The 286,698-nt window shown below is 49.0% G+C and overlaps 7 protein-coding genes across 29 annotated transcripts; 3 read left to right on the top strand and 4 right to left on the bottom strand.

Moving 5' to 3' along the window:
* Positions 1 to 69,203: 69,203 nt before the first annotated feature.
* On the bottom strand, positions 69,204 to 133,274 carry WDR27 (WD repeat domain 27). Its single transcript, XM_057738737.1, is given in 17 exon segments — positions 69,204 to 69,946; positions 91,892 to 91,981; positions 93,288 to 93,385; positions 99,500 to 99,577; positions 101,771 to 101,849; positions 103,222 to 103,303; positions 103,981 to 104,106; positions 104,300 to 104,367; positions 105,244 to 105,347; positions 105,781 to 105,790; positions 106,645 to 106,770; positions 107,732 to 107,852; positions 109,341 to 109,411; positions 109,933 to 109,984; positions 112,533 to 112,657; positions 119,327 to 119,468; positions 132,538 to 133,274. Coding segments are annotated over 17 exon segments (1,680 nt in total). The 5' UTR covers positions 132,808 to 133,274; the 3' UTR covers positions 69,204 to 69,908.
* Positions 133,275 to 144,333: 11,059 nt separating this feature from the next.
* On the top strand, positions 144,334 to 145,415 carry C6H6orf120 (chromosome 6 C6orf120 homolog). Its single transcript, XM_057738736.1, has 2 exons — positions 144,334 to 144,416; positions 144,651 to 145,415. Exon 2 carries the CDS (start codon positions 144,682 to 144,684, stop codon positions 145,240 to 145,242), a length of 561 nt encoding a protein of 186 aa, XP_057594719.1. The 5' UTR covers positions 144,334 to 144,416; positions 144,651 to 144,681; the 3' UTR covers positions 145,243 to 145,415.
* A 530-nt stretch (positions 145,416 to 145,945) lies between these two features.
* Positions 145,946 to 163,570, bottom strand: PHF10 (PHD finger protein 10). 8 transcript variants are annotated; one of them, XM_057738728.1, is made up of 12 exons: positions 163,425 to 163,570; positions 160,804 to 160,910; positions 158,824 to 158,954; positions 158,098 to 158,175; positions 157,075 to 157,208; positions 156,835 to 156,984; positions 156,121 to 156,230; positions 154,369 to 154,522; positions 152,297 to 152,452; positions 147,665 to 147,773; positions 147,214 to 147,402; positions 145,946 to 146,135 (listed from the first exon to the last, which is right to left on the bottom strand). In XM_057738728.1, the coding sequence occupies exons 1-12, from the start codon at positions 163,509 to 163,511 to the stop codon at positions 146,050 to 146,052; spliced, it is 1,491 nt and encodes a 496-aa protein (XP_057594711.1). In that variant the 5' UTR covers positions 163,512 to 163,570; the 3' UTR covers positions 145,946 to 146,049. The 8 variants fall into 8 exon arrangements, with proteins under 8 accessions (XP_057594711.1, XP_057594710.1, XP_057594716.1 ...); XM_057738727.1 differs by having other exon boundaries at positions 158,098 to 158,181; positions 163,425 to 163,569; XM_057738733.1 differs by lacking the exon at positions 163,425 to 163,570 and adding an exon at positions 162,939 to 163,039 and having other exon boundaries at positions 158,098 to 158,181.
* Positions 163,571 to 171,005: 7,435 nt separating this feature from the next.
* On the bottom strand, positions 171,006 to 185,502 carry DYNLT2 (dynein light chain Tctex-type 2). Its single transcript, XM_057740106.1, has 4 exons — positions 185,317 to 185,502; positions 176,424 to 176,630; positions 173,847 to 174,005; positions 171,006 to 172,027 (listed from the first exon to the last, which is right to left on the bottom strand). The coding sequence occupies exons 1-4, from the start codon at positions 185,422 to 185,424 to the stop codon at positions 171,917 to 171,919; spliced, it is 585 nt and encodes a 194-aa protein (XP_057596089.1). The 5' UTR covers positions 185,425 to 185,502; the 3' UTR covers positions 171,006 to 171,916.
* Positions 185,503 to 185,568: 66 nt separating this feature from the next.
* ERMARD (ER membrane associated RNA degradation) lies at positions 185,569 to 212,198 on the top strand. Of its 16 annotated transcripts, none has more exons than XM_057740096.1 (19): positions 185,569 to 185,659; positions 186,839 to 187,015; positions 188,535 to 188,703; positions 190,293 to 190,432; positions 191,374 to 191,475; positions 191,771 to 191,860; positions 193,818 to 193,915; positions 194,356 to 194,492; positions 197,637 to 197,751; positions 198,682 to 198,784; positions 201,897 to 201,926; positions 203,666 to 203,734; positions 205,087 to 205,260; positions 208,278 to 208,361; positions 208,714 to 208,814; positions 209,346 to 209,471; positions 209,710 to 209,928; positions 210,766 to 210,879; positions 212,016 to 212,198. In XM_057740096.1, the coding sequence occupies exons 3-19, from the start codon at positions 188,586 to 188,588 to the stop codon at positions 212,194 to 212,196; spliced, it is 2,001 nt and encodes a 666-aa protein (XP_057596079.1). In that variant the 5' UTR covers positions 185,569 to 185,659; positions 186,839 to 187,015; positions 188,535 to 188,585; the 3' UTR covers positions 212,197 to 212,198. The 16 variants fall into 16 exon arrangements, 13 of the variants coding, with proteins under 13 accessions (XP_057596079.1, XP_057596075.1, XP_057596074.1 ...); XR_009054406.1 differs by lacking the exon at positions 186,839 to 187,015 and adding an exon at positions 211,087 to 211,366 and having other exon boundaries at positions 185,626 to 185,659; positions 212,016 to 212,148; XM_057740097.1 differs by lacking the exon at positions 185,569 to 185,659 and adding an exon at positions 185,666 to 186,020.
* A 22,751-nt stretch (positions 212,199 to 234,949) lies between these two features.
* Positions 234,950 to 260,967, bottom strand: LOC130855544 (collagen alpha-1(I) chain-like). The gene is made up of 14 exons (XM_057739313.1): positions 260,892 to 260,967; positions 258,464 to 258,569; positions 257,981 to 258,201; positions 257,738 to 257,883; positions 257,182 to 257,420; positions 256,081 to 256,260; positions 255,692 to 255,848; positions 254,651 to 254,860; positions 250,610 to 251,099; positions 250,037 to 250,105; positions 249,809 to 249,973; positions 236,805 to 238,709; positions 235,179 to 235,234; positions 234,950 to 235,072 (listed from the first exon to the last, which is right to left on the bottom strand). The coding sequence occupies exons 1-14, from the start codon at positions 260,965 to 260,967 to the stop codon at positions 234,950 to 234,952; spliced, it is 4,143 nt and encodes a 1,380-aa protein (XP_057595296.1).
* Positions 260,968 to 265,981: 5,014 nt separating this feature from the next.
* LOC130855543 (collagen alpha-1(I) chain-like) lies at positions 265,982 to 281,378 on the top strand. The gene is made up of 15 exons (XM_057739312.1): positions 265,982 to 266,021; positions 266,118 to 266,365; positions 266,693 to 266,817; positions 268,334 to 268,577; positions 268,678 to 268,735; positions 268,872 to 269,011; positions 270,137 to 270,325; positions 270,435 to 270,581; positions 272,698 to 272,871; positions 275,474 to 275,562; positions 276,096 to 276,252; positions 276,848 to 276,986; positions 278,070 to 279,287; positions 279,525 to 279,589; positions 280,896 to 281,378. Exons 1-15 carry the CDS (start codon positions 265,982 to 265,984, stop codon positions 281,376 to 281,378), a joined length of 3,516 nt encoding a protein of 1,171 aa, XP_057595295.1.
* The last annotated feature ends 5,320 nt before the right edge of the window (positions 281,379 to 286,698 follow it).

Below are 286,698 nucleotides of genomic sequence, written 5' to 3'. Positions count from 1 at the left end.
ACGCGCACGCTCAGTGGGCGGTGTGGCCGGCCACCCTCCAGCTCTCTCCTGGGCTCCCGTGTCCTGTGGCATTTACCCGCGGAAAGTTCCGCCACCGAAACGGAGGCTCAACCCAGCCCCTGGAACACGGCCGGCCTCGCCTCAGGCCTCCCCTGCCTCTGCTTCCGCTGCGGCCACAGTAAAGCAGCACAAACCTCATCCCTCAAACAGCATCAACTCATCTCCCACAGTTCTGCGGCCAGATGTCCGACACGGGCCCATGGCGCTAAGACCGAGCCCACGGGGCCGCCTTCCGGCTCCGGGCTGACACAGGCCTTGCCCGCGGCCCTCCCTCTTAAGGACCCTCGTGCTACACCGGCCACCTGGATGATCCAGGAAAACCTCACCTTCGAGGTCAGTTCATGACCGCCTTTCATGCCTTCTGCCTAACTCCCCTTTGCCACGCACAAGAACAGACTCTCAGGGTCGGGGGTTGGGACAGGGACGTCTTTGGAGCCATGACACCGCCCATTCTTGAACAACAGCGAAGAACTGAGATTCAGGAGGTTAGAGTCTTCTGTAGGTCAAAGAAAACGTTTGGCAGGGCCCCCGAAATCCCTGTGGCTCAGCCTGTGAAATGGGCACGTGGCCAAAGAGAAGATCAGGTTGTCGCCCTGTCCTGAGCTTTATCAGAACTCACACGTCAAAAGACACCTGCCAGGTGCTTCTCTGGCCACATCACGCGTGGAGGGGTTGGGCTGAAAATACTGGGGTGTCCTGTTGGGAAAGCTTCTCAAGCCTTCGGACGAGAGCTCAGGTTCGAGTGCAGGAGTGAAAGTATTCCCGAGCTTAACGAATACAGTGGGTCACTGGTCCGGGGGGGGAGGGGGTCCCACATACAGCCCCCACCAAGGAAACGCTGAAGGCTGTGCAGCCAATTGCCACAGCGTGACCTCCTGAAAAACTAAGAGAAATTCCGATCGAGGGTAGGTACGAACGGGTCCAAAGCGGAAGACGCTGCCAGCGTGCTGATTCTCAGGTCAGGAGGATGCTGGTCACCAAGCTACTGAAGGGTGACTGGTCCCCGCCCGGACGCCGTGTAAACATTTCTGGGAAGAAACAAGAGAGCAGGCGTTCAGGGAACACGATTCCCTCTCCGGCTTCCAAGAGCCGTCCCCAGACACTACAGCCTGTCATCCATCATTCATTACATGCTCCTTTTCTTGGAAGGAAGATGGGAGTTTCACTGGAAAAAAAAACGCAGGCTTAAACGTGTGAGCTCCGTGACTTGGGGACTTCTCGTTGCCTGTAGCTGGCTGACAGTTCTAACTTCTGCCGTCACTTCCTGGATCTACCCAGTATTCCCACACCTACATAAAGCAGAAGAACCAACTCTCAAACTCCAGTCATTAGTAATCCTTTTCTCATTATTTTAAACCCATGTCAATCTAGCTGGACACTTACATGAGATTTCAGCCTAAAAGCCCGTCTGTTCTTCATCCCATCCCTGGAATAGCGTGCTGGGCTCCTGTGCCTTTAAAAGGAAGGTCTGCTAGGAAGTGGGACAAAATTCCAGTTTAAAACGGTAGTAACAGGTTAAAAGTATAGATACGGAGGTATTGGCAGGAAATGTACTGATGTGTAAAATTTATTTTAAATTCACCAAAAATCAGATGGATTACTGAGTGGATAAAGAGACAGATGGACAGTTATGTGATAAAGCAAATGTGGCAAAATATTAATCGCAGAATCAGAACAATGGGAATTCCACTGCTCACCGCAAAGCTCCTCCAGTGTTGCTGTATATCAGACCCTGCTCATAAGAATACTGGGAAAGAGCAGACCCCGGTCCAGGGTGAAGGTCCCTTGTCATCCACTCTTAACAGCCTCTCAAAGCTTTTATGAAAATCAATTATTTTAGGCTTAGGGTTTCTACAGAAGAAATGAAACTTCATCTTCTGCTTTCTGTGTAATCTGCACAGATCCTCCGATGAAAGCTGTCAACAAAGACGCTGTTCCTTGGCTGTCGTCCAGCAGAGCAAGTGGCGCGTGGGCTCCATGTGACGGGGACCAGGCCACAGCTGAGCAAACTCTCCTTTGGCAACAAATACTGATTATGTGAAAACGTCTCAGCCTTAACTTTGCTGGTCAAGTTATTGCAGTGTCTTCTTCAGATGCTAGGAGCTCCAGGCAGTTAAAAGTCACTGCCAACTGACGAGACCTGGTTCCACTCGTGGGGTCCCTCTGGGAGAGAGAAAGGTAATGGTAACAGATTTCCCTGGCCTGCCTGCGGCCACCTGGACGAAGCCACCAACCTCAGCCCACTGGAGCAGCCACAGGAAGAGCCCTTCCCATGGACAGACACGCACACCGACTCCACCGCAGGCCTCAGACCATCTGAGTGATGGGTCGTGGGCAGAGCTGAGACTCAACCCCAAGTAGACAGCCGGCTCTCCCCAGCCCAGGCGTTGCCCCGGCCCAGCGGCACTGATCATCGCCCGAGAGCTGGTTCAGGTCCACTGAACTAGATCTGTGTCTTGGAAGATCCCAGGTGCTCTGAAAGCACTGAAGTCTGAGAAGTGCTGACGTACCCAGTTCCCTTAACCACCCCACCAGTGGTTCTCAGAAGTCACGTAAGCAGAATCAGCTGGAAAGCTGATTAAATACGGATCACCGGGCCCGACCCCCAGATTGTTTGATTCAGGAGGACTGGGCAGGAGGGGGTGGGAGGGAGGAGTCTGCATCTGACAAGCTCCCGAGGGATGCTGCTGGCCCAGGGACCACACCTGGAGAGCCTCTGTGCTCTGTGGCACTCGTGCCAACCCTGCCTCAGGTCCTACGTTTAGGTGCAGGACATAAATGCCACTAACACCTTCCAAGCTGTTACACGGATAGAGCTTACAGAAATTAACTCTACAGGGCACATCTGCACTTTTACAGCATCTTCCTGTCTTTAGTGGAATTGCAATTTCTCCGCAAATGTGCAGTATTTCATCTGAGCTAAAAACTGAAGTACTGCAGCTTTAGAAACTACGCCTGGAGGATGCCCAAGCACTAATTTTTCCATTTGAATCACGTTTCCCTTCGAAGGAAGGAAGCTGGCATACATCTACGTTGCATAAGGTACTTTGAGCTCTCCTGTCTCACTGAACCTGCTCTGGTCACCTAACCGCCCCCAGGGCGGAGAAGTCTGTTGGAAATACAAGCTGAGCACTGATTCGCTCACCACACAGCAGCCCAGCCCTCAGCACCAGTAAAGCTTTATTTCAACTGTTAAGCTCAAGGTGGAGACAAAGGTTTCTAAATGAGAACTGCCTTCCACCATTTTTGTCAAACACTGAAGGCCTGTGGGATTAGCTTGATGCTGTGTCTTAATAAATTCAACCTAAAATTACAAGGCAAAACAACACTTACACGCAAAAGCTACAGTCATTTAAATGACAACTAATGTTTGAATTGTAAGTACCAGAGGGTTTGTATATTTCCCATGCTGTCCGAAGTCAAAACAAGACGTGAGAGCTCCATTTGCATACACACTTGAAGCAGAAATATTTCCCAAGCTCAGACTATGGTAACAGTTCCAACAGGGTGAAAGAAATTTCCACATTTCAAAATCCATTTAGCTGCATGTTGAGAGCTCCTACCTAACCTTCAACTGAAGGTGATTAATCTGCAACGTAATGAAATATTAACGGACAAATATCAGCAGTGAAATCGAATGGAATTCTATGAATTCTTGCCAAGCAGTGAATATGCTCATATGCTCAATTAAATTCAAATGCTTGTGGGCTGATGTCAGTGTTTGGTAACACCTATTTGTGTGAAAAGACATTTTCAAAGATGAAATATGTAGAATTTCATTACAGATAAGCATTAACAGATGAACATTTGCAATTAATTTTGATACAAGGAATGTTCACTTTGAACCCCAATAAAATATAACCCCTCCCAAAAAATATTATTCCATTCTTCTCATCTGCAGATCTCATCTGTAATACAGATCTTCTCATCTGTATTACAACAAAAATTGCACTCAGTTTTACAATTGTATTTTGAAGGTCGCCAGGGAAAACATTGTTGAGAGTTGTTTCCTTCCCTATTATATAAGTACATACAAAATCTCCTCGATGTTCCTCCTGGCCCACAACTGTTTTCTATCTGGCCCTTTACCGAAAAAAAGTTTTCTACCCTTTGCTCTAGATACCACCTTCGCCCCCGAATTATACTTATTATTTTTAGTTAATGCCTGTATCTGTCATCCTCTCACATGGTTTCAAGTGGTCATTCACAGGACAACGTGTGGGTGGGCAGATGGATGGATAACTTCCTGTTTTGTAATCTTGAATACAACAATCCACGGCCGTTAGTTTACTGCGGTGCTGAAAGGGAGGCGGAGCCCTTATAAAACTCCAGGGCTGGAAGAGCAGGGCCCAGCCAGGGTCTGCACCACACCCACAGGTCTACAGGTGGCAGTTTACATTATTTCTTTCAAAGGCCTTCAATCCAAATTACAGCAAAAATAGCTTTACTGAACATATACAAAATATTATGCTATTTCCTTCTATACAGAGAAGCAGGACTGACGCAATATACATTTTAAAATGTCATTTCCAATGGCAATAGCTCATGGTTTTATCAAACTACAGTGTCTTCTCATCAAATGTGAAAATTCTACACCCAGAATGCTTGAAATTGTCATTAACTATTGTTATCCACCAAAAAAAAACCTGTCTTTTTTAAGTTTTTGTTAATCCAATACTTTGCCTTTAGACAACAAGACAATCTCAACTTCAAAGGTAACTGAAGTAAATTCCTAAACAAAAGTTAACTGTTGTAGTTTTTAAAGAGTTCTTCACTCTGGAATCAGCAGCTCAGCAGAATGTTACTGTCCCCAGGTCTCACCCAGGGAACGTTTCTTTCAGGTAAACTGGTAACAGAAATGGAACCGTAAGTGGATTCTCTAGTATCGATGGTTCAAGCTTCCAGTGGTAAGTTTTGAGACAATGTGAAGCAAGCCATTTCTGTTGTAATACATTATTATTAAATTAACAAAGCAGGTCATTGGGTTGCTTTGGTCTTTACAAATTATGAACTTGTCCTGCACCAATTCTTCTACTCCTCCTGACGGACTGTTTTCCCTGATGGAAGGGAAAAACCAAACATCAAGTTTTAGTCATTAGCAGTTCACACCCAACTTTCAACTGTGGCTTAAAAAAAGAAAAACAAAAAAACAACAACAAAACTAACAGGAAGCTTTCACGACAAACAAATTACAGTATCTTCCTGAAACTAACAATTCCATGAAATCACTACACAAGGGTCAAGTCAATGGTGTATCCTTTTAGTCGCTCTATCCCATGGGGTCTACGAGAGGCTTCATCTAAGGCATTGGCTTTGTGATCTAGTTCACAAAGTCCATCAATTGTTTAGATTATTTTAATGTAGGAAAGGCAGAGTCAAAAAGCCAAACATTTCAAAACCTACTCATTATGTGATCTCTTAGATGACCAAAAAGCTAAATTAAGTTTTAAAATCTACAAGTCTACAAAATAGAAGTATAATCACAGATCATACAAAAGGAACTTCAAATGGTGTTATTCCATGTAGCCGCTTTATTCTAGAGGAAGCTAAAGTTAGTAAGGCAAAGAAGTGTGTAATAGCAGCTAGCAAGAGGCCATTAAGAAGTCTCACTGGCTTTCCAGACTACACCCAAGCAGATTTTAATTATGTTATTTAAAACTTGTTTAAAGGCTGCAAACATGAGCATTGAAACACTGGAATGCAACACAACCATCTGTCTATTTCTGCTTTTTTAAATATTAGATATAATGGCTTGAGTCATCTTTGGTTTTATATTAACAGAGGGTCATGTTCACTGTTTCAAGAGAAAATATGGCAAAACCAATGCCTGCCTAGTAGGCCTGATACAGTCTCTTCATCTTAAAACAACGCCTATAAAGATATAGGAAAGAGACAATGTAAAACACTAAGAAATGGGAATGCCAAAATATGGACAAAATCACCATCAACTCAAAAGGAAATGGAAATAGACTAAGAAAACATATTTTCACAAAATAAATAGGTGAAAAAATATAAAAAGATTATTGTTGCATTACAAGATTATTTATTGTTCCATTACAAGCTACCCCGAAATTTAGCTGTTTAAAACAATAACCATTTTCTTCTATTTCATGGTTCTGTGGGTCAGGAGCGGGCAGGTCTAGCAGGGGGACCCTGCCGCTCCGCGTCGCACGGGTGGCCACCGCCTGCTGGGCCCCGCTGGGCTGCTGAGGGGCCCTGACACAGCAGGGCACACGTGGCTTCCACGGCGGGGCTCAGAGGCCAAGAGCAAACACCCTAGCAGACACTGGAAGCTGAATGGGCCTCCCTGCCGGGCCTTAGAAAGCAAGTGGGTCCTGTGGTCATGCTTCGTTGGTCAAAACAGTCCTAAGAACACCCAGGTCCACAGCAAGGGACAGGCACTCACCTCTTCATGAAAGAGGCATCGAGTAACCCGTGGCCGTGTTTGAAGAGTCTAGATCCAGAACCCCACTGCCCAGCCCCTGATGAGAACCTGTCCACTTTGACATGTTCACATAATTCAGAGACAACAACTTCCAGAAAGTAACCAGGCCTCCGTAGGAGAGTCTAGAAATAGACTGTGACGTTCTGATCAGTACGTTACTTACAAACGAGGTTCCAAAGGAACAGCTCTCACCGTAAATGCGCTAGAAACTGTAGTCAGTCATTCATCTGTGGAACTACTCACTGTGCATCAAGGTCCTAGAAGGTGCCGGGTCCTGCGCTAGAAGATACAAATGCAGCAGTGAAGAAGCTGTTCTCACCACTCTGAGAACTAAGGTGCCCGAAAGCACAGCTAAGAAACGGGAAACGCTTTTGTCCCGCAGAGCCCCCAGCGGACAGTGCATTTCCCAGTGGCCTCCACCCGTTATCTCAGAGCTACTTCACAGATAACTCGTGAAGAAGTGATGGTCAGCTGGCATCCACACAGCCTGACTTGACAAATTCCAGGTCTAGATAAGACTCACTTTACTTCAGGTTGAATTAAGAGAGAAAGCAATAAAATCAACACCTACCCAATGAAAACCTAACAAAAATCTTATAAGAAAGAGATTATATATATATACCCCACTCAATTGCGAACATAAATTTTTTAAATGCAAAATAAAATATTATCCAAATAAATCCCTCAATATACAAGGGTGAATCAAAAATGATCCACACTCTGGTTATAGTAAAACTTCTATTGGCCACACTGTCTTATCAGCACTTTCCATTCTAGGCTACTGTCTCCCCAGTCACTGCTGTGCAGGTGGGAATGTGTTACATCAGTTCATTTGTAACTGCGGTGTGAGCAAACATGGATGCCCCACTTGTGATTTGCATGAAAGAAGAGCAGCGTGCAGTGGTTCTTTTTTTGTGGTCTGAGGGTGTGCACGTCTGCACACTTCTGCCCACACTGTCGACACTCTGCAAAAACTTCGTTTTGAGGTGTTAAAGCATCCTCCCTATAGTCCTGATCTTGCTCCACTGGACTTTCTCCTGTTTGGTCCCCTGAAAGCAGCCCTATGAGGGCAAAGATTCACTTCTGAGGAAGAATTGAAGACAGCAGTGCATTTGTGGCTCACAGCTCAGCCTAAAACATTTTTTTAATGAGGGAATACGAAAGCTTGTTGACAGATAGACAAAGTGTACTGGAAAGTAAGGAGATTATGTCGAAAAATGATGTATCTGTCTTTTCTAAAAGTTAATTGAAGTAAATTCTACATCCAGAGTGCAGATAATTTTTGACTCACCCTCATATTAAATGTGTAATACATTAAGACCAAGCTGGACTTACTCTAAGAATAAAGGTTACTCTAAAAAAAAAAAAAAACACCACATTACCATTTCAATGGATGCAGAAATAGCATGTATTAAAATTTAGCATCCATTCTTAGCAAACAAGTGAAAAGGAACTTCCTTATTTGACAAAGAGTAATTATAAAAAGTAATGATAATTATAAAAAACTACAACAAACTTGACGAAATGTTGAAAGCTTTGCCTATACGATTGGGAACAATATTTCACCAGTTGCATTCAATACTGTACTGGACGATTTAGCTGGTGAAGTAAAAAACAACAGAAAAAGTAATGCTGGGATTTTAAAGGAAGAAATAAAACTCTCATCAGCCACAGATTATGTGATGATGTAGAACAGAATCTACTAATATATTTTTATAATAAAAAGTTTAGCATGATTTCTGAATATGAAATCAATATAGAAAAATCAATTGTATTTCTACATACAAAAGCATTAAAAATAAAAAATTTAAAAGACACCATTTTGAATAGCATCTGAAATGTCAGGTACCTAAAGAAAGTTAATAAAAGGTGTGCAAGATGTTTGACACAGAAATTTATAAAACATTGAGATAAAACCTAAATAAACAGAAAGTAATGCCAGGTTCGTGGATCAGAAGAATCAATATTGTCGAGGTGTCTTCCCAAATTAACCTATTTATTCAATGTAATTCCAGCCAAATTCCCCACAGATACCTTTTGTGGAATTTAACAATATAGTTTAAAATCCATATTAAAATGAAAATGGCAAAACACATCCAAGACAGTCTGGAAGGATGAGGCAGTTGTAGAGACCCACACATTCCTTTAAGGGGGGAAGGGAGGGGGGAAGGGAGGGAGGGGGCTGCTGCAGTGTGATGGAGAAAAAGCAAACGTCTCCACAAATGGTGCGAGGACAACAAGTTATGCAAAATGAAAAACAAACTGAACTCGACACCTGCTTTACCCAATTCACAGAATAACTTCCAGGTGGACTGAGAGTCCCCGTGTGAAAAGCAAACAGTAAAGCTTCCACAGATAATAAAGGAGACGATCTTCGTGACTTTGCAATAATGCTTTTTCCAATGGGACCCAAAGACAAAGACATAAAATGAATTAATAAACTGGACTATATTCCAATCCATTTATACATACGTCTTATTGACTCACACCAAAAATAGAGTAAAAAGACAAGTCGATAATTTTGAGAGGGACTTCCTAGGTGGCACAGTAGTTAAGAATCCGCCTGCCAATGCAGGAGACACAGGTTCGAACCCTGGTCCAGGAAGATCCCACATGCCGCGGAGCAACTAAGCCCATGGGCCACAGCTACTAAACCTGTGCTCTAGAGCCCGCGAGCCACAATGACTTAGCTCGCATGCCACAGCTACTGAAGCCCACGTGTCTAGAGCCTGTGCTCTGCAACAAGAGAAGCCACCAAAATGAGAAGCCTGCACACCACAACAAAGAGTAGCCCCCGCTTGCCAAAACTAGAGAAAGCCCATGTGCAGCAACAAAGACCTAATGCAGCCAATAAATAAATAAATTTATTAAAAATAATAACTTGGAGAAGTTATTTTCAATACATATAACAAAACTCATTTTAAAATTCTTGTTACAAAGTAACAACAACAAAAAAGATAAACAGCCGAAATAGAATGGAAAGCACTGAAGAGACACGTCATAAAGATGATACCCTAACAGAAATAAACCTATTACAGAGTGCTTAAGCACTCTAGTAACCAGGAAATGTTAATGTAAACTACAATGCGATACTACTGCATGCACATCAGAAAGGCTAAAATTAAAACACTAAGTGTTGGTGAGTAGATGGAACTACTGAAAAATCTCATTCAGGAATGACGAGTCTTTAAAATCAGCACAACCTTTTCGGAAAACTGGCCAGTTTTGGAAAACTGGCTTTATTTACTATAGTTGAAAATACACAAGCCCATCACCCATCAATTCCTGCCGTAGTTAAACAACAGAACGTGCAAGGCAGCATTATCTGTAATGGTCAAAACAAAGGAAAATATACTGTATATCATGTACAAAAAGTTCAAAAGCAAGGAATATATATGTTTTGGGGATGTATTTTTTAAAATTAAAAATAAAGTTAAGGAGGTGATGATCATAAAAGCTAGAATACCAAATATATTTTTGGAGAAATGGGTACACAACCTACTGGAACAATGCTGAGGTGTACACATTTGTTTCCTATACGTGTCTTCAATATATTATGTTGCACATTAAAAAGAAAAAGGGGAACGAGTAATAAAAATACACAAATCTCTTAGTGAAACAAGATTCTACTTATAAATGGCGGGGGAAAATTCAAGCCAACAATGAGAAGCATGCTTAACTTTTACACCCTGTAGATATTTCTGCTAAGCTCATGCATACCATATCCATGGTTATTGAAACGTCTCTATGTTAGAAATCTATTGTTTTATAATTTTAAAAGCCACATCCAAACCATGTCAGAAGTAAACAGGAATGCTTGCTACCACCAGACTGATATAATAGTACTTGGGAATGTTATCTAATAAAATATTGGAATTAAATAAAATAAGGAGCATAAATTTAGAAAGGAGGTGTCAAAATTATCACTATTTGCGTGAGTGTTCACTTAAAAAAACTCAAGAATGCCATGTGAATAAAATATTGAATGAAAGAATTATCTGCAAATTGACAGCTTTTTTTCCAACCAACGATCTATTCTTAGGAAATATAATAGAAAAACAGATTTGATGGACTATTCCAGTATTATAAAATAAATATAAATATGCATACATATTTATTGTATACTTATCTGTTAAAAATACTTTTTTTTTTACTACATAAAGGCAAGTTTTATTTTATTTTTTTAACCTTTTATTTTTTACAATAAACTGCATATATTTAGAGTGTACAATTTGGTATCCCAATCTCCCAATTCATATTTTAAACAAATAAAAGTAAAGAAGGGATAAACTTGAAATCTGTAAAAGAACTATATTTTTAAAATAACTTACAAAGAGACACGCAAGCAGAAAAGCATATCATGTTCTTGAATGAAATCTTCAAAATTATAAAGATCTCTATGCACTGAAAATTGATCTACAGGTTGGGTGTAATCCAAGTCAAAATCTCAATATGAATAAATAACTCTGACATTCAGCTGAAGAAATAAATCTCAGGAGTAAGAGGAAAACAGCAGGAAAATAAGAAACTCCAACCTCTGCCCCTCCATAAAAGCAATGAAAAATTGGCATGAACTGTCAGAATTTTTCAAAAGTCTGAAAATTAATCAAAGGGTTGCAGGATGGAACCATAAGAGCATTAACTCAACAGAACAGCTGAATCTCAGTTAGAACCACAAGATGTTTGGTGTGTGACTCAGCCCCGTCCCATCTCCAACTCCCTTGCTCAGGGGAAGCCATGAAAATAATCCACTGCATTTCCTCTACTGGATGGCGCAGAACAGACCTCATTTACAAGAATTTAATCATTTGTTCTGACCTATCTGATGTCTCCCTGGGAGACTGGCTCAAAAGGCTTGTCTTTGTTTTACCGACACAGAACGGGCCGCGCTAAAGCACTCGCCTAAGCTGTCAACAGGCTAATGTTTTCGTTGCTGTTGTCTGGATGACAGATAACACCTGGGGCAAACAACGCATAACCCTTGGAAGGGAGGCTGGAGAATGAGGTGTCCACAGGAGCTGGAGCAGCTCTGCCGCAGCCCTGGGGATCCAGAAGCATGTGCACACCTAGGGCTGTGCACAAGCCCAGGAAGGGTCTGAAAAGGACTTAAGTTCTCACCTCTGTTCTGATCTTGAGGCTCAGTGAAGGAGTGAAGGCCAAGACAGAGTAGCGTACTGCTTGGCTGAGTGTTGATGTGTACACACACACACACACACACACACACACACACACACACACACGGCTCCTGTACAAATTCTGGGAAAGCATTTGGTTCCAGACACTTAAGGAAATCTCGGTCCAATCATTAGTTCGCAACCAAGTTAACTGGATGGAGACTCAACGCCCATAAGTGACACATAATACACAATTTCCAGAGCTCATTTGGGAAGTCAGCAAAGACAGACAAAAACGCCTGCAGGGAGGAGCAACAGAAACCATCCTGGGAAGGAGAGAGAATCTGGTTTCCAGAGGTGCCGAGACCAGCTCGGCGACTCAAGGTGAGTGACGGGTGCCGCAAGCTTGAAGAAGACACAGACACAGACTGAAGAGAAAAGTGGGACCCGGGGGCTCAAGACCTCTCGGATCAAGAGCCCCGCTGACTCATCCCAGGCTGCTTTTATTGAGTTCGTGGGCTAACATTCTCAGGTTACACTCATAAACAGTCAAAGGCCTCACATGATTGAGGCAATTATCTTTGTTTATTTCCTGGGTCTGAGTTGAGCAGGTGTGGATTTGAGCTGGGGGTGGAGAGCAAAACAGCCCTGGGGGCAGGAGACCTCTCTCAGATATTGGGGGTCTGTGCCCCACCCGTGTTGGCCCCTCTGCGACTGTGCCTGTCTTAGGTTGTTCCTCCCTTGAGGAATCTTACCCGTCTCTGGCTAACCAGTCATCCTCCAGGGCCAAACACGGTGATATAAGGAAGGTTCTATGCACCACCCCTGTTGGCCCCTCTACGGCTGTGCCTGTCTTAGGTTGTTCCTCCTCTGAGGAATCTTACCCGTCTTTGGCTAACCAGCCATCCTTCAGGGCCAAACAGGGTGATATTAGTCTCCACGCCCCGCACCCTCAGTTCCTCCACTGCTCAAGAAGGACATTCTGAATCCCATCGCTCGGCCCACATACTTCAACACTTTCAATGCTTCAAAAAGGTTCCAGAATGTCTTCCCACATCTCCCCCTTTTTGTTTTCCTAGGAGAAGATAAGCCTGTAGGAGAAGATAAGCCTATTCGAGTTATTTCTTTTTCCGTCAATCCTTGGAGCGTTCCTCCTGCGCACCTGAGAACTAAACATAGGATAATTAAAAGACAACAAAAAGTATCAAAATGCTTAGGAGACTGCTATTCATGCCTTTTATCCAATCCAATGGATGCAATGCTTTTAATCCATCAGCTATACTTTGTAAAGTAGCAAATTTGGTGTAGAGACTGCAAAAATCATATTGCATGCCAGTTATTTTAGTTTGTAATTGTTGTATGTCCAGTGTGACACCATCCGCTCCATATCCCAGCCGATGTGTCACTGGCATCATGGCCATCCCAGATTTGTAATGTTCTTAAACTTAAGGGAAGTTTCCATATTTTTGTTTGAGCTCTGCCATTCTCTAATTGAGGCCAAGGAAGTATTAATCCAATCCTAAGCCATAAGATGGGATAGGGCGAGTGCATGGCAATATTGGTATATGCCATCACAACCTTTTATAGGGATTGCAGGAGGAGTTTTTTTGGTGTAAACCATTAGAGACTGCATACCCCTCAGGGGACCAGTTTCATACTGTTCCATAGGAACCATTAAGTAGTATCACACCCTCCGTCCCACGGCAAACATCCCAAAGAATCTGATCTTGTCTGTCAGCCCATATCCATTTTATTTTACACAAAGGTCTATCAGGGATGGCATAATTAGTAAACTTAGTCTCCAAAGCTCAAACCTGAAAACAAATGTACAAAGTTCATCTCCGGAGATTCTACATCCCATTCAAGATGGCGTTTCTTTGGAACGCTCATGATATGGCTTAATTCTCTGAGATGGAATCCACACAGGTTCCAGGCCTTGTCCTGGTGACACACAAGCAAACCCTCTTCCCCATGTGATTAACCTTCCTGATGACCAGATATTAGTCAATGGGTCCTGCCACCATATCAGAAAAATTATAGAAGCATCTGGTATAGGAATCCATTGAGTTCTCTTAAGAAACTGCAAAATGGGATTTTTTGGATAGTGATTATCAATTTTTCCAATATAATCAGCAAAGGCAATTTGCCAACTTACACAATTTTGGAAAAAAGCCTGAATTTCTTTAGTAGTTAAATTAATAATTATATGTGAAGGGTCAGTTCCAATTAAATGCTTACTTCCAGTTCTTCCCTTCAGAACCAACTGAGTTAATAATTCTAAATAAGGTGACAAGGATTTTACCATAGTATTTGCTAAAAACAACCATTCCACAATTCCTTCATTTTGCATTAATATCCCCGTAGGTGAATGAGGAGAAGGTAATATAATTAATTGCAATGGCTGATTAACAGTTACTCTCTGTAATTGAGAAGAATGAATTTTATTTTTTACAAGTTTTAGTTCCTCTAAAGCAGCTGATGTTAAAGTTCTTGGACTATTTAATTTTGAATCTCCTTTTAACAAAGCAAATAGGTTAGACAATGCATAGGTGGGGATCCCTATGCATGGGTGAAGCCAATTAATATCTCCTAGGAGTTTTTGCAAATCATTAAGAGTTTGGATTTGATCTGTCCTCAGTTCCACCTTTTGTGGTCTAATAGTTGTTCTATCAACTATTGTGCCCAAATATTGATACGGGCTATGCATCTGTACCTTTTCTGGAGTTATTTTAAGTCCTGCTCTATCAAGGCAAAGCTGCATGCTAATATACGCAGAAGTAAGTAAATCTTGATTAGGAGCAGCACACAAGATATCATCCATGTAATGGATAAGATAACAATTAGGAAATTCTAGTCGTACTGGTTCAAGGGCTTTAGCAACAAAATTCTGGCAAATAGTAGGGTTATTCAACATGCCTTGAGGTAACACCTTCCATTGAAACCTTTTTCGAGGTTCTTTATTATTTAGTGCAGGCACAGAAAAAGCAAATTTTTCTTTATCCTTGGGATGTAATGGAATGGTGAAAAAGCAGTCTTTCAGATCAATAACTATTAAAGGCCAATTAGCAGGGATCATATTAGGTGATGGGAGGCCTGGTTGTAAGGCCCCCATTGGTTGTATAACTGCATTGACTGCTCTGAGATCTGTTAATAAACGCCATTTACCAGTTTTTTTCTTTATTGGAAATACTGGAGAGTTCCATGGGCTAAAAGATTCTTCAATATGTCCTTTTTCTAACTGTTCAGTCACTAATTCTGTTAGAGCTTCTAACTTTTCTATGGTTAAAGGCCACTGCTCAACCCATACAGGTGTATCAGTTTTCCAGGTCAATGGGATTGGTGCTGGGGGAAGCAGTAAGCTTTTACGAACGGTGGCCACTAGTGAAAAGACTGATATCCAAGACCTTCTCTATTTGCATTACCTTCAGCTGGAATGGGAAATAGTTTCCCTTGATGATATTTACCAAGACCTAACCCTGGCTGATATCCTTGATTTATCAGCATTTCTTGACTTTGCATACTATAAGTATCTATCGTTGGAATGTGGATTTCAGCCTTCCATTGTTGCAATAAATCCCTTCCCCATAAATTAATGGGAAGGTCTGCTATATAGGGTTGTAAGTGGGCTGGCTGCCCATCTGGGCCAATACAAGGCAATATTTTAGCACTTTGCTGCAAGCCATGAGCTCTACCTAAACCTACCACTGTAATGTCTGCAGGACAAGTAGGCCAGCGAGAAGGCCAATGATTACTGCTTATAATTGAAACATCAGCACCTGTGTCTATTAATCCTCTAAAAGCTTTTCCATTTATAGTTACTGAGCACGTCGGGCGTGTTTCTAAAATTTTTTCAGAGAGGAAAACTCCGGCCTCTCCTGTACTTCCAAAGCCTTTCGTTCTCCTTACTTTTGTACTATTGCCAATCTTATAACATGGCAGAATAAGCAACTGTGCTATTCTATCACCTGGATGGGCTTTCCATGGAACCGAAGTTGATATCATCACTTTAATTTCTCCAGCATAATCATTATCAATTACTCCAGTATGAATTCTAATTCCTTTTGATGTTAAACCAGACCTTCCTAGTATTAAGCCAACGGTTTCTTTTGGCAAAGGTCCAGTAATTCCTGTTCTGACCAATGTTGGAGTTTCTGCAGGCAGTATAATAATAGATTCTGCACAAGGAAGGTCTAAGGCTGCGCTGCCTGCTGTGGCTGGTGATAATTCCATGACACTGTGGAGTATTGGGCCATTTCTGCCTGTTTCTAGATCTGATAGGCTCCCTTTGGTTGCGGGGCTAGGAGTGAGCCCCGTTGTTAGTTTCCCGACAAAGGGGTTCCATCCTTATGGAAGTTAGATTTACACTGGCTTGACCAGTGAAATCCTTTTCCACATCTTGGACAAAGTCCAGGCTGTTTTTGCCCTTTGATTACATTATCTTGAAAATTAACAGCCCTTCTATCCACTCTCTTCCTACATTGTTTCTTTGTATGTCCTTGTTTACCACAGTTAAAGCATTTCCCTGGAAATTGGTTATTTATTTTCAGTCCAGCCATAGCTTGTGCCATCATTGTTGCTTTAAAGCTCTCAGTTCCCACTCCCTGGCACACTCTAATATAATCATTTAATGTTCCCTTTCCTTTCATAGGTCCAATGGCCTTCTTACAATCTGTATTCGCATTTTCAAAAGCCAATAATTGCAAAATAGTATCAGCAGCCTCAGCATTAGTGATCTGCCGCTTGATAGTCTCCTGTAATCTGGCAATAAATTCAGTATAGGGCTCTTTTGCCCCCTGCATGATCTTTTGAAAAGAGACAGGAGCTTGCCCTTCAGCTTCTATTTTCTCCCAGGCTCTTAAGCAACAACGTCTCACCTGTTCTATGGCCTGATCTTCCATCAGAATCTGGTCTTGAACTCTGCCCCAATTTCCACTACCTATCAATTGATCCAAGGAGATAGGAATCTGCCTTGCTCGATTCTGGTTTGCCATAGTTTCAGCATGATCACACCACCAGGTTTTGAATTGTAAAAATTCTCCCGGGGCTAGTACTGCACGAGCCAACGTTGCCCAATCAGCTGGAATCAAACGAGAGCCTTCGGCTACTCCCTGTATGATACCTATGGTGAATGGAGAATTTACTCCATAATTTTGTACTGATTGTTTCAATTCTTTCAATATTTTGAAGGGTATCGGCTCATGTACTGCCTCATAAATTCCATTGGGATTATTAGGATCCATTCCAGGTGCCACCCTTTCATGAACAGTCACTGGAAATGCCATTTGCATAGCTTCCAGATCTCCCTCTTGTCTAGCCTGCAAAATGCCCTTCTGTAAGGGTGATAAAACTGAGTGTCCTATAGACACAGGAAAGGCATAAGCTCCCCCAGGCGGCATTAAAGAGGGTGGAGGAGGGGGCAGTATAGGAAGTTTGCCCTCCTCCACAACTGAGGGAGCCGAGGGTCTTAATCCCTCAGCCATTTGTATTCCCTTCTGTTTTTCAGTTTCGTTTGGCACCGCATATGCCCATCGGTCCTCTGACGGACCAGCTTCTTCATCAAAGCTATCATTTGAGCCCTCAGGAGCCCATAGAGGCTCTAATAGAGGCTCTAATACTGACTTAATCAGAGACCATATTGACCAAACAGAACCTGGTACGGGAGTCCCTTTAGAATGCAGTTTTTAAGTTCGTTCCCAACCTTATCCCCAAGTACATAAACCCAGTGTTAGCCTAAAGAAGGAAACCACATACAGTATTCTCAACTATTTACAGAATTTCTAACAATCGACCTTCACTTGCTTTTTACAAGACCTTCACTTGCTTTTTACTCCACCTACCCTTAGGAGCTGCCGTAACAGGCATACATCTGGTCGATATTAATCTGAACTTTCTTTATTTCCCATATTTTACCCCGAACACAAACTACCCAAGAGATTTACTTACTGGCAGGATTTTCTCAGAGGCCTCTTACTCTCCTCTTGGGGGCTTCACGGCACTTCCCAATTCTTTACTTTTATCAATTTCACTTTCCGTGAACCTTCGTCACTCAAGCCTTTCGTGCCCCACGTTGGGCGCCACTTGCCGAGACCAGCTCGGCGACTCGAGGTGAGTGACGGGTGCCGCAAGCTTGAAGAAGACACAGACACAGACTGAAGAGAAAAGTGGGACCCGGGGGCTCAAGACCTCTCGGATCAAGAGCCCCGCTGACTCATCCCAGGCTGCTTTTATTGAGTTCGTGGGCTAACATTCTCAGGTTACACTCATAAACAGTCAAAGGCCTCACATGATTGAGGCAATTATCTTTGTTTATTTCCTGGGTCTGAGTTGAGCAGGTGTGGATTTGAGCTGGGGGTGGAGAGCAAAACAGCCCTGGGGGCAGGAGACCTCTCTCAGATATTGGGGGTCTGTGCCCCACCCGTGTTGGCCCCTCTGCGACTGTGCCTGTCTTAGGTTGTTCCTCCCTTGAGGAATCTTACCCGTCTCTGGCTAACCAGTCATCCTCCAGGGCCAAACACGGTGATATAAGGAAGGTTCTATGCACCACCCCTGTTGGCCCCTCTACGGCTGTGCCTGTCTTAGGTTGTTCCTCCTCTGAGGAATCTTACCCGTCTTTGGCTAACCAGCCGTCCTTCAGGGCCAAACAGGGTGATATTAGTCTCCACGCCCCGCACCCTCAGTTCCTCCACTGCTCAAGAAGGACATTCTGAATCCCATCGCTCGGCCCACATACTTCAACACTTTCAATGCTTCAAAAAGGTTCCAGAATGTCTTCCCACACAGAGGGATCGCCTTACAATGTTCATATAACCTGTTTTCAGCAACAACAAAAAACTATGAGTTGTTCAAGGAAACGAGAAAGTATGACCCATATACAGAAAAGCAGGCAGACAACAGAAGCCGTGCCTGAGGAAGCCCACGCACGGGACTTTCTAGACAAAGACTCTAACCATGTTCAAGGAGCAAAAGGAAACTACGCCTAAAAACTAAGGAAAGCTTGAGAGTGACGTCTCACCAAATAGAGAGCATCAACAAAGAGTGAGAAAGCATACAGAGGAACCAGATAGAAACCCTGATGTTAAAAAGTACAATATCTGATATGAAAAACCCACCAGGGGGATTCAACAGCAACTCAATGGGCGGAAGAATCAGTGAACTTTACGCTAGGTCAACAGAGTATCCATCTGAGGACTGGAGAGGAAAAGAATGAAGAAAAAAGAGCAGAATCCTGTGGGGCACCATCCCATGTGCCAACACACACGTATCGGGAGCCCCAGAAGGGAGGAGACAGAGAAGGAAGCAGAAAGAATATTTCACAAAATATTGGTTGAAAAATTCCCAAATTTGATGAAAACCATTCTACACATTCAAGAAGCTCAACCAACCCCAAGTAGAATAAACTTATAGATTGACACCTAGATACATCATAAAGAAATTATCCAAAGAGAAAAATAAAGAGAGAATCTTAAAAGCAGCAAGACAAAGCAATCCATCATGTACAAGGTATCACAAATAAGATGAATGTCCGAAACCGTGGATTCCAGAAGGCAGTGCCATGTCATATTCAAAGTGCTGAAAGAAAAAATATTTCAACCCCTCTACACCCAGAAAAACTACTCTTTAAAATGAAGGAGAAATTAAGATGCCTGCAGATAAAAATTAAAAGGGTCTGTCATGAGCAGACACACCCTACAACAAATGCTAAAGGGAGCCCTTCGGGCTGAATGGAAAGACACCAGATAGTAACTCAAATGCACATGAAGAAGTAAAGAACACCAATAAAGGCGACCAAATAGGTAAATATGAGAATAAATGTAGTATTTATTTATAGCTGCTTGTATTTTTAATCTGATATAAAAGACATAAAGCAATAATTATAGGTAATAAATATAAATCTGTGTTGATGGGCAAGCAATGTCTAAAAGAGAGAGAGAGGACACAAACCCAGGAATGAAAGAGGAGACGTCATGCCGACCTTACAGAAGTAAGAACAGCTGTGAGGGGATATCGTGAACATCTGTATGCCAACAAATCAGATCGCTTAGATGAAATGGACGAATTCCTATAAATGCACCAACTACCAAAACGGACTCAAGAAGTAACAGGCCTATCGGCTAAGAAGATGGAGTCAGCGGGTGACGCTGCTGCTGATGGTTAAAACTTCCGACAGAGAAACACGCAGGACGAGGCATCCTCAGTGGTGAGTTCTGCTGCAAGTTTAAAGGAGAATTAACACCAATCATTCTGAGATTTTCCAAAAAAACAGAAGAGGAGCAAACACTTTATAATGCATTCTATGAGGCCAGGATTTCTCCGATACAAAAGCCGGACAGTGACATCACAAGGAAAGGGAATTATAAAGCAATATCCCTTATAAATACAGAGGCAAAAATCCTCAACAAAATACAGAAGAACTGAATGCAGCAACATATATATATATATATATATATATATATATATATAAAGGGTTATACACTATAATTGCGTAAGACTTATCCCAGGGATGCAAAGTTAGTAGAACAGAGAAAAATCAGTTCAGGTAATACATCACATCAGTATAATGAATATATGATCATCCCAATAGATGCAGAAAAACTGAAGGAGATGCAACACCCTTTCGTGATAAAAACATTCAACAGACTAGAAATAGGGGCGAGCTTCCTCTACCTGATAGAGGCCATTTATGAAAAATTCACATCTAACATTATACTTAATGGTGAAAGACTGAACACTTTCCCCTAAGATCTGAAACATGACAAGGATGTCTGCTCTCATAAGTTCTTACAACAGTGTACTGGAGTTTACAGCCAGGGCAATTAGATAAGAAAAATAAATAAAAGCCATCTAGAATGGAAAAGAAGATATAAAGCTATCTTTTTTTGCATATGGCATGAGCTTATATATAGAAAGTTCAGAAATTCATTAAAAAATAACTATTATAGCTAATGAACTAGGTCAGCCAGGTTGCAGCATACAAGATGGATATACAAAAATTAGTTGCATTTCTAATTAGTTGCATACTACTAGTGAACATTCTGAAATTAAATTAAGGAAACAATAAAATTTATAATAGCATCAAAAACAATAAAATACTAGTTGTATTAGTTTAACAATTAGTTTATTCACTAGAATTAATTTAACAAAGGATGTGAATGATTTTCACAGTGTAAACTATGAAACACTGTTGTATTAAATCAGATCTAAATAAACAAAAAGACATCCGTATTCATGGTATGGAAAACAATATCGTTACAATGCAAGTACCCCCAAAATTGAACTAGAGATTCAATGCAATCTCTATCAAAATTCCAATTTATTTTTTATGCACAAAAGAACAACCCGATCCTAAAACTCAAATGAAATGCAAGGGACCTGAATAGCCAAAACAATCTTGAAAAAAGAACAAAGTTGGAAGACTCACACTTCCCGATTTCAACACTTAATTTACAAAGCTACCGTAACCAAGACAGTGTGGTAGTGGGATAAGGGTAGACATTTAAAGCAATGGAATAGAACTGAGAACCCAAAATACACTCGTGGTCAAGGGTCAGCTGATTTTTGATAAGGTTTCCGAGACCATCCAATGGAGGAAATGAATCATCTTTTAACAAATGGTATCGGATAACTGCACATCCCCAAGCCAAAAAATGGATTTGGACCCATACCTCACAACCATGTGGAAAAATTAATTCAAAATGAGTCAAAGACCTAAATGTTAGAGCTAACACTACAAAACTCTTAGAAGAAAACACAGGGGTACAATTTTCATAACGTTGGCTCTGGCAAATGATTCTTTGATATGACACCTAAACCACAGGCAACCAAAAAAAAAATAGACAAATTGCAGTTCATTAAAATTAAAAACTTTGTGTATTAAAGGATTCTATTAAGAAAGTAAAAATACAACCCACAGAATGGGAGAAAATGGTTGCCAGTTAAATGTCTGATCAGGGTTTGCAATCCAGGGTATATAAAGAACTATTAAAACTAAACAATATACGTCAAATAACCCAGTTTAAAAATGGGCAAAGGATTTAAATAAAATTTCTCCAAAGAATTTGAATAGAATTTCTCCAAAGAAAAGAATTTCTCCAAAAAAGAGATAGAGATATGTAGACGGCCAGCCAGCACATGAAAAGATGTTCAAAATCATTAATCTCTAGGAAAATGCAAATAAAAACTATGAGATGCCATTCACACTCACTAGAATAGATATAACAAAAGAAAATAAAAAATAATAAGTGTTGGCAAAGGTGTGGGGAAAATCAGGAGCCATTCACATGGCTATAAAATAATGCTGCCACTATGTGAAAGCTTGGCAGTTCCTCAAATTTTCTAAACACAGAATCACCACATGACCCAGAAATCTCACTCCTAGATACATACACGAGAGAAATGAAAAGATATGTTTAGACAAAAACTTGTATATGACTCTTCGCGGCAGCATTATTTGCTACAGCCAAAAAGTAGAAACAACACAAAAATCCATCAACAGATGAATATATAAGCAAAATGTGGTATATCCATACTGGAATATTTTTCAGCCATAAAAAGGACTGACATGCTGAGAAAACCTGGAAAGCATCATGCTCAGGGAAGGGACGAGACACAAAGGACACATACGGGAGGACTCCACCGACAACACCCAAAAAAGCCAAAGCCAAACAGCCAGAGGTGGGTTAGTGGCTGCCGGGAGCTGGGGGTGCAGGAATTGGCACTGATTTGGGGTTTCTTTTGGGGGTGATACACATGTCTTGAAACAGAAGGGTGGTGATAGTTGCACAGTATATAAAAATGCTCAAACCAATGGAATCACACAGTTGGAAATGACGAATTTTAAGTCATGTAAATTATATCTCAATAAAAATATCTAACAAAAAAATACATACTAAAATATTTACAGAGGAAATGCCATCTAGGATGTGCTTCAAAATGCTCTTGAGTGTAGGGGCTGGAATAAGGAATGGACGGGTTCAGTGTCCATAATCACGTAGACGGCCAGGGGAATGGTGGGTCCATCTGAGCATTCGCCCTACTCTCGGGTATATTTAGAACTTGGCATAATAAAATTATTTGTAAAGGACAACTAAGTAAAATGTTTTTAAAAGAACACTGAGGAGTGGTTATTACAAAGCTATGTAATCAAAATCGGTGGACTGCCGAAATGGAAAATAATGTTAAGAAACAGACCCGAGAACATCGTGTGAAGGGTTTGGAATTTCAAATTAGTAAGAAAAAAAGATCAGTAACTGGGGTGCCCAGGCAATCCTTTAGAAGAAAAATAAATGGGTAATATCAAACATACAAATATAATACACAAGGATTACATTTTAAATAAAATTAAAAATATATAAGAACAAATTATGTAAATATGAAACAAAATTAGCAAAATATCAATAAAGCCATAATCTTGGGGGTAGTTCTCCTAAGTCTAATAATAAAAACACACCTTGGAATTTTTTTAAATATCACAAAATGAGTAAAATATCACTCACATATAGAAAGAAGTTAATAGCTAAAGGGCAAAAGAGGTATTTCAATGAAAAATTTATTTAAAGGGTGAATAAATAGTTCACAAAAAAATGAAATACACGCACAAGATACTGAGCACAGCTCCTTGTCTTGCTGTCTAATAACGGGGGCTCTTTCTGTGTCGGAGAAGCCCCTTCGAGAGCAGCCGGGGCAGAAACGAGGAGCCCCGTGCACAAGGAAGGGAATGGTCCGTTACCATCTCTCCCAGGCCCTTACAGTTTGGGCACAGGCCTGCGATCTGTGCTAACAAATATTTTTAAAATAACAATTTTTATTGTTTGATGTAGACATTTTCCTCACACTCTACTCGCAGATACATAAGTAGACCCTAGCTTTTTGGAGAAAATTTGGCAATATTTATCAAAAGCTGTTAAGAAGTGAGGACAGTGCTTCAGCAATTACACTTCTGAAAATTATTGCAGGAAATAATCACACAAGTATAAAAATGCACCTCCAAGGCACTTGTGACGGCACTGCACATCCCAGCAAAACAACGAGAAGCGGTCTGAATGCAGCACCAAGCGACTGACTACAAGAATCATGGGGCACCTGTGTACAAGAACTACATGCAGACACGAAAGCGGATTACGTGAAAGGTTAAACTAAAAGCCAGTACTTGCAACAGGACCTCATTTTCCTAGGTACATATGCATGTGCACGCGTACACCCACACACAGTCAGGGAAAAGATCTGAAGATTTAAACAGTATCAAGTCAACAGTGGTTACCTCTGGAAGTGAGCACCTAGTAACTAAGAGTTTTTGTTTTTCCCTTTTGTTTGTTTGCTTTGTTCTGTTCATGTATATTTTCTATTTTCTAAAATGATATATATTGTTCCTTTAAAAGTCGGAATGGATTTAGAAATATCATCTCTCAAGTGAAAAAAATAATTCCACCACCATTACCTTCGTGTATCTGTATCTTAAATGTCCCGTAAAATGACTTCATGTTCTACAAATTCTACTAAGAATAGAGGTTTTTATTAATCATGGACAAACCACGCTCACTGTATCAAAACAAAGACCCACTTTATAATTTAACACTGGCTTGTCCTTCAGTAAGTAAATGAAAGCAGTGTGCTTTGGACAAAGCCCGTTTAAGTGGGCCGGCATCTCACACTTGCAGGCAAAACCTGTGGGCTTTACACGTGGGATCTTCTGCTACTGTGCCTTTTCCTTCGGTATTCTGTTCTCTTGAACACTACTCATCCCTGAACGCAAAAGAAAAAAAAAGTTGCTGTATTTTTACAATTCACCGACCTCACTAGCGGCGTGCCATAACTGGTAATGACAGGCTGTGCGTAATAGGAATGCTACTCCAGTGCTGTGACTTATTTAAAGATAGACTTTTCAAGTTGGGTTTATGAATCATTTACAAAGAAACTGAGCAGGACGGAAACTACAGTCCAACTGTCACATTGCTGTAACGTGACCTCAGCTGCTGGGGCTGGAGGCGGCAGTGGCGAGGGAGCGCAGAGCCCAGGGCCCCACCAGACCCCCAGGAGCGGAGCGCCCACACGCGCCAGATACTAGACCAACTGCCACTGAACACGACACGAACCGTCTTCCTCGGCCAGGGCTCCAGAGCTGCAGGTACAAACAGCTACGCGTACGTCCCTGCAGGTGCGGGCCCAGCACACCTCGCCTCCACGCCTCAAGCCCTCCTCTCTCAGGTGCCGTTTCTCTGGACCCAAACGCACAGACACATCCATTCTCCGTGAATCACACACACACATTGGTCCCCACGTCTGCCTCACAACACACGTACACATCTGGCTTTTCAGGGGAATAAAATGGCCTCAACAGCACAAACTCCCAAGACAGGCTCTGGGCTCTGAGTCTGTGACTCCTTCACCACTGGCCTTAGGGACTTCGCTGCTGGTGAAGAACAGCTCTGTCCTGACAGAGGTCAGAGGTCCAGCGGCTGCGCCCCTCCCCCCCCACTCACACCGCCCTCCACCTCTCTATTCTGTGGATCGGATAGAAATAACACATCAGTTACCTACAGGCTGAATTTTAACATTGTCCTGAGGCATAGGCCTGAATTCTACGATGAGCGAAGTACTTCTCTGAGAAGTGTCACAAACCTCCCTAAAACATCACACACACACACACACACCCCCCCATGGTTCCTGAAATAACAGCAACATCTCCTGAATTCCGGAGGGTCTGCTGGCGCTCCGAGTTCACAGCCTGCACTCAGGAGAGCCCTGCACTCCAAACCCCACTGCTTTCGCCAGAGGCCCTAAGACGGCCCGGCGCTGCTCTGCTCTTTCTCACGTTTCCTGTCCGTGTTCTTCATGAGGTTGCTTCATGACAACAGGGATCTCGCCAGCCTGTCCATCGCTGCTTTCACGGCACTGAATAGCTCTGAGCAAATGGATATATGACTGTGTGAACTGTATCATCTGCACAAAACTATATCCTCTTGACTTTTCTATTTTAATAAAAGAGGATTGCTGCTCGTTTCCTCGGGCCAGCTTTCACACTCTCATATTTACACGTGTATGTGAAAGAGTTAGGAAGCAATGATGTTTTCTGCAATTAACAGCGACCTTCAGCCTTTGGATGCTTTCCTGCTGGGGCTCATCCTTGGGCCAACAAAGACTATCGCGATATCAGCTCTCAGCGGGAGACAAGTACACAATGACACCACCTACACTTTAAAGCCCTTGGTTTTACAGTAACTTCAAAATTCTCTCTTCCAACAGATATGAACAGAATAAGATCCCCACATCACCACCAAGCTGTAGGAGAAGCACAAAGGAAACTGTTCAGCCTCCTCTGTGTAATCCCACCAACACAGAATCACACATGTCCACTCACTTGGCAGAGACTCTTGTCTGTCTTCCGTAAAGGGTATTTGTCATGTTTTCTCACCATCGAGCACCTTCTGAAGACCTTCCCCACGTTAGGGAACCTGCCACCTCTGGAGTCACGCATCTCCAGGTAGAAGAGGGAGGCGGTTTCCTAGCGCCGTGCACAGACGGTGCAGCCCTGACCGAGATTCATGGATTCGACGCAGGTGCCCACGGGGACTTCAGCCTGGAAGCGAGCAGTGGGTGGGAGCAGTGCTGGTCGCCAAGCCTGGCCTATTTTCCTGTTTTTATTCCAATTGTCATTAAGTGAGGATTTAACTCCATTGCCAACCCTTCAGCAGAACACCCAAACTTGCACAGCAATTACATTCAATTATCTTTGAAATTTTGTTAACTTTAGTCATGTAAAACTCATAGCTTTACGTGTTTTCAATTTTTGGTGTGATAGAGGTGTATTTGTCAAGGTAGACGGGTAGAATATGTTTTTTTCACAGTTTAACTAAAGTAAGAATTTTAGGCTCTGACTTCTGACCATGCCCCAACCGAGGCCACCAGGACACAGGAACTTCAGAAAAGAAGATGCCCAGGATGGAGCTACACCTTGAAGGGGAGTCACCACTGGATCTGTGACACCAGGAGGCCGTCTGACTGTCAGTATCAATTCAGCACGTCGTTTTGAGCATCTTTGGTTTATATCAAATAATGCACTAGACTCTGGAGATGCAGGGTTGTAGGAGATGGGAGTGTAGAATGGAAACAGGAAAGTGAGTTAGTAGGTGTGTAAAGGATCTGGGAAGTAACCCTCACCGAGAAGACGACAGAGCCCCAGGGGAGAGCACCCCGGGCAGGGCAGGTAGGGTCTTGAAGGACAAATAACAGTTAGGGAGGAAGACAAGTGGAGAGAACTCTTCCGGAGGGAAGGGCCAGCACGGAGGAAGGCACAGCTGTGTGAGAGGACACCGCCGAGGGAAAGGGCACGGCATCTCGCCCGCTTGGGCAAAGTGTTTTGGAGGAAAGCAGGACATGAGGTTAGAGGAGCAAGTAATAGATATACAATGAGTTTATATCCCATGCCCAGGAGTGACTGGGAACTACTGAAAATGTGTTTGTATGGGAGTGACAACTGTGACTAAAAGGGATTAGTGGAGAATCCTCCTCTATCCTGGGAAAGATCCCTAAGAGAGTGGTGCCCAAGTGGAGTCTAAGGGTTACGAAGGACGGCAGGCTCCTGTTTCAACAGACCATACATCCCACGTTCAAAGACAGAAAAGCCAGAGGCAAATGGCCTGTCACTGAGATTCCACATCTGGGCACCCTGAAGTAAGGAGCTCTGTGTTCACAGAGCCACACGGGCAGAAGAGTCCTTGGGTCCCATCTACTCGATGACTGTCATTTGCTTTTATCCCAAGACACTTGAGGAAGATGACAATCCCATAAGTAACTGGCAATGGATCTCCAGCTGGTAATGATTCTCAAGACGTAAGTGTGTGTGTGTGTGTGTGTGTGTGTGTGTGTGTGTGTGTGTGTGTTTCCTGCCTAACTGCCCCAAACAGAACCTCCAGTGCGATCATGAAGAGAAGTGGTGGGAGTGGACAACCTTGTATTTCCCCTCCTCTTTGGGGGAACATATCCAGTCTTTCAAAATTAACAATGATGTTAGCTGTGAGCTTTTCACAGATAGACTTTATCATTTTGAAGAAGTCCTTCTATTGTTGTCGTTGTTTGAGTCACTCATAAATGGGTGTTAAATTTTGTCAAATGATTTTTCTGTGCCTATTGAGATGATCATATCTTTTATTTCGTTTATTGATAATATTATTGATAGTTTACTTTTTTGTTAAGCCAACCTTGCATTCCAGGGTAATTCTCACTTGGTAATGGTGTATAATCTTTTTTATATATTACTGGATTTGATTTGCTAGTAATTGGTTGAGAATTTTTGTGTCTATATTCATAACAGATATTGGTCTTAGTTTTCTGCTCTTTTGACATTTTTTTTAAATCAGAGTAATACTGACCTCATTGAGTGAGTTGTTATGTGTTCCCTCTAATTTCTTGGAAGATTTTGTGAAGAAGTGCTTTTAATTCTTCTTTAAATACTTGGTAGGAGTTACCAGTGATGCCATCTTGTCCTATATTTTCTTTGTGGGAAGTTTTAAAATTATCATCACAATTTAATCTGTTAGAAATCTACTAAATTTTCCTATTTATTCTTGAGTCAGTTTCACTAATTTGTATCTTTCTAGGAATGTTTCCATTTCACCCAAGCTACATATATTACTGTCACACAGTAGCTCATCTGTAAGGTAGGCAGTGATGTCTCCACTTCCATTCTGATTTCAGTAATTTGAGTCTTCTCTCCTTTTCCTTGGTCAGCTTTAGCTCTTAACTTAAATTCCATCCTTGGTAACTTCATATACACTAACATCTGGTCTGCATATACAAATTTCTCATCCAGGTAAAATTTGAAATTATCTGTATTTTCTACTCATCTATAAGAACATTTTAATGTGAAAGATATCTACCAACATCTTTTTAATTCTTCTGTGAACTCTTTAAAGTATAGTTTTAGAAGATGACATCTCAAAATTAAGATAGCTGATCCTTCACAGGTAAAATTCTAAACTGTACTGAAAGGCTGCCACAGCATAGCGGGGAAACACCCATCTAGGATCCTGGAGACCTCGTATCACACGTGTTCTGCTGTGAACGAGCTCCATAATTTTCAATAAGTCACCTATTTTCTTTAGGCTACAAATCTAATTCCCATACCTGGCAGGACTGTGGCCTCATACATTCCTATTGGTGGCAGAGAACTTGAGGAGCAGTAAATAAACTCTGCTCAGAACCAAAGTCCGCGTGTAGGTCTCCCGGCACGCCAAGCTCAAGGTGGTGCTGCTGACTGCACATGGTCCCTTTTCCTTATTCTCTTTAAAGCTCAAAGATCTATTATTAGATTTTCTTGGGTCTGACAATTAACAGACATGAGAGCCATAAAGGAGACCATGAACTGTTTCAGATTCTTAAATCCAGCAACAGGGGAAAAACAGACTCATGCATGAGAAGTTCTTTTTTCTCTCCTTTCCTTTATAATCCGACATAAATCATGGGAAGCAAAGGCACAATTTAAAAGCAATAAGATATTTTCCAGTAGTTCACCTTATCCTTGGACATGAGCCTCGTTAACTGTTACCCAGATGTACTTAATACAGCGTAAAACAACTGTGCTCTCGTTTTAAAGTGTGGTATAATAATGAACAATGTGCTATCTGCCTGGAATTAGACCACCCATCCTTGAAAAATGTCCATTTTTCTTGAAGTCAGTAGAATACAAAACTTGGCAAGTTGGGAAAGGGTAAAAAGGAGGCCAAAGATGAAGCTCAGAGAATGCAGTTTTCTACACAGGTCTGTACGAGTTGTTAACGGCGAGCAGAAGCCGCCACTGCTCGGCTTCCGTGCCCAGCGTATCCCCGGGGAACAGCTGCTTCCCGCAGAAGAGAGCAACGCGCGTCCAGGTTCTGTCTCCATTGAACCCAATACCTTTCCCGCATACTTTCATCTAAAGGAGTCAGGACCAGCAACCACACGCAAGACTGATGGATCACTTTACAGAAGCAAACCCAGAAGTTGCCAGTGTGCCTGTGAGACTTCATCTCTGGAAAATATTAACGTGTTCTCTGTGCCAGTAACAAAAACAGACTCAGATAGTCCAAACGAGCGTGAAACCTTCCGTGGTTTCTAACTTGAGGACTTTTTGCTTTCAAGATTCTCTTGAGAAGATGCTTTTAAAAATGTAACGACAAGCCTTACACCAGGACCACACCTACCATGTGTTCTGTGGACGCCAGCACAGCCAGGCCCTACAGCGCCCTCATCAGCCCCTCACGGTCACCGTGACACCTACACACACAGGCAGCACAGCTTGCGAGGAAGCATTTTCCAAAGCACGTCAGTTATTTTTATGAAGCTTGACTGTGGCCACTGTCGCTATGAATCTGGAAATATTTCTTCATATCTGAGTATCCCATTTGAAGGACGGAACTAACAGAACATGTGACAGGGACTGCTTAAAAATGAAGGAAATGCTACAAAGGAGATGGCTCTTTCAGTGCCGGGTGCCCGTCCCCAAGGCGCTGGGCCGTGCTCACGGCCACGCGAGCCCGTGCTGCAGGCGCTGGCAGCAGGCAGGGGAGCCAGCAGGCCGGTCAGTGTTCAAACCGGACTCACACGGATCAGAGATCTTACCCAGGAACCAGCTGCGCTAGTAATTTCGAGGATGCAGCCATCCAGAGGCAGGAGAAACGCAGAAAGGGGTCTGAGCCGCCCTGCCTAGCTCTCCTGCGCCCTCCGCTCCTCCCGGGCCTCTGGGCAAGGCACAGGGTCCGTTCACACAGCGGGGGGACATCAGGCTACGGGATACCCCCATCTATACCTCAGGCAGCTGTGCAGCGTACAGACGTTTTCTAGGGAGCGTGGCTCACAGATCCACGGATCGTAGATTTACTCACCACACGCAGCCCTGACCCAGAGACATCCTGCTCAAAGCATCACCTGGATCAGGACTCTCTTCCCAGCAAATACCACGAGTCTCTGTACCAGGAGATGCGTCATCACCTTGGTAACAGAGGCAGTCCAGGTTACCTGCCTCCCTTCTCCCGAGTGGCCCCGGAGAGGGAAACAGATCACAGGCCAGCTGCCTTAATATCTTCCTCCCTGACATTCAACAAGGCAGGCACGGTGCAGACCCTCCTCGTGTAGCTTGTACTCTGCGGAGGAGCAGCTGATGAGAGGGTGGACTCATGCACAGACAGGGTACTTTGAGAGAACCGCGTGCTGTGCAGACTGTGAAACAGGGGGCAGGACAGAGAACGAGAGAGAGGACTCTTCAAATCGGGTGCTCAGAGGTCTCTCTGAAGGTGTGATGAGGGACTAAGATCTGAAAGACTTCTGGAAAATCTTTCTAGTCAGGAAGAAAAGCAAGGGCAAAAGTTCTAACGCGGACAGGCTTGGTGTGAAATAGAAATAACTGGGAAGCGTTACAAAACGTCTCCATGGATGGAGCCTGCTGTCAAGGAAGAGAGTGGGCGGAGGCAGGGCTGTGGGCAGGTCTGCAAGGCCACGGCAGGAAGCCCTAACCTTGCTCTAGGCAGAGAGACGGGAGGGTCGTAGGACCACGGGCAGCAGGACAAGAAGCACACGATCCGACTGATGTTTCAGAAAGATGGCCTGGCTGCCGGGTGGGAAAGTGGTCCAGGAGAGGGAGGACAGGGCTGGACGAAGGTGGCAGAAGGAAAACAAGGCACGAGACGGGGATCTGACTCGTGTATCAAGACTATGGCCAGAGGTGTGCAAATGACACCTCAGTAAAGCATGGTTCAAAACACACGGCCAAGAGTCCTCATCGTTTGAGGATATTACTAGACACTGAAATATTTACAGCTAAAAGTATACCATGCCAAGACTGCCTTCAAAATAAACAGCGTACTTGTGGGGGGGGGGGGAGCTGAAACGGGAATTGAGTTGATAACTGCTGAAGTTACATGATGGGTACATGGAGATCTACCACGTATTGAATATACGCTTGAACTTGTCCATAATAAAATATCTGAAATTGAAAAGTACGGTGACAGGACTCCACGGTCACGGGGTTGTACAGCCCCTCGTGAGTTACTGGTGGAACCACTAACCCCACACGTGACCCCCGTAAACCCTCCAAGTGATTCCTCTCTGCCTAGAGTAGGAGGAAACTTCTTTTGAAAAGAACGTACTCTTTTTACGCCACTTTAATTTGGTAGAAATGATCAATTTCTTTGGTAGTTTGGAAGCTCTTTATTCAGTAACATGAAAGCCAAGAAACAAGTGGACTCTTCCTACATGATAATTCTAAAGACGGAAGGACAGCTATCTTGTCTTCTACAAGCTGAAACTCTGATCCTTTAAATCACTCAAACCAAAAGGAGGTATCTCCCTTACAAACAGCTCTTTTCCTATTCCTCCTCCTCTTTTCCCAAGTCTGGGTATTCTTAGCTTCCCTCTAGGACCTTGCAATTTCAATTAAGGCCTCTCTTTTCACTGGTTTATTCACATCTGTTGTCCACATATTGAATAAATCCTAAATATATTCAGCAATAGTTCTCAATCTGTTTCCTTCTTCAATACACATAGTGAACGACATTATTTCTGTGATATAATCTCATACACAAATTAAAAGTACAAAACTAACCTTTAGGCTATAAAATTTCCAGCATTTGAGCTTGCCCCAATCCCCGGGCAATAGCCAGACTTGCCAGGTCATTTGTCCACAGTGAACTGGACCAAGGACAGCAACTGACCCAACAATAATATTCCACTTCATATTGACAGGAAGTAAAAATTCAAAATAAAAGTACTGTAGTCAGTTCATTCTGTCAGTGTTTTTCATATTAATGGAAATGCCCCCAATACTGAACTTCTTTCCTGCTCTCAGCATCACATTAAACACTCGCCAGCATCCCTTTCTCACAAAAACGTCATCACATTAACGTGATGGTCGTAGTAATAACGTACGCGGTTCAGTGTCTTTGCTCAAAATCAACAGCCGCTCACCTGAGCTCTCCCGCTCACAAGCCCACCCCAAAGACAGCGTCTCTGAACAACGAGGCTGATTCGGTGTGTACAACAAACCGCATCTATTGGCTCTCTGCTAGGAAGAGCAGAATGTACCTCAGTCAGAGCACAGAACCCTTGCAGACCTCTCATTCCCGGGGCTTCACGACCACAGCACACACACCCGTGTGCAGCGAGGACACGGGCCTTCCCACCCTCGCACACCAAGCCTCCCACTTTCACCTCTCACATCTCTTAGCCAAATCTTCAGTGGTCAAGGTGTCAACATTTATGGGTTCCTATAACCATGGCCACATCTCCTATCCTTAGTCTATGGATGATACGAAGAAATTCAAAATCATAACCGGCACTTGCCTTATGATACGTGTGTAACTACCACTAATCACACAGCCAAGTAACACTCCTTCTCCGAGACCCCGCAGGATAACCGTTTCGGCATCAGAAGCAAAACATTCCCAGCATCAAGTTTAATCAAACACACACTCTCACATCACACAGATTCCTTGTCATCATGATGCTTAAAATCATTTTAACTTCTTTCATACCAGGACCGTAAATGCTTTGTTCTGTTTTTTTAAACTATCTAATTTTCTTTTTAGTCTTTATTAATTAAAAAAAACTTGCATCATCTCTTGAAGATGTTCTATTTTTCAATCCCACTGTTTACCACCTGGAGCCCCTTCCTGCCTGGAGGTTTCCCCAGAACCCTGGTCCACCTGCAGGAACCTCGACCTGGGTTTTCTAAACCGATGCACGGCCGAGGTCTGGGGAGCCCCTTCGTTACGTCCGGGGTGGGATTAATTATCTTCTGGATCTCACGCCTTCCCTTGTTTCCCAACCCTCAATTTACTGGAATATTTGCTCAAGTAAACTTCTTTCTGAGGAAAGAGTGCCTTGGCGTGAACTTCACACCTGTGCGTTACTGAGAATGACTGTATCTAAGCTTGCTGTCTACAGTGAGTCTCCCTCAGAAAGCAGGATAAATCACAAGGTGAGCAAGGAAAAACAGACTTAAATAAAAACGTGATTAAGAGCATTGAAGAAAGGCAAGAAAAGAACCCAAAAAAATGAAAATGAGGTAAAGAAGCAAAAGGGTTAAGAATGAAAGTGGAATAAAGTGGGATGAAAGGCAGATGAAAAATATCTCTAGAAACCAGAGACCCCGAGGAATGGGATGGGGTAATGTGGGGAGACTTCCCAGGGAGAAAAGGAGGCTCTGCACCCACACGTGGAGAGGGCCGGCCTGACGGGGAGCTGTCGGGAACAACGGCCCTGAGACGTGCGCCAGCAAAACCTCAGGCTCCAGGGCTGAAGGGCAACACGCTCAAGGCCTCAGGGAATCAGCCCACATCAAGCTTCTAAAAGCAACCACGTACAAGACAACGGAGGCTGCAAACTTCAGTAAGAGAATCTGTGTACCAGGCACAGAAAACAGGGTTAAACGTGCAAGCCTGCTCTCCGCAGAAGCTCTAGCAGTTACAGCGGGGCAAGAATAAGACGTCAAGTACACACGTGTTAGAGGGAGGAGATAAACTATCCCTATTTGCAGACGACACGACTGTCTACTTAGAAAATCCCAAGGAACCTACCAAGCACAGAGACACAGACACACAGACACAGACACAGACACAGACACACACAGAGCAACAGCAACAAACCCCTGGAACTAATAAGTAAATTCATCCAAGTCACCAGATACACTATCACCACAAAAACCAATCTCATTTCTATATATTAACAATGACTTTGCGGAAATCAGTGTTAAAAACACAGTATCATTTACAACTACTTAAAAAAAATGATACATTAGAGACAACTTTTAAAAGCATATACAGTACAGTATATGTAAGCCGAAAATTATGCTGACAAACGAAATCAAATATCAACATAAATGGAAATAAAAACCACGTTCATCGGTTGGAAGACTCAATAGAGTAAAAATGTCAGTTCTCCCCAGACTGATCTATAGTTTTAATGCAATTCCCATCAAAACCCCAACAAGGACTTGTGTATTCAAACACAAGCGTATTCTGCGACTTACAGGGAAGGGCTCACGCCCTAGAGTAACTAGCACGGCCTCGACAAAGCAGGACAGAGTGGGAGGAACCGCTCTCCCTGACCCCCTGGCTCCCTGCACAGCCACCCAGCAGACGGCACCTCCTCCCTTCTAGTCAGACGCGTGCCAGGGAACAGGATGCGACTTCAGCCCCAAGGGCTCCACGCGCCTTCCGCTCCCGCCCAGAGCTTTGTGGCCGTGTGCCTTTTCACATGAGAACTCTTCGGGGGTTTTGAGCTCAGGACTGAATGCACCCAGGTCTCCTCGGCTCCCGAGAAGCTGGAAAACATGTCCAAACTCACCATCCCTTCTCTTTGGGGATTTTACTCAGTTCCACTGAACCTTGAAAAGGGGACATAGGAGTGTTTTCTCAAATCAGAGACTAAAAGGTTTTTTCCTGCCCTCCCAGTAAGCTTCTAAGCACCTGTTTCATGCTAGTGCCTGGGCTGGGTGTGAACTGAAATCCACCCAGGACGCGTGGGGGTCACCTGCACCTGCGCACCTGGAGCGTGCGGACAGGTGCCGTCTATTCGGAACAGCCCTACGCCCCACAGGAGGGGCTTCGTGAACATCTGCAGAATAAATCCACCTCAGCAGTTCACTGTGGGGAAACGAGCAGTGAAAGAGGCCACGTGACTCTCTGGAGGTCACACCGGGGACCCGCTCCGCGAATAAACGTCAGCCCCGGGCCCTCGCTGACGTCATACAATCACCCATCACGTTCTCCACTACGTAGCGTCCCAACATTGTTCGTTTCACTTTTACCACCACAGATGTAAAAACAATTCATCTGCGTCTCTCTGCGTATTTGGCATTTTTAACTATTTTAAAAGACCTCCGTCTCTCCAGGGAGGCTAAAACGATCCCCTCCCCTGAGGCTCCAGACTGTCCTTCACGGCAGCCGAGGGCTCCTGGCAGCGGACGCCCACGTGCTCGGGGTGCTCTGTCTGTCGCTTGGGTGGGGTCAGCTGGGCTTGTGGCCCGGGGCGGGGCGGGGCGGGGGGGGGGCGCGTGGAAACGGCCCACGGCCGCGGCCAGACGCACCTGCTCTGTGCGTGCCGGGTGCCGGTTTCCCCGCAGGGCCGGCTCCCTGGGCTCGGCTCCTGGCCTGCGGCACGCGACCCACTCAACCCCCGTCCCAGGGGCCTCCGGCCTTGCCCGCTCCGGCCGTGATGCTCTGTCTCCCTGCAGACTAAGGAAACCCTCTTCCCTTCCTCGTACCCATGTCAGAAAGAAGTGCTGGTGCCTTTTTTTTTAGGAAGTAAGAGTGATATTAAAATAGTCTCTGCCAAACTTTTATTGAAATTTTACAATGTACCTGAGCATAGAACCTAGGAATTAATTGTAGATCTTAAATAATCTCACCTTAAAAGAAGGTAAATATGTGACATGCAGGCATCGGCTCAGGCTGCAGCGGTAATCATTCTGGAACGTCAGCCGCTAAGCTCGCACAGTGTTACGGGTCAGTTACACCTCAGCACCCCCGGGGAAGAGCCACAGAAGCAGCCCCACGCCTCTACTGGTTCGCATGGCACTCACAGTAAACAGAAAACACTTGCTGTTTCCATAAACGCTCTTATTCAAAAACATTAGGAATGAATTGTCACAAAAGTATCAATCCATGTAATAATAAGATGAAAAAGCAGAGAAAAGCAGATCAGCTAAGCTATCACGGGAAGTTTCTGGGTTTGGATACGGGATTTCTGCTTCAAAACCATCCCCCCAGCCACTGCGTGACCCTGGGCCCATCTTAGCACCCTGTGCTTGTTTATTTTTCCGTAAGAAATGATGAGACGTTCCAGGGTGACGCTGAAGGCGAGACTGCGCGCGAGCATGGTAACTGGCCACGGGGGCTGAGGGTGACTTCAGGGTCCGTCCTCCTGAACAAACGAAAGACGTTGCCACGAACGTGCAGCACAAACACTGCTCACGTGTTAGGGCCAAGTTAGAACGCGGAAGGGAGGGCAGGAAGGGAGAGCTACAGCCCATGTCACGCTAAGGTCGCCACATGTTAGCTCTATGGCTCTGACTCCTCTAAATAGAGGGGGCGGGGGGGATCAAAAATGAAAAATGAAGAGATTGTTCTTTACAATCTTCTAAGTCACTTTTAGCTCTAAAGTGCTGGTGTTCTAGTTCTGCTGAATTCTAACAGACAAGCCATAATTATCTGAACCAGCAAAGTCAGAACCGCGTGGGACGCTCCTTCCCAGTTAAGGCAACCGTGGAAACCATACCAAATGGCATTTCTAAGCCTGGAACTGTGGCCTGGTTTACTGCCCGCCCATGTGCTCCCTCAGCCTCAGAGTCTGGAAGGACTTAGCGGCTTGGCACACGGGCCTCCAGACGGAAAACCTGACAGCCTTCTGCAGGGAGGGGGTGTGATTAACGCCGGAAGTTCCTCTGATCAAGAAAACGTTCAGCGGAGCTGTGCCCCGTGGCGTTTGCAGAAAATCACTGATGTGCCGTGATCAGTGTCCCTGCGTTATGACTCTCATATTTGTATGTGCCATTACAGGGAAAATGCAGTTTTAAATACTGAAATAGCACGGGTATACCCAAACAAAAATACTGAAGCAGTGAATCCGTAGAAAATACAAACATCTCAGGATTCCAGATCTCAAACTTCTGAAGCCACAAAACAGATGTTCCTTGTGCAGTCCCTTTGCCATCCAGACCCCCGCCTCTCACCCCTGGGGCAGCGGTGCCACCAGCCTCCGATTTAGTCAACGGTGGACACAGCTGTCCTTTCCACGCTGGTGCACTGTGTGTGTGTGTGGGGGGGGGTTACATTACAGCCAACGTCTTATACATAAAACTCACTGTGTGTTTCTAATGATTCACCACTTTAAGTGCTTTCAAAGTAGACCGGCTGCAGAGCTGAGCTTCCTGGAATTCTGTGTCACAGGCGTGCATTTTTGCCTCCACGATGAGGGAAAACCCTCAGAGGAAAACGCGTGTGACTCCTAGACAAATGGAAGTGAGCAGCGTTGTCGGAAGCAAGAATGGTATTGTAACACATACACGCACGGCTGACTCACGGCTCCAGGGTCCCGGAGCCTCTGCTCTGCTGGAGAAGCTGACACACACGGGCCCCTTAAGGATGGAACCCCCATGTGCTCCTCATATCAGCGAAGGAGAGCCGTCCTTGAAATGCCAAGATCTGAAGGTGACTTTATTTCAGGGGAGACGTCACAGAAAACAACATTCGAAGGAGGCCTCTGGGGTGGGCAGGCGTCTGCCCTGAGGGGCAGGCCAAAGACAGCCGCGGTCCTGGGCCGGCACCAGCCCCGCAGCGCAGCACGCGGGGGCCACAAAGGCGGACCGCGGGCCGGCTAAGACCCTGTCGGCCAAGCCAGGGAGTCTGGACGAAATCCTCACGGATTTACAACTTTCATCTACATTTTTCAGGAAAACCCTAGAGGGAAAATTATACCGTAATTAAGCAAAACTGTGACCTTGAGATCACATTACATGAGGTCACATGACAATCACCATGAGGTCAACCACAATATGATGTTGAGTATTTTCCAGAATCATGTTGAGCCGTCAGCTTTATAATGGAGCCACAACGCTGCCAAACACTGTAGACGTGTTAACGGGCGCATCCAGAACGGTCGCCACAAGCACTCTCAGCACGCGCGTCTCCACCGCGTGACTCACCGGCTGTAAGCGATCCTGCCGTGAAAGACTACGGGCTGCTTGTCTGTCCGTTTGCTTTCATTTCTCCATCGATGCCCCCGGTTTCATGTGACTGACGTCGAAGCCCTCATGACGGTCTAAACAGTGACAAGCGGACGTGGCAGCCTTAAGACGGTGGTTAACAACGGTGTGTGTCGACTTGATAGAAAATACGGGGCTAGAACTCGGCAGAAGTGCGAAGTGAGAGCGTGCAGAGCCACGGCGCCCGCTCCACCAGGGTCTGCAAGTCCTTCGGAGACGTGAAGGTGCAGTCGTCACATGGACGTGTGACAACGTACCAAGAGCACACAGCAGGGCAGAGGCTCTCACCACACGATCAGAGCTCCGTTACAAATACCATCCCCGTATTTGGAAACGGATGCCTCTCTTAATGAAGAAAGAAACATTAGTAAAAAAACAAAAAGTGCGATGCCGAACGAGAAGACAAATAGACAAGCAAAGAAGGTATAAAATACTATGAAGGAAAGACGGGAAGGCAAGTGCTTGGGTACAACCCACAAAATAAAACCGGTTATTGGCACAGTATTACCATGAGTCTACACACATGTTAAATTATTCAAATATTTTGTATTTCACAAAGTCTTTTTAATTTTGTTATTTCTCATTATGTCCTTTTAAATGTACATCTTAATTTTTGGTTGTTTTATCTTTTATGGCAGAATTACTTTGCAGCCAGTTAGTCATGCAGCGAGAACGTGTGCAGCAGAAACGCTAACAGCAGAGACGCTTACGGCCAAACCACACAGAGCCGGTACCAGGAGAGGCAGCAGCTTCTGCACAGGACAGTTACAGCCACAACCACACCACGGGAGTAAAACCAAGTCCGTACACGTATCTGTCTAAATCATAAAAAGATTAGGTAATTACACAAGATATGTCACTCACAGAGTTAATGTGCAACAAACACGCTAAGGAAATTCAATGGAAACGAAAGTATTCTGAAGGAGTGTTGCTGAAGCAAATGACATGCATGTGGGAAAGGAGTGACTGTCGATCTACACCTCTCCCCACGTCCCCAGATTCACTCAGGACGGTGCAAAGGCGACCCGGCTTCCTGGGGCTCCCGCCCTGGGCCACGCCTGGGACTTGCTCCGGCCTGTGCAGCACAGCAGGTGGCACGGGATGTGTGTGAGTGTGCGGATGTGCTTCACGCGGGCCTCTCTCCTTGTGGACTTTGAGAAAGCAGGTGGCCTTGTCGGGGACCCTAGGAGACAAGGACCTGCAGGGCCTCTAGGAGCTGAGGGCAGCTTCCGGACGGGACTGTAGCTGCCAGAGGCTGAGGCCTTCGGGCTCTCAACCACAAAGATCTAAAACCTGCCAGTGGCCTGCGGGGCCTGAAGCGTCAGAGGAGGAGGCGGCCCCCGCCCGAGAGACCCTGAGCGGAGACCCAGCGGAGCGGCGCCCGGACACGGACGTAAACAACATGCACTGTTTCTGCGGGTGCTGTCGTGCAGCCCTAGAAGCCAGTGCCGTGGGTCCCTGGCCTGAATGTAAATAAAAGCGTAAACCTTTCCGAAGAAAACAGAGAGAAAAGCCGTCTTAGGCCACAGAAAACCCTAACCGTGAACTAAAAGTTGGAATTCATAAAAATGTAAAACTTATGTTCATTAAAGGATACATTACAATATAAATAGACAAAGAGCAGATTAGGAAGAACTAGTCACAGTCCGTACACCTGACACATGATGGTATCCAGCTCACATTTTTTTTAAAGTTCTGCAACTCAGGAATAATAATAATAGGCCTATAAACATGAAAAAGCATTCCATACCACTCCTAATTTTTAAAATGCATATTAAAACCGCAATAAAAATACCATAATAGCTAAAATTAAAAACATGAAGCCAAATGCAGCTGAGAATGTGGAACTCCTAGGGCCTCCTGCAGTGCTGGCGGGGTGTACAGCGCGGCCGCCTCGGAAGCTCAGGGGCAGTTACTTTAGGGTGAAGCCTGCCCGCCCCACCCCCTGCAGGTACACACCGCGTACCACACCGACCCTTGTCATAAGGACCTCCACAATCATACTCACCAAAGACGGACACGTCGGACGTTCCCCAGCGGAGACACGGTTAGCCTGTGCTGCACCCCTTTGCCACCACACACAGTTAGGAGCCATGGTGCGGGCAACGAGAGCACACGCTTCAAAATCGCCGAGCAGAGCCCACGTCTCCATCCGCGTGAAGACCCAGGGAAGACCAACCGGCCCCTGAGAGGATGTTGGGACACGCTTCACCCTGCAGTGTGGACAGGAGGGTGGACGGGAAGGGCGTGGAAGAGGCTGGGGTGCAGGGTGTGGTGTATCCGGGGGACGAGTGTCGCACGGGTGTGTGGGTCTGTCCCCCCCCCACAGCTGTGTCCTGAGCTCTGGGGGACAAGCACAGGCTACAGGAAGAGACACGTCCTCCTGTGTGACTCACTGCACACACCGATTCCGGCGCTCCTGTGGATACACGGTCGGCACTCTGCCTTCTTCTACCGTCAGTCGTTCCTTTTTATCCCTTATTTTTAAAGTATTTCTTTAAATACTTTATTTTAATATTTAAAGTTATTTAAAAGTACTTAAATAAAATTAAAAGTATTTAAATTAATTTAAATATTGTATGAGCACCACCTCCAGGTATGATTAAAAACATCAAAATGTAAAACAACACCTTGCTTTCCCTCCACATGTGTAAAAAAACATGTCAGAAAGGAGGGTTAGAAGCAAAAGTGACTGACCTCATTGTCATTTTCTACATTGTCCCATACTTCAGATTTAAAAATACGTGGACTCTAGTGTAAAAAGGCACAGATGTCTTTTCCAGTGTTCACAGAAAGCTTACTGTCTATAAAACCCTTTCAACTTTATAGTATTTTATGATTTCTAAAAATTATGAGTACTGAGTAAATCATGGCATCGTGTTTCCCCACATGATTTAATATTTTCTGGGTTCAAACAAGCACGTGTGACCTGCATTTCATCAGAAATTGGTCTAAATCCAACATTCCTCTTGACTTTTCCATTTCCTACAAACTAATGATGGCTTCTGGATATAAAATGCTTTCCTCGCTGAAGTATTCTGTGTTTAAAGTATGTTAATTAGTGATTTTTGAAGCATATCTGAATTTACAACTTTCTCTCTGTTGTTTTCACAGGTCAGTTCAATGTGTACCACACTGGCCTGGGCAGCACTGATTTCATGCAGGTAATCACGCCCGTGCTGTCCCTGGCCAGGCTGGAGGTGGAGCCAGGCACACCAAGACCCTGAGCTCAAGAACAGCCCTGGGCTCAGACCCCAGTGGGTTCTCGCTGCCCAGTGGTGGAGGTGGGTCTTCCTATAAAGAGGGTAGAAGTCAGGGGTTGAGCCCAGAGTCTGGACAACCGAGTGCTGGCGGTGGGTCAGGAAGAGAGCGCACCTGGCGCACAGACTGTGCACCACCATCTGGGTAACTTAACATACAAGCTCTCAGAGTGGGAGCGGATGCCCAGCTGCAATAAACCCCGACATTCCGGGGAAAAAGTCAAATGTCCAGCCTCTTGCATGGATCTATGGAAACAGCACATCTGGGATAGAACACAAATATCCCTACTTTTTTAGAAACAGACTAGTAGACTTTTATGCAAGTACGTCTTGTATACCGTGACTTTCCAACCCAAGTACCTGTTGCTCGGCTAAAATAGGCCCAGCACTTCTCCGGAGCACACGAGCCATAAATCTACAGCAAAGCAGACTTCGGCTGACTACTGCTGGCGAGAGGGAAGTCGTTCACATTTGAGTCCTGGAATAAATTCTGCTCCTAACGTTTCAAGCTGGAGTCTTCTGTCTCGTGCTGGGGAACACGGCGCCCTCTCATGTGGCTGTTTCAGCCTCGCCGACTCCACAGGTTTCCAGCACAAACAATGGTTCCCTACTAGTTTCAGAGTTCAGTTTCCTTCCTCTCTGTTCAAGAAATTCTGTCAGCAACCAGAAATCTTGAAGTTGATACCTCATTTTGTTTCATCTTCTCAAATAATCATCTGGACAGGTTATGCCTACATTACAGTGAAGGATCAACTTGTGGTACATTTTCTGGCCATCACAGAAAATTGCTTGAGTATTAAAATAAGCAACGTAACAGTAGCAGGCTTCCTACTCCTCACGTCTGCACTACATTTAAATTTATGGTTTGGCTGTTGACTTTGCTAGAATCTGCAGAACATTTTCCAAAAGGGAGATACTGTAGAGTTTTTAGAAGTGAAATGAACTTTTACGCTGTGGGCATGATGAGAAAGTCAGGAAGTATCTGGGGATAAAATACTCTTCTGAACTAGAACATTGTATATGAAAACATATGTTTGAAAGCACTTGACGGCTAAAAAAAAACAGCATCAATGCCACATTAATAGAACATATAGTGCCTCCCACAGAATGGAAACAGCAATTTTCTATGAAATCTTGATTGAGAGTCCATCTCGAGTCAGAAAATCTAAGATGGAGGACATACTGCTGGTCCCCGTGTCTCCGTGAGGAAGAGGCGATTTCCTCTCTCGTTCCTGCCTCTCAGAGTCCTGTGCATTTCAAGCCTCCTTTTCTCATAGGAGCCTTCCCGACCCTCACTGGGATCTGTCTCTTCTGCTCTTACACAGCTCCTTGGGTGTGCAGTGCAGGCAGAGTGCTTCAGAAGGTGGGATCAGAAACAAATCTTCGCGTATCCACTTGCCAACCACACGTTCAAGCAGGTTAACATCTTCACGCCTCCATCTCCCCATCTGCAGTACGCGGACGGTTAAGTACCCACTGCTCCGGCTGTGATGATTACATAGATAAAGCACTTAGAATAGTGATGTTACACAGCACGTATCTAATAAATAAAAGGAAATGTTTAAATTGACCTCAAACCACTTTGGCTACAAATGAGAAATCAGGCCTGGGCACGTGGCCAGGAGGAGAAACCCTGAAGGAGATGCACTTAGCCCAGTGCACAGGCAGGGTGGTGTCGGCTTGACAGAAAACACGAGTGGCATCAGAGGCAAAATCAGGACTGAGAGTTGACGCCTCATGGGTTTGAATCTACACAAAGATGAGCTCAGCACCGGCTCCGTCACTCACTGGATATCAGGCATTGGTTAACTTACCCCTGTCGTCCACAGAGACCTAGCCAGGACATACAATAATCACGAAAATTGGTTTACTGCATGTTGTACATAATTATATATGTACAGATAATGTATAGGGAATAAAGAATATATATACATAGATACAAAAAAATACCACACACATGTGCAAGTGCACACAGAAGTCAACACTATAGCAAAAGCTATTCTCAAATCACAGATCATATAATTCAACAACCCAATTTTAGATATAAGACAATCAAGGCTTAAGAGGTTTGGTGAGGAATTCCATGACAGATATATAAGATTTTACTGTTATTGTTTAAATCTAAGAGATAATGTTTGAACAAAATTAATAATAACAATGTGAACTTATAGTATATGGAAGAGTGAAATGCACCATAGTCATAGCTTAAAGGCCTGGAGAGGAGAGATGGAGGTGAACTTACACGTATCTGTGAGGTTCCTACTGTAGATAAAATGGGGTCATCATCACTTGAAGGTGGGCTGGCATAAGTTAAAATGTACACTGCAAAACTTAGAGCAACTTCACATCAATAAAACAAGGTGTTATATCTGGAATCTGAAAAAAAGTTATAAAATAGAAATACAAAAAATATCCAATAGAGCCAAAAGAAGGCAGGGGGGAAAACCAATTAACAGATGGACAAATGGAAAACAAATAAAGTGAGAGTCTTAAACATAATCATATCAATAATCACACTAAGTGTAAATGGTCTAAATACATCAATTAAAAGCCAGAGATCATTGGATAAAACAGTAAGACAAACTGAATACCACCTATAAGAAAAGCACTTCCAATACAAAGACTCAAGCAGGTTGAAGAAAAAAAAGTTTTTGAAGATATACTATCCTAATGCTTATCAAAAGAAAGCGGGATTGGCCATATTAATACCAACTATATTTCAAAGCAAATAAAGAAAGAACACATTTCATAACAGTCAAGGGGTCCAGTCATCGAAATGACATAACAACAATCTTAAACCTAATGCAGGAGCTTCAAAACACATGAAGCAAAAACTGACAGAATTGCAAGGGAAAAAGATCCTCATAGTGCAGGGTCCCTAGTGGAGGGTCTCTTACCCAGGATTATAGCCAGAGTTTTCAGCACCACTCTCAGTGCTGACAGAATGCTAAGACAATTATTACGGGTACAGAAGATCTGGAGAACGCTGTTAGCCCACTTGTCTTAATTCATATCTATAGGACACTCCACCACCAACAGCAGAATCCACATTCTTTTCATGTGAACACAGGATGTGAAACAAAGTTCAGAAAATTCAAATCATGCAAAAAATGTCTTCTACCTAAATGGACTTAAATCAGAAATCAATAAAAGAAAGATACTGGGAAAGTCTCAAAATATTTGGAAACAGAATAGCATGCTTTTAGATAACCCGTGAGCCAATGAAGAAACCGCAAGGGAAATCAGGAGGTCTTTTGGACTAAAAGAACATGACAAGATAACATAAAAATTGAGGTGATGCTGCTAAAAAGCAGGGGACAGAACACCTACATCAGGACCCTTCTGACCATAAAGAAGACTGACTCTGGGGCAGCTGGCAGGCAGCAGGACCACCTGGGGGAATCAGGAGTGGTCTCTCGTTCACACCATGGCACCTGGGGTCTCACAGTCCATGGGGAGCATGGCCGGGATTGGGGGGAGGGGGAGGGACGGGGGCGGGAGGCACGGCACGGGATCTGCTGCATAATGGAAGACCGGGCATGGGGAAGCTGGGTAAGACGCGTCTGTACCACCTGCCAGGAAGGAAGTGGGGAGCAGAGAGGATGCGTGGAGGAGAAATCACTACTGGTTTGAGAGCTGACGGGGTTATGTCTGATGGCAAGTGAACCAGGTGGGTTGAAGATCACGGACACAGGCTCCAGGTGGGCGGCGGTCAGACAGTCGAACGAGGAAGGACCCATGCGGGCAGGGGTGGGGGGGCAGGCCCTGGGAATGAGAAACACGTGGTCTGGGGTGGGAATGTGGAGCTGGAAACATGGAGGACTTCCGGGGGGAGGCCCTGGGTCTAAAGGAGGTAAGTGGGGCGTTTGCAGAGGTCACTTTACGGTGAGGAAAAGCACAGAGCCCTCAGAGGCGGCACGCGGACTGAGAAAGACTAGAACTTACAGCCACCCGGGGAAAACGTGCACCAAGAAGGCGGGTCCACCCTGGGCCGCCCTGGGAGGCTGGCACCCCAGCAAACCGCAGCCCCAGGACCCCCAGGACCCGGCCAAGACTCTGACCTAACCTGCACGGTCCTCCTGAGGGGAGGCCTGCTGGGGACCTCCTGCAATTCTAAGTGTGTCCAGCGTGGAGAATCACTGACTCAAAGACAGAGGAAAAGGAATCCATCTTAAAGAAAGAAAAAGGTCAAACAGTGACAGCGAAACCTCGCGTGAGCAGCTGCGGCGGCCACGGGTCTGAAAGGAGCAAGTATTTCCGATGAAAAGCGATCCTGGGGCTTCAAAGGTTCAACAGCACCAAATCAGACTAAACTGACCTCAGTTTCAAAACTGTGCCTCTGCTGAATCAGTCCCTCTCTAACTAACCACAGGGCACTTTCTGCTGAAAATGTCTAGCAGCATTTTCTCTGCATGTTGTCATCAAGAGCAAAAGGAGTCTGTAGGATCTGTTTTCCCACAAGAGGCAAAAAGACAGCAGAAATGGCTCAAAGAGTCAGACGTGGTAGCAAAAGTCTTCTTCCTGTCAACATAATTTTTAAGGACTAAGTTTAATCAAAACTTAAAATTTAAAATCCAAAACATAAGGATAAGGAAATCTATTTTCCGAGTTCACAGACTAGCTTAACTTTGTGATCCTGAAGGGCCAGGAGGGTGGGAGGAGGGTTTAAAAGGACTAATCAGCATTTCTTGAGCTCTTTCCTCAGAAGAGCTAGGCCGGCACCGAAACTGCACCTACGTGACATAACTTACCCCTCGTGGCCAGAGGGCAGCGTCCCCCATGAGGACTGTGCTCTCGCTCCCAGGAGGCCCTTCCCTTCATCACTGCACCCGGCACTCTGTGGGAGACCCGCCCCCTGCGTCCTGTGAAACCTGTGGCCCCCATACGGCGGGCATTGGTCCCTCTGCCCGGTGTAGATGGGAACCAGCCCCAAAGGCTACACCCCTGCACTCCTGTCTGACACCAGCCCTGCAAGCTGGCGGGAACCCCCATCCTGGGCGTGGCCCTGACCACACTCTGCAGCTTCTGGAATGTTCCTCTGGCCCCGCCTCCCAGCCCGTGGACACCCTGGCTTCTGCCCGTTTCCTAGCCAGATCTGGCACTGCCCCCAATCCTGTGGGCACTTGAAATGCTTCCAGGAAATGAACAGGTCAGGCCGGTCTCACTGAAGGTGGCCAGCGCCGAGGTCAGTGCCTGCAGCCCAGGCCACAGGACGGACTGAAGGACATACACCCCATTGGCGCCCACGGAGGGGCTCAGGTCTGCGCGTGTGTCATATCCAGAGTCCCCGCTCCCGCCTGCCACCTCCCGAAACGTGCACGTGAGTCACTCCTGACTAAAGGCAGACATACGAAGGAACGGGGGTCTGTTGACATCCACGCTCAGAAAAAGCCCGCAGGCAAGCCGCTCTCTCGGATGCTGCTCTGAGCGGAGGCGCGGCCCAGGGCAGGGGGCACAGCGAGAGCAGCTCGGCCAGCTTTGCTCAGCCTCGCGGGCTCGCTGCACCTGGCAGGTTTCAGATGGACCACGGGTCCGGGACGTGGGCCTCACGTTGCTGGACGGCGCTGTGTGTGTCCTGACGCACTGTGCCCGTTGGCAGCTGAGAGCTGGCAGAGAAACGCACTGGGCCCTGCCCAACGAACACAGCGCTAGTTCTGTTTTACGTGTCTTTGCCTGGACTTTAAGGCCAAGTCCTAAATGTAGAGCCGAACTTTCTTTGGTAGAATTTAAACCAGGATGAAACTTTATCCTAAATCCATCATCACAAGACTGCATTTTAATATTAGTTCTCCATAGAACCATTCAAAATTAGAAACACCCCAGGAAACGGATACACTCTTCCAAAGTAGACAGAACACTGCCCGCCCTGACCTATTGCTTGTTTAATATTTTAAGGGGATCATTAAGTCCCATCTACCAAAAACACCTTCCCCAGGTGTTACACATCTACAACGCACGCGATGACCTCCTTCCCCGCTTCCGGTAACGGTGGTGCCGCCTCACCCTGCAGATGCCGGCAGCTTGGGGTCTGCACCCAGAGGGCCTCCCGCCTCCTCTCATCGGCCTGTTCCTGAGAAGCTGAGGGTTAAAAGATGAGTTTTGTACGTGAAGCGCCGGTTTCTCATTAGCGGGTATTATAAGTTCATTTTTTACTTTTATTATCAAGTTTTCTTCAATAACCCAGTTTTTTGGTCTGTGAATGATTACACATTAAAAGGAACCCTTTGATCAATTATGTTACAAAGAAAGAAGCATTCTGTAATGGACATACAATAGTACCGCTTAATAAAGCCCTACTTCTGATTTCTAAAAATCTTGACCTTAATTCTGAGAGACAGCAGCGAGGTCTACAGCCCTTTTCTCGGCGCGGGGGCCCCTGGGGAGGGCGGGGATCGAGTCACCATGTGGTGGCGACTCCAGCACCTGCCGATGTCACACAGAGCAGGTGTCTGACCTCGCGGACCAGGACCAGATTCTCATGGAGTTCCTGCCCCTCAAAATGTGATACACTCGCAGAAAAATACAGAAGTATTTCGATGATGACCCCTGGTAAATTCTCACTGACCTGTCATTTGCTGAGAGATGCGCTGAGATTTACTGAAGCAACTGTGAGGTCTGCACCGCCAGGAAGGGAGGCCTTGTGCACTCCCCACGCACGCATCTCGCCCTGGGGACAGAGCTCTGCGGGAGAGCCCTTCTCCCCACCGTGAGGTGACGAGACAGGTGTGCACAGCCGAGCGAGCGAGCACACCTTGACAAGGCCACGCCTCCAAGCCCACAGCCCAACCACGTTTACATAAAACGTCTGTGTTGTACTGTGATTATTACACAAATCACCGAACATCTCAGAGCCCAAGTTCCTCACGGTGAGAGAACAGAAATAGCAGTGCTTCTCACCACTCACCTCCGCTGGGGCTGTCAGATCAACCGGCGCCAACCAAGGGCCCAGCTCAGAGCCTGGCACTTAGAAAGCAGCTGGGGTGGCGGGGCGGGGAGGGGCCAGGGGGGATAGATCGGGAGCTTGGGATGAACACACACACTACTCTAGGTAAGAGAGCTGCTCGACAAGGACCCACTGTACGGCACAGGGAACTCTGCTCAATATTCCATGAAAACCTGTACGAGAAAAGGCTCTGGAAAGGATGGAATACGTTTGTGCACAACTGAATCCCTGTGCTGCACCTGAACCTCACGCGACACTGCAGATCAAGTCGACGGCAGTAAAAATTTAAGAAGCAGTAAATAAACATCACTGTTACGTCCACCACCTGCTCCCCAGCCTAGCACCTCACTCACTTCCCTTTCCTCTTCAGAGGGTGGTGTCTAAGGAGCAAAAGGAGGGGCTTCCCTGGTGGCGCAGAGGTTAAGAATCCACCTGCCAAAGCAGGGGACACGGGTTCGAGCCCTGGTCCGGGAAGATCCCCCATGCTGCGGAGCAACGAAGCCCGTGTGCCACAACTACTGAAGCCCACGTGCCTAGAGCCCACGCTCCACAACAAGAGAAGCCACCGCAATGAGAAGCCCACACACCGCAATGAAGAGTAGCCCCCCTCACAGCAACTAGAGAAAACCCGTGTGCAGCAGCAAAGACCCAGCACAGCCAGAAAGAAAGAGAGAAAACGAGAAAGAAAAAGAGAAAGAAAGAAGGAAAGGAAGGAAGGAGGGAAGGAAGGAAGGAAGGAAGGAAGGGGCAAAATGAAACTGCAGAAATGCTTTCTAAAGAAAGATCATCAGATTTCAGTTTGGAGAACTCGGAACGAACGTATCAGCCACGCTCTGTACTTGACCATAAACGTGTGTATTAACACACAGTGTGGACTCGGTTATGGTGACAAAATAATATTGAATATGTTTGGTTTTATGGTAACATTTTTTAAAAGCACACAATGGCCTGGGCGGAGGGGAGGTGATCACTGGGTAACGTCCCAGCCCCTCAGACAAAGCGAGAACCCGGGACAGGGTGGGGGGGTAGGTACCGGGAGTGGCTGGGTTCGGGGCTGCGTGGGGGCCACTCTGACCCAGGGGTTACGCACGCGGGGCGTCTGGGAAAGCATCAGGGCACGTCGGGCTGTGGTAGGCTCCGGGGCGGGGGATCCTGACGTCAGTGGGAAGGGACCAGGGATGCGGTGAGTCTGCCCATGAGTGGACAGCCGTGCATGTTTCCGGATTGTCCCCTGGGAACGCGTTTGAACGCGTTTTCCTACAAAAAACAAGAAATGCAGGTGCAAGGCGCTACAGCGTAGGGCACCCTGACAAGATGGTCTGTACGGGAGGACAGGGCATGTTTCTGTTTTGGTATCAAAAGCATATAAACTGTAGGAGTAACAAATGAGGAACAAGGACATTCGAATAAGGAGATGTGTTAGGTTCTCCAGAGACACAGAACCAACAGGACAGATACAGACTCATTACATACGAGGAGATTTATTCCAGGAACTAGCTCACGTGGTTACGGAGCCTGAGAGGTCCTGGGATGGCTGGTGGTGGCGTTCCGTCCAGGGTGGGGGCCTGAGGACCAGGAGGCCTGATGTCTGAGGCGGGAGAAGGTGGACGCCCCCCCCCCACCCCCACTCAGGGGGAGACAGGAATTCACCCTTCCTTCACCGCTTGGTGAGGGCTCTTTCCAGGCCCCCAGCGGGTGGGGTGAGGCCCCCACAGCGGGAAGGGCAGGCTTCACGCGGTTCACCAGCCCGAATGCTCCTCTCTGCTGGAGACACCCTCCCAGACACGCCCAGAAGCAACGCCTTGCCAGCCATCTGGCACCCTCACCAGGCCAGTCAACACATAAAATTAGTCCTCACGGGAGATGCTCTTACGTTCCTCCTAAATAGTTGTATTTCTAGGGCAACGTCTAGGTTACCATGGCACCAGGCTCAGAATCCCAAATGGGGCCCCCCCAACACTCTTCAACAGCAACAAAAAAGAGAAAGAAAATTATAGCATCACAAACAAGCACCAGCCACAGACATGCGACTGCAAAACTCTGGAAGATGTTTTCCTGTAACCACACGACGAAGCAGATCGGCTGAGATGCACATTTCGGCCTCCACACGCGCCACCCGCTGAAACAAGGAATCTCACGGAAGCCCGCACCCCGCGAGCCGCACGGCGGGCTGGCTTAGCAACCACAGGACACGCGCGGGACCTTCTCCCCACCAGCACCCCTTCTTCTACGTCACTGAGGCTGCAATGCCAACAATAAACGGGGCAGCTTGAAAAAGAGGAGACAGAGCAGTGGGCCAGTGTGTTCCAGGAGACGCGGACATACAGAACAGGACGGCCGCACACAGACTGAAAACGCAAACGCGCCTAAACCCGCTGAGGTCAGTAGAGACGTGAGGCTGGGGAATAAATGACGTCACGGCCCATCCTCGAGATGCTGAGGAGGACAGAGGACTTGAAATGACCATTTTCTCTTTTCCAGGAAAATAAGATCAAGGTGGCAACAGACACTGAAGACAGCTTTTCAAGAACGCATGTTCCTGAGGAGAAACAAAAGGGGATGAATGGTGTCACAGCTCCTTATGCGTTCATGCATCTTTGCAACAACTGATGGGCCTGTTTTTCTCAATATTTATGCTTTGTTGTTTCATTTAAGATTTCCAGTGTTATTAAGACGTGGAGCTGAGAGAAAACACACTGTCCTTTCACGTCAGGCCCCACGTATGTAAACGTGTCTGTGTGGGACGTGGCACCGTATCTTGGGTGTAAATCCAGGCTGGAGGCAGGATGTGACTGGACGGCACAGAGATGCCTCTGGTGGCTCTGGGCCCGCGGTTCTCGCACAGCGGAAGCACCTTCCCAGCGCAGAAGATCCCGTGCACGCCAAGTCTCCATGGCCCTCTTCCGCCCACACAGCACGTGGTGAATCGCAATCCCACCGAGGAGATGCTGCAGACAAGGTCACGCGGGACAGCATGGCCACGCCTGGTTCGGAGGCACCAAGACGGTTTCTCGCAGAAGAAAGTGATCTGTGGTTCCTTTTCAGTTTTTTAAATTATCATCCAATCTATTTAAGGTTTAAATTTTAAAACCTAGTTTCCTTAAGGCTTTAACTCAATATCTTATTTATTTTATTTAGAAATCTAGTAGATTCTAACAATCACACGCAACGTGGCCTTTGATTTACATTGAATCTACTCATGATGAACAACGTAGGCGATGATTTAATATAATTTAAACTGTCTTAAAATTGTCAAGATTCATTTAAAATTTAACACATTACACTTTCTTGCATACTTTAAATGACAAGAATAAAAATCCAAAATGCTTGCAAGTTCTTAATTCTCAATAATCTAATAAACTAAACTGTATAAATAGGGTGACTCTCAAGTCCTCTTAAAAAATGAAAATGCTGCTCACAAACAGTGAAATTTTCTTATTTTTCTCAACTAAAAAGTCACACGTCTAAGGCCAGTTCACACCTCAAATTAGAATCAGATATTTAAATATATCAAAGTCCTTAAAACATTTACAAATATCTTAAACACCACTTCTCAGATTCTTCCTAAATTTATTAAAAATCTATTAATAGTGTGGGTCGGATGTACTTATCTCTATACTTAATTCTAAGCACTAAAGAAACACGTTCTGATCTGAAGTGAGCTGGGGTCGCATTCTGGGGGAGTGACGGCACGGCAGTGACAGCGGGTCCCCACGCCCACGCCCTGGGGGGTCTGTGAGCCTGAGGCCGGGGGCGTAACGGCTCCTGAGCCTCCTGCCCTGCGTGCAGGCGGCCCACGTCCTCCTCTCCTCCGCCAGCTCTGCTGCGCTCCCCGCACTGCTGAGGAGACCCTCGAGGGATCTGATGCTCACACCTAACCTTCCGGATCCTCAACCCGACCGCGTGCTTGAATGCTGCTTCCCGCGGAGCTGCTTCTCTGGTCTTTGGGGTCACGGTTTACACGGATCCAGCCTGACTCCCCTGCCTTCTCCTGATTCCATGATCAAACTCACGGGCACGAGGAGCCCACGGGGGGCTTTCACAGAGAACTAGGGAAAGGGCACAGCTTTCCAGGAACATCAACAAGGACCAGGCAGCGGAAAACTGAACTCTGAACCAGAACAAACACAAGGACTGAAACAGAAACAAGACGCAGATGTTTCAGCCCAGATGAGCCATCCAGAGCATGGGACCCAGAGAGAAGACACGGCTTAGAAATGGGCATCTTCTCACCGCTGTGCGAGGAGACAAGACCCGGTGTGCCTGGTGCCTCCTGGCCCAGAAGCACTTTCAGTAACCCGGCTGCTCTCTTTACGGCATGGAGATGACTCACGCTCAGCTAGTCCTCTGTGTCACCTTCAGAAAGTAGGAAATCTCTCTGCCCACGGAGGGAGACCAGGACGGGAGCCCTGGGCAGGCGGTGATGGCGGGGACAGGACAGCCAGGTAGCAGGCGTCTGCAGGAGGCTCCCCAAGAGCAGCTCCTGCGCATCACGGGCGCTTAGAAGGGACGTGCAGACCCAAACTGACAAACCATCGCAAACATCACAAACTTTACATGTTATTCAATTTACAAAACTTTTTTCCACATGTAGACTTAGGTTATTTTTCCTTGGCAGAGCTAAACCGTAACTCTCAAAGTAACGTGGCCTAATCAAAACACGTAAATTTAAACCTCATCCTCATATTCTCTAGTAAATAAAAATTTTGAAAGAGAAAACAAGATTTAAAAAAAAGCAAAAGCAAATCTAGAAAAAAACATTGTAATACAAAGGACGAAGTGTCAATTTTAAATTAAAATGTAGAATAATACGTAAGCAAAACTTTGGGTCCAAAAGATAAAGATAGGAAGGATATAAACAAGCCAATTAAAAATGAAAAGAAAAAACTCAAATACCTGATCGCATACAAGATAATACACGGTCTCGCTGACAATCAAAGAAAGGCAAATCAAAACAACGGGATACTCTTTCCTGAACATAACAGGATAACGGAGGTGTTGGTCCTACTTGAAGCTGGTAAGGAAAGGAAGTGTCTGTCTATATGTGTCAGGATCCTTTCAATGTTTCACCATTTTACTCAGCACTACTGATCCTAAGAATCTTGAGAAGATAAATCTAGCCACAGAAAACACTGTACAATCAAAGGTATATATCAAAATATTACTTATAATACCAAAAGCAACTTAAATGTCCACTATGAAGTATCACTCTCTTAAGTGGGGAACGTGGGGGGTTGGGGGGGATGAACTGGGAGATTGGGATTGCCATATATGCATTATTAATAAGAAAAAATCAAACTGCACACTTTAAACACATGCATGCTGGAATACTTCCATTAGTACAAGTGTCATCTTCTCTCACAAGACCCGCAAGTCTCACTCTGACAATCAAGCAGCGCCAACAATGACGCACAGGACATTTGAACCGAACGACGTGCTCCAACGGGCTCAAAACTTTCATTTTGAAAGTGGATAATCTCCCTCTCCATTAAAATTTATGAAAACACTCGTCACGGCCTCCGTCTCCTGCCCTCCCCAAAGTCACGCGGTGCCCCTGGAGTGAAGTCGGCACACACCGGCCACGTGCAGTCAGCTCCTGGACAAGCCACGGGAGCGCCCGTCACCCTCCCGCCTGTGAGGCCACTTTGCTGACTCTCACGGACGCTGCCTCACAGGAGGGCTTGCATTTTGAGAGCGCGGCCCGCAGGTGCGCGGGGCCGGTCCCGCAGGCCCAGCCTTGAGCAGGACTCAGCCAGCCGCCACGAGCGGCCAGAGCTGACCACACAACCAGGAGCAGAGGGCCTGGAGGACTACGGCTGAGAGCTGCAAGCATGTGTTCAAATTGAGGGAAGTCACCTGAAACGCATGCGATGGAGAAGACTGCTAACAAAGAGAACGGGGAAGGGGCGGGGGGGCAGGGGCGGCACCTCAGCTGCAGCGTCACACCTGCAGGATCCAGAGGGCTCAGAGCCACGCACCTGTCCGGTAACCTGCGACGTGTGACCTTTCCCCGTGGCGCCACACCTGTGGTGCATGTGCTTTGTTTCTTCTTGTGGAGAGGGGAACGCGTACAAGGTGCCAACCACAAAGCCAGACTTTGCGTGTTTTTACCCTCCTGCCCCTACTGGGAGGTACGTGTCACCACCCAAGACGCAGGCACCTCAGCCGTGGCAGGTGAACTCTCCGGCCCCTCTGTTACTCAGGAAACGGACCAAGCCACCCTCTATACTTAAACACGCATTGTAAATGTTAATAGGCCCGGATTCGAACTCAGAGGGCTCTTTTTCTACAAGTAGAAATTTCAAATTACTGTTTGATGGACCATGTAGTATATGTTTTAAAACCAAAGCTTGAGTCCGATATTTCATTCTATGGACACAGTTTTAAGCATCAGTGTCAGGTACACCAGAGATTCAATGAAACGGAAGAACACTCCACACTGAAAAGGAAGCATGAGGGTTCTAAGGTTCACCCTGATCTCAGAAAAATGTCAGTGAGCGGACAGCACGTGTCTTAAAGCAGATAAATACGGTGCTAAGAGACGAAGCCCGCTGGACACAGCTGGAGTCCGCTCCTGAAGAAGTGTCGCGACGACGGAGATCTTTCTCATCATGGGGTTCAGACAAGACACAGAACTTTGGAGCAAGGAGGCTTTCGCTAGAAATTTCTAATTACAAAGACAGCACTCCTGCAATTTAACAGCAATTTTACAAAAGCATGTGTGGGAGAGAGTACTGACCTTGGAAAACCTCCATCCAGGTTCTGTGGCCTCGCGTTTCCTGAGATGAGGAACCAGAGCGCCGGCGCCGCGTCAGGGCCGGTGTCCGTGGGAAGCAGCGGTCCTCCTGCCTCCCTGTCCTTCTTGTAATCGGACGTAGGTCACTTGTCGGTTCTTTTACGCATTAAGATAATCTCGATGGCGATAGAGACCCACACGACCTTTTCCAGTTGAAACTTCTCAAGTATTCAAACAAGTGCCTCAGTCCAGTTACACCAAAGGGAAGTGTGAGGCCACGGCTGAGCTACCAACTGCCCACCGCGGCCAGCGCCTGGCGCCTCCCACGCCCGCCTGCTCGCCCAACTTCAAAATGGGAGCCGACAATGTCAAAAACCACGCTAAAAAATTTTAAAATAGGTCATTGCAACATACACGGTGAGTTATGAAAGGCTGGTTCACTGCGGTAAGTGCAGCGTGACCTCATTTCGGGGGTGAGAGGGCCACAGCCGACGTGCCTCCCAGCACTTTTACAAGAGGGAAGAAAACGTGAACCTCGGTGCCCATTGCACAGGAGGGAAAGGCGGGTGGGAACAAAGGAGACTCCAAGGGACGCCGACGGGAGCCCCACAGTCAAGGACGTGACAGGCTTCATTTTTGCATTTTTCCAACAGTCAGTACAAATGGAAGGTGAGCTACGGGCCAGGCACCACGGCGGGCCCCGGGCTGCACAACCCGGTGCCGGTGAAAGGAAGCCAGCACGGAAAACAGCACCCATGGTCCGGCTCCCTGTGGTGCACACACACGCACACACACACTCGTACACGCGCACATACACACGTACACAAGCACATACACATGCACACGCGCACACACGCACGCACACGCGCACATTCACACGCACACACGTGCACACGCACAATCACAGGCACACATTCACACACACGCACACTCGCACATTCACACGCACACTCGCACATTCACACGCACACTCGCACACGCACACATACACACGCACACGTGCACACGCGCACATACACACGTGCATGCGCACATTCACACGCACACTCGCACACGCACACATACACACGCACACTCGCACATGTGCACATACACGCACACACACGCGCACAGTCGCACACACAATCACACACACACGCAGTCACGCAGCGGTGGTACTCCTGGAATCAAAGCCTCAAACTTAAAGGGACAAAATGAAATCAATATCCGCCAATACGCATTTCATTAATATTTAATACTGCTTATATCTTTTACCAAAAATCTCCCTCTGCAGTTAGTACAAGATCATCCACTTTTCTGGGTTGATTTGCAGCTAATGTTACGTTCTCTTAACCCCTTCTCCTAATTAAGTCTTTAAGTTTCGTGTTGCTCCTCCTCCTCCTAATTTCTTTTCACGAGAACTTCAAAAGCCTTTCCTTACTTGCCCTGTACTTGCCCTCTTCCTTCAATCTTCCCGTTCATGGATATCTCCTTATTTTTCTACATTTCGGTTAGAGCAAACGTCTGTCAGCACCGAATGATGAACACTTTGATTATAAAAGAAAACACCCTCGATTTCTTTCTCCCCAGTAAAGGCCTATTTCCTAGGCTCATCTCCCGGCGCTCAGTGAAAGCAGGCATGTAATCTTAAATACTATAAAATTTCACCAAAATAAAGTGTGACAGATAAAGAAGCTATGACGTGAGTGTTGCATGAAACAGAGGAGACCGTACCTGGGCAGCGGCCAGGCTGAAGGCCACGGCAGTGACCGTGTCCCTGTGTCCTGCGAGTCTGCGGGAGAAGGTGCTGGAGCGGGTGTCGTACACGTATGCCTAGAAGACAGGACGCACGGGTTCTGTGCTGAAGCCGCGGATGACCCGCGAGGAGCCGTGCAAAGCATCCGCGTGTTCCCCAGCCACACCAGCAGCAGCGCAGCAGCTGCGGTGGGGACAAAACGCGCCCCAGGCCGCAGAGGCACCTTCCTGAAATGTGCTTCTCTCTTTTCCCTTTTAGAAAGTGTATCACCTTCACGAATTTACATCAAAGTCTATTTTCTATCATAAGCCTCCATGATTCCCTGTGAACAGTTTTAAATACATGCTCACATGCGCATATCTGAGGACTACTTTTATGGAAGGAGTACAGATTTTGCATTTCAACTTTACCTGGAAGTCCCAAATTGAGTGAAAAAGTATTTTTTTTGGTCTTTTTTCATAAACTTGAGAGAGAAATGTCTATACTATGCTTGGAATTTGAGCAACGCAAATATTTAGAATTTTGTCCATAGCTGTTGATGAAATGAAAAATAAAAACATACGTCCCTCTCTAATTGTATTACTATATTAAAAGATATCTATCTGGAGTCACCATCGAATGCTTCATTTCAGGGACAAATGGCGCTTTCGGGACACCATCCTGATGCCGCACATGAGGTGGGAGAACTGTTCCAATTACTAAGCAGCAAAATGTGCCAGCAAGTGTCTCCTAAACCCTACCGAGAATTAAGACAAGTGCCACATCGCAGGAGAAAGACTCAAAGTTGATCCCTTTTCCCAAAAGAACCTAATGTACCAATGAGTCCTTCAAATTTTAGACTTTCCAAGGGATTCTGTCCTTGGCTAAACAGTGGTTTTGAAATAAAGTCTACAGATAGACGTTTTATATATTTTGAACTGAGGTAGAGAAATAAAACATCTGTTTTCCCCCCCTGGCCTAAACGTTTTTATTTGAAACGTATACATTTGCTTAACTCTAAACGTTCTCACACAGCTACTGGGGTGAGCTTTGAAGAGAACCTGAGAATGTGCATTTCTAGCAGGTTCCCAGAGGAGACCCCACTTTGAGAGCCCCCAGGCTAGAGTAACCATAACCCCTGCAAAATATGTCACCATCAGCGAAACACTTCACCACTGTCACGTACGTCACCACTGGCCGACGTGTGTGCACTCGAAGTCATTAACGTCCCACAGGTTCAGGGAACACGTGACTAGCACAGCCACCAAGTGTCAGACTGATTCTCAACTGGCTTTTCTGACTCAGAAGACAGGAACTTTTCCTTTCTGTTTCACAAGGCTGCCAGTGCCCATGAGCTCCCTAGAGGACTCACGCATCCCCAGAGTCCCTCTGGTCCCACAGATGCTTCGGAACCATCCTTGCCATTTCTCACCGACTCAGCGAGGGTTTCTCAGGGTTCAGGATGGTTCTGCTGTCTACTGTCTAGCGTGAGGGGGTGAGAGACGTTATAATGGTCATACCTCTTTCACACCCGTTATTTCCAGTTATAAGATACAGAGGTTAATAGCGACAGCAGACATGCACTGAACCTAATTTTATATCAATTTCCTCGCGCAATCCTCTCTTCAGTCCTACGAAGAAAATACGGTCCTCGTCCCGATGGTACAGACAAGGAAGCCTGGGTCGGAGGTGGGCGCTCTGGAGACTCTGCAGCTACGGGAGCTGGACCCAGGCTCAGCGCGGGGCTGCCTCACTGAAGCCTCGGGACCCCCGACAGGGCACCGTGCTCGCCTCCTGGAGCCTCCCGGAGCTTTCCGGAGCCTTCGCCTCGTGCTCCGTGGTCCGTGTCGCGTGTCAGCTTTGCTTCGTCATATGTTGCCCCAGCTGTACTCTGTGCAGATGCGTGTGCGCCAAGCACGTGGCGCTCAGCTCTTCTGATGGTGCAGTCATCCTGGAAACCTGTTTAGCAGCTTCCAGTAAAATTAAACCTACACCAGCCTTCCGAGCCGGCGATGCCACGCCTCTGTACACCCAGAGAAAGGGAAACAGATGTCCACACGGGGACTTGCACAACACTGCTCACAGCAACGGCTTTACGACCTGCCTATAAATTGTACGTCAATAAAATTACAACTTTTGGAGGAATATATAGCAAATTACTACACACGTGTGCTCCAGATTCCAAGCTTCGGAAGCAGGGAGAAGCAGATTTCTAACCTCCACGGATGCCTCCACGATGCAGTTTAGAGGACTGAAAACCACCAGAACCGCACTGAAGTGAGGCCGAGCTCCAGGAAATGGCTCACAGTTTCTAAGTTTAAGGGGACAACCAGGCCTGCAGGGGATACCTAGCAGATGCCACTTACTCGGGAGGTAGGAAGGAGGCCAATGTCAGAGACTGACGTGCATTCAACTTGTGACGGGAACAGCTCAAGCCAGGAAAGAGGGTTGAATCTATAGCAGAAGGTGTGAGAAGAGGAAGAAGAGTGAGAGAAGTAGACACACCTCTAAAGAGAAGCCACCCGAGCAAAGGATTTCAAGAAATAAGAAAACAGCAGGAAAAAGAGGCCCGGAGGTAACTGGGTGGATGTTGTGACCTGCTGGGGAGAGTTTCAGTGTCATATGTGACAGAGACATGATTACTAAAGTGAGTCAAGTACAAGCTTCTGGCTTAAGTCCGTATTTTTAGGCCCCAGGGAACTTGTCTATGGGCTAACGGAAGATGGGATGGGAAAGAAATAGAAAGTTCTCTGACATAACAGCGCCCCAGGCAGGTCGAGAGAGATGGCCCCAGGCCCGACGCAGGGCCAGCCTGCGGAGGGGAGAGGACCGCCGCTGCTCCCTGCCCTGAGAGACCAGGATCAAGGAAGAGCGCAGACACAGGGCCGGCAGGGCTGACTGGCAAGGAGCAGCTCAGAAAAACAGAAGGCAGGGCTTGAGGTTCGAGTTTCTGGTTTTGTTTTAATCAGCTTCTATTTATAATTAGCTCTTCTTAAAAAGTCCTTCCTGAGACTCCTCATTTTTACTTAAATCTAAGTGTGAACTAACACTGGCTTGTATCTGCATGGACTCTCAAAATGCACATAAGATGACACCATAATATTTATTGTGAAGGAAGTCTAGGTAAGAGTTAATTTAAGAAACAGGCTTTTGTGTTCTATATGAAAATAGTAGCAAATGAAACATACCTTTTCACCCAGAAGGTTCTTTTATATATGTATATATATAAATTTATTTATTTATTCATTCATTTATTTATTTATTCATTGGCTGCATTGGGTCTTCATAGCTGTGTGCAGGCTTTCTCCAGTTGTGGCAAGCAGGGGCTACTCTTTGTGGCAGTGCACAGGATTCTATTGTGGTGGCTTCTCTTGTTGTAGAGCACAGGCGCTAGGCATGCAGGCTTCAGTAGTTGTGGCACGTGGGCTCAGTAGTTGTGGCTCACGGGCTCTAGAGCTCAGGTTCACTAGTTGTGGCACACACGCTTAGTTGCTCTGCGGCACGTGGGAGCTTCCCGGACCAGGGATTGAACCCGTGTCCCCTGCATGGGCAGGCGGGTTCTTAACCCCTGCACCACCAGGGAAGTCCCCAGAAGATTCTTGAGTCAAACGAAAACAGCAGTTTGCAGCTCCAAATATCAGAAATATTTTATTAGATACGCACTTGTCATGAGCTGTACTTCCACACAGTGGCAACAATGAGTCCAAAAGGACAAAATGTACTTTATATAAATGATAGAAAAGTAAGAAGGAATTCTGCAAATGATTCAACTCCATTACAATCCATGGGAAGAACAAAATGTTTTAATTAGAGGTGATAACAGTTATTTGATTCATGAAGCAACTTCTCCTCGTCAAAGAGAAATAAGGTTTAGCTAGAATGTAGTAAGAAATAAAAGAAACTTGAAATAAAACATACATAGAGTCAATGTTACTCGGAAACTAAATCAAACCCTGAGAAAAGGGGTGAGAAAAGAGGAACCAGTATTTTTTCGGGCAAAAGATGAGAATGTGGCATAAACCACACGGGGGCTGGAACAATCCTGACTGTCCACAAAGACTTTCCCAGGAATGGTGAGGGACTGACTGTGCTGCTGAAAAAGATCAATGTTTTGCAAACAGGACTAGACAAGCTCATTACAGCTGTTTTGTAATTCTGTTGAACCGTATCCGTGAAGATGAACTGTCTTTCATTTTTTCATCTCACAGGGTTCTAACATGTGTCCTTCATTTTCCCTTTCCCCAAATTATCCCCATAGAAGAGAAAAAGAATTGCAAACAGAATTTAATTCTGTGTTTCTGAAACTTCATAACAGTGATGTTGTCCACAGGGGAACCAACTATCATACTATGGTCACTTCCTTTGCTTTTTAAAATATTTCCAGAAGTGATATTTCTCAGAATTGTGCACATTTCTTCAGATCACTGAATTTTTATTAAAAAAATAATCTTTTCTCAGAAGGCCAAAATGCTCAAGGTTTAATACAGAGCCTTATTTACAATCACACTGAGGGACTTCCCTGGTGGCACAGTGGTTAAGAGTCCACCTGCCAATGCAGGGGACACGGGTTCAATCCCTGGTCCAGGAAGATCCCACATGCTGCGGAGCAACTAAGCCTGTGCACCACAACTACTGAGCCTGTGAGCCACAACTACTGAAGCCTGTGAACCACAACTACTGAAGCCCGTGCGCCTAAAGCCTGTGCTCTGCAATAAGAGAAGCCACCACAATGAGAAGCCCACGCACCACAAAGAAGAGCAGCCCCCCACTTTCCACAACTAGAGAAAGCCCCTGCACAGCAACAAAGACCCAATGCAGCCAATAAAAATAAACAAATAATAAAAATAATTTTTTTAAAAAATCACACTGAGACAGAAACACTGCCCACTTCCAGTGGGAAGCGAAGACTCCATTAGAAAATGTTAGTGACATTGTTCTGGGCTCTCCTGTCAGGTCTGAGGCAGACACACAATCTCCTTCTCTCCTCAACCCCCATCAACCTCTGGCAACAGGAACAGTGACAAACAAAGTGACAAGTTCTGCAGGTCTCCGTCCGCGTCCTCTTGCAGAGACAGCACACAGCGGATCACTGGAACAACACTGACCACTGGTCCAACCATCAGTATCATGTACCTAGGGGAGTTGCAGCCTTAACAGTCTGGAAACAAATCCTTATCAACTTTCTAACAACAGCCAACATCTAAAAAGATGCTGATCTTTTTCAGCATCTTTGGACCTATGATCAAATATACAACTAACTATCTCCAAGTATCCATCAGTTCACTCATTCATTTTGATTTCTTTGAAAATATGCTGCTGCAGTGAAACAACAAGGCCAAGGGGTCTGTCAAAAGAGTAGCTTCTATCAGCCCATAGCTTTGCCGTTATCCTGATAAAGTCATTACGGCTTCATCACAGCTTTCTATGCAATAGTTCTCAAACGCAACTGCAAACACGTATTAGTTCCTTCTGCCCTACAGTAGGCACTACCCGTGCACAGCTGCAGACGGTAACACACAGGTCAGAGAATCACTGGTTCCCAAACGACAGAGCAGAACAGGACGCAAACGCAGCCTTCCCCAACCCTTCAGCGCCCAGCTACTGCCCTCCAGGAGGTCAGCAAAGGGGGCTCACGCGACGGTGTGGGCAAGATTGTCCACGTCCAGTACTATTTCCAACACCTGCGCTTGGCTTTTTGTTTTGAAAATTCTCAAATACAAAAGTACAGAGAATGATACAACGAGGTCCAGGTATACATAACCCAAATACAACACAGTCAAGGCTGTGCTATGCTTGCTTCCACTACCATATCACTTTTCTTTTTCTTTCTAGTTTTTGGGGTTGAAGAAGTATGCAGTACTTTGAAGGAAATTGAAAAAAGATGATGTCCTATGTATTTTGTAAGTATCTCTAAAAATATGGACATTTTACACATAACTGTACTGCCGTTTTTACATCTAACTGAAATAATAATTCCCTGTTACTACTACCCAGTAAATATCAGTCATTTCCCAATGTTCTCAAATGTCTTTTCACAGTTATTTTGGGTCAATCAGAATCCAAACGAGACCCGCACATTGTCTGAGTGTCTCATTTTGGAGCAACCTTTCTCTGCCAGCCCCTGTTCCTATGCCTTGCGCTTGCTGAGGAAACCGGGCCAGGGTCTCGAAGGAGGCCCCACACTCAGAATCCCTGAGACACGTTTCAACGTGGTCCATTATCCTGTGTATTTGCTGCAAAGCGGGACATCACGTACGAAGACTCGATGAGCTTCAAGGTCACTTTTTTCACTACTTCGTGATGCAGGCTAATGTGGCGTGTACCTTAAAATGGCACTAGGAACACATCTAATGTATAAACTGTTCCACACTTAGAGATGTTAACGTTGGCCAGAAGGTCTGGGTTATGATGCTCCCTGGGAGAATTTCCCATCAGTCTTGTTTGTAGTTGTAGTAACAACATTTAGCATGAGATCATCCTCTTAACAAAGGTTCAGTACACAGCACAGTACTGTTGACCACAGACACCATGTCTACAGCAGAGCCCCGGACTTACTCATCCCGTGTAACTGAAACTCTGCTCTTTGGCCAGTGTCTCCCATTTCCCCCGCCCCCAGCTCCTGGTACTCATGATCCCACTCTCTGCCTCTATGAGTTTGACCATCTTAGATTCCTCCTATGAGTGGAATCATGCAGTATCTGTCCTTCTACGACTGGCTTATTTCCCTGAGCATGAGGTCTTCAAGGTTCATCGTGCTGCCCATGTTGCAGGATTTCCTTCCTTTTTATGTCTGAATACTATGCACTTACCACGCTTCCTTTATTCATCCATCACGAGACACCTGGGTTGTTTCCACATCTTGGCTATCGTGAATCACGCTGCCATGACACAGGAGTACAGATCTCTCTTTGAGATCCTGGTTTCAATTATTTTGGACAAATACCCAGGAGAGAACTGGCTGGATCATATGGTAGTTCTACTTTTCATTATTTGAGGCACCGCTACACTGCTGTCCATAGTGGCTGCACCATGTTACACTCTCACCAGCAGTGCACAAGGGTCCCAATTTCTCCACATCTCCGCCGACACATCATCTTCTGTTTTTTTGATAACGGCCATCCTAACAGGTGTGAGGTGGTGGCTCACTGTGGATTTGGTCTGCATTTCCCTGATGACAGAGATGTTTCATGTGCCTTTTGGCCAGCTGCACGTCTTCTTTGGACGAATGTCTGTTCAGGCTGCCTGGGGGTCATTGGTCTTTACCGTCTTTATCTGATTGCTTCATCTGCAAACAACATTTGCTAAAACCAATCACTTCATTTGAGATGGCAAGAGGGTGAGTTTTAATTATCCCCCTTGCCAGGAATTTGTCTCTGAGACAGAACTTTTCCTCTTCAAATTAATATCTGGTTGACTTGAAATATAGTCCAAACAGGACAGGCAAAAGAAAGGCTTCATCCTTTCCCTTTAGAAGGCATGCTTCTGAGTAAGGAACTGGTACCCTAGTTACCTCCCCATGGGGACCAAGGAGGTTTTGTTTTGTCTGTGTTTTGTGTTACTTATCTCCTTTGCAGAATGGCGTTTTAAAACCAGGAGCTTTTGGACACATAAGGATTAGAATCAGCTGCAGTCATTATTCTTCCGATGCTCAGCTGGGCCTCCTCTGGCCACTGGCCATTGGTGCTCCCCACTGCGGCCTTATGAGATGGCCCGTTACTCTTCCATGTCTTCCTTTCTTCCTGGCTCCTCTGCAACAAACCCGCAACCAGCTCTTCACCCCGGGAGCTCTGGCCTCCAGGCTGGGGACAGCACTGAGACGGCACCAAGCAGGGTCTCGGGACCATCAACGCCTCTGAGCATTTTCAAAGCCAGAGCCCTGAGACACTCGCCTGCCTTCACACCCGTGCACCAGCTCTACAATGTTCTAATTAGAGAGTCTTTCCCAACACGTTTTAATCGCTAGTAAGCACATTCTCCTAACCTAATGCTCTTTTTTCCAGGGTCTCTCGACAACTGTCACTTCTTTCCAACAACTTTACAATAAAACTGCCTTGCTACAGAGAAACCTATTGGTATTTTCATTGGGGCAACATTAAATTTACATAGTGTTTAGAGAGAACTGACTTCTTCATCAGGTTGAATATTCCTGCCCAAGAACAAGGTAAGATTTTACATTTCTGGGGGAAAAAGCTGTTTTCTTCATCTAGGTTTTGCAGAATTCTTGCTACATTTATGCCTGAATAGTTTCTCCTTTTTAAGGCTGTCCTTCTAAATGGACTCCCCTCTTCATTGTATCTTCTCACAGGTTACTGCTTTTATACAGAAAGACCACTGAATTCCATATGTTAACTTCAATTCTACTATTAAATACTTCTTAAATTATTTTATTGGTCACAATGCCCATTAATTTTCTTGAGTTTTCCAGATGTGCAATCTTAACATCTATGAATAAAGATAATTTTAAACTATTCCTTTTCAATGATAAAGTCTCTAACAAGGTTCTCTTGCCTAATGCTATAGGTAAATACCTCCAATATGCCAAAATATTGGAACTCAAGGGGCTTCCTTCTCTGTTCCCAGCCATAGAATGTCTCTAATGTTTGCTCACAAGATGCTGGCTTTGGCATGAAGTAAGCATTTTATCATTTGAAAGAAGCATCATAGATTCCTCTTTTCCTAGATACTGTAACAGAAATGAATGTGGAATTTTGTTGAAATGACTTTTCTGTGTATATGAAGATGGTCATACAATTCTTATTATTACACCAGTTAAAATATGTATTTATTAATAGAGTTCTTAATATTGAACCATCCTTGAACTCCATGAACATTGAGCTTTCCTGTTTCTGCTCTACCTTCTTTGTTAAAAGTAAAGAATATGTGTTTTTTTTTAATTTCCTTCAGCTCATTTGCAAATATATTGTTAGTTAACATCTGCCTAGAAAACATTTTTCTGGTGTGGTCTCATTTTCTGGGAGAGGATTTTTGGTTTAGCCTCATGTTTTTGTATTATACAAGGCACATATGCAGAGTCTGTCTGACACAGTGGAATAGGAAATAGGACATATAGGAGAGAGAGAGGCAAGTTGGAGACATCGTGAAGGTTCTTCTATGCCACACGAAAGACACTTGGTCTATATTCTACACGATACTGGATATTTTAAGCTGAAAAGCATCATTATCAGCAATAATTTGTTTTCCAGCCATTAAAAGAAGACTGTTGTGGGAAGACATTCGGGAACCTTTCTGAAACCTTGAAAATGTTAAAGTATGTGGGCCGAGCGATGGGATTCAGAATGTCCTGCTTGAGCAGTGGAGGAGCTGAGGGTGCGGGGCGTGGAGACTAATATCACCCTGTTTGGCCCTGAAGGACGGCTGCTTAGCCAAAGACGGGTAAGATTCCTCAGAGGAGGAACAACCTAAGACAGGCACAGCCGCAGAGGGGCCAACAGGGGTGGTGCATAGAGCCTTCCTTATATCACCCTGTTTGGCCCTGGAGGATGACTGGTTAGCCAGAGACGGGTAAGATTCCTCAAGGGAGGAACAACCTAAGACAGGCACAGTCGCAGAGGGGCCAACACGGGTGGGGCACAGACCCCTCATATCTGAGAGAGGTCTCCTGCCCCCAGGGCTGTTTTGCTCTCCACCCCCAGCTCAAATCCACACCTGCTCCACTCGGACCCAGGAAGTAAACAAAGATAATTGCCTCAGTCATGTGAGGCCTTTGATTGTTTATGGGTGTAACCTGAGAATGTTAGCCCAGGAACTCAATAAAAGCAACCTGGGATGAGTCAGCGGGGCTCTTGATCGGAGAGGTCTTGAGCCCCCCGGTCCCACTTTTCTCTTCCGTCTGTGTCTGTGTCTTCTTCAAGCTTGCGGCACCCGTCACTCACCTCGCGTCGCCGAGCTGGTCTCGGCAGACTGTTAAAGTCTTCCATTATGATTGAGGATGTTTCCTTTGCTCTCTAGAGTTCCCACTACTTTTGCTTTATATGCCTTGAGACGGTGCTACTGGGTGAGCACAGATGCCGGATGACGACACTTCTATGCAGACTGTCATCATTACCGTGGTTAAATGCCTCTCACTACCTACCGTCATGCTCTGCTCCTCCAAACCTACTTTACACTCAAGTATTCTCACATCACTTCACTTCCCATGTTTCTACTTTCAAGGTTTCTGTGTTAATAGTCTTAATTTCAACTACTATGTTTTTCAACTGCGCTTGCCTATATGTTGCATAAAAGAAAGTGGTGACCAAAATTTCAAGCAAATTCAGTGTACACAGTTGACTGCATTCGGCTCCCAAAAGAAGAGATGCACACTTAAGTCATCTCCTGAATTTCTTAGGTAATACACAAGTAGTGCTCAAGCCTTTGAAGCAAACATTTTTCACATGATCAACCACCTCATTTGCAGATGAACTCAAGAACCTATCATAACAGATGACAAAGATGTCAATGGTGAGTGTTTCGTTAGTTATAAACTAGTAAATTTTTTGAATAACTTTTCCTATTTAAAAGTTCCATGAAACAGTCTTTAAATTTTTTTTTAAGCTCCTTATTGGAGTATAATTGGTTTACACTATTGCGCCAGTTTCTGCTGCACAACAAAGTGAATCCGCTGTATTTATACATATATCCTCACATCCCCTCCCTCCCACCCTCCCTATCCGACTCCTCTAGGCCATCACCCACTATTGAGCTGGTCTCCCCGTGCTCTGCAGCAGCTCCCCACTAGCCACCTATGTTACATGTGGTCGTGTGTATATGTCCGTGCTGCTCTCTCACTGCGTCCCAGCTCCCCCCACCCCACCCCCCACCCTGTCCTCAAGTCCTTTCTCTACATCTGCATCTTTATCCTTGCCCTGCCACTGGGTTCATTAGTACCATTTTTTTTTTTAGATTCCATATTCTTAAATTCCATTATCACCAGTTAAATGAAATAAGGGGAAAGGTTTAAAAACTAAATTGGATGCTCAGTTAAATTGTAAAGTAGCTTTTCCAAATAAATGTTATGATTTCCTTGAATTTTTGGAAACTTCGTGTCTTTTTGTTTAGATAACCCTTATAGACCAGTAGTGAGTTGAACTGTGTCCCCCAAGATATGTCCAAGTCCTAACCACCCGTACCTGTGACTGTGACCTTATTTGGAAATAGGATCTCTGCAGATGTAATTAAATATCATGAGATCAGCTTGGATTTAGGGTGTCCAGTGATTGGTCTCCCTACATGAGAAGGGAGAGGGATTTGAGACACACAGAGGAGACACACAGGGAAGATGCCTGTGTGAAGACGGAGGCAGACCCTGGAATAATAACCCCCAAACCGAAGAACGCCCAGGATCGATGGCCACCACCAGGAGCTGAAGAGGCCTGGGCCAGAGCCTCCTCAGGGCCTCCAGGAGCAGCCAGCCCTGCCAGCACCTGGATTGTGGGCTTCTGGCCTCCAGGACAGTGAGAGAATAGATTTCTGCAGATTTAAGCTGGCAAGTTTGTGGTCATTTGTTACAGCAGCCCTAGGAAACTAATACAAAACACAACCACAGGCAATCTGTGCAGCGATTAATCAATGAATAAAGAAATAAATTAATTAATGATCAGTATTGAAAGTATCGGACTCCAATTAACAAAAAAACCATGCAGGCCTGTCATACCTTGTGTGTGACTGTTATTAATATCGTTGCTATGTGATAGTAACGCACTGGGCCATGGTCAAGCTTAAATCAGATTTCCATCCTAACATGCGGCAGTATTCACCGTCTCCAAAAGAATGAGTGCAGAATCTTTGCTTAAACACCACGCAGCACATGGATACGTACATGTCTGTCCTCGGCCCCACAAGCCACGTATCGGCCACAAGGGCTAAAAGCAATTCCACACGGGTAGCCGCAGTGTGGCTGTCCTTCAAAACGGTGCTCACACCTACGAGGAGAAAAAGAAACACCAGGAGGACAAATGATGTTTCCGTTTTTAACATAAAATAGGAGAAGGATACTGACTTGCTTTCCTTCACAAAAATGGGCAAGCCAATAGTGAAAAAACATTTTCATATGTGAGGATTATTAAATTGTGAGCAGCTTATCCTGGAGACTTTCAAAAATAACTAAAACACTTTAAAACGTCATAAATTCACAAAACAATCAAACTAATGTTAAATAAACTTTTTTATATATGAAGAGTACATAAATGTCACATAGGATAGAAACAGGGGTTTTATACTTGTTTAGTGATTGAAGAGGAAAGCAGAGACAATCTGCTAATGTTGTCCTTGTGAATATACACACGCACACACACAAATATGTGAACAGATGTAAGTGTTGATTCTGTTTTTGTTAGATGCATTATATAGTTAGTGACTCTCTGCCATAATACGACTATCAGAACACTTTCAAAGGATAGAATTATGTCTACATAATATATGATCACTGTGTATATATGTATATTTCATATACACACACACATGCCTCACTGTTATATGAACGTATCACTGTGTGTATATGTAATTTGTATGCATATATACATACACATCTCACTGTTACGTGTCTGCATCACTGTAGTCTAACAGCTAAGTGATCGACTTCCTCCCTGTGCATTTCCAACACTCAGGGGTCACACAGAGCAGAGGAAAGACCAGCACTTGCTTTTTATTATTCCAAATTATGTGACCTTCTCTGTGTATAAATCAGACTTTTCTTAGATTGGTCAGTGTGAACAGATTCACCTCAACCTTGTCATAGTTGGAAAAACGGGATCAAGTTAAGTTTATCATGAGCTTTAATAAAAATGTATTTTATATGGTCTGTCTAGACTCACCCCTTCACTCCTTCTGAAAAGCAGAAGGAGACTTACCTCAAAGTTCTCAGGTCCCAGAGTTTTACCCCATCACCAATGGCTGTGGTTGCAAAAAGATTATAAACCTGGGATTGCTGGGTGGTGAATGATGACCCCTGTAATTGCAAGGGGAAAAGTCAAGACGTATGTTTTACAGGCTGAATTAATAAAATGTTATACTAATTATATCTAATAACCCTGAATCTAAAGTAAGAAATTAACAAAAACTTTTTTTCTTACTGATAAAAGTTTCAAAATTACACTCCAAAAACGTCCTATGGATAATTGCTAATGGTATATTTTGACCTTAAGAATTACTGAGGTATGTTTTCTCTATACGTAATGCCACTGAAAGACATAGAACTACAAATGGTAAAAGATCAAAGACTAAAATTAATACACAAAATTTATTTTTTAAAGTACAGGTCATAAGCCACATTCAACAAATTATCTGAAAGACGGCCTTCCTAAGGCATTTAAAGTTTGAGGTCAGTTACTAGTTTTCTGCGATGCCCTGAGCAGGTGCCTGTAATGATGACTTGGGTGACACCTAGCTCGTGTCACCACAGACGCTGATCCTTTCGAGGACCCGCCTCTGATCTGGTCATCAGGGCCCCGGGCACTCTCGCCTTCCCTGTGCTGCCGTCACAAGAAATGTTGTCACGATTGTAAACGTCTAGTGGGTTGAAACTGAACTGAACTCCATCTACAGAACCATTACTTAAATACAGTGTGATTCATAACAATTTCCATCTTCCTTCTATGTCAAGAATATCCAAATATTAAGACAAGTTTAATGAAGTATATCCATAAGCATTTATGCTTAAAATGTACGCATACCTACAAGTGATTGTTCATTTACAAATAGGAAATAAAGGCTTATATAAATTCAATAACAAGAATAACAAACAAATATACATTGAGTCTTAACTCTGCACCCGACGGCATTCTAAACACTTTCATCCTCTTCACAAACCTGTGACGTATGAACGATTTGATACCCATTTTCAGAGGAGAAACACGATACACACGGGGTCCATTCAGTGCCTCACAGCCACTAAGACCAACACAGCTGGGTGCTCCACACCCGGGCTAGGTTAAGACAGCTTGACAGCTCATAACATAAAAACAGCAGACACTCAGCAAACATTGAGACATCACCTGCTAAATGTTGGGCACTCTGCAGGCCCTGAGTATAAAAAGAACAAAACACAGATCTAGTTTAATACACAGACACGTGTATCGTTACAGGAGCTTACCACATTGCTAGTTTCTTGAAATTGAACAATAAAAAATGAAAAACAAAACAGAAACAATGAACAGTGGTCAAACCTTTCAAGGAAAAAAAAAGAATTAAAAAAAATTTTATGATCAGTACAGTAGAGGCTGAGAAGGAAAAAAATGAAGCCAAGAAAATTCATGATAAATAGAAAGTGCAGAGTTTTTTTTAAGATTGAAGAGAAAAACAAAATAAGATCAAATGATGAATCATCATCATAATTTCGAACAGACTAAACTCAACAAATAAAAGAAAGGTTCTTAGGTTGGATTTCAATAAAAACATTTAAAGTAGATTTTAAAGGTTGAAAGTGAAGAGTAGGGGGAAACAGTATATGCTAAGTAAAAGGAAGCAAGATTGATTGCATAAGCACTAGAAAAAATAGATATAGGGCAAAGTAGGCCTAATTAGAAACAGTTTCTGAAAGTGATAAAAAGAACAACTGCACATAAAAATATATGCCATCTGAACTTACATAGACCTAATAACACAGTCTGTAAATACATAAAGCAAAAATTAATAGAACACAAGAAGGAGCTGACAAGATTTCAATCACGGAGATGCTAATACATTTTTCTCACTAATTAAAAAAATCAAGCAACAAAAATTAGGAAAACTTGAATGATTTAACACAGTTAATAAGGCTGGGGCAGTTGACATCTATGCAGACACACACCCAGTAGTTAGCAAGAACACATGCTTTCCATACACACATGTAATGTCTATAAAAATGAACCAGAGAGCCAAGTTCCTCAATAAATACAAACATCTCGACAGACACCAGGAAAATCAGTATTATACAGAACACGTGCCTTGAACACATGACATAAAATTAGGAATCAGTAATCCCAAAAAAAGGACCAACACATCAGTTCATATACAAGGAAATCTAAAAGCTCACACCTACATAAAGCCTGGGTTGAAAAAAATCAGAAAATAGTTACTGCTAAATAATAAAAATGCCAAGTACTAAACCTGGCAAATGACACCTAAAGCAGCATTTGGAGGGAAATGTGTAGGCTTAACTGCACATGTAAGAAATACACAAAAACGGGGAGAATGCATACACATCACGTGGAGTGAGTCTGAGGTAGCACAGCACACACGCAGCTCAGTGCCTTTGTGGAAAAGGGTGCTCGCGCTACAGAGAGCAGTGCATGGCTGTGAGTGCAGAGCGGGGCTCAGCAAAGAAGAACACAAGGGAGGGATAGAGCAGTTCCACCTGCATCGATCATCCTTTCATTTCTCTAAAAAAAGAAAAAGCAAGACCTAAAGCTAACAATCTATTTTAAAGCAAATACATTCAAGCCACTATTATTTCTGAACATCTAAAGTTTTTTGTGACAAAATAAGTTCATTTAAAAACTGTTTAAACTTTACATATTTTTTAGCTTTTCAATTAACATTAGCTGTCTAGTATTATATATTTACATCACAAAAAATGCAAATATCTCATTCAGACACAGAAAAAAAGAGTAATAGCCAATCAGATTTTTAAAATATATACAGAAAAAGCATCTGCCATGACTCTGTATTTATTTTTGGCTGTGTTGGGTCTTTGTTGCTGCGTGCCAACTTTCTCTAGATGTGGAGAGCAGGGGCTACTCTTCGTTGTGGTGCGCAGGCTTCTCAGTCTGGTGGCTTCTCGGCTCTAGACGTGCAGGCTTCAGTAGTTGCGGCACGTGGGCTCAGTAGTGGTGGCATACGGGCTTAGTTGCTCTGCGGCATGTGGGATCTTCCTGGACCAGGGCTCGAATCCGTGTCCCCTGCACTGGCAGGCGGATTCTTAACCACTGCGCCACCAGGGAAGTCCACTGCCATGATTCTTAAAAATATCAATAAATCATAAAAAAGATTTATATACTTTCATTCCAAAAATAAGCCATTTAATGACATAAAACATAATTAAAAATAGGAATATATTGCCCTCACTTTTTTGTGAAGTGGATGATAAAATGAGTTAAATTCTGCTTGTCCAACACAGCGAGACAGCTATAGAGGTAATTCTCAGAAGAGATCATTACAATGTACTGGGATGCTTGCAAAAGAGCATCAGTGACGCACGATAAACGTGGCTACACGTGTCACTAAGCTTGAAAGAAATTAGAAACGACCTATTTTCTATTTTACTGGAAATAGGACATTTGGGCCAAGGGCACCTCGCGCCTCCCCTGATCCTGGACTTGTAGGCTGACGGGTCCTGCGGGGCTGTGGTTAGTTGGAACACTCTGATGTACACTGTGTAACTGAACAGAAATTTAAGAGACGTCTAAGAAAACAAGCTATTAAAACATGGTGTAAACCTCTGTAACCTTAAACTCCTGTCTTCATTCCATCGTATACCATTCAGATGTTTATTTTCAGGAACTATAACCAGCTATTTTCCCATCAAAACCCCTCAGAACTCTTTTTCCCAACAGAACACCTCTCATCTGAGAGCCTGCCGTGGTGAGCCCCGGAACACCACACTCGGCACCGAAAGGCTCGGGGGTCTGAGGGGACTCGGCCACCATCCGGCCCCTGCACAAGCGGCTGCCCCATGCAGAGCACATGCTTAGCCACTTCCGAAAGCAAATAAACACACTAAAACCCCTAACGAAGAGACGTGTGGTTTTAAGAGAGAGGAACGCCCCCCAAACGCATGGCCCAGGCTCATGACCCAGGAGAGAGGGAGCATCTGGAAGGAAACGTCCCAGGACCCCTGCAGGGTCACCCCACTGCAGGGGCGCTGGCTCAGAGAGGTGTGTCCACCACGAAGGGGGCCTCACAGCCCTGTGTGAAGACGGGTCCAGCCACAGCCCCCTTCCCGCCTGGCCTGCGGCAGCCCCCACACCCTCCCCGCCTCGCCCCCGTGAGTCTCTGGTCCAGGCTCCGCCGCAGAGTCAGGCCCTGGAGCACAGGAGCCACGGCAGACACTAGGGCAGAGCGTGTGTCATCCGGAGGACGGTCTCCTGGAGCTGCTCTGTTCTCTCCCCAGGGAACGAGAGGGCCTGGGACAGTGGCTGCGGGACCCACCAGCACTGGTGGGGGTGGACACCCCTGACAGAGGGGAGCCTCGGAGGCTGGTGCTGGGTCCCTGGCCAGAGCCCGGCTGGAGCTGCCTGTGGTCCGGAGCAGGAGGAAGGAGCTAGGCACGTAGCCCCTTCACCCTCCTGCAGCCCGTCCCTGTCCTGTCCCTGTCCCCGACCCCGTCCCCGTCCCCGACCCCATCCCCGTCCATGACCCCGTCCTCATCCCCATCCCCGTCCCCGACCCCATCCTCTACCCCATCCCCGTCCATGTCCTGTCCCTGTCCCCGATCCCATCCCCATCCCCGTCCATGACCCTGTCGCCATCTGCGACCCCACTGCCGTCCCCGACCCCGGCCCCCCCACGCGGGCCGTGCAGAGCCGCTGCCCCCGCAGAGCTGCGCCCAGAGGCTGGGCCACGCCCCCGGCAGCACGGCTGAACCATTTCCAGCGTCCCGGGAGACATGTGGGTGCACAGCACCCGCACGCACGCTCAGGCCCTGTGAGGTCACTGCCTCCTGCTCAACCCCTCCTGACAGCCCCCCCCCCATCCAGAACAAAACCCCCGTGATCAGGGCCCATGAGCCCAGTGGCCGGTCCCCTGCCCCGTCAAGGCCCCCTGGGCAACCCGCCTCCTCCACGACCCACTTCCCGAGAGCTGCTCCCCCACCAACCCAGCTCCCTCCCCACGCCACGGATCTCCCCCCACGTCACCTGCCAGGGAGGGTCCCCCGAGGGGCCAGGCTCAGGGTGCCTGGCCTGCGTTGAACCCACTTGCTTCTTTCTTTGTGAGACTACAAACTCCTCGAGGGTCAGGACCTGGCTCTGTCACTCACTCACGTGTCCCTGCACTTGGAAGAGTGCCGCGTGCCAGTGGTTGCTAACAGGTGCCACACGACGAAAGGAACTTGTTCACAGGTAGGTTACAGCACATGCACACGCGTGCACACCTGCAGGCACGTGCATATGTATATGCACGTATACACAAGGGGGCGCGTGCACACACACACACCGCACATGTACACACGTGTGTACATATGTGCACATGCGTGTTACATGTGTGTACACACACATGTACACAGTAGTTTTAAGGCTGGACGAGTTGAAATAAACACTGACAGAGTTAACCACCCTGGGTTATTTTGATTAATTTTTTATCGAGAGAAAAGAGAAGCACTTGGAAAACCAGATCTTGATAAAACAATCTCCTCAAAGTTTCATGTAAAATCCACTATGACTCATCATTTTTATCAGAGCTATAAAAACTGGGAGACTTTAAAAGAAACAAGTCATTTTTTACGGTGCATCTCCTCGAAAGGGCGCTGCAGGGCAAGCCTCGGGCGAGAGGCTCCCAGCACCCGGCCGGGTCTCTGCAGATCCCGTCCTTCCCTCGGGGACACCGTGGGTGGGCTCTGTTCAGAACCCACCCCCCCGCCCCAGCATCCGAACCCCCACTGGAGAGAACAGAGCATGGCCTGACCTGCTGTAGAGAGCTCTGCTCCGCTAGGGACCCGGGGAAGGGTGTCACCAGCACGTGCGGGATGTAGACCCCACCAGGCACACGGAGCGCTGGGACCTGCCACCCCGCCACTCGGTGACAGGAGGCGCACACTGTAGCGACCCTTCCTGGAGGAAGTGACACCAGAACTGTGACACACTGGCCCTGCCAAGTGGGGTGAGGCACAGGAACTCAGCCTCCTACGTAAGACACAGAGAGTAAGACACCCAGCTGCCTTCATCTGAGAGAGCTGGTCACCAGGACCACGCCGGCGGCCCCAGGCCAGCGGTCGGAGCCAGAGAGCTTGGACAGCACACAGCCTTCACCGCCGGAACTGCCCCAGGGAACAGCGTGGGCCCCGGGGGCTGGCCTCCCCCCCGAGAGGGACCCAAAACCAACTGGCGAGGCTTTCTGCCGGTGAGGCGCGGGCCCTCACAGACCCCACGCGGCCCACACGTCCCAGGCCACCAGGTCCCTCCCGCCCGAGGTGAGGCCCCTGATGGCTACACTGGAGCTAAGGCGGCGGTAGCCCGCCTGTGAAACCCTGCGCTACAGGCAGAAAAGCTTAATGCAATGAACAGTGTTGGGGAAAGGCAATTTAGAATAGCATAAAATTGCTATCTAAATCTAAAAATGCCAAAATGCCAAAAAATAAAACCCAACTTTCACAGGGTGTTAGAGGGATTCGGACTGATACCTGCAGAGTTCCGGCAGAAACAGAGACTCCCCGGCGGCCTTTCTGTCGCGATGGCGGAGAGGCAGAGGCAGGTGCGGCCCTCCTGGTGCCCCCACGGGGGGACAGACGTGCACACAGGCCTGGGGTGTGATGCACATGGACCCCTTAAACTGCCCACAGCAGCCTGTGGGCTCTCACAAAGCAGGTCACTTCTGTGCCCGTCAGCGTCTGGGGATCTCATGGGAGAGCGGCGGGTCACACCACGCCCCCCAGCACTGACAGCTCCACGGAGGCCGGCCGCTGGCACAAGCCGGTGTGGCCTTGCGGGATGGCGATGGGGCCAGTCTTGAACGGAAGCAGGCATTTGCTGCTGGTCCAGGCCACGGAGGCAGGTGTGGGGAGTCCGGTCTGGCCATCCGCACGGACCTCCAGTGGGGGAAGTGCTGTAGACGGGGAGGCTGTGAGTGCATCTGCGTTCTCAAAACAGCTCATTATCAGGGTGGGGCCCGAGGCCGCCCAGGAAGAAGCCGGGGCAAGGGGTGGGGGGGGTCCTCAACCCCGGGCTTTCCAACGGGGCTAAGAATGTGAGCTCTGCCGCCAGACAGCGCCCTGAGGCCACGCCCACTGCTCACAGGTCTCAGCCTCCGCCTCTGTGAACTGGGATGCCTGTGAGGACCCCAAGCCAGCACGTGTGGACGTGGGAACACTCAGTGCGCACGACTTATCACCATCTGCACCCAAGAGAGGGCAGGCAGACACCTGGGATTTGCCCTTCCTCTGGCCTGGTGCCCCAGGACATCTAAACCCCTCCAGGGCCCTGTGCATCCCAGAGCCACGTCCACAGTATGAGAGAAGAGCCTGGGCCCAGCAACTCGGGCCCCCTCGCTGCCGGGCCTGAGCCCAGAGGGCCCACACCCACACCTAAGGACACCGGGCAGGGATGGGACAAGAGCGGTGGCCAGAGCCTGCCTGCAGAGCTGCTTCTGACTTGGAAGCAACGGGACCCTGAGAAATTGAAAGCCAAGCGCTGAAATGTGTTCTGGTCTGTGTTTTAGCAGCAGGATGGTTGGGGCAGAGCTGAGTGGAGTGGCAGGAGATGGCAGCTGGGACAGGAAGGCTGACCGAGAGCTGGACCCACACCCCGTACCTTCCTTCTGAGGGTCTGCATTCATGTCATTAATGCACGTCTATCCTCTTCCGGGATTTTAAATACGAGTCAGAGAGGAGAGGAGCCTGGGCGACCCAGGCACCAGTCCAGACCCTCCAACGTGCACAGGAAGTTGAACGAGGTAAGTCGACCTGCTTCTCTATTCCATGCACCTTCAAGGTCCCTGTAAAATCAGGTTCTGTCTAACAATAGGAAGGACGTGTGATTCCAGCCAAGCGCAGTCTCCTCTCATCTCCCGCAACAGAATAACTGTCCCAGTTCTCATCACCCTGCAGCCCCCTTTCCCCTCATTTTATGACACTTCAAGAATCAGCTTTGTATAAATCTTATTCACGCCCACATCTACCACCTCCTAGGCTGCAACTTCTTTGAAAGCAGAAATCACTTCTAATTCAGCTTCTGACCTTCTACTTCAGGAAGCAAAATTCTGTGCCTTTCCCCTTAACACTCATGGGAACAAACAAATTGTGTGAAATCAGTTGCACATGAAGGTGAAGGCTTTTCTAAGGCAGTGTCCACCAGCCTTCATAAATCTATGTTAGAAAAATGGCTTCCATTAACGGATTTAGCGTATGCTAAGAAATTCATATGCATGATCTTATTGAATCCTTATAACAGAGAAAAGCATTATATGCAAAAGGTTAAAATATCATCTTTTATGAAATGGAAACAGAGAGGAAGATGTCATAAAAACAGCATCACATTACTTTTCAAAATGAAATAACTTCTCTGAAAATACGAGAAAAACCAGTTAGCTAAGTTTAAAGGAATTGTCTTTACCATAATTTTGTAGCCAGGGCTTTATTTTATAACTAAAAGAGCATCTGAAACTCCAAAATTATATTCTGCATTTTTAACTTAAACAGCTGAAACAATTTAAAACAAATTTGGGAACAAAATTGAAAAAAAACTCACACTGATCTCTATTATTCCAAGTTTCAATCAAGTTTTTATGACTCTGTGATAAACTCCAGAAAGAAATAAAGATTAGAACATGAGAAAAAGAAAATAAGGATTTATAATGGAAATGCTGACAAACATTTTCCACATGTGAAAAATGACACCAGTGACAATGACAGTGATGGTGATGACAGCTCTGAAGTGGCACCTTTAGTAAGAGTCACATACAATAAACTCACAAATTAAATGAACAAGAAATCTTTTCTAGTGCTGTAACTCATAATGCTTTAGAGACAGCAAGTGTCCAAAAGCACAGGGAGAAGCATGTTTTAAATGTGACACTTACAACATTAAAGGACATCACGTGTGAGATTCACATGTATCTTCATGACAAACATTTTAACTGAAGAATGGCAATATTTGGCAAATTTAGTCAATTCTTACTGAATTGTATTCACTAAAGCCTCTAAGAAACTCTGCAAAAACTGATCGAATACACAACCTACATAACATTTCAAGAGAGACACTCGGATGTTAAAATCTTCACCTTGAAGGTAAATTTTATGCACTGCGTTTTGAGAGGAGTACATGAAACATTCTCAATGCTATTCATCAAGCTTTAACCCCTAGAATCTGTGTGCAGGCTGGTCTTTTCAAGAAACCCACTGCCCTGAGCGCGTACATTTCATTTCCTGTAAGGAACGGTGTCCTGTCCTTTCTGCTTGTGACAGTCAGTTGTGACTCAGGCCAGCAGATTCCAGGGATGGACAGCTGGCCTAGGGGCACAAGGACAGGTGTCTAGAGGTGAACACCTCTGCCCGTGCATGTTCTGCACCAAGAACAGCTGCCAATAGCTCGCGGAGTTGCACTTGAATTTTTTAAAAAATTCGGTGGGTACGAGGCTAACAATCATTGGAACTACACGGCTCAGTTATCAAGTTCATGTAGAAACCCAGGAACATATAAGGTCTAAGAGCCCACCTGAAACCTGACCCTGGCAGCGCTTCCTCACACGCACCTCCGTCCCAGCCACAAGAGACACGCCTTCCCTTCACCGCCCGCCCAGCACCGCCGGGAGAACAGGGGCCGGCCCCGCACACCGCCAGGGGCTAGCACGCGCGCCGGTTTTGAAGTGCGCTGTTTCCGTAGCCCCGTGAAGTCACAAAGGTCTCCGAAGGGTTGCCTCCCTCATCGGGGGACCTGCTACACCGTGTACAAAATACTTTTGTTCTGTTCTTTATGCAGAAGATTCTGCTCAAAACATTGAAGATGCAGAAAAATAATCTTTTCTTCAAAAACTCTCAGCAAGCTGGTAGCATTTTACAAACCAGGAAAACCTTCTCCTATCACAACTGGAAATGTCCTAATGAATTAACCTCCAAGGGTAAAATGTGGGGAAACATCAAGACAGGATCCTGTCTGAGCCTTCAGGGCTCCCACCCAAAAGCAGATGCCACAGTGAGGAGAGGACGCTCAGCCCCCTTAGAGGTGGCCCTCACCCCAGGTGGCCTCCCCAGCCTCTTAGCCGGCCCGTGTCCCAAAGCTCCAACTCTGGCCTGGGCCGCGTGCAGGAGCCGTCCAGACGGAGCTCCCAGGGCACAGAGCCTCAGGCCTGCCCCCCCCAAACTGGAGGACTCCCACTGCACCCCTGGCACCGTCTCACTCTGGAGCCAGCACCTCCAGATCCTGTCACCCAGATTCTGACACTGGAACAACATCCGCTCGAGAGAATTCAGCTCTGCAGTCCAGCATCTGTGTTCTCTTCCCCACTCACACCAGTTACAACAGCTCACAGGTTATCAGACCATACCTGCCCTATTACATGGACACTTAAAGCAAACCTGGAATAACATACAGAAACTGTGGATAAGAGAGTCTTTTTAAGCAACCTGGTAAGACTTCACTAAAAAAAGAGGATACCCTTGAACCATAATCAGATTTCAAAAGGCATTATAAAGTAAACCCTTAATTTAGAAAGCCATTCAGAATATATCAAAACTCAAAACTGTAGTTGCAGTCCTACAAACAAAAGTTTTGTTCACAAGTCTCTTAGGTGTTCTTTTGGGTGACAAGGGTCTTCTAAACTAAACTGTGAGGCAATGACTTCATCGAAATGACCACCTCCTCAGGTCCCTGCTCTTCAGCCCTCAGCTGTGAGAGGTTTTAAACTCTTCCTCTGTCGAGGCAGAGGAGCTACGTCCTACAGAGAGCCCTGCGGATTCACAAAGGCTGCTTCACATTCCTACAGAATCCACCCACCTGTCACTCAGTCCACCTAATGCTTGAAACACCCTGCCAAGTTGTAAGTGAAAATGTATTACCAGCAAAATAAAAAACTGGGCCCATTAAATAATCAGACAAAACTACAAACATTAACGTTCAATACAGAATTAAAACGTCTTCTAATGTCAAACACCAAGGCTTAGAATAATTTCACGCCCAATAAAAATCACCATTGAATCTGGCAGCAAACTGTTATAAGATTGCATCACACGTCTGTATCTGTTAAACACCTTAAACATGAAGTTTACAAAGGCTGTGCACTGCCAAAAACTCACTCACTTTATTTTGACAAATTTGGTGGACGGGATGGGAATGGGCTCCTGCTATGACGGCAGCGCTGCAGCCCGCATTGAGGTCGAAAACCTCTAGGGTCCTGTTCCGCCCGGCAGCAAGCACAAGGTCTGTGACTGGGTTAGGGAACTCCTGTCAACCAGAAGACTCACACATGCACGATTAGCTCCACAGGAGAGTCCTGACCACAGCCCCTCCCCACCTGACCCTGGGCACCGGGCCAGAGACAGTGGGCAGTGGGGAGACCCGGGCACTGGAGGTTTCCAGGAGGGAGACCAAGGGTCTACTTAGAGTTAAGTGAGGCTCGAGAGGTCAGAAAACACCCAGATCAAGAGGGAGCACGGCCACCTGGCACGTAGGTGCTGACCTGGAAGACAGCTCTGAGCCAGAGGTCGGATGGCGAGGCTGTGAAAGTGAATGGTGTCACTGGGCCAGGCTGCACCCGTGAAGGATCAGCCCACAAACTCAGCACATGGTGGGTACAGTTCATCACCTCGCATCAGAGGAACAAGGTACAAACCACCCAACCTTCGATGTTTAGCCCAGAATACTGTCGTAAAAAGTATATGTGGACAAGAGGGCAGACAGCAGGATCAAGCAGTATCAGCAGTATTTGGTCTTGTGGAACTGAAAACCACAGCCACGGAAAGAGAAAATGAAAAAGCAGAGGACTTTGTACAAGATGAAGGGACAGGATAAAACCCCAGAAGAACAACTCAACGAAGAGGAGATAGGCATCCTTCCAGAAAAAGAATTCAGAATAATGATGGTGAAGACGATCCAGGACTTTGAAAAAACACTGGATGCAAAGATTGAAAAGTTTACCAAAGACCTAGAAGAATTAAAGAGCAAACAAACAGAGATATGCAACACAATAACTGAAATGAAAAATACACTAGAAGGAACCAACAGCAGATTAACTGAGGCAGAAGGGCGAATATGTGACCTGGAAGACAGAATGGTGATAATCATTGATGCGGAAAAGAATCAGGAAAAAAGAATGAAAAGAACTGAAGACAGCCTACGAGGCCTCTGGGACAATGTTAAATGCGCCAACATTCATATTATAGGGGTCCCAGAAGGAGAAGAGAGAGAGAAAGGACCCGAGAAAATCTTGGAAGAGGTTATAGTTGAAAACTTCCCTAACGTGGGAAGGGAAACAGCTACCCAAGTCCAGGAAGCACAGAGAGTCCCAGGCAGGAGAAACCCACAGAGAAACACGCCAAGACATATAGTAGTCAAATTGACAGAAATTAAAGACAGAGAAAAGCTACTAAAAGCAACAAGGGAAAAACGACAAATAACATACAAGGGAACTCCCATAAGGATAACAGCTGATTTCTCAGCAGAAACTCTGCAAGCCAGAAGGGAGTGGCATGATATATTTCAAGTGATGAAAGGGAAGAACCTACAACCAAGAATACTCTACTCAGCAAGGATCTCATTCAGATTCCACGGAGAAATCAAAAGCTTTACAGACAAGCAACAGCTCAGAGAATTCAGCACCACCAAACCAGCCCTACAACAAATGCTAAAGGAACTTCTCTAAGCAGGAAACGTAAGAGAAGAAAAGCACCTACGAAAACAAAAACAAAACAATTAAGACAATGGTAATAGGAACATACATATCGACAATTACCTTGAATGTAAATGGACTAAATGCACCAACCAAAAGACACAGACTGGCTGAATGGATGCAAAAACAAGACCCACACATATGCTGTCTCCAAGAGACCCACTTCAGACCTAGGGACACATACAGACAGAAAGTGAGGGGATGGAAAAAGATATTCCACGCAAATGAAAATCAAAGGAAAGCTGGAGTAGCGATACTCATATCAGAAAAATAGACTTTAAAATAAAAAATGTTACAAGAGACAAGAAAGGACATTACATAAAGATCAAGAGATCCATCCAAGAAGAGGAGATAACAATTATAAATGTATATGCACCCAACATAGGAGCACCTCAGTACATAAGGCAAATGCTAACAACTATGAAAGAGGAAATGCAAAGCAGAAATAGAGACCCAGATGTAGAGAACAAACACATGGACACCAAGTGGGGAAAGTGGGGAGGGTTGGGAGGGGATGAACTGGGAGATTGGGATACCAAATTGTACACTCTAAATATATGCTGTTGATTGTCTGTTAACTGTATCTCAATAAAAGTTCTAAAAAAAAAAAAAAGGGATATGTGGCAGAAAAGTACAGAGTAGAAAGAGTACTAGATTCAATAACAAACCCAATGCTAACAACAAAATACGCAGAAATCCTCACTCACAGCCAGAATATGGAATCACAATGACACATTTCTGCTGCGTGTTTTTGTTTGTTTGGTTTTGGGTTTTCTTTCAGCAAAACGTTCTAGCATAAAAATATCACATTTCTAACTAAAATATACTAGAACCTCTAACACCTTGTATCAGTCCTTCTGAAATTTCAAATATAAAACTTTTCAAAATAATGTGACTTAGACCTTTGAATAAATGAAAAGATTATGAGTTTCTGAAGATCAGAGCTTTGCTTCTAAATAAATTAAAATCAATACTCTTTAACTTAAAATGATGATGGTAACCACAAAAGCTCAAAACTTAACATTTTGGAATCAATTTCCTATTCAACAGCAACTGCTATAATTTTTGCCATCGTCCACTGAGATGGGGTGAACTGTTCAACTCACCAGAGGATGCACATAACGAAAGCAGCAGTTTACTCTTTAAATGGACTAAGTCACTGTGCTACTCAACAAGGACAGACAGAAACGGCAGGATACATCACCCTGCTATCCGTCATGTGCTCCATGGCACCCAGCTTTATTTTTCCTTTGAGGCTCTTTTCACTACTGACGTGAAGCCATCACACAAAGGACTGTGAGCTCCCGAGTTCCTGGGCTCAGCCTGAGCCTGGAGCTTGCACCCTCAGCATGTGCTTTTGCTGGAAGGACAGTGGTTAGGGTGTGAAAGCACTGCGAGGACGGCAGAAGCAAGGATACAGGAATAAAAATCATTCGCTGCTGAGAAGCTGGTGACCTCTGCAGTGTCCGTCATGGGGAGCCTGAAAACGGGGGTACAGCTGCTCTTCTGTTTATACCTGGAGGAGAATGAAAGGTGAGGATCACTTCATTTCCCTTTCGCTACAACTAAAGAGTCTACATTTTAAAAATCTGAAAATTAAAAAAAAAGTTTTCATGTCACTTAATAACCATATTTTACTAACATGAAAGGAATAGCAAGTCAACAGCCTAAATTATCCTTTAGGTAACTCTAGTTTTGCCTTTCGTAAAACTTCATGAAAAAATATTATTATACATATAGCCAAGTAGAATGCACCCCTATTCATGAGAAAACAAATTTTCCTAATTCTAAAATAATTTTGTATCCTTAAGGCACATCCAACGAGTTATAAGTTATCTGTATTCCATTTAAACATAAGTTTTTAATATCTTCTAGAGGGTAACATAAGTAGTGTTGGTTTAATGAAATCTGATCTTAACCTCCTAACAATATGTCATAAAGGAAAGGAATCCACTAGCAACCCCAGACGCGATCACGGCCCAGGTGGGCGAGCATGGGGCACAGGCAGGTACAGGTGGGCGACGGGCCGACGTCGGGGCTCGGTGTCCAAACGTCTCGGACCGTTGAGCTGAGGGTGAAACAGGCCCAGCCCGTCCCGTCCGCAGGGAGGCGAACGCCAGGTGGAGGTGGCAGGCAGAGCGGGGCACAGGGTGGGCGCCCCAAGGGGTGACGCGGAACGCAGGGACAGGCCTCTGGTCCCAGGGCCCAGGGAGGGGGGCTCAGGGGTCCAGTCCCCAGTCCCAGGAGAAAGGGCCACACGCAGACTCGAGGGGCAAGATGGGCCACGTCTCGGAGAGGTTTGGGAATGAAGCCTGATGAAGGCAGAGGCTCCGTACACGCCTGTGCACGCTGCCGAGACACTGCCCAGAGCCAGCAGGATGGCTAATAAGGCCGAAAACAGTGATTTACCTTGGACAGAACAGCCCAGGAAAGGATCTCAGAAAGGAGGGTCACGTGAGCAAAGGGTGTGCAGACACCCCTGCCGGTGGGAGGGGAGGGCTGGGAGGGCTGCCTGGCTAATGCGCAGGTGTTCCTGACCCAACCCCAGAGCTGTACCAGGGCCAAGGCATCCTCAGGGCCGGCGGCCAGTGCGTGCCCACTGCGGGTCAGGCTGCCAGCACCACGGTGACTCAGGCCCGGAAGTGGGAGAAGGGGGAGGGGTCCAAGAGAAGAGGCCAACAGCCGGCAAGACTCGCCACAGTCTGATGTTTGTACGGCAACCTGATGTCCCTAAGACCAGCTCCACCCCAGACACCCAGGATGCTCCTGGGGGTTCCAGGCCTGCAGGCCTAACCAGCTCTCCCCTTCATCTTGCTGTGAGAACCACGGACATGATGCCTGGAGCTACAGCAGCCACCTTGCTCTGCAGAGTGAGAAGCAGTGGGACAGAACCACACAGCAGAGGGTGGTGGGCAGCTCCTGGTGGAGTCACAGAGCCTCCTCCCCAGGGAAACGCCCCTGGTGTGAACATGGTGAGCAGCTGGTCAGTTACAGGAAGGAAGTCGGCTGGTGGACCCCAACCCTGCAGGACGCAGGCCAGGAGAGACCCCAGGTGCAATCTTCCAGATCAGGGCGAGCCCACCCCCCCACCCCCACAGAGCAGCTGGAGAAGGCAAGTCGGGAAACGCCCAGGTGCCCCCGCGAGGCTGGCAGACGTGAGCTGGGGCAGCCCCAGGGAGCACCCTCGGGGCCACGAAAAGTCGGAAGGGAACCCGGCGTCCGTCACCAGGGAACCTGTCGCCCGACCCGTCTGACAGGGGAACCCACGGACGGCGGCCGCACTCCTGGGCAGTCGTCAGCACGAAAGGCGCATCACACGTGAACCTCCATCAGCCACACGGATGCCTGGATGCGCGGCAAACGCAGCGCGGGGTGCACACAGGTACAGAGTGAGTGCTGGCCTCAGGGAGGGGAGGGCACGGGACTGGGGGGAGGCCTCCAGTCTTCCCTGCAAGGTTTTGTTTCTTTACAAAGTTTTGAAAATGAAGACAGCAACACATTAATATCCACCAAACTCAGGCGTGTACACACATACATCTGTGGGTACGAATGAAACATTCCATAATTTCAACTTATTATAAACAGCAATAGTTCCACCTATGAAAGAAGTTCAACACGTTGCTGACCCAGGGCAATGACCCCCTTTCCTGGGCCCCCCGGCCACTGGCGAGCCCACCCCGAGACCAGGGACGGCCCTACAGGGAAGCTCTACCTGTGGAGAAGGGGGGCTTCTGGTAACATGAGGTTATTATCACAGTTTGCATGACGTCTGTAAACACAGACACTTTATTTACACATAATTCCTGTTGAAACTCGGCGTTCCGAGATCGGAGGAAACAGGCCCCGGGAGGAGGTGACCACCTTCGCACGTCGTCTTTGCTGGTGTCGATGTGATACTTGAACAGCTGAAACTCAGGGCCCGAGGACAACAAAATAAACGCGTCTAGGTAATAAAACTGCGCAGACTGTACAGGCTTAGGAAACATGTCTTTGCCCTGCAATGCAAATCAGTCATCATTACTAATAAAATAAATGTCAATAAAAACTCTACTGCTCTAAATATGCGATCCGTTCCTCTTAACACCAAACATCTATTGATTCCAAATGTAGAGATGTACTTTGTTAGAACCAATTTACAGTTTTTCATTCTGCTTCCTGAGTTTCTAAAAGATGTTACATGATTAAAATTTCACTGTAATGAGTGTTTTGAATTCTGGCCATTTAAAAACTCTAAAATAAAAGAAAATTGAAACTAGGCAGTAAATATATTTGAGCCAAAATTCTAAACATATTTTAAAGCGTAGTTCTGAGGTGCCTGCTTCCCCACTTACGGGGCACAGTGCATGTCATAGGGGAGACGGCGACAGGACTGAGGGCCCTAAGTCCTCTCTTCACTGCTGCCGAGCACCTCACCCTGGTGAGGCCTGGGAATGACCACTTTCCTTCCTCACTGGTTTCCCCAGGACTCAGTCCCCTGTTTACAGCAAGACTCACAGACCACAGACGCGGACAGCACCTTTGAGAGCGTGCTTCCTGCCAGCATGCAGCCGGATGCATCCAAGCCACGGCTCCCGTCACCACCTCTCCTCCTGTCGTCCTCCCGCCCCCCCCCTTCCCCATTCTGCCTCCAGGTGCTCTCCTCTAAGTTCACTAAACAAGCGATTCTTCGCCCCAGCAGGTGCCTCCTCCACACCGTATCATCACCTGCACGACAGAATCACACCGAACTTACACTTAAATTATTTCGGGATTTTAGCATTAATTGTTCTGCCACTTCTAGACCATATGAGTGTATGGCTACTTAACTGTGTGTACACGCATATGTGCACATCTGCATGTATGTGTGTGCTGTGCGTGCATGCGTGTCACATATGCACACACACACACACACACACTGAAGAAGGTCCTGAACCGTCCCCCAGGGTTCCGCCGCCTGCCTGCCCAGCCCCCTGGGTCGGGTAGGAGCCTGGGGCCCTGGGGGAGCTCCGCCTAGACAGCCGCCTGCCCGACAGTCTCCACGGGGTCACGCGTTACCAGACGCAGCGCCAGCTCTGTGCTGCGGGCCGACCACACCAGCAGCGTCCCGTCCCGGGAAGCGGACAGCAGCCACCTGCCATCCAGGCTCCAGCACACGCTGGCTGCTCACTGCCCCGTCGTGACCTGAGGGGACAGAGCAGGAAGCGAGGGCCTCGCACTCCTGTCCAAAACACCAGGACTGCACCTCGTGCAGGAGGCAGTGACGCTGGATGCTGGGGGCACTTCCCAGCCCAGTGACCCAGGGAACCAGCGCCCAAGGAGGCGGATTTTCCTTCATTAAAGGCTAAATATGGCTTCTGAAGAAGCTGTTGAGCTATGACGTAGCCCGTCTTCCCAACCAGCAATTACAGTATCAGAATAATTAAACTCGCACATAGCAGACCAGTCATCACTTACACACCCCCTCCTTTTCAGGAAGATAAGTGGATGCTCAGGAAGGGAAGGAAGTCCTGCCCAGATCGCGCATCCGGCCAACGCGATCCCGTCCACGTGAGGGGGTCCCTGTCCCGTCGGCCCAGCTCTGGGCTGCTGGCCGGTCAGCTCGGGCCTGGTGAAGTGGCGGGAAGCGCTGTGGCTTCTGTCCGGGCCCCTCCAGACTCCACCCCACCCACCCAGCCAGCCCTGCTCTCCGTGCTTGGATGTCTGATGGCTCCCAACCTGCACATACGCTGACTTCTGGACCCCGTCCTGCCCCGCCGTAGTGACCACTTAGAAAGGCCATCGCAGTGGCGGAGAGGTGGGGGGGCAACCTTAAAATCGCCCCCAGATGCTGCCACGGCCGGCCGCTCTGAGGAGCCCATGCGGGGGAAGGCTTCTTGGAGATGGACTTGAGTTTAGGAAGTGAAAAGCGTGGTCCTGCAGGAAGTGGTGTGAAACAGAAAGAGGGCAGGGCAGGGCTGGGCTGCCCACGTGGCCACAGCGGGTGCGCCGGGCGAGCAGGACACGCAGACAAGAAGAGCTGCACTCCTGAGCCCCTGTCACGCGCGGGAAAGGGCTCCACGACCCGCATCCTGGGCGCCTGGACCCTGTGATCCAAGGCCTCAGATCGCCCAAATCTGACCCTTTGTGACTGAAACTGTAGAGAAGGAGTAAGACGACTAGGAGACATTCTTGCCATCACAAGGAGCCTGTGCTCACCTTGGGCCCAGCGTGCAAATCACAGACGGTAATTTAGAGATTAGACAGTGAGACAGATGAACCATCACCACATCACACGTGTCAGAAAACCAACAAGCAGAAATGGAAAAGCCGGGAAAGACGCACAAGTGTACAGTGCAGCCGTGACGCGACCTCGCGCCCACTGAGCTAAAATCTCCTGAGTAGGAAATATCCGCAATGGCTTTGCCGCCCTCTGGTGTCCCTTTCCGGGAGCGTCACGGCAGCACCAAGGCCAGAGGAGGAGGGCGACCCAGCGACCCCAGCCCTCTGACGCGGGGCAGAGCCGGTGCTGTGGGCCCAGCGCAGGCCGCAGAGCGCATGACAGCTTCCCGTGGGGCCTCCAGGTGCGCCCCGCGCTGAGCGACTCCCTTGCCTCGCACGTCAAAGCAGGTGCTCGGACCAGCACCGCCTCCCCAGGCGGCAAGAGACGCGAGGCCGCGTGCGGCGGGTTTAGCGGGGCTTCCTCCCGCCATCGGTGGCGGGGCGGACGCCCTGCCGTCGCTCACGCGGCCCTCCCACCGCGGACCAGCGTCCCCACGGCCGGGCTGCGGTACCCAAGTGGGCAGGGGCACCGCGGAGCAGAGCCCTCAAGGAGCTGCCCGGCGCCTCCGGCCCGAGTGTCAGCACAGACCCCCAGCTCCCAGTGACAACGACAGGGCCCCAGCAGGACCTTCTCCTCCAAGCTCCACGCTGGACGCACGAAGCGCCACACCCGGAGGCCTGTGCAGACGCACGGCGGCGGGGCGAGGCCGAGACCCCAGCCAGGACCCCCTTTCCTCCGCGGCCACGTTCACACACGCCTCCTCCCACCTCTGACGACGGATGTCCTCGGGTGTGTGGGGGGGGGGGGGACATGCTCTAGAAACTGAGTGAACAGGACACAAAACCTGGTCTGCGGTCCTCTCTCCCCCAGGGCCAGGCCTCCCGCAGGAGGGGCGGGACCGACAGTGGGTGCACAGGGACCAGGCGCCAGGTCCCCACCCACAGGAGGGACGGCGGGAGGGGGCCCCTCGGCAGTGCTCAGACAGGCAAAGGACTCGAGAAGCGAGAGTTCTCAGCTCGATCTCATCCCTTTATAAGAATTTGTTTTTACATAATTCCACAACATTTAACGAGATCTTCAGGAATTTAATCTTCCGAGGAGACTAACCCCAGGATCTGGCTGTTACACCCCTCGCCCTCAGCCTGATGTGAGAGGGCGTGGTCCCCTGGACACGCTCAAGACCCTTCCAGCCGTGTCCCCGCCCTAAGGGGGGTGGAGCAGGGCTCCCCACGGCCCCCGTGCTGGACCGCGGCGTTGGGTGGGCAGCGCCCTGCAGTCTAAAGCATAGACACGGGCCCGTCAGCAAGTCACACTTGGTTGTGAGCCACAGCTCTCACGCGGGACGCACCGCCTGCTTCTGCTCTAGAGGTCGGGTCCTCTGCAGGGAATTCTACTTTAGCACCTAATACTGGCCACAATCAAAGTATCCAGAATACACTTTTCCTGTTTCTCTCAGATGAGGACGGAAACAAAACCACCCACGTTTGTGCATTTGGGGTAAGCGCGGAGAGATCCAGCCTATTTCCGACGCTGCACTGTGTGCCCATCCACCAGCGACCCCCACGGGGCGGACGCTGAGCTGACACAGGGAAGGTGGGAAACGACGACGCTCTTCCCCACGACGGGAACAGCGCATGTTTCTAAAAGGCAGGCTGGGACATCCACTGCCTCCTCCTAATGCCGCAGAAGCCCTTTCCCACCATAAAGTCCACCGAGCAACGTCCACAAGCGACGGAATCAGCACGCACACCCGCCGCGGGGGCTGCCCGGCGCGCGAGCCCCAGGGGCCGTCACCAGCCCACCCCCGGCACAGGGCTGGGCCCGGCGAGCCGCGGGGCGTCCTGGAAGAGAGACGCGGCGGGCAGCACACCCCCGGCACGGCGCCTGCCCTGGGGAGGGCCGCCCCTGCACTCTGTCCGGAGCCGGCTGCGCGCTCTGGGAAGGGCCGGCCCGGGAACCTGGAGGGAGGCCCGGCTCCTCCCACTCTCGCCTCTCTAGTTCACAGAAACACATGGACTCGTGAAAGGTCTGCTGTTTTTTGTGTTTCAGTTGTTGTTAAAATACCTACCAAGTGTATGTTTTGAAGCACGAGCCCCAGGAGGAGGGCAGAGATCCCAAGGTTCAGGACCAGGAACCCACGGGTCCAGTGATAACTGTGGACCTCACCGCCCTCGTCGCAAACCTACTTGCTTCAGGAAGCCCTCTGCCTTGTTCCGTTCATAAAAACGTTTACGTACAAACACGACTAACTTCCAAAGCATGTTTCTGTTCTGTCTGCAAGACCTGACTTCACTCCCCCAGGACCTCGGGCCCTGCCACAAACGTGCCTGCAGTCCTGGCCTCACGCGTCGCACGCACTATGCTCGGCCTAGCAGAGCTCAGTGGAATCTGGTTTGTTAAACCAAACCATCTCATTCCCCAATTCGAGCCAGGGTCCGAGTCTGCTCTTGTCTTGAAGGGAACGAGGGCGGCATTCCCAGCGAGGACCAGGACCGCAGTGAGGCCGAGACCACGCCCACACAGACTCCTTGAGCTCGGCCTGCAGGACGGCAGGTGTGGGAACAGCTTGCTAGAAACCCCCACTGGCAGCCCGCCCCGCCCCCCGACCAAGCTCGCCTGGTCACTCTTGGACTCCGTAGACAATGCCTCTGGCACATGGGTCCCTGTAGTGACAGGGCCTAAGCTGTTTTTCAGGAACATGGAATCAGCCATGTGTAGCGTGAGCTCAAGCCAGCCAAGGTTGTTGGGACCCCTGACCCTAAGACTGGACCTGCGCAGGGGTCCAGTGAGTGACCTTCTGACCCCACTCTCGCATCGTGACATGAACCTTCGTGTTTGAACATGTCCCGTGAAGAAGCACATAACCCAGAGACGCCCGCACAGAACACAGACTACCTCACCTCTTCCCTGCCTCCAATCCCCAGCCCCCACCCCGAGACCACCCTGCTTCTCCATCCCATAAACGTCCCTGCCCCACCCCTGGCGAGCGGACCTGAGATGTGCTCTCCTGTCTCCTGGCTCGGCTCCTTGTGAGTAAACCCTTTTTCTGCTGCAAACCCTGGCATGTCAGCATTCGGCAAAAGGACCTGGTTTGGTAACAAGACCCACTCATAAATCCACATTAACTAAAATTCTACATTTTACCTGAAAAAACAGCAGGTGTCCCAGCCAGATCGGCATTGAAGACCAGGGACAAGTGGTTGGCTAAGCCACAGGCCAGCCGCTGTCCACCTCCTGCTGAAAAAGATAAGAGAAACTCCCTATAAACCATAACTCAGAGGAGTCAAACGTGCAGCAGATAAAAGGTAGAATTTCCAGTTAGCCTGATGCTCGTTTTCCCAGGTAGTGAGGAAAGCTGAAACAGGTAACAGCATTTCCTCAACACCTAATCCCAGGCACTGAGAGTCCTGACTTCTTGCACAGAGAAGAGCGTGAGGGCTGGGAGCAAGCGGTGTGCCCAGGACTCAGCGTTGGTCAACAGGGAACCTGAACCCTGGGTGCCCGCGGAAGCCCTGAGGCAGCCTGCCCCCCAGCAACAGATTCTTGAGAGGCATATTTGGTGAAGCCATTCCATTTAAACACTTCCTTAAAACAAGGTAGAAATAAATTATAGATTCCCCCCATAGTATTCAAACCTGAGGATCCTACTGTTATAATCATACACTCGGTAAGCAAGCTCATCGAATGTCACAAAAATATTTACTGATAATATTACATACCTCATTTCCTACAATTATTCAAAAAATTCTTTGGCTAGAATTCTATCAAAAACGAAAGGAATTCAGCACAGTTATACATGGACCTTTAGGAATCCACTTTGGGCAGACGGCTGGTCAAGCACGCACAGAGGTGGGGTGGGTGGGTGCTGGCACACAGACAGACCCTGCATTGGGGGCAAAGGCATGTTCTCTCCTGTAAGCAAATCTAAAGACCAGAAATGGCGTTTACTTCTGAAAAGAAGAGCTCAAATAGTGGAGCTGCCTGGATGAAAACTGCCTCTAGACTTCTTCCAAACTTGACCGAGAAAACTGCTGAGGTCCCAGAAAGGAAGTAAAGGCCTTTCGATGCACTTGAGAGCAGAGTGGCTGCCACGAGGCCAAGCCTGCCTGGCCCTGAGGGTGACTCCACCTCGAGAGGAAAGGCTCAGCCCACTGAGGAACAGAAGCCCAGGTCTCCAGGGCACACTTGCTGGCTGTTTTGCAGCTTCTATGTGTCTATGAATAAGCCTCACGTGTAGCCCTCCCACCAGGCTCCCTCGGAGCTCATGGAGGAGATGGCCACGTGCATGGAGCATAGACCGGGAGGAGCGCATAACCAAACCCCATGCGCACACTGCAGGCGCCCCAGGGCACACACGGACTCTCTGCGCCGATTCTAATGACATTCCAGGGGAAGCAAGTTTTGATTTTAATCTAGATTCAAATAATTTCATATAACTGCAAGTAACCAAGATTTTAAAAATCTATTTAAAATGGAAGAGTGGGCAGAATAAGAGACTCTTACAAAGGCAGTGAAGCAGGGCTCCGCTGGCCTAGCGTACCTGAATACTGAACACAGAGCACGGCAGCTTGGTCGTGAGCCACAGCAAGCTGCTTGCTGAGCTTGCTTGGCAGAGGACTCTCCAAAGGGTACTCTTTACTTTAAGGAAGATAAGAGAAAATAATTGAGATAGTTCAGAGTGGCATTAGAAATAAGGTGAATGTTTCCTTATTTACATGTATAATTTATTCCATAAAATTCATATATATATATTTATATAAACTTATATATATATATAAAAACTCATACATTCAAAATCACGAAATACCATCTATATGCTGCCTGCAAGAGACTTACTTCAGAGCTAAAAACACACACAGACTGAAAATGAGACAATGGAAAGGATGTTTCATGCAAATGGAAACGAGAAGAATGCAGGAGCAATAATCATATCAGACAAAACAGACTTTAAAACAAAGGCTATAAAAAACAAAGAATGGCATTAGATAATGATAAAAGGATCAATACAATAGGATATTATACTCATTAACATATGTGAACCCAATACAGGAATACCTAAATATATAAAGCAAATTTTAACAGACATAAAGGGAGAAATTGACAACAATACAATAATGGTTGGGGACTTCAACACCCCACTGACATCAGTGGACACAACATCCAGACAGAAAGTCAATAAGGCAACATCAGTCAAATGGCACAACAGACTGTTTGGACTCAATAGATACCTGTAGAACATTCTATCCGAAAGGAGCCAAACACACATTCTTCTCAAGTGCACGTGGAATGTTCTCCAGGAGAGACCACACACTGGCCACAAGACAAGTCTCAACAAGAGATTAAGGACAGAAATTATATCCAGCACTTCCTCCAACCACAACACTATGAAACTGGAAATCAATTACAGGAAGAAAAGTGAGAAATGCACAAAAATGTAGAGACTAAACAACATGCCACTAAAAAACAAAGAAATCAATAATGAAATTAAACATGAAATCAGAAATTACCTCAAGATAAATGAAAATGGAAATACAACTTCCCAAAATTCTACGGGATGCAGCAACATAAGTTTGAAGAGGGAAGTTTATAGTGATACAGACCTTCCCCAAGAAACAAGAAAATCTCAAAAAACAACCTAATCTTCCATCTAAAGGAATTAGAAGAATAAACAAAGCCCGAAGTCAGGAAAAGAAAGGAAATAATAAAGATCAGAGAGGAAATAAATAGAGACCAAAAAACAACAAAAAGGATCAATGAAACAAAAGCTTTTTTTTTTGAAAAGATAAAAGAAAATTGACAAAAAAAGAAAAAAAGAAAATTGACAAATCTTTAGCCAGACTTATCAAAAAGAAAAGAGAGCAGACTCAAACAAGCAAAACAAGAAATGAAAGAGGAGAAATAAAAGCCAATGCCACAAAGATAGAAAAAGTCATTAGAGAATTCTGTGAACACTCATAAACCAACAAGTCGGACAACCCAGAAGAAATGGATGAATTTCTGGAAACATACAAGCTTCAAAAATTGATTCAGGAAGAAATACACAATCTGAATAGATGGATCATTAGTAGTGAAATTGAATTTGTAATTTAAAAACTCCTAGCAAACAAAAGTCCAGGACTGAACAGTTTCAGGGGGAATTATACCAAACATATAAAGAAGAGTTAATACCGATCCTTCTCAAACTATTACAAAAACTTAAAGAGATGAAACATTCCCAAATTCAACTACAGTGCACCATTACCCTGATCCCCAAGCCAGACAAAGATACTACCAAAAAAAAAATATTACAGGCCAGTATCCTGATGAATACAGATGCAAAAATCCTCAATAGAATATTAGCAAGTTGAATTCAACAATGTATAAAAAGGATCATACACCATGATCAAGTGGGATTTATTCCAGGGATGCAAAGATGGTTCAATATTCACAAATCAATCAATGTGATACACCACATTAACAAAAGGAAGGGTAAAGATCACATGATCACCTCAATAGACATAGAAAAAGCATTTGAAAAAAATTAAACATCCGTTCATGATAAACACTCATCAAAGTTGGTATAGAGAGGACACATCTCAACATAACAAATGCCATTTATGGTCAAGCCACAGCTAACATCATACTCAAAGGTGAAAGCTTTTCCTCTAAAATCAGAAACAAGACAAGGATGTGCACTCCTGCAACATCTATTTAACACAGTACTGGAATTCCTAGCCACAGCAATCAGACAAGAAAAGGAAATAAAATACAACATAATCAGAAGGGAATAAGTAAAACTGTCACTATTTGCAGATGACATGATACTATATATAGAAAACCCTAATGTCTCCACCAAAAAGAACTATTAGAATTAATACATGAATTCAGTAAGGTTGCAAGATACAGAAATCTGTTGCTTTTCTATATACTAACAATGAACTATCAGAAAGATACATTAAGGAAACAACCCATTTATAATCACATCAAAAAGAATAAAATACCTAAGAATAAACTTAACCAAGGAGGTGAAAGACCTATACTCTGAAAACTATAAAACAATGATGAAAGAATTTGAAAATGATACAAAGAATGGAAATACATCCCATGTTCTTGGATTGGAAGAATTAATATTGTTAAACTGTCTATACTACCAAAGCAGTCTACAGATTTATTGTGATTCCTATCAAAATGCCAATGACATTCTTCACAGAACTAAAACAAATAATTCTAAAATTTGTATGCAACCACAAAAGACCCAGAATTGCCAAAACAACCTTGAGAAAGAAGAACAAAGCTGGAGGTATCACCCTCCCTGTCTTCAGACTATACTACAAAGCTACAGTAAACAAAACAGTATGGCACAAAAACAGACACATAGATTAATGGAACAGGACAGAGAGCTCAGAAATAAATCCACACATTTATGGCCAATTAATCTACAACATAATAAGCAAGAATATTCAATGCGGAAAAGACAGTCTCTTCAATAAGTGGTGTTGGGAAAACTGGACAACTGAATGTAAAAGAATGAGATTAGAATAGTTCCTCACATCATACACAAAAATAAACTCAAAATGGACTAAAGGCCTAAATGTAAAACCAGAAGCCACGAAACTCCTAGAAGAAAACAAAGGCAGAACACTGACATAAAATGTAGCAATATTTTCTAGATCTATCTCCTAAGGCAAAAGAAATAAAAGCAAAAATAAACAAATAAGATCAAATTAAACTTAAAAGCTTCTGCACAGCAAAAGAAACCACTGACAAAATGAAAAGAAACCTACAGACTTGAAGAAAATATTTGCAAATGATATGACTGATAAGAGGTTGATAGCCAACATAAATAAACAGCTTATACAATTCAGCATCAAAGAAGCCAAACAACTCAATTTTAAAAGGGACAGAAGAGATGAATAGATATTTTTCCAAAGAATACATACAGATGGCCAACAGGCACATGAAAAGATGCTCGACATCTCTAATTGTCAGGGAAATGCAAATCAAACCCACAATGAGATACCACCTCACACTGGTCAGAATGGTTGTCATCAAAAATACAACAAATAGCAAGTGCTGGCAAGGATGTGGAGAAAAGGGAGCCCTCATGGACAGCGGTTCGGCCACTGCGGAAAACAGCATGGAGGGTCCTCAAAAACTAAAAATAAAACTACCTTATGATTCAGGAATTACACTGCTGGGTATCTGTCTGAAGAAAATGGAAACAGTAATTCGAAAACATACATGCAACCCAATGTTCACAGCAGCAGTATTTACAGTAGCCAAGAGATGGAAGCAACCCCTGCCCATCAACAGGTGAGTGGATTAAGAAGTGTGTATATAATATATACACACACACACATACACAACAGAACATTAACAATAAAAAGGAATGAAATTCTGCCATTTGCCACCATGTGGACAGACCTAGATATTATGCTTAGTGAAATAAGTCACAGAGAGAAAGACAAATCCTGTAGGATCTCACTTATATGAGGGATCTAAAAAATAAAACAAAGGAATGTATGTAACAAAACAGAAGCAGACTCATAGATGCAGAGAACCAACTAGTGGCTACCAGTGGGGAGAGGCAAGACGGGGGATGAATTAAGGGACACAAACGTCTATGTATAAAATAGATTAGCAACAGGGATACGCTGCACAGCACAAGGAAATATAGCCATTATCCAGTGATACCTTTAAACAGAGAATAATCTATGCCAACATTGAATCACTATGTTAAAATCCTGAAACTAACATACTGTAAATCAACTATACCTACCTTAAAAAACCATGAAATAACTCTTTACAGTGGACTTAAATTTAAAATACATGCTAAACATGCATATATTTGCAGTACAAAATAGCAAGGATTTCTCGTGTTTAATATGAACCAACATGAAAACAGACGATTTGGAGAGGAAGCTTCACACAGAGAGAAAACGTTTTACTCTCCAGGTTCATACTCTTTGTGAGTGGCTACCATACTAATTATTCAAATCATCGACAAATGGCCTGTACTTGCCATGAAAATAATCGCACGGACTTTCCAAACCAACTCAAGGAAAGGCTGGCGGGAGAAAGGACGCGTGCCCCACACGCAGCACCGGCAGGACCCGCGGGCCAGGCCCCCCAGAGGGCAGCGGCCGGCGCAGGAGGCTGTGCCCTGGGCCCCGGCGGCCTCCGGGGGGCGCCCCGGCCGCGAGTGCCGCCTGTCAGGGACGGAGGGCGGGCTCCAGCGCCCTCCTCTAGGCCCCCGGGACGCGGCACGCGAGGCATTAACCCAAGGGCCCTGGGCTCCCCGGGAGAAAAAAGCGGAGGGCTGGGGGACGAGGCCTCCCCCCTGCTTCTGTGCTCAGCCCCGCCTCCCCTGCCTGCAGGGACCCGGGCAGAGGCCTCGGCCTGACACAGCGAACTAGAGGCCCCCTCCCCTCCCCCGCGCAGGCGGGGCCGTGTGCACAGTCCCCACCCCTCACCCGCGCAGGCGGGCCGTGTGCACAGGCCCCGCCCCTCCCCCCCCCCCCCCCCGCTCAGGCGGGCCGTGTGCACAGGCCCCGCCCCTCACCCACGCAGGCGGCCGCGTGCAGAAGCCCCTCCCCTCCCCTGCACAGGCGGGCCGTGTGCACAGGCCCCGCCCCTCACCCGCACAGGCGGGCCGTGTGCACAGGCCCCGCCCCTCACCCGCGCAGGCGGCCGCGTGCAGAGGCCCCGCCCACGACCCCTCCACTCCAGATGGCGCCCCGCGTGCAGAGCCCCTGGCCCGCGGGAGAGCCGGGCGCGCTCCTCACATTCTTTGGTCAAGGAATAAAGCTTTCCTCAGTGCCTGCACCCCTCAGTCCCGATCCACCGGCCCGAGCAGCACCAGGACGGGGAGGGCAGGACGGGGAGGGAGGGTGCACCTGCCGCCTCTGCAGGCTCCCCCGAGAGCCAGCAGCTCCCGCAGAGGAGCTCCTCAGGGAAAAACGCGCAGGGAACCAGGGCTCAGCAGAACCCGGGCCGCATTCCACAGCTGACCACGAACGTCTGCGAGGCCCTGGCAGGGCGCGAGGGCGTCTGGCGGCAGCAGCTGCTTGGCCGCTCCGACCCGCGGACACGGAGCAGCGGGACGTGGCGGGAGGAGGGGGCGGGAGACACGACCACGCGCGCCGGGCTGCGCGCTGCGGGGATGCGCTCACGCGGCCGGGACGCGCGCTGGGATGAACAGCGGTTCAGGTGCCCTAGGCCGTCGTCTCTCCTTACGGCCTGGGACCCGGAGGCCCCCCAACACCTTCCCGTCTGGAGGACTGGGCCCCGGAGCCTGCAGGGCTCGTCCACAGTCGCGGGGTCGGGGGACGGGTGTGGCGCCAGCCCCGGGGCCAAGGGCCGCAGGTGAAAGAAAGCGTCTCCAAACCACGAGCCCATCCCGGGCCACTGCGAACAGCAAAAGCACTAGAACTGCTCAGATCTTCTGTCCGATTACTACCTAAACAGCGTGTAAGAATAATCATCACTTACAGTACTTTCTAAAGCCAAATCTTAAACAAAAACTGTCACCTAAATAAAGGTGATTAAAAAAAAAAAAAGCAGCATGCCTGAAAAACGATTAATATGAATTAGATTTGATTAAAAGGACATATACACACAAAAATAACATATATTTATATGTCTGTATATATACAGACACATGTATATACGTACTTATAAGGTCTTACACCTGTTTGAAAAAATTCATTTAAAGTATTTAAAGAGTCCAAATTATTTCAAATTTACTTGGAAAGCACAAACTAGGTTACATACCATCTGTAATTGTTCTTGCATTTTGAAGATCTTTTACCGTCATTCTTGAAATTAGTCTTTGGTGAAAACATAGTTACACTGTGGAAAGAAGAATTCTATGTCACTCTTAAAGACTGAAAGTTCTAAGTTTTTTGTGGTGAAAGATATACATAAATACATTAATGCTTCCTGTGTCCCAAGTTAGTAATAAACTGAATATTTAATCACTTTAATTTTAATAGCTATTCCTCCAATTCTGTATCTACATTGGCTATTTCACTACTGGGGACATAAAGTGTATCTGGGTATTAAAATTCTAGAGAACACTGAGCTATTTACCTACAAATTGTGGGTTCCTAGAAAAAAAAACTAAGATAATCATTTTGCAGCCAGGCAGGCAGGGCAACACCACGTCCAGAGCCGTGGAAGCAAGGCGGGCGGGAGGGGCCCCCGGGGCTCTGCATCTGCTGCAGGGTCTGCAAGACCCCAGGGTGCTGACACGGACCTGGGTGAGGATGCCCATGACGGGGTGGGGGGCTGAGGGAGACTGGGCTGGGACCACCCGGCACATCTGAGGAGGAGGAAGTGCACAGGCAGGGGGGTGGGCACAGTCCAGGTCGGCCTCACCGCCTCTATCTGTCCTCACTGCCTCCAGATGTCACAGTGCTGCATGTCCTCACCCGGTGCCCTCACTTAAAACCTTATAACACCCTGTACTTTTGATGCTCGGGACTGTCCATGGTCTGGCTCCTCCTCCCCCTGGACTCCTAGACGGGGCCCCACACTCAAGACTCACGTAATACAGTGGACCCTAGGAGTCCACACTTAACAGATGGCACTACCCCTGCGCCACCCCACGGGCTGGGGCATGGACTAGTGTGCAGTTCTACCATGGCGTGAATCCAGAATCCAGCCACCCATCTGTCCATCCATCCCCACCCCCCACTCATCCATCCATCCATCCACCCCCCACCCCCCACTCATTCACTCATCCATCCACCCCCACCCCCCACTCATTCACTCATCCATCCACCCCCACCCCCCACTCATCCATCCATCCACCCCCACCCCCCCTCATTCACTCATCCATCCACGCCCACCCCCCACTCATCCATCCATCCATCCACCCCCACCCCCCACTCATCCACCCATTCATCCACGCCCACCCCCCACTCATCCATCCATCCATCCATCCACCCCAACCCCCCACTCATCCATCCATCCACCCACCCCCACCCCCCACTCATTCACCCATCCACCCTTCCGTCCATCCATCCACCTGTCCACAAGGGCTTTGTCAGAGGCTCCGAGGTACCAGGCTCTGTCCCAGGCCCAGGGGTTTATAGAACAGACAAGAAGTGAAACGATGCCAGCCAGTGGTTGGGCCAAAGGGAAAGAGAAAAACAGGACAGAGCTGTGGGGAAGCTGGGGGGGGGGGGGGGGTAAGGGAGGGCAGAGGATGTAAAATTTTATAAAGAGCAACCAGAGACGACGGCCTGGACCCCGGGAGCAGAGACTGGTTGCGCTGGGAGCACCACCCACGTGAGCCTCAGTGAAGCACATGGGGAGGGCAGGGCAGGGCCAGTGCACAGCCCTGAGCAGGAGGGGTGGGGGCTGGGCTGCTGCAGGGGGCCGGGGGCGGGGGGGCACAGGAGAGGCGGGGCCAGGGGGACGGTGAGGGCCGACCAGAAGGACCCTGGAGAGCCTCCCGAAGACCCCAACTTCTGTTCCCAGGGGGAGGCCCTGGGGCTTCCCAGTAAGAAGGCTGTTTTGGTCGCTGTGTTAAGAGCGGATAAAGGGCCAAGGTCTGGGGCGGGGGGCGGGGAGCGGGAGCGGGAGCAGCGGTGTGTCTGCATTTCATACAGAAAAGCCAAACGTGCCTCTGAGAGACATGCGGGTCCTGCAGAAACAGGGGATTTCAAGGCTCTGTTGCACCTGAATTCTCACATGTCAGGCTGTGTCCTACTGCCTCACCTTTGGCCTCCCCCAGCCCAGTTCAAACAGAGCTGCTGCCCAAGTTTCAAACGCAATGCATTTCAGCGCTCCGAGCTCAGAGCAGCGCGGCCAGACCTCCGGCGCCAGCCTTCCGCTCACCTCCCTGGACTGTCACGCTCACCGTCATCAGTCAGGGACCGCAGGCTGACCCGAGGCTGTGTACACGGGAAGCACTCAATAAATGCTCACTGCCGCCACTTCTGCGATGGCGACGTGCTGCGGTCCATGTGCCCACTCCCATCCACACCCACACCCGCACCCGGAGGCCCTGGCCTGCCTCTGGGCCGGTCCACTCACTGCGGGGCAGCCGTGTAGCCCGACGACCGGACTTTACTGTGGAAAACCAGCGGGCGGTCCTTTATGGCGCTCCGAGCAGCTGCAAAAACGCATTTAGAGAAGAAGCAGATCTTTAACAGCGCCATTTCATTATGGACAAGAACACAGTTCCTTAGGAACAGCCAAGTTCACACACGTGGAACGAGCTGACAACCTATGGATCGGAGAGGTTTCACACCTGATGCCAAACCAACAATACCAGCAGAAAGGGTGAATCGAGGCCAATAAAAGCACAAGAAAACAACACAATGTGTCTCCTTCCTTAAATGATACTGGATTGCAGTGTATTTAATACTGTGTATTTCAAATACTCAAGGACTAAAAGGTCAGCCCCTCCCCACAGTGCTGGCCGCAGGGGCGTCACCTGGAAAAGGCTGCCCACGTCGAGATGAAACAAGCCACACGGAACTGTGGAATTCTGTCCACGGGACCCTAAAAACCAGCAGCATGGAGCAAGTCATTCTATGAACTGGTGACAGGTGCGAGTCCTCTACAAACAGGGATGCAATTATCTTAGACCAACTCAAATTTCTCTTTTATGCTTTTGTTTATCATGATAGAATAATCAGAAAGACAAGCCACTAGGACATCATTATATCAGTGCATTTTAATGGCAAGGAAACGTCTCATCCCGGGGGGAGGGAGAGAGGGAGGGATCTGGCCTTCACGTATCCTAACTAGGTTGATAAGAGACTTAACGAGACTGGTCACTGATGATGACTTGGGTTGGTTACTGAAGGGAACAGAAGTCATTACCAAGGATTCCTACAACAGAAAGAAGTGGAACAGCATGAAATCCACCATCTTAAAATTGAAGTGAAGTGTAACATTCTTGCTTGTGTAAAAAGCAACATGTAGATCTGTCTGGATGCTGCTCAGAAGGAAACTGTGAGAAAACGTGTTTGAGACAGCAATAACTGACTCCCGCCTGGCTCATGCATGACAGCAAAGCATCCCTCCTGGTGCTGACAGGCTGGCCCGCGGCTGGGAGGGAAACCTGGGCATGCTGTAGAAATGCTCACGCAGGTGCAGAAGGAAACCAGCATCGTCTGAGATTTGCTTCACACATAAAAGTCTTCAGCAAAGAGAAACAAGGGCAAATGCGTCTCACGATACGTAATCCCTGAGGGTCCACTCTGTGCCGGCCACCCGAGAACCACCACCAGTATTCCCATGCTTCCAGTTCCTACGAATTACACCCCACTCAGGAGGAGACACATCCGCACATTCCTCACCACAAACCCCGTGTGAAAACACGCGCGAGGCAGAGAAAGGAAGGAGCCAGGGAAGAAGGAAACACTGAATTTTCACTTGGACGAACGTGAAGTCACAAAACGACAGAGCGAAGCTACACAAAGGTAACTGGGACAAGGGCTGCCTGCACGTTGTATCTCAGACCACGTTATACCAACCAGAGTGTTTCTGAGGAGCTGGCTTAGTACTTTCTTCCTTAACAAGTCCAAGATACAGCGGAGACGTCGATAAGACACGGAGCTAAAATAAAAACACAAAAGTGGTGATGGCGAGATCCAAGGGACCAGAGAAGCTCATCAAGATTAAGAGACTGACACCTGAGACGAGATGAAGGGCATGCAAGCCCTGCTCACACCCTCATCTTGTCAGAGAGCCGGCCTCTGCACCACTGTGGTAAAACCCTTCACCAATCCTCTGGGCTGGAGACACAGGTTTTCTGAGGCAGAAGCCTGTGTGTCTCCCTTTGCCTGGCAAAGCGATAAACCTCTTCTTTTCTCCTTCACACACAGACACAAACAAGCAAACAAACAAAACAAAACTGGTCTCTGAGAGCAAACATATGATGGAGTGTCTCAAGGAAACATGCACCTGAAAGACGGTTTCAAACAACTGAGTGAGCAGATATGGACGTGCAGTATTTGGAAGTGAGGTAAACCATCAAGCTTACCCTTATCCTGCTAAAAATGAATTCATATTTTTAATAAAAGTGCTGCTGTGAAGTCTACATTCTATCCTGAAATAACGTTTCACATGAAAATAAACCACAAGGCATTTAGTTTTGAACACGAGAGCCATGGCTCTTTAAACAGGGCTGGTATAGTTGGAGTTTACTAAACTTCACGTCTACTTCTTACGGTAACAGGGAATGTGCACTCTGCCGGTGGTACACCCGCACGTGTGCATCCCTCCTGAAGAGCGTACCTGGGCAGCACCGACAGAGCCCTGCCCGCGCGCGGGCGCTGCTGGGATCTCACCAGGGCGGCCGGGTCCACCTCCACCAGGGCGACCTCATTTCTGAACAAGAAGGTGAGCAAGCAGAGGGCCTGCACGGACGAGGGTGAGAGAGTTAACTGTGGATGCGACCATGCACACGGCTGTAGCTGTGCCAGCGGTCACACCGCCTGCAGAGCCGCGTGAGCCCCTGAACATTCACACACGGTCTCGGGAGCAGCCGCCGCCCCGGCGCAGAGGGGTGCGCGGTGCCGCGTCCACACACAGCGAAGGGTCACCACTCACCTTGCGACCACGGCTGCTGCTCATCAGGGCCCACGAGCCCGCACCTCGAACGCTGAGGCTCCTGAAATCTTCATTTCCAGCCAAGAGAAACAAACAAGCAACACGTCAGGGGTGAGAGCGGCCGCGAGGCCCTCCTGCCGGCTCCCTGAGCGCCCGCTGCACACAGGCTGGGCCGGGGCTGGGACATGAGGACATTTGGACGCAGGTGCTGGGAAGGACAGCGTCCCCGGGAGGACGCAGAGCTGGGTCTAGGGGGCCTCTAGCTGGATCTTAAAAGACAGGCCAGTAGGAGGGAGGGACAGGCATCGGCCCTGAGGCGAGCGGAGGCTTGGAGAGTTCAAGACAGCCACGTGAGTGGACAGATGACAAGGGGGGAGTGACTTCCCAGGAGGGGGTGAGGTGTGGCCTGGGCTCCACTGCAGAGCAGCCGCAGCCCTCCGGGCACAGAGCAGGCAGCCGGCTCAGGAGCGGCCTCGGCTGCAGTGCACACAAGGGGGGCCGGGGGGGCAGACAGGAGTCGGTCATCCCCGCAGCTCAGCGGACAGTGGGCGCCGAGCCTGGAGGCCTGCGGACACCAGGAGAGGTGAGGAGACCAGACCGTCACTCAGCCCAACAGGGGTGGGGGTGACCAGGCACCAGGCCAAGGCTGCAGCTGGAGCAGGGACAGAGCCGACCTCGGAGTCCCCAACAAGGCCCTGGCCGAGCCCGGCAGGGGCCTGAGGGGTGGATGCGCGATACACACAGGAGGCAGAGGGCAAGGAGGCAGGGCCAGGGCTGCCGGCGGGACTGGGGACGCCAGGAGAGGCCAGGCCTGGGCAGAAGTGACCTGCAAGCCTGGTGAGAGAGGCTGCCTCTAGGCACCAAAGCATCTCGTCCTCACATTCAAATGACGGCCCTCCCCCCAAATGTCAGACAGAGAAAGATTCTTAGAACCGAGGTCTTACCCGTGTCATGTAAAACGGCCTCCAATTCAAAGTTTGCCAAGTTAAATATGAATAAACCAGTGGAGCTTTCAATCCACAGGCAGTGGGCATTCCCGGAAGAAAGACTGATTTTAAAAGCAAAAGAGAAAAAAGCGTCCTGATCTTCTTTCTCAGCTCCAGGCACCGAGAGCCCGCACTGGGTCCCTGGGAGGGAGCAGATGACACACGACCTGGGGACCTGAGGGTCCCATCGCTTACAGCCTCTCAGCACATCCGACAGGCGAGGGAAGACGGAGCTCGAAGGGCCACACGCCTGGTCCCACTCAACTCTGATCCAAAGTTTTTCTCTCTTCCGACCTCACAAGAGGTCAGCACCTGTGGCCTCCACAAGACCCAGCACAGGTAGGCGTCTCGGCCCTAGGGCTCCAGGCCTGCATGACGGCTGCACAGAACACCCTGCCAGGCAGAGCTGGCAAAGGCGGAAACTGACGGATAGCAGCGTTTACACCAAGGCAAGCACAGACTTGCCGTGTCTTCTTTGTTTTTCAATTTACAAACCAGACGCAGGCTGTGATCTGACTGATCAGCCCCCTCTGGTTTCATCAGACCTGGACTCACAGAGGCCTCCACGGGCACCTGTGTCCCACATGCACCTGTGCACAAAGCCAAACAGCAGCCTCGGCCACCTGGCCTCCAACAGCCCCATGTTCTTGGATCCTCAGCCTCCAACACAGCTGCAGGGAGACCACGTGAGTCTCAGCAGAAATGGGAGCACTGCTCCCTGAGCAACGGTGGGGACCCAAGGCCTCAGACCCCCTAGTCAGCTCAAGTTCGGGCCAGGCACCATTCTGGACCAGGCAGGGGCAGCTGTGCAAAGACATGGCTGCCTGCCGGGCAAGCACAGCAGGGCTGCAGCCGCCCCAGCAGCCTCCTCAGGTCTCCCACCCCAGCAGGACCAGAGGCAGGTCTTGAGTCACCTCCAGAGGGCTCCACACTCTGTGCAGAGCCAAGGGCAATGAAATCACAACACATTCGTCTGATCAGAGCTAAACAGTGGCTTCCTTATGTTGCTGAATATTTAAAACATTTCTATCACACACAGAGATAAGTAAAATTCATTTGGGGTCGAGTTTAAAGGTATGATATACGGCAGAGATGGGGTAAGTTTAGAATGAGTTGTGCCAACGTTACGCTTTGCCCTACTATAGAAGTCAAGATCCTTCTAGATTTGGGTGAAGAAAATTAAAAATAATCTCATTTTTTTAAGTAAACAGGCTTAAAAATGGTCAAGATTATCAACCTGAAGACTTAAAATATGCAATCCTAAGAACACTTAGGGTTATCACTCAAACAGACGAGGATAACTTGGTTTTATTGTAGTCATTGTAGAAAAAACAAACCTAATTTAGGAGCTTTCTCCACATGGCCGTGGCAGAGTTCACGGTACTTACAGTCCACAGTTACAAGGCGCCAGGCTCAGGACAGGAAGTGTCACCTCAACCTCTTCTCCTGTGTCCAGTGCCTTCGTGGAAGGAGGCTGACTGTCTTCTAGGGACAGAAGTACTGACAAACTGAGATGCGACATTAAACTGATTTGTCAAGGTCAAGGCTAACAAGTTGACCCAGTGGGATGTTGTGGGAGATGCATGTTGGTGGAATAACTCAGATCGTGAATCCAGAAAAACCCTCAGGCTTACACATCGTAAAGGCGAGAGATAAACGTTACCCTACATCACGAGGCCTGCAGGGAGAGGGACGCGGTCCCAAGGACAGAGCCACAGAAAGAGGGTGAGGAGGACACGGTCTGCTGTGAGATTAACCGTGAATTGCTAAAGTGGGCTTCAGGTTTACTTCGTAATAAATGGGTATTTACACAAGAAATAATGAAAGCCAAGGCAAACACGTAAGGAAAAGATAGATCTAACAGATAAAGGCAATTTCTGACCTACTTTAAAAAGAAACAGCTTAAAGCCATTAACCAAAAAATATATAAATATGCAGTATATATAAATATACATATTCATATGTCTGTATCACAGACTGAAAGAAAGAATCCTGGTAAACTCGAAGGGGAGCAGAGCAGAGACACATCTGCTCCAACAAGAAAATGAACGGACGCATCTGCCTATGAAAGAGAGTCCGTGTCTGGATCAAACAGTAAAATACACTAACTCCGGCAGTGTCAGCTCCTTCTGGGACAGAGAGGCAGGTATCAGGGCACCTGGCGATGGGGACAGCTGGGGGGGTGGGGGGAGGGAGGGGTGACCAGCGGGGACACGGGGGCTGGGCCCTCCAAGTGGGCGCAGCTGAAAAGCCACGGGCCCTGGACCTCCCTGCGGCTGCCCTGGGGGAACGGGCACCCTCTGGTCACCAAGACAAGCCTCCACCCCCCCAGCCCATCCGCTCCCACAAGACCTGCCTGGCGCCAGGACCCTGGCTTCGCCCCACCCCCCACCCCCAAACAGGGGGCTGTGGTCCCGAGTCCCCTGGGAGGGTCTGCGGGCATCACCTGGCCGGCGGCACGGCTTGGACTCGACCCTCCTGCTGGAGAAACTCTCTCTCTTTTTCCTCAGGTCAACATGCGTCCCACAGCGACAATGGTGTCCTTCAGCCAAACTGAAGATCCGAACCTGGAAAAGCAAAGCATGTCTCGACACGCGAGGACACGTGTAGACATGGGACTCTCACCAGGGGGTCCAATGAAACGCAGGAAGCCAAGGAGAAGAGTGAGCAGGGGGCCGACAGGATGAGAGACGGCCCTCGAGAGACCCCCGGGCGGCTCTTCTCTGGCCGCCCGTCCTTCCCTCCCTCGTCCCCAAACCCAGGGGGCGTCCTCCTAACAGCACATCGGGGGGCAGTGCCGACTTGAGGTGCAGACCCAACCCAGAGGTCACCCGCCTTCTGCAAAACACTGGACCGAGCACGTGTGCTCCTGTCCCCAGGGCCGCATGCCCGGCCCCTCCAAACAGCACGTGGACACAACCGACACGTCCCCGGGCAACAGCTCAACACGGGTAATAGCGGTCCGCTCTGTCAAAAGGGAAACAATTATCTCAGTTTCCAAAATCCCCTGATACAGTCACACAAGAAACAGATACGTGGTCTCGGACCTGGTCCTGACACAGGAATATCCAGACGAGAGTGACCACGGTGTCGCTTGTTATGTTAATGAGGTGACTTTTGTAAAGCTCTCAGGTCCCCTAAGCATGGGGGCCGGCTGCCAGGGGAACCACCCCTGACCTCTGGGGAGGGCAGGGGGGCTGGAGATGGATTTCAATCCCCCACCCCCGAGGATGGGATCAACCCTGCCTAAGCAGTGAGCCTCCCTAACAATCCCTAAGGGACAGGTTCAGGGAGGCCCAGGTGGGTGAGAACATCCTCCCTGGGTGGTGGGGGCGGGGGCGATGCCCCCCACATCCACGGGAGCAGAAGCTCCTGCGCTGAGGACCCTCGCAGACCTCGCCGTGTGCAGACCTTCCTCTGGCTGCTCATCTGTGTTCATCACACGGAGGAAGGAAGGGGTCGTGGGAACCTCCGACTCACAGCCCCGTCCCAGGGCAGCTGTGGGGGACCTGGGGACCCGCATCTGAAGGGGGGCAGTCGTGTGGGACTGAGCCCTCACCCATCTCCAGGTAGACCGTGTCGGCACTAGGTGAACGGCGGGACCCCTGCCGGTGTCGTGGGGGAGACCCCCACGTCCGGGACAGAGGCATCGGAGGAGCTCAGTGGGAAAGCAGAGCAGACACGCAGGAGGCCCTGGGTTACATCCTCACACAACGTCTTTCCCAAATTACACCAACAGCCGCTTTTGGAGAAGAGAACAGTATCCACACTTTGTGCAGTAAACCTCAACTGTTGACCTGAACACTAAATTTTAAAAAAGACCAAATATCTTCAAATCTCTCAAAATATATAAAGCTGACACGAATGGTTGCACAAGCTTTTACAGAGGACCGATTGTCTCTGCAGGCAAGGCCAGTTGGTATGAAACCCCCCCCAGGTGCCGGAGGTATGGCCTCAGCGCAGGACACAGAGCACACGTGAAACGGAGACCTTTGGGCACAGGCTCACCTGGTCGTGATAATGCCTGACCACTGGAGTTACCCTGGGGCTCTCACCTGGCCATCCGCACGGCCGGCGACCAGCTGCTGACTCCTCTGGTCCAGGAGGAGGCTCAGGAGTGGGGAGGCTGTTGGAGGGAGAGTTTACACTGAGAGCTGACAGTTTTACTTTCATATTTCTTTTAGCCACGTGTGAACTTTTCCAAAGTAAGTTCTTCACCAGGAAGTAGAAACTGTAAGTGAACACGAGTTTTGGAAATTCTGGAATTAGTGGTGAAAACAGCAATTAAATGAATGTCTTTTTTTTTTAATTGTTGCCTAGGATGTCATTTCATAGAAAACTTATCCTCAATCTAAACTGTCAAGAATTAGAAGGAGAATTATGGTACATGAGTATTGAAAAACACTGTATGTCCTTAAAAACTTTATAGATGACATCAAAATCAAGTTTGTAATTGTTAACAGTCAAAGTCCCCACAGGTAATTTCAGGAAAATAATTCCAACATAATTCCAAGAAAGATGCTTTATCCCTGAGATTGATACATGGACTCAGACCCCGTCGAACGCCACAGCTCTGCCTGCGGATTAGTATACACGTTTGGTTTCACGTGGCCCACGGACAGAAAATACACGAATGTTTGAAGTTACCTGTTAACACGGACGAGCTGTACATGAATGATCCCACACGACGGTCCCAAACCTTTGGACAGACACACGTTTCTTTAGAAGAGGTAAACATCTGGCCATCATTGCTATAGCTTGAACTAATGCTTCTACCCAATTACAAATTAATTTCTGTGAATCGTTATCTAAAGGAGAAAATAATAAGCAGAAAAACAATAAAACTATAGGAATACGATTAAAGACACAGGAATCATACAGGAAATACACATTGCCAGACATAACAGCCTACGGGTTTGGAAGACGCAGGCAAGAGGCGGCCGGAGACGTTCCCGGCGCTTCATCAGCAGTGCTGGGAAGAGGCGAGGAGGCTGCTGCCACCTGCACCCTGGCTGGGAAGGACCAGCTACTCTGTGGCCCTCCAGGGGCTCCGCCACAGGCACACGCTCCTGTTTTGCAAACCTCAGCTCGCATTCTCACACCCCCTTGAGGCGACTGAGGGATGGCGTCCACGGCACAGCCGGGACGGGAGGCCCCGCGGCTCACCCGCCGGCCGCAGCGGGAAGCCGTGGAGCTGGGGTTCTGGCCCCGACCGCCTGCCCCAGAGCTCTGCAACTCGGTTTCCCCAGACGGAAGCTCCCAGGTGACCAGAGAAGCAGTTTCACGACCTCCCTCCTGTCTGTCTCTGCAGATGCCTGTCAGCCGCCCTCCGTGTTTCCCCCATGACCCCAGGCAGCGTCCTCACCTGGTGACTGAGGTAACGCACGGTGAACTGCCTGGGCGTCGGGTGGGAACCGAGCCTGCGTTCTGAGTTATTGTCTACTTAAGCCCAATTTGGTTCTGAACGCCTCTCCTGATTCGGGGACGCGGCCCTTCTGCGGGGCCCGGGGGTACGCCGTGGAGGTGCACGGAGGTGTAGCTCTCCGAGGGCCCGATCCCGGGAGGCGCAGGGTCCCGCCGCGGGCTCGGCCGCCGGGAACGCCAGGTCAGCAGAGCGGGCCGCGGCCCCGGCCCGGCCCCCCCCCACGCCCGGCGTCCGGCCCAAACGCCAGGCTGCAGTCCAGGAGAGGCCCCCTCCGCCGGCACGCGCGTGGCGGCGGCCGAGAACCGACGGCGCGGCCCCGAGCGCCCCCGAGCGCCCCCGCGCGGCCGCGCTCCGACGCCCGCCCCGGGCCCCCGAGGTGCGGCCCTCGCACGCCGAGGTGACGACGCGAGCGCGCCGGGCGCCGACCTCGGCCGCCGTCCCCGGGCCCCGGAGAGCCCGCAGCTCGGCCGGCGCACACCGGCCCTGCGGGGGTGCGGAAGGGGGGTCGGCACCGGTGCCGCGGCAGGTATCAGCGGTCCTCTGAGGCCGCCAGATGGCCGCACGGAGACGCCTCTGTGAGGATCGACTCCGCTTCACATCATCCCCTCGTCCAGCTGTGAAGCGTGCTGTGTGTACACCTGGAAGCTGAGACTCGGAGGCTGAGGCAGGAAGGAGGCGCCAAGTCCCGGCCGCGGGAGCCGCGACGGGAGAAACAGACCGACCGAGGCCGACCCTCCCCCTCCCCCACGGCCCCCGCCCCCGCCCAGCCCTGCAGCCGTGTCCCGGGCGCCCCACCGCGACCCCGCGCTCGCGGCCCCTGCCGCAGGCCTGCCCCGACGGCCCTGCAGAGGCGGCCGCACTCCGCGCCAGGCGGGCACCTCCCTGTACCACTCGCTGCCGTCCTTCGAACACTGGCGCTAAGTGTCCTCCTGTTCGTCCTGGGGTCGCTGCCCCGACGTGAAGTCGGGGCTTTATTAGGTGTGGGGGGTGACCTCGTGCTCACCCAGCTGACCATCAAAGGTGTCTGCACAAAACGTTTTAAGTATTTACAGCAAATGCCAGCGTGTCACTGAACAAGCTCACAGCCCCGCCCTGACCCCGGCTGACCTCCACCATCGGACCTCACGATGACGGGGACCTTTCCTTCTGTGTGAACCTCAACGTCACACTTTGGCCAAAAACTCCTCGAGGACAGAAACACACACTCTGTACGCCAAACCTCCCGGCTCACCCGAGGCCGTCGGTAAGCAAGGTTTTTACAGTAGAAATGGTAAGAAAACTCCTTGCAGGCCCTGGAAAATCTGCCTCCGAGCTAAGCCTCGGGCAGAAGGTGAATTCCAAGCGAGGCAGCGTGAGCCGCCCCCAAACCGTCGGCTCTCCAGGGCCTGGCCTCCGGCCGGCCAGCGAGCCAAGCCCCCAGAGCGCAGAACCTGCAAGAGGCGACACACCTACTTAAACTCATCCCAACCAAGAGTTAAGGCAGGAGGGTCCGCTCCTTGATGGAAAGCAAACTCTGATGGAAGAGAGAAAAGCACGAAGCTCTCCGGGCCGTGGAGAGACCGCTGAAGCAGGAGCCGATCTGAGCACTGCGGGCGTACTGCTCCGGTGCTCCGCAGGCCCGCGGCCCAGCCCTCCTGGAGAAGTGTCCTGATTTACATAGGTCAACAGTATCTGGGTGCAGTGCTTCCCAACCAGAAGATAAACAAAGGTTTTCATTCACTGCCCCGAGCATCTTTCCAAAGACAGCCCCATGTGCGAACACTGCTGGAAGAGGCGGGGGCCCGGCACCTGGGCCAGGGCTGCACTGGGTGACGGGTCTCACCTCAACGTCCAGCGTGAGTATCCTGTTTCCAGCACCCACCGCAGCAACATGATCGTGGGGACTAAGCCTTAAACACAGCACCCTTCCCAAAAGGGCGCCGAGGATGGTCCCTCGCGGAGGTCGCCCTGGAGGGAGCTGGGTCATCAGTGTCTCCACCGTGATGACCTCACGGGCGATGCTGACAGCACAACCCTCTACTCTAGGATTACATGCAGAATAACGTGAGCTCTGGTTTGCTTTCGGCTCTTTGGGAATATTGGCAACATTGAAAAGCCCTCTGGAAATACGTGGCACCCGGGGATCGTCCCTAGGGGAGCGACTCTGCGTCACGAGGATGGCGGGTGGTGGGGAAGGCCCTGCACACGCTCCGGGCGAGTCAAGGGTCCCATCCTCCCTCCTCCCTGCGTCCACCCCGGCCCCAGGCCTGGCCAGTGACCTGCGGTGCCCGCTTCGGCCTCGGCCCCGGGGCCTCACCCCACCAGGAGGAGGTCTCCAGGCCGGCCTGCAGGCCCGCGGCCACGAGGCGGCGGCCTGCGGCTCCCAGGGAGGCCACTGGACCGGCCAGCAGCAGGCGGCAAAGGCTCGGCGCCCAGCGGGTCTGGCCCGGAGACTCTGAGGCTGTCGAGACCCAGGGCCCACCGAATGGAAAGCACGCCCCTGTCTCCCCTAGGCTCTGTTCTGGGCGGCCCACCTCGAGGACCCGCGTGTGCCCTTGCTTCCCCGGACGCCCCTCGGCCGCCGGGACACACATGTCCAGGAAGCTGACAGACAAGCCCCGCCTCCGCGGTGGGGGCGGGAGGCATTCAGACCCCAGTAGACGAGGTAAGTAACTCAGCTCCGCAGAGCACCAGAGGGGGCAAAGCCCTAGGGAAAGTCAAAGCAGGAGGGGATGGGGCAAAGGGCCCGCGAGGGCAGAGCCCCTGAGGCAGGCGGGGGGCTGCCGCAGGCCCGAGCCGGCCCAGCGCGGAGGGGCAGCCAGGGCCCGCTGCTTCCGCACGTGCAGGGGGAGGCGAGACACGCGGGCACCGCGCAGACGCAGAGGGACCCTTCGGGAAGCTTGCAGCAGGCAGTCAGAGGCCAGTGCAAAACCCCAGGGCACAGGGGCAGGGAGGTGAGCAGCGTTCAGACCAACATGCGTCTGTGTGAACACGTGTGTACGTACGCACGCGTATGTGTGCGTGTAGTGTACGTGTGTGTATACGTGCTGTGTACATGTGTGCTGTGTGTGTATATATGCGTGTATACACTGTGTGCCTATGCACTGCATGTGTGTGCATACGTTTGTGTGCAGTGTGTGTAAACACATATAACGTGTGTGTGCATGTGTGATTGCACGTGTGTGTATGAATACTAGATATGAACGTGTGTGTGCTGCATGTGTATCTGATGTACACACACGTGTGTGTGAGCTGGTGGTGTGCACGGATGCCACACTATAACTTAAGGGAAGGTGAGGAACAGACGAGTGTAGGTACTAATGTCCAAGATTACTTGACATTTGATGCTTAGGGCAATTCTACAAATTCTCAATGCAATTGTATAAAATTCAAACTCCTTAATATGATCCCCACCTAACTTTTGCTTTTTTAACTTTGTTTTTAAGTGAGGTGTAGTTGATGTACAGTATTACATGTTTCAGGTGTAGAGCACAGTGATTCACAATTTAAGTTACACTTTGCTTACAGTCATTGTACACTATTGGCTCGTCCTCTGTGCTGTACAAGGCATCCTTGTTGCTTCCCTATTGTACACACGGTAGTCTGTGTCTCTTAATCCCCACCTCATCCTGCCCCTCCACCTTCCCTCTGCCCACTGGTAACCACTAGTTTGTTCTCTATATTTGTGAGTCTATTTCTGGTTGTTTTTTTTTTTTAAGAACTTTTACTGAGATACAGTTAACAGACAATAAATAGCATACATTTAGAGTGTACAATTTGGTATCCCAATCTCCCAATTCCTTCCCCCCCAACCCTCCCCACTTTCCCCACTTGGTGTCCATGTGTTTGTTCTCTACATCTGGGTCTCTATTTCTGCTTTGCATTTCCTCTTTCATAGTTGTTAGCATTTGCCTTATGTACTGAGGTGCTCCTATATTGGGTGCATATATATTTATAATTGTTATCTCCTCTTCTTGGATGGATCTCTTGATCTTTATGTAATGTCCTTTCTTGTCTCTTGTAACATTTTTTATTTTAAAGTCTATTTTATCTGATATAAGTATCACTACTCCAGCTTTCTTTTGATTTGCGTTTGCATGAAATATATCTTTCTGTCCCCTCACTTTCAGTCTGTATGTGTCCCTAGGTCTGAAGTGGGTCTCTTGGAGACAGCATATATATGGGTCTTGTTATTGTATCCATTCAGCCAGTCTGTATCTTTTGGTTTGTACATTTAGTCTATTTACATTCAAGGTAATTATCGATATGTATGTTCCTATTACCATTTTCTTAATTGTTTTGTTTTTGTTTCTGTAGATCCTTTTCTTCTCTTACGTTTCCCACTTAGAGAAGTTCCTTTAGCATTTGTTGTAGGGCTGGTTTGGTGGTGCTGAATTCTCTGAGCTGTTGCTTGTCTGCAAAGCTTTTGATTTCTCCGTGGAATCTGAATGAGATCCTTGCAGGGTAGAGTATTCTTGGTTGTAGGTTCTTCCCTGTCATCACTTTAAATATATCATGCCACTCCTTTCTGGCTTGCAGAGTTTCTGCTGAGAAATCAGCTGTTAACCTGATGGGAGTTCCCTTGTATGCTATTTGTCATTTTTCCCTTGTTGCTTTTAATAACTTTTCTCTGTCTTTAATTTTTGTCAGTTTGACTACTATATGTCTTGGCGTGTTTCTCCTTGGATTTATCCTGCCTGGGACCCTCTGCGCTTCCTGGACTTGGGTAGCTATTTCCTTTCCCATGTTAGGGAAGTTTTCAGCTATAATCTCTTCCAAGATTGTCTCGGGTCCTTTCTCTCTTGTGGGAAGACATTCAGGAGCCTTTCTGAAACCTTGAAAATGTTAAAAGTATGTGGGCCGAGCGATGGGATTCAGAATGTCCTGCTTGAGCAGTGGAGGAGCTGAGGGTGCGGGGCGTGGAGACTATGGGGGCATAGAGCCTTCCTTATATCACCCTGTTTGGCCCTGGAGGATGACTGGTTAGCCAGAGACGGGTAAGATTCCTCAAGGGAGTAACAACCTAAGACAGGCACAGCTGCAGAGGGGCCAACAGGGGTGGGGCACAGACCCCTAATATCTGAGAGAGGTCTCCTGCCCCCAGGGCTGTTTTGCTCTCCAGGCCCAGCTCAAATCCACACCTGCTCAACTCGGACCCAGGAAGCAAACAAAGATAATTGCCTCAGTCATGTGAGGCCTTTGATTGTTTATGGGAGTAACCTGAGAATGTTAGCCGAGAAACCAATAAAAGCAACGTGGGATGAGTCAGCAAGGCTCTTGATCCGAGAGGTCTTGAGCCCCCCCCCCCCCCCCCCCGCCCATCTTTCTCTTCAGTCTGTGTCTGTGTTTTCTTCAAGCTTGCAGCACCCGTCACTCACCTCGAGTCGCCGAGCTGGTCTCGGCACTCTCTCTCTTCTCCTTCTGGGACCCCTATAATGCTAATGTTGGCACGTTTAACATTGTCCCAGAGGTCTCTTAGGCTGTCTTCAGTTCTCTTCATTCTTTTTTCTTTTCCGCATCAGTGATTTTCACCATTCTGTCTTCCAGGTCCCTTATTCGCTCTTCTGCCTCAGTTAATCTGCTGTTGGTTCCTTCTAGTGTATTTTTCATTTCAGTTATTGTGTTGCATATCTCTGTTTGTTTGCTCTTTAATTCTTCTAGGTCTTTGGTAAACTTTTCAATCTTTGCATCCAGTGTTTTTTCAAAGTCCTGGATCATCTTCACCATCATTATTCTGAATTCTTTTTCTGGAGGGGTGCCTATCTCCTCTTCATTTCGTTGTTTTTCTGGGGTTTTATCCTGTCCCTTCATCTGGTACAAAGTCCTCTGCTTTTTCATTTTCTCTCTCTTTCTGTGGCTGTGGTTTTCAGTTCCACAAGATGAAATACTGCTGATAAGGCTTGATACTGCTGTCTGCCCTCTTGTGGAGGAAGCTATCTCAGAGGCTCCTGTGTGCTTCCTGATGGTAGGTTGGGCTGGGTGGGCGGAGCTCAGTAAGACTTTAATCTGCTTGTCTGCTAATGGGTGGGGCTGTGTTCCCACCTTGTTGGATGTTTGGCTTGAGGCGACCCAGCACTGGAGCCCACAGGCTCTTTGGTGGGGCTAATGGTGGACTCTGGGAGGGCTCACGCCAATGAGCACTTCCCAGAACCCCTGCCGCCAGTGCCCGTCTCCTCGGTGAGCCACAGCTGCCCCCACCTCTGCAGGCAACCCTCCAACACCAGCAGGTAGGTCTGGTTCAGTCTCCTGTGTGCTCACTGCTCCTTCACCCTGGGTCCTGGTGAGCACACTTTTTTGTGTGCCCTCCAAGAGTGGAGTCTCTGTTTCCCCCAGTCCTGTGGAGGTCCTGCAATCAAATCCCACTGGCTTTCAAAGTCTGATTCTCTGGGGATTCCTCCTCCTGTTGCTGGACTCCCAAGTTGGGAAGCCTGACCTGGGGCTCAGAACCCTCACTTTAGTGGGTGGACCTCTGCAGTATAACTGTTCTCCAGTTTGTGAGTCACCCACCCAGCACTTATGGGATGTGATTTTAACGTGATTGAGCCCCTCCTACCATCTCATTGCAGCTTCTCCTTTGTCTCTGATGTGGGGTGTCTTTTTTGGTGAGTTCCAGTGTCCCTCTGTCAATGATTCTTCAGCAGTTAGTTGTGATTCCAGTGTTCCTGCAAGAGGGAGTGAGCGCACGTCCTCCTACTCCACCATCTTGATCCTATCTCCTGTTTCTGTTGTTATATATACTCATTTGTTTCATTTTTTTAGATTCCACATATAAGTGAGATTATACAGTATTTTGTCTTTCTCTGACACATTTCACTTAGCATAATGCCCTCCAATCCATCCATGTTGTTGCAAATGGCAAAATTTCATTCTTTTTTTGTGGCTAATATTCCACTGTTTATGTGTACCACGTCTTCTTTATCTGTTCATCTGTGGATGGACATTTAGGTTGCTTCCGTGTCCTGGCTATTATGAATAGTGCTGCTGTGAATACTGGGATGCATCTATCTTTCCAACTTAGTGGTTTTGGTCTTTTTGGATATATACTCAGGAGTGGAATTGCAGGGTCATATGGTAGCTCTACTTTTATTTTTTTGAGGAAGCTCCATCCTGTTTTCCACAGTGGCTGCACCAATTTCCATGCCCACCAACGGGGTAAGAGGATTTCATTTTCTCCACATCCTCACCAGCATTTGTTACTTGTGCTTTTTTTTATGATAGCTATTCTGACAAGTGTGAGGTGATACATCACTGTGGTTTTGAGTTTCATTTCTCTATTAATTAGTGATATTGAGCACCTTTTCACATGTCTGTTGTCCATCAGCATCTCCTCTTTGGAAAAATGTCCATTTTTGATCGGGTTGTTTGTTTCCTGGTGTTGAGTTCTAGGAGCTCTTTATATATTTCATATATTAATCCCTTATCAGTCACTTCCTTTGCAAATATTTTCTCTCACTCAGTAGGTTGTCTTTTTGTTCTATAGATGATTTCCTTCACTTTGTAAAAGCTTTTAAGTTTAATTACATCTCGTTTATTTTTTGTTTTGTTTTATTTTGCCTTAGGACACAAATCCAAAAAACATTGCTACAATTTATGTTAAAAAGCGCTCTGCCTCTGTTTTCTTCTAGGAGTTTTATAGTTTCTGAGCTTACATTTAGGCTTTTAATCTATTTTGAGCTTATTTTTGTTTATGGTGTTAGAGAATTCTTTTTCATGTGGCTGTCCAGTTTTCCCAGGACCACTTATTAAAGAGACTGTCTTTTCCCCACTGTATATTCTTGCCTCCTTTGTCATAGAATAATCAATCATAGTGTGAGGGTTTATTTCTGAGCTCTCTATTCTGTTCCGCTGATCTACGTGTCTGTTTTTGTGCCAGTACTGTACTGTTTTGATGACTGTAGTTTGAAGTCAGGGAGCCTGATTCCTCCAGCTCCGTTCTTCTTTCTCAAGATTGTTCTGGCTATTTGACATCTCTTGTGTTTCCATACAAATTTTTAAATTATTTGTTCTAGTTGTATGACCCACCTAACTTCTGACTTCATCTGATAAGACTCTCCTAACATCACTGAGCTCCAGCCACACGGGCTGGTTCTCAGCTGTTCAAACAGTGGCTCCTGCTCTGGCCCTCCTCCTCCTCCTCCTCCTCCCCCTCCTCCTCCTCCCCCTCCTGCTCCTCCTCTTCAGCCCAGATGCCGCCTCTGCAGAGTCCGCAGCACCCAGCACGTCCTGCCCACCTTTCCTGCCAGCACTGCATTTCCTTGCTCTACCACACTGCACTGCCCACAACTGTCTGTTTGTCTACATGTTTCTGGTCTGTCTCCCACTCTAAGCTGTAGATTCACCACTGTCTCTGTAAGTCAAGGCTATTTCAACTTGTCCACCTGCTCTCCACAAAAATCACAGATTTCAAAATAAGATAATCTTGAGATGAAAACTAAGGAGCCTGTGATGTCAGCTCCATGCACAGCCAAGGTCATTAGATCCGAATGGCCTGGTCTGCTTCCCACACAGAACATCCAGCTTAGACACCTGGTTTCAAGGTTAAAGGAATGAAAAATGATCCCAAACCCTCTTATATTTATTTAAGAACAAGTCGTTCCCTTTGTGCATTTTTTAAATGCGCTTTAAATTTTCCTTTACCTTGAAGCACTCATTCTCTGCCTTTGCCCAGGTTCCACATTATGACATAATCATGCGATGCAGAACCGAGCAGACGCGGACTCACTTTATTTCCAAATGCCACAGCAGCGACTGGCTGGTGGTGTCCTCTTAGGATTAGCAACTGAAGAAATTAACAAAAAACAAGAAGAGCACAGATTACAGAAAACATTTTTAAAATAAAATAACATAACATAACCTCAATCCTAAGAAACTAAGTGGACTGAGTTTTGCAGACACATGTGTTTCACACATTCATCTCTGCTCCATCTATCAGGACGGCTGTTCATGCACCATCCGACTCCTCTGTGCTGCCCCCCCCCCCCCCCCCGTTACTCAGCATCACAAAGGTGCACGCTGGTCGAGTGATGGAGTCCTCCTCCTGTTTCTCTGCTGTTTATCAGTTAAGCAATGCATACTGCATCCCCATTCCATGCCAGAAGAGTAACAGCCGGGCTAAACATGGAAGCATAAGGAAAATAACAAGCCTCTGACAAAAGGAGGAGAGCATTCAGGTCTCTCGGAAAGCCAAGCACGTTTAAGAAACTGCTGGAACAAGTAAAGTAAGAAGATGAAGCTAGAGGAAGTTCGGGCCAAGGGACAGACGCCCCGATGACTACTAAGGGGCGTGGATGGAGCTCTTAGAAACTAGAGGCCAGCCATGTGCAAGCAGAGGGATGTGATGACCAGGTCTGTTTTGCAGGAACATAAATTTCTGTGAGTAGAGCAGAGAAACTAGGCTGTGGGATACAGCTGAAACTGAAATGTTCCAAACACAGCACAGGCTTGAGCTCAGAGGCAGCGATGGAGATGGAGATGGGACCAATGGACCAAAGCAAAGACAACCAGCGTTACAGCCTGAAGTCCTGGGTGGACGACAGCATGAGCAAGAGAGGGCACACAAGAGGAGGACGGGGTGGAACCTGCACGGGACGTGGGGTGCTTGGTCCAAGGCAAGTTGAGATGCTCTCAAGCCAACCTTAAGTGGACAGCAGGCAGTCTGCTGCGGGGGCTCTGCTTCAAACGCCAGGCCGGGAAGAGCCCCCCTCGGGCCACAACAGGCTGGTTCATCTGTACCAATCTCCTGATGAGAAGGACAAGAAAAACCAGGCAAATTTTGCAAAAAACATCTTTAAGACATCAGAGGGTAATGAAGGCGATGCAGAATTAAGCTCAGAGAAGAAAACTAAAAGGAAGGACCCCAGCACCAGAGGCTGCTTCTCCCAGGAAGACACCTACAAAAGGCAGCTCCTGACAACTCCAGCAAAGTGAGACGTTTATGGGGCTGGAGGCACAACAACGGTGTACTTAGAGGCATCATGTTCGGGGAATAAACAGAAGCATCTTGTTGGGAGGAGAGTGAAGAATTCCATCCTGTTACAAAGTACTTCTGAGAACAGACTCGATAGCCTTGAGGTTGACACTCTACATACTTTTTTCTTTAAAACAGTATGGGTGGATTTTAATAAATTTCTGCTCTAAAAAAAAGAATACAGGCTACCAAGGTAGGAGGCAGGGGTATGTTGGCAAACGCTCAAGGCTTAGAACCCGAAGGGCCAGACCAAGGAGAGAAGGTGAAGTGGGACACGAGAGCCCTCACAAGCACCGGCCCCACCTTCGAGGCCCCGCAGTCTCTGACTGCATCAGGGTCATCTGCGGTTGCAGTGCCCACGGCTGGCCAAGTGCCAGAAGCAAACATAAATTCTTTCTGGAAGAAGCTAAGCTACAGAGCCTCAAACGAGCTGTACATTTGTTTTCATATGTTATGTCCAGCAGTTGATCAAAAACCATCAGGTATTCAAGGAAACAAGACCATTCGGTCAAAAACCAAGAGAAATAAGAAATGATGGAAAACAGCCACAGGTCATTCAGACCTTGAAACCAAGACAGAACTGATTCAGGTATCAAAGCTACTAGATAAGGACATTTAAACAGTCATTATAACTTCATGCCATATGTTCAACAAGTTAAATAGAGGCATCAAATACACTTTAAAAAGACCCAATTCTAACTTCAAGAGATGAAAACTAAAATGAAAGATGAAAAACATACTGAGTGGGATTAAAAGCAGATTAGCCATTGCAGGAAGAAAAATAGGTGATCTGAATAGGCCTATATCTGTTACAGAAAATGCATCAATAATTGATAACCTTCTGAAACAGGAAGCACCAGGCCAGGATGGGCTCACAGGTAAATTCTACTAAACATTTAAGAAATAAATCAGACCAATTCTCCAAAACATCTTTCAGAAAATAGAAGAAAAATAAGAGGAAATTCTTCTTTTCTGAAGAAACAGAGGGACTATTTCCTTACTCATTCTATGAAGCCAGCTTTACCTGAATACCAAAACCAGACTAAGACATGACAGAAAAAAAAATTACAGACCAATAACTCTCATGAATAGAGATGCAAAAATCCTCAACAAAACATTTAAAATATTAGCAAATCAAACTAAACAATGTATGGAATGAATTATACACCATGACCAAGTGGGATTTATTCCAGGTATGCGAGGCTGGTTCAACATTCATAAATCAACTAATCCACCACATCGACAGGCTATTGAAGAAGAATCACACAAAACATCAATAAATGTAGAAAAATCATTTTAAAAATCCAACAGCAATTCATAATAAAAAAAAACTCTCAGTAGACTAGTATCTCGGCATCATAAAGAATAGCTACAAAATACCAAAAGCTATCATATTTAAAGGTGAGAAACTAGAAGTTTTCCCACTAAGATCAGAAACAAGGCAAGGATGTCCCCCTCACCACTCCTTTCACCATCACACTAGAAGTCTTAGCTACTGCAATAACACAAGAAGAGAAAAGGAAGAGTGTCTGAGAAGGAAGAAGTAAAACTGTCTTTGTTCACAGATGTTCACATGATTGTCTACATAGAAAATCCAAAAGAATCAACCAAAAAAACTCCTGAAACTAAGCAATTATAGCAAGGTTGCAGGATACAAAGTTAATAATTCTGTTGCTTTCCTATATACTAGCAGTAAACAAGGGGAATTTGAAATTAAAAATACAATAACATTTACATTAGCAAAAATGTAATGTAATGTGAAATAGGTACAAATCTAACAAAATATGCATAAGACCATCATAAGGAAAGTTTTAAAACTCTGTTGAAAGAAATCAAAGAAGAACGAAATGAGTGGAGAGACATTCCATGCTCACAGATATGAAGACTCAGTGTCGTCAGACATCAACTCTTCCAACTTGCTCTACAGGGTCAATGCCATCCCAATGAAATCAACAAGCTTACTCTGAAGTCTACATGCAGAAGCAAAAGACCCAGAACGGCCACACATTACTGTAAAATAACCCAGCTGGAGGACTGACCTACCCGAGTTCAAGCCTACTCTAAAGCTCCGCCAACCAAGACTGAGTGATGCTGGCCGAAGAAAAGATAAACAGATCACTGGGAGAGAGCAGAGAGCAGAAACAGTCAACCGACCTCTGACAAAGGAGCAAAGGCAACACAATGGAATACACTGTACACTCTTCTAAAAGGCAACACAGGAGAAAATCTAGATGACTTGGGTTTGGCAATGACTTTTTGGGTAAGACACCAAAGACATGATCCATGAGAATAAGAACTGATAGGCTGGAATACGTCAGCAACAAAGATGTCTGCTCTGGGAAAGACACTGTCAAGGGAATAAAAAGACAAACTACAGGCTGGGAGAAAATATTTGCAAAAGGCATATATAATAAAGGACTGTTATCCAAAATATACAAAGACCTCTTAAGACACAACAAGAAAATAAACAACCCAATTTAAAAATGGGCCAAAGATCTTAACAGACACCTCACCAAAGAAGATACACAGAGAGCAAGTAAACATATGAAAAGTATATGTCATCAGGGAAAGTCAAATTAAAACAGCAGTAAGATACTACTATACACTTGCTAGAATGGCTAAAGTTCAGAGCACTGACAACACCAAATGCTGATGAGGATGTGGAGCAACAGGAACTCTCATCCTCTGCCGGTGGGAACGCAGAACGGTGTGGCCACCTTATAGGACAGTTTGGCAGTCTCTTACAAAACGAAGCATACTCTCATATACAACTCAGCTCCCTGGTATTTACCAAAGGAATTGAAAATTTATGTCCACACAGAAATTAATGTTTATAGCAACTTTATTCATAATTGCCAAAGCTTGAAAGCAATTAAGATGTCCTTTAGTAGGTGAATGCATAAATAAACTCTGGTCCATCTAGACAATAAAATATTATTCAGTTAAAAAGAAATGAGCTATCCAGCCATGAAAAGACATGGAGGAAACTTAAATACATATTGCTAGAGAAAGAAGCCAATCTGAAAAAGTCTACACACTGTATAATTCCAACATACAACATCCTGGAAAAGACAAAACTATAGAGACAATGAAAGACTGGTGGTTGCCAGGGGGTAGGGGGTGGGGAGGTATGAAGAAGCAGAGCACTGAGGAATTTCGGGCAGTGAAAACATTCCGCGTGATTCTACAGTGGTGGGTACATATCGTCACACACTCGTGCAAACCCACAGAGCATATGACACGAAGGGCAAACTCTAAGGCAAGCTGCGGACTTTGGGTGAAAACAGTGTCAGTGCAGCTTCATCGACTATGACAGATGTACCATCTGGTGGGGGATGCTGACCATGGAGGGGTGGAGGGCCCGCCTGTGGGGGGCAAAGGGCACACAGGAAATCTCTGCACTTGCCCCTCAACTTTGCTGTAAACCTAAAACTGCTCTTAAAAAATAATAGCCTTAAAATACAAAAAGCAAGTAAAAAACAGAAACCAAAAAGTGTAGCCAAAATTCCAGAGTAAGAAATGTTACCAGGGATAAAGAATGTCACTTCGTGTTAATGGAGTCACTTCATGGAGAAGACATAAAGATACTGAGCATTCATTATTCATTTATTACCTATTACATGCTTAATAACAGAGCCTCAAAACACGGGGAGCAAAACTGATAGAAGAGAAATAGACAAATTCACACTCAGAGTCACAGATTTCAGTCTGCCTCTCTCAACAACTGATAGAACAAGTGGTCCTAAATAGAAGACTTGAAGAACACTATCAGCCAACTTGATCTACTGACATTAATAAAACAAAAGACACAAATATTCATAGCAACTTTCTTTAAAATAGTCAAAAGTGAAAATAACCTACATGCCCACCAACAGGAGAATGGATAAACAAATCATAGCATATCCATACAATGGAATACTACTCAACAGTAATGCAAGCAACCTAAATGCCCATCAACAGATGAATGGATAAAAAATATGTGGTACATATATACAATGGAATGTCACTCAGCTGTAAAAAAAATGAAACTGGGACATCTGTAGAGACATGGATGGACCTAGAGATTGTCATACAGAGTGAAGTGAGTTAGAAAGAGAAAAACAAATATCGTATATTAACACATATATGTGGAATATAGAAAAATGGTACAAATCAACCGGTTTGCAAGGCAGAAACAGAGACACAGATGTAGAGAACAAACATATGGACACCAAGGGGGGAAAGTGGGGAGGGTTGGGGGGGAATGAACTGGGAGATTGGGATTGCCATATACACATTACTAATAAGAAAAAAAATTACCAAATTGTACACTCTAAATATATGCAGTTTATTGTATGTTAACTGTATCTCAATAAAAGTTCTTTAAAAAAAAACTGTTTATACATGCAACAATGCAGATAAACTTCAAAATAATTATTCTGAGTGAAAGCCAGACAAAACGAGTAAAAACTGCCTGATTCTACTTACATAAAACTCTAGAAAATGCACACTAATATAAAGCTTATATTTAGAATACATCAAGAACCCCTTCAAATCAATAGGAAAAAGACAGATAATCCAGCAGAAAAATGGCAAGAGACTGAACACATATATCACAAAAGAGAATCCAAATGGCCAATAAGTTTGCACAAGGTGTTAAACCTCCTTAATCACTGGGGAATTGCAAATCACAGTGAAGTACCACTACCCCCAGCGGAAGGGGGAACATTAAAGGCACCAAGGGTAGGTGAGCACGTGTGGATCAGCTGGGAGTCTCACCCACTATGTGAAGAAGGACAGGTTGGTACAACCAGTTTGGAAACCTTGGCATTACCTTTCACACTAAATACGTGCATTCCCTACGACTCAGCAATTGTATATACATGTGTACCAAAGGACATACAAGAGAATGTTTGTAGCAATCAAAATATGGAAACAAACCAAACCTCCATTAGTAGCAGAACAGATAAAGGGTTTCCAGCCCTGCAGCGGACACTGCGCAGGAACAGAAACGAACAATGTGGATGAACCCCATAAACATTATGGTGAATCAAAGAAACCAGCAGAAAAGAACGTGTAATGCACGACACCGTTTACACAAAGTCCACATGTGAGCAAAATTAACGTATGTGCCCCTCGTGAGACCATCACCTCCGAGGAGGAGAGAAGGGAGCCACAGCGGACGGGAGGCGCGCCTGGGCGGTGGCTGCCGGCTGCGCTCACTCTGTTACAATCGCTGCAATGTGCACCTCACACCTGGCACACAGTTTCCTAAGTATTTTACGCCTCATAAATGAGCGAGAGAGATCAAGCTAGAGACCTGAATGCAGGGTCCACCCATCATGCAAGCTGTGCTGAAGAAACACATAAAAACCTCTCTTAGCGAAGCAGGAAAAAACCAAACTCTAGATTTCCCTTCAGCAATGATGAACAGCTTCCACGATTAGCAAGTGACTGGCAGCATAACTGAAAGTTAAAGAAAATTTCAGAGCAAATACAGCTTTGGTTTGTATGGACTGTAATCACTGTTCTCAAACTCCTGAAGCCCAAAATGAAGACAGAAACGATCCCAATACCAAAAATGTTGATAGAATTTGCTTGTTTATTTTTTAGGATAAAGCCCATTTTTAAGAGTATTTGGATAATTATATTAGTCATGAGATAATCTTTAGAAAGAAAACTGATGTCTTTAAAACTCTATCAGTTTGATGCTAAAGATTCTGCAATAAACACAATAAACTCCCTTAAAAGTTGTATTAAAATCTACAAAAGTTCAACTTGTCTTGATTATGTTAAGATGAACGTTTTCTTGCTTATATTCTTACCCAAGAAGAAATTTTAGAGACACTCAAGATGGCGGAGTAGGAGGACGTGTGCTCACGCCCTCTTGAAAGAACACCGGAATTACAACTAACTGCTGAACAACCATCGACAGAAAGACACTGGAACTCACCAAAAAAACCTACCCCACATCCAGAGACAAAGGAGAAGCCACAATGAGACAGTAGGAGGGGTGCAATCGCATGAAAATCAAATCCCATACATGCTGGGTGGGTGACTCACAAGCTGGAGAACAGTTATACCGCAGAAGTCCTGAGGGTTCTGAACCCCACAACAGGCTTCCTAACCTGGGGGTCCAGCAACAGGAGGAGGAATCCCCAGAGAATCAAACTTTGAAACCCAGCAGGATTTGATTGCAGGACCTCCACAGGACTGGGGGAAACGGAGACTCCACTCTTGGAGACCACACAAAAAAGTGTGCTCACCAGGACCCAGGGGGAAGGAGCAGTGACCCCACAGGAGACTGAACCAGACCTAGCTGCTGGTGTTGGAGGGTTGCCTGCAGAGGTGGGGGGCAGCTGTGGCTCACCGAGGAGACAGGGGCACTGGCAGCAGGGGTTCTGGGAAGTGCTCACTGGTGTGAGCCCTTCCAGAGTCCACCATTAGCTCCACCAAAGAGCCTGTAAGCTCCACTGCTGGGTCACCTCAGGCCAAATGACCACCAGGGTGGGAACACAGCCCCACCCACTGGCAGACAAGCAGATTAAAGTGTCACTGAGCTCCACATCGGATTAAAGTTTTACTGAGCTCCGCCCACCCAGCCCAACCCACCATCAGTCCCTCCCATCAGGAAGCACACAGGAGCCTCCTAGACAGCTTCCTCCACAAGAGGGCAGACAGCCGAATTGAGCAGTATCAGCAGTATTTCATCTTGTGGAACTAAAAATCACAGCCACAGAAAGACAGAGAAAATGAAAAGGCAAAAGACTTTGTACCAGATGAAGGGACAAGATAAAACACCAGAAAAACAACGAAATGAAGAGGAGATAGGCACCCTTCCAGAAAAAGAATTCAGAATAATGATAGCGAAGATGATCCAGGACTTTGAAAAAAGGCTGGATGCAAAAATCGAAAAGTTGCAAGAAAAGTTTACCAAAGACCTAGAAGAATTAAGCAACAAACAAACAGAGATAAGCAACACAATAACTGAAATGAAAAATACACTAGAAGGAACCAACAGCAGATTAACCGAGGCAGAAGGGTGAATAAGGGACCTGGAAGACAGAATGGTGAAAATCACTGATGCGGAAAAGAATATGGAAAAAAGAATGAAAAGAACTGAAGACAACCTAAGAGACCTCTGGAACAATGTTAAATGCACCAACATTCGCATTATAGGGGCCCCAGAAGGAGACAAGAGAGAAAGGACCTGAGAAAATACTGGAAGAGATTATAGCTGAAAACTTCCCTAACATGGGAAAGGAAATAGCTACCCAAGTCCAGGAAGTGCAGAGAGTCCCAGGCAGGAGAAACCCAAGGAGAAGTACGCCAAGGCATATAGTAGTCAAACTGACAAAAATTAAAGACAGAGAAAAGCTACTAAAAGCAACAAGGGAAAAACGACAAATAACATACAAGGGAACTCCCATAAGGATAACAGCTGATTTCTCAGCAGAAACTCTGCAAGCCAGAAGGGAGTGGCATGATATATTTCAAGTGATGAAAGGGAAGAACCTACAACCAAGAATACTCTACCCAGCAAGGATCTCATTCAGGTTCGACAGAGAAATCAAAAGCTTTACAGACAAGCAACAGCTAAGAGAATTCAGCTCCACCAAACCAGCCCTACAACAAATGCTAAAGGAACTTCTCTAAGTGGGAAACATTAGAGAAGAAAAGGATCTACAGAAACAAAAACAAAACAATTAAGACAATGGTAATAGGAACATACATATTGATAATTACCTTGAATGTAAATGGACTAAATGCACCAACCAAAAGACACAGACTGGCTGAATGGGTACAAAAACAAGACCCATATATATGCTGTCTACAGGAGACCCACTTCAGACCTAGGGACACATACAGACTGAAAGTGAGGGGATGGAAAAAGATATTCCATGCAAATGGAAATCAAAGGAAAGCTGCAGTAGCGATACTCATATTAGATAAAATAGACTTTAAAATAAAAAATGTTACAAGAGACAAGAAAGGGCACCTCATAAAGATCAAGGGATCAATCCAAGAAGAAGAGATAATTATAAATATATATGCACCCAATATAGGAGCACATCGATACATAAGGCAAATGCTAACAACTATGAAAGAGGAAATTGACAGTAACACAATCATAGTGGGGGACTTTAACACCCCACTGACACCAATGGACAGATCATCCACACAGAAAATTAATAAGGAAACACAAGCTTTAAATCACACAATAAATCAGCTTGATTTAATAGATATCTACAGGACATTATATCCAAAAACAGCAGATTACACATTCTTCTCAAGTGCACATGGAACATCTCCAGGATAGATCACATTTTGGGTCATCAATCAAGCCTTGGTAAATTCAAGAAAACTGAAATCGTATCAAGCATCTTTTCTGACCACAACGCTATAAGAATAGAAATCAATTACAGGAAAAGAACTGTAAAAAATACAAACACATGGAGGCTAAACAATACACTACTAAATAACCAAGAGATCACTGAAGAAATAAAAAAATACCTAGAAACAAATGACAATGAAAACACAATGATCCAAAACCTATGGGATGCAGCAAAGGCAGTTCTAAGAGGGAAGTTTATAGCAATACAATCCTACCTCAAGAAATAAGAAAAATCACAAATAAACAATCTAAACTTACACCTAAAGAAACTAGAGAAAGAAGAGCAAACAAAACCCAAAGTTAGTAGACGGAGAGAAATCATAAAGATCACAGCAGAGATAAATGAAATACAGACAAAGAAAACAACAGCAAAAATCCATAAAACTAAAAGCTGGTTCTTTGAGAAGATAAATAAAATCGATAAACCTCTAGCAAGACTCATCAAGAAAAAGAGGGAGAGGACTCAAATCATTAAAATTAGAAATGAAACAGAAGTTACAATGGACACCGCAGAAATAAAAAGCACCATAAGAGAGTACTACAAGCAATTATATGCCAATAAAATGGACAACCTGGATGAAATGGACAGATTCTTAGAAAGGTATAACCTTCCAAGACTGAATCAGGAAGACATGGAAAATATGAACTGACCAATCACAAGTAATGACATTGAAACTGTGATTAAAAATCTCCCAACAAACAAAAGTCCAGGACCAGATGGATTCACGGGTGAATTTTATCAAACGTTTAGAGAAGAGATAACACCCATCCTTCTCAAGCTCTTCCAAAACATTGCAGAGGAAGGAACACTCCCAAACTCATTTTATGAAGCCACCATCACCCTGATACCAAAACCAGACAAAGATACTACAAAAAAAGAAAACTACAGACCAATATCACTGATGAATTGAGATGCAAAAATCCTCAACAAAATACTAGCCAACAGAATCCAACAACACATTAAAAGGATCATACACCATGATCAAGTGGGGTTTATCCCTGGAATGCAAGGATTCTTCAATATACGCAAATCAATCAATGCGATACACCATATTAACAAATTGAAGGATAAAAACCACATGATCATCTCAATAGATGCATAAAAAGCTTCTGACAAAATTCAACACCCATTTATGATAAAAACTCTCCAGAAGGTGGGCATAGAGGGAACCTACCACAACATAATAAAGGCCATATATGACAAACCCACAGCAAACATTCTCAATGGTGAAAAACTGGAAGCATTCCCTCTAAGATCAGGAACAAGACAAGGATGTCCACTCTCGCCACTACTATTCGACATAGTTTTGGAAGTCCTTGCCACAGCAATCAGAGAAGAAAAAGAAATACAAGGAATCCAACTTGGAAAAGAAGAAGTAAAACTGTCACTGCTCGCAGATGACATGATACTATACACAGAAAATCCTAAAGATGCCACCAGAAAACTACTTGAGCTAATCAATGAATTTGGTAAAGTTGCAGGATACAAAATTAACACACAGAAATCTCTTGCATTTCTATACACTAACAATGAAAGATCAGAAAGAGAAATTAAGGAAATAATCCCATTCACCACTGCAACAAAAACAATAAAATACCTAGGAATAAACCTAACCAAGGAGGTAAAAGACCTGTACTCAGAAAACTATAAGACACTAATGAAAGAAATCAAAGAAGACACAAACAAATGGGGGGACATACCATGTTCTTGGATTGGAAGAATCAACATTGTGAAAATGACTATATTACCCAAAGCAATTTACAGATTCAATGCAATCTCCATCAAATTACCAATGGCATTTTTCACAGAACTAGAACAAGAAATTTTACAATTTGTATGGAAACGCAAAAGACCCCGAATAGCCAAAGCAATCTTGAGAAGGAAAGACGGAATTGGTGGAATCAGGCTTCCTGACTTCAGGCTATACTACAAGGCTACAGTGATGAAGACAGTAAGGTACTGGCACAAAAACAGAAATATAGATCAATGGAACAGGATAGAAAGCCCAGAGATAAACTACAGTCAATTAATCTATGACAAAGGAGGCAAGGATATGCAATGGAGAAAAGGCAGCCTCTTCAATAAGTGGTGCTGGGGAAACTGGACAGCTACATGTCAAAGAATGAAACTTGAACACTTCCTAACACCATACACAAAAATAAACTCAAAATGGATTAAAGACCTAAATGTAAGGCCAGACACTATAAAACTCCTAGAGGAAAACATAGGAAGAACACTCTTCGATGTAAATAACAGCAAGATCTGTTTTGATCCACCCCCTAGAATAATGGAAGTCAAAGCAAAAATAAATAAGTGGGACCTAATGAAACTTCAAAGCTTCTGCACAGCAAAGGAAACTATAAGCAAGACGAAAAGACAACCCTCAGAATGGGAGAAAATATTTGCAAACGAATCAAAAGACAAAGGACTAATCTCCAAAATATAGAAACAGTATATCCAGCTCAATATCAAAAAAACAAACAACCGAATCAAGAAATGGGCAGAAGACCTAAATGGCATTTCTCCAAAGAAGACATACGGATGGCCAAGAGGCACATGAAAAGCTGCTCAACATCACTCATTATTAGAGAAATGCAAATCAAAACTACAATGAGGTATCACCTCACATCAGTTAGAATGGGCATCATCAGAAAATCTACAAACAGTAAATGCTGGAGAGGGTGTGGAGAAAAGGGAACGCTCTTGCATTGCTGGTGGGAATGTAAATTGATATAGCCACTATGGAGAACAGTATGGAGGTTCCTTGCAAAACTAAAAACAGAGTTACCATATGACCCAGCAATCCCACTGCTGGGCATATACCCAGAGAACACCATCATTCAAAAAGACACATGTACTCCAATGTTCATTGCAGCACTATTTACAATAGCCAGGACATGGAAGCAACCTAAATGTCCATCAACAGATGAATGGATAAAGAAGATGTGGTACATATATACAATGGAATATTACTCAGCTGTAAAAAGCAATGAAACTGGGACATTTGTAGAGACAGGGATGGACCTAGAGGCTGTCATACAGAGTGAAGTGAGTCAGAAAGAGAAAAACAAATATTGTATATTAACATATATCTGTGGACTATAGAAAAATGGTACAAATCAACCGGTTTGCAAGGCAGAAATAGAGACCCAGATGTAGAGAACAAACACGTGGACACCAAGTGGGGAAAGCGGGGAGGGTTGGAGGGGAATCAATTGGGAGACTGGGATACCAAATTGTACACTCTAAATACATGCATTCTTTGAAAAAAAAAAGAAATTTTAAATAATTTTAAATTATTTAAATTAATTTTTAAATAAAGTGATTCCAAACAGGTTATTTCCTAAAAATCAAAACTTAATATGCTTTGTTGTGCTGGCGTTTTTCTCCCATAGCTGGTAGCTGAATCCACAAAGAGCAAAATCACCCAAACAGCATCAGAGAAACAGAGCTTGATGGCAAGTCTTGGTGACTTAACAAAAAAACACATATAACTTTTTAAACACCTGGTGAGGAGGGTCCTTGGTGTCCCATACACAAAGTTTGTTTCCATCCAAGGGGAAAGCACAGGACTGCCCACTGCAGGCAAGCTGAACGTGGGATGCAGACTTCCTGCAATCCACCAGGAATTTTTCCACGACTATATCGCCCACACGGCCATCACTCGTGGAGAACACCTCCTGTGGTTTTTCCATCTGCAGCCTGGAAACAGGGAGTAGGTATAAGATGACTGCAGGTGTGACAGCGCAGACAGCACTCTGCTGTTTACCCATCATGACAAGTATGATCGCACACACGTCACACCTGGTCACTCATCTCCCCTCCCCACCCCCAGAAAGAGAGAAGGAAGGAAGTCACTGACGACCCCGGGGGGTTCCCTGTCATGACTGCTTACTGCTCCCACGGGCTTTCAGATTCAGCAGACTTCGGCTCCAGCCACGGCTCCCCCTGAACAGACCTTGCCAAGACATGGGGCGTCTGCTTCCCCGACTGGGAAGGAGGGAACACCGCCTTCGCAGAGGCCTCCTGGGGACCAGACGCTGCTCCGTGAGGCACTGGCCTGGCACCGGCAGTGGCACCAAGGAGCATGTTCAGAGAGTCACGACCAAAATCAAAGACTGTCATGAACAACTGAGGTACAAAGTTATGTTCCACATAGATGAAGACAGTCAGTAAAATAAACTACAAAATAAATCCGTATCTGTTGGTCATCTGGGATTCATTCAACTATTTCACAACATTCTACAAGGGTGAGTCAAAAATTTTCTGCACTCTGGCTGTAGAATTTATTTTAATTAACTTTTAGAAAAGATAAACACATCATTTTTCGTCATAATCTCCTTGCTTTTCAATACACTTTGTCCATTTGTCAACAAGCTTTCGTATTCCCTCATTTAAAAATGTTTTAGGCTGAGCTGCGAGCCACACATGCACCGCTGTCTTCACTTCTTCATCAGAAGTGAATCTTCATCCTCATAGGGCTGCTTTCAGGGGACCAAACAGGTGAAAGTCCGATGGAGCAAGATCAAGTCTATAGGGAGGATGCTTTAACACCTCAAAACAAAGTAATCCATGACAGACTTAGGCTTCGAAAAGTTTGTGCAAGATGGGTACTGAAACAACTCATGGAAGAAGTTGTTTGGATATCTGCAAACAAAATTTGGACCGATACTCTAAGGAAGGTGAACGTTTCTTAAAGAGAAGCATTACTGGTGACGAGACATGGATTCATCACTATGAGCCTGAAAGTAAACGGCAGAGTATGGAATGGAAACAGCCTCAATTGCTGACCAAGAGAAAGTCTGAAAGTCAACCCTCAGCTGGAAAATTGATGCTTACAGTTTCCTGGGACTCTCAAGGGCCAGTGTTGGAACATTATCAGGAAAAAGGTTCGACAATCAACAATTCTTGTTACAGTGAGATGCTTATTGAAGAGCTGAAGCCTAAACTTCAGATTAAACGCAGAGGACTGCTATCCAAGGGTGTTGTGATCTTGCATGACAGTGCATGTTCGCACACCTCTGCCCACACTGTCAACACTCTGCAAAAACTTCATGTAGAGGTGTTAAAGCACCCTCCCTATAGACCTGATCTTGCTCCATCGGACTTTCACCTGTTTGGTCCCCTGAACGCAGCCCTACGAGGATGAAGATTCACTTCTGATGAAGAAGTGAAGATAGCGGTGCATGCGTGGCTCGCAGCTCAGCCTGAAACATTTTTAAATGAGAGAATACGAAAGCTTGCTGACAGATGGACAAAATGTATTGAAAAGCAAGGAGGTTATGTCCAAAAATGATGTATTTGTCTTTTCTAAAAGTTAATTAAAATAAATTCTACAGCCAGAGTGCGGATACTTTTTGACTCACCCTGGTATGTCACTAACGTTGATTATCTTGGATTATATAACCAGTGGTTCATTGGCTGTCTTATAAAGCATAAATCAATGAAACTTGGACAAAAATAAGAACCGTTTGAGACCCGGTCCCACCTCCTAGCTAATAACTTCATAAGCACTACCAGTTTACGCACACGTGGAAGTAGCCATCCATCACCCTCAATTCTGCTCTGCCTCACACCTCACTACAGGCACCAGACATACCTGCAGCCTCAGCTACACAGCTGCGGGCAAAGTCCTGAGCACAGGGCCTAACCATCCGTCCGCCAGCTGGCTGTTTACAGTCAAAGAACTCAGCCATGGGGTCACCGTGCTGGTTGTGCGGACTTGGCCCGGACAGGCCTCGTGGGGAAAGTAGCAGGTGAGGCAGAAGACAACTCTGTGGACGGCGGCCAGCACGGGGGGGGTGGGGGTGAGACGCGGGGGGACGAGGGAGGATCCTGATACGGCCGCCACTCGGCCGATGGTGAGCAGGGCTCATCCTTACACGCAGGTGACGCTGGGAGCCACTGAGGTTGCCGGGCAAAGACGTGAGATGGTCAGGGCTGCCAGTCAGGAAGTGCACACGTCAACCTGGCAGCAGCGTGAGAGGGTCAGAGTGCGGAGGGGCTGGGAGGGGACCAGACGGGGCTAACCCCAAGCCCCAGACCGGGACCCGGTCCAGGTAGCCTGCACGGCGGCCCTGCAAGGACAGCGGGAGGTCAGCCAGCCCTCAGGTCACATCCTCTCCTTCTCTCGAAGACATCTCTGTCCCCACGTTTCTCTTAACTGCACAACCGTTTTCCGAGTTTCCAGGCACAAAGCTTCCTCTCTTTGCCCTCATATCCAATCCATGCCCAGCCCTTTCTTCGTGGGGAATTTCAGATGTGTCCCTCAAATGCCCTGCAAGGGAAGGGTCCTGCCAATCTTAACATTACAATCGGCTGTGGACACCTGGTGGGTTATCTGCCAAAAACTCAGCAGTTCTCTCCTTGGGGCCAGAATCCCATTAGAGCAGAGGCAGAAGACGAGGAGGCTGAGGGCCCGCCGGATGCTGCCTCGGGGTGTGGAGCAGAGGACGCCCATGCAGAGGAGAGCAGGACCGCGTCTGGGCCACTCGCTTCTACTCCTTCTGACTTGGATTTGGTGAGGTTTCCCTTTGCCTAGGCTATTCTGTTATTTCCAACCAGAGAGCCCTACATAATGGACTGTTTTCATTACAACTGAGAAAAGAAACAGCACACAGGCTGAGAAAGCAGGAGGGCAGGACCTCAGCCAAAGGGGACAGGCCATGGGCCCTCAGGTTGGGCTCCCAAGCAGCACCCTGCCCCGCCCCCACCCCCCAAGGAATGTACGAAACCTAGACCCCCCAGGCCGCCTGACGGAAGGTGACCCCCTAGCACACACCTCTAATCACCTCCCGGCCTGCAGGCACCAGGTCACGATTTAACAAGACAAAGCAGACAAACAAAACCATGCTACCTAGAAAGGCTGCTGCAAAAAACCCCAAAGAAGGCAGGAAGCACTTCCAACAGGAGGGAGGATGTAAGAGATGGAGCTCTCGGCACCATCAGCCTGTGCTCCCTGATCTCCACAGAACCACGTTCTCTGTTGGAATAAATCAGACACTTTCAAAGACTTGAGAAGTCTGCAATATTTGGAGAAAAACAAAATTAAAATATGTTTATTTTAAAGCACATTCTTCTCTAATTTACAAACTGGTTTTACTTATTTATTTTACATTTTTCAAGATACAGCAGTGAGATTCATATAAAAAATAGCTAACTGTGGGACTTCCCTGGTGATGCAGTGGTTAAGAACCCGCCTGCTAATTCAGGGACATGGGTTCCGATCCCTGGTCCGGGAAGATCCCACATGCCTCAGAGCAACGAAGCCCGTGCACCACAACTACTGAGCTTGTGCCCTAGAGCCCACGAGCCACAACTATTGAGTCCATGTACTGCAACTACTGAAGCCCGCATGCCTAGAGCCCATGGCCCACAACGAGAAGCCATCACAATAAGCTCACGCACCACCACAAAGAGTAGCCCCCACTCACAGCAATGAGGACCCAACGCAGCCAATAAAAATAAATAAATAAATAAATAAATAAATAAATAAAATACTTTTAATAAAAAGAGCTCAACATTTCACAGCCACCGGGGTCACTCTGCCGGCTCCAGCTCTAAAGCACCCGGGGCCGTGCACAGCCGGCGCATGGAAGTGATGAGCGAACATGTCCTGAGTGGATGAAAGGAAGTCACTGCGCCTCCTTCCAGTGTTTCGAAAGCATAAACATTTCAAGAAACAGGTGAAATAATATATCAAAAGCTATAGCTGTTTCAAAATTTTTAAGAATCCACCAAACTGTGATAACACTGCATGTGTCTTATTTCTTCGCCTGTCTTTGTCTCTTCTGTATTCCTACAGAATTCAGCACCACGATCTGCAAACAGCACTTTCATAGATGTTAACATGCAAGTGTGTGTTTATCAATAATACATTATACATTTAATTATTACAATATCCCTTTAAACTTATATTTTTCTCCCATTCTGCATAGAAGAACGAAATCAGAGAGATTAGAAAGTGATAAGACTAGTTAGTGGAATCGCCACAGGCACCCTCTCTGACGCGAGACGGGCGGCACCTCCAAGCGCACACAGAGCAGGGCCTTACGTGTAGCCTCCCAGCCCATCTGCTCCCAGAAAGCGGCGCATCGGCAGCACAGGAAACATGCTGAGGGGAGGAGCACAGGCGTACGGTCTGCCACTCGTGGCTGCCCCATGGCTTGGCATCTATGCCCACGGCAGCGGGTGACCACACTCGGAGCTGCCACCTCCAAAGCTACTCAGCCTATTTTTTCTTTTTTTTTTTTTTAGAACTTTTATTGAGATACAGTTAACATACAATAAACTGCATATATTTAGAGTGTACAATTTGGTATCCCAATCTCCCAATTCACTCCCCCCCAACCCTCTCCGCTTTCCCCACTTGGTGTCCATATGTTTGTTCTCTACAACATCTGGGTCTCTATTTCCTTGCAAACCGGTTGATTTGTACCATGTTTCTATAGTCCGCATATATGTGTCAATATACGGTATTTGCTTTTCTCTTTCTGACTCACTTCACTCTGTATGACAGTCTCCAAGTCCATCCATATCTCTAGAAATGTCCCAGTTCCCTTGCTTTTTACGGCTGAGTAGTATTCCATTGTATATATGTACCACATCTTCTGTATCCATTCATCTGTGGATGGACATGTAGGTTGCTTCCATGTCCTGGCTATTGATAATAGTGCTGCCATGAACACTGGGGTGCATGTGTCTTTCTGAATGATGGTGTTCTCTGGGTAAATGCCCAGCAGTGGGATTGCTGGGTCATATGGTAACTCTGTTCTTAGTTTTGCAAGGAACCTCCATACTCTTCTCCAGCCTATTTATTTTGACTTGAGGCACGAGAGGATCTGCCAGCCCAGAGGTGGTTTTCCTTCGCACTGAGCACAGCCCATACCAGCTAATTCTACCCACCGGGCTGAGCAGAGCCAGGACAGAGCTCTGGACAGACAGCTGAGCTGGGACACAGGGTGAAGGCGTATCGCCCTGAGCGTGAGAAACCTAATTTTCAGGGACCAAACAAACACCTGGGAAATAACAGCAAAAACAACTGAATTTCGGATGGATTGCAGGCTACCAAACACCATTAAAAAAATAAAAAACAAAGAAAAAAACTAGTGAAAAAATATGAAACAATAAAGACAATTAACATCCTGTCCATTGAAGAAAAACGCACAACCTCAAAGTGGAGAGTTAAGTTTTACTTGGGACCTTCCTGAGGCTTATAGTCTGGGAGGCAGCCTCTCAGATGGGTCTGAGGGGCTGCTCCAAAGAGGTGGGAGAGGAGCAAGGATACATGAGTTTTTGCTGAAAAACAAAACAAAGCAAAACAAACTTGTAGTCGAACAACAAAAGATTACTGCTAATCACAAAGAACTGACTTCTCAAGTTAATGCTTTTAGTGCTTTTCCACTTACAGGAAGATGCAAGAGTCTGGCCCGTTGAAACCATCCCTCAGGCTCGCACCTTAGCGACCGAGGGCCAGTGCCCACGTCCCCACCTGCGTGCCCTCAGGGTGACTGTGGCAGCCGGCCTGATGGCAGACAACAGTCACCCTTTACTGGGATGGCAGGTGGCATTCTTTGTCCACTACCCTTAAAAATTAGAGAGCAATTATAAATAAGTGAGGAAAAGCTTAAAACCCATCATACGGCGGCCAGGAAAACGTCCCTCCTGAGGCCTGTGTGGCACATCTGAAGGAATCAGGACATGGGCCGCCCCTGTGATGCAACACAGTAGGTATCTAAGTACCGTGTGGGTCAGAATAACGTAAGAAAAGGAAAGTCTGCTTCACACCAGCACAGATGCAGGTCCGTGGCGCTCTCAGTGTATACATTTTGTGGGCGGGTCCTCTTGAAGAGAAGAGATGTCTACAGTCATGAATGCAGGATTCACACCGGGCCTGGCTGCGGGGCTGCCGGAGGCCCAGGTTCACCCACTTCACGAGAACCTGCTCTGATGACCAGAGGGGCCCACGATCAGGGCTGGTCAGCCTGGGAGACGGTGCTGGGAGCACTGACCCAGGACGAGGGAGAGGAGGCGACACTGACTCAACTAACAGGTGGATTGAAATTCAAGGTTGCTTTGGTCAAACCCCCAGGGGCCAGTTCCCCACAGCAGAGGGAGGGAAGAAAGCCTCCCCTCCCACCACGGCTCTCCAAACCCACTGGGCCTGTGTCCCTTCCCCCAGCGGAAGGCCCGTTGTTTCTGTTTTGTGTTCAGGTGTGGGCTCGATCATAATCTCATTCCGTCACCCGTGGCTGAGTGTCTCCCTCCTTGCAGCCTGGACCCCACCCAAGGGCAGGAGCTGCCACGGGGGAGGGTCTGCTGCCCACTGGGCCTGGCCTTGGGACGTCCTGTGGCCGGGCCTTGCCTGCTCCTCAGGTGTGAGGCCGGTCCCTGGAGGGACCCCAGACAGGTCGCTGTCCTGGCACAGGCCCCAGGAAACCACCTGCCTCTTCCCGCCGGGTCCCTGCCCTTCCGCAGTCCTTCTGGAAGCCAGCAGGACGGCAATGGGACAGGGCTTCCACTGCAGCCCGCAGAGGCGGGGTCACCGGGCCGGGCTCTTCTAAGACCGAACCCCCACCCTGCCATGGCCTCTGAAGACCGAGGAGCCAGCCCAGCCTGGCACGCAAAAGTGGGGCCCACGGTTCTCAATTTGGGTCCTCACCCCAAACCACCATCACTAAGAAATGAGCATGCTGGGACCAGGGAATGACATTCTCACTATCATCACCTGGAAATGACCTCACCACCAGCAGGGCACAGCAGGTAACAGTCTAAGGCCGAGAGGAAGCTCTAGGAAGTGCGCGTATCAGGCAAGGGGCACAGCCTGCAGCACCGGAGACTGTTCCGGAATGTGGCCCCAAGAACGCGGACGGGCTCTCAGCGCTAGACCCCGCCGTGGAGCGGGCGTGGAAAGCCCGGGGGTGTCGGGCGACCATCACCATCACAGCAGCTTCGCGTGCCCTGCGACCCGGGAGCCAAGGTGGCCGTGGAACTGGAGTGATGGAGCAGGAACAGACAAGACAGTGAACGATCTCAGGACAGACGACGAGGAACGGTGAGAACAGCGAGGACGGTCGCGTTCACACGTGTGAACGGGGGGGGGCACAGGCCTGCTGCTCTGCTGTGTACACACAACCACCCAAAGTGCAGGGTCGTGGGCCCCTCAAGCCCACACGCTGAAACCCTACCCCACTGACGGTGTTGGGGTGGGCCTCAGGGCGTGACGAGGCCATGCCAGCGGGGCCCCCAGGAAGGGATCCGTGCCTGTAAGAGACCCAGAGAACCCCGCGCCTTTCTCCATGCGGGGACAGCGAGAGCACGCTGTTTGTGAACCAGGAGGAGGGTCTCCCCAGACACCGCGTCTGCTGGCAACTTGGTCCCGGACGCCCGGCCTCCAGAGCTGTGGGGAGTGAATTTCCGTTGTTTATAAGCCACACTGTCTGCCCTCTGTCTCAGCAGCCCTGACAGACCAAGACATGACTGAGCACTGCCCTCACTCCGAGGCCTGCACCTCCACCCGCAGCTCCAGGAGGCAGTGAGGGGCAGGGGACAGGGATGACAGCATCCGGGAGCGGGACACCCTCCCCACCCACATCCCCCATCACCAGAAGACGGCAGCTCTTCTCATCTGACTTCCCGAGGGGCAGTGTCTCTAACCCTGGGTGACATCAGACTCATACACACCAGAGCAGAAGTGAGCACCTCAGGGCACGAGAGATGTGTTCACTTTCCTCTACACACACCCACACACACGCCCACCCCACACACAGAGCTAGTGTAAGCCGCACAGCTACAGATCACAGTCTTGAGAACCCAGCTGGGTTGATGACCTCTAGATTCACCTTGGTGACGAGTGACGTAACAGCTGGGCTCCAGGTTTCTTTCACTGAATGAGGTCTGGACAGGAGAGTGCTGGCCGAGCGGGCCCGGGGCCCCCTGCATACTCCCAGGAAAGGGGCCCAGCGCCGGCTCCTGGGAGTGAGTCTGTGGCCTGAGACCCTGCCGTGCTGGGGACCACTGTGACGGTGATACAGCAAACCCATTTCCCCAGGTCAGGGGTCTGAGCAGCTGGGGCGTACACGGGTGGTGCGTGCCTGCACGGCTGACCCCAATCATCCCCGGAGTCCGAGGCCCAGCGGGCTTCCCTGGTCTCACACACGCTGTTGCTGGGACAACGCGCCCAGCCCGCCTGAGTCCCCCAGGGCATGTGAGGACGCTCCCGGGAGGTGCTGCTGGCCCGGCCGCTCGCCTCCGCTGACCGTCCTCTCGCTCAAGAAGCCCTGACCTGAGTACAGCAGCTCTTCTGAGCGGAGGACGGTCTGGGACCCCCATCAGAGAACTTATTTAAGAATAGCTGACACACTTTTCACACCTGTTAAAATATCTGCCCTCCTATTTCCAAGGCATGGCATCTCCCGCTGGTTTTCACCAAGCCCCTCCCACTTTCTGCCCAGAGCCACAGGCGCCGCCAGACCACACCTCCCGGCCCCGACGCCTCGCTGGAAGCCGTGCAGCAGCAGGGAGAAGCCGCAGCCCAGCACGGACCTCCGTCCGCTTCGGCACTGAGAGGGAGGGCGCTTCGTGGAAAGTACCTGGTCACCTGAGTTGCTGCCCAGGAGGGGTCACCTGACCAGCAGCACGGGGTTGGACTGTTGTACGAGCAGAAAATGAACGTCGACCGTGTCGAGCACCGACATGTGAGATTATTTGCAACAGCTGCCCTGGCACACCCAGAACCCGGCCCCCGGGGTGGGACTGCGGTGACCCTGCAGGACGTGGCTGAACGGCTGAGCGGGAGGCAGACCCAGGCCTCACGGTCCGCGTGACAGAGCATCTGGTCCAACTCCGTGTTGTGATGACCTGGAAGGCAGATGACCCTGAGGCCCCAAGGAAAGGACGGGGAAGAACCCGTGTCTGCAGCCCACACCTCAGCTGGCTTAAGCCAGCAGAAGCGAGTGGAAACAGAAAGTGTCCAGCTGCCTGGGGGCTCCAGGGAGGCAAGCGGAGTTGGTTGCCCCTTGAAGCTCCGGAGACCAGGGCCATCCAGACTCAGCCTTCCCGGAAAGGTCAGGTCCAGGACCTTCCCACTCAAGCCTCAGCTCATGTAACCTCCAGGTCTCAGCCATTCAGTCTCAAGGAAGACAAGCGAGCACGTGCACACAAAGAGAACAAGGCGGGCTTGCAGAGCGCACAGGGCGGGACTGCGGTGCAGCTGCGGACTGGCTCGCGGAGCTGCCGGGGCAAGCGCAGGCGGGCGCGCACGTGCGCCTGGGCGGGGACAGGCGGTCCCAGCAACAGCGGCAGGCTAGAAGGCGGGCCGCTGGGGGCTGGGCGTCTCTGCGGCCCCGCCTTCACGGCCGCAGGAGGGGCACCACGGCAGCCTCCTCCGCACAGGCCCCTTTACAAAAGGCCTGGAGAGGAAGGCCTAAGGGGAGGGCTTCCACCCCCAGGCGGCAGAGCCAGGGTCCGCTCGGGAAGCCGATCCTGCGCCCACCCCACCCATCTCGGCCCTGCTGCGGACCTGCCTCCCTTGGGAACGGAGAGTCTCCGGAGGGGCGCGGTCCGTGGGTCACTGGACCAGGAGGAACCACGTCCGGGCCTGACGGGGAAAGCAGTGCAGGCGGGGAGGGCCCTGTGTCCCGCTGGACGCCCTGCCCAGCCTGTGCCCTGGGGAGGTGGCTCTCCGTCTGGCTTCAGTCAGATAACAGGGGCTGCCCCCTGTTCCCCAAGCCATCCCCTTCCCCTCTGGAAACTACAAGATTCCACGTCCCTGGTAGCCAGGTGCCACCACGTGGCTGAGTTCCGGCCAGGGCAGCGGGAACAGGGAGTGTGGGCCTATGGAACACAGAAACCCTCCCACCTAGCTCTCCTCCCTCCCCCAGCCCCTGGCGAGATGGAGAGGTGTCTGAGTCACAGCTGGGAGAGACACTGAGGCGCGACACCCGGCCTGCACAGCCACAGGGACCCTGTGGGCAAGAAACATGCTATCACCTGTCTTTGCTTCTGCACTAGCCTACCCACACTGATAGAAATCCTTTACCGTTTTTCATTTACAAAAGCAACACACTGCAAAATATGTAAACAATGCAGCAGTAACAGAGTCGGCCTTTCCCTCCCTACCTCCCCTCCTTGCTGTGTCTTCCCGGTGGAAAGTCAACCTAAGAGTCCAACATGCACATCACAGGAACACGTCTGAAAGGACACACTACAGTTAGTTTCTAATGAGGTTCCCGTGTATCTCAGGCTACAGAAGCACTTTAGGAAAACCTGGTGACAAGTGGCTGCCACAGAGACCACTGTTTTAAAGTTGTCACTAAACTGCAGACACCAATCCCAGACAGCAGGAGGCAGTACATTCAAGACCCTTTCACTGACACAGCAGGGCATGTAAATTTGCAGAAAAGGAGAAAATCCATACAAGAATAAAAAACATAATTATTCTCTACTCCTCAAGGGGCACCCCTGTAGAAATCTTCTGCATCTAGTTCTGCGTTTTTTTTTCCTTTGTATAAATGTGTATACGTATGCTTTTAGAAAGAGAAAATTACTCCCTTTTGATTAAAGAAAGTCATAATCTCTTTCAGCAGCTAAGCCAGCCAGAAATGTGCCAGTTTATTCTTGAGTGAGGAAAACACAGTGCGGCAGTCAGACAGCAGGTTGAGTGCCCACAGTGAAATGAGAAACGGCACCATAACTAAAGAACCCTTAGTGCCTTACTTCGTAGCAAAAGGAAATATAAAGCCCTGCACAGCGGCCAGAACAGCAGACAGGCTCTAACGCGAGCGCCCCGAGGACAGAAGCAGCACAAAAAGGAGGCGGGGGAGCGCCACCCAACCGCATGCAGGCATCCCCGAGTTACTAGATACTTTACAAGGTGTTACTACTCTTTAGTTAAAAAAAACGAATACCCTCTTTCCGTCGGCCAGGCTGAGGAAAGCCCGATTTTACACACTTTTAGTTCTTGAGACACACATTGCGTACTTTCACGCGGCGTGAAGGAAAACGGTCGCCCGCCCACGCCCATAACCTGAGGAAGCGGCAGCCGTCAAGCCATCACCCTGCAGCCTCCCAACCAGCACCCGGAGGAGACGCGGGACGCGGAGGCACAGGACCCTGGCCCTCCCGCCGAGCCCGCCGGCGCACGCGCACCGCGGGGAACCCCCGCGCAGGGGCGGCGCCCCGCCCGTCGCCCTGGTTACGCGCCGCCGCGGCTGCGCGCCCGCACCACCTCGCAACTCTCGCGAGAACCCGGAGTCCCCGCGCTGCTCCATTTCCGGGCTTCGCCTCCCTTCCGGGCACCGTCCCGCCTCCGGACGCCTCACTTCCGGCTCCTCGGGCTCGGCCGCCCGGCCCGGACGCCCCCGGCGCGGCGGCTGCGGGAGTGGTGGTGAGTCCCGGGGCGGAGCCCAGGGCCCCGAGCCGCCCTCCGCCCGGCCCCGCGCTCGGTGGGACCGCGGCCCACCCCCGTCCTCTGCCCCTCCCGCCCCCCGCCTTGGCGGCGGTGCGCGTCCCCGCGGGTCCCCTCCCCGGGCCGGGCCTGGGCGTGAGGGGGCGGGGCGGGGCCCGGGCGGGGGGCGGGGCTAACCCCAGCCCTAACCCCGCCCCCCCGTGGTGTCCACAGCGCGGCCGCGGAGGCCCCGGGCGCCGCGCTCATGGCCGCCGCGTGGAAGCGGGCGCCGCCGCCGCCGCTGCTGCTGCTGCTGCTTCTGCTGGCGCTGGGGCGGCAGGCCGTGTGCGCGGCGAGCGCCGCCGCCGACGACGAGGCGGTGCCGGAGGAGTGGGTGCTGCTGCACGTGGTGCGCGGCCGGGTGGGCGCCGGCAACTACAGCTACCTGCGGCTGAGCCACGAGGGCACCATCGTGCTGCGGCTGCGCAGCGTGGAGGGCGACGCCGACCTGTACGTGTCGGACGGCACGCCGCACCCCAGCTTCGACGACTACGAGCTGCAGTCGGCCACGTGCGGCCCCGACGCCGTCCGCGTCCCCGCGCGCTTCCGGCGGCCCGTGGGCATCGGCGTGTACGGGCACCCGTCGCACCGCGAGAGCGCCTTCGAGATGCGGGTGTTCCGGGCCCCGGCGCGCGGCGAGGCGGCGCCCGCGGACGGCGGGGACGGCGGCCGCGCGCGCGCGCCGGAGGCGGCCCCGGAGGAGGAGTCCGCGCTCTGGACGCTGGCGATCGGCCTCCTGAAGCTGGTGCTCGAGGTGCTGTTCTGACCCGGCGTGGGGCCGCCCCGCCGCGCCCGGCTGCCGGCTGCGAAGACAGAGCCCTCGCGGGGGAGGGTGACCCGGGCCCCCGGAGCACGGAGCGCGGCGAGCGGCACGGTGGGTCTTGCTAAACCATCGGCAGCCCCGTAGGAGGCACGTGCACAATAAAGAGGTGAAACGCCGTTTTGCTCAGCGACGGAGCTTCTTCCTCGAGCTTCCCCGCGCCGGGAAGAGCGAGTCCGGCGTGTGGCGGCTCCTCCGCACGTGCCTGATCTTGGCCCCGCGTCCCGCGCTCCGAGCAGGGAGGCGCCTCCGGCGAGGCCTGGCGCTCAGGGGCGCCCCTGCGCCCGCCGCCGCGTCCTGAGCCCCGCTGCCCCAGGGCTCGTCGGCTCCTCCGTGGTTTTATCATCCGGGGCTCCCATTAAAATCCTTCCGTTGTTAAATAACTTTGCTGTGCTACCCATGGTAGACCGGAAAGGATACAGATTAGGAAAGTTTCATGAAAATAAGAGTAACTTTTAGGCTAATGGAGTAATAGTTAAGTATTTCAAATTAAGCTGCATGATATTACCACTGAATTTCTGGAGACAGACAAAGTACTAAGACAAAAAATCTTGGAAGATGGAACTATTTTTCTACCTGAAATTGGGTTCAAGGGCAAGAGTAGCTTTTAACAGAAATAAATCAACTTGCAGATTTTAAGCACAGTTATTTTCAAAAAAAAAATCTTTTATTGGTATAAGAGTGAGAATGTTGTAAATAAACTGGCACCAAATACTTCATTTAAATGCATATTACAGTATTGAGGTCAGAAAACTACCCCACTTTGCTGTTTTTCCCCCTTCTGCCCACTTTCCTGGGTGTTGGGGGGGCCCGCTGACAACAGTCACAAATCCAGCGACCTAGGAGAAAAATTGCTAGTTAATACGGGATGAAAGTTAAACTTTTTAGGACTGAATTTTAAACCCATTTAGCGCTCCTTCCTTAGCAAGGGCTATTGATAATCCTCACTGGATGTCTGGTGGGATAGGCACTAATGAGTTCCTTAATTTAAGAAGAAAAATGCACACTTCCCTTAAGGTAATCAGTGTCATCGATGCCCTGTGAAATACGCAGGGGGAGGGAAGGGGTCATGGGAGAAGCTTACTAATGACAGAGACCTTTAAAAAATTATAATCCTTTCTGAAATTCAAACACTATCATACTTTAAAAGTTCAATCATACAAATCCTAATATAAAACCTGTTACTGAGTTTGGCTTATCTTCAACGGCAGCTGTGTGTTTAGCGGCAACCGCTCAAGTCCTGGTGCCCCTGTGCTCACACAGCACTCTCACATACATCAGGTGTCTGACAGCATTGTGACAGGCTGCACGACATACGTGATCTGAATCACTATAGAGTTCCCAATAATTATTTACGTTGCTTGCATCTCAACGATTCCCAGGAAACCTAGGCATATATTTTATAAAGTATTAGTGTTAACTATGCAAATAAGTTCTAAAGTTACACAATTATGTGTGTAATGTTTTAGTCCAATTGCTGTGATTTATTCTGATTCTGTGTCCATTCTGAAGGTATCTGGAATTGTTACGCTGCCTCAATTTACAGAAATCTGGTTTAATGTGTATAAAGGCACAGCAGTCATTTTTAAGTTTCTAAATGACAAAAATAAAATCAAGGATCTGAAACAAATTGATGCTACTGCTTCAGCTATTTCAGTAGAACACTGGCTCATTCTATATACACTACGCTCTACTTCCAAAACTTACAGGCAGTCTGGTATCTCACTTGTCCTTTACTCAGCTTGTCTAAGGATTAAAACACAGGTGGATGTGATCAGAGCTTTGGTCACTTCTTATAAGCAGAAGGGTCTCCAGGCCCTTCATGTCATTATGGTGTTTATGCAGCTTCAAAGAAAAAAAAAATGCTGGAAGAGTCCCTTCACTCAAAGATAACGTTCCTTCTCTTTTAATCTTTACCTGATGGAATAGCACCAAGGCCCACACAAAAAGTATGATAACCTCTGTCACACACATCACAGAACATCATTTCTTCTTCATGGTGGGGCTGTCCACATATAATGCAAGTCTTACACTCCATACACTGCCATGGGTAGGTCTTAATCATAGAAACAAGCTCCATGGTCATATCCAGGCAAGAAGGATGGCCTAAACCAAAACCAGTATTAGTTGTATTTCACACAAGCGTTTTTAACTTAATATGGCATAATAAAGTGCTAGTTTGCTTGGACTTCTCAAGAATGGCTACAATGTTTAACTGCCAAAGAGAAATGAAAACACAATGTAGAAGAAAATACATGGATTTTATATATTTGATGATTCTTTGGTCCAAGTCTAGCTGAAACTAAGAATCCTAGTTTTCCAAGCAACAGACAGGGTGGTTAAAATGTGAAGACAAGTCAGTACTTACCACTGTTATCACACTGGGAGCAGTGTATAAGTGATTCAGCCTTCCCTTTCTTGTTGGACTCCTTACCCTTCAGACAAATTCCACATAGAGCATTTGGAATGACCTTTGGCTGGAAGGGTAGAAGAGGGCTATAAATTCATGCCAAAAGAACTTACTACGGGTTCAAAAGGAATTATTACTGTATTGCCTTATCTTTACTTCTGATAACTTGCTAATGAGGACCTTTTGAAAGACAACCTGACAGGAATCTGCCTTCAACACATAACGGCTTACCAACTAAAGCCTTAGATTTCATCCTGAAATTCTGTCAATGGCATGATCTCATGTCAAGATTAGAGACAGCATTCTGCACCCCCCGCGTGCCCAGTGAGATCCGTATGATGCGCTGGAAGGGAAGACTAAGACACTGTCAAACGGCACTGTTAACTGAAGGAGAAAATTCTAAGTACCAAGTGCCCATGACACGGCAGTTAGGCTTATTCCCAAAGAGAAGACTCCATTGTAAGCAGCTTATATGCTGATTTTGTTTAAAAACTGATATTCTCCAAAGTTGTGAAGCTACATCTATAAAATCTAAGTTACAAAATCAATGTTTTAACATTTTTAATTGAAAGATGTCTCGTGCATACATTGTCATGTGGGAAACCAGGCTGTGTGCTTATTCCCTTTGCATGTCTAATACATTAATAAAAGACCCTATATTTAGAGAAAAAGCATTCACTATGACATACAAAACATGAAAGAGAAAAGTAGTTCTCAGATGAGCAAGATATGAAATTATCACTTAAAAAATGTGCAGAACCCCCTATGTTTCAAGTACCATTCATTTTTCAGATTAAAAACATGCACAATCCAATGAAGACATCTCTTTAAAAATCACGTGGCAACACATGGAAAAGAACAAAGAAGGAGGTTCACTGCACCTGAAACGAGGTGGGTGGGGGAGGGGACACTGGCACACCACAGCCTTGACCGTAATAACATGCTGCTCACTGGCTCCACGTGAACATGGAGCAGTGGTGGGGAAGGAGAGAAAGCCGGGCCCCAATGTGAAATGGAGGCCGGGGGTGTTTTCATTCACTCACTCGCTCATTCATTCGTTCATTTATATAAAAACTGGGAGAAAAAAGTATTTTAAGTAGAAATACTGTATTTGTTTTATTACAACCCAGCCAAATGCACCTTATGTTTCCCTTTCCTAAGTCACTGAATCAAAGAGGAGCCTAAACAAATTCCAACTGTGCATACTGTATCATCCCAGCTTTGAAATGTCTTACTGCCACCTTCAAAATCTCCACAGCCTAAACAACTTGTTCTTAATTCTTTAGGTTACTTTTTATTTTTTAAATTATCTCTCTTTACAAAAGATGACAGAGGCATTCAAAAATAATTTTTGGCTTATTTATTTAAAAAAAAGTCAACCTTATACATAAATATAATAAAAACAATAACTCTAAACAATCACAAATGTCTCTACAAAATAATAAATATCATGGAAGTTAAAACATACATATAAAACTTGACTGTCGACTATTCTACATCTCCTGTATACCTTTATACCCTGCTCCCCAACAAAAGGATAGTGTCACATGCTCAAACCTCTTAAGTCTCGCAGTGTAGTTACCCTCTGTTGTTACTGCTACATTCTAAACATAAGGTTCCCACTGTGTTTTCTTATACCTAAATAAAAAATAGCTAGGAAGTGCACTTCTATGATCCAAATTCTGGTTCAGTTATGATCAAATCTGTAACTGCCATAATATACAGCAGAAAGCTACCTCTCAATCCACCAATATCAGAACTATGTTTTGGTTATGGTACCTGCACTAAATGTAAAAGATACACTTTAATACTTACAGTTCAAGTAAGATACTGGCATACTAAGTACTTTAATATTTTTCAGTAAAGTCAAGGAAGTAACCACACAATATTAAAATCTAAATCGAGAACTCCTCATAGGAGATCCTTTACAAAAAATCAAAAGGTATAAAACACAAAGCTAGTCATTCACATTCTAGAGCAGTTCAAGTTCTACAATCATTAAAATGTACATTGAACACCTACGATAAAAGAGACACCAAGAAAATTCTAGGTTTACTTCTAAACTTAAAATCATAATATTTTGTTAAACCAGTTAAAATTTTTCTTACCCAATAGTCTTCATCTTGATGAAAAGAGGGAGACAGCGGTGGAGAGGGAGGGGGAGGGAGAGAGACAGAGACAGAGAGAGACAGAGCTTTGCAGCATTTTCTATGACGATGCCACAGCTCAATATAAAAAATACTTTGTTCACGCAAACGCTCTGAGCTCTCTCAGAAGCCACACCATTCACATCCGGGACTGTACATGTCGGGTACCAGTCGCTGGTTGGGAAGCTAGTCTCTCAGGGTTCGCAGAGGTGATGGAGAAAGGGAACTGTGTGTGGAACTCCCTAAAGGTTAATGAACGGAACCCTACATATGTTGGATGGAGACAGTACTACTTCATAACAGCAACAACATCACAGTTTCACTACTGACAAGAAAATTAAAATAATCTCCCTAAGAGTTCTCAGCATCTCAAATAAAAGGCTCACAATACACTTATTTTCCTGCTTGAAAAACAACCAAAGACAGTGAGACTTTCATGGTAGCACTACTATAGTATAGATTTTAATTATACACTTATAACAGGCTTGAACCCTAACAATTATGCTTTAATTTCAGGTTAATGTAACCTAAACAATACTGTCCTACAAATTAAGGGCAAGCATTAGTGAATTTTATTAAGCAAGACATCAGATACATTATAATTTTTCTTAACTCCCATATTTTAAAACATATTTATATATATGACCTTCAGCTTAAAGTACCCTAATATTTAGGCACATCTTGGCTTATTAATACTTTTCATAGAGAGGTTAACTTCTCACAAACATGTTCACATTAATGTATTAAGTCTAGATACTGGTTGTTCCAAACTCTAAAATACCTGAAACACTGTTAGGTACTAAAAATGTTCACAGAAGGCTATTAACATGCGCACTCTGCACATCAGACTCCCTCCAGTACTATCAATTCAGGTCAATCTGTTTGATTTCTTCTATCTTAAATCAAGGGTAGCGCTGAATAGTTCTTCATTTTCAGCCTCCATTAAAACATCTATTTCAATATTCTTTCTTTTTTAACCCATGATTAATCCAGGCTTGCTGTCTGAAAGGTCTACTTAGCAATGACTGTGTGCTTTGAGCAGCAACTCCCACTCCAAGCTCCTCCTGAGCCAGAAGCACACTGCTTAGCACACACAGCAGGCTAAGGTTCCAAAATGTAATCTTTGGAGTTCATTTGCTTTCAATTATTAAGTATTAATTTAAATCTTCAGTTTAAAAAATTAGATAAGCTATATGTGTAAAAACAAGGACAAAAATCACATGGCTGCAGCCTACTGCAGCCATCCTTGCTGAATGAAGCTGGGCTGAAAAAATATGTACTTGAAACCTGATGACGTAAAGGCATTTTCTAATTACATATGGACTACTTATTTGTTAAGTTGTTTTTTTACTTCAGGAAAAGAAAGGCAGTGGCCTATTAGAAGGGCTCTGCTCAGGTGGAAGGGACACTGGCCAGCGCCCGTGTGAACCTGTGCTTCTGGGTTACACACCTCCACCCGGACCTGACACACACACACGTGTTGAGCAACTCCGCTCAGCAAAACTCTTCCGTCAACTTACTCTGAAATGCTTCTTCAAAACACCTTCATCACCACGTAACAAGCATATTGATACACCCCAGACTGAAAACTGTATGTTTTACTATTAGCATTCAAAACATAAAACTCGCAGCTACTTCTACTCCTTTTATGATACTCTTAAATCCCCATACGTCAGTAAGGCTACTCACCTCTCACCCAACCCTCTGAAGGGGAAGGGGCAGACAGCAGGAGGAAACAATAAAAATAATAATATTGCTGACAGCATGCTACTTGACTCTGAGAATAACCAAATCAAAAAGTTAACGAGTAGATCTAAGCCAAATCACCTTGCCAGATAAGGTGTAAATCCTTGTCATAGAATTGCACAGGCTACTTGTCAAGGTTAGGCTAAGTCACCACAATGTAAACAAGTTTTACTATTTTCCACCAGGTAGTTAGCTGAATTGGGCAAATGGATTAAATAATTCTCAGACTGAACCCAGATGGTTAACAAAAGGCACCACAGAAACGCAACTTGGTCTCAGGGGTCTTCCCCCCCCCACCGCCCAGCTCAGCATGTTCAGCTTTACTAAATACCAGATGCTTTCAATGTCAGACCATGATGATTTCTACTCTGAAGAAACAAAGTATAAAATTCTGCCTATGAGATCACTTTTTAACAACCCATACTTGCCTGGTTATCATTTAAAAGAAGAAAAAAGATTCTCTTATCAATTGTACATATACAGAAAACGGAAGCTAAAACCATAGCCGAAGTGACAGAAAAGCCCCCAGGAAAATAAAGCAAAAAGGACAGAGGCTGACAGAGGGCACACACCACAGAAGAACAGCCAGTGAAGCACAGCAGGCGGGAGCTCCACAACTCTGAAATTCAAAGTTAAAATATTTCAGGGAGAGAGGCTGGTCAGGAAGGAAGCTGAGTCAGGGGCTTTTTTCTTCTACCTTGTACCCAGGAACTGACTTGGACAGTACAGAACGTTTGGAAGCATCTTTCCGTGGAGGAGCAGCCTTGTCCCTGGACCGCTGTCTTCCCTGCAAAGGCTCCTCCTGGCCTTCGGGAAGGCCCTCCCCCTCAGACACGTTGCCAGAGGAGCTGTCCTGCAAGTCAAAGGCACAAACAGAGGTTCCTTGGAATGCATGCAGACTTGAGTGTGAATTCTGAAAACTACAGAATATATCCAAGAAAAGGTTTAAAGTTCCATCAATTTAAAAATAAACAGGTAATTCTAATCTAAGAAAACATTTTCCAGTGCAGACTAAGATAAGTCATGTTAAGACTCATTTGCCCATCTTATAAATACATTACAGCTAATTCCATTTATATCAGCAAGCACCTTAATCGACTTTGTTTTCTGACTTAAGTCAATAGGAAGAGAATTATCTCCGTTAGCTATTATTACACCACACAGCTTCAACACCATTTTACCATGTCACAAGGGAGCATATTTGTTTCACACAAAAATATTCCTTAAAAAAGAAACTGCTTTAAATAAGTGTGGGTATTTTTACTGAGTAATAAAGGTCATTGAAGAAGTTCTTCATGCCCACACCTGTATCTTCATAATGTTAAACTATGCAGAAGGCCAGAGTCACCAAGTATTTACAACAGTATCAGACATGTTTTACATGTTCAAAGTTTAGGAGTTCAATAATCAATTATTCATTTTTTAATTTAACATTTTCTAATTAGAATAAAAGTGTTACATTCATATAAATTATGAAAATTATAAGAGAAAAGGTTCAGTTACCCATAGGCACCCTGATATGGATGACATGCACATTCTGAGACAACTCCTGGGAACAGGATGCAGCTCCCTTTTTCTAGGTATGTGTTTGTACAGATACCCAGATTCACACACTAACACACACATCCTACCTACATGTGCCCTCATTTTTTAAAACACAAAACTGAATTACATTGTATGTGTGTATGCATGCCTACTTTAATATTTTAAGTGTTATGTGCAATTCATCAGGTCATTAAATATTCTGTGACGTGCACGTCTACCATGTAAATGAAATATATCACCCACTGTGGACATTAAATTTATTTCTAATTTCCGCTACAGAAAATACGGTTAACACTCCAATGGACATTTTTTCCTAATCAAATTTTGTTACCATCTGATCAGGTTCTTGGGATAAATTCTATTAGTGTACTTGCCAAGTCAAATTCCATGGAAGTTAAAAATCTTGGCGTACACTGTGAAAACACGTTCCCAGAAACCTGAATTAACCAACACCCCCACTAGCGGTGTGGGAGAAAGTCGACCTCATCACACCCTCGTCGCAGCACAGCACCCCTGCACCCACGTGACGGAAGGAAAGCAGTATCACCACTTCAGTACCGGAAAAGCATCTAACGGTGTGCAACATGTACCATTAAATATGCTTCAGAAGGTGTCCGTGACAAAGGAATGGAGTGCCCATTTAATGCTAGCACAACCCCGCGTTCAGGTTGGCTAGAAAGGTATAAATGGCCAGCTGCTTAATATGCCATGCTCAATAAAAATCAACCCCCTGACCTCCGGCTTCTTTGTTCTCCTTCAGTTTCACAGGGCACACCAACTTTCCCACTGTCCTGCAACTGCATTTTGCTACAAAACAAGTCACCCAGGAAAATCTAACAGCACATCATGTTGGTAATCTTCACATTTTCCTAGATGAGGCCGCAGACGTAATTAAGCAACAGGACCACAAGTTAACGTGCTCCCCCAACCCAAGACAGTTAAGTGTAAGACTGTAAACCAATGTCTGTACCCTGCCGAACCTGCTTGTGAAAACCACAAAGGGGCAACTTCAAGTATAAAACTCACCAAAGGCCACGCACAGCTAGTCCACACCAACACAGAAAATAATAACCTCTCCTGACAGAAGCTTCCTGGAAATTATATGCAACTGTCCTTTCTCAAAATGAGGGTAGTGAGACAAGTTCCATTTAACCTTCTAGGAAAGCAATCAGCAAAAGCTGAAAGGAAGCGGGGACACCTCGTACTGCAGACACGCGTCCTCACCGAAGTGCCTTTATTCTTCCGCTTCCCATCACTGCGGCCGTCCTCAGCATCATCTGAGTCACCATCGCTATCAAGGGCAGGGAGCTCAGGATCCAGGGGGGGCTCATAGAGCGCTGTGTTTAACGGCAAATATCGCAGCTCATCCGGGGAGTACCTGAAAGTCAGAGAGAGGATTTTCAGTTTTCCAATTGTCTGTTTGTCTGTTTATCTATTTATCTACTTATTTACTGGCTGTGCCGCACAGCTGTGCGGTATATTACTTCCCCGACCAGGGGTGGAACCCGCGCCCGTGCCCCCTGCAGCGGGAGCTCGGGGTCTTAATCACTGGACCGCCAGGGAAGTCCCCAGGTTTCCTTTCTTGTTCAATATGTGGGGACTAATTCTGAACTATGATAACAGCCTTAATGTTAAACCCAAATGCTTCTGAGAAGTGATTAGAGGCAATAAATAATTTTTTCATTTTGGCGCTCCAATAGGGACAAGTAATAAATAAAAAGCCTAAACATTTTCTCACCAGACTAGGAGTGTAAAACATACACTTGATTCTTATTATCAAAAGATAACGTCTCTCCCCTTTACCCTCAACACCCCCCACCAAAACGTCAGCAGACGAGGATGAATCTACGGCAATTCAGACTCCTGCCTGATCGCCTCCACCTCTCGACTTCCTGCGCTGTCACTGCCTGTGCGCAGCCGCTGCTTCACCAATAAGCAGGTAAGATAACAAGTCCACCTCATGGAGCAAATAAATTAACACAGGTAAGGCACAGCGGTGCATGGTACAGGACACTGTTTGAGAAACAAAATTTCCAGTAACAAATTATTTTAAACCAATTTGTGAAGCGTGCATCCTAACAAACGTGATCATCTCTTTTATCCGAAACTAGGGATTGGCAACCACTTCCCCAGGCCAGTCAGCACACGGCCCGCTGACAACGTCCAAGCTGTCCCCACAGGACCACACAGGCAGCTACAATCTCAGAATCTCAGTCGGGAGGGGACACTGGGTCAGCACCTGATGCACAGGCAGGTGGGACACAGGCCTGTCAGTCAATAATAATTTGCTTTGCCCAAAATGAGAAAATTAAAATTTGCTGACCCATGATTTAAAGTTGACTTCCAAACAGTATGATCCTATAGTCTATTTTAAATACTACTGTCTAAAGAATATCCTCTATCCTAGAAAACAAGGTTTCTTATGAAGTAAAAGCTGAGATTTTGACACGAGTGACGCTGCGAGCCTTGTCTTCAACCAGTTCCAGGTTGGAAAGGGGAGACAAGCAACGTTCTTGCCTAGGAGAAAAAGCAGTGGCCAGGCCAGATTACAGGAGCCCCCAGGGCGCCGCGCCGCCTGGGCAGCCACTCTGTGCCCTCCTTCACGCCCTCTGCAGGTGAGGCCAGTGCCTCTCTCACTCCCATCTGCACGTGTGAAAATGTCTGGGGGCGTGCATGAGAGTCTGCATCTCCAGCAAGCTACCAGGCGACACCAGTGCTGCTGGGCCGTGGACCATGCGTTAGGAGCGGAGGTCTGCAGGGCCCCTGGCGACTGTCCGCAGAGGCACTAGCAGCTGGCAGGGAGACGGCACCCAGGCTTCGTCAGCAGACGTTCAAGTTCTGTAGAGAGTACTCTTCACACAGACCTCACACATCGTATGATGATGCTTACAGAGCTAAAAACTTCTAGGAGGCAGACACAAGGCTCTGAAGTCCCTCACCAACACCACTACTAACGGTAAAAACCCCACCCAGTACCTTTTGTAATACTCCTGGAACTGTCCGGGGATGAGGGCCACCGGGTAAGAGCTGACCTTGGTTCGCTCTGTTGGTAACACCTTGTACTTCCCTTGAGGCACCTGGATAACCTGGGTTAACAAGGAGAGGAACACACACCTGGTGCTACGCGAAGGGTCAGGCTTTAAGAGAAGAGTCCCCTCTTCCTGTCTACTGTGCTTCACCCCCAAAAGCTAAAAATATCAGAGACGTTAGGAGCTATAACCTAAGGGGACAGTTGGTATTTTCAGCCCTACAAGTGAGTCTGTCTGGCCGTTTTCCATGGCCATCATCTCTGAGGAAAGGCAGTGTGTCTGCTCACCACATAAGGGCTACTTCTAAAACCTCTGGAGCTCAACTTCCTCATCTATGAAGCAGAAATAACACTAGCTTTAACCTCAGGTGGTCAGGATGAGAAGTACATGAACTACCATGGAAATCTGTTACATCCAGCCCGGGACACACGAGCAGGCTCTGCAGCCACCAGACTGCCTCAGCGGCACGTCAACCAAACGAGACGTATCTCACATGCACAGAGGCGGAGCGAATATTATCAGGCACATTAAAAACAACAGCTTCGGTTCTGGGGAAGAAACGTGGACTGCTGGTACAAAACATTACGATAAAGGTGTTAAACAGCCTACAGTAACAGTTAATTAGGGAAGTTCAGGGACGAATAAATGTAAGAGATCCTACATGTGTCTGCAAGTCAAAATAAGCTCTTCTTTCTTCCATACGTTCCCGGTTTAAGTTGCTGTTAAATTCAGCTGCTTTTTTGGCAGCTTTCTTAATGTACTCAGGCACTTTGCTGGCTTCAACTTTCTGAGTATTCTGTTGTTGCATTTGCTGAAATAAAAATATTACAGTTGGAAGTCATGTGTAACTTTATAAAATGTCACTCCCCCAAACCAAGATGCTGGTTACCTCAATACTTACAGAATACTCTTTATAGTGATCTGTAATTCGCTGGCGTTCTTTTTCTTGTAGAATTACAGAATATTCAGCATGTTTGGCTGGATATTCTTTAATCATTAAATCAATTACTTCATCACTGCGTAATGCTGTTAAACCTATTTCAGACCAAAAAAAAAAAAAAAAGGTAAAGAAGCTCTTTCAAGGTTAAGGCTAAGTGAACTTACCACTTATCAAAATCTGCTTTTCCTTCAGACTACTCTACATTTAAGAAGTTTTCCACTAGTCAAAGCAAAATATTTTAATACATTCAAAAACAATAAAAAAAAATTCATAAGTCAAACAATTAAAAAAAAATAGATTACCAAAGTTGCAGAGGTAAATAAATCAATTTTTCAACCAAATTTTTTTTAGATTATATGTAAACTTGCATCCCTTTACTAGAAACAATTGCTAAATAATGATGCACACTAACCACTGGCAATCACACAGGATATTAGATGAGAAAAACAAAGACTTTTTCAATATACTTCAGTTCTTAGTCTTCAAGTTCAATATACTAGAAACATTCTGGAGTCAACTCAAACTTCACCAAAAGCATCAGCATACACGCGAAAGTCACACAGAGAATTTTCGAAACTCATGTATCAGACTGTTCCAACTGCTAAGATGAACTCCCATGGCTTTATATTAAAAAGTTGCCTTCATATATTTATGAAAGGAAAATTACAAATAAAGCATGGAGATAATTACACATAACTAAAAACTGAGCAAAATCTGCCTTTTAAGAGACAAGGACCAATACTTTAAAAAATTACTGTACACATTTTGCCCACAAAACATACACACACTGACAATTCTGTGAAAGTTATTAGAAAATGATATTGTTATAAAACAAAACACCATTCTCCTTCATATTTTAACAATAATGAAAAATGTAGTTAACAATTTAGCATTTAAATAATTCAATTTAATCATTAATTTTGTAAAATATTTTGGGAAAGAAAAGAAATGCTCATCTGGTATCACCTCATAAGTGTTCATTACCTAGAGTGCACTGTGTTTCTGTAATGACATTTAGCTCTCTCAGGTACAGTTTCTCCTTATGAGACAAATCTCGTCGCTCTAAATCTCCAAAAAAAAGAACAAAAGACTATTAAAAATAGTCTTTTGCATTTGTAACATTATGCATTTGTAAAAATTTTTAAAGCTTAAAAAACTTTAAAAAAATGTTTAAAGTTAAAATCTTAATAGATTTTAAAAAGTACTCCGTTACATATTCCAAATATTAAAAGACCACACCAAAAAAGCTTACAAATTGTAAAAATGAAAGCTAAAATAAAACTGAAAACCGAATAATCCAAAGCAAGAAGGTAAGACAAATAACTATATTAAAGTAGTTGACGAAATACAGCCTTTCTCAAGTTCAGACACAGCTTTTGGAGCTGCCTCCATTCCCAAGGTCAGGAGCAAAAGTCAAGAATCAAAACCTTTGGTTCATTAATGTGGCTACAAAATGACTTTTCCCTTAAATTTTTTTTCCAGGGAATTTACCTTTCTTGTTTTGCTTGTAAATCCGTTTATAAGGCATAAGAACAAATTGACAGTAGAGAGGGAGATTGAATGAGAGCTACAAATAAAAATCAGCCAGCAGAATACAAAATATGTTATAAATAATCGTACTCAAATATTCAGAACTTGACAAGCTATCAAAAAGAATCACTATTAGTTAAAAGTTAGATTTAATCTGTTATATAAACTAAGACTTAATACCTGGATATTTCCGTTTAAAGGAGGTCACACCCAAATATTCACTGACTTGTTCTTGAAGCATATAGTATTCTCCTGTTTCATCAGGTGGCCATTTGTACTCTATCAAGTTTTCTGCTGGATAGTAGCTAAAGCTAAGCACAGAAATATATATTATGCCTTAAATGTGGCTTTTTATAAAGTTTTAATGATTTTTATTTTGAAGGATATTCATTTTTAAAGATTTTTGAGAATATATTTTTAGGATTTGGAAAAACTATTTTAATTATTTAAATTCTCAGTCTTGCATGATTTTGTAATACAAAGACATTCTCATGATTTCATATGCATCAATGAAATTACAAAAGAGACAGAAGAAACAACCATCTGGAATACTAAAGCGAAAAGTACGTTGGAAATAACACTTTCTATACACCACCACCAAGAACAGAGACTCATCACTGTCAGGGACAAAGGCTACATTTTCAGTTTTTGCAAATCAGGGGAGTGATACCAGCTCTGAGTTCCTTCTCATGGGCTTAGCACTCACAGCCACTATTTCATGCACCCGAAGTATAATCAACTTCTGTTTCCCATCTGCTGTTCAGTGAGTCACAAACAGCTGAGAAAGCAGAACTCTAAAAACCTGTTTCTCAGTAAACTGAACTATAAACCACACAGATTCCACGTACCCAGCGCACTGCAGATCAATTCCAATCCTGAATAGCAAACACTACAGATGTCTGGACCTGGACCAATTCAACCTCTATTTCATCAGCGGATGATGCAGGCAGACTATAACACCATTTTACGTGTCTATCCAGTTAAAAGTAACAGACAAAAGAACAGCTTTCTCAAAAGTGGTGCTGGGAAACCAGACATCCAAATGCAAAAGTATGACATTTACCTGCTATCACACAAAAAAATTAATTAAAAAATGGATCAACCACCTAAATATAAGAACCAAGACTAGAAAACTCTTAGAAGAAAACATAGGAGTAAATCTCCATGATCTCAGAGTTAGCAATGGATTCTAGATATAACACCAAAAGTACGAACAACAAAAGAGAGTAAATAATTTGAACTTAAGCAAAATTAAAAATCTTGTGTATCAAAAGACACTACCAACACAGTTAAAAGTCAACCCACAAAATGGGAGAAAATATTTTCAAATCATGTCTGATATGTTTTAGATAATTAATATCTAAAATATACAAAGAACAGCTACAACTCAACAACAACAACAAAAGCTTTAAAATGGGCAGAAAACGTGAATAGACATTTCTCCAAAGAAGATATACAAATGGCCAGTATGCATATGAAAACATGCTCAATTTGACTAGTCATTATGGAAATTCAAATCAAAATCACAGTAAGATTCAACTTCACACCTTTCAGAATGGCTATTATCAAAAAAATGGAAATATAACAAGCTGGAAAGGAAATGAAGAAATTAGAAACTCTGTACATTGCTGGTGGGAATATAAAATGGTGCATCCACTATGGAAAACAGTTTGGCAGTTCCTCAAAAAGTTAAACAGAGAATTGCCACATGACCCACCTATTCCACTCCTAGGTATGTACCCAAAGAAAGTGAAAACAGGGCCTCTGAAGAAATATATTTATACACCAACGTTCAAGGCAGCATTATCCACACCAGCCAAAGTGTGGAAACAACCCAAGTGTCCATCAGCAGATAGAGATAAACATGACACAGAATATAATTATAACAATGGAGTATAATTCAGTGTAATAATATAATTATACACTTAAAAATAGTTAAAATGGTGAATTTTATGTGTACTTAACCACAATAAAAAAAATTTTCTTTAATTGCACTAAGTAGCAAAAAGCAACTTTGGTGTCACATTGTAAAACACAATAAAAACATTCCACAATCTTTAATAATTCCTTTGCCAGGGATGGGGGATGGGGAGGAGGGCGCTGATGCAGAGGAAAGACACGTGCCACAGAAGACACCAGTAAGCAAGAAAATGACCTTACCCAAGATCCTGGCTGGAAGCGTCGCAGCTCCTGGAGCTGTCTCCCGAGCCCATTCGCCGCCTTTTGGGTGGCTGGGCCCCATCATTTGAGTTCTCTTCATTATCATCCTACACATTTAAAAGATTCCAAAAACAAGACAACGAATAATAAATAAGGAAAGATTAATTACGTATGCGCCCAGGTTTGCTAAAAAGGCTCAACTTAAAGGCTTTCTAAGGATTCAGCACGTGTTAACTCCCTACCACAATTAACGAGGGACAAGAATCTGGCACGGGCACGACCTGGGAGAAACTAAAAACCAACCTTCCACACAAATCGAAGTGAAAAAAAATGTCAATAAACTTGTAAGTCTAAATCTACCTTTGCTTTCTTACCAAGAGGTTAAAATGCCTTCTGCTTTAAAGAAACACATAAAGTTGCTGTAACACTCTGAAATGAAAGCAAACCCTCCTACCCTAGCTAGGATAAACATGTACAGATCATTTAGTGTTTAACTCAACTTATAGCTGGTTTATTGGACTATTATAATTGACTATTTTAGGCACTTATATCCCTATGAAAAGAGGACACAAAAGGACTAAAAACAGATGACCAATCCTGTTAATTTCTTTTCTTACATTGCAAAAATTTAGCAAAAATATACTCTAATAAGAGTTATCGATTTATATAGCAACACACGCTACCTCCCAAAAAGGCTTAAAAAAATTTTCAGTGACATTCTCCATTATGTGACAATATCAAGGCTGTAAATTAGACCATTCCATTAAGGATATGAATGATGCATCAAATGTCAGGAAATTAACTTAACCACATATTAGCCAAAGCTTAAAAAAGTAGACTCAAAAAAAAAAATCAAGGTTATGTAACTTCCTAAGACAATACAATTTTGTTCAATGCCATGGTTGTAAGCGTGCAGAGATGGTAAGCATGCTGGTCAGGCACGCCAAAGCTGGACCGTCCGGAATCTTACTGGGCACTGCCCTTCGCAGGCTGAGGGGTTATCCTCTGTGAGCCGCTCTTTATCTGTAAAACTGCGACTACAATACTGCCTCCATGACTTGGCTCATGCAGGGATTAAATGAGTTAATACAACACAGGAATCACTCAGGCAAGGCCTAGCGGACCAGTGCTCAGTGAAAGTTAGTTAATATGATTGTGATAATTATAGTCTCAAAAGGCTCCACCTGTTAGAAGTTCACTCAGATTCTTTACCAAATAGCAAAAAACCCCAGTTCTTACAAAATAAACATTCGATTGAAGAGCTCTGTGCATTCCTATTAAGAAAAGGAACCAGGTAGGAGATGAAGAACTCTCTAAATCTATTCTCCAAAAACTTACTTAACAGGAAGTCTCCCAACTCAAACATTTCATATTCAACAAGCATTCAAGGATCACTTCTATTTTACTTGCTTTTGAGCCCCTTAAGGATTTTAACGTCCATTTGTTTAAGCACATTTCCCTTGGCTAAAATACTCAGACACTCAGAGACAAAAAGGGGAAAACGCAAAGTCCTCAAAAAAGCTGAAACCACAACCTCACATGTAGCGTCTGAGTCTGCTATTACAAATTCTAGGCCAATGCGTAATGACATAAAGCGAACAGCAGACAGGTATAACAGCAACGTATTTCCTAAGAGCAGGACGGAACACAATTAAGTTACAAGAATTTGCCTGCAGCCTCGGTACTGACACGGACGTGCAGGTTTCAGGGCTGCGGGATCCCCGAAACCAGATATCTGCATTTCAGAGTCCCGGGGGCTCCCACCTCGGGATTCCACACGTCTCTGCAGGGCGCACGCTCCATGCCGGCAAGATCCCCCCAGCCGGGCCTGGGCTCCGGCGGGGCGGCCCCGGCCCCGCGCAGGCCCCGCCTCAGGCCGCGGGGCCCGACCGCCGGGCGACCCCGCGCAGCCAGGGCAGCGCCCGGGAGGGCTCCGGAGCGGCGGCCCCGCCGGCGGAGCGCAGGCCCACGGCGGCCGCCCACGCCGGGCCCCACCGCGCGCCCCCTTCCACGCTTCAGTCACAACTAACGCGCTGAGGCCGTACACATCCCTCCTCCCTCCGGCCCTCCCGCCACTCACTCGCGAGCGAACTTTGAAAACAAACCGTCTCGACGCACGACCCCCTGCCGCTCACCCGGCCTCTCCCCGCTCAGCTCTGCCGCGAACACACCGCGCGCGCCTCGCCCGCCCGCCCAGCCCCGGGCGGCCCGCAGAGCCGCACCGCCGTCCGCCCGCGGGCGACAGGCCGCGAGGCGCCGCCCGCCTGCCTCGCGCCCCGCGGGCCCGCGTCCCCGCGCTCCAGGAAGGGCGCAAGCGTTTCCGACAGCCGCGCCTCAGACGCAGGCGCTCCCGCACACACACGGCTGCGCAGCCCAACGGGAGGAGGACGGCCCGCGCCGCCCGGAAAGTTTCCTCTCCGCGCCCAGCGGAGCGCCCGAGCGCCGTCGGCGCGGAAACCGCCAGAAAGACTCGGGACCGAGGCCGCCCCGCCCCCGCCCCGCGCGGGGCCCCGCGGCGGCGCCAGGGCTCAGCGGGCCGGACGGGCCAGCCCCGGGCCGCCCCCGCCGCCCCCCAGCCCGGCCCCGGCCCCCGCCCCGGCCCGCGAGCCGCCGCTCCTCACCTTCGGGGACTGCGCTCCGGGGGTGGCCGGGTCGCTGTCGCACGGCCGCGGGGACAACGCCGTCCCGGGGCCGCCCGCCGCTGCCATCAGCCCGAGCGCCCCGCGCCGCCGCCTCCGCCGCCGCCGCCGCCTCGTCCCGGCCGCCGCCGCCGCCGCCGCCGCCGCCGCCGCCGCGCGGGCCGCCCGCCGCCCGGGCCCCGCCCCCTCCGCCCGCCCGCCGCCGCCCGGGGGCCGGCCCCTGCCTCCGCGCGCCCCGCGGCCCGCCAGCGCCGCCGCCACCGCCATGGCCGCCGCCAGCGCGCCGCCCGCCGCCCGCCGCCGCCGCCGAGCGCGCCGCCCGCCGCCCGCCGACCCCGCCGCCGTGCGCGCCCGCGGGGCCCGCCGCGCCCTCGGCCGCCGCCTCCCGCCGCGCCCGCCGCCGCCGCCGCCCCCCCCCGGCCGCAGCCCTCGGCCCCGCGCGGCCCTCGCCCGCCGCCACCCCGCCTCCCGGCCGCCGCCGCCGCCGCCCGGCGCGCTCCGCGGCCCCACCTCCCGCCGCTCCCCTCGGCCCCCAGCCCCGCCCCGGCCCGCCGCCCTGGGCGCGCTCGCCGCCGCCCCCTCCCCGCCGCCCCCGGCCCGGCCCCTCACACGTCAGGCCTCTCCTCCCACCGCGCCGCGCCCGGGGCTCCCGCCTCTCGGTTCCCCCTCGCCCTCCCCCTCCCTCCCGAGGGTCCCTCTCCCCCTCCCTCCCCCCTCCCTCCATCCCGAGGGTCCCTCCCCCGCCCCCTCCCTACAGGGGTGCCTCTCCCGCCGCTGCCCTCCCCCTCCCTCCCGGGGGGCCCTCGCCGTCCCCCCCCTTCCCGGGGGTCTCCGGCCCCATCCCCGCCCTCCCCTCCCCCGGGGCCGCGTCGCGGTGGGCTGCGCGGGCCCGGCCTCGTCGCCCGGCGTGCCCGGTTCCCGCTCGCTGCGCGTCGTCCGCCTTTGTTCTCTGCTCGCCGCCTCGAGCTCCGTGGGGCTCCTGACCGCCTGCCACGGAACCTGTGCTTTGCGGAGACACCCTCGGCTGGCTCTCATTTGAAAAGTTTATCCGCAGCCACCTCGCTGCGTGCGGAAACCGTGAAAAGTACACGTTCACGTACGACTTTGCTGGGATGCAGCTGGTGCGGCAGCTCCCACCCGAGACGCGGGAGCGAGCGCACGGAGAGCAAAGACCGCGCGTCCACAGCGGGACCTCTGGGGACCGTGCTGCCTCCGTCGGACTGTGGCTCCGCTCTTTCTGGCTGCAGAGCCTTTAGCCGATCATTGACTGAACCTTCAGGGTTGTTGCAAGGTGTGTGCGATGGTAGGCCCATGAAAGTCACCGAGAAGCTCAGAGACGTTTTATTTGAACTGAGTTCATTATGAATCCTAGTTCTTAGGCTTCCCCTGGTCATTTTTGGACTTCACCAAAAATTAAAAGAAAAAAAAAGCGACTGAACCTTAAATAACACATTCTCGTGCTGTGATACGATGACAGTGGTGCCAGGAATGTGTTAAAGTTGACCTCTCTGCAGACACTGTGTATCCGAAGAAGTGTAGATGACGTGTTTCGCGTCGATAGAGAAGATTCTTGGATTTAGAGTACAATGTGGTTTCCCTTGCCTTCATTATTTCTGCTTACACTCAGCAGACGAGTTTGGAAAGATAAGACAAAGACCGACTGTTTCTAGCCCGTCACGTGGACACGAGGACCTGGTTTGACTCTCCCAGCCCACTCCTCCTGACTTCCCCACTTGCATCAGATCAGACTCACAAGCTGTTGCTTGTCTAGACTTTGCTTTATCTCACGGCCTCAGCCAGAGCCGCTCCCCATTTCCCTGTCAAAAGCCCACTGCAGAAAACGGCCTGATGGTCTGAACGAGCCAAGAAGAACCAAATCCCTCAACTGATCAAGACCCTCAGTCAGATTCTCTGCATAGAGTTTAATGTTAAAGTCTATTTATGTATTCTGTTACTTGGTTCTACTCTCGTCCCTTGGGTATTCTGTCTCTAGATCAAACACAAATTTGAAACTTCATTCCAAGTCAAGAAACACTGATTCAGCCTTTCAACCTGCAAGGCAAGGCATTGTGTTACAGCGCACTGTGTGGATCACAGTCCCTGCAGGTAGGCCGTTTCCATGCGGAAAGAATGATACAAATTTACAGTAGTACTTAAAGGCTGTTGAGGTGTGGTGACTGAAAGAAAAATGCACAACCTGAAAGTTGAGTTATGTTTTATTTGGTGAACATTCTGAGGACTTCAAGCCAGAGGGGCGGGACTCTCCGATCACTCTGAGGGGCTGCTCCAAAGAGGCAAAGGAGGAGCCAGGATATATGTGTTTTTGCAACAAAGACTAGGTAGTCGGAACATTAAAAGATTACTGTTATTTAAAGAATACCAGCTACCGCAAGTTAAGGAATTTAGCGCTCTTCTGTGTATGGGAAGAGGCAAGTAGCCGTGCTACTTATTAGCTGTGTGAGCATGGATAAATTATTTAACCTTTCTGACCCTCCATTTCCTCACTTGTAGGATTAGGATAATAATGTCCGTTTGGTTATTTCACAAATATGTTATGGAAACCAACTAAGAACTATGTTAGGTAATAGAAATATAAGGAATCATTTATTCATTCCTTCATCAAATACTCCCTTCCTGTTTATTAAGTTAGGCCCTGAGTGAGGCACTGGCAACAGTAGTGAAGGAAAAAAGCCATAAAACTGTGTGAGGCCACTTAGAACATGTAGATGTGGGAGAGAAAGAGGCCCAAGATCAAGAATTCCACAGATACTGGTGGAAATAGAGAAGAAGAAAGAGAACTATCGAGGATTGTAAATTGAGAGGGTAGAGTGTCTCCAACATGGGACTGGTCAACATGTCAATTGAGAAGCTGAGTAAGATAAGGACGGAAATATGTCTGGTGTATTTAGAAATTTGGTAGTAACTATCAATCTTAACTTTTCCAAGCCGTTTCAATGGTGTGGCAGTTTCAGAAGCTAAATTGAAGTCGATTAAGGAAGGAATGGGAGACTAAGGAATTGGAACCAGGGTACTACATAGAGAGAAGTTTGAGTAATAGAGAAAGAGGGTAGGTGGAGAGGTGGGTTGCTGTCATTCTTACGACGGAAGGCAGTAGAGCATGTTTACATGCTGACAAGAATGACTCAGTAGAAGGGGAAAATCATGGTGCAGGAGAGAGAGGAGAGCGATGCTGGAGGTGCCTGCCCGTGAGAAGGGTGGAGGGCAACACGGATGCTGGGATAAACCTCTGATGGGCGGAAGCACAACCCATTTATTGTAACCGGACAGAAACCAGACTGTGGCTGCAGATGCAAGTAGGTTCTGAGATTTAGCGGTGGAAAACTTGGGGGACTTTTCCTCTGATACTTTTCTTTCCTTGCTCAAGTACAAGGTGAGATCATCTGAAAGTGAGCAGAGGAGAGGAATGTAGGAGGCTGGAGGAGAGAGAAGGTGCAGAGAGGAGGAAAACAAAGTTTCCAGGACGCCAAGTGTTTGCCCACTGGAGGTTTGTGGTCATGAATTTAAAGTAAAACCAGTCAGTCTGGTTTTGCAGTGTTCTCAGTCAAGTTTAGCTACTTGGACGGAACAGATAATGGGATTCATTCGGAAAGTGGGGGATGGGGTTTTCCCCAAAGGAAGGGGGGGGGGGCACGGGAATTTGGAGTGTTTGTAAGGAGTGACTGGAAAGCAGCTGTAAAGCTGGGCCGTGAGATTGAAGGCAGAAAACAGGAGAGCCGTGAAAGAGAGAAGCTCAGGGAATGAGAGGTTTCAATCGGATTGAAGCAGTTGGTGAGCTAGAAGGACAGGTGATGATTCCATGAGAATAACCTGCTTGAAGTTGAAATTTCAGAGGTCTTACCGATCTTAATGATGACAGGTCTACAAGATGAACCCAGGAGCAGATGACCAACGTGTGCTAGATGCAAAGGTCCTTGAATGTGAGTTGGTCGAGGAACTGGGAACCTAGGGTACCGCGGTCCTAGTTGCATGGCAGCACCGGGCTATTAAAACAACCATGGAAGCTGAAATCATACAAAGTGATCTTATGAATGAAGAAGTACAGTTCTTCTATGACTTTAAGAAACTTTTGTAAAACATTGAAAACTCCCTTACTGCCAATTACACGCGTATACAGAATTTTTTCATTGTAAAACTAATATTTATTTAGTACACTGTAATTTGAAACATAAGAAACATTGAGAATTAGTATTTTCTTTTTAAAAACTTTACCAAGAGTAATTTAAATTGTGTGTGGCTTTTTCTTATCCTATAACTTTTCTTTACCAGGCCTTGATAAATTGTCGTACTTTTTTCAAAGTTTGGATTGGCTTCCAGCATTTTATCTTTTGCATTTTCAAATGTTGTAAGTGATCTCCAAGAGTCTCTTTAACATGAAGTTTTATCAGTCTCACTTCCTGTGGACGTCTTCATCCTACCGTCACAACCACTGGCTGCATGTCTGGGTGCATATTTCACAACAGATTCACCAGATAGCTCAGCATGAATCAGTTCATGTCCACACCTAAAATGATGGAACCAGTCTTTACTGGCAGAAAAAGGCTGTTTTTCTGTCTCTTTGTAATTACAGTTTTCTTTCAACACAGTCACTAACTTCCACACTCGGGCCTGAATGCTAGCCCAAAGTTTGTACTTTAGGCAGTTACTCACAGTTAATATACTGTGGTCATTGATTGAGTTTTTTTTATTTATTGTTACAGTTGACACTTGAACTGTGCATGTCCACTTAACAGATCTTTTCAGTAAATATATCTACACTACTACACCATCCGCTCTGGCTGAATCGTGGATGTGGAACAGCAGATACCGCACAGTTTTCTATCCAAAGTAGAAGAAAGTCTGTCTCAACCATAAGTGGCTTTCTGTTCCTATAGCAACGGAAACTAAAAGATGTTGGCACAACCTTACCTTATTTTTCCTGTTTACTGGACTGTCTCCCCATGGTTCCTGCAGGACTTCCATGGAGGCTTACATCTCATCCTGTCTTGGTTTTGCTGTTGTCATTTTCAGATTTCCTAACCAATTTCATTCTAGCATCATCACTTCTTATTTCTTTGATGCACTTTCACCTTTTTTTTCTTTTTTTTTTGGCCAATTTCCTCTTTTGGTGGTACATTTTTGTAAAACATCACGTGGTTTTGTCACTGGGAGACAAGGAAGAAACACAACTACGTGCTTTGCTATCTTCTGACCTGAAGAGCTGAATGACAGAAGTGCAGTGACCAGTGACTGACAGCCTTTGACAGAAGGCTCATGACGCTCGTCTGCTACTTACGTAGTGACTTGTGGACTGAAGGGCTGGCTGAGGAGTTTGTACTTTATGCAGTTACAGTTAATATACGGTGGTCATTGAAATGTGAACCATGTTGTTGGGGGACTGGTGTAATTTAAACTGTAGTAGCAACTTGTGCAAAGCGAGAACTGCCTTATTGAATGATTACGTGGGTATTGAAGTCACAAAGAATGACGGCAGGAGTTAAGTGCAGATGAAGCTTGCAAGCCAGTAGCTCAGGTTTTCAAGCAATGAGAAGGAACAGGCCAGGGGACTTGTAGGCAGCAGTGACACACAGAAGTAAAGAACTGTATATCCAGACAGTGTAAATTTCCAGGAGCTAAAGATGTTACAGGCAGAGGGGTTGCCTGCCCTACCTCCTGGCTCTGAGGCATTAGGCATTAGGGATGAGGAAAAAAACAGCTTGCACTTGAGAGGGCTGCAGTGGGACTCTTCCTCAGGGAAAAGTCAGGTCATTGTTAAGGAAACAAACTCAAAATGCACCTGGAAGACAGGTTAGGATGACAGAGGAGTTCTGTGAACCATGTAGGTGAAGGTCAATAACCTGCTATATAAGGTTTGAGAAGCAGGAATCAGATTCAGGGATGTTCAGATTTCTGTAGCGACTGAGGGAAACATTCCCATGACATTTGATGACATTGACCCTTGTGGTTCCCTAATGGCAGAGGGAAATTGGTTCAGACGTTGTGGTTCTGAATATTTAGCTGATCTGGTGGCTTCAGAGTTACTGCACAGGTTCATAGGTGGAGAGGGAAGAGAGTTGGGTGCTGGCAGGGCAGAGGTCCAGCCTCAACACAGCTCAGAGGAGGAAGAGGACAGGGAAGGAGTCTGTGGTGGGAGGAAGGCAGGGAAGGCAGTAACTGCAGGAGATCTCCTGCGTGTAAGCTGGATTAGAAGTGAGAATGGAAGTAGGGTTGGAGTGTTGCTAGGATTAGAGGTGTTTATAATGCACCGGAATCCATTAAACCTTGGGAAATGGAGAGTTTTATATTATGGAGAATCTAGACCTTCACTCAAAGGCAGCCAAGGATGACAGGGTCTGAGGCGGGAGTGATGTAACCAAGGTTATGTTTCCAGCACGAATGCATATTCAGTCTTATGGGTGGAGGTGAGACTTGAGGCAAAGAAAAGCAGGTCATTGGATTTTGTCCCTGATTCATCCTTAGAAGCATTTGCCATAATTGATAGAGGTATACTTATTTTATACCAGCCCCGCCCCCCACCCCCCCAAACAGGAAAAACTCAGGGCAGGAAGGGCCCTGTCTGTTTCGTTCACTGCTCTACACCACGCATTTCACCCAGTGCCTGGAACATGGCAGACTTGTGACATGTGTTGAACAAAACAATTAACACATGAATAAATAAAAGGGACTTCTGAAATAGATGTGAGAGAAGTGAGGACCCAGGCAAGAGATAGCATAGTGGGGGAAAAGGGGATGATTTTTTTTTTTATGTGGACCATTTTTTAAAGTCTTTATTGAATTTGTTACAATATTTCTTCTGTTTTACATTTTGGGCTTTTGGCCGCGAGGCACGTGGGATCTTCGCTGCCTGACGAGGGATCAAACCCGCACCCCCTGCATTGGAAGGCAAAATCCTAACCTCTGGACCACCAGGGAAGTCCCGAGGGGATGATTTTCAGTCACTTCAAAAAAAATACATAGAACTTAACAACTAAGTATGAATGGGGGTTGGGAGAAGGACAAGAGAAAGTGGAGCCGGAGTAATTCTGAGCCCACATACCATATGGTAACAGGTAATGTGTCAGGACTTGGTATGCTCCAGGGTTACACAGAGTGCCAGGCATAAGTGCCTGACTATACATTACCTCACTTAATTCACAAACTAGCCCTAGGAGGAAGGTATAATTCTCTCTTTAAAAAGTCACATTGATAGATGAGCGTCCGCGCAGTACGGGGAAGTGTGTTGATCCTGACCAGGTCACCAGGAAGGAACATTGCTTACCATGGGCCCTTCTTAGCTTTGTTATTAGGGATCTTTCTGGGGCCTAAGTTAGCAAACAGTAACTCCTGTTTTAAAGATTCTTTGGGCTACAATTACCATGTCTATGCTGGGGATATGGAAGGGCCAGTCCTGGGTCATCCAACTCGTAACACACGAGAGGAAAGAAAACTCTCCTCTGTCCTTCTCTTTTCCTGTTTATAGATTATTCAACCGATCAGTATTTTTACTGCCCATTAAGTTTGACGTGGGTTTTCAAGTTCTGAGCATAACTGTGAAAAGAGTATGAATTTTCACAGACACCTGGTTGCCTCCCCCAAACCCACCCCCTGCTTCCCTGCTGGAGGAGCCGGGACTGATAGTGGAATTCACTCTCCACAGGGCGGTATGCTTCAGGGAAGGTGAACTCCAGCCCTAGCCCAGGGAGTGAATCATGCCCCATGTAGAGACAGGAACACAGGTAAATGCTACCCAGTTAAGCAGATGCACATAGAAGTCTGGGGGAGGGTAGGAAGACAGAAAGAACCCAGATCCTTGATCAAAATGCCTGGGAAATACAATTTTCTCTTTTTTAAAAATAATTACGTTAGGTTTTTTGGTTCTTGCAGCTAAAAAGAGCCTAACTAATGGACTTACAAATAGACTGCACACTTGCAAGTGTTTTGATTGGAGAGAGAGGTGTTAGGGAAGTATTAAATATACCAACATCTTTCTTTCAAACTTGGTAATGTCTTCCAAAATAATGCATGTAATATATTAATATACCATTCAAAATATCTGCCTTTGGAAGTGTTCCAAAAATCTATCTTAATGTTTACTTAATTTGACATTTTACAAGCTTGCATCATAATATCCTGTAGCAAATTCTAATTTTCTTAAATCTAACTACGATGATAAATAATTTCCCTATGTTAGAATCCGCTATAAGCATTCATATATTCATATATATATATATATGAAAAAGGCATATACATGTACCTCATATTTTTATACTCTGGGTAATACAGTGTTAATAAATATAACTAGTAAGTCTAAAGGTAAAAATCTAGCTTCAACTTTGTTATTAAAAGACTACAATTAAGAAACTTCAATTGGAGATACAGAAATACAGCTGATCAAAACTACTGAGGTTCACAAATCTATAAATTTCATGTATTTTTGAAAAGTTGAGAAGTAAACACTCTTTAGTACATGTAACAAGCTATTCACAGTAAAGAGCAAATACTAAGACTAATGCCACGTAAGTTTCAGCTTCATGTTTCGCAGCAACCCAGCTGTCCCAGGCAACATCCCAGATCCATCTGCTGGCAACCTACGAGAGAAATGTGTAGAAGACCCACTTTAGATCAAACACGTTAAGAAGTAAGTTTTAAATCTATACATTTGATTTTTTTTATACGATGCATCACTACCTTAGAAAGTTATATTTTAAAATTAATTTGTCCAATTTTCCCTTTGCTGAAAAGACTTAATAGTGATGTTTCCTGGGTCCCTCTTTTCTTTTACTGGAGCTGGTAAACTATCTAACACAGAAAGATCCTCCCTTAGCAGAGAGTGTCTGGGGCCAGGAAAAGGAGGCACTCTGTAACTTGGGTCTAGTAGTTCTGCATGCACTAATACTCTGCTGTGTTTTAGTCCATAGTAAGGAATTATTCTTCCCACCCTTAAAAGATTTTCAAAAGAAAGTTTGTTAGGGCCTTGTCTTGCACTTTATGGTATTGATTCCATAGGCGGGCTGTTAGAGAAAATCCTAACTCCTTTGCTTCCCTTACCAAGCCACACATAACCTTTTTCTGTGGTGGATCTCAAATGGTCAGAAATCCTTTGTGGCTTCTCCCATCAAGAGGTTGAGTCTATTTTTCCGCCCCATGAATATGAGTTGGCCTGGAGACTTGCTCTGAGCAAAAGAATGTAACCCTGTGCAGCTGCTAAGAAAGGCCATAAGAGGTCTTCTGCTGTCACCTTCTGGAACGCTGTGAGGAGCCCCCCACGTGAGGAAGTGCATTCGGTCCACCGGGGGAGGGGGTGGGGTGGCTGCTGTGCAGGGGGACCCAGGTGCCCCAGCCAACAGCCAGCACCAACGGTCCCTCCTGCGAGTGGGGCCGTCTGGACCCCCAGGCCCGGCGGCGCCCCGGATGGCTGCGAGCGCATCGGCGAGAGCAGCGGAAAACGCACACGGCCAGTCCGGGCTGGGCCGCCCCCGGAAGTCGCGCACGGATGGCTGGCGCCCCGAGCGGGGCCCCGGGGCGCAGCACGGCCTCTCCGGCTGTTCGGCGCGCCCCGCGAGTCATCCGCCTCGGCGTCTCCGCGCCGCGCGTCCTCTGCCCGGACACGTCCCCGACCGCAGCCCGGCCGCCCAGACAGTCCCGGGGGGCCGCCCTGCCCTGCCCGCGGCGCGCTGGTCCGGCCGGGCCGCGTCCGCTCCCCTGAGCGCGCCCCCGGCGACCCCCGTGCGGCCCAGCCCTGCGGCGCCGCGCCCCCCGCCCCCCGCGCCCCGCGGAGCCGCTCGCGGCCGCCCGGCGCCCAGCCCCGGGGGGCGGCCCAGCGAGGGAGCAGCGGGGACAGCCCTTCCCGCTTCCTGAGGCCTCCGCTGCGCACGCGGCTGGGGCTGTGGACGCAGGCAGGCTCGTCCCGTCCTCGCGAGGCCGCTGCCGGGTGGGCCGTACCCTCCCCGGTCGGCGCGGGAGGCTCCGCTGCGCGCCCGGCGTTTTCTTCAGCGCGGCGCTGCGTGGTTCTGTTTTCCTGACTAGACTAAACACTGCTTGGGAATCGTGGTCCGTGTCTTATAATTTTCTGTGTTTTCCTCAGTACCTGTGCCCACTGTTTAGTGCCCTAAATACATTTCCTGGTTAGTCAGTTCCGACATGACATGACATTGTCAAAACGGTTGTGATCAAGGAGCAGCATACCCATACAATTTAAGAAATTACTAATGGAAAATGACCGTTTCTAGGTTAGCATTTTTCAAATAATTCATAGTGAAGGAAAATATAATTCACAAAATTATCCTTTCAGTCAAGAGGCACCTCAGGATCTGGAAGTGTCTTCGAGACGTCGCAGTAAATATCAAGGCACTTAGAGGGGAGACCTCATAGCTGGACTTGGTAGATGCCGATCAGTGAGGTACTTACGTTGATTGCCTGGCCCGTCTTTTGAATCAATAATACTTTTATAATGAACTTATAACGGTGGTACCCAAATTCTTTGACCGCTAACAATATGCGGTCTGCTAATTCAAGCGACAGATGAGAGAAGACTTTGTCATCGTATTTGACATCTTTCAGACTTTCCTTTAAAAAAATTAAGAAAAATATTTTCATGTTCAAACCAGATATTTGTAAACAAAATTTGATGTAGAATATGTCTAATTAATACATATAACTTTTTGAAAAATACACATATTTCTAACCAAATAATATTAAATAGTTGATGTGCTTACCAATTTATTTCAATAATAATTTTGAATAAAACTTAGTTTGGCTTTTACACTAGGTTCAATTCCTCTTCATTAGCAACCCTTATGCTTAAGATTTCCTTTACTAGATTACTCTGTCAAACAGTTACTAGGGGGACACGAGGAATTTTAAAATAAAGCTTCTGGAAATCATCTTAAATCTTTTTCAAGTTTATATATTTGCTAAAATTCAGGACCAGAGCCTGCATTATGTTATTCCTGTCTTTTTTTTTTTCCTGGTTGCACAGCATGTGGGATCTTAGTTCCCCGACCAGGGACTGGACCCACACCCCCTGCCTTGGAAGGGCAGAGTCTTAACCACTGGACCACCAGGAAAGTCCCTATTCCTGTCTTCCCATCTCCACAAATGAAAGGCCACTTCTTTCTAATCCTGTTTCTATGGCTTCTCACTCTACTGCTTTTTCTGTGGCCTCCAGGAGAATAACAGGGATATCAAAGATTTTTCATCATGTTTGCTACCAAATTAATATATAGCTGGGGGGAGACAGATGTGGGCCATGAAACGTTACAGTTTCCTGCAAACCACAAGCAGACCTGGACCAACTGGTAAGCAGGTGGCACCTGCCTTTGATTAACTGACCAATGATAAATTAACCAATGTTCTCAATTCTAATGATAACAAAAGGATGCCTAACTGCTAATTTTATAGGTAAATAAAACCAAATACGTTGCCTATTTTTTGGTTTTGTTTCCCTTCTAGAATGCTTCCGGATCTAAACTGGGTCTAGAAGCATTTAGTTTCCTCAGGCATTTGGCTCAATCTTTTGGACACTTAGCAACATCCTTTCTCTCTTCTGTGTCTGCCTAAGAGATCCCAAGCTTTGTCTACATAAGTGTTCATTTTTAATAAATAATGAGCACTTGCTATAGGAAGATGCCTGAAAAGCTCCATCAGTATATACTGTTTCTGTGTCTAGAGCTGTGTTGTGTTCCCTAAACCCAAAGGAAAATCCCCGGCCTCTTTATGACCCCTAGCCTTCCACCTACATAGCCAATAAGCTCTTCCGGGCCCCATCATGCTGGGTGCAGTTATATAAACTATCACATGTATATATAATTTGAAATTCTACTATATTCAATAAACGAACTCAGTGTATGTGGTAGGGTCGAGTGAGAGACACGGCAAAATGTGTACTCAATCACAAATGCTTGCTGTTAATGTTTAGATCAGAGAATTCATAATTATTGTATTGTATTGAATTGAATTTCTTTATTTCCTGAGGCTATGAGCCATAATATCTTTACCAAATATTACCCGATAATTATTACTTCAGTTTAGAAATGTATCTATGTCTATGGTGGTGGAAGGAGGTTGGTGAGTGGGTTTCCTAAATATTATTCTGTATTAATAAAGGTGAATTCATTTAAGAATTAACTTTGATATAATTAAAGGGATGTTAATCATTTATACAAAATAAACATAAGTTTTCTTCCCCGTGGCCAGCTTACATCAGTTGTTACTAAAGGAGTGCATCTTGTAAATCAGAGGTGGGGGAGAGGGATCAGGCTGCAGCGTCCCACAAAGGGAATCTGGTCATCAGAAAACTCCTGGGTGCCTGGTGCCCAAAGGCCGAAAGGGGATTCAGAAGAGGTGGTCCCTTAAACAAACATTCTATACCATAACATTTTTTAATTTGGGCCATTATTAGGAAAGATGTTGAAGGGAATTCTTTCCATCTGAACCATGTAGGCCTTAGATACCAACATTAGTAGAGTTAATATTGGTAGTAATATTAGTATGACAGTATTAATTTTGTAAAATTGAAGAAGTTTTGTTGGACTAGCCTGAAAACATGTGTTTGAGGTTCAAACTGTCTTAAATGAACTTTAGATTCCAGCTGGTTTAATGAAGAAGAAAACCCATGCATAAGTTGGGGATTGCCTGTTCTTAAGCTGTTTTTGTGTAGTCGTGAATCAGCTGTTCACACATATTCAATATAGGCTTTTTGTTTTTACTCATTCCTCCAAATATGGGATCACATGGAACCTGAAGGATAAATAATTTGTGGATAATTGAATTAAATGAAATAGCAAAAGAATATTCCTCTTGATCTAGCTTTAATCATAGCATCAACTTGCAGATTATTGAGTATGACTACAAAGTACTTTCATATTTTCAGAGATAAATGCTACCAAAAAATCAATCAGGGTAACTATATTGTCATAAATCTTAATATAGTTTATCAAACTCCCAAAGCTAAGCTATTTCTATCATATATATCTATCAACTTACCTTTAATATCTGCTGGACTTTCGTTTCCACTGAATGAGCCTGGAATTTTTTCAGTGGCTCCATTCTATATGAATTAGCAAACTTTAGTTTTGCCAGGGCACTCTTCCATTCTTTACCTATGTCAGCAATTGAGTCATCAAATGGAGGCTCTACGTACTGAACATCATGAATTGATTCTCTCAGTCTTTCTCTTAAAATTTGTGCGTACTGAAAGGAGGGGGAGAGACAGAGAAAGATTACTTTTTTAATTGTAAAATGAAATTTCGGTTTTAAGAACCCTGGTGCAATGGGATATGACTGACACGAAACTTGGAAATCCATTATAACAGACTCCTACAATTATTTGGTTGCTAAATCCTAGCTTCACTCCTGGCTATCAATTTGGTAAAAGAAGAAAAAAAGAATATAGCTATCATCTATCTGTTTATCTATAAACACAAATACAAACACAAATTTGAATGCCTATATTTAGAACATCCATGGAAGATGCAGAAGAACTAGAAAAGAGAGTGGCCATGCCTCTGAGAGGGCAACTGAGTGGCTAGGAGACAGGTATGTGAGGAAAACCTTTCATGTTCCCTACCCTGACATTATGAAAATATTATCCTTTATTGTCGTCTTATAATTTTAATTATTTTATTTCTTTGAATAAATAATACAATTATTTAGGTAACATTCATAAGTCTTAAACTGAAAAGATAACAAAAGTGCATTGATTTGGTATATACATCATTCCATGCTTTTGACATTCAACATTTATTCTATAATATTCAACCTGCCTTAAAGGACTACTTATTTGTTTTCGTTCTTTTGGCACACGGGCTTAGTTGCTCCATGGCATGTCGGATCTTCCTGGAGCAGGGATCGAACCTGTGTCCCCTGAATTGGCAGGCGGATTCTTAACCACTGCACCACCTAGGAAGCCCCAAAGGGCTACTTATTTAGTGGCTACTATGGTTCGGTTAAGTACTCTAGGCTCTGAACTTACAGCAGTGAATTTCATTATAATAGCCAGGAATTAACTGTTTTACTTGTATTAACTCATAATCAAGGACTCTGTATTCATGGAGTTATCCCTCTCTTGGGGAGGAGGACTGGTACACAATAAAAATGTATATAGGGAAATGAATAAGCCAATTTAAACAGTGGTAATTGCTATACAAATAAAATCACATGACTTGATATAAACTCATCATGAGGGCCTAATTTGGACTGAATAATTGGAGAAATCCCTTCTGAAGTAAGGTTTGGGCTGAGGTCTAACAGAATAAGGTTAAAAAGGCATCATGTAGGACTAAGTAGAATTTGAAAAGGAATTTGAAATTTATTCTCAGAACAATGAGGAGCCATTGGAAGGATTTAAACAGGCAAGTGATATTTTCTAAATTACAGTTTTAAAAGATTATTGTGGCTGCTGTATGGTGAATAGAGTATAGGGAGATTTGGGCCTGGATGAAGATAATAATTTATACTTTATAATACTTGTTTACAAATAATGTTAATGATAAATAACTTCAAAACTACAATAGTTTTTCAAACCAGGAACATGGTTTGCTTCTGCATTTATAGAAGAACTTTTATATGCAATTTTTGTTACAAAAATTTCTTTCAATCTATTTTGAAGCATTTATTCTTTTGATATTCTTTCAATGTCCCATTTAAGGTGATTTAAAAACACATTTTATGTTTTTAGGAGTTGTATAACATAAAAATACTGTTGTTCCCTATTAACATTTTATTAATTTTAATGTTTATTACCTCTTGATTTTCCTAAATATATAACACAGTTCTACATATTTCTATCATCCCTCTTCATTTTTCATATATTACTACATACACCAGTAGTTTAAAATGTATATACTAAAAATCATATTCACAGGAAAATTATGGGAGAATATTCTCTACCTGATGCTTTTATGTGGCAGAAACTGTTATTGCAGCAACACTTCCCTTTCTTTTCCCTCTGATTTGTTCCTTTTGAGGGAGTTTATCTGATAAGTCAGTTAGTTAGGAAGAGGAAGAGCATGTTTAGTGCATAATCTCCCAGCTCTCCTCTTGACATCTGATTATAAGAAGCACGTATTATCTGTTCCACTACTGCATATGCTTTACAGAGACAGGACATCATCTTAGATATGTCATTGTCCAGCTAGGCCCATGACTGGGTGAGCTACTTTAATTTAGGTAGAAATGTTAGCATTTTCCATCCCTAATGGTATGTTAATATGGTGAGTTACACTAATTATTGAATGTTAAACCAACCCTGCATTCCTGGAATAAACCACACTTGCGCATATTAGTATTATTATTATTATTATACTGAAGTTTGTACCTTTTAACTCCCTTCACCCATTTTGCCCACCCTCCAGCCCTTTCCCCACACCCCCAACCTCTGGCAACCACCAGTCTGTTCTGTGCATCTGTGAGCTTGCAGATATATAATTCCACAAATGAGAGATTATATGGTATTTGTCTTTCTTTCTCTGACTTATTTAATGTAATGCCCTTGAGGCCCATCTGTGGTGTTGCAAATGGAAAGATAATATTAATGGCTGAATAATATTATATTTATATATAAATATATATATGCATATATATATGTATGCCATATATATATATATGTATGCATGCCATATCTTCTTTATTCATTCATTCATCAGTGGACATTCAGGTCATTTCCATATCTTTACTATTGAAAATAATGTTGCAATGAACAAGGGGGTGCATCTGTCTTTTTGAATTAGTGTTTGTGTTTTCTTCAGATAAATACCCAGAAGTGGAACTGCTGGATCATATGGCAGTTCTGTTTTTAATTTTTTGAGGAATCTCTGTACTGTTTTCCATAGTGGCTGCATGACTTTACATTCCCATCAACAGTGCACAAATGTTCTCTTTTCTCTACATCCTTGCCAACACTTATCTCGTCTTTTTGATAATAGCCATTCTAACAGTTGTGAGTTTTGATATGCAACTTTCCTGATGATTAGTAATGTCGAGCATCTTTTCACATACCTATTGGTCATTTGTATGTCTTTGGAAAAATATTATTCAGATCTTCTGCCCATTGTTTTCATCAGATTTTTTTAAAATACTGAGTTGTATCAGTGCTTTATATATTTTGGATATTACACCCTTATATGATTTGCAATCATAATATGTATGATTTGCAAATAATTTCTCCCATTCAGTAGGTTGCCTTTTTATTTTGTCAATTTCCTTTCCTGTGCAGAAGCTTTTTAGTTTGCTGAGTTCTACTTATTTTTGCTTTCGGAGTCAAATCCAAAAATTAATTGTCAAGAGGCTTATCATCTATGTTTTCTCCTAGGAGTTTTATGGTTTCAGGTCTTACAGTTAAGTCTTTATTTTATTTTTGTGTGTGGTATAAGATAGTGACCCAGTTTTAGTATTTTGGATGTGGCTGCCCAGCTTTCCCAAAACCATATATTGAAGAGGTTGCCTTTCCGACATTATGTAGTCTTGGTTCCTTTGCCACAAATTAATTAACCTTATATGCATAGGTTTATTTCTGAACTTTTATTCTGTTCCATTAAGTGTCTGTGTTTATGCTAATACCATACTGTTTTAATTACTATAGCTTTGCAATATAGATTGAAATCAGGGAGCATGATGACTCCAGTTCTGTCCTTTTCCAAAATTGCTTTGGCTATTCGGGGTCTTTCATGGTTCCATACAAAGTTTAGGATCATTTGTCCTATTTCTTAAAAAAAAAGTCATTGGAATTTTGATAGGGATTATATTATATTAAATCTGTATGTTCTTTCGATACTATGGAAATTTTAACAATATTAATCCTTCCAATCCATGAGCATGAAATATATTTCTATTCATGTCTTCAATTTTTTTCATCAATGTCTCATAGTTGTCAGTGCACAGGTCTTTCACCTCCTTGATTAAATTTATTTCTAAGTATTTTTTTCTTTTTGATGCAATTGCAAATGAGACTGTTTTCTTAATTACTCTTTATAATAGTTCATTATTAGTGCATAGAAATGCAATAGATTTTCTTATGCCCATTTTGTATGCTTCCACTAGACTGGATTTGATGTTAGTTCTAATAAGAGGTGGTTTTTTTTTTTTTTTGGTACAGTCTTTAGGGTTTTCTATATATAATATCATGTCATATACAAAAAGCAATAATTTTCCTTTCCAATTTGAATGCCTTTCTTTTTCTTACCTAATTCTCCTGTCTAGAAATTTCAGTACTATGTGAATAAAAGCAGCAAAGTGGGCATCCTTGTCTTGTTCCTGATCTCACAGGAAAAGCTTAGTTTCTCAGCATTGAGTTTTATATACAGCCTTTATTATGTTGAGGTACATTCCCTCTATAACCACTTTGTTGAGAATTTTTTTTTAATCATAAATGGGTATTAGTTTTTGTCAAAGCCTTTTCTGCATTCAGATGATCATGTGATTTTTACCCTTCATTTTGTTAATGTGTTATATCATATTGATTGACTTGCAGATGTTAAGCCATCCTTGCATCCCTGGAATAAATTCCATTTGACCATGGTGTATTATGTCTTTAATGTACTGTTTAATTTAGTTTGCTAATGTTTTGTTGATGATTTTTGCATCTATGTTCATTAGGAATATTGGCCTGTAATTTTTCTTTCTTATGGTGTCCTTGGCTGGTTTTGGTATTAGGGTAATGTTGGCCTTGAAAATGAGTTTGGAAGTGTTCCCTCCTCTTCTGTTTTTTGGAAGAGTTTAAGAAGGATTGGTATTAATTCTCCTTTTAATATTTGGTAGAATCCACCAGTGAGGCCATCTGGTCCTGGACTTTTGTATTAAGGGAGGTTTTTGATTACTGATTCAATCTCCTCACTAGTAATCAGTCAGTTCAGATTGTCTCTTTCTTCATGATTCAGTCTTGGAAGGTTGTATGTTTCTAGGAATTGATCCATTTCTTTTAGGTTGTCCAAAGAGTTGGCATATTGATCTCTTATGATCTTTTGTATTTCTGTGGTATCAATTTTAACTTCTCTTTCTGATTTGAGTGTTGTCTCAAGTCTTGGTCAGTTTGCCCCCTCTCCTCACTTGGGGACTCCAAAGATAATAAAAGTTTTGCCTAAAATTTTCCCATGGCTCATTGATGTCTAATATTTTTATTTTTTTTCCAGGCTTTTTATTGCTCTCTCTAAATTCACTAAATCTGTTCTGCAGTGTCAAATCTGCTGTTAATTCCACTCAGTTTACTTTACATTTCTAACATTGTAGTTTTCACCTGTAGAGGTTTGATTTGGATTTACCATGCTTAATCTTCTCTGTTCTTCTTTTTTTTTTTTTTAACATTTATTTATTTGGCTGTGCTGGGCCTTAGTTGCAGCATGTAGGATTTTTGCTGCCGCATGCAGGATCTTCAATGTGGCATGCGGTATCTTTAGTTGCAGCATGTGGGATCTAGTTTCCTGACCAGGGATTGAACCTGGGCCCCCTGCACTGGGAACGTGGAGTCTTAACCACTGGACCACCAGGCAAGTCATTCTCCTCATTCTTCAACAGAATGTAATATTAACTCTTTTATAAATATCAGTATTTTATAACTGCTTTAACATGATGAAAACTAATATAATACAATATCTGTTTTATAATAACTGCTTTAGTGTCCTTTTGTACTATTTTTATCTTTGTATCATTTCTGGGTGTTTTTTTTCTTCTATTTTGAGCTGTACTTTCTGCTTCTTTGAAGGTATGCTATTTAATTAAACACCAGACATTGTGAATTTTACCTTCTTTTCTTTCTGTATATTTTTGTATTCCCACAAGCACTCATGAGCTTTCTCCTAGAATGTAGTAACTTGGAAACACTGTAATCCTGTTGAGGCTTGTCTTTAAGCTTTGAATGGCCTGACTAGAGAAAGCTTTAAGTCCAGGGGTTTTTTCCCCCAATACTGAGATAATACACTTATTAGCACTCTGACTAATGGCCTATGATTTACATGGTTTTCCACTCTTACTGGTGGAATGAAAAAAATCTACTTTGTGTGAGTCCAAGGATTTTTTTCTGTTTCTTTTGGGGGGCCCTTTCTCTAGCCACACCTCACTTCCTCACCAGACGCACTGATGTACTAAGCTGAAGACTTGGGGAAAATCCTCCACAGATCTTGGGAACTGTTTTTACACCTCTCTCCTCTCTGATACTCTGCTCTACAAACTTATATCACCCTGACCTACCCTGACTCCCAAATCACTCTCAACTAAGGGAGACCTCTCCATGAGGTGGGCTGGAAGCCCTCACCAGGCAGTATATTAGGGGAAATCTTGGGGCTCACCATTTCTGTTTCTCATCCCTCAAAGATCACAATCCTGTCTTGACTTACATCCAGCCAGTGGAAACAACTACTTCACATATTTTGTGTAATTTTCTGCAGTTTCTGGTAGGAGTTACTCCATGTTGGCTTCTAGTAGAAGCCCTTACTCAGAAATAAACCTGCTGTTTCAATCATCTGTTAGATTGCTTTATGTTTTAGCTGGGGAAGAGAGGCATTATAGCTCCCCAAACCTCTTAAAAATAAAACTTTTGTTTTTTTCGATTAATAGAATGCTTCTCCAGGGTAACTGCCATCTTCTTTTCCTCCCACAATATACCCAAGGAATATGACTATATTATTAACAGTGGCTCTCAACTACAATGAATTCCTTGGGGTAGGGCTTTCATTTTTGGTTGAAAAATAACACTTAGAGATTCTAATATGCTGAAATCTCACATCTCTGCCAGTTCTTCCTTAAATATACTGGCTTTCTGATTTAGTATTCTCTTCATTAAGAATATTTTTTCCCTTAATTAAGGAAGAATCTTTGTAGTCACTTCCAAAAATTAGAAATAGGTTTTAAGTATGAAGAACTTTTTGGTATCTATTAAAACAATCTGAGTTTAATTATTTAACTTATTGATATGGCATTTCCTTATGTTGAGCCTACTTATAATCCTAGAGAAAAAAAAAAGAACTTGGTCATGAGATGCCATTACGTTAATGTATTTCTAAATGCTATTTGCTAGCATTAAAGATTTTCAAATGTATGTAGACAAGTGAGACTACTCAAGTTTTCAATTTTCAGTAATTTGTTTAAGGTTTTGGAATCTTTGGATGCAAGCAATAGGAACTGATTCTTGTTAACCATATACATAACTAATTGGAAAGATATGGAGTAGCTCACAGAGTGGAAGAGAAGGCTAAAGAACCAGACACTTGAGGCACCTCAGTATGCCACCTTCAATTCAAATTCATCTCAACCATTTTCTTTAATTATTCCAGGAAGAGTTCATCTAATCAGCCTAGTTTTGGTCTCATCCTCACCACAAAGTTAAAGGTGACAGTCCCACCAAAACCCTATCCAATGGGAAGTGAGTTAATTCTCCAAAGGAAAATTTAGGTGCTACTACTAGAAGAAAATAAATGGATGCAGGAGAGATAAAATCAAAAGACATTTATAACGATTAAACAGTATGTCCTAATTTTTCTTATGCTCAGGATCATGAAAATTATCAGCTACCTGAAAGTTAGGAATGACTAATTAGTGACTCATTGTCCTCAGGCACATTTAGCGAGCATTTGTGAAATCTTTTCTCCTTCTAATTATCCATCTTTTCAAATTTCTTACCTGTAAAAGCCTAGATTTTTTTTTTTTTTTTTGGCACACGGGCTTAGTTGCTCCGCGGCATGTGGGATCTTCCTGGAGCTGGGATTGAACCCGTGACCTCTGCATTGTCAGGCGGATTCTTAACCACTGCACCACCTAGGAAGCCCAAAAGCCTAGATTTTAAAGACAGCTATGATTAATCACATTCATGTCAAATAAGCAAGACCTGCCTTGGTCCATGTCCCCCTTTCTGCAGACTCTGGCCTATATACCTGTACCTATCTGTCATCCCCTCCTTTTGGATTCAGACTTCCTCACTTTTCAAGACTTCAGATCTTTAGCAGACAGTGAAGTTTACAAAAGGCACCTCAAAATACAAATATTTTTCATTACTGCACGTGACCTGTCAGACTTATTATGAGGCAATACAACATAATTTCTGGAAGGATGCATTTAAAGCCCAATATATTAATGTTTCTAGCCTTGCTGTGGTTTAACTTGCCCTATTTATTTGTCCTCCTTTTGTTTCTCTTTGCTCTGTAAAATGTAGACACCAGAGAGCAGTCATTAGAACCTGAAATGTTGCCATGACTTTTTTGGGGGGGGGTTGGAGTGAAGGATTCTGTTATTTGAAATCAGATCTTCAAAAATTAGTGTTTTGCCTATTATCTCTTCTTCATCCTGTTGACTGTGGGTCCCATGAAGTAGGTATGAAAATAAACAAATACAGACAAGTGGACCAGAAATCCCAGCTCTATCATTACAGTTTTGTACCCTTGCACATATCATTCTCTCTCTTAAAGTCTCAATAAAAGATGGAATATCGATCACAATGATGGTTGTCAGACTATAGTCATACATAAATTCTGCTGTTATACCACCGATAAAACAGTGACATTTTCCATTAATTTCAACAGTAAGTTAATGGACAGAATTTTCAATTTAACTTCCTCTCTCGTATACTCCTCAAATACTGAGGCTGCTGCTGTTTACAAAAATTCAAATCATCACATTGTTGTGCTTGGTATATCCAAGTATTCTTTTTTTTTTTTAAGCCGAACACACATACTTTTGGCTAGTAAAACTGCCTCTGGTTTGTGTGGTTGCACTAAACACACTGAAATTACGTATCCCTGGAAAAAGCTCCTCTTAGAAAAGCCGAGGTGAATAAATCTGAAGAGAACCGAAGAAGCTGTTTCAGTCCGTTAACGCGGTGACCTAGGGACTACACCACAAAAGCCGGAGCTCTGCAGCCCAGGGCGTGGCCCTTGTCCCGAGTCTCCTCACTCACTGCCTCCTTCTCGAACATGCTAGGCCTCCTCTCTTTGCGAGGCGTCATCGGCGGCTGCTGAGGCGCCGGCGTCGAGGGCTGCTTCCCGCCCCGGCCCCGCTTCTCCATCGTGCCGCCTCTCTTGGACGCCCGCCAGGCCGCCCCAACGCCTCAGCCGATTCCCGCGAGAGCGCCGGCCTCGCGCCAGCCGGAAGTGAGCCGCAGGGAGGGGCGTGGCGTGGCGTGGCGTGGCGTGGCGTGGCGTGGCGTGGCGTGGCGTGGCGTGGCGTGGCGTGGCGTGGCGTGGCGTGGCGTGGCGTGCGTCCTCCCTCGGCGCCGCGGCCGGGAGCCGGAAGTCATGGAGGTAGAGTCGGGGCAGCAGTTTCCTCTGAGCGCGCTTGAGCGCGGCCCTCGGCGTGCGGCACCGGAAGCGCCGTCCGGCTCGCAGCCGCTGTCGCGGCGGGGGAGGACGGCCGCGCCCGCCCCACCCTCGTGCTCCCCGGCGCCGCCCGACCCCGCGTTGTTCTCGGGGCCCAGGGTCGCGGCTGACGTCCGCGGGGCCGTGGTGTGGAGGCTCTGCGGCCGCGGCAGGCACGGCCCGCAGCCGTTCCCCGGCCGGGGCCGTGCCCGCAGGACGCGCCGTGCTTGTCGACTGTGTCCTGACTGGCCTTCGACCTGAAGGACGTTTTCTCTAGGTGGCCCCTCGGCCGTGTGGGAACCGGGCGGTGAGACTCGCCGCCGGCTCGCACTGGCAAATTAGAACTGTATTCGGCATTTTCAGGCCATTTTGATAACGTAAAACTAAATCGCAAGGGTCTCACTCACTGACCTTAGCTTGGATTCAAGGGGGCTGCCTCCCAATGAGGATCACTTGCCTTCCTCTCTCCGGGAATTCGGTGTCAGCCAGCCGTCCGCAGTTTTAGCAATAGCCGCTGCCTTCTGAGGACGGTGCGCTAGGTGCTTTTCAGGTGTTATCTCGTTACTGCAGCCGTGGAAGGTGGTAATAGTTTACCCTCTCAAAGTGAGAAGCCTCAGGAGTGTTAAGTAACTTCTTCAAGGCGAGAGGTAGACAGGGTCTGAGGAAGAGCGCACCAGCTCGCGAGCGCAGGCCTCGTGCCCTGCCCCGTGCTGCTCTGGACAGGGCCCTGAAGTATCAGCGATGGCGTGGGGCGTGCACACCACGCAAACAGGCAGGGTTTCTGGCTGCTCGTGGGGGGACAGGCGTGTTCCTAAGTGTAATACACAGGAGGATATATTTATTGTCGTGAATGACAACTAAAGCATTACAGCATCGAATATTTGTTGATTTGAGGTTGGATTTTATTTCTCGATTAACAGCAGGGTCTTTCCCGGTCTAAGAGAGTGTGGGCTTAAAAGTTAACCTAGGAACCAACTTCTAGGATTGTCTGTCTGTTGGTTAGGGGTGGGATGTGGCCTCTCCCCAGATCCGAAGATCTGGGAGGCAGGGCGGGTGTATTTCAACTCAGGGTAGGAGGAGCCAATCGTTCATGCAACTCTTTATTTTTCATTCATTGCATGCCAGGGTCTGTGCTGTGTCCTGGGGATACAACCTTATATAAGATTCGGTCTCTGTGCTCTAAGATCTTACTGTCTGGTTGAGTCTGAGGGACAACTGTGTTGATCTGGAGTCTACAACCAAAAGAGACTCTTCTTACGACTTCAGTTGCCAAATCCAGGGCCCACTTTAGTAGTGGAGCAGGTGGGCTTTTCTGTAGAAATATCATTTCTGCCTGTCACCTGTCACTCCAGATGTACAGCCCATTCCTTTAGGGTTGGAATCCTTTTTAAATTTCAAGGAGTGCTTTTTGATGTGAATGCAACCTTTTAGAGTTATATTTCTATGTTAGTCCAGAGACAAACCACACTAGTTTTTGCACTAAGATAATTGGATTTAAAGAGTTAACTAGGTATAAAATTGTTAATTAGTAATCTGGAAGGATAAAAAGAGATCTCTGAAAGTATTGTGGAGACGGCCGGCAGCTGTGAGAAGCAGTCACTCCCCACAGGACTGAGAGAGCTACAGGAAGTGGCTGGAAACTTAGAGGAGGGTTCCTGCGTGGCTGAAACTCAGGTCACTAAGGAGGAAATCGTGCCACCCAGCTATGTGGAAGGGCCTGGCCAGTCTGGGAAGCAAGAGTTTCGAAGGGAAGGCACAGACGCTTGGCGTTGTGTCTCTGGCCGGCACTTGGTAGTGAAGCTGGGCCTGCAAGTGTCGGGATGACTGTGGACTGGGTTCAGCTGCTGCAGCAGGAGGCACTGTTGCCGCAGGGCAGTGCTCAAAGGAATAGAAAGTGCTCAGGAACTCCCCAGGCTGCAGGCAGCAGGAGCAAGTCCCTCTCCCCTGCTGCCCTGCAGTGTTCCTAGGGTCGGGCGCTGACTGGCTGAGCAGGCATCACAGAGGATCGCCAGATATTCCACACAAGTTTCTCGGGCAGTGCCTCACCTGCTAGGGCCTGAAAGGATTGGGTGACAGTCAGGGCTGAGAGTGGGAAGTGAAGATTTTGGGGACAGAAAAGCGGACAGGGTAACAGGGTCCTGCTGACCAGGATGGAGACACTTAAGCTGGTTGGCTTCCAAATTAACTAACCTTAGGACAGGACTTAACTAACCTTAGAACACACACACCCCTTAACTTGACACATCACATAATGACCCCAGGTCAGTTTTAGACCTAGAGTGTGATCTTGCAGGTTTATGAGATGATCTTAGTGTGATGTCGGGAAAATTGTGAAAATTTGGTTTTATTTAATTCTTCATGGAAAAACAGTGTGGTTTGCTGCTTTTTACACCATCTAGGGAGTCAGAGTTATGCTTTTTGTTTCTGTTTTACTTCATTATGCTTGATTTTCTGTTTTCCCACCCCTTATTTAAAAATGCTTATTTTGATAACTTTGGTAAAAGAATGCTGAAGGGAATAATGTACTATCCATAAAATATACTGAGCTTCTGAAATTCTTATCTTAAATACTATGGTTAATAAAGTAATTTAAAATCTTTAAACATTTACTTGGAAATATTTGCATAAGTAATCTTTAGTTAATATTTAATCACAGTGTTTTAATCATATAGTTCTCATGACATTCAGAAAGTGTTAACACAGTAGCTGTACTTGAGTATATTCTATACTTAAGACAGAATAGAATTTTCTTGTGATTTAAATATATAATAAAATTCACTTTTACTTCCTGTTAAACTGTGTTTTATATTTTATATTTCAGATATTAATAGAGGATCCTATTACCACATGTCTTTCTCCTTTGGTGTATGATATGATCTGTAAACTTGGGTTTGAAGTCAGAGAAAATTGCGACATCAGTAGTATTGTAACTGAAAACGGTGATGTGTGCTGGAAGACAATTACAGACTGTGTGGTTTATACAGAATCAGGTTTGTACTTTCTCTGCAGCACAAACCCCCATCAGTACTGTTCCATTTAAAATGTCTTGACCTGTAAAATTTCCCTTTCTGCCCATTGCTTTTTGGGTTAGCAGATGTTAAAGTACAGGCTTAGTTTGAAAGAGAAGAGGAATCGGTGTGGAAAGAGGGAATGAGGCCTGAGAAGCATAGAAGAGTTAAGGGGAAGCTGGGCTGTGGAAGCCAGGTGTGAGAAGGAAGGGTCAGGAGGCAGTGAGGGCTGAGGGGCTCTCTGTTCCGCTGGTGAGCCAGGTGGAGGAGGCAAGAAGGTAGAAGTCATATGAGTTAAGAGTGTGTCACGACTGGTGGTGTATACAGTTATTTTAAATGGCTTCCAGGCATTCTTATATGTTTTTTGAAATAGGGATGTGGGTTGGGAAATTTAATAATAGTTGTAAAAATTATAAGCAAACATGCTCTGGCCCAGCAATTCCATCCAGGAATGTACAGGACAGGCCCAGCCACAGGTATGAATGTGTGTTTGTGCCAAGTTACTCCTTGCAGCATTTCGTAATAGAAAAAAGAAAAAGAAAGAAGAAAAGAAAGAAAGAAAAAACATTGGAAATAGCCAGGTGTCAAGCAGTAGGGGATTGGTTAAGTAAATTATGAAAAATGCATGCAAGGGAATATTATGCAGTGGTGAAAAAGCGTGAGGAGGCCCATCTTTCTGATCCAGAAGTCTCTCTAGGCTGTATGGCCAAGTGAAAAATAGGAGGAGCACGTACTTGTATTATTTGCTTGTGTGTGTATAAATATTTCTCAATACACCCGAGGAATTTATAACAGTAGCTGCTATAGAAGGAGGCCTGGTGGCAGGAGGGAAACTTTCACCCTTTTATACTTTTTGGTCATGAACCATGTGATTGCTCAGCCAAAACTTATCAAAAAAACAAAACCAAAAATTCATATTATAACTATGTTCCAAAATAGTTAATAACAATTTTTTTTATTTTTATTAGTTAATAACAATTATTATTAACTAATGTCATTGGAAGGCTCATAGTCTAATAGTGTTACATTAAAAAGTCAGGTTAAAATATTACATATGCAATATGCACCTGATTTTGTACAAACTTATACACGAGTAAAGGGATTGAAAAAATGCTTTTTCTCTTAATTGAAACTTTATTTTTCAAACTCTCAAGTTTTGTTTTTTTTTTTTAAATTTTTTGATGTGGACCCTTTTTTTGTAAGTCTTTATTGAATTGGTTACAATATTGCATCTGTTATATGTCTTGGTTATTTGGCCTGAGGCATGTGGGATCTTAGCTCCCCGACCAGGGATTGAACCCACACCCCCTGCATTGGAAGGTGAAGTCTTAACCACTGGACTGCCAGGGAAGTCCCTCAAACTCTCTACTGAGAGTTTTTCTTTTATAATAAGATAAACACTATGTAACTTATTGTCAACAAACATGAGTATCTTTATTGTAAGTTCAATTATAAACTGGTTGTCAACTTTGCAGAAATTTCATAATTAAAGCACTTTTTCTTTGATGATTTAGGCATTTGCATCGCACGATGTGGAGCTGTGGTACTAACTTGATTTCTTATCCTCGAAGCCCAGGGTCTGGATTACGGGGAAAGCGTGAGGCTGCTGGGCCCTGTGTGTGAGGCCGTCCACTTACATCTGTCATCTCTGTCCAAGGGGCAGTTTGAAATGCGATATGCACCGGGGCTCCAGTGGACAGGTGTTCCAGAGGTTTGGCTTTTGAACAACCTTTAGAAATAAAAGACTCTCCAAATTCCACTTAGAGGCCCTTATTATTTGCTGATTTTAAAGGTGTCTCCTCCATCCTCTGGGCCCTCAAGCTGTGAGAGGGCTTGAGTGTTTCGAGGGAAATTTGGAGCTTTTTGCAAAGCCCGCAAAGCTGGAGCTAAGAGACATCCTTTGACCAAAGGAACTTTTTGGATGCAGTGTCAGGACTGGGGTCTAGGGAGGTGGTTTGGTACATGGGTGCTGGTCGTGGGACAGAGGAAAATGGACAGCTCCAGGAAAAAAGAAAGACCCTGCAGACTGATAGTAAGGTGTTCTTGAGGCAGTGGGACCAGGAGACTGGAGGTAGGGATGCTTGGCTTGTTGAGGACGAATGGAAGGGAGGAGGGGTAGTTTAGGGCCCCCAGCCTGGATTGTCTGATGGTTGGTCTGGTGGCTGGTTCAAGCCAGCCGTTTTGTTTGGCACATTGTATGATCACAGTAGGGCAGTAACTGTAAAAAGTCTAATTCTAAGATATTTTGGATTTCCTGATGTAGGGTGGAAGGCTCTTCCCTTCCCCCTGTGTAGTAGCTCTCTCAAGTGGCAGGGTGCGCTGCCTTATGTTTATCCATCTTTAAGAACTAATCAAAATGGGAAATAAGATTTAGGTCAAAATATTTGACCTTTCAATTTACAATTATGCCAGATTTATTGCTTTTAATAAATATTTAAATAAAGAACTTTCCCAAAACTCCTTAGATATTGAAACATCTTTCTTCATTCTTTGGATATTATATTTATATAGAAAATGTTTACCTATACCAAAAAAGTCATTAAAATATGCCAAATGAAATCATTAGAGGTTTGAATTTCATTAATAGAATTGTGACTTTGAGAAATAATACCTATTGAACACAAATTCTAACATATGTCTTGTTTTAAACAGTTATTTCCTGAAATATTTGATGCCTTGGAAAGTCTTCAATCGCCTGCTATTTCTCTTAGCTTAATGAAGCTGACTTCATGTCTGGAGCGAGCCCTGGGTGACGTAAGTGTGAGGACTCTTTCACTGTTGGTCCAGTAAAGTATCTGAATGAATATTAAGCTGTATAGTAGTTTCACTCAGATTTGTTGATTTTAATTATTGTTTTCCTATACAATCACTTAGCACAGATTTTTAAAATATTTTTCTTTTTGAATGATTATGAGATCAGAAACATTGGTGTCTTCAGCACTTTTCTCCCCTCATTTGTACATACACTTGCTTTGTGGGTGATTTTTTTGTTAACATCATCTGAGTCGTAATACAGTTGTTTGTTACACAGTATTTGTTTGAATTTTAGGTGTATTTACTGATTGGGAAGGAATGCCCCTTTCTTTTAAGAGATCTACTTGCGTCTGAGGAGCTCGCTCAAGTCTTTGGGCAGCCTGTGGTAAGCTTGTTCACCTAAAACTGATGGAGTAGGAACAACACAAAGCAGTCGATGTTAGCTGTACTTTTCTTCCTCAAAAATTGATGCTGTGTTAGGAAAAAGTTAATTATTTCAGTAATTCAGGCGTATTTTCCTTTCTCACATCCCCTTTCCAGCTGAAGTTGCCCTTCTTCCAGCCAAAAAGACACACCTCTCTCTTGTCCTGAGTGTTAATGAGGTTTGATAATAGCCTCTGGTGTGATAAGCAGGTGTGAGGGCCTCAGGTGTAGTAGTAACCTTTGATGGGATGACCTCTGATGGAATAGCTCAGATATAGTAACCCCTGGGGGCTGGGCAAGTGAGCAGTTTGAAGTCTGTTGATCTCATTGATTAAGTATTAATTATAATGTTAATTCTAGAAGTTGTAAATATAATACTAACATTATAGAATAAAATTTTAACCCTTTAAGGAGTGATATTACAGTTTTATTATTAAAAAATCAGTATTTTTAACATGAGGAATTATGCCCTTTGCAGCTGTTCATACTTATCGTAAAAAAAATTTAGATGCCAGTTAAAAAACATGCAGAGCTCTGTACTTTTGCAAATCTTCAGGAGGCCACATGATCAAGATTGTTTCAGACCAGTGACTAGCCTTTAGGCGGCTGAGTAACACAGGGCTGAGCTGTAGGAGGAAGCCAGGGTCATGCCAACCTGGGAGGACGTGTACAAATGAGACGTTAAGAATCTGTTGTCATTAAAGCTCTCCTGCTCTTCACCCTGGTTCCTTACCCCTGTCAGCCTAAGGATTGTTTTCTTTGGGGAAGAGTATGGAGTGAGGTACAGACTATTTGCTGTCACACTGAATTCTTAAACTCCGTTGTTTTCACCTGTTCTTCGTTTTCTGCCTGTGTTGGGCAGTGAGCCTTTTGCCCACCCACAGCCCTTTTAGCTCCCAGATAATTTTCCTAGTTCATTGGCATATATATTTCTGATTGCCCAGATGGTATCAATGATAAATTTTCAATAATATTAAATTTAAAACAAATAATATTAAATTATTGATATTATTATAGTTATTAATATTTAAGTTAATATTAAAGTATTTAAAATTAGTGTGAGAGCCAAGACTTCCTGGAATAGTATTGAAGGACTGGCTGTCAGGCATTCTCACATTGAGTTGAAACCCCTTTTTATAACTTCCTGCCCTTCAAGGGAAATCTAGACTGCATCTGTTTCCTCTTCCCAGCAAGTCTATATGCTGTGTGAAGATGGCTCAGTCCTTTCCCGAGTCTCCTGGAGGCTCAGCTCTTCTTTTGTACGACGTGGGCTTGAGTTCTCTTAGTCTCTGAACAACTTCCGTTTTGTCTGAATCTCCTCTGAGGTGCGGGGCTCCAGACCCAGAGGCGGCCCATGGAAAGGTATGATTATTGCAGTCGGATCAGACCCTCCTGGTATTGGGAGGGCCTTCACTTTGTAGGTGGAGGAACAGAGCAGGTGAACCGTGAGCTTCAAGTCAGGTGAGAGGCTGGAGCCTCGGGGGTCTGGATCTTCCTCACTGCCCTCTATGTTTTACCACAAGCACACGCTGCTTACTGTGGAGTGTCTGTTTATCATTTTCTGTTTTATTTTATCTGGATACTGGGCATGTTGATGCATGGTACGAAAGCAGTGTAGCCTGGGTGGGACCTCATCTCCCTTGTGGCCTCTGAAACCTTGGTCTCACCTCTGCCTGCTTGTATTTTCCTCTTCTGCCTAGTGGGAATAATAGTACCTTCCTCAGAGGTTGTCCTGAGGGTGAGTGAGTAGCAACTACACGCAGATGTGTCTGACATGTTGAGCAGTGTTGGTTTACTGTTCCTGTGATCATTACTGTGTGCTGTTGGCTCCGTTGGTTCCAAGAAGAAGGCTCGCTCACGTGACTGCAGTGCTGTGTTGCTTTACTCGGTGACTCAGCACTCTGCTCCCTCCCCACCAGATGGATGTGCTCAAGGTCTTCGTGGGCTCTCCATGTGGACTCAACCTTCGCAACGTCCTGTGGCACGGCTTCGCGGCACCTCCGGAGATTCCTCCAAAGTAAGGTGCTAGGGAAGGGAGTCCTTCTCTTTTTTGATATGCTTAAGAGTTTGTTTTATTTTGAATTTCACATCAAGGAAAGATGTGTTTTGAGAAAACTGAGAGTTTGGGGACAGGATTTTGAAGATAAAACTGAATGTTAGTGGCAGAATGACTGGGGTGGTGACAGGGTTGTGATTTCACTGACTTGCACCCCAGAGGCGGAAGTGGTGATGTGCAGAGCTTCCTGGTGGGTATGAGACTCTAGGTTTCGGCTCGCAGGTTTCTGAGACGTCACTGGTCCTCTGGACCACCGCACAGCTTCATCCCCACAGCCTGAGGAGTTTTCTGCAATTTAATGCTGTTTTGCTTTCTTAATTTTAAACCTTTTTTTTTTAAAGTAGAGCTTTTTGTGTGTGTGCTGAGTAGATCCAGCAGATCTCTACGGTATTTTCCACTAGATACTGTTCGATGATGCTATTGTTGACAGCAGGACTGGGTCAGCTACTAAAGGGTTACCTTCAACAAGCTGAGTTTGCATTGGCACATCGACCTTTCGTGACTCTTACAGGCTTGGAGGATTTGATTGCTTTCCCTGGCAAGTACCACATTTCACATTTTCCCGTGAATATATCTTTGTAAAGATATTTATAAAGTTGTTAAGTAGCATTGAGGCTTGAACTCTGTGGGTGGAATAGTTATTCTCAGGAGCGAGATGCCTTTGAAAGTGTCATGAAAAATCTCTTAAACCTTGCCACATAAATCCTTACCTCTTCCCACTGTGCCCCAGGGTTGTCGTGGGGAGTCTGAGAGTCGCAGCTACGTGAATCAATATTAATGATGAAGTTAGTGTATCATGTGGATATGTTGACGTAAAAATGGCTTTGGACCAGTTTGTAACGTATGTTCCCTTCTCCTTTTGGCTCTCGTGGCTTTGTTCTCATAATCATGACAAAAGTGCCAGCAATATAAATGAGCTCCTGTATTATCTTTTTTTTTTTCATAGTATTTATTACATATTTTGGTTTTTCTCTGACTTCATTTTGGGTAGTCTTTACTATGATGTTTTTAAGAGTAAATATCATTTCTTTTTCAGTCCATAGCATGCTGTTACACTCATTCAATAAATATTCGTTCCTATCTAATACTGTATTTTCACTTCCATAAGTCTCAGCTGGTTATTTTTTTTTTCCACCTCTTGATTTATCAACTTTCAACAATACATATTGATTGTTAATTAAGAAAGATACAAAATTTGGCACTCTTAAATTACTTCTCGCTTTTCATTATTTTCTCTTCCTTCAGTTTTAGTTGTTTTTTTCTATTTTCTTTTAAGAACTTTTATTGAGATACAGTTAACAGACAATAAACAGCATATATTTAGAGTGTACAATTTGGTGTCCCAATCTCCCAATTCATCCCCCCCCCAACCCTCCCCGCCCTCCCCACTTGGTGTCCATGTGTTTGTTCTCTGCACCTGAGTCTCTATTTCTGCCTTGCATTTCCTCTTTCATAGTTGTTAGCATTTGCCTTGTGTATTGAGGTGCTCCTATATTGGGTGCATATATATTTATAATTGTTATCTTCTCTTCTTGGATGGATCCCTTGATCTTTATGTAGTGTCCTTTCTTGTCTCTTGTAACATTTTTTATTTTAAAGTCTATTTTATCTGATATGACTATTGCTACTCCAGCTTTCTTTTGATTTTCATTTGCATGGAATATCTTTTTCCATCCCCTCACTTTCAGTCTGTATGTGTCCCTAGGTCTGAAGGGGGTCTCTTGGAGACAGCATATATATGGGTCTTGTTTTTGTATCCATTCGGCCAGTCTGTGTCTTTTGGTTGGTGCATTTAGTCCATTTACATTCAAGGTCATTATCAATATGTATGTTCCTATTACCATTGTCTTAATTGTTTTGTTTTTGTTTTTGTAGGTCCTTTTCTTCTCTTATGTTTCCTGCTTAGTAAAGTTCCTTTAGCATTTGTTGTAGGGCTGGTTTGGTGGTGCTGAATTCTCTTAGCTGTTGCTTGTCTGTAAAGCTTTTGATTTTTCCGTCGAATCTGAATGAGATCCTTGCTGGGTAGAGTATTCTTGGTTGTAGGTTCTTCCCTTTCATCACTTGAAATATATCGTGCCACTCCCTTCTGGCTTGCAGTTTCTGCTGAGAAATCAGCTGCTAACCTTATGGGAGTTCCCTTGTATGTTATTTGTCGTTTTTCCCTTGTTGCTTTTAATAACATTTCTCTGTCTTTAATTTTTATCAATTTGACTACTATACGTCTTGGCGTGTTTCTCCATGGGTTTCTCCTGCCTGGGACTCTCTGCACTTCCTGGACTTGGGTAGCTATTTCCTTTCCCATGTTAGGGAAGTTTTCAGCTATAATCTCTTTCAGTATTTTCTCAGGTCCTTTCTCTCTCTCGTCTCCTTCTGGGACCCCTATAATGCGAATGTTGGCATGTTTAACATTGTCCCAGAGGTCTCTTAGGCTGTCTTCAGTTCTTTTCATTCTTTTTTCCTTATTCTTTTCCGCATCAGTGATTTTCACCATTCTGTCTTCCAGGTCCCTTATTCGCCCTTCTGCCTTAGTTAATCTGCTGTTGGTTCCTTCTAGTGTATTTTTCATTTCAGTTATTGTGTTGCATATCTCTGTTTGTTTGCTCTTTAATTCTTCTAGGTCTTTGGTAAACTTTTCAATCTTTGCATCCAGTGTTTTTTCAAAGTCCTGGATCATCTTCACCATCATTATTCTGAATTCTTTTTCTGGAAGGGTGCCTGTCTCCTCTTCGTTGAGTTGTTTTTCTGGGGTTTTATCCTGTCCCTTCATCTGGTACAAAGTCCTCTGCGTTTTCATTTTCTCTCTCTTTCTGTGGCTGTGGATTTCAGTTCCACAAGACAAAATACTGCTGATACTGCTTGATCCTGCTGTCTGCCCTCTTGTGGAGGAAGCTGTCTAGGAGGCTCCTGTATTATCTTTTGGTTTTTTTCATGACAGAGTTGTTTACCACATTAATGGGGTGGGGGACGCAGGGCTGTGAAAGAACAGCTAAACCACGCATTTGCTGCAGACCTGCTCCTTCTCCTCATGGGCCGCGCTGTCGTGCCTGTACTTGCTGGTGTGAACGCTGGAGGGAGCAGTGCAGGTCCTGTCGGTCCCGGCAGCCTTAGCCTTTTCCTGTTGTGGGTCCTTTCGGTAGTCAGGTGACTGCCAATAATGTATGTATTTTGAAGACTTTGTTTTTGTAGAGCAGTTTTAAGTTTACAACAAAATCAGGAGGAAGGTGCAGAGATTCCCAGCACCTCCCCCCACAACATGCACAGCCTCCCCCATTATCAGCATCTCCCACCAGATGGTACATTTGTTACCAAGGATGAACCTATACTGACACATCATAACCACCTTAAGTTTATCTTTGGGTGCACACCTGGGTGCTGTATCTTCTGAAGATACAGTTAATCTTCTTGGCTAGTGTCGTCAGCTCACTGACCCTGAACTCCTCGACTCAAAGATGTTGTAGCTTAAATCCCAGAAAAGGTGCAGTTGCCCATGTCCCCTTTTTCCAAGGGTGCTGTGGTCACCTGCAGCCCTGGCCCTAGTTTGGGTGGTCGCACACTTAGATGGCACGCTGCCTGGGGCCCACGGTTCCTCTTCCTGCAGAGGTCGGCTCCGTCCCTGAGTGTGTTTACACCTTTTTTCAGTTGATTAGTGTGATTGTGCTTAAAAATATTTGCTATTTTACAGATGTTACTTATGAGGTACTTTCAGTATTAGAAGACGTGATGAAGAAATCCACTTTTATACTAAAAATCATGTTGCCATATTGGGAAGTTGCATTCGTCAAGTTCAAGTCTCACAGGTACCTGAAGTGTGGTGTTACAGAGTGGTCGTTGGTAGTGCGAGGGCCAGGCCTTCTTAGAGTCCTCTGCCTTCCCTGCTTTGTTGCTGCTGGAGTAAAAGCAGGCAGGAATGGGGCTGGCTCAAGCACAGACCTGAGTGTAAAATATCTTCATGTAGTTAATTGAAAGGCATCTTGTAATTGTGTTTTAAACATTATTGTCTGTTTTTTGTACAACTTTATACAGTTTTTTGTACAGTTAATAAGGGTAATTATTTTTAACAGATTTATTTATTTTTATTTAAAAAAATTAAAAAATTTTTTTGGCCACACTGTGCGGCTTGTGGGTTCTCAGAGGCTGACCAGGGATTGAACCCAGGCCACAGCAGTGAAAGCCACCAAGGAACTCCCCAATAATTATTTTTTAGAATCAACTTATTAACATATTTTTGAGTTCTTACTATGACTGAAACATGGTGTCCCGTGTTAGAGAATCATGAGAGAAAGAAAGATGTCAGTTTGTGGCTATATTCCCTGGGGTTAAGTCCAGGAGTGTAAGCACCAGGGTTCAGTGGTCTATACTGCCTTTCACGTTACCTTATCCTGATACATACATTTGATTGGATACCTTGAGAACCCACTGAAATCCTCATATCTGAGTATTTTTTAGAAGTGATAAAACCAGTTTAGCAGATCTTTGATGACATTTTATTCTACTGCAGCTGCTAAAAATGTTTCATCATACATTAAAACACTAGAAAGTAGTTTTGCAGTTACTAGCCTAGTGAGACTTTTATTCTGTTTTTGTTTGTCATATTAGTAAGTAATGTCACTCCTCCTTGCTTGGGACACGTATTGGTAGTATCTGGAATATAGCACGCTTATTATGGTGTTGGTGCCAGTGTTTGCTTTTAAAACATGAAGTTTTGCTTATTTCCTTCAATTTCACAGGTTTGCTGACTGTGTCATATTGTTATTGGTGCAGCTAGAGACTGGACTTAGGAAAGTTTTTGCCACAGTTAACAAGTGTCCAAAGAGACTTCTTACTGCAGAGGTAACACGTGCTGTAACGGTTGATGGTGATCGTTGTTGCTGTATTGACATTTTTCTGTGCCTAATTAAAAGTTTTTAATATCTTACATTTGCTTATCGTTAAATGAATTTTTTAGCTAAGAATGTTCTTTGGAAGGCTTGACTGTCATTTTTTGTGGCTTCCTATTATGATTTTATATGATTTATATTTATCTTATTTGTGATTGTTTTTGAGGGTTCTGTCATATTTCGAAGTAGTCTTTTAAACTGAAATGGTGTCATAAAATTAGATGACGCTCATGTTTTCTCTGAGCCATAGTTACTGGTGTACTATTGTAACCCCATGAGGTGGGCCATGGGTCGTCTACAGCATACCCTTCTCTAAGGATACTGCTTCCTTTTGGCCAAAACTGCCAGGGAGGCTTAGAGATGCTCTGAGTGGCCATGTGCCTAGCTATGGGAGAATCCATTAGTTAGGGGAAAGGGAGAACATATATTATGGTATGAATAGCAGCATCTACCATACTTGGTATTCGTGTTTCTTTCACTAGTTCGTCCTCCTCTTTTTGCCCCTTTATACAGGCATTCCTCAGAATTCTGTTCTCAACCCTGTAGTCTCTTTATATTTGTTGCCTGGGAGATCTCACATAATCCCATGCCTCAAGCTGTTACCTGTGTGGGAGCAACACCAATTAGAAAGTACTTTGAAACTAATGAAAATGAAAACACAACATGGCAAAAGCTGTTGATGCAGCTAAAGCAGTGTTAAGAGGGCAGTTTATAGTGTTAACTTCCAGCAGTCTCCAAGGCATTGTCTCTAACTCATAGCTCTTTGATCTCGAGTTAGGTTTACACCTGTTTATCTTCATGTGAGTTTTCCCTGGCAACTCAAATTTGCTTTATTTCAAAACAGCCCATTTTTTTCTTCCACAGATGTGTTGTCTGATATTCCTTGTTATCCATATCCTCTTCATGGCTCTACACCAAGCATTAACACTATCTTACGCTCTGCCTGCACTTCATTCTCCTTGTGGACCTGCCCTGCCGGTGGGTTCTACCCCTGATTTATCTTGTGGTCCTGCAGCACTGAGGCCTCACATGGCTCCCCGGCACACTTACCTGAACTCATCTCCCCCAGGTCTTTGTGATTCTCCTCCTTCTCTAATCCATTCTCACACTGCTGCTAATTGTTTTCTAAACTCATGAGTACTCATATGTCTTTTATGGTCTCATCTGCTTAAAAACCTCTCGTGGCTCTCAGCACCCACCTGCAAAGCTCACACTTCTGCGTGGCTTGTAAGAATCTCAGAGTCTGGCCCCAGCCTTTCTCCAGTTTGTTTTCCATCTGATTCCGCCAGCATTATTTAAGCTCCTTGCCAGTTCCTGGACATGTGAGTCTTTCCTCTTATTTTGCCCACTGTCCCCTGCCTGGCCACGCCCAGCCACAGTGGTGACCTCCCAGAGCCTTGTCTACTCAGGTCTAACAGCTGCTTTTCTCTTTGTTCTGTTTCTGTCTTATCTTGAGGCAGTCCTGCTTTGCTGTGTGTGCATTTTTGTAGAGGTCTCTGGTGTAGGCCCCATGGGAGTGGGGCATCAATATTTATGTCTGCCGGTGCCCTCTCCCAGTGCCTTTCATGTAGGCTCTGCCCAGTCCAGTGCTGTGGAGTGAAGCCTGGGTCTTCCAGCAGAAGGAACTAGAGCCCCAGAACTAGAGCTAGAGTGTCACAGCTCTCACTCGAGTGTTCTTAGAATTAACTTCATGGTAGCATGAGCAGTCACTGCATGGCTCTGTGGTGTCATGAATATGGTTATTTAGTTGTCATTTCACTGCACAAATAAATAGTGTGACTGTTCCTACAGAGGGTGTAGTTTATCAAAGAATATCTTAAATTTTAGTCCAGGCTTTTATCCAGGATAAACATAACATCAGTTTATTTATAAGGCAATACATAAATGAAAATACATTGTAAAATTATAAAGTGCTGTGCAAATTCTGTAATTATTTATTGAATACTTATTGTGGCGTGAGATCTCTGCAGAGTCAATGGAGGATATGAAGATGTGTAAGACTTTGTGACACTTTAGAAGCTTATGTGTATTAGGGGTGAGAGATAAGACATTTATACCAATTCCATAAAATGAGGTAGAAGTTGGGAATTCCCTGGCAGTCCAGTGGTTAGGACTCTACACTTTCAGTGCTGTGGCCCGGGTTCGGTCCCTCATCTGGGAACTAAGATCCCGCAAGCTGCATGGCACGGCCAAAAAAAGAAGGTAGAAGTTAATTCACATCATTTATCGGGGTGACTGAAAAGTTTGGCCTTTTTGAGGAAGTAGTGGGGATATTTAGTAGGCAATTGAATATTTAGGATAGAACTTGGGAAAATTTTTAGGGTCAGCAATACAGGTTTGGGAGCTAAAGATACAGGCTGTAGAGTCATCTACACAGTAATAAATGTTGAAGAATATTTGATAATTTTAAAATGAAAATACATTAATAATATTAGCATTAATAAGTACAACACATTTCTTGAGCATTTGCCTTCCACAAAATACTGATTTTGATACACAGTGTGTAAAATCCTACTGAATACCCTTTGAGATGGGCATTCCTCACTTCCAGTTTAGCAGGAAACCTGAGTGTGTGGAGGTGCTCAGGGTTTCACTTATAGAAGGTGTTGAAGTTGGGATTAGAATGCTAGGGCAGCTTGGCCACGGGCCATGTCTGTGAACTCCATACTAATTACACCAGGAAACATGAAAAACAAAGGCTATTTGTTGGAGAAAATACTCAGTTGTGCTCACTTGCACGCAAATACCAGCCATCAGTGGAAGTGCTCTGTTTGTGTGAGTAGTGATTGGTGAAGTGGGATCATAAGTGCTGGAAGTATCTGAGCTGCAGTACTTGTGAGGGCAGTATTCTAACATGGCTCGACCACCAGAGTCGCTGTATTTTCATGTCTTTTATATTGTGTTTATGTTGTCCATGACATTCTTCCCAAAGTGTTGCTAGGTAAAGGTTTATTTAAAAAAGAAGGTTTCAGATTTGTGGCCGTGCTAGAATTTTTTCCTGCTTTGAATAATGTCACACTACTTGTATTTTGCTTTAATTATTTCTTTTCTTTCCTTTTCTGAAGTCAACAGCTCTTTATACTACCTTCGACGAAGTAAGTAAACTTATAAGGTATCTTGAAACAAACAAAACGTATTCTTTTAAAATAAAAATTAAAATGTAAAATTAAAGATCAACCATAAATCATATGCTTACAGGAAAATGTTGATAGTCATGTAAGCAAAAAAAAAAAAAAAAAAAGGAAAAAGGTGATGATAGTGTTGAATATAGTTTTCAGACTAATTGAGAGCCAGTCTTTTTAAATTAATTAGTTTATTAATTTATTGGCTGTGTTGGGTGTTTGTTACTATGCATGGGCCTTCTCTAGTTGTGGTGAGCGGGGGCTACTCTTCATTGCCGTGCATGGGCTTCTCATTGCAGTGGCTTCTTTTGTTGTGGAGCATGAGCCGTAGGTGCATGGGCTTCAGTAGTTGCGGCACACAGGCTCAGTAGTTGTGGCTCACGGGCTTAGTTGCTCTGAGGCATGTGGGATCTACCCTGACAAGGGATCAAACCCGTGTCCTCTGCATTGGCAGGTGGATTCTTAACCACTATGCCACCAGGGAAGCTCTGAGACCCAGTCTTATTAACCTAGTTTCTAAAGTTATGGAAAGGCCTTAACATACATATATACACATGTAGATACATATAAACATTTACATATACACAGTGCTTGCAACTACACATAAACACACATATCTATATACACATGCAACTACACACAAACACATACATACACACATATACAAGGGTGAGTCAAAAATTATCCACACTCCAGTTATATTAAAATTTCTGTTCACCGCACTGTCTTATCAGCTCTTTCTGCTCAAGGCTACTGTCTCCCCAGTCACTGCTATGCAGGTGTGAATGTGTTACGTCAGTTCATTTGTAACTGTGGTACAAGCAACAGTGGTTGCCCCACTTGTGATTTGCACGAAAGAAGAACAGCGTGCAGATTTGTTTCTGTGGTCTGAGGGTGTACCTGGTGCCGTTATTTATCGAAGACTTTGTGCACAGTATGGAGAAAGTGTTTTATTACGAAGAAGTGTGCATGAATAAATAGAGATGCTTATTGAAGAGCTGAAGCCTAAACTTTCGGATTAAACGCAGAAGACTGCTATCCAAGGGCGCTGTGATCTTGCATGACAATGCACGTCCACACACTTCTGCCCACACTCTCAATACTCTGCAAAAACTTCGTTTTGAGGCGTTAAAGCCTCCTCCCTATAGTCCTGATGTTGCTCCATCAGACTTTCACCTGTTTGGTCCCCTGAAAGCAGCCCTACGAGGACAAAGATTCACTTCTGATGAAGAAGTGAAGACAGCGGTGCATGTGTGGCTCGCAGCTCAGCCTAAAACATTTTTTAATGAGGGAATACGAAAGCTTGTTGACAGATGGACAAAGTGTATTGAAAAGCAAGGAGGTTATGTCAAAAAATGATGTATTTGTCTTTTCTAAAAGGTAATTAAGATAAATTCTACAGCCAGAGTGCGGATAATTTTTGACTCACCCTCGTATATGCACATATATATGCATAAATGCCACACACGTATATACATGAATATACATAAGTGCACATATACATACCTATATATGTGTAAACATACATTGGTTAAGAAAAGCTTTCCTTAACAGGTGGTTGCTATGTTCTTAAGACCGTCCTTATTTCATTTAACCTGCTCTGAACTTACACAGCGTGTCAGACCAAATGTACTGTATCTTTTGACACTGTAAGTTCTGTATGTGTATGTTTGTGTACCAGTTAATCAGCTTACTTCTTTTTGGTGTTTTAGATATTGGCAAAACACTTGAATGATGGTAAAATCAATCAACTTCCTCTTTTCCTTGGAGAGCCTGCCATGGTAAAGTATTAGGCATTGACACTCTAATACACTTGTATTAATGGATGTGATGAGCACGTCTCAAAAATGGCGTTAATTTTGGTTTGTGACGTGCCCAAAAGACGTGCTTCTGAAGCAGTCTCATGTCTGCACATCATCGTCCGTGTAGCGGACGTTTGCGGAGCTCTGCCCCTAGCTCGGGGACTGTGCCTCGTGCTGGCTATTCAAATGTCCTTTTTCTAAGGCCTGATGACTCAGCTGCCCTGTTCCTAGACAGTATTTGAATCTGTGGGTTATGTGTATTGTGATGGTAGGAGGGGCTATATTTATTTATGTATTTTATGAATGACAATAAAGTCAGGTGCAACTAGTAAGATAGAGTGGTGGATGAGAAGATAATTATTTACATCCATTTTGTTTTTATCAAATGTTTGTATTTTATGAGGATATTGCAGTGACTACTTTGGACTATAAATAGAATTTTTATATTTTCTCCTTTTAACTGGGAGTTAGCAACCTAGGTTCCAGTTCCCGCTGTGTGACATTAGTCAGATTCCATATGCTCTTGGGTGTCCTTTCTGCCATCTGGAAATTAGAATGGTTGAACTAGTTTATCTAATGCTCTTTTTCATCTTGGATCTCTGTGACTCTTCCGTTCATCAGCAGTTTGCCTGGGTCAGCAAATTGGGTTTTCTGACTCTTTTTCCTCTACGTTGTGGAAGAGTCCTTGGACTTGTGCCATTAAGAAAGAAGCAGTGTCTTCATAGGGCTTCAAAAATAAAACGGTGATCTGAGAAAGGACACATAGGGAAAAGACTCATAAGGGGAAAGAAAAATGGTGTTGTCCATGTGAGAGCACAGCAGTGGATTTTTTATTGATTGGGAAGTTGTCTTCCAAATGTGGTCAAATCCGTTCTCCCTCTTTAGGGGGGTAAGAATGAGAAAGCTTGTTTTTAAAAGCACTGGAGCCATGCAAGCAGTTTTGTAACCCTGGTGGTGAGTTCTACAAACTTCTTAGGTTCTGTCAGTCAGCGAAGAGGCAGATACAGAAATAGGGCTCCCTGAGGGGAATCCTGCCTGAGGTGTGGGTGCGGTTGTGGAGGATGGGGTTTCTCAGGGGAATCTTGAGCTAGTGGGGTGCTATCCTGCCCAAGCTGGTTGGTGTAATGATAAACCCAAGAGATCTCAAGGACAGTCCTAACTTCATACTTTTCTGTTGTGTGACCTTGAATGACTTTCTTTTTCAGGCTCACTTTTCTCTAATGAACACTGTTGCTCAGATGTTGCGGGCTTGCCCTTTCAGGGCCTTCAGACCTTCCTTCTTTCTGCTGAGAATACTGACCAAATATTTTCTGTGTCATTTTTTTTGATAGGAATTTCTCTGGGATTTCCTGAACCATCAGGAGGGTCCCCGTCTAAGAGATCGTTTAAGCCATGGGGAAATCAGTTTACCTGAATTTCCAAAAGAAGCAGCCAATCAGTTGCTTGCATTTTCCTTTGTGCTTTTACTCAGATTTATTGATGAAGATCTATTATCAATGTTTAAGGTAATGTGTAGGGAAGAAGCCAATTAATTAGATCCACTGTCCTTAAGTTGTGAAGGAATGTAGTTTATTTTCAAGTGTAATTGATTATATTTTAATCTGTTGTTTTAATATATGAGTTACAGTGTGCCTTCATCCGAACATGTGACTATGTGTACTGGTATTCTCTATAACAAATAAATCAATATTACTTGACCTCACCTAAAATAATTCAACCTATTTCCATTTTTTTCATCTTTATTGAAGTATAATTGCTTTACAGTGTTGTGTTAGTTTCTGCTGTACAACAAATATATTTTTATATATATATATATAAACCAGCTATATTGATACACATATCCCTTCCCTGTTGAGCTTCCCTCCCAGCCTCTTTATCTCACCCCTGTAGGTCATCACAAGGCACCAAGCTGATCTCCCTGTGCTATGCAGCAGCTTCCCGCTAGCTATCTATCTTATATTTGGTAGCGTTTATATGTCAGTGCTACTTTCTCACTTCGTCCCAGCCTCCTCTTCTCCACTTGTGTCCTCAAGTCCGTTTTCTACGTCTGCGTCTTTATTCTTGCCCTGCCACTAGGTTCATCAGTACCGCTTTTTTAGATTCCATATATATGAGTTAGCATACGGTATTTGTTTTTCTCTGACTTAGTTCACTTTGTGTGACATACCCTAGGTCCATCCACCTCACTACAAAGAACTCTATTTTGTTCCTTTTTACAGCTGAGTAATATTCCATTGTATATATGTGCCACATCTTCTTTATCCGTTCATCTGTTGATGGACATTTAGGTTGCTTCTGTGTCCTGGCTATTGTAAATAGTGCTGCAGTGAATGCTGTGGTACATGTATCTTTTTAATTCAGCCTATTTCTTAAGAATACATTTGCTTATGTTTTTAACAGTGACAGATATTGCAAACCAGAGAACAAAGTATAAAATAGGATTAACCAAATAAATTGGAAAAATTTACAGGGGACTGTTAAATGAGAGAGTAGAATATTTTGCATTTGTCAATAAACTGTACTTTTATATTTTGAAAGACATAATTTAGCTTAGATTGTTAGTTATATTTTAATTTTTTTTCAGACTGTACATGTAACAGTTATGGTAAAATTTGTTTCAAAGTTCCAGCAGGATAGAAAAATTAATGCAAAAGTGAAAGTCCTCAGGAATTCCTCCTCCCAGAAATAACTGCTATCAGTAGCTGGGTGTCCCTGCTCCCTTTTCTTTCCCTGAGCCTGCATTGTGGGTTCCTGTGGACGTACTCTGTTTTGTAACTAGCATTTTCATTAACAGTGTATTTTTGGTTATCTTTGTTCTACCTTTACTCTTATCTCAGCTGCCTGACACCCCGTTTTATCAGCGCGTCATTTATGGGTGATTAGAATTTTCTCTGCTGTGAAAAATGTCTATGATGCTAAAATTCTTTGGTGAACTTCCTGTTTGCTCTGTTTTATTCCGTTTCATTTTCCTCCCAGGTTTATTAGCCTTATTTGCCATTTTCAGAGTACCTGTTGCTTGTTACCTGTCATTAGGTTTTAATGTTTTTTCTCTCTGACTTATGCATTTGAAGTCATTCTTAAAAGACCCTTTGCTTTCCAAAATTATAAATGTATTCATATGTTTTTCTGTATAGTTTATAGCTTTTTTTCTCCATTTACATCTTTTGATCCAGCTGGAATTTATTTCACCTGGGAGTGAGAGAATCTAGCTTTACTTTAAAAAAAATTTTTTTTTTAACAAACTGCTTGCAAGTTGGCTGAGCACCATTTAGAGAATAAATATCTGTATACTGTGTGCACTGGACTGTAGACCTGGACTCTCTTTACCTGTCTTTACTAAGCCTCATGGTACAGTTTTATACCTGAGAGATTACTTTCCTGTCCCTCTTTTTCAGAATTGTCAGTGCCTCTTCTCTAATCGTTTTTCCAGTGAACCTGTGTAGTTAAAATAAACACGAAGCCTAAGCCCAACCAACCAGCCCAGGGGAATGAGCTCCTGATGAATTAATGGGATAACTGACATTTTCACAAGACCGAACATTGTTGCCTGACGCAGGTGGCTGTTCAGGCCCAAAGGCCAGCACCCCCTCTTCACTCTCCATGTTCAATTCTCTACCTCAAGATCGTGCCCCAGTTGTGCGTCCCCCCTTCCTGCCACCCCTGCTGCCCCCCTGAACCTCTGGGAGGGTGTGGCACCCGTGTGTTCCCCCTGTGCTCAGAGGCCCTCCCCAGGTTCCCGTCTCAGGGAAGAAGCTGTGTGCACTGTGGCGGCCCCGCTCATCACTGACTTCACAGCGTGAGTCCCGGAGACCCCGCTGGATGTCAGCCGCCCAGTGAGGGCTGGTTTCTCTTTGTTGCATGAAGCGCCTGTGTAGGTGTCTGAGTGAATGAAAGTTAGGCGCATTTCTTCTCCAAGTAACGACTAGCTGTTCGAGTTGTTTTGTGCTGTTGAGAGTTCTAGGTAGTTACTGCTTATACGTAGGAAAGCTCTTGACTTTGGTGTGTTAAGTGTCCACTGTTAACTCACTGACTTTGTAATAGTCTGTCAGCTTGGGTTTTCCAGTTATACAGATGTGTTAGCTGTAAATAATGCTATTTTTACTGTTTTAAAAATATTTTTATGTTTGGCGGTTGAGTGTTTATAGTATGTAGTCCTCTTTTAGTTATATTGATTTTTAATGTTTAAATTCTTATGTCCTAGTTTTTTAGGAGAGTCTAAAATTTTCCACTTGCTTGGAATCTTTTTCTTCGTATTTACTTCTAGTTTTGCTGCATTGTGGCCAGAGTGGCCTTTGAAATTGTCATTGTTCATCAGCCTCAATTAAAATAATTTTGTTGGTTATGGTTTAACTACTAAGTCAACCCTATTTTAATGAAGAGTTTTGCTGTCTTTTAGCCGGGAGAATTATGTGAAGGAACCTGATGAGAAATCGGCACTCTTATATGAACTAAGATGCAGTAGAGGAAAAGTAGACGTCTGACCAGACGTTGTAGTAACAATCGTCTGTTTTTTCTGAACCAGGAGAAGGCAGCAGTGAGAGCGTTGATTTGTCTGGCGGAAGCCTACGCCACTCGCTGCCATCCAGTCGCTCAGCTTAGAAAGCAGGTGGGCGGGCAGGGGCGCGTGCGGGGAGGGGCGTGCGCGGGGAGGGCGGGGCTGCGCGGGGAGGGCGGGGCGTACGCGGTGAGGGGAGGGGCGTGCGCAGGGAGGGGCGAGGCCTGCGTGGGGAGGGCGGGGCGTACGCGGGGAGGGGTGGGGCTGCGCGGGGAGGGGCGTGCGCGGGGAGGGAGGGGCGTGCGCGGGGAGGGCGGGGCCTGCCCCAGACCAGCCACCAGGTTTTAAAGTGTGGCTTCTGTAGCAGTGTTCCACGTGTCTCCCTTAAAAGTGAAGGCAGCATCCGTAACAGCATCGACGTTGTTAGAACATAGTTTCAGGAACCTTCCTTAAAACCTTGCAGAGCAGTTGTGCGTCGCCCTGCCAGGTGCTGAGCTGTGAGAGGAGCGTTGCGGTGTGGCCGCGGCTGCCTTTGCCCGAAGGAGCTGAAGAGGAGGCCGAGCGGTGAGTCCCCCCGGTCACGCCGGCCTTGCGGGGTCTGCGAGCATCAGCCTCCGAGTGACGTCTTCCCCAGCCAGGCCGTCGGGAGGCGCACCCCAAGGAGCGGCTGCGAGCGCGTGGCAACCGGGGGGCTGGGCCTTGGGGGTGCCGTTTGCAGAGACGGAGGGCAGAGGGGCGAGGGGCGGGCCTCGGGGGGCGGAGTGGCGCCCGCGGCGGGGACGGTGCGACAGCGGGGCCGCCGCTGCGAGGGCAGTGGCCTGAGGATGTGAACGTGGAGACACGGCGGAGTCCGCCGCGGGGAGGACTCTCGTGGGTCCCAGGTCGTCTCACAGCAGGTGCGTCGCCCGCAGTGCGTTCTGTCGCTTATTTTTTTACCTCTGCCTCTGATGGAGTCTTTTCCATGTTATTTTGGGGAAAAGCAAGTAGCAGATTAAGTGCTTTGCTCAGTGAACCACTGAAGTAAATATCCTGCGCCGGCTCTCATCAGGCATCTTGCTCATGGTCTTGTGTCTTCACATGTTTTCTGTTTTTCAGATCAGAAGGTAATTCTGAAGTAAATGCCTGCAACTCTTTAATCGCAGAAACTGTGGCCGAGCTGTGTCGCCACGTGCCCGAGACCCGCTGCGTTGCCCGCGACGCGGAGTGCCTTCCTCCGGGGAAGTAAGTTACCGGCGTGGTGGGGGGCAGCCTGGCCGTCCTCTGCGCAGGGAGTCGTGCGCGCGGGCGGTGGCCATAGGGGCCCGCTGTGTCCCGGGAGGAATTACCGGATGAGCCCCGGTGGTGCGTGTGTCCGTCTGTCCTGTTCTCACACCCGCACCTGCCGGGGTGACGGCCGCGACGGGTGTGCAGGCCGAGGAGGCCGGCCAGTGACAGGCCCTCGCACCGCTCTGCCCTGCAGGCGGCCCCCGCTGCTCCGTGAGCTCTGCTGCATCCCTGTCCCGACCCTGTTCTGCCCCAGAGCCGTCCTGGAGGTGCTGGCTGTGCTCCGGAGGATCGGCACCCACTGCCGCCGCGTGTGTGACCAGGTGGCCGCCTGCGCGGAGCTGAGGCGCCGGCAGTGGGAGGACAGGAGCCTGCGCTCCCGGCAGAGGCGCAATTACCTGCGCCTGGTCCACAGGTGCGCGGCTTACGGGTCTGGTTTGGAGCAGCTCCGATGGGCACCTCTTACCTCAGGGTGCACTTCTACCCCTGACTTCAGAGAAATACTGAGTTTCAGGAAAAGTTACATATGTGTCACTTTAAAAATACCATTTATAACTTTGGAATATGGGTTCTACGGACCCGAATGAATATTTGGATTTAAAATATGACAGCAGATGTACCTTGGGAATGCCAGCATTGTGTATTTTAGACTGTGCTACATCCGCACAAAGTTACCATTTTAGACAAATTCCTAGAATTTTTGGGTTGAGCGGGGTCTGTGTTTATAAAGCTTTCCGAAGGTTACATCCAGCTCCACCCTTACTGAGAGTTCACGAGATGATGCTGTTGCATCACATCCTTCCCCAGAACAGATATAGCTCAAGTTCCTCCCAGGAGGACAGGAGTCTGCCTGTAACTGAAATTTGGGTCCCAGGGACGTTGAACCCATTCTCACGTTTAAGCCATTTGTGTTTCTTCTCTCGTGAGAGCGCTTTGCTGAAGGCTGACTTGTAAGGAGGGAGCTGCTGCCTGGCAAGGGGGACGGCAGGCGAATGGAGGGCCCAGGTACCAAGCGATGGAGCCGGCTCCTCAGGGCAGGCAGGGCGCCCGCGGCCTCAGAACCCGCAGAGGCGCTCGAACCCGAGGGGGCGCGGATCACAGCCACCAGAAGGACGGCCGTCCACGCAGTGTTCTTTTCAGAACCTTGGATTTAAGGATTTTTGAAAGAAGGACTGGTTAGCTGAAACATTTTTCTTCTTACAAAGATGATACTTACGCTTATTAAATTTTAACTTATTTTATCTATTTTTAGTATTAAGCTTCTGTCTCCTATGCTTTACCTGATTTTATTGCTGATTGCACTGGAATTGGTCAACATTCATATGGTTCTTGGGAAAAATACTTCAGAATATCAGCAGTATCTAAGGTCAGTGTCCACACTTATAGGAGATGAAGCTGTGTTTTAATAATTTTGAATCATGTTCGCTCCTGTTGGTTATTTTCTTGGTGATTTTTTTCAACCCCAGCCTGGCCCTGAACTGTTCTTCTCTGTGGATTTTAGTGTAAGTTTGTGAGCTTTTAGAACTGACACATTTCAGAAAATTTTACCTAATTTACATGTGAATGATTTCAGAATTCCTCCCTCTGGGTGGTAAGAACGACATCCAGACAGTCTTATTGGGAGGAAGTTGGTGTTGCCGCCATCGTCTTGCAGCTGTGCGGACTCCCGAAGCTCAGAGCTGTGGACTGTCTCTGCCCCGGGGCTGTCCCGGGTACCTTAGGGTGGTGCCCTCCACCCACTAGATGCCAGTAGCCCACAGCTGTGACGACCAAAAAGGGGCTCAGATGTTGCCAGACGTCCTCTGGAGGCAAAACCACCCCAACTGAAAGCCACGCCTCTAGACAGAAAGTCTGTGGGTTTTTATCCTTTTATTCTTTTAACTTTTCCCTAAGTGTGAACATTTCAAAAATTCATAGTTGGAGAAAATGTTAGGCTATTTGGGAAACTTTGAGAACTTGGAAAATGAAAATGGCACTTCTTCCCATCAGTCAGAGGTAATTCCTCTGTGAACTTTCTGACGAGTTATCTTTTAGGAAAAGCCTTTCAACAGCAATAGCTACTCCAGGTGGGACGTGTCTCCTTTGAAGGGGTGGCCCCTCCGTTGGGGTGGAAACAGGAGGCACAGCCCCCGAAGTCCTGTGTCCTGTGGCTTTATTATGTGTGAGTGTGGCCCAGACAGCCTCTAAGAGCCTGTCTGGAACTGAGTCTTATCAGCTAAGAGCATCCGTCGTATGTGATTTGGGAGAGAAAGATGGAGGGTGCATGAGCTATGTGGAGCCAGGGGCGTCCACCCCCACTGGTGACACTCAAGTTCAGCATTCTTCTCCTTCATCCAGTTTATATTCTTTCATTTTCATTTTGTATGTATTTCTTTGTCTTGAATCTTCAGACAAAAATTAGCTACAGTACTTTAGTTGTAACTTCAAAGTGAAGGGAATACATTTAAATCATTATTGCATTTTACAATGGAATAAATAAATAAATTTCTTTCTTTTAAACAGGTTCTTAAAGTCTGTCTTGCAATACACAGAGAACCTGGCAGCTTACACCAGACAAGACAAGAACAAGTGGGATGAAGCTGTCAATCTCACACACGCGGCTTTGTTGAAAATTTGGACTTTTAGTGAGAAGAAACAGATGTTAATACATTTAGCCAAGAAATCCACAAATAAAGTAGTCTAATAAGTCAGGATGCTTTGGGCTCTATCAGAAAACCCGACTTGAGTGGACTTACAGCATGTGAGTTGAAAACCCAAAGGCAGGGTCGATTCCAGGTACTGCTTGATCAGGGCACAAGGTCCATTGCTCTACAGTTCCCCAGTTTGCTTTTCCCGAGTTGTTGGTATGCACCTCAGGCTGGATCTCTGAAACCAAATGGCCGCAGCAGTTTTGGGTCTCATCTCCCAACGCATACTGTCCAGAGGAGAGATTCATCTCACCCAGCTGTCACCCAGGAACGGGCAGCTTCCTCTTACTGGTCACAGGTCTAATTTTGAAACGACGGCTGTGGCCAAGACCCTGCCCTGCACTAACCAGTCAGGCTGGGTGGACGTCCACCGCTGGACTGGCCACTGGGGCGTGGCGGGAGGGCTGGGGCCGGTCTCCCCCATCCCTGGAGCGGAGAGTAAGGTTGATACGATCCAGATACCGTGGGTGAGGGTTGGGGAGGAGCAGCTCCTGGACTGCTCTGGGCAGCAAGCCTACCAGTCAGCGTGTCCCCAGGGGTCCAGGTCTGGCGGGTTTCGTGCAGGAGCTGATTGGGCAGCGGCGTGGGGGCCAGGGCTTCCGCGGAAGAGCCGGGTCAGTGCCCGAGAGAGGCCCTGGGCGGCCACGGCGGGAAGCTCCTCGTCCACTCAGGGGGCAGCAGCAAGGCCGCGGTTCCCCAGGAGCCCCTGCAGGGCTGCCCCGAACCCCAGTCTGCGTGTGCTTGGCTGTGCCCACCCACCTTGCTGTCGGGTCTGGCCTCCTAGGATGGATGTCCCACGGCACATCCTGGCTTCTCTGCCATCAGAAATCGGTGCGGAGGCTGCTCCGGGGGAGATGGGGCCGTGTGACCACAGACACTCGTGTTCCACCTGTTGCTTCGCCCGCCCAACACCTGCCACCCCTTAAACTGCGCAGTAAAACCTCCTGCTTCTGCCTGACCTGACGCAGGACCCCCCGTACCAGAGCCTCCGTCTCTGGAGGGGCTCCTCTTCTGGGCGGCCACATCCTCTTGGGCACGGACGTCCATCGATGATTTAGGGGATTAACCACCCGTAACCCTCCCGGTGTTGGCGCTGGGACAGGTCGGGGGCCGTGGACTGATCTGCATGATCGCAGAGCCGGTGCAGGAGGACCTGCAGAGCCGGCGGCCGCTGGGCTGGCGGAAGCCCGTGTGAAACGCTGCTTCTCAGCAGCTCATCGTGCTGCTTTGCCCTCAGCCGCTCAGCTGGCCTCCGTGGGTGGTGGGTCCTCACCGGGAAGGGTGACCCAAACGTCATTCCTGAAAAGGATTTCCCGCCAGAAACCTTCCTAGTTTTGGTAACTATAGTGTTCTGTTGACTTTTACCCCTGGAAATGGGCAACCTAAGAGCTTCCCCAGGACTCCCAAATCCCTGCCTGTGGCTGCAGCGCTGTCCTCAGGGGACCCCGTCACAGTCGGCGCTCTTCGTGCTCTGGTCCCCTGGCCTGAGGCCGATGCTGCAGGGGGCTCTTAGCCCCTCTGTGGAGGCGCTGCCTTGGGAGCACAGGCGTCCGGTGGCGGGGGGGGGGGGCAGCCGCCCCACGAGCTGTGGCTCCGAGGGGGTCAGAGGGCCGCTCCCCTCACCTCCTTCCTCCATCGTGTATCCTGGTGGCTCAGAGAGGAGGCTGCGTCCCTCTCAGGCGGGACGGCAGCCCCGGGCGTCCCAGGTGCTGCTTGTGGGCGGGAGCGTGTGCGCAGGTCAGCGTGGGCACCGCCTCCTGAGCGCCTGCTGGGAGATGCTCCTCTTGGAAGCAGCGCCGGGAGAGCCAACCAGCAAGTAAGGCTTCTGTGCTGTGGTGATGGGGGGGTCATGGACGTCCACACTCAGGTCGCCACGTCAGCTGGTGCCGGTGGTGGGCGCTCGCGTGGGGCAGACGTCTGCACACCCCGTGCCCTCCCCTCCTCTCGCCCGTCAGCAACTCTGGCGCCTCTTGCCGTCGACTTCCAGTCTCGTGGCTTCCAGGCCCCTGGCCACGCTTACCCATGGCTTCCTCCACGTGGACCCATCCTCACGGCCGTGGTCCTTCCCAGCCTTGACCTGGTGGAGCCCCTCCCCCAGTGGCGTGGACCGCCCTTGAGGCCGCAGTGCTACAGCGGTCTCCCTTGAGTGGCGTCAGTGGACTCTGTGGAAATCGAGCGTAACTTGCATGCTTCGGGCAGCCGACGGGGACGCGTGCCTTGAGCCTGTGGGTACACGGGGTGGGGGAGGAGACAGCATGTGAGCTGTCTCCCGCGGTGACCTGTACCCCAGAACACGCGGAGCCTGGCCCCGCCTGGGCATCTGCCGCTTGAGGACGAGATGCCCCAGCAGGTGCCAGCCTGCTGCTGCGACAGCTCCGGTGACGCCTCCCACTGGCTCCGTCACCAGGAAACCAGGAGCCTCAGCGGAGTCGGGGTTCTAGCAGGTACCCGGGTCCAGAGGGCAGCCAGGAGCTGGTGTGCTGTGGGCCTGTGTGTGGCTCCGTGTGGCCTCCCAGTGTCCACAGATGCTGTGTGTCCACTGGGTCTAGTGGTGCTGCTGTCAGGGGGAGAGAAGCTTTCACATCGCCTGCACGTCTTACTCTGGGTCTCATGCAGAACTGGCCATCTTACGTGTTCATTGGTTAATGGTGAGAACAGCAGGCACGAACCAGGTAGATGTTGCTTCTAGGACCCAGAGTCCCCCTGAGTATCTCCTCTGTCCTAGTGGCGGTGCAGGTGAGATGCCCCGGTCGGGGATGTCTGAACATTCAGTCATGGGACCCTGCTGGTTGGTGGGTTTATGCTCCAGCCTGTGGCCGTCATGTGTTTCATCAGGACGTGGACTGGCAGGCAGGCAGTCGGGGGCCGTGGGTTCTAGGCCGTGCTGGCCACTGGAGACGTGGCAGCGCCCTAACGCGAGACCGCAGAGGGGAGGACAGGCGGTTGCTGGTAGCATCTGCGGCGGGTGCACAGCAGTGGCGTCTGCCAGGTGGGTGGTGCCGACCAGGGACCGGGGTTTGTACCGATGTGTTCCAGGAACAACACCCCACCCAGAGCAGCATCGGCAGCTGGGGTCATCATCTGATCAAGTTTGTGACAATGCACGCCCCTCACCACGGCCGTCTGTCTTCTCCGCAGGGTGCAGGGCACAGGGCGGGTGGCGACCCGGAGCTCTTCTTGTGCCCTTTTCACCACACCAGACCTCTCTGGGGGCCAGGGGACCCAGCCATCCTCTATGAAGGAGCTTCGGGTCAGAGCTGGCGCGGGCCTGGGCACCGCAGGAGGGCGTGAGTGTGTGTGAGCAACGGCCGCAGAGCGGGCTCTGCCCATCAGCCCTTCTGAGGGTCAAGGGCTGTTCTAGCAGCTGCCGGGTCTGTCAGTCTGTCTGTCTGTCTGTCTGTCGGAGGGGTACTGGGATGGTTGCCACCGCCAGAGAGCTCTCGGTTCGGTCCCCATGGCCAGTGCTCTGAGCTGCAGCCGTCACAGGATGGGCGGCGAGCAGGGCACAGGAAGGGGCGGCACCGCCTCCGAGCGTCTGCGTCACCTTCCCGGGACGGACCGGCTGCGGCTGGTGCCGGGTTCCTCACGGGCTGGCGGGATCCTGACGCCCGTGTTTCTCTCACTTAGCTTCTCACCCACGGTCTCCAGAATGTCCAAGGAGACTCAGAATTTCTTTCACTTTGTTAAACCAAGCAGTGTCTTTCCTCTCCCATTTGCGCGGCTGCAGGAGGTCCTGTTTGTGCCGACCTGGAGCCGTGGAGCTGGAGGTGAGCCGCCGCACACGCGTGGAGCAGGAAGGGGCAGCGGGACGAGGCCGTTCTCTCCCTGCGATGCTGATGATTCCCGAGCCCTGAGGCGGGGACTCCGCTCCCTGTCTCCTGGGCGGCTCCGCCCTGGCACCGCGCAGGCCGCCTCGGCCCCCCGGTCCTCCTCGAACGTCCGGCACCCACACCCGAAGCCCATGATGGCAACTCCAGTCCCATTCATTCGTCCCCCACACTCAACGTCCATCCGTTCTGCCCCCAAATGACCTGTCCTGCCCAGGACTCTCACCTGTCTTGGTCTGGGCTTCCAGGTGGGGGAGCGGTCTTCCCATGAGACCACGTGACCAGGCCTGCCTCCGTGGACCCGGGACCACAGCGTGCGCCTCCCCCAGGGAGCAGCGTGGGTTCTGGTGTCGCGCTACACCTGCAGGCCGCTCCCCGTGCGGCGAACGGCGGCCGTGTGACCCCCGCGCCCAGCGTCGTGCTTGCCGGGGTGCCAGGTGCTCGGGCAGCGTGGCTGATGTCTGCCCACCCTCGGGGAGGCCACGCCGCCCCCTGCCAGTGCTGGGCTGGGCACTGCTCCTGGGCGTCCTCCCCTCCATCCGGCCTGTTGCCTCCGACCCCCCTGCTCCCGGGGGATGCCTTTATCAGATGCGTCCCTGCGTCCACCTGGGTGGCGGCCACAGCAGCGGGGGCTGAAGCTCACTGTTTTCCTCCAGCGATGTCCCATGTCTCTGCTTCGACGCTGTTCACAGTTGAGTTGATTTAGAACGTCACTCCGAGGAGTAGGCGTCCCGAGGGCTGTGTCACACCGGCCGGCCGTCTGGCCAGCAGGAGCCGCCAGGGTAACGGAGGCTGGCGTCCGAGGGCCCGGGACGTGGTGGGCACCGTCTGTCACTGCTGAGGAGGCCGAGCAGCTGAGAAGCGGCCAGAGGTGCCTGATGTTTGAGGTCAGCTTCTCCTCCGGACACTGTGGCTCAGCACCTCAGCAGATGGACGTTACTGGGGAAAAGGAAAGAGGTGAAGGGTAGCTACGTTTGTTCCCCATCAGAGCAATGAAAATAATTCTATTAAAAGCAACAAGCTCTCCGAGCCATTCAAGAGTGAGCCCGAGAGGGGCCGCTAGCACGTGCTGGCCTCAGGGACACAGCTGCAGAGGTCAGAGGCCACAGGCACGGGCGCTAGACACACCTAAACTGGACCCCGGCTCCATCACTTAGTTTTTATTCACGTGCTCAGCCCCTCACACCCTGAATTTTCTCATGGGTGACGTAGAGAATAATGTCCATCCCCAGTTCGGTTGGTGTGATGGCCACATGCGGGAGGTGCCCCGCCCCTTCCTGACCGGGCCGTCGGTAGATCCTGCCAGGCCTTCCGGTGTGCCCGGAGGAAGGATTTGGATGCCTCTGTGCAGCAGCCGAGCTCCGTGTGTGCAGAGAACATCCCATCTTAAGCACGTGGTCCCCCCTCCCCCCAGTCTCAGGATCTCTGCAGAGTTTTCGGTGAAGGAGGTGGTGGGAGACAGCTGCCGCCTCTAAGTCCTCGTCCTCCTGCTGGAGCTGAGAATAACTCTGCCTCCGCCTGAGCAGTGCCCGTGGGGCCGGGCGTCTGCCTGTGCCTGGCCCCTCAAGGTGGGTGTCATGTGTCCGCTTAGTCGCGCACTGGGAGAAGGGTTGGTGGGATGCAGGGATGGTGTCGTGTGTCTCATCTTGCAGCCCCTCCTGCCTGGTTTTGCTTTCTCAGGGATTTGGTAGGGAATCTGCTTTTATGAATAAACTTCGGGCTTCTCAGGTCAGAGATGCTCTTGAGCTCTGGTAACGCTGTCGGTGACTCTGGGCCTATGTTTTTCCTGGGTTTGCGTTTTCTCTGTTGGGACGCGGGGTGGCGCCCTTTGGCAAAGCAAGGCCGCGGCGGCCGCGGGTGTGGTAAAAGCCTCTCTGAGGGAAGGGGCTGGGGATCACCAGTCCAGGCGGCACCTGCTCCTTCCTCCTGCCTTTCCTGCAGTGGGCAGAGCACGGACTTCCCGGGAGGGTGAAGAGTGACACGCTAGCTGGTCAGCAAGGACCGCGAGCCTGTCCCCGGAAATGAGCTTTCACTCAGCGGCCCAGGGGGTCGGTGCCGGTGGAGGCAGGAGCTCGCGTCCTCAGGCAGGAGAGCCTGGGTGGGATGGATCTGCCTAGCTCAGAGAGCAAACTCCATGGGAGAAGCTCTTTGTTTGAAGACTGGGATTGATTTCCCTCGGAGGACAATGTTCGGGTGCGGATTTTCTGTGGAAGTGGCCTCCTAACAGCTCATCGTTATTATGCGGTGCAGAGATGAATTCCCACCTGTGTTACCGGGTATCTGTGGGGCGGCCGAGAGAAGCCATCAGGGTTGCAGGCCTCCCCAGGGCGTGGCTGTGGCCGTTTACAGCCACACTAAGTAACTTCGGTAAAACAACATCATGTGTTGCGTCCCTGTGCCTCCACGTGTTAGAGTCAAACTTAACCTACAGTTAAACGCCTCTGGGTCCCCGGGGACCCTAGATAATGTGGCACCAGAGTGAGTTAATTTGGGACCATTTACAATTGATCTAAGATCTTAGGTTTTTCCAAAGAAGACTCTGGATGATGCAGGAAGTTCTTTTGACATGTCACTCAGTTCCTTTAAAACGGGGCATTTTAGGTTACATTCAAAAAAGCTGGTCTCACGCTGAGGCCTGGAGCACTGGCTACAGTTGGGGCAGCTGGCAGCACAGGGTGTCTGAGTACCAGGGAGGCACCCTTGTTCCCGAGTGCCTCTCGGTCCTTAGCTGTTCACGTCCACAGCCCCCTACCCCCCAGCAGGGCCGCTCCTTCAGGAGTGGGGAGGCCCCAGGAAGTGTCTCCTGGGTGGGGCTGGTCCTCTCCCCGCAGGGGGCGTGGCCGGCGTGGCCAGGGCCACACGGCATCTCCTCTCCATCTCATAATAGCCCCATTTCCACAAGGCTTTGCAGGTGAGGCCTCTCAAGAACGAATCCCCACAGCAGCACGGTGAAGGCACAACCCTGCCCACTCTGCAGGGGAGAGAGCAAGGACCCGAGAGGGGCTCCCAGCGTTGCATGGGGGGTGGGGTGGGGGTGGTCCTGGCCCTCTCACCTCTCACAGCCTGACTCTGTTCCCTGTTCTGCTGTGAGACCCCTGAGGGTGCTCGGGAGTCTTCCTGGGCCTTCCTGCAGCTCCACGTGGGAATTCAGCTCGGCAGCTGCAGCCCGTGAGCAGATGTATTTCACAGAACCTGGCTCCCAGGATACGTGGCTCTCCCCTCCCATCTGTAAGACATGATACGGCTTCACGTGTCAGACAGTGAGGAAGCGTCGCGAGCCCGCCCTTCCCGGGACACACGCTCGTGCTGTCGGTGCTCTGGAGGGCCTGGTTTCTTGCTGGGATCGGATGCCTGTATTTCAGCTCATTTCTTTCCTTTTCTTTCCTGTAGTAGATGGTAATTCCAATTTCTCTGGCTTGGATGAAAGTTACGTAGTAAGTAGACATAACTAATCAGGACATGAGGGTTTCATTCCACCGTGGGCAAGACATTCTGCCAGGGAGGCTGAGGGGTCCTGAGAGGCCGCAGAGGGAAATGGCTGTCGCCGTGGCCCGTGGGAACGGATAGCAGGAAGTGCCATCCGAGAGGCGCCGGGTCTGGGATGTGCCGGGGCCCCCGGTGTGATAAGGTCCTGCTGTTTCCCTCTCCTCCAGCGTAGTCTGGGTAGGAGTCAGTGGATTGGCCCTGGGGGATCTGCTGGGTGAGGACAGACCCTTGGGAGGAAGGACGGTTAGAACAAGGCACAGCCATGGAGGCCGAGAAGGACCCAGCTGAGTGCAGGAGGGGAGCGGGGGGTTCGAAGGGAGGACCTGACCCCAGAAATGTCTTGGAATGAGGCCTGGGAATGTTTGCGGCTCTCGCAACCGGGGTCAGGCAGGCGGGAGGCGGGAACGTATGTGTCGGGGGTTCGTGGAGAAGGGGCGGGGCCTGGCAGTGGCCCTGCCGAGTGGGCTGGGGGGGCCCGTGCGTCTGGGGACTCCGCATCTGAAGGAGGAGAAGGTCCTGGAGCAGGTGAGACGGCCAGGTGTGCGGAGTCCTGGCTGAGGCCTCCTGACCGCCTGAAGAGGGAGGAAGAGTGTGGTGCAGAGGGTTTCAGGGAGGAAGGAAGCTGAAGAAATGCACACAAAGCAGCTAAATACGCTGGGCGCACGAAGGGAATGGAGGAGAGACTGGAGGAGGGGCTGAGGGTGGGAGCATCGGACGAGGGCTGGGAGGAGGTGAGGGCGCGGGTCCGCGGAGAACAGCCCTGCCCGGAGCCGCGGAGAGGAAGCGCGCTGGCTCCATCCTCCCGTTCTTTCTCTAGGGAGGGTCGACCTCGGGTACCTACGAGTGGGGGGAGCCCTGGGGCCCTTGTCGTCTGGCCATCGCGTCCCGGTGGGGATTTGGGCCGGGCTGGGGGGGCGCCTAGCAGCGCGTAGAGGCCCACTCGCTTCCTGCTGTTTAGAGACGCAGCCGGAACCCGAGACGGTGTGAGCGCGGACGCCGGGAGGGGCTGGGCCGGGAGGCGCGCGCCGGGGCGTGGAGGCCTCTGAAGCTCGGCGCGTCCGGGGGGCTGCCGCACGTCCAGCCCCGTCGCTGTGACGGTCACACGTCCCTGGGGCCCCCCCCTCCTCCCCCCGACCCCCGCCTTCCAGGGGTCCCCGAGGGCCCGCGTGCCCGGCTCTGCGCGCCCGGACCCCCGCGGCTTCCTCCGCCTTCTGCCTGAGCCTGACGACGGCCGAGGGTCGAGGCCCCAGGGACGGGCGAGGGCGTCTCCACCTGCGAGGGACGCACCCCCTGCCCCGGAGGCCTGCGTGCGTGTCACCAGAGAGGTTCCCACGTTCTCAGTGGTCACTTGGGCAGGGCAGGTGCTCTGGGAAGCCGGGTCCAGAGGCCGGCGCGCCCTCCACCCGAGTGACAGCTCTGCTGTGGCCACTGGATGCCGCCCGGTGGGTCCCTGCCTTTTCTAGGACGTTCATGACAGGAGGTCTGTTTCCTCAGGAGGTGGGGGTGGGGGGGTGCAGTTTTCAGAGCAGCCAGCTGCTCGCTGAGGCAGCGTCGCCCCAGACTTCCTTGCTCACCCCGCAGCTACCTGCCCCACGACCGTGCGCCCAGGACCACCTGTGGGCCCGCCACGTCCCCGGGTCCAGGTGGACGCTGAAGCGGGCGGGGGACCGTCAGGGCACTGAGCCCATGAGGCCTCAGCAGGCAGGAGGGGGCGTCCGTGGGGTGGCCTGGGGTGCGGCACGGGCACCCTGCAGAGGGCTGGCACTGGTTGGCCGCGGGCTGGGCTGCCTTCCAAAGCCAGGGGTGTGTTTCAAGCCCAGGGAATGGGGCCGAGCCTGACCCCAAAGTGAAGGACAAGGGCAGAAACCGCTGAGGGGGACACACCGGTGGGGGGTGAAGGCACGTGCGATGGGAATGGGACCCGGGGACAAAGGCAGTCGCACAGTCACCATGGCCGAGGTGGCCGTGTGGGAGGCTCCTGTCCAACCTGAGCCCTCGGCCTGGACCCGACACTGAGTGAGGCCTGCGGGTCCACCTGAGGATGGAGGAAGCGGAGTGCGGCCTGGCCATGGGCCGTTGCGCGGCCGTGGGCTGTGGTGCTTCAGCCTCTGTGGGACCAGCACAAAGTTCCCAAGTCCACTGGGTTTGATTGACAGCTCCGATTTCTTTTCTGGCTGGTTCTGGGAAAGGACTTTTGCCAATCTGAGGTTTTCTATTACAGTAAGGTTGAGCATCTGTTTGTATTTTTCCCCTGCACTGTCTAGTTAAAGGTCTTGCCCATTTATCTGTTGGTGTGCAGATCTTTCCCTTTCTTGTTGATTTCTAGTAGCTCTTTGTATACTAAGGATATAACTTGTGATGGGAGATGAATATACATATATATACACTCATTGTCTTCCTTCTTAATTTGCTGATGGTAGTTTTTTATGTAGAAGGTTTTATTTTTGTTTAGTTGCATTTATAAATTCTTCTTTTACTATATTTGGGTTCTCAGTTTCAATTAGAAGTCTTTCCTTGACTACAAAGTTATAAAGGAATTTGCCCATGATTTGTTAGTACTTTTATGGTTTTATGTTTAACGTTTAAATATTTGACTTATCTGGAATGCATTTTGATGTGCCGTGTGAGACATGGGTGTGGCTCTTACCTTTTATTATTTATTTTATTATGTGTTCTGTTTATTATCAGCTGTCCTAAAGCCGTTTACCCCACGGTCGCTTTCTCCCTGCTGAGCTGAGGTGTCACCTCTGTGTACACTGATCTTCCACATGCTTCCAGCACAGCAGTGGTCTCGTCACTGACCCTGGATTTTCCTCCCTATTCTCCTTTCTTTGTCTATTTGAACTTCAGAATCAAGTTACCACCTTCTCACACTAAAAATTTCAAAATCAAATATCCAGAAAAACCTCAATCCATCCTTATTTTTGTTGTGGCTGGGGAGACTCTGTCCTGTGATATTGAGTCTTCCTGGTGAAGAACGTGGTAACCTCTCCACTTGTTCAAGTTTTCTTATATGAATTTTTTAGGATATTTTAAAGTGTTTCTCGTACAGATCTTAATTTCTTAGGTTTATTCCTAGAAACTTTATCTTTATTTTTTTGATAATTAAATTGGGGTAATTTCTTCCATTATATCTTTTAAAGCTATCGGTTTCTCTATTTTAATTTTACCCTGATATCTTACTAAATTTTCTTATTGTTTATAGAAGGTTTTCACTTCATATTGTCTTTGGGCTGAGATAGATGTATTTTGCCATGTTAAGAAAATATTTATTTAATCCTATTTTATCATAGTTTTAATGCTGAATTTTATCAAATACTTTTTCAGCTTCTTTGAAGACGATCCTATTATTATTTTTTGTTTTTAATTTTTTTTTTTTGGCTGTGCTGGGTGTTCGTTGCTTCGTGTGAGCTTTCCCTAGTTGTGGTGAGCAGGGGCTACTCTTCATTGTGGTGCGTGGGCTTCTTAAAGCAGTGGCTTCTTTTGTTATGGAGTGTGGGCTCTAGGCATGCGGGCATTAGTAGTTGTGGTGCATGGGCTCAATAGTTATGTCTCGAGGCTCTAGAGCGCAGGCTCAGTAGTTGTGGTGCACAGGCTTAGTTGTTCTGTGGCACGTGGGATCTTCCTGGACCAGGGATTGAACCCATGTCCCCTGCATTGGCAGGTGGATTCTTAACCACTGCACCACCAGGGAAGTCCAATTCTATTATTTTTTTAAATCTTTAGATCTGTTAAGAGATAAAACAAATTACCTATAACCACTTTTGAAACCAGCTTTTCAAAAGTCTTTGAATTTTATTTTGACATGTAATTATATTTAGCTGAGCTCTTACAGCATGTATTATTGAAAACCTAATTTTCCGGAAGGACATATTGTTTTCTCAAGCATTTGGAGTTCAACAGCATCTTAAATTCATTCAACAAAGCCTTACAGCAAAAAAAAAAAAAAAAAAAAAAAAAAACAGAGCTATGCAGTCAGGCCATTACTTAAAAGCTGACATTGGTTCTCTGAGTTTGAAAAAGAATATATATGTGTGTGTGTGTATATATATATATATATACTTTAATGAAGAAAGTGACATGCACTATGCGTGTCTTAAACAAAGCAAGTGTCTTAAAGCAAGAGTGCACAGAGGTTGGTATGTAAGAAGCTAGAAGGATTAGATAAACACTGTCAATAAATTTAAATTGATGGGATGTGTACTTTTAAAACACTTTAAAAAATAATGTTAGAAATAAGTTAGAAAGCAAATAAGTAGGAAATCTAAGTTCACAGATGCCTGCTGTCAGAGGGACCTGCCAGCATGCTGGTCTCCATGGCAACAGCAGCATGAGGGACCTGAGACTGAGGAGCAGCCGCAGTAAGTCCACTGAGCCCTGAACACCTTCATTTCCCAAGCTTGCTTGTTGCCTTTCAGTTCTGCAGAAGCACATTTCAATTTTGTGGTGACTGGAAACCAAGAGGAGAAAAGGTTTCAACCTCCAAGGGTGGAGCAGGCACTCACCACTAAAGGGGAGCAATCTTGAGGCTTTTTACAAAATACCAATCCCCTGGGACTTTGGTCGGGTGCAAGGAGCCCAAGCCCTGGGTCTGGTCGTGTAAACCTCTGGCATCACATGCAGGACCCAGTTTTTGGTATGACGTGTGTCACAGAGGTGCCTGTAAATGGGCTGCAGACACTGCCTCCTGGGTTATTTGTTCTTCTCTGCAGTGAGGCTGGAACAAACACATCACCTCCAGGTGGGGGCGGTGGGAAAGGTGAGAGCTGTTAGTCTGCTGGCGTTTGCTCCTCCTGCGCCTCCTCCATAAGCAGCTGGGCAGGGGTTGCATCCGCCTCTCCGCAGCTGTAACGCTGGCTGATGCATCTGACGTGGCCGCACGTGCGGGTGGAGCCCAGCCCCCGTGTGCTGTCCGTCCGAGGCTCCTGCAGCATTTTTGTTGAAACCAATCAACACTTTCTGATAACGGCGGGAGCTTTCAAGCTTCGACGCTGTCGTTTTTCGGAAGGGGCGCGTGCCGCTGATGGCAGCAGGGCTCCCCTGCACGGCGGCCCTGGGGCAGGAGCGCAGGGCTTGTGTCGGTGCCCCCGCCTCTCCTCTGCGCGTGGGGTGGAAGTCACACAGGAGAGCACCCAGAAGCGAAAGACTGGAAGCAAATGAGAAGGCACCTCCCGGAGGCTCCCGCTCCAAAGGCGGCACCTGCCAGACGGCCTCGGCCCACGGAGGCCACGTGTGCAGAGGGGCCTTGGGCGGTGGGGACACTGCAGGGGGCTGGGTGGGGGCGGCGAGCAGAGGAGCAGAGGAGCAGAGCGGCTTCTTCAGCCCTGCACACGTTGCTTAATGAAGAAGCCGCTGGAAAGGTGCCTGCAGCCCGTGCGTACCCGCTGGCCACCCGGTGTCACACGGCCGTCTGTGTGCCCAGCGCTGTGTGCCCAGGGCTCCTGTGCGTGGAAAGCTCTGTCCCATCAGGAGGACCTGTCGTCCACACACAGGACAGCTCCGCACGGGCTCCCGTGCCCCAGGCAGCGCCGGTGGACGGTGCACCCTGGACAGAGGGGCTGGTGTGGTGTGCCTTTGTATATACGTGACCAGGCGTCAGATGAGCAGAAGGCTTATGCGATCATCCAAGTCCCTCCCGTGAACTCAGCTTCTGGGAGCACAATATAACATCTTGGTCAAAAAGTTAAATCCTTCCTTGGCCTGGATTTCTTTAAGGAAAATCCTGAATAGAGCATTTACACCAAGCAGGACCCATGTTTGTCAGCTGCACCTCCTAGCGAGCTCCCTGGTGAGGGCCAAGCCATTATGCAAAGCGCGTGTTATTTATTTATCTTTCCCGGAAAACAGAAAGCACACTGTACACACACTTGCCATTCAGTTTGGCAGAGGCTGAGACAAGGTGGTGACATGTTCATGTATCAGGAAAGAGTTTGAAAACATTCGTGGCAAATTAAAACCAAGCTCCCGACAGAGATGCCCGACCGGGGGTCCTGCTGTCCCGAGTCAGCTGGGCCCCCGCGAGGATGCCAGACGGCAGGGGCCGCTCTCCCTCCTCCGCCAGCCCTCCTCCCCACTCCGCACTGCCCAGCTCGCAAAGGAATGTTTGAATGAGATGACACACCTCCAGCAGCCCACATAAAGCGCCACAAGGAGAACAGGTGGGCCTGTTTGAGAGGTAAACTGCTCCCGGAGCGACCATCAGACAAGCGCTCTGACTCGTGCGATTTGGTGACGGTTTCTCCCTCCCGCTGGCTGTGCACTGAGCAACGCGATGGGGCCCAGGGCCAGTGCCGTGTGGACACCCAGCCCCCGCCCCGCCCCGGGGCCTCCGTTCACCTGGAGCCTCCGCCAGCAGCCTCTAATCACACACATCGCGTCACCAGGCTGTGCCCGCCAGGGTCTCCGCCTCCCCGCCAGCCGTCCCCTCAGCTGCCAAAACACAATCTGTCCTGACGGCCCCGAAACCGGCCCCTCCCCGGCCCTCGCTCCCCTGCGACGCCGGAGTCCCCATCTGACTTGGGTTGGTGTGCTTGGCTCTTAACCCATTTTTCCTTCCAGCTCACGGCGACAGCGGCTCCTGCCAGGCCCGCTGGCGGCAGCTCCGACCGTGGGGTGTAAGCCCAGCTGGTGCCCGGGACTTCCGTGTTCATGTTCACGGCAGCCCTGGTGCCGGGAGACTGGTTCCCGTGCATCCCGCATGGACAGGGCTCTTCTCGCGGCCCCTGCCCCGCGGTCGGGGCTGCACCTCTGGTTACCCGGCTGCATCTCTTTGTGTCAGTCCTGGTGAGACCAACGGAGAACCAGAAGCCAGGCCCACGGGGCTCGGGAGGCGGCACGTGGTGTGAACGGGAGGCCACGCTGGGTGCCCGGGGGGCAGGACGCTGGGGGTGGCTGGCACAGCAGAGAGAGAGGCCGTGTCCTGGGATGGGGCCGTCCGCCCGCTCCCGGGAGAGTCTTTCCACAGAGTACCATGGGCCCGGGGCTCCCGGGCGCAGGACGTCCACACGTCTGTCTGCACACAAGCTGGCATCCGCGGGGGAGCGGACTGGCCCTGACCCGCCGACCGTGGCACAAAGTCCTCAGACAGAAAAGCTGTTGTTGTGGCCCAAGTGGGGGGTGTCGTACTGGTTCAGGGAGACTCTGGGTTGATTTCCCAGTGTCCTACAAATGACCTCAAGCTGGGGGCTGGAGCCACTCAACCCGGACGGTTTGTCGACTTTCTCTCAAAGACCGGGATGGGGCCCCCTTAAGGCCTCGGCTGTAAACCCTTCATCCTTCCTGAGGAGCTTCCCCGCCACAACCCACTGTCCCACGTAGGACACTGGCTTCCTGGTCAGCTGCCCGGAAGGAGGGACACCGGCCTCTGACTGACAGGCCAGTGGAGCCCGCTGCCCGGGGGTCCTGGGCTGGAACCGCGGCCCCAGAAACACCGGCTGGGCTGCAGGAGCTTCAGCGTGTGCTGGGGCTGGCACGTCTGTCGGAGAAATCTAACGTCCGGGCGATCCAAGTCACCTGCAGGTCACAACCGGCAGGTGTGCTCCAGCCTCTCCCAAGGAGCCCGGCAGAGCCTCCCCTGGGCCGCGGGCGGCCGTGCTGTCCTCGGGGACGCGTCTGTGTCCACGAGGGAGTGTGGACCCAGCCGCGCCTGGAGCCGGAGCTGCCTGCTCCCGTCTGCCACCACCGTGCTTCTCGGGGGAGCACCGCGCGTCCGGCCTCCCTCCGGCCACCGGCCGCGCCGCCGTCGGCAGGTGCGATGTGTCCACACTGGGCCCGCGGCACCCGCACGCGGCGTGGCCGCCCCGCCGGGGACCGCAGGGCGTGCAGGAGCTGAGCCCACGCTGGCCCCGGGGGACCCGGCCGGCCCCGCGGGCGGCACTGCCCGGAGCGGGGGTGCGCGGGGGCCCGGCCACCGCCCGCCCGGGCGCCGTGGCTCCCACGCGGTGCCAGCGGGCGCCCAGCAGCCGCGGCTGCTTCTGTCTCGTGACTCCTCCCTCCTCGGGGGCCAGGTCCGCGCGTGGGGGAGTCTCGTCCCAGCCCCCCGCCACGGGCAGCCGGGAACCCTCCTCAGGGCGGGCGCGGCTGCCGGGAGTGGGGGCGGTGGGGAGCCTGGGCCCTCTCTCCCCGCCCGGAGGCGGCAGGTCCTCCCCGTCACGTCCCCCCCCAGCCAGGCGCGGGAGGCAGGGGACAGACCCCCGGGGAGCCTGGCCCCAGGCCGGTGCTGCCCAGGGAGCGGGCGTGCGAGGCGGGGCCCGTGGCCCACGGACGCCCCGCCCGCAGTGCACAGGCGAGGCTGCACAGGCTCTCGGACCCCGCGGCCGGGGGATCGGAACCCGGCCCGTCTGGCCTCAGGTCTCTGCTCTTTCTACCGCGTCTGGGTTCAAGGCCACGCGTGAGCTGCAGGACCCTGGGCAAGTCACACCTTCTCTGTGGGCAGATTCTCACGTCTGGAAACACAGATTCTGTCTCACCTTTCTTTAAATGCCGAAACATCAGGGGATGCCTGGCTGCCGTGCAGACGTGGAGTCCATCACAGCTCTCTAACTCACTGCTAAGGAGGCCCTGTGTTATACACACCACAACACGGATCATGTAAGCATTTGTGTAAAGGGACCATTCTGTGGATTAAATACATTCACAATGTTGTGTCACCACCAGCACTCTCTTCACCTGGAACGTGTCCCTCATCCCCAGCACAGGCTCTGTGCCCGTTAATCTGTAACTCCTCGCCCCACCCCCACCCTGGTAACCTCGCTGCAACGTCTGTCTCTGAATTTGCTAATTCTGGTACCTCCTATAGCTGGTATCATACAATGGTGGCCCTTCTGTGTCTGGTTTATTTTACTAAGCATAATGTTTGCAAGGTCCGTCCACGATGTAGCATGTATTAAATTTCCTTCCTTTTTACGGCTGAGTGATATTCGTGTGTGTGTGTGTGTGTGTGTGTGTGAGAGAGAGACATCATCTTTGTCCTCCTCTGCGGGTGGACACGGGCCTTGTTTCCACCTTTTGGCCACTGCGAACGTGACTGTGCAAATATTAGTTGGAGTTCTCACTTTGATTCTGTCGAGTATGTACCCGGGGGACACTGCTGGACCACACAGTACTGAACTGTCCTCCATGGACACGCCCACCTGGCGCACGCGTGAGGCTCCAGGCTCTCCACATCTCCACCGACACGCGTTGTTTTGCGTTTCTCAACAAGTATGACGGCTGTCCTATCAGGTGTGAGGCTTTGGTCGTGTCACCTAGTAACCAGTGCTGTGCAGCACCTCTTCATATCTTCTTGGCCATTTGCATGTCGTCTTTGGAGAAATGACAGTCCACTTGCCCATTTTTAATTGTTTTTTTGTTGTTTTGTTTAGCTGTAAGAGCTCTCTATATAGTCTGGATATTAATCCCTTCTCAGATAGAGGATCTACAGATACTTTCTCCCATTCTGTAGGTTGCCTTTTTGCTTTCTTGATCATGTTCTCTATGCACAGAATTCTTAATTTTGATGTAGTCCGATTTATCCATTTTCCTTTTGTTGCCTGTGCTTTTGGTGTCATGTCAACATGACATTGTAATTGTTCATTCTTTCCTTACTCATGTCGACATTCCCGGAACGTGTGCATCTGTCTGTGTGTTCTCTGTCCTGGCCCGTGGCCTCTGCTTATCCCGACACCACCACCTCATAGCCTTAGAGTCAGTCCTGACACCCGGCAGGGAAGGTACCGTCATCTCCTCCTCCGCCTTTGAAACGTTCTTTGCTCCTCTTAGCTCTTTGCTTTAATAAACTTTACCATCAGCTTAAGTTCCATGATAAACGTGGCAGCGATTCTGATGGAAATGGCACTTAACTCACAGCTTAAAGGGGGAAGAACACCCAATTCACAGTCATAGTCTTAGCACCCTTAATAGTGTGTTTTCCATTTGTTCAAATCTTTTTATGTTCCTCAGCATCTTAATATTTCCCCACCAAAGACTGTGGACATCCTTTTTAGACATATTACTGTAACGGTGTCTTAAAAATAGCTTCTGTTCTGTTGTTTACGATGTCTTCTTCCCTATTATATTTTAAAATTGATAATTATTGGAAGTTGTGGTGCCACTGGTTTTGGTAAACAGATCTAAATAACTTCCTCCTCTTTTCCTCTTTTTTATTTTTAATTTCCCTTTTTAAAATTACCCTAAGATTTTATTACGTATATCATTCTGTATTTCTATTTTTAACAAATTCAAAATTGCTCAGTATTTCTACCTCTCCAAACAGGGAAAGGCTTTTAGCATGTTTAACTACCTACATTTAAACATGGCATTAGTTATTGATTTTTTAAAAATATGAGTTTCGAGTGTCCAGCACTGTAATTTGACATCTGTATACACTACAGGGTGACACCCCCAAGTCTGGTTCCCATCCCTCAGCAGATGGGGAGCCCCCTTCACCCACAGTATCCCTCCCCAAACCCCCTTCCCCTCTGGGGACCAGCAGTCTGTCCTCTGCATCTGAGGACTCAGAGTTTGGGGGCTTTTGTTATTAGGCTCCGCATACAAGTGAGATTCCATGGTATCCTTCTGTCTGACTCATTTCACTTAGAGTAATACCCTCCAGGTTCATCGTGTTGCCAAAAATGGCAAGATTTCTTTTTTTATTGACTGAATAATATTTCATTATGTAGCCGTGACATCATATTCCATCATTCATACACTGCATCTGCTTTGTCCGCTCATCCACGGATGGACACGTAGGTGGCTTCCACGTCTTGGCTACGGTGACTAGTGCTGCTGTGAATATTGGGGTGCGTGTGTCTTTCTGTTCCTTGTTATGTTTCGGTGTGGCTCTCAGAGCATCTCTGTCGATGGTGCTGGTCTGTAGCTCAGGGCTCTCGCAGGGCCGCTGCCTGGAGCAGGTCAGGAGGACACCCCTGGACAGAAGGCCAGGGAAGGCGCTGTGTCCACGGGCGCGCGAGGGGAGGAAGGGGTGAGGCTCTAGGGAGAGCGCCTTTCACCTGTGGCCGTTTCTGTCTCCAGAAGCCAGCCGTCCTCCAGGGAGGCCGAGCACCCGCCAGCCAGGCACCCGATCCAGAGTCTGAGCCTCGTCTGCCATGCCGCACGCTCCGGCTTCCCGGCTCTGGCTTCTGTTCGGATCCATTGCAGGAACTCCACGGAGCATTAAACTCTCACCCTGATCTCCCCCTCCGCGGTATGGCCGCGGAGTGCAGGGTTTCCCCGTTTCCAAGGTGTGGGAGAGGCGTGTGCAGCCTAGGGGAGGCCGTGGGCGTTAGGGACTAGGACAGCGTTTCCTGCAGGGAATTAATCCTGGGGCCTCAGGTCCTGCTATGATTTACTCGCTGCAGCGTTGAAAGGCCTGGATTCAAAGGCCCAGCACGAACCTTTGCCCTCTGGGAACAAAGGCAGGAGATTAGCTCCATGTTGTCAATGAGCATTGTCCAGACGGGACAGAAACGCTTCACCTGTCGACGCCTCCAGAGGGGGTCAGAGGGCATTCCTGCCCAAGGTTTTCTGTCTCAGTTCCCCCGGCCCCGAATTACCTTTAAAAATGGCCTCAAAGAACCGGAGATGAACGTGGATTAGTGTCTTAATCTTACAGCAGAGCCTGTAGTTAGGGTCTGGGGATGGAGGGGCTGGTGGCATTGCCCAGGGCTGGTCCTGGCACGTGGCCCTGGGGGCGAGGCCGGCTTTGTGCCTCTGGACACGACCCTTTGACCGGCCGGGGTGGCTCACAGGGCTTTGCCAGCTGCCTCCGTGGGGCGATGGGCTTCTCAAGAACAAAATAGATGGACTCCCGGGCTGGAGGGGACGGGCACACCCTGCTCCAGGTTCCGGAGGGGAAACGTAGGCTGAGTTCGCGTTTAGGGACTGGCGGAGACCTCCGCCCCCGCCCCTCTCCCGCCAAGGGCAATGTCATCAGATCAGAATTGCCTTTTTCCCTTTTTCCTGGCTGCGCGTGCTGTAGACGCAGCCCTGTGGTGACGGGCTTCGACCTCCACGCGGCCTGTGGGCCCCTAGGCTCCCTCTGCAAAGTGGGGCCCCGGAAGGCAGGCGTGAGGCCGTGCGCGTGTCCCCCGTGGCCAGCAGGGAGCCTGCACAGAGCGCGGGTGGGGCTGTGACTGGTGGAGGGCCGTGGGTTCCCGCTGGCCTTTCTCTGCAAGTGTGCTCTGGTCCCTGGGTTGTCTCCGGGGAGAGCCTGCGGGCACCCCTGCCTGTCTCTTTTCTCGCCTCCCCCTCTCCATCCAGCAAACACTGCTCTGCAGGGCCCTGCTTCCTGGGGCTGCTGGTCACCCCTCCTCCCAGCTCTCCCCTCCCTCCCTCCTTCCCACCCACAGCCTCCTCCTCACCAGTGTCCCTGGGGGTCTGTCCTCTGTCCTGACGCCTCTGTTGAATCCCAGCCCCCCACCCCCACCTGGGCCTGTGTGTGCTGCGTAGACAGGTGGCTTTTCCCAACTTCGCCTCCATAAGCACCCCTGCACCCACCTTCCCAGGCCCTTCTGCCTGCCCCCCTAAATCTACCGGCCCAGTGGCTGCCCGCTGGCCTCGCCTTCCCGCACCTCCTCCTCCTCCCCCACACCTGCACCTCCTCCGCCACACCTCCGCCAGATGCGGCCCTGCCAGGCTGCAGGCATCTGGGGACCTAGCTGCTCCGTGCTGGCTGCCCCAGGGCTGGAAGGCCTTCGAGATGTTCCTCTAAGAATTTAGACCATCAGCAATATTTGAAGCCACAAAACTGTTCTGAATCGTTCAAAATAAAAATAATTCTGTATGCAACATTCAAAAGGAAAGGCTGAATTATCTCTTCTCTTTATGGAAAATATGTGAAAATTGTTCTCACGCCAAGAGGCAAAGACAGGAGTCCAAGACAGCGTAGGAACAGTAACATTTAGAGGAGCGGCAGGCAGTTCTTTAGAAACACTGTTATTTTGGATTTTGTGACGTGTGTGATGTTTGTGGTGATTTCCTGCCTCATTTTAAGTGAGCACACGTGTGTTCTTTTCTCATGTGGCCTCCTCCCTACTCCCCGCCGAATTCTGAAGCCCGCGGCCTCTGGGCAGGGTAGGCACCCTCACCTCCTGTTGCAAGAGGCCTTCTCTGCTCCTGGCTGGTCCTGACCCCTGGGTTTTGCCTCTGGAGTCAGCGTCTCACGGGTGATTGTCTTTTATTTCCCATTTTCTACACGGGGCGCAGGAGGTTCTGACTTTATATGGGGTTGGCCAAAAAGTTTGTTTGGCGTTTTCCATAAGATGGCTTTAGTAGTGCTTAGTTGTCTGACTTCTTTCGAAACAATTTTGTTAGATTGTATCATGACAGCTGTCATATCAGTGTGCATTTTAAAAAAACTTATCAAAATTGGTAAATTTTTGTGTAGCCATTTTAATATTGAAAATGGAAGAAAAAAAGCAACATTTTTGGCATATTATGCTTTATTATTTCAAGGAAGGTAAAAATGCAACCAAAATGCAAAAAAAGATTTGTGCAGTGTCTGGAGAAGGTGCTGTGGCTGATCAAACGTGTCAAAAGTGGTTTGTGAAGTTTCGTGCTGGCGATTTCTCTCTGGGTGATGCTCCACGATCGGGTCAACCAGTTGAAGTTGATGGTGATCAGATCGAGACATTAATTAAGAACAATCAGCGTTATGCCACGCGAGAGACAGCCGACACTCAGCACATCCACATCAAGCGCTGAAGATCACTGGCACCAGCTTGGTTATGTTCCTCACGTTGATGTTTGGGTTCCACTTAAGCGGAAAGAAACCTTCTTGACCGTATTTCCATGTGTTATTCTCTACTGAAACATAACGAAAACATTCCATTTTTAACACAAATTGTGACAGGTGATGAAAAGTGGATACTGTACAATAATGTGGATGGGAAGATGTTGTGGGGCAAGCGAAATCAACCCCCACCAACCACACCAAAGGCCGGTCTTCATGCAACGAAGGTGGTGGTGTGTATATGGTGGGATTGGAAGCGAGTCCTCTATTATGAGCTGCTTCTGGAAAACCAATCAATTCCAACAAATACGGCTCCCAGTTAGACCAATTGAAAGCAGCACTCAATGAAAAGCGTCCAGAATTAGTCAACAGAAAACAGATAACCTTCCATCAGGATAACGCAAGGCTGCATGTGTCTTTGATGACCAGGCAAAAACTGTCACAGCCTGGCTGGGAAGTTCTGATTCATCTGCCGTATTCACCAGATGTTGCGCCTTCGGATTTCCATGTATTTAGGTCTTTATAAAATTCTCTTGATGGAAAAAATTTCCATTCCCTGGAAGACTGTAAAAGGCACCTGGAACAGTTCTTTGCTCAAAAAGATACAAAGTTTTGGGAAGATGGAATTATGAAGTTGCCTGAAAAATGGCAGAAGGTAATGGAACAAAAGGGTGAATACATTGTTCAGTGAAGTTCTTGGTGGAAATGAAAAACGTGTCTTTTATTTTTACTTAAAAACCGAAGGAAATCTTTGGCTAAACCCAACAGTTCCATGGGTGCTTGCTGACTTCTGACAGCTTGTAAAACTGATGAGCTAAGTAGAAATACAGCAGTTCTAGGAGTGCTGCTCCATTTTTCACTCAGGAATTTGGGAGGCATCTTCACAAAAATGAGCTTTGAGACATTTTTCTAAGCTTTATGCCTGACCACGTGTGGGGCGGCGGCCAGTGGAGGCGGCTTCCCTTGACCCACAGAAACGCTGTTCTCCGTCGCAGATGCAGGACTGCTGACCTCAGGGGATGCTCTGAACCTGGAGCCGAGGAAAGGGCGGCGGAGGCGGGAAAGGCTGGCGCTCAGCGCGTCTGGGGACGTTCCCGAGGATTCTGTGCATGTGGGGATTTGGGGCGGAGGGGCAAGCGAGAGGGCCCAGAACCCTGGCGGCCTTCCCGTGAGGCCTCAGCCTCTTCCCGCAGCTGCTCCGCCATGGGCACCCTCATAGGGCACTCGCAGCGCCCCCAGCGCCGCCATGAGGCCTTCCTGCCCGGAGCAGCCGGGATGGAGGGCTGCCACCTGCCCCGCCCATGCCCAGGCCGTGGCCCCTGCCGACCCGTTCCCGGCCACCCGTCCTCACAAGCACCGCCTGGGCTCCTCTGAGAAGTGGATGCTCGGGTCCATGTTTGGGGGCTTGTGCCTTGCACGCAGCACCCTGTCCAGCCAGAGGTGAATGCGGTCCCGTGACGCGGGACATCAAGGGCCCCAGCCGCTCCTGAAAACAGCGCGGGCGGGTCTGATGTTTTCATCTCCCCGTTGATCTTACTGGGCAGCCAGCGTGTCCCCGGGGATGAGCCTTTGCTAATTGGTCCAAGTCGCAGAGCAGAGGGTGGCGATGAGGGACCCACCCCTCGGCTCTATCACATCGTCCCTGACTTGACCACTGGGTCATGCGTTTCAACGTGGGTTCCATCTGGAGGTCTGGGTCTTGAAAGGATCACCAGGGGCCTCACGTCCTCACGGGCACCGAGGCAGCTCCAGGCCTTCCAGGAACGGGGAGGTTTGGAAGGTCTGCTGACCAGGCTGCGTCCCCGCCTGCTGGAGGGTGTGGGGTGGGCACACGTCCCCCATCCAGGCGCTCTGCACAATGGGAACACGTGGATGGACATCTCAGCCCTTCTCTCCTGGGAGGGGGTTTGAGTATTGGGGGTCCTCCTTGGGGGACCTGAATCGTGCATCGGCCCACCCAATACAGCCTTTGGAGCTGAGCACCGCACTCGCTGTCGGGGCTGCCCACCGGGTCTGGCGAGCGATGCCCGCATGTTTGGTCACTCAGAGCCCAGCAGCTTTGGCTCCTGCTACGGAGGCTGGGAACCTGCACTGCAGCCTTTCACACGGCCCTTTACGCAGAACACAGCCACACAGCGTGTGACCTCCCTTCGGTGACAGAATCACACAGTAAGATCCTGCCAACTCCAGGACGTCCGAGTGTCGGGGGCAGACACCAGGTGAGAGGCTTAAGTGGGAGGCTGGAGACCCTGTCTCCATGGGTAGTTTTTCCACTGAAAATCTATTAACGAATTTCACGGCCGTCCTCGCCATAGATTGAAATCGTACGTTGTTTCCTTGGGTCAGCTGGCACGGAGAGGGTTAGGTGAGAGATCGAGGTTCTCCTTGAATCTGCACCAATTTGAGATGATGTCCGGCACTTCTCAGGCTATATGTCTGCTCCTGAAAGCAGGTCCAGCACACAGCCAGGATCCAGCCACTTGGTTACTCTGGAAATGCCGAGGCGGTACTTACTGGAATTTCTGTATTAATTTCTGGTGCGAGTAGGAGGTTTTGAGCCAGGGTTCCGTGGTTCACTTTTATCAGAAAGAGGATAGAGGTGCCCCTCTTGGTTTCTCTATTGTGGAAATAATGTACACGTGCTGAAAATGCTTTAATCTTCTTGAAAGAGAGGTATTTTACAAATCCCCAAATAACCGCTGTCAGGATGAAGTTATTAGAACTCGTTTTCCCTTGAATTTACTAATTACCACTAAAGGGAAAACTTATTTTCTCAGAAACTCTACTAATTGCTTAGATTCCAAGATCGTCTAAGGAGACATCAACCTGTGTTTTGTTCCAGCCACAGCACTGTGCAAACAGCTGAGGAATCTGACTCAGTTTTTGGAAGAGCTTATTGTCAATGTTGTTATTTCGCCGAGAGCAGAAGACGACGCGGTTCGGTGTGTTCAGCAAAAGCTGACACTGCTTTGCTCCTTCTGTCACTACTTCTGCACCTTCTCCCACCGTCGTCGGGCAGTTTTGGGGCCCTGAGCCCCAAGAGCCGCCTTCCCACCCCCTGCCATGGGGGGCGGAGCAGGTCGCCGCTGTGCGCTGGTTCCTGGGGGATTCAGAACTGTTTGAGTCCCCACTGAGCACGTTAATGACATGGGATTTACAGCTACTAAGGAGGCTGTGTGTCTTCAGGTCAGAAATTTCAAGGAACAGATAGGCTGTCATCACCCTTGATGGGCCAGGGGACCCGCTGCGGAGCAGGGACGCGGGTGTCCTGCCTTCCGTCCACGACTTTGCTGTGATGTGCCCCTCACGCCATGGACCTGCGGCTCCTCACCAGGGAGGGGCTCTCCTCATCCGTCCCCCTCACGCCACACGTGCTCCCTGGCCACCGCGTCCCCCTCCCCTCCTGCCAGGCCCCCGCAGCGTCATCCCTGTGTCATCAAAGTTGAACCGTGTGTGTGTGTGCATTCTTCGAGGGAGTTCCATCTTCTGAGGTACGCCTTTATTTTTGTCTACATGTGGCCTAAGTGACAACAGTGAAGGTTTAAATCTGACATTATACATTACGTTCTGAAGCCGTGCTTACGGGGAGCTTGCAGGCCGGGCGGGGAGCGGGGACCAGGCTCAGGGCCGCCTCGTTCTTCCTGTCCCGTCGCCGTTTCACTTGAGAACATGTCTGCCGTGAAGCAGATGCTCAGCCGCCCGTCCAGCCGGCTGGGCCCCGCGTGTTGGAGCCCGAGGCGCTCGGGCTGGTCCAGCGGCCCCGCGGCTCGGCGGGAGAGGAGCCCGCAGCGAGGGCCCCAGAACTCGCCGCAGGGGTCGCCCTCTGGGGGCATCTCCCATTGCCACTCCGTGTCTCCGCAGGGAACGCGCGCCCCGGCTGCCCACGGGGAGCCGCGGGCCGTGGTCCCGGTGTTAGGACGCCGCCTCAGAAAGAGGCCAAGCGCCCCAGGGCAGGGCTGGCGGGCCGCCGCTTCCCACGCCGGGGGCGAAGGCCGCGTCCCGTGCCGGCCACCCCCCACCGGGGTGTCCTCCCGGCCCGCCGCCGCCGGCTCGCGCGCCTCTGCCGCCCGGGCGTGCGGGGCGGCCACGGGCCGGGCGCGCGAGGCCACGCGGCGCTGCGGTGCCGCTCGTGCGGGGGCTCCGGCGCGGGGGACCCTCGGTCTTGCGGGACGCCCCGCCCGCTCGCCGCTCCGGGCCCCCCGGCCGCCCCCGCAGCGGCCGCGCCTCCCCCCGGGTCGGGCTGGGCCGGGGCCGCCGTGGGCAGGGCCGCCGGCGGGCGGGCGTCTCGGGGCGGGAGCGGGCGCGGGCCGGCCGGCGGGCCCGCGTGGGGCCGAGGCGCGCGCTCGCCCGGGGGAGGCCCCCGCAGCCGCGCGGAAGGCCGCGGAAGGTCCACGGTGCGAGGGACGCCCCGCACCCGCGTCTCCCGCCCGAAGCCGCGGTCGGCGGGGACCTTCCCAGGCCACTCGGGACACCAGCCGCCGTGCGCCGTGAGGGCGCGTCTCTCCCGGGGGGCACGCGCCCCGGGGACCCTCTGGGCGCGCCCGGAGACTGGCCGGGAGGGGGACCTGGGGGGCCCGCCGCATCTCAGAAGCGCAGGCGGGCGGTGCCAGAGGCCGAGGCGGGCCCCGGCGCTCCTGCAGGCCTCCGAACCCGGGCCCCAGCCCCTCGGCTCGGCCCGCGCGCGTCTGGACCCGGCGGCGGAGGCGCAGGAGCGGCCGGCGCGCGGGGCAGGGCGGGCCGGGGCCGGGGGCTGCCCGCGGTCCCCGCAGTGGCGCCGGTGCCCGCTCTCCCGCGGCCGCACCTTCGCTCGGTCCGGCCCCCGGCCCCCGTCGGCCTCGCCCGCCCCTGCCCGCTCTGCCCAGGGAGCTCCCTCCGGCGCTGCCTGGCCTGACGTCGCGGCCCCGATGCGCCACCCTGGGCGCTGGTGAGAATCGCCCGGAGCCCCCCAGTCCGGCGTCCAGGCCCCCTTTCCAGAGCCGGGACCTGGGCTGCCCTCCCCCGAGGCCCTGGCCCTGGCGCTGCCGGTCTGGTTTTGACCTCTGTGATGTCTGAAGGCTCGCCGGGGACCCCGAGGGGAAGCCCGGGTTGTGGCTCCGGGGTGGGGGGCCCCGGCCCGGTTCTTGGGGCTGCAGGGAAGTCTGGCTCCTCCCGGCTGAACCCCGAGTCCCGCAGGAGGAGCCGAGGGAGCCGCCCGACGGCTGCCTGGGGGTCTTGGCTGCGAAGGAGGTGCTCCCGGACCTGCCGAGGCCCTGGGGTCGCCCCTGCCCGCACGCAGCCCGCAGCGGCCCGGACGCCCCTCCCGGATGAGGCTTTGGCCTTAGAGTAAGGGGCGGGACCTCTGACCGCGCCCCGGTCCACGCCGACCAGCCCACGGGTCGGAGGCAGGAGGATGCGGGGAGAACGCGAAGGGCTGGTGGGCCCGGGCCGCCCATGCGGAGGGTGGGGCTGCCGGGAGCATCTGGAAATCTGGCTTTCACCTCGAAATCTCCTGATTTTTTAACAGGAACATATCTTAAAAGAAACAATGAGCGGCCAAATGAAACACACCTGCAGGCCCAATAAGGGTCACTGGCCCAGGTTTGCAACCGGCCCGTCCCCTCCTCCGTCCTTCCTGCGAATCCAGCACCGCTCATCGCTCCCTGTAAACCACGCACGGGTCTCGGCTCTTGGAATAAAGCTGAGATGGAGGTGGCAAAAGTCTCTGCTCCCGGACCTTGCAGATGACAGCGGAACCCTTGCCCCTGTAAAAGCTGTGAGCAGGGTAGAGCCAGGCGTGGTGACATGTAGGAGGGCATCTCGGTGGAGAGGATCCTCCGGTTAAAATGGGAACCAGAGGGGCAGCGAGTGCAGAGGCCCCAGGTGGCGTGAGCAGCCTTTCTGTGGCAGCCTCGGGGGGCGCAGGGAGGGGCTGCTGCAGGGGGTCCCTGGGGGAGGAACGGCGGCTCTGATGGTGTTTGAAGAGTTGGCTCCACTGAGAACAGAGGCTGGACCTGCAGCGGCTTGGGCTCCAGCTAGGGGCACAGGGAGAGGAGGGCGTACAATGCATTTTGGGGTTGAAGTTGCTGGGCCAGTGGTAGAATCTGGGGTGGGATAAAGAAAACGCAGGAGGCGAGGGCAGCAGGAAGCGTGGGGACCACCTGGCCACCCCCACCTGTGCGTCCATCCACAGACACAGCCGGATGCCTGGAGGTGAGATCAGGGCTGTGGGCGAGCACCTGTGACATCACAGGACTTGTGGGGGTGGAGAGAGGTAAGGGTGTAGGAGGAAGCCAGCCAAGGGGGAGCTTGCAGGCCGCAAGATGCAGGGGCGTGCGGTCGGGGATCAGAAGGAAGGCGACCTTCAGAGCCTGGAGCTAGATGCCTGAGAAGTGACCATGGGCTCTGTGAGGTCCTCTCCTCCCTCTGTTCCTGGATGCGTTTCCTCACGGGTTGGGCCCGATGTAAACGTTTGAGGCCCTAACACTGAAAAGACAGTAAGTCTCCCTCCCACGTGTAATTCAAATACAAAAAGATTTTTGGAACAAAACAAACTTTAAACTATGATGAAATTTTTAAAAATTCCCCTAGATTTTCCGATTGCAAAATTCTTGGTAAGTTTGTGCAAATCTTTTGTTGTTGTTGAGTCTTGGACGTGCCTGCTTAGCTGGTGTCTGAGCAGAAGCCTGGGTGCTATTGGGGCAGTTAGTTCTGGAACTGCCAGTCGGCCCCTGGCTGGACCTGCCACCTCCCCCATGCCAGAGCTCTGCTGATGGGGTGACTGTGTTAAAAGAAACATAATCACCCCACCCACAGGTTCCCCGGGGAGCTTCGTGGGACCCGAGAGTTAAGTTCTGGCAGCAACAAGGCTGGTAGAGTCGTCCAGGGATTTGTCCTCCACCCCCAGGCGCCCCCTCGTCTTTGTTCCCGTGACTGGTTCCACCTAGAATATTCTGTTCGCCACATGTGGAAATCCCGCCTTCATTCCCGGAGATCTGGGATGATATCTGCTCATTTCTGCGTCTGTGGACATCTGCGCTGAATGGTGTTCAAACGCTGGGATTATTTCAGAAACGCACCTATTTGTTAACCATGCATCTCTGAGGTTTGCCAAGGATGTGCCCTGAGACTTTGACCAACCTCCCAATTTATTGCCCTCTGGGACTTCCTGGGAGGTATTGTTTGCTCTCCCAACTTTTTTCATTGTTTACCCTAACAGTAAACACTTAAAACATTATTTAACTGAAGTATAATTGACTTACAGTATCATATTAATTTGTGTGTATAACGGAGGAGTTTGATATTTTTATACATTTCGAAATGATCGCCGTGAGAGGCTAGTTACTGTCCGTCACCACATGAAGCTGTGACAACATTGTTGGCTGCATCCCCTGTGCTGTGCATCTCACCCCCAGGATTGACTTGTTTTGTAACTGGGTTTGTGCCTCTTAACCTCCCTCACCCATCTCGCATCCCACCACTCCCCTCCCTTCTGGCAGCCACCTGTTTGTTCTCTGCATCTGTGACTGTTTCTGTTTTATTATGTTTGTTCTTTTGGTTTGTTTTTCTTTTTTAAAGCTTCCACGTGTAAGTGAGATCATATAGTATTTGTCTTTGTCTGCCTGACTTATCTCACTTAGCGTAATACCCTCTAGATTCATCCCTGTTGTCACAAATGGCAGTTTCATTCTTGTTTTATGGCTGAGTAATGTGCCGTTGTATATACACACCACACCTTCTTTGTCCATTCATCTGCTGATGGTCACTTAGGCGCTTCTGTATCTTGACTATTGTAAATAATGTTGCAGTGACCATAGGGGTACTTAAATCTTTTCAAATTAGTGTTTTTGTTTTCTTTGGAAAAATGCCCAGAAGTGGAATTGCTGGATCATATGATAGTTCTATTTTTAGTTTTTTGAGGAACCTTCATACTGTTTTCCAGAGTGGCTGCACCAACTTACATTCCCACCAACAGCGCAGGAGGGTTCCCTTTTCTCCACATCCTCGACAAACCTTGTTATTTGTTGTCTTTTAGATGATAACCTTTCTGATAGGTGTGAGGTGGTGTCTCATTATGCTTTCAATTTGCATTTCCCTGACAATTAGAGATGTTGAGCATCTTTTCATGTGCCTGTTGGCCATCTGTTTGTGTTCTTTGAAAAAATGTCTATTCAGGACCTCTGCCCAATTTTTAATTGGGCTGTTTGTTTTTTCAATGAGTCGTAGGAGCTTCTTGTGTATTTTGGATATTAACCCCTTATCGGGTATATCATTTGCAAATATCTTCTCCCATTCAGTAGGCTGCCTTTTTGTTTTGTTGATAGTTTCCTTTGCTGTGCAAAAGCTTTTTAGTTTGATGTGGTCCCATTTAAAAAGTTTTTCTTTTCTTCCCTTACCTGAGGAGACATAGCCAAAAGATATTGCTAAGACCCATGTCAGAGGGCATACTGCCTGGGTTTTCTTCTAGGAGTTTTATTGTTTCAAGTATTACATTTAAGTCTTTAGTCCATTTTGAGTTTATTCTTGTATATGGTGTGAGCAGGTGGTCCAGTTTGATTCTTGTGCATGTAGATGTTCAGTTTTCCCAGCAGCATTTGTTGAAGAAGCTGTCTTCCCCTCACTGTATCATCCTGTCTCCTTGGTTGCAGATTAGTTGACCATAGGTGACTGGGTTTATTTCTGGGCTCCTATTCTGTTCCATTGATCTATGTGTCTGTTTTGTGCCAGCACCTTACTGTTTTGATGGCTGTAGCTTTGTAGTGTGGTTTGAAATCAGGGAGCACGATTCCTCCATTTTTGTTCTTCTTTCTCAGATGGTTTTGGCTATTTGGGGTCTTTTGTGGTTCCATAAAAATTTTAGAATTATTTGTTCTAGTTCTGTGAAAAATGCCACTGATATTTTGATTGGATTGCATTGAATCCATAGATTGCCTTGGCAAGTATGCTCATTTTAACAATATTAATTCTTCCAGCCCATGAGCACAGAATATCTTTGTGTTGTCTTCAATTCTTTCATCAACGTCTTACAGTTTTCTGAGGACAGGTCTTTTACCTCCTTGGTTAGATTTATTCTTAGGTAGTTTATTCTTTGTGATGCAGTTGTGAATGGGATTGTTTTCTTAATTTCTATTTCTGATAGTTCTTTAGCATATAGAAATGCAACAGATTTCTGTTTATCAATTTTGTATCCTGCAACTTTACTGAATTTATTTATTAGTTCTAATAGTTTTTTGGTGGAGTCTTTGAGGTTTTCTATATATAGTATCAAGTCATCTGCAAATAGTGACAGTTTTACTTCTTCCTCTCCCTTTCTTCTTTGATTGCTGTGGTTAGGACTTCTAATACCATGTTGAATAAAATTGGTGAGAGTGGGCATCTTTGTCTTGTTCTTGATCTCAGAGGAAAAGTTTTCAGCTTTTCACCATTGAGTATGATGTTAGCTGTGGGCTTGTCCTAAATAGCCTTTATTATCTTAAGGTACATTCCTTCTATACCCACTTTGTTGAGAGGTTTTGTTTTTGTTTTTGTTTCTGTTTTGTCATACATGTATGTTAAACTTTGTCAAAGCTTTCTCTGCTCTGTTGAGATAATCATATTATTTTTTAGCATTCAGTTGTTAACGTGGTGGATCACATTGATTGATTTGTGGTTATTGAACCATCCTTGCATCCCTGGGATAAATCCCACTTGATCATGTTGTAAGATCCTTTTAATGTATTATTGAATTTGGTTTGCTAATATGTTGTTAAGGATTTTTGTGTCTATGTTCATCAGTGATATTGGCTTGTAATTTTCTTTTTTTGTGGTGTATTTGTCTGGTTTTGGTATCAGGATGATGCTGGCCTTGTAGAATCAGTTCAGAAGTGTTTCTTCTTCTGCAATTTTTTGAAATAGTTTGAGAAGAATAGGCATTAAATGTTTGGTAGAATTCACCTGTAAAACTGTCTGGCCCTGAACTTTTGTTTTTGGGGAGTTTTTTTTTTGTTAATGAGTAACTATTTTTGACCATGTGCTGATAATGTATGCCTATTTATTTATAAATGTTATCCATAAACAACTGTTCTAACATATCTACATTATAAAGAAAAATGTAGAATTTTACGTGAGGTATCTTATTCCATGTAAAATAAAAATGTTAATATTTCCTTTCATGTGCTGTGGGTTTTCTTGCAAGTTGTCTGGAGTTTAAGCCACCTGGTGGACACTGGAGGTGCTGAGATGGGGCTGCTGGTGGCCAGCGGGCGGCACACAAGTGCCAGGGGCAGGTTTTAGCCCAGGTGAATTACACCCTCTCTGCACCTTGAGGCCTGTTGGTGAAAACCAGAACTGTCTACATGAAATCTAGACTTTTCCAGGGTCTGCTATGGCCCTGGAACAAGACCCCATAAATACTGCTATTTGCGTGTGTCAGTTTTTCTCATTGGACTGTAAGCTCCTCAAGGCAAGGCTCTGTGTTGCTTGTTTCACAGAACGCTTAGCACAGTGCAGGGGGTACTTGACTGTCCTGTGTCTGATAGAGGATTGGGAAAGAATCCAAAGTAATATCAGGAAAAAGTGCTACGGAACAGCGTCTTTCCATGATAAATCAGTCCCAGATGTGATATTTCTTTGTGCTCATCAAATAATACAATACACAAAGTGTGTTATATTAAATAAATACGTATCATGTTTATATGCTTACATATATGTGTATGTGTGTAAATATGTAAAAAAATGAACTAAATTGTCTGGAGATTTCATCCAGACTAGTTACATAACGTGTGGAACCTGTTGCAAAATGAAAAAGTGAGACCCTGTTTAGAAATCATGACAGTGTTGGGGGAGCACTGATCCATGACCGAGGGCCCCTGAGCACGCCCACCCTGAGGGCAGATCCCTGAGCGTGGGCCTCTGAGTGTGGAGTGTGGGTGTCCTTGTGATTTGGGGCCCCCGTGGCTGCCAGGTTGCATGCTGTGGGGCTGGCCTGATCACACTGCTCTATTTCAGCTACAGTCACTTAAGCAGAACCAAGCTGAATCTGCTGCAATCAGACAGCTTCAAGCTCTCACCTGTGTGACTTGGGACTGATCAGTATTGCACAGTGCACCAGCCGTAAGCTGCCACCCCTCAGCTCCCAGTCCAGCCTCCATGTTCTGCTCTGAGGTGCTGACCTGCAGACCACATGTCTGTCCCTTCAGCTGCTCTGCTGGACACTGATGGGAGGGCTGCCAGAGGGAGACCAGGAGGCTGGCGAGAGGGGGGAGCTTGTGGCCTGTGGCCTGCTCCTGCCTCTGCCTGCATCCCCCCAGCGATGCTCGCTCAGCAACACAAGAGCCAGTAGCATCGCCCGCACATATCACCCTGGTAACGCATCACTCAGCCTGCATCACTGCTGCAATGCTCTTTGAACCACGCGGCCACAGCAGCTCCTTCACCCCGTTTGCAGTTTTCTGCCACCTGCAGAACCAGCACCTCACGTGCTGCCTCCCCTCTGAGACCCTGACAGCAGCTGGCGTCCCCCCTGCCCCCCAGGCCCTGGTCCCTTCCTGAGTTGGAACAATTCCAGCTCTTCCCTTTGTTCCTGGAATCTCCTCTCTAAGGAGCTAACAACCGTCTATCGAACAGTTCTTTACACCAACAGCTCTTTGAATTAGATTCTTCTGCCCTGACAGCTGGTGCTGCTTCCACCTCCTGGCTGTGTCCTGACCGCACCCCTGGGACTCACTGAAGGGACGGGCTCAAAAGCCTTCACTGTTGGGACATCGCACCTCCCGAGTGGGAAAGGCAGCAGCCCAGTCAGAGAGCAGTGTGGATGCCCGGCCTCCTCCGTGCCACCTGCATCTCCCTCTGTGCGAGGGTCACCCCGCTGGACCTGTGTGGCTAAGGCCGAATGTCTTTGCTTTAATAATTAGAGGTCAATGGCATGGACAAGGCCCCAGGACCCTCTCAGACGATGCCTGATGCGAGGAGACCTCCGGGGTCGGGATGGAATGGGCTGGCCCAGCGTCAGGTGCTGCTGTGACATCTCCACCCCACGACAGGTGGGAGAGCGAAGTGCAGTGTCCACTCCCAGGACAGGTGCCTCCGCACAGCACTATTTGCTCTTTTGAGAAAAGACATAGAAAGTTGATAACAGTCCAAGCCATGCTAAAAGATAGCCGTTCCGGGGAGTATGTGTGCAGAAAAGAGAGACAAGGGCCCGACTCCAAAGAAGCCAACACAGGAGGAACCGGCAGAGGTGAAGAAGCCTGCGGGAGGTGGGAGTGGGCCGAGGTCCAGTTTACCTAAACAAGGGCACCAGCTGCTCCCTGGTCGTGAGGAGGAGGAAAGGACCCGGAGGTGGAGCCGGCCTGTGTCAGCACCCTGGTCCCGGCAGGGCAGTCAGAGCAGCAGCCGCGGCCGTTCCAGACCCACGCCTGTGCGGCCACCTCCATCTCTCTCTGTGCGTGGACATGATGAACACGTGTGTTATGTATACATACATTTATAGACATGTGTGTGTCGTTTTCTATTTTCTAAAATTTAACTTTACTTTGATATTTTAAAACACATGCAACGCAGATGCAGACAGAGCTGCACACGCCCTCCAGGCACCCTTGCACTTGGGGGGCCATCACTTGGCGTGGGCCCCGCGTCCTCGGTGTGGCCGCTCCTGTTCTCCTCTCACCTCTCCCTTGTGCCCCTCTCTTTCTGTGTTGGAGTATTTTAAAGCTCTCCCAAAGGCCATCTCATTTCAAGTAAATACCTTGCTCGGATTTCTCACAGATGAGGACTTTCTTCCCAAGAAGCAGCGAGGATGTATTGCATGCACATTGACTGCCTTGTGTTGGTCCTGGACCTTGAGGGAGGTTACTTTGGGACAGAGAACCAGCAGGGAGGTTAATTTGGGACAGAAAACCAGAGGGGAGCTGTTTCCTGGAGCAGCACAGAATCAGGGAACCAGCTTTGACTCCACGTTGGTTTTATAAGCACAATTAGATACATGAGAAAATAAGCAATGCCTACTCTTCTAAAGAGTGTCTTTTAAGAGAGATTGGTTTGCTTCTCCACTTGCAAGCTTATCTCGCAGGCTCTTCCAGTATTACACGAGAGAGCATGTGTGAAGCTCAGAGCCTGATGCATAGCCACAGCTCGGGGACCGTGAGCTATATTGTGACTGGGGAGGACATCCATGTGTCCCATTGCCTGCATTCTGTGAGCCTTCTGTAGGCACCTCATACTCAGTGACCACACAAGTCTTTTGCGCTGCCATTAGCCCTGTTTTATACTGGGTTGGCCAAAAAGTTCTTTCGGGTTTTTTTCCTATAAGATCTTATAATAACATAACATAAAAGTGGTATGGAAGACCCAAGATCAAACTTAGATTGTCATTTTTTCTACTCTATAAGGATAAAGAGTAACATTCTTCTTCCTTGTTTCTTTTTTTTATTGATGTATAATTGACTTACAGTGTGTTAGTTTCTGGTGTACAGCAAAGATATATATGTAGATATATATATTCCTTTTCAAATTCTTTTCCATTATAGGTTATTACAAGATTGACTACAGTTCCCTGTGCTATACAGTAGTCCTTTTTTGCACATGCAGTGGTGAGACATTAACTCTGAGACTGTGAAAAGTTAAACTTATAAGTTGTTATGACTTCAGCTGCCACACACCCACACAGCTATAGGAGGAGCTACAGACCAGACCCCCATAGAGGAATTAACATGCAATGTTAAAAAGCATTCTAATAATTATAAGAAAGATAGGAAAGGGGAAATAGAGGAATGAAAACACAGGGACAGACAGAAAAACAAACAATAAAATAGTAGACCTAAATCCAAGCATACCAATAATTACATTAAGTATAAATGGCTTCAGTGCTTTGTGACGAACTAGAAGGGTGGGATGGGGAGGGTGGGATGGAGGCTCAAGAGGGAGGGGATGTGGAGATATATGTATAAATACAGCTGATTCACTCTGTTGTACAGCAGAAACTAACACAACATTGTAAAGCAATTATACTCCAATAAAGATGTATAAAAAAAGTACATGAAAATTATAAAAATTTTCAAAAATAGTATTCAGCAACAATAATTAGTTTTAAGACCTTCTGGCTTTAGAATTCTTGTTTTATGCAGATTGATACTTTTGTGGATTTGTAATTTATATTAGTTTTATTCTCTCAGTTTAATACTGGATTTTAGGGTCTGAAGTGACAAGGATATTGACTCATACTTAATCTATTTAACAGGGTCAGCTAGAATGGGGATTCTTTTTAAAATGCCTTATTTTGCATTTGTTTTTGTTTTGAAGTAGGGTTTCAATTAGTATGTACTAGTCAATTACTAAAACTTTTGCTTATTTTGTTTACTATTTTTTTTACTCCAAATGTACACTCAAAAATTTAATTTTTGTAATATATCTGTTTACATGCTCAGCTTCAAATAGGACACTCCTACTGTTTCATAGGTAATATGAGGTAGAATGAAAATAATTATAAACTAAAAAAATACAAAATAAAAAATACAAAAAATATAAATGGCTTAAACATATCAATTAAAAAACAGAGATTATTAGATTGGATTTTTAAAAAAAGACCCAACTGTACTGTCTACAGGAAACCTACTTTAAGAATAATGATGTAGAAATGTAAAAAACATGTATCATGCAAACTTCAATATTCTTTTTTGTAACTGCAGTGGTTACACTGAGTCAAAGTAGGCTTCAGAAGAGGAAAAATTACTATTGATAAAGGAGATGACTAATGATAAACTGGTTGATTCATCAAGGAGACATAACAACCCTAAATGAGTATGAACCTAATAGAGGAACTTCAAAGTACAGGAAGTATAAACTCATAGAACTGAAAGAACCAATGAATCAATAATTATAGTTGGAGACTTTAATGTTCCTTTATCAGTAATTGATAGAAACTGAAAAACACTAATGAAATAAATCAAAGACTGTCTAAACAAATGGAGAGACATACCATGTTCATGGATTGGAAGATAAAACTTGGTTACCATGTCAGTACTCTCCAAATTGAACTATAGATTTAACACAATTTCAAAAAAATTTCAGTAGGATTTTTTATGCCTATAAATAAACTCATTCTGATATTTACACAAAAGCCAAACAAACTAGAATAACTAAAATAATTCTGAAAAAGAACAAAAGCACCATCTGCTTTTAAGACTCGATCTAAGGCTACATTAATTAAGACAGTGTGGTATTGACAAAGGAATAACATACATCAGTACTTGTATGAGGATGTGGAGTAACAGATATTCTCATATGTTGCTGATGACAATGCAGATGGTACAGCTACTCTAGAAAAGTTTGATAGTTTCTTATAAAGCTAAGCAGGTGTGTATTATAACACCCCAAAGCTCCACTCTAAACTGTAGAGAATGAAAAGCTTATGTAGCTATAAAAACCTGTACACCAATGTTGATAGCAGCCTTATTCATACTCTTCAAAAACAGGAAATAAGCCCAATGTCCTTCATGCGGTATATTCATATGACAGGAATATGACTCGGTGGGGAAAGCAGAGGCTGTGGACACCGCTGCGCCGTGGGCACATCTCACAGGCATCATGCTGAGCAAAAGGAGTCTGTCTTACACCGTCTGATTCAATCTACGCGACCTTCCAGAGAAGGCAGGACGGTCGGGACAGGGAACATATCAGGGTCAGGGGAAGGGGATGGGGGAGGGTGCGACTGCAGGGCTCCACCAGGACTGTCTCGAGGCTGGTGGACTGCCTTTGTGGTGGCTGGTTACCTGAATCTACAAAGGTGTTAAAACGCATAGAACTCTACAGCCCAAAAAGGTCTATTTTATTGTACAAAAATAACTATTCTACAAAAGTGTTAAAACTCATAGAACAGTGCACCAAAAAATGATCTATTTTATTGTACATAAATTTTTAGAAAACATACGGAAATTGGGAAGCATCTACTTTTTTAAAGCTGTAAAGTTATGTCCTGATTTATCACTCGTCATGTAGTAACCCTCGTCGTAGATGATTGCTTTTTTTCCAGCGCAGTGAGTATCTGTGTGTGAGGCACAGACTTCTTAGATCAGTCGTCTAGGGAAATTCAGTCATTCTTGCCAGCCACGGATAGGGTTTCCCCTTCTCAATTGAAAAAGATTTTGCTTTAAATTCCTTTAGGGTGTGTGGCGGAAAGAGTAATGGCCCCTAAGATATTCATGTTTTAATCCTCAGATCCTGAGAATATGTTAGTTTATATGGCAAAGGGTAAATAGGCAGATGGTGTGACTATTGCCAATCAGCTGACCCTGGGTTGCCTGGCGGACCCGGGTAACCACAAGGCCCTTAAGTGTGGGAGCCGGTGGTGGAAGAGGTCAGAGGGGTGGGACGTGGGGAGGACCCGTTGGCCATTGCTGGCTTTGGAGGTGGAGGAAGGGCTGTGAGCCAAGGACTGTGGGCTGTCAGAAGCTGGAAAAGATGGAAAAAATAACAAGGGTCCTGCCCTGGAGCTTCCAGAAGCAGCACTGCCGCTGACGGTGTCTCTAGCCTAGTGGGACCTATTGAGGACGTTCCACCTGAGGATCTTTGATAACGCAATTTGTGTTGTTTTAAGTCACTGGGCTGGTGTTATCGTCACAGCACGAAGATGCTGACGTGCTGTCTTGTCGGCCTTGACCGCTCCAAGCATGGTCTTGGGCCACCCGCTTCGGTCCCTCAGGCGTGACGGGACGCTCAGAGCCCTGGGCCCCGTCCAGATTCCAGGGTCAGAATCGTAGGTCTGGGGCCCAGAGACGGAAGCTCCTGGGGGTTTCTGCCCTGCTGCAGGGGGCAAGAGTGCACAGCCCTCTCTGGGGCCAGGCCACAGGCCATGATCACCCTCACCCGCACGATCTTGCTGGCTGCAGCGCGGTGGCCGGGATCCCATCATGGGTGTAAAGGACTGAACCTGGGCTAGAGAGACAGAGCCCTTCCGGGTCATCACCGAGCTCATCTGCCAGACGACTTCGCCCCGTGTGTCTCGCAGAAGCTCACGGCCGCCGATTACCAGTCACGTTCAGGACCCTCTCCCGGCCCTCGGCCCCCTCCCCCACCTTGGCCCTCCTCCTTCGCTCGGACTGTGGTTTGCAGGATGCAGATCAGTGCTGCGCAGGCAGCTGGAGGCCCGATCACCACCCCATCCCCTCGGGGTAGCTGCCCCGGGGCTCATGATAAATGAACTGGAAGGAAGACGTTTCGCTCCCAGCACCCTGCTCCGTGCACGCCAGCCGGTGGGTTGTAATTAGTTAATTAGACGCTGGGGCTGCCAGAGGGGCCCCTAGGGTCACCGAGTGCAGGCTGCTCCTGGAGCCGGCCAGGAAACCTCTTGGAATCCGTGGGCGGGGCCGCGAGCCCGCCCACCAAATGCACCGCCTTTTCCTTTTCCTGGAAAGGTCACTGGGGGCTTGAGATAAGTACCTGGAGGGTTTGTGTCTAAATCCCCGGACATGAAAAGGAGACATGGACGCGGCTCCTGCAGCGGCCTGGCCTCCGAGGCGAGGCGGCTGGGACAGGTGTGGGCGGCATGGGGGGCCCGGGGGCTTGCGAGGAGTGGGCGTGGCAGGAAGAGGAGGGGGGGCACAGAGGCTGGTGGAGAAAACCACCCCGGAGAGTCCCTCAGACCCGCCTTCCGGCCAGCCTGTGCCCGCTGCAGAGCGCTGCCTGGCTCCAGCTGGAGGCCAGGGGTCTGGAGCGGCTGGTGCTGCCGAGGCCGCTGGACCAGGGGGCCCTGCAGGAAGGGGCCACGCCTCGCTCCCCAGGGCTCCCCCCGCACCCCCCCAGGGCGGGGGCTGCCTGCGCCTCCCGACGTGACCTCTGCCGCGGGACGGTGGGGACCCGTCTCCTCACTCTGGCCAAAGGGACCCCTGAAACCTGGGAATCGGTCCCGGCTCTGCCCCAGCTGGAACCCCTGTGGGGGGGGTCTCCGTGTGCTGGGGGGGCAGGTCTGGGCTGGGGGGCTGCCGGCCCTGCGCCCTCCTCCCCCACCCACTCCGCCCCCTCGGCGTGTGCTCCAGCGCCCCGCGGCACGCCCAGCAGAGGGGCGGCGCTGGCCGGAGCCCCCCGTCGGGTCTGTTTATTAACTCACTGGCGGCTCCGTGCCTGCACCCACCTGTCATCACCAGTTTTCCATATAATCGTGTCATCTGCAAATAGGAACCGCCTTCTTCACCTCCTTCCAGTTTCTGTACATCCTTTCTCTCTTTTGTCCCAGTTGCTTAGCTCATTCTTTGACAACATTTTGTGGTTGACCTGGGCTTGATCTGATTCCCGTTTGGTGAGTCTGGGGTGGCCCTCTGCATCACACACACAGCGTTTCTTGGGTGACTTCCTGGTTCTGGAAGGAAGGAAGCCTGTTTTATCATCTCCACATTTTAAATATGTTTTCACTGTAAACCGCTTTCCCCTGAAATCCGTCTGACACACAATAGTTTCAGCAATGACGGTTCCCTTACGTCTACTCTTTTTTTTGCAGCTATTTCCACCTCCATGGGAGACCCCGAGCTTCTGATAGGAAGATATTCAAACAGTGACCACCCTCCTGCCATTTAAAATATTGGTTTTTTCCTCATGATGGGGAAATATTCAGGACAACTCTGGAAATGGTTGTGTTTTTCTAGGGTCTAAGGACCTGTGCTACAGTTGGGCACAATTGTGGAGCTACAGAACACGCGTCTCCTGAAATGTATCTGCCACTAATTTTGCCTGAACCTTCGACCTTCTTCTTCTTTCTTGGATGAGACGGGGCGTTCAGAGCAGACATCTCCGGGCTGAGTCCCGGCACGAGCCCCAGTTCTTCCCTCCCCGGTCGCTCTGACTCCCGTCTGGGAAGGTGCCCTCCTGGGATGTTGTCCACGGGGCATGGGTGGGTCTGACCCGCCTGATCCCAGGATGCCCCCCCCCACCACGGGCTCTGGCTTGGGAACGTTCTCTGCTGTGGCACACGTGGCTGCACGAGCGCGTGGCCTAGTGGTCCTCTCCTCCGCGAGGAGACACCCGCTCCCCGAGAGCTGCCCGGGAGCCCCAGGCACACGTGCTGGGAGTGACACACGCAGCGCGTGGGGGCGTCGGGGGCGGAGAGGCTGCACACTCCAGAACGTGCCGTTTCCTGGAGGCCGGGGGCGTCTTCGCCTGTGAGCCAGGACACCTGCCCTTTGTCTGGTCCCGGACAGGAAATGCCAGCTAAGCCACAGCCCGGGGCTACCCGTGGGTCAGAGGACAGGCGATGCACACGTGTCACGTGGGAGTGGTCGTGTGGGGCGCCTGACCTGGGGTCCACCCACCAGCCACGTTTCAGTTTTGCTGTAGGGTCTCCCTTCTAAGTGATCAGCCTGAATAGATGCGTCTGCCGCCCCTGTACTCACAGACGATGCCTCCCACTGCACCGGGGCTGGACCTTCTAGAAGCCGCTGCCCTCGAAGCAGCTGCCCTGCCGTCAGCACGGACGCATGAGGGTCCACCCAGTGAGCTGTTTCCCCACCGCTCGCTTGGTGCCTTCACCCAGCCTCAAGCTGCGGAATTTGTTCCCTCTCCTGTGGCCAGTAAAGAACGCGAGGAAGGGAAACCCGGACTAGGCAGGGGTGCCTTTGTGAGGACAGCGCCCGGTGGCTTCGAAGGAGGCTGATGCCCGTGGAGTTCATTTAGTCCAGCCGGCAAGCAGAGCGTGGGATCTGGACCAGACTCGGGTCTACCACAGCCTCCTTGTCTCCAGAGGCTGGTGTCTAGCGAGACCGTCTTTCCTCAGGCGTCCCTTAGTCTTGGAAAATGTGGAAGGAACGGGTCCTTAGAGAGTGCTGACGAAGGGGCCCTGGGTGTTTACAGAGCACCAGGCATAGTGGTGTGTTTTGAGTGGAATCACTTGATCAGCTGATTTACTGGGTCTTCAAGTATGAGTAGCAGGCAGTCTCTGGTGAGAGCCCCGTCCAGCACTCAGGAGGCCCAGGGTCACCCCTGGGAGGGACTGGCTGCCTTGAGGACAAGGCTTTCCCCACATCCTTGACTGTCTTCCTGAGCCACTGCTTCCTAGAAGACACAGTTGTCAGGCTGGAATACCCGGACTTGTCCCACCTACTTATTCTGTTTCATTAGAGATTAATCAATGCAGCAGAGGCAATCGGCCGTGTTGCTCAATAGCTGGTCGTTGAATTGTCCTGAATTAAAACCCAAGGCTGATTACCCTGAACTCTGGTAGACAAGACGTGCATTGCAGCAAAGGGCTTTATTTCCACCTGCTCTGGGCTGGCCAGTCTCCATACGCCTCCCTCGGACGTGGACACCCTTCCGGCTGCTCCTTCGTGGCCATACCCCTTCCACGTGTGGACTCTGCTCACCGACCTCCAGCGCTGCACCCAGGCCCTCTGCCCAGACCTGTCTCTTTGTGAGGCTCTCGCTGACCCTGTGAGCCCAGGATGACTGTCCCCTCCCTTGGCTGGTTACATTACTGTTATTATAGCTATTGTGCAGTGGGTATAAATTAACAGTGACGACTGCGCAGTTTCCGACTTTTGAGGCTTTTTTCCAAGAAGAAGACTGGTTGTGAAGGAAGCCTAGGTTTTCGCCCATGAATTGCCGCCCATGTAGTGGGCAGTTGACAGATATGAGAGCAGAAACTGTGTCCTAGGACCGCGCATGGACATCACGTAGTGAGGGGTTTAATTCCAGCTGAACAATCAGGAGTCCGTCGTTCACAGCATCTTGGCTTGGTGCGTGAATGACAGGTGCGGGTCGCGTGACCGGATGACGAGGCCGTGTAACTGCAATGGTTCTTCCTCTGAGAAGAGTCATCCGTCGCCCTCTCTTCACTCAGCCGATGTATGGCTGAAATCAGTGTAACTGAGTTACTGCACGCAGAATCGTGTGAGGGGCACCGGGAAGCTGACTCTTCTGAGAGCCCTCTGTGGTCAGAGGAGCTTTGCTCTGGGCCCGCTTCACCTGCTCCTCGTGGCTGCGGCCCCAGGGCCCCTCCCTGGCCCGGGTCCACGTTCATTCAGACTGTGCTGCCACGGCTGCAGCAAGAGAAGCCCGCTGCTGTGAAAAGGGAAACGTTTTGTGGTTTGGCTTCCACTTTGGGCTGATGTTTTCCACCAAGAGGAATGACAGTTTTACCCTTCAAAGATTATATCAAATAGGAGTAAAATGATCAGCTGAAACCGAACAACAAAAGCAAGAGAAGACAAATATACCTGAATCACATGTTTGTGAGGCAGAGGCAGCTGTGTGTAAACCAGAGAGTAAAAACAAGGAATATCACTTTATGCAAATATACGTTTTGAAACTTATTGGAGAGAAAGCACAAAGGGAAATTTTTCATATGCAAATGAAAGCTAGTTTTATAAAAATATTTGCACATGCATTAAAAAGCCCCAGATTTAGGGTGTGGTGATGTTGAAATGGACTGCAACTCCTGCTCGTGGCGTTTGACGGGGTCCCCGCAGCCCTGCAGCTGTGCGGCCTCGCTGGTACCTGGGGCGTTTCTGCCCCGCGGCTGAGCTCTCTGCACCTCCCCGCCGTCTGTGAGCGCCGCCCGAGGTCTCGGGGCCCGGGGCCTGCGGGGGAGGAGCCGTCCTCCTGAGGCAGGGTCCCCGCGGGCGTCAGCATGGTCCCCGAGGGCGCGGCACCTTCCTTCTGTCCCTGAACCAGGCTCTTCTCCAGGGGCACCGGCTCGCCCGGGAGCTGGACCCAGCCGACTTGGTGGGGGCAGGCCCCTCTCTCCCTCGCCCCCCCAAGCAGTCTTGTGTATTTGGAACCTCCCACACTTTGCTGGCCTAGCAGGCAGACAGCTGCTCCGCCAGCAGCTCGGGGGACCATGGCTCCCAGCTTGGCACCAGCAGGGTCTTCGGAAGGACACGGGTCAGTGTCTGAATTTCTGCTGAAGCTGGAAGGCTGTTCCAACGCCTCCTTTGCACTTTTTCTCCTCGGTGTTGAAATTAAGATCGTGAAGGGATAGTCAACACAGTTAAGGTTTAAGAAGATGGCGCCTTCGGGACCCAAGTTGGTTGTTAATTTCTGTTAATATAAGACTTTCAAGTTCAGTGAATGCAAAAGTGAGATACCGCTTGCGGGTCCGTGTTTACATCAGTAATAGAGAGAAGTCCACATGGCTTGACTTGAGCTAATTCTATTCTTTATTCAAAATATACCCTGGCATTTCTGGGTGGGACATTCTTAAAACACAAATGCACTGAATTTAAAAACAGGGAGCAAACATGAATACGTGCAGTATACCCCGTAGCTTTCTGCTGAAGTTGGAAGGCTGTTCGAACGTCTCCTTCCCATTTTTTCCCTCTTCTCTGGCTCTTCAGCCCTCATGATCCCACCTTTCCTGAGGTTACTTGGCTGAGGATGTGAAATCATACCCATCGCTGTGGCCCAAGTAACCCCCAGGGTCTTGGGAGCCAGAGGGTCCGGGTGGGCATTGTTGGGAGAAAATGAGTAGAGACCAGCCGACTGGTCAGGAGGAAACTGGGGCCAGCGCCTCAGAGGGGCGTCTGCAGTGGCCCCAACCCGTGAGCCGGCTCGGGCCTGAGGCGGGGCAGGGAGGCCGTGAGGGGAGATGCTCGCGGGAGCCTGGGTCTCCTCGGCGCCGCGCGCGGACAAGCTGGGGGTGCTCCGCGTGCACTCCGCTCGAGGGGCCTCCGTCTCAGCAGCTCCGGACGAGGGGCTGGTAAACGGCCGACAGGACGAGGGTCCAGAGACTGTCCCATCCTGTCCCCGTCCCCGTCCCCTGTGGAGCTCCCGCCAAGCCTCGATCCCACTTTCCTTTGTGTTGACGTGTGTGAGCTCTTCCCTGGGGCAGCGTCTCTCAGCTTTAACAGGCAACAAGTCACCTGGGTATCTTGTCAAAATAAGACGGACTCGATGTGCCCGAAGTGGGGCCGAGGTTCTGCTTCTACCCGGAAATTCCCAGGTGACGGCAGCTCGCGGACTCCAGGTCCTGGGGCAGGTCGGTGTGCAGCAGGACGGCCAGCACGGTGTCAGCATGTCGTGGACGCCACGGAACCCTTGCCTGAGTGCCCAGCTGAGGGGAGCAGTGTGGCTGCAAGGACGGGCCCTGAATAGCAGGATGAAGAGGCCTGCACGGTTCCACGGTTAAGACCTTGTGGTCACACGGGCTTCCCTGGTGGTGCAGTGATTAAGAACCCTCCTGCCAGTGCAGAGGACTCAGAGTCAGTCCCTGGTCCAGGGAGATCCCACATGTTGCGGAGCAATTAAGCCCGTGCACCACAGTGTGTGCTCTAGAGCCCATGAGCCACAACTACCGAGCCTGAGTGCCACAACTACTGAAGTCCGTGCACCTGGAGCCCGTGCTCCACAAGAGAAGCCACCGAACTGAGAAGCCAGCGCACCACAACGAAGAGTAGCCCCCGCTCACCACAACTAGAGAAAGCCCGTGTGCAGCAACGAAGACCCAACGCAGCCAATAAATAAATAAAATAAAATAAAAATAAATAAAAAAATGTTTAAGTAAAGAACTGTGGTCACAGAGGTGACCTGTATCTACGATGACATGAGGGGTTTGGGGCATCCTATAAACTCTGAGGCTCGCGTAGAGAGGAACCCAGATATCCCCCATGGTTCCCTGGCTGACAGAGCCCAGGGTTGGGTGGACATCACTCTGTCCACTCGGTTAGAAGTGTCTGTGCAGCAGCTGCTCTACCCTGATAGGCTGCAGAGAGCGTGCTCTGCTGTCCTAGTGTGTGCTCGGTGCTTAGTAGGGGCTCAACAAATATAATTTAAATGAGAAGGAAGGAAAAACCCAGAGAAGAAAAAGCCCAAGGAGAGTGATGCGTGTTAAGTCAGGTCTGAATCCAGGTGCTGTGAGGATGAGGAGGCTGGACTGAGCTCCCCAGGGAGTCAGGGCCAGGGTCCCCGTGGCCCGCCAGGGAGCTGCGCGCAGGCCCTCCCACGTGGCGCCCACGGCCTCCTCCCTCCCGGGCCCTGGCCACGCTCCCAGCTCTGCAGCTCAGGGACGTCAGGCAGCAGGCGACTGTCACCCTCCGTCTGCCCCGGCCTCCGCGGCTGCGGTGGGGAGCCCGCTGAGCCCGGGTCTGGAGCTGGCGCAGCCCCTGCGGTGCTCTGCCCCGTGGTGGCCCGGGCGGCGGGCTTTCTCCGCGACGTGTCCCTGGCTCTGCGGCTCCTGCGTCTCTGTCCCAACGGCCGAGCTCTGCTGGGCGGGAGAGGAACCAGCCGGAGGCGCCACGGGGGAGAAGCGGCTGCCCTCCAGCAAGGGCCCCTGCAGCACGAGGGTTTGCCACCCCGAGAGGCGGCTCCTGTGAGGTCTGGTCTGAAGACACCGTCAGTCCAGCTCCTGAAGGGATTTCTCGACTTTCAGGGCCGACATCACCCAAGCTGGTGTCCGGAGGGAACACCCGTGGGTCGTGGGAGTTCTGTGTGGTTCACCTGGGCACCTCTGAACATCCTCCAGTTCTGGGCGTGTCTCAGATGGTTTCCTGGGGGAGTGACTGAGTGATCCAGGATCTGTGCGTTTCCTAATTGATGCAAATAACCCGTGGCCTAGAGAGGGCCAGAGGCACCCCTTCAAGCGCCTACTTGTAGAGTGAGGGGGCTTCCACATCCGTGCCTGAGGCGAGGGGGCCCCTGTGAGGGACCCTCGGGGCTCGTCGCCCCGTCTGCACGGCCCGTCCACGCGGGAGGGCGAGGTCTGCGCTGGTTCCCAGGTCCCGTGGGGTTCGCAGCTGCGGGCTCGGCGGAGGCGGGGCCCCTCCCCTGAGCGCTCTGCCGGGCGCTGCTGTGGACGGCGCTGCTGGTCCCTAATCTATTCCTGGAGCTCACGGTGAGCGCGGGAGAAGCGGAGGCGCCGGAAAATCCCCTTGCGGTCTGTTTGGGTGACGGGCTCAGGAGTCCGTGCGGCTTCCTTAAATACAGTCATTTTCAAGCTGTTTAATGGTTTGCAGCGCGGGGCGGACAGGCAGAGCTGCTGCCCAGCCGCTGGCGTGCGCTCCCTCCCGCTCCGGCAGCGTCGCCGTGGCGCGCACTCGGCCTGCTCTTCGAGCCTGAGGTTTGGTGAATGAGATAAACGTGGGTCGTAAAGGCCGTTTGTAGAGATTCCAGATTGTTTTTGACCAAATCCATGAGAAGCACCCCCAGATCCTTTGGCTTTGCAGTGTGTTTTGGGGTATTGTTTTCTTTGCTTTTTTAAAAATCAGTGACACCATAGTTTGGAAATTAAAAGAGTTGATTCAGATCTAAGGGAGGAAAATCTACATGCTGCGACTTTGTCAGGTAAACCTGGGCGAGGCTGGGGCCCCGACTCACGCTGCGTCCTGGGGCACCGCCTGGAGCAGGCAGGGCTCGGTGGACGTGTGCTGGATGGTGCACGCGGCACCGGGTTTGGGCCCTTCCTCCGTGTCGGTGGTGCTGCCTTACTCCGCACACCCCATCTCTTCACGGACCGGGGGCGTCCACGGCCCGTGGGTGCCAGAGGGACGGCGGGAGGGGTGGCTCCTGAGAGTTTGGGGTGATGACGGAGCGAGGTGAGGTTTGGGAGGCCACAAAGGCTTTTCTCCTGGACGGGAACTCAGTGTCTTATTTTGAAAGAAAATGACATGCTACCTAAACGTGGATGGAGTTTGGAATGAGGAGCCGTCTAAATCGGCAGCCAGGATGGGTGTGAGAAGTTATGGCGACGTGCTATCAAGGTCTCCTGTGCGCACGCCTCCGTGGCTGTCGTGTTGGTCTGTGTGGCCAGTAGAACTTGCAGAGGGGATACTGCGTGACGTCCCGGCCTGGACTCCCGCTCGCTCTCACCTGCAGCTCCTGCTCCCAGAGACGCCGCCGGCCACCTTGTGAGGATGCCTGTCACCCTGGGGAGAGGCCATGTGGCCAGGGCTGTGGCCTCCTGCCACTGGCCGTGGCCGTGTGCCATCTCGGAAGTGGGTCCTGGGTCCTGTCAAGCCTTTGGGTGATTGTGGCATCATGAAAACCAGAACCACCCAGCAGAACCACTCCCAGACTTCCGTGAATCGTGTGACTAGTAAGTATTCGTGGTTCAAGCTGCTATGCTTGGGAGAATTTGTTATGTGGCAACTGGTAACTGGTGCATGGTCAGCTGGAAGCAAACAACCTGGCAACCTTGCTGGGTCCCTTCCAGCCCCTGACCCACCGTCCCGTGCAGCCCCCATTGGTGTGGTTTCCCCTCTGGGGCCTGACCCTTCGCCCGTCACCTGTGAAGTGCCTGTGATGAGGACATTCAGCTGGGCCAGGCTGCACTTCCAACAGCTGCTCTTTCGGGGCGGTTAGGGGACACGCATTCCTCCGGGTGCCTGCACGTCATGGAGCATCTTAGGGATTCTCCATCTTCAGAATTCTGGAGGCAACCAAACAAAAGATGGAAATTTTAACAAGTATTGTCCCAAGTAAAGCACAATTAAAAGTTCTAAGTTAGTAACACAAAGCTTACAACTTCATTTCGTCTGGTTAGTCTCTTCCAGATAAAGTTTCTAGGTAGGTTAATGCATGTTTTTCCCTGTCACCTCTAGACTCTATCAAATAAACATTTTTGGACCTGAAAGTCTATAAATAAAACAAGCATTCCAGGGACTGGTCCTGCTGTCTGAGGTGGTGACGTGTGCCACGTGCGGCTGTTTAAAGTTAATTAAAATGAAATGAAATTTAAACTTCTGGCGTGCGGTCTCAGTAGCCACGGGGCTCGCGCACCTTATCGGGCCATGCAGACTGGAGGACATTTCATCACCAGGAAACGTTCTGGTGGGCAGTGATGCTCAAAGGATTAGCGTTATGAGTTCTCCTTCTGAGTGGCTGCCACCTTGGCCTACAGTGGCTGTGCCGTCATCCTGACCCTGCCGGGCCCAGATCTCAGAAGCGGAGCCGGCAGAGGGCGGGTTGGCGTGGAGCACAGACCACCCGGAGACGGGAGAGGCTGCATCAGTCCCCTTCCTATTCCCGCGAGGCGAGGCCGTCTCCGTGAGACTCGTTGCAGGATGAACGGGGAGGCATACACTCAGCAGGTCGTATTGTAGGGGCCGTAAGCTGCCTTGACTCACCTTGTACAGAGAATTCCATCTTTGACTAACGAGCTTGGCCTGAGCGCCGGGCTTTGCAGAGCTGACCGCCCTGACATCTCTCCGCAGCATCTCCCTCTGCTGTCTGAGCTCAGGGAGAATTGGGCTGCTCTCAGCACCGACGCGTTTCCGGCGCGTGTCTGAACGCCTTCAGCCAGTTTGGGAGCCGGGCTGCCCGGCCGCGTGCTGAGCCCCACGCACCTGTACCTGGAGGGAAGCACGTGCTCTTGCCCTGAGGGTCCCGTGATGGCTCCTTGTCAAGTGTAACAGATCTACCGGCGGCCAGCCGCACCCCCAAACCCACGGGCCCACTTGGGCCCCCACATCCAGCCGCTGTTACCCTTGCCCCGTGATGGCCGTGCCAACGGCTGCCTGTTGATCTCGGGCATCAGAAGGCACAGCTGAGCTCGTCCCGTGTGTTGGTCACGGAGGGCAGCTTCACCCTGACCTTTCTGCCCTGCGTTACGCGCCCCCGCCCTTCTCCCCCTGCCACAGGCCTCTTTCTCTCCTTTGCACTTGAAGCCCGATTTTCTGCAAGTAGCAGCATCGGGGCCAGGAGGCTCTGGGTGCCGGGTTAGGGCAGGGCCCCCCATGCCTCCCCCAGGTCTGCACCTGCAGCCGCGCCGGCTGAGGGAGAAGCTGTACGGGGTGGGGGGGCCTACCCGCTGGGGTTTCCCTCCCGTCACGGCGGGTGGCCACGCGCGGGGCTGCGTCTGGGCCGCGGGGACTCAGGGTCATTTGCGCAGAGACTGAGGGTGCAGTGGTGACAAGAAGCCCATTTTTTAAAAAAAACTTTTCTCTCAAAAATTTTCAAACCTCACAGTAAAGTGAGAAGTTGGTGAACTCTGTGGCATTCTTCTCTGCTTGCTCCAAGTGGGTGCCCCACAAAGTTTTTGGTGGGCACATTTTTAAAAAGTTTTTTTAATTGAAAATATAGTTGATTTAAAATTTTGTGTTGGTTTCAGGTGTACAGCAAAATGATTCAGTTATACATATATATATAAAAACATATATATTCTTTTTTATATTCTCTTCCATTCTAGGTTATCATGAGACATTGAGTAGCGTTCCCTGTGCTGTACAGTAGGGCCTTGTTTATTGTCTGTTTTATGTAGAGTGTTGATAGTGTGTATCTGCTGATCCCAAACTCCTAATTTATCCCTCCCCTCCCCCTTTGGTAACCATAAGTTTGTTTTCTATGTCGGGGAGCCTGTCTCTGTTTTGTAAATGAGCTCGTTTCCATCACGTCTCTGTCTGTCTTACGTCACTTGTGCGAGCATCTCTAGGTCCATCCGTGTTGCTGCAGACGCCACGGTGCTCGTGTCCCTCTGTCTGCAAACAGAGGCATTACAAGCCTTCTCTCCTCCCCTCCGTTCCCATCCGGGAAGAGCGGCACTTCCTCCTCACCCGCTGTCTCTCCCCGAGCCCTCTGCCGTCGGGCTGGCACGCCACCGTCGCTCTACCCAGGCCGCTACTGTGCGCCCTCATAGCTGAGTCCAGCGGGGTCCCTGGGGCCTCCAACCCCCTTCTCGCTCCTGAGAGTCTCTCCTTTTCCAGTTTCCCTGAGGCCACCCTCTCTGTTGTTCTAACGCTCTTCTCTGTGTGTGCCCTGATGTGGGAATCCCCCAGCCCCACCCCGACCACCTCTCCTCATAGCCGACCCTCTCCCTGGGTGGCCCCACTGGTTCCCGTAGTTGTAATGGAGAACCAAATGCAGGTGGCCTTAAATCTACCTTTCTGCCCCAGAAATGATCTCTCTTGAGATTTGGATTATTTAAGAGTACTGGACATCTCTTCTCAGACACCACAAGCCATTGCAAACTAAAGTGTCCAGTTCTGAACCCACCTCTTCCCCTGCAAGCCTAAGCCAATCCCACCCAGAGCGAGCCTGCATCGTGTTTCCGTCACAGCCGGCCTGGCAGCCACTGGCAGACGTCAAAAGTGGAGTGACCCCCGGAAGCCTGCCAGCGTGGCTGTCCGCCATGACACGTGCCCCTGAGGTGGCGGGCAGGTTGGCCTGGGAGAGGCCAGCTGGGGTCTTGACTGGCAGCTCGGCGTTGGGGCTGTCTGCACGTGTTCCGGCTGCACCCCAGCCCCGGGTGCAGGTCACGGGGTAAGTCAGTCCGGAGCAGCACATGGCAGACCTACATCCCACCTTTGCCTACGTCGTGCAGAAGAGAACAGACTGGGGGCTAAGATGGAAGCCTCTGTGGAATTCCGCTCCGGGCCTTTTGGGCCCTGAGTTTGCCACATGCAGAGTGTGAGTCGATCGAGCTGTCTGTTTGCCCAACGATGCTGTTGGGTCTTTGTTTTACCAACATCACCCTCTTTGTGGGGAAGAACTGGGACCCCCTGAAAACAGAGATTTACCTCTCAGATAAAAGACAAGAGACTGAAGAACAGTTAATGAAGTAATTCTTCCCTGAGCCTAGGAGTCAAGTTTCTGTAAACCCCATGATAGGAAAATGTGTAGTTGAAAGACATAAAATCTTATGGAAAAAGTAGGGTTGGGGTCTAAACTGAGTGTGAACCTATGAAGGTTATTACAGATGTTTAAAAATCTTTTTTTCCTATTCATTAAAATAAAGCACCAAGGTGTCTGTAAGTTCCTTACTGATGCTGTGATAGAAAGTCTCAGACTTAGTGGCTTAAAACAGTACAAATTTACTCTCACAGTTGTGGACGTCAGACGCCCAAAATCCGCCTCACCAGGCTAGCGTCCGGGCGGCGGCGGGGCTGGCTCCTCTGGAAGCTGGAGGTGAGAGTGATGTCCTTGTGACCCGGCCTCCAGGGGCTGCCTGTGCTTGCGGGCTGGGAGCCCTCCTGCCTCCCTCTCTAGGACCCTCCAGCTAACCCAGGATAATCTCCTGCCTTGAGATCCTTCGCTGGATCCCATGTGCAAAGTCCTCCTTGCCACGTAGGGTAATGTAGGTTCTGAGGATTAGGACGTGGCCCTGTGTGGGGCAGGGGCTGTTATCCCACCTGCCACGGTTACTGGATCAAATGGAGAAGGTTTTCATGGCTTTGCACGTCTTAGGTAATAACGGGTCCTGGTACGACTGGTCTGCACGGGCTCCGGGCTCCACGTTACAGATGCCTTCATGTTTCTTCCCTGGGGGCGTGCATCTCCCACAGGTGTCCTCTGTCCGTGTGTCCCCGTAGTGCCGAGGGCTTCAGGGACGTGTCACCCAAATGCTCTGGTGCCCTGGCCGCCCGTCCTGTGCACCTGCCTCGCTCTGCAGGAGCCTCTACGTGTGTCTCCTGCGGGGACCCCCCACCCCCCCACTGGCTACCCCCCATGTGGCCCCGGACCCCCTGGAATCCCTCTCCCGCCACGTCGACGCCAGGACTCTTCTAGTGAAGGTCTTGCAGTCGAGGAGGAGAAACCGGGAGCAAACTCTGTGCCCTGTGCTCCATGGTGTAGCAGGAACGCTGCCACTTCCCAGCGGTTCCCGCTGTCCTTGGTCACCGGAGCTGGGACACCGGGATCCGGGTCTTAGAGAGCCACCTGCTGCCCTTGTGCCCCCTGGGGGGGCCTTGCTGGCTCTCCTGGTGCAGACGCACTGCCTCCAGGACTGACCGCTGGGTCTCTCCCTGGGCAAGAGGCCCTTGGTCAGGGGCGCCTGTTGGGGGGCTGCCTACGGAAATGGCTCCTGCGTGCACGCCCCGTCATGTGCACGTGCACGTGTGTACGTTGTGCACGTGTGCGTGTGGGCAGGTGCATGGGCACGTGTGTGCATGTGCACATTTCACGGGGGCTTGGGGGCGGTTCACAGAGCTCCCCCAGGCCCCCCGCCACCTCTGCTCTTGTGCAGCGGGGCTCGCCCAGGTCCCCACGCCCGGGTCCCTCTGAAATCTGTTGCTGTGGCCTCTAGGAGGGTGCGTCCTGACGCTAACCGTGGCCCCGCAGGCCCCTTCCCCAGCGAGCGCCCGTTCCCACGGGAATCTGGGTGCTAAGCCGACGGTTGCAGGAGCGGGGGTGCTGCTTCAGCCCGTGCTCCGCGGCAGCAGGGTCTGTGTCTTGCTCAGTGCTGCGGGTGGCTGTACGCGGGGACCAGGCTCACCCTCAAACCAGGCCCGCCTCACACCTGCGTTGAAGCAAATGAACGCATGCACTGAATACAGCCCCGGTGACCCGGTGGCGCTGCTGCGGGGCCATTAGGTGTGTCTACCCTCTGTCCTCACCGCAGGGATAGGCGGGGGTGTGAAGAGTCGTTGAGACTCTCAGACCCGTGTGGCCCAGATACCGGCCGAGCTGGGTAGAGGCCGGCTGTGACCGTCTCTGTGTGCAGGTGTCACCGTCAGACGTGTACGCTTCCGAGGGGTTACCTTGGTCTCCACCAGGGGGACAGCGCCTCGTAAATCGTAACAACCCTCACATCCTCGTCTTCGGGAGCAGGGAGAAGTGAGCGGCCCCCATACGCCCCCCGCGTGCAGGCAGGCAGCGTCGTGTGGAGCGGACGTGCAGCTCGGGCGAGGCCCGCGTGAGGGACGGAGGCTGATGTGCGGGGGGTGACTCGGGAGCGGAAGGCCCGGCCGCAGTGCTGTCCTCGTGCCCGGCAGCGCGGTCACGCCGTCTGCTCTTGGGCACGTCCGCCTGAGCGGGCAGGTGTGGCCGCGGACCCGTCCAGCTGATGGATGTGGGCCAGGCGGGGCGGGTCCAGATCGGGTCGTCCGCGCGGTTCCCTCCTCCGTCTGCTGTGCCGTCGGGGGGGGAGGGGCTGCAGGGGAAGAGCCGGAGCAGCAGCTGCTCCCCCGGGTGCTGTGTGCGCCGTGCTGGGCGGAGACCGGGCGGCCGGCCGATGGCCGCGCGTGCGCCGTAACGGGCGCCTCCGAAGAGACGCGAGGCTGCATCCCCCCCGTGAGCATCCCGCTCGAGCCAGCCCCGCCTGCAGGAGGGAAGGGAACGAGAGCGCAGCGGGCTCCACTGGCTCGCCCACCTGTGCAAACAGCTGCGGGTGGATTTTCCCAACACAGGCCTTCGCTCTGCTGTTCAACCTGAGGAGGGTTTTTCCTGCATCTCACCCTCCAGGAGCCTACTTTTCTGGATGATTTGAAGACTAACCCCAGAGTCTACATTAGAAAAATCTCTCACCTCCCTTGTGACATGGTTTTCCTCTAAATATGGTCTCTACGGGATGCCTAAAATCGCATATTAAAATTGATATTGTGCGTCAGGATATACGTGATTACATTCATAATAAAAATAATTGATGTATTTAAAAATATAATGTTTAATATAAAAATATAAATTAACATTTGGTAGAGGACTAGTTCCAAGATTCCAAGGATGGGGTCTGTAGTTTTTTTCAGCATCTCAGAAGGCTCCACGACATTAAACGTTTAAGAATCTTCTTGAGATCCACGTGTCTTCCGTTTGGTTCTCCCTCAGCTGACAGTCCTCATGGAGATTCCGTCTGCGTCACCCGGGTTTGCGTCTTGTCACTCAGAACCTCAAGCTGGGGCAGGGCGGGCTCTGGCCTTCCGGCTGATCTGAAAGCGACACTGTGGACAGTTCCAGGTGCTGGAGGGATGAAGGGTCCGGCGGCCTCGAGTCTGGGCCGCGCCTGCACCACTGGCTTCACCCCTGAAGCTCCGGGACCCAAGAGATGGCCGCGGCGCCCGGGCTCCAGGCCCGTGTGCCCACAGGGCTCGCGTGGTCTGCTTTCCTGCCGGGCGCTGGGTGGCCTGATTCCGTGGGTGTGAGTCAGCATCCACGAGCGTGAAGATTCGTGCAGGTGTGAGTGTGCGAATGGCGGTCAGCGAGTGTGCACTTGCAGGGGTGGCGGGAGGTGGGCCCCGGGGGAGCAGAGGAGGTCGGGGCTGGCCCTGCAGGTCCTGCACGTGGGCGCCTGTACCTCGCTGGGTGTCTCATCTCCTCCTCGCAGAAGCCTCAGAAAGGCTGGAGACCCCAGCTGCCAGCCTTGCCCAAGGACACGGAGCCACGAGGCCGTCTCCGCTGCGCGCTGGCCTCGGTGCCCTTCCCGTGTCCGCACCGGGAGGCCCCGAGATGGGCTGCGGGAGGGACCCGCGCAGGCCGGGTGGAGCCGTCCTCCTGTCTGTCCGTCCCGGGGCCTCCCTCCGAGGTCCAGGGCGTCCCCGCCTCGACCCCAAGCCTGCTGGGGTGTTTGTGTCTGTAATGAGCCGCCCAGCAGGCTGCAGCCCCGCCCCTCACCCGGCCTCCCTCTCTTTCCTCTAAATTGGCTCCAGGAGCATCGTGGTTCCATCTGCACAGGCGGAACTGACACGAGAACACACGCATGCACACACGCACCAACACACACACACTCACCACGTGTGCACACGCGAGGCACAGACATGACACAAGGCACCGGCACATGCGCACCGGCTGAGGTGGAGCAGCGGGGCGGGTACCCGCCGTGGCCCCGCACCGCGGCTCCCGCGTCACGGGACCCCGCAGGGTTAACGTCTCACGCACCACCCCCCCCCCCCCCCGCCCCAGGGCTCCGCTTCTCGGTCCCACCCTCCTGCGGCCAGGGAGAGGCAGCTCTTGCAACGGGGTCCCCCTGGAAGGGCCCAGGTGACTCGCGACGGCGAGACGCGGAGGTTTAATCAGCCAGCGGCAGGGTGGGCGGAGGCCTGGCACGAGAGGAGCCCCAGGCATGGAAGCGTCTCTGGGAATCCGACCGCAGGGTCCTCAGGGTCCGGGGGGGCCTCTCCAGGTGGAGGTGGGGGCACCTGGGAGTGGGGTGTGGGCCACCCCAGGGGAGGAGAGGGGGTGCGTGCTTCCACTGAGTCGGGAGGGGCCCAGATGCCTGTCTGGGCCTCGTCACACCTGTGCTCACCTGGTCCTCTGCTGAGAAGCCAGACGTGCGCTGGTGCTTCTGCACCTGTGCCTGCCAGCCCGGTGCCCGCTGGCCGTCTGAGCCTCGGGGAGCAGGCTGGATTGCTGGAGACGCTTCCACGCCAGGGGGCTCCTCTCGTGCCAGGCCGCCGCCCACCCTGCCGCTGGCTGATTAAACCTCCACGTCTAGCCTCCTGCCAGAGGGCATCCTGCCCACCACAGAGGCTGGAGAAGGGGTTCTTTTGAGCACCAGGCATTTATTAAGTGCCTACTGTGTGCAAGCGGGCAGAGAGATTCACCGCTGCTCAGAAGCTTTCCGTTTCTCTAGCTCTGGTCCAACGTCCGAGCAGCGGGCGCCCTCCCTGGTCACAGAGGGTGAGCAGGGCCCACGTTACGACAGACGAGCTGTGTGCCCCGTGCTTGCCCGGGTGGCCGAGTTTCAGGAAATCCATGCGGGTCCCCTGCCCTGTGGAGGCAGCTGGAGAAGACGGACGACATCAAAGGAACAGAAATCCTGCCCGCCGGAGGCCACTGCAGCCGCCCAGGGCCTGCGTCCCGGGGGTCTCAGCCTACACACGCCCCTCTCTGCTCCGTGTGGGACCAGGATGGGGTCGGGAACAAGGTCTGGGGCCATGTGGCCGGGCACCGGTCCAGCCACGTCCCAGGGACTGGAGGTCCTCTCTGTAAACCACAGGGACACAGGAGCGGCGCACGTTTTCCACAGACGTCCAGATGCTCAGTGTTTCAGGCTTTGTGGCCCCATGGCCTCTGTCAAAACCGCCCAACTCTGCAGCCAGGCCAACGGGTGTCACGCACGTGCTCTGCTCTGCTCTGTCCACGGTGCAGGCGATTGCCCGGCCCTGGTCTGGAGAGAGAGCACGCGCCCTGCCCGGGAGGGACCCGCACCCGTGAGGGTGGACCACGGCCCTGGCCTGACGTGTCTCACCTGCTCCTCCTTCAGGGGAAGCGTGTGCGCGCCACCTCCTGTCCCCGCTCCTGCTCCCCTGTGAGAGGGGACGCAGCCTGGGGGCGGGCGGGCAGGTGGGAATAGGCGTCGTCTGGGAGGAGATGGAAGACGTGGGGCTGGATTTCAGGAAACGCACCTGAACTTGGGGGAGCCCGTGTGCGTGGTTAGGGGTGTGTGGAGCTCGGGCACGCTCTCGGGGAGCTCGTTCCTCACTCTGGCTGCGGAGCGCGGATCCCAGCTCCCTCGTGTGCACTGTGGACGCCGGCTCTTAGCTGTGCCGTCTGCTTGGCCCCAGGTGGTTCTCGGGGGCACCCTAAGCCATGTCTGTTCAGACGGGACGAAGACCGGCCACCTCTGGGGCCGCGTGGAAACGGAGAGGCTCCTCCCTGCACCAGGGCAGCGTCTTGGGGCAGCGAGGCTCCCCTGAGGGCCCCAGAGGAGGCCGCGGGCTTGGCCTGGGAGCCGTCCGTGCCCGCGGAGCCCAGCGCGGGGGCCACCGTCGCAGGGCCTGGGGGCTGCCCCCGGCCTCTGTCCTCGGCAGGCTTTTCCCGGGGACCCTGCGTCCCCGTCCTCCGTGTGCCCGCTTGCTCTCTTCCTGCTCTGGGGCCTCCTCACCGCTCCCTCCCCTGAGCGCCGGACCCGGCTCCCCCCCGCCCCCCGTCTCGCTCCCCCCCAGCCCCCCGCCCACAGCGTCACGGCTGCCACCCCCCCCACCCGGTGCTCAGGCTGCTCAGGTTAGGACCCTGAGGGGGTCCCCGGGGCCGCTGGGCTGCTCCTCCTCCTGGGCTGGGCCTCCTGCCCCGGACCCAGGCTCTCTTTGGGAGCCGATTCCAGTCCCTTGCACGGATGACGGGTCTGGGTTTGCGCCAGAGCCCGCAGCCCTCGCTCGAGCAGCCCGTCCCGCGGCGAGTCCGGAGGAGGAAGGCCCAGGCGGGGCTCGCCGGCACGCGGGCCGTCGCTTCCTTGTGTTTGGGAAGCTGGACGTCTGCCTCACGTTCCCCTCTCAGCAGGTGACGTGGTGCTTGTGAGACGGTCCCAGGACTTCCTCGGCGCACGGGCACCGGGAGCTGGGCTTCAGGGGGTTAAAGTCTTCACTGTTCATTGAGATGCCATCCACAGATGTTCTGTTCGTCGCGGAGAGCACCACGTGCCACACCACGCACCACACACTCCACGCGCAACACGCCACAGCGTCCCGCCGGCTCCCGCCTCCCCCCGCCCCCCATCCAGCCCGGGGGCTCCCCACCTGCGGACAGACCCTGGGGGGAGGGGCAGGGCCGTCCACCCACCGGCTGGAGGAGGAAACAAACGTTTGTTTGGACAATTTGCATCCGCTCCTTCGAACGGCTTCTCCAAACCGGATAAAAGGGAACTCTGTGGAATATACACAGAAACTCCTGTTATTGGCGCAGGCTTAAAATATTTACACGGCATACAAACAACGCCAAGGAGTTCCCTACAAGCCACGGATTGACTTCATAAACACGGGGCCATTGTGCAGCGTTTGTCTTAGTTACATATGACACGTTATTGATCACAGCGGGGGAGTCTGAAGGCCGGGACGGCGGGACCGAGGCTGTTGTATACAACACCGCTTGCGTTCGCCCGACCTGCCGCTCTGGTCACCTCGGGGCCACAGACGCACAGACTTCAGGCTTCAGGGTCTCCGCCTCGTGGGTGCCGTGGACACTAAGAGGCCAGGCCGCGGAGGGACCGAGGCACCCCCGTGGGCCCCCAGCCCTTGGCCAGCTCCCGGCGCCCGTCGGGGACGTTCCAGGCCCCCGGCAGGGAGAAGAGCGGCCGCGTTGCTCTCACCCTCCTCTTCCCTGCTCCTGCCCGGCTGGCTCTGCACCCTGGTACCTTCCTCTTTCAAATTCCTTTAAGAATAAAAGGAAGCAAACAGAGCCCAACCTCTTCCCACAAAAACGTCTGGACATTTCCAAAACCTGTGTTTCGTTTTCATACCATTTATCTCTGGAAACCAAGGGTAGCCCGCGATGAGCCAAGGGGAAAAGCAAAAACCACACAGCCTCCCAGCCTCACTCCCCCTTACAAAGGGGCCCCTCCTGCACCACGCGGTGCCTCCGGGGTCTCAGACTCCGCGGAGGGTCTGACGCTGTCTTTGCTCATGTCAGAGTCAGGCTGAGGGTCTGCGAGAAACGGTGCCTGGTGCTGGGATGACTTTCGTGAGTGGCCGAGAGCAAGTGGCTAGAGAGCCCGGTCAGGACGGCCCGGGATCCTCACCAAACACGAGGCGGCGGGGGGATGGGACAGCCCCGGTTCTGCTGGGGGAGTGTGCCCGCGAGTGGCGTGGCCGTGCCGTGGTTTCCTTCAACTGTTTCCTGCGGTCTTTCCCCGCAGCCACGACGGGGTCTCTCCAGGAAGATGCGTCCACGTCTGCGGCCGTCACTTGTCCACGTGTCTGTCCGGCAGGGGCTGCGTCGGACCCTCCCCCCTGCCCCCAGCCCCACTGCCAAGCAGACCGCGTGCATCTCTCCCAATTCCTCTCCCAGAGACGTCATGCTGGGGCATGAAAGTGGCCCTGATGGGGTCCCTGACACCACGACACTGGCAAATGCTGTACATCAGGCTCCCTTCTCCTCCGGAGCCAGTTGTCAAACATTTACCAGCTCATCACTGCATCCGACCACCTGTCCTCCCAACCACTGAGCCATTTCTGCGTCCAGCCATCCGTTTAATCTGACCATTTCATGGTGAGATGGAGTCGTCTGAGCGTGGTCAGGTGGACCTGGGCAGAGCAAGAGCTGCCGCCGTGCGGACAACGTGGCCTTGTGACCGTCCCTCTTCTCTGTGTATTTGCAGCTGTCTCAGCCACGCCTGCACTGGCGTGAATTTTTGGTGAATTTTCTCTGTGGGGTCTTTCCAAAGCATTCGACTTAGACTTCAGGTTCACACGCCTCTGTGTTTCCACGTACAGACTCCATCAGAATGAGGCTTATCTAACTGTGAAATTACAAGGAAGCCTCGCCCTGGCCACACACATGTTGGCAGTGAAGGCACAGGGGGCATCCGGGGAGCGGGGGCTGCGGGCCCAGGATGGGAGCCTCTGCTGCCTGCCAGCGTCTCAGGCTCCTCTCCTCCAGGTCTGGGGGATCTCACCCCACCCTGGGCCTCAGTCCACCCAGACTCCCGCGTTCCACAAACCTTGGAAGGAGCAGAGGGAGGCGTTGTGCGCTGAGCTCTGTGAGCTCTGCTGCAGGCCGGCCTCCACCTCCCGGCTTTAGGAAGCGTTTCCTGTCCACCGAGGGCCTCCCTCCTCCAGCCGAGGGCAGAGGACCCAGGCTCCGCTGGCTGGAGAAGGAGAGGCGCCTTGGACTCTTAAGCCTACTAAATGATATCAGGAAGGAAAAGTAAAGTTTCAAGTAGATTTATTCCGATGTCCAGGCTGCCCTGGGTGTGGGCCCAGAGCAGAGCCGTGGCCAACGGCACGTGTGTGAGGACTGGAACGTCATAAACTGGGTCAACGAGCTGTCAGATAAAGCGTTTCTGTCCTTCCATGTGGAGACCCAGAAACGCACAAACAAAATTATTATACTTAATCTATATGATGAAAACTAGGAAACCGGCAAAGACAACTGAATTCAATGACTATTGTGCATTTTCAGGTGTTCTGTCCATGGGCCATTAATGTTTGGATTACACAAACTAAAAGCATACAAAATTCATAAATTCTTGTATATTTTGCAAAAAGCATGTTGCTAAAAATCATTGTTTTCATGTTATTTATGTTCTGTTGACATTAATGATCTAATTAGGATTAAATGTAATTGTGTTTATAATGTGCAAATTTCAATACGTAAACATCAAAAAATTAAATATAAAGAAACAAATGTTTGAAAAATTATTTTGCTTCAAAATATGCATTTCTTATAAGTATTCAAAATTATACAGTTAAAATAGAAGTGCAAACTAATCATATTAATTAATATAATTTAATAGTTAATTACATATTTAAATAAAGCTACATCTTTAATTTTCAAAAATTTTAATTAGATCTTACTAAATATTTTATAAAAATAAAACTCCATAGCTGGTCCTCTGGAACTGGGTATCTCCTGGTCCTCTGGAACTGGGCATCTCCTGGTCATCTGGAGTACGCATCTCGTGGCCGAGGTGGAGAATCAGTGTCCTGCTTCACCCAGGTTGTTTCCAGAGCCGCACGTCCGAGTCCCTGGTGTTGTGGACCATTCCTCGCCACCCACAGCTGCCCCTTCATCTCGAAGAGCTTCGTTTTCTGCTTACGTGAACAGCCTGCACTGGAGTCCTTGGCACGGAACATCTCTAACAAATAGAGCTGGACCCAGATGGCCCCCTCGGGGGGCGGGTCTTGGGGAGAGGCTGCTGGTCCATGGCCCGGCTGCCCTGCACGGCTGCCTTGGGGACGGGGCTGGATCGTGGGGAGAGCCCTGCAGTCCCTGGACCCTCCGTGCTTGTCAAGCAGGCAGGCCCCACCCCCCCAGCGTGGGCTGCTTTGCTCACCGGGGGGGGGTGTTCCTTCCCGGGGTGCAGCCCGAGTCCCCCCGGGACACTTCCCCTGACGCGCCTCCTCGGGAGGCGCAGCTGGTTGCCCGGCGCTGTCTCCCTGGGCACGGTGCACACGCTCAGTTGTCTTCTGTAAAGACTGAGTACTTTGCTCTGCGCCCTTCGGGGAGCGGACGGGCCCTCTCGTGGTCAGGGCGTCCCCCGGCTGGACCGAGGCCAGCAAGCAGGGGCCCGGGACCTGCGGGGCGACGTGAGCTGGCTCTGCAGAGCTGATGACCCCCAGCCAGAGGGTGGGCTCCGGGCAGAGGGCACGGTCTCCAGGCAGCGGGCCTTGAAGGGGCTCACTCTCTCCCACGCTTGCCAGCCGGTGCGAGGCGCTCGCTGGGCGGTGTCGGCCGGGCAGGCACCGAGCTGGTGGCCACCTGCCGTGGGGGACGAGGAGGGCTGGTAGCGGAGGAAGGGAAGGAAGGGCGGAACGTTCCGGAGCCAGTGTCTCACGGCCGCACGTGCTGGGCGCCTCTCGCGGCCCTACCCTCTCCCGCAGCTCAGACACGTAAGAGGCAGCCTCTCCGAACAGGGAAACCACGTCTCTGCTTCTGCAGCTTTTCGTATACGTGGGAAAATGGTGAAAAGATGGAGATCCGGTATCTCCTAATTTAAAATTGAAGATGTGTTTCTTCTCCGAACAGCCCCCTAACCACGCCGCCCGGATACACACGCGTTTACTGTGTGCTCTCGGCGTCGGCGTATTTCACCCAAGCAGACCTGGGTTAGAACTCCGCAGCCTCCCCTGCGCTGCGCCTGGAGAGCGGGACGCGGGTCCGAGGCACCCTGGGAGTGGAGGGACCCCGCCGGCTTGTGGGCTCCCAGGGCCTCCCGTTTCCCTGGGCAGAATGGTCGTCCCAGCCCAGGGCGTCGGGGAGGGCTCCGCGAGGAGGGGCGCGTGCAGCGCTGGCCCAGCGTCCTACCGAGGCCGTCACCTCCTTTATGGTGGCCGGGAAGCCCAGAGCACATCACAGACATTGAGCTAATGTCTTCTTTTCCTGTCTTTCCAATGTGGTTAAACACCCAGTTTATCGATGACCCCCTTGCCCGATGGTCTCAAAAATTACCTGAGAACACCTCTTGGTATTCCCATATTCAGAGTTACGTGGAAAGCCATTACTAATTATTTCAGCGTCTGGCTCACACCTCATGTGTGCTGAGCTCTGGGGACGTGAAGACAAACAACGGGCTCAGCTGGGCAACCGTCTGAGCCCAACAAGAAAGACAGTTGGATCTGAGGGATGGAGAAGGGCCCCCTGGCCTCTCGCTCTGGGGCCCTCCCAGCCTCTCACGCAGCCATGCTGTGCTGTCGTCGTGCCGCGGGACCCCCCGAGCTCTGGGCGTGATGGGTGAGCCTTGGGCGGGGGCGGGGGGGGCGCGGGGGTAACGGCCACAGGGTGAAGCCAGAGCGGCTCCTTTACCAGGGCTGTGAGGGGTTAGAACATGAGCAGCTCTGAAAGCTTTATGCTCCCTGGATGCCTTTCAAAAAGGATGTATTTAGGAAGCTAAACTGTTCACTTTTTTTTAAAATGAATGATCTATTTTACAGAGCTTAAAAGTATGTCCAGCCTGCCTGCAGTAAATCCTCCCCTGGCTGTAATGCAAAGTAAGCAGCGAGGTCGCCGTTTAAACACTTCCCGGGCGGCACAGCCAGCGCCGTTTGAAACCCTCCGTCATTCTAAACAGAAACAGATGTTTGAACAGCAGAGCTGTGCAGAAGTCGTTCTTCAAACAGTAGATTAAAACATCTGTCAGGACAGCCTGCAGGGCCAGACCCGCAGCAGCCGGCCCAGCTGGACCTGCCAATCATGGCCTTTCCAGGGGGGATGGGTGGATGGACAGAGGGGACCAGGAGGAAGCAGAGGGATGCCCTGTCCTCTTCTAGTTCCTCTTGACTTCACTGCCAGGATTCAGATGTCCTGCTGGCCCGTCCCCTGACCTGCTGGCCCATCCCGTGTCCTGTTGGCCCATCCCCTAAACTGCTGGCCTGTCCCCTGTCCTGCTGGCCCATCCTGTGTTCTGCCGACCTTCTTGGATGTGCTTTTCCCTCCCCTCGGTGACACTTGTTGTGAGACTCTGCACAGCTGGCACTCCTGGCTGGACTCCGTGTTCCTGGCAAGTGTTGGCACCCTGGGCCCCTTTCTGCTCCAGGCTGATGTTCAGCATGTGACCTTCTGGGGCCCCCAGTGGCTGCTCCGCTGCACCTCACATGGTTGCATTATTGTCACTAATCTATGAGGACCACAGGAAGGAAAGTGTATGAGTGGTCCCTGCTTGTGGCCTGGCACGAAGCCCAAGACTCGGAGGTGAGGGCAGAGGTCTGACAAGAAGTGTGCCCTGATTCTCAGAGTTGAGGAGTCTCGCTGTTCCCCGTTATATCACCCGACCCCAAAGAGGCCCATCTTAGGCCAGAAGTTCCTTGCGCTGGGTTGGGTGAGTCTGGGGAAGAGAAGAGCACCTGTGACCAGGAGGAGGGATGCAGGAGGAGGAGGGATGCAGGAGGAGAAGATGCAGGAGGAGGGATGCAGGAGGAGGGATAGAGGAGGAGGAGAGATGCAGGAGGAGGAGAGATGCAGGAGGAGGGGATGCAGGAGGAGGAGAGATGCAGGAGGAGGAGGGATGCAGGAGGAGGAGGGATGGAGGAGGAGGGATGCAGGAGGAGGGATACAGGAGGAGGGATGCAGGAGGAGGGGATGAAGAAGGAATCGATGGGGGAGGGGAGAGGCAGACGTGTCTGTGAGTGTGGGTCTGTGTGAAGTGTGTGAAGTGTGTCTGTAGAGCAATCGGTGTGAGTGGGTGTGGGGGAGCTGCTGAGTTGAAAGGCAGATGCTTGGAGGGAGGAGTGGGGAGGCTGCCTCATCCCACCAGCAGGGCCCCTGCTCCTGGGCTGTCTTTCGGGGTTTCTGGCCCTCCTTCCTCCTCAGCTGTGGCTCAGCTATGCCACCGTTAGAAGCCACGGCCTGACTGAAGGGGCGAAGGAGGTGGGTGGGGTCTGGAGCCCCCAGCCCGAGCGGTAGGTAAGGGAACAGTCTCAGGCTGGGACGACTGACGGCTCGTCTCCCAGCTGTGTGTCGGGCTGGGTTTCTGAAAAGCAGCTCCGGCAGCAGCATCCTTGGCGCCGGGCCCCACGGGGACAGCAGAGCGTCCCAGTGGCCGAGCGAGAGCACAGGCTGGCGAGGCGCCTCCGTGCCCCTCCGCTGCTGTCCTGGGCTGGGGGGTCTGGGAATTCAGCTTACAGAGACCCCCTCCCTGAGCACCCCTGCATGGGGCTGGTGTTTCAGGTGGGCGAGTAGCCACGCACTCCTGCTGGGACAAGTTCTCAGGAGCTGTGTGGGGAGGTGACCAGGAAACGTGGATCTCACGTCTGGAGGGAGCCTGGCCGACCAGGGGCACCGGGCTGAGCCTCTGGAGGGGTCCGGCCTCGCCCTTTCCTTTGAGAAGCACAGCTGACCTTACGGCCTGCAGCCTCCCACACACGGGGCGTTTGGATTTTGGGACGCCGTAGCCTGGGGACACCTGGTGACCCTTGTGTCCACCTCCACACAGACGCTCATCCTTGAGTGGCCAGACCTTTGTGGACTTGAACGCAAAAGACACCAGTCTTCCCGCCTCCCTGCTCACCGAGACCCCAGCCGCAGTTCCGTGCGTCCCGTCAGGGCAGCTGTGGGACGGCAGCTCTGAGTGGACGGCTGACCTGGACAGAGTGGGAAGGAAACGGGCCGCGTGTGCAGAGGGACCGCGACCCACTGGACCTGGTGCTGGCAGAACAAGAGGCCCAAGCGAGACACCCTCTGTCCATAAGGGGCTTCCTTCCTGTGGGGATGACAAAGGGACCCGGTTACAGCAGCACGGCCTGGGGGTCCCAGGGGCCTCTGAGGGGCAGGGCACAGAGGGCAGGGACTTACAGGGAGGCAGGGGCGGGGCAGCTAGCGTTTGAACTGGGCTCTCTGGGAAGATGGGCGTAGGCACCGGGCACATGGCTCACTGAGGGCTCTCGGAGGAGGTCGCGGAGTGGGCAGGGCCAGAGGGCAGGCGGCCGGGTCCTGGGCAGGAGACCGGAGACGCTCAGGCCTCCGCGGGGCCCCTCCCCGTGGGTGACCCTGACCTTGGGGCCGCTCTGCCCGAGGGTGTGTAGGAGGTGCTTTCACCACATCTCACGGCCTCAGAGGCGCCCACGTCTGCTGTTTGTTGTGCAGTGAGTGCATCTCGGTAGAAAAGATGCGGAATTTCTCTTCAGTGTACTGATCTCTTCTTTGCTCCATGATAAACCCCACCCAATCCGCCTCCGGCTGCTGAAGCCTCAGAGGACGAGGCCGGCGTGGGGCCGGAAGGCACCGCTGCAGAAGCCCAGGGCCGTGTCCGTCCCCGGGAGCCCACACCTGACGTTCGGGACTGACCCGCCAGTGGGTGTGGCCCTCGGTGCAGACTCAGTCGCTGGTCAGTTCAGTTTTCGCGCGGGTGCCCCAGGCCACGGCTGCTTTACCCTGTGCTCCCAGGGCTGGGGCTCCCCCGGCCCTCCCGGGTATCGAGGGGTTAAGGAGACCCTGATCTCCACCTCTCTCCCCAGACAGTCCCCAGCCCCACCCGCCCGGGCTGTCACTCCAGAGGGTCACCTCCTACAAAACCCCAGCGCGTCCCAAACCTCTGAGGGTTGAGACTGAAAATCATGCCCAGACGGGAGAAGAGGTCAAGTATCTGCATGGCAGAAACCACACACGCAGGGCTGGGGGGAATGTGCGCACGGGGGCTAAGAGGCCGGCACCCCTGTCCCGCCACCATGTCCCTCCTGCTGCTCCAGTGCATCCTAACCGCGCCCCCCACGCTGTACCCCCTCCCCCAAGTCTGGCTGGAAGGGAACGCTGGAGGCGCAGTGGGTTCAGTCTGCAACGGGCTCCAAACTTGGAGAAGCCAATGCAGCCTTAGGCCATATTAACAAAGGCACAGAGTCCCGAGGAAAGGAGGTGACAGGCTCCTTCTACTCCGCACTAGGAAACTCCTGGGTGTGTGCTCAGCTGTGGCCTCTGCAGCACAGGACGCTGTCCGTTTCTCATGGATGGGACTATGCTTTCCCTGCACGGGGATGTGTCTCCCACGCGTAGTACAGTACAGTGCTGGAGGAGAAACACGCGTAAATTCACCGTTTTGTTAGTGAAATACACCCCAGGCGAGTTTTTGATGGTCTGCTGGACGACCTACATATAATACACATGTTACCTACAGCCGGGCCGTGTTACAGGCCCTGAGGTGTGATCACGGGTGAAAGATTCCCAGTGATCGCCGGAGGGAACGTAGGAGCATGTGCAGAGGTAGACACTTATTTAAAGACTGGCTCACGTGACCGTGGGGTCTGGGGTCCGCGTGGGGGCCGGCAGGCGGAGACCAGGGTGGGCAGGTGTCGCGCTCGAGCCCAGAGGCCGCCTGACGGCAGAAGCCCTTCCTCCGGGGAGCCTCGGGCCCCTCGGCATCTTCGGCCGTGTGGACGCAGCCCAGCAGGCCGCGCGGGTCGCCTGCTTCCCTCAGAGTCGGGCGATCTAAATGCTGATATCGCCTGGAAACCTCCGCAGCGACCCCCAAGGGCGTTTGGCCCGGCCACGTGGACGCGAGCGCCGGCCGTGCCAGGCACGCGGAGGGAGCACAGCGCGAGCAGAGAGGGGCCCCGCGCGGCGCGTGCGCACGGCCCGCCGCCCTCCCCGGCGAGGACCGCTGGCTGCGCTCCGGCCCCCGCGTTCACGCTGCGACCCGGGTCTCAGCCGGGCGGGACGCTCGGGCCCCGCCGCGCTCCGTTCCGGGCGACGTGCGCAGCTCCAGGGGCTCCAGCGAAGGCAGGAGGGGCCCCCCGCGCTCCTCCAGCAGCGCCCGGGCCACGAGAGCCGGGGGTTCGCCGGGGCCGCGCCGCCCGGCTGAGCGAGGGGCGAGCGGCCCGTGGGGAGCGTGGGCCCGCGGGGCCCCGGGGCTGCGCCGCGCGCCGGGCCTCCCTGCTCGCGGTCGAGAGGTCAGCCCGGGGCCCGGGGCCTGGGTTGGGCCGCAGGATCCCAGCGCCAGCGACCCTCGAGTCCACGGGCGCCGCCAAAGCAGGGTCCGGGCCCGCCCAGGTTGTGCCGTCGGGGCTGCGCAGCTGCCGCTCGGAGAAGCTTGCGTGGGGCGGGGGCTGGCCGGGCCCCGGCAGCGCAGGGCTTCGGCCCAGACTCCCGCCGGGAGCCCCAGCCGGGAGCCCTGGCGGCCGTGGCCGCGGCCCGGGGGGCCCTGGGGGTCGCCTGGGGGCCCGGGCCCCCATGTCCCGCTCTGACCGGGAGGGAGCCTGGGCCTGGAGGCCCGCGCTCGGCCTCGGCGCCCAAGCCGTGAGATGGACGGGGACCCCACACGGGCCGTCTGGTGACCCGGGGCGTGTGCACGGCGCCCCTTGGCTGTCCGCGCGGTGGCCTCGACCCCGTGCACCAGCCCGGCAGCCGCCAGGGCCCTCCCCCCATGCCCCGCGGACGCCGGCCCCGAAGCCGCTGGAAACAACACACGACGTCGCGGGACAGAGACCTCTCCTCCCATCGCATCCCACCCCTTTCCTCCGCTTCACGGAAGACGACATAAAACACAGCCGAAGGGGTGCCCTGCCCACGCCCCGCCCTGACTCCCTCCGACCCGCGGTGGAAACCCCGTCTGCGCCGCCCGCCCCCGCGGAAACTGCTCTGGCGGAAGCCACAGACGCCTCCTGGTGCCCAAGCCAGTGGCCCTTCTCAGTCCTCAGTAGCTCCTCCCCCTGCTGTCAATACCCTCTTTCAAATACTCTCTCCCTTTGCTGTGGAAATCAGGAAAATGGAAGCAAACCTGGGTATTTGAAGAGAATTCCTCAAGTAGAGAATTACTTGCCAAAGTCTTAGGAGGGCCAGGAGCCGGTGCGGAAGGCCATGTGACGCAGAGGTGGGCAGCTACAGGGAGCCCTGCTGCCCTTGGGGGTCTCCCAGGGCCAGGGGCCACCCCCAGGGGCCCACCCTCAGGGCTGCGGCTCCGGCGGGAGCCCAGGAGAACCCCCACCGACGCTGCTGCTGGTAGCGCAGACGGGCCCCTCGTGGACCCGACGCGCGGGCCACCCCTAACACCCTCCGTGCTTGCTCTGTTTTGTTTTTGGTTGTGCTGGATCTTCGTGGCTGCGCGTGGGCTTTCTCTAGCTGCGGCAAGCGGGGGGCTGCTCCTTGTTGCCGCAGTAGTGGTGGCATGCAGGCCCTAGAGCAGGCGGGCTTCAGTAGTTGCAATGCGTGGGCTCCGTGGCCACAGCGTGCAGGCTCAGTAGTTGTGGCGCACAGGCGTCGTTGCCCCCGCGCATGTGGGATCTTCCCGAACCAGGGATGCAACCCGTGTCCCCTGCTTTGGCAGGTGGATTCTTAACCACTGCGCCACCAGGGACGTCCCTTCAGTGCTGTTTTGAAACAAAAACTACCTATGTCTATTAGCCATCTGTCTACCTATCATCTATCAGTCATCTATCTGTATCATCTATCATCTATCAATCATAATTCTCAGTTTGCTATTTATCTGTCATCCATTTTCCATCGTCACCTATCATCTGCCTATGTAACGATCCACCATCTGCATCATTTATCCACCCACCCGTCATCTGTGTATGCGTCCAACACCTGTCTATCATCTGTCTGTCTGTCTGTCTGTCTATCTCTATCTATCATCTATCTATCTGTGTCTACCTACCTATCATCTATAAACTAGTTGTCTGTTGGTGTATCTATCTACTATGCATCTACTTATCTATCCATCACCTGCCTATCTGTCTGTCATTATTCATCATTAGTATAAATCATCAATGCATCTAAAACCCGTGGGCTCGTCCCCGAGAGGCTTGGAATTGAGGGGATGATGGCTTACTCATTCTGAGCCCTCCAGCCTCTGCACAGATCAGGGGCGCCGTGGGCATTTGTTTATCTGTGATGCTGGATGCTAGTGAGTCTCAAATTTTAAAGGCTCCCGTGTGAGAGAGGAATTATATTTGTTTTATATTTGTTTTTGTATTATTTGTACAACTTGTACAATTATATTTGTATCATCCCAAGAGGTGTAACCAAGATCTGCGGACAGAAACCACAAGAACTTTGTCGCTGTCAGACTCTCCAGAAATAGAAAGAGCTTCTCCAGGGAGCTTTCAACCGGGGCTGTGGGGCTGCCGTAGAAAGAGCGGAGAATTTGGAGGGGTGACCCACGTGACCTTGGAAATGTCCGCTGAAGATGAGAGTGTGTCACTCCCTTGCGTGGAAAGGGAGGTGGCAGCACTGGGTTGAGATGGGGGTGCGTGGGGGCAGCTTCTCTGGACGGGTTGGACCCCTCCGCTCCCCTGCATCTTGTTAGAGCCATGTCTCAGAGCTCCGATCTTCAAACACCCAGAACGTCCCCAGCCGGGGCCGGCCGCCGGTCGTGCTTGCTCCTAAAGGGTCACCTCCTGACCCGACTGCCCGTGGGCCTTACAGAAGAGCCCACCCCTCGCCACCCACCAGGCCTCACACTCTGGGCCTCCAGGCGCCCGTGTGGAGCCCGTGGGACCCCCCCCCCCATCGCAGAGCCCTGCCTGCGGGGGCGTCCACGGCACCCCATCTACGCGGCGTCCAGGGCCTGCACACCCCCATCCGCTCCGCCCCTCCTGGTCCTTGGCTCCTGCCCCCTCAGGCCACAGGCGTCTCCAGTTTGCCCCCAGGCCTGCGTCCCCAGGAGAACGCCGCCCCCGCCAGCGAGGACGTCTGCCCGGCGGTTCTAACCCGCAGCTTCCGTAACTCCCAGAGCAGGGCCTGCGGGGGCCCCTGTGCGTTCCTGCTGCGACGAGGGGAGGTGGAATAGACGAAGGGGTGAACGTCCTAAGGAAAAGCTGCGGCGCTGGGCCGTGCGCTGTGGGAGGAGCGGGGAGAAGGGTGCCCGACGCCCAGGTCCTGCCCCCGGGGCTGGGGCTTAACACCTCGCTCCTCCTTTGTGCGTCTACGCTCCCCGGGGGGCAGTAACCGTATCCCCGAAAGCTACCCGGGACCCGGGGGGTGCGTGAGCTCCTGCTTCCTGAACCGTGCGGGAGACACGTTCTGACGGCCTGAGTCACACGCCGCCCGGGTGTGGCCGGGCCTGGTGTGCGGGTGGCTGAGGGCCAAGTCAGCGGACCCTACGGCCGGGCCCGACCCTGCCCCCCACCCCCTCCGAGGTCAGAGAGTCCCCCGTCTGGTGGCCGCAGGGGAGCCTGAGACCCTCCTGCGGGCCGGGAGGCGGCGGACGGCTGGGCCGTGGACAGGGCCGCGCAGCCAGGAACTGCGGCCGTCCGGGCCGAACGCAGAGCAGGCAGTGGGGGCCCCCGTCCCCCGAAGGCGCCGAGGTGAGCGCGGCGCGTGGGAGCAGGCGGGACAGCAGGCGCACGGGCTGCGTTCCCGGGGACGTCCCGGCCCCACAGCGGCCGGGGATGGGCAGGGAGCTGCCGTGTGCACCCCTCCCGGCTGGCACCCCCTCCCCGGGTGGGGGAGGGTTGGGGGAGGCACTGCGACGGCACGGAGCTCCCCGGCGCGGGGAACACGCGGAGGCCGGACCCAGCGCCCGGCGGCGTGCTGTCTCCACCAGCAATTTGCTGAATAAGGACAGGATGGGCGGGGCCCAGGCCTGGACGCACCCGCGTTCCGCAGCAGAAGCCACGGAAACGTGCCTGTGTGTGAGCTGCTTTAGCCAATGTGCAGTTTATCTTGGTTTTAACCCAAACAGGCTGCAAACCAAGACAAACACTCTTTGATGTAATCAGCGTATGACTCAGGCCTTCTGCGTGAGGGTTCCTGTGCTGAGGAAACAAAGGCCTTGAAACGTTGCCAGTGGAACGTGTGTCTGCAGCTGAAGGGAGACCAGGGGTCCCCACGGTCCTGTCCAGGCTCAGCGTCCGGGGCGGCCCGTCGCGGGGGGTCCGCGCGGGTCCCTCCGCGTCAGGAAGTTGCCTGCCCCTTACATCCGGAAGTCACACACGAGCTCCCGGAGGGAACTGGAGAAACGTCGATGGGCCCGTGGGACCCCCGGACTTGCGGCGGGAGCTTCTCTGGTGGCCCCCCTCACGCCTCCCTTGTCGCCTGTAATTTCAGGAGACTCGACCCGTGTGACTCTGGACCTTCTGCCCCAAGACAGTCCCGAACCTCCCCCACCGACGTTTTTCCTTGGTGACGGGACGTTATGTTTTGTCTGCTAAGACTACACAAACTGGAGCCCAGAGCCTTGCGGAGGGAGCTGGGGGGCTGCGGGGAGGCCCCCGCCCGCCTCGCCCTGAGGGCCCTCCCTCTGGTGCCGGTGTGCGGCCCTGCCCTTGGGTCTGGACCGTCGAGGGGGAGAGAAGGGTGGTCTCCCACCACACCCCTTGGAACCCACTCCCTTCGGACGCCAGGCACAGAAGCACAGAGAGGGCAGGGCTGCCCGGATGCCGAGCTCACCGCGCCCTGGGGCTGCCCGCGGGCGTGCCTTCCCGGATTCAGCGGCTGATTCAGAGACTCGGGCCTTTCCAGGTGCCAGGACTTTCCCAGGTGTCGGAAAGGTCGTGATGGGACACACGGCTCCTTCCTTCCTGGAGCGAAGGTCCCGTGGGGGAGACAGACGTGAAACCCATGTGTACAGAGTGTTGCATCTGAGTTCCCGTCGGGAGGGGCTCAGGTGGGCCCCAGGGCGCGGCTTGGGAACATGGCGCACAGTAAGGTGTTGCTAATTAGTACGTGTCTCATTTAACAAAGAGAAACAGACCCCAGAAGAGGTGGCTTGCCTACAACTTCAAAAACAACGGTGGCCGCACCGGAGTGTGTCCTGAGGAAGATAGGGTGATTCCACCCGAGGTGCAGGGAGCAGATCTGAAGCCAGGTCGCGGAAAGCAGATCCCTGACAAAGGAAGGCACCTGCAGATGGCGACTTAAGGACCAGGTAACGGGTTTCGAGAGAAGAGCTGGACAGCATCGAGCGCCTTAGGGCCCCGTTTGGAGGTTCTGGGCAACTTTTATTTCTCAAACCTCCTGGTGGAAAGGTTTCTGCCTAAGAAGCCGGTTTGCACACACCTGTGCAGAGGGTCCACTGACCCCACAAGGACGGGCCTGAGCACTCGGGTCCACTCGCCACTGTGGGGACCTCCCTACCCCCCGCCTGAATCAGCAGGAGGCAGATGAGGCCCAGGGCTGGGTCTGTGTTAGCGCTTTTCTTGGCGAAAGTCTGCAGACGAGAGTGGGTGACCTCCCGGCCCAAAGCCAGGAGCCGCAAGTTCTTGGGGACGTTCTCAGGGCCAGGATGTGGGGCCTGGTCCACTGGGGTCCCCACCCCATCCCAGGGAGGCCCCACTGGATCCCCCCAGGCCGGCTCCAAGGCGACTGTCCCAGGCCACTTGCCAGGGCAGCCCCGCAGAGCCACGGGTCTCCACGGGAGGAGCAGGTCAGAGACTTTTACTGCGTTGTAAGGCGTGCGGAAGGCGGCAAGGGCATCGGAGGGGGTCTCGGGTCGGGGAGGGAGACCACCCTTCCCTTGAGCTTGACCTGAGACTCAGGACTCAGTGAGACAGACACAGGCACACAATCCAAAGGGGGAGGTGGGGTCAAAAACAAGGGTGTCTGGGAGCCACGGGCTTTTTCTAATTTCGAGAGTCTGAGTTCTGTCATCTCTGAAGTGGGGGGTCTATACTGACTTCATGGTTTTGTTTTGAAAGTGAAATGAGAAGCTAGGATGTCCCAGCTGGGGTGTGTGGGTCTGAGAGCCGCCTAGAGGCTCTCGTGTTTGCTGCTGAGTCTGATCAGCCCCTGTACCCCTGGAGGTGGGGGGGGCGGGGAACTCCCTGTGGTCTCCGTGTCCCGAGTTGCATCAGGACACATGGACACACAGGCCTGTGAGACAAAATAAAGAGCCCAGAAACAGATCCCAAGAGAGATGGGCATTCAGGGCACGGCAAAGGCACACTTTCAATGCAGCGGTGAAAGAAGGATTTAATAAACGCCACGGAGTGAAGACAACTGTACGAATGCAATCAACCTTTCAGAGGAATACGTAGAAGGCCTTCTGCACAACCTGGGGGTCCGGAGATTTTCCATGTTAGGTGCTAACTTCTTACAGTAAAGAGAAGAAGATACCTTAAGTGAAGTCAACCAACAAACACAAGGAGATATTTGCAAAGTTATGAGAGAAAAAAGCTAACATATAGTAAGCTATAATTTATGGAGAGATTTAACCAATTGATTAACTAAAGATAACCCAATAAAAGAAAAATGGACAGAGGATGTGAACGGTGATTAATGGAAAGACAAAGATAGAGGAGCACTACTGCGATTCAGAAAACGCTAATTAAAGGAACAGAGAGATACTAATGCACAGACATCAATTAAAAATAGAGCGACAGTCACTGCTGGGGAGGGGGTGGCAGAAATGTGAATAGTCACAGCCCTTGGGGAGAGGAGTCTGGTACCACCTAGTGAAATAGAAAACCACCCCCACCCAGGAGGTCCCGTGCTGCGTTCCGCACAGGAGAACACCAGCGCCCAGTAAAGATGCACACGCGTGCAGACGACAGGCCTACGAGGCCGCTTACTGCCCTCTCCGCGAGGCCCTCTCCCCCGAGGGAAACGGAGTCAAAGCTGGTTGGTCGTGGTACGTGCGTATCGGGGACTATTTTGCAGCTGTTATGGACATGATGAGATGGGTACCAGTTGACTAGGAACGTGTTCTTAGGTGAGAAAAACCAAGGTAAAATTATATAATGTTATTCAATCTTTTCAACAATGATATGCTTGCAATTGCATACGTGTGCATGTACGCAAGTAACTGGGTGTGATGCATTGGAACCAGGGGGAGATCTGGAAGACACACCCCGTGTCTTGGCATGGGGGCGGGGAGGTTGGAGGAGAAAGACAGGAAGCCAGAAGCAGGATTTTTGACCAAAGGCTTCGGCCATGATAGAAGCTCCACGTGTGACACTGTCCTGTCTACGTGTGTGTGTGTGTGTCTGTATGGATGCGCGGGTGACGGTCGCTGACAGATCAGCTGCAGTCACCACAGGAGCATGTGTTTCTGATGATTTCCTTTCTTTTTAATACCTTAAAGTTCTGTTGGAGTTTTTATACGAAAATATTTTTCAAACCACTTATTAGGAAAAGAGCAGTAGGTTATTTTACTGTGGAGAGAAGCAGAAACACACAATGAGATGAGGTTTGCAAGGCACCGGCTCAGCCTGCCCCCACGCGCCTCGTGGTGGGACCTGGATGGGGGGCCTGTGGACGGCAGGGGCGGGCAGGGGGTGCGTGTCCGCCTGGCTTGCGGTCAGCGGGGACGAGACCAAAACATTTCAGGGAGCTTTTCCTGCGTCGTTGCAGAGCAGACACGAGACAGGACAAGCCTGGGTCCGCTCTTCCCGTGTGGACACCCTCTGTTCCTCCGGCCTCCCACCCACCTGGCAGCGCGTGGTGGGCTTTCCCGTCTTCTTGAAGCTTGGGAAAATCGGCCTTTGGGTGGAGCCTGTCCTCCTGCCCCTCAGGAGCTGCTGGGGGGCCTTCTGCCACTGCCTTCTTCCACCAGTCAGCGCACCTACGCTGATGTTTCTTGTGCAGAGAGGGAAACTGCGACCGTGTTTGATTAGGTCTTTCTGGGTGTTGCAAATTTTTAAAATGCCATTTTCTGTATATTACTAACTTATTAGCACTGAAAACCACCCCTGAACGTTTAACAAAGTTGAGGATTGTTTCACCCAGATGATAAGTAAGAATGCCAGTTTTATTCCTTTTATTTCTAAAGGGCTCAACGGAATGAGGAACGTTAACCTCTGGGAGGTGTTACTGCTTGATCGTTGTTTCTAAGCCGGATGGTTTACTGCTGGCCTGTCGTCAGCAGTGCGTAGGCTCTTGCTCTCCGATGTCCCAGAGGAGCGCATCGCGGGGAAGCCGCCCACCCGCGCGTGAGTCCATCTGGCGCCCTCGACGGCCTGCTCGTTAAGTAGGTGAGGTGCGTCTGTGCTCTGTTTACACACACGCAGACTGCTTCGGGGAGATCAAATGACACATCTAAGGGCTCACAGCTAACACGGAGCAGAGCCCGATCAGACAAAACCCTTGTAAGTAAACATCCAGTGTTTTCTTCACAAAAATGGACGCGTCTCATTTAATCAACGAAAAGCTTTGGTTTGAGCTCATCTCGT

This window comes from Hippopotamus amphibius, chromosome 6, assembly GCF_030028045.1.
Source record: "Hippopotamus amphibius kiboko isolate mHipAmp2 chromosome 6, mHipAmp2.hap2, whole genome shotgun sequence".
Classification (NCBI taxonomy): Eukaryota; Metazoa; Chordata; class Mammalia; order Artiodactyla; family Hippopotamidae; genus Hippopotamus; species Hippopotamus amphibius.
Note: the sequence above shows the minus strand (reverse complement) of the source record. Positions and strands in the feature narration are given on the sequence as shown.

What these genes read in the sequence shown, in the direction of transcription:
- ERMARD (XM_057740091.1), top strand. An exon ending in TCCTTGGAGAGCCTGCCATG is followed by an intron (nt 203,735 to 205,086) that starts GTAAAGTATTAG and finishes TTTTTTTGATAG; the next exon opens with GAATTTCTCTGGGATTTCCT. An exon ending in GAATATCAGCAGTATCTAAG is followed by an intron (nt 210,880 to 212,015) that starts GTCAGTGTCCAC and finishes TCTTTTAAACAG; the next exon opens with GTTCTTAAAGTCTGTCTTGC.
- LOC130855544 (XM_057739313.1), bottom strand. Translation starts at nt 260,967, where the DNA reads ATGACCCTGAGTCCCCGCGGCCCAGACGCAGCCCCGCGCGTGGCCACC. An exon ending in TTTAGACACAAACCCTCCAG is followed by an intron (nt 250,106 to 250,609) that starts GTACTTATCTCA and finishes CTGTCTCTCTAG; the next exon opens with CCCAGGTTCAGTCCTTTACA. An exon ending in CAAGGCCGACAAGACAGCAC is followed by an intron (nt 238,710 to 249,808) that starts GTCAGCATCTTC and finishes TTAAAAAATCAG; the next exon opens with GAGATTTCGAGGTGAAAGCC.
- LOC130855543 (XM_057739312.1), top strand. Translation starts at nt 265,982, where the DNA reads ATGGCGGTCAGCGAGTGTGCACTTGCAGGGGTGGCGGGAG. An exon ending in GTGGCCCTTCTCAGTCCTCA is followed by an intron (nt 279,288 to 279,524) that starts GTAGCTCCTCCC and finishes GGCCACCCCCAG; the next exon opens with GGGCCCACCCTCAGGGCTGC. An exon ending in CCCCACCGACGCTGCTGCTG is followed by an intron (nt 279,590 to 280,895) that starts GTAGCGCAGACG and finishes GCATCTTGTTAG; the next exon opens with AGCCATGTCTCAGAGCTCCG.
- C6H6orf120 (XM_057738736.1), top strand. Translation starts at nt 144,682, where the DNA reads ATGGCCGCCGCGTGGAAGCGGGCGCCGCCGCCGCCGCTGCTGCTGCTG.
- DYNLT2 (XM_057740106.1), bottom strand. Translation starts at nt 185,424, where the DNA reads ATGGAGAAGCGGGGCCGGGGCGGGAAGCAGCCCTCGACGCCGGCGCCT. An exon ending in GCATGTTCGAGAAGGAGGCA is followed by an intron (nt 176,631 to 185,316) that starts GTGAGTGAGGAG and finishes CCCTCCTTTCAG; the next exon opens with TACGCACAAATTTTAAGAGA. An exon ending in AAGTCCAGCAGATATTAAAG is followed by an intron (nt 174,006 to 176,423) that starts GTAAGTTGATAG and finishes ATTTTTTTAAAG; the next exon opens with GAAAGTCTGAAAGATGTCAA.
- PHF10 (XM_057738727.1), bottom strand. Translation starts at nt 163,511, where the DNA reads ATGGCAGCGGCGGGCGGCCCCGGGACGGCGTTGTCCCCGCGGCCGTGC. An exon ending in AGTCAGTTCCTGGGTACAAG is followed by an intron (nt 147,774 to 152,296) that starts GTAGAAGAAAAA and finishes CTACCCTTCCAG; the next exon opens with CCAAAGGTCATTCCAAATGC. An exon ending in CTCCCAGTGTGATAACAGTG is followed by an intron (nt 147,403 to 147,664) that starts GTAAGTACTGAC and finishes GTTTTGGTTTAG; the next exon opens with GCCATCCTTCTTGCCTGGAT.